Source organism: Cryptomeria japonica, chromosome 7 (assembly GCF_030272615.1).
Source record: "Cryptomeria japonica chromosome 7, Sugi_1.0, whole genome shotgun sequence".
Classification (NCBI taxonomy): Eukaryota; Viridiplantae; Streptophyta; class Pinopsida; order Cupressales; family Cupressaceae; genus Cryptomeria; species Cryptomeria japonica.
The window spans coordinates 494,652,827-494,870,326 of NC_081411.1; the positions used below are offsets into that span (position 1 = coordinate 494,652,827).

Consider the following 217,500-nt stretch of genomic DNA (forward strand, 5'->3'; position numbering starts at 1 on the left):
AGAAAATGCAGTTTTCAGTGTCATAATCAGGTTTCGGGGTCTCCATTCAGGTTGCGTGTTGCGTCGCCATCGTGAAGACCGAAATGTAGTCAAAATTGCAAGTGTCGCAATTTTAGGATGCTACACAACTGATTCAACCCCCCCCCCCCTCTCAGTTGCCTCCGAGTCCTAACATTATCACATAATAATCATCTCAAACTAGTATAGCATGCTAGGATAGTTTTGTTACTAATCCTTTCATCTTATCATCATATTCATGCTAGTTTAGTTCATCTTTTGTTAATATCATGCACATTAGGATTGCATTCATGTCCGATTGATCAAAACATCCCTCATTCTCATGATTGTCGTCCCTAAGTCACTTTTCTCAGTGATCTGAAAGCAAAGGCATTGGCTTAAGGGGTCTTGTGAGATAGAGAACAATGGAACATCCCTTGGGAAGTTCAGCTATTCCATGCAGCTCCATAACTTGCACCAAGAGTCCCATTGGTGTGTGGACTAGTCCTCAACTCGTAATATTCATTTCATTGAGCCACTTTTCCCACATACATTTATGGAACCCACCATGGGGCATAACCCCATTTATCAAATCGTTTTTGATGCAGGACCAACTTTGCATGTACGCGGAAAACTTGAATTTGCGCATGGATACCATTTTGTAGTGCATTCGGTCTTTACTTTGGTGCATCTGGCTAACTGTTTAGTGCGTTGATACCATTCTATAGTGCATCCAAACTTAAATTTAGAGAATATCATTTATGCTATTTCCTATAGGTCTCGGCGCTTTAAAACACCAGTGAGCGCATTTAGACAACAGCGTAGTGCATCTGGACTTTTTGCTAGTGCATCAGTTCCATTTTGTAGTGCATCTGGTCTATAGATTAGCACATGACGGATACAGAAAGAAAAACAGAATTGTAAGTGAGACAAAAAAAATAGACTTGTAGAAGTCCACCTTAAAATTTGTTTGCTAACTGGTTTTTATTTGCAGGTGACTAACATTTGTTTGCAGGATCGGGAGATTTTCCTTTTACTAAGTTAGGTATGTGATTAAATTTTTCTATTTCTAACTTGGTTAAGTTGGTTATTTAAAAGTTTTCTTCATTTCCTTATTAGTAAAATTGAATTCATTCTCTTTTGGAGTACTTAAAAAGAACAACAAACAAAACCTTACTTTGCTTTCATAGGAAGAGAAAACACTTCGTTTTTGGGTTTTAAAAAGAACAAAACAACTTTTTATTTGTGCAAAGTTTAAAAATGAACCTCACCATCCTTTGGTGTTTAAAAGGATCCATTTCATTTCTTGCATAAATTTAAAGAACCTCATTTTCAAGTTCTAGATACAGCAAAAGAGGGAAATCTTTCCCCTATCGAATTCATTTTGTTGACTGTCTCGAAAATTTGCTTTGTTGACCTGGATTTCAATACTTAGCTTAAAAAATCATTGATTTGGGAGTTAAAAAGAACACCATGCCTTTTTGGAGAAACATCTCCCACTAAAATTAACAAATAACTGAATTGTGGGATTAAAACGAATCATTTTGTGTCTTGTCTCGAAAGTGGAAGGTATATGCTCTCCCCTTAACTGGGTGACCAAAAAGCCAAACCACTCTTACGCTTTTGGTATTTCAAGCATTTACAACCTTTAGCAGGCCTGCCCTCCCAATTTTCTCTTAGAGCACCATTTAAATGGTCGGTGAGAGGGGAATGACCTAAGTGGGAAATGGCTTTATCGCCAAGTGTTCCAACCCACTATAATCAAAAGTGGAGGGTGACAAAAGTCCCTTTCAATGATTTCATGCAGCAATTAGCCTTCCCCCAGTATCTTTACGATATGTAAAGCCTTTGTTCTAAAGGTTGGGAAGCCTCCTGAGGGAGTTTATCACTGGCAGTTGAACAGGAAGCTTGATTACAAACCTTAGAAATAGAAACCTTGAGCTGAGTCAGTATCCAAACATCTTCAATATCATAGTGGAAGGGTGGGGAAGAATCCACCCCCAAGATTACTCACCATATATCTCCCAAGAAGGCTACTCAATTGTGAAGCAATTCCCTTTGGGTTAATTTCTAGCAAAAGGCAAAAAACGGGCGCCCCCTGGGGGGTGACACGGCTGTTTGAGATGACGGATTATCGAGACTAGTGGGCTATGATATTGTTGATGACCCTTGAATAAAGAGTTTGCCTGAATTGTATTATTTGTATCCAAACCTGTGAAAACATTGGGGATTTGAACACATCCTCGTAGAACATACACTCTTTGTTTAGAATAAGCAAAAATGGTTGTCTGTTTCATGTTGTGTTTGCATTTTATACTTCAGAAAATCATCTATCAAAGTTAAGAAAGTGTTAAAATTTTCCAGAAAAACCCACAAGCAAAACAAAATAGGGCAATTTAGCGTGTAGGAACAACATCCTAGCGCATCTGGAGCAGATTTTAGTGCATAGAAGCTGAAGCTTAGCATATTCATTCTCAAAAACAGTGCATAACAGTCTGAACATTTGGAAACTAAACATTGGCGCTTCTTAAGGACATATTAGCGCATTAAAGCATGAGCCTAGTGCATTGGGGGAAAACTATAGTACTTTGAGTCTAAACTTTAGCGCATACTCAGGACAGATTAGTGCATAACCATTCCTAAATAACAGAAGTCAAAACATTATCTTAGCGTGTGACATAGGCATATTAACGCATTAGTGGTTTTAAACAGCGCATCTGAGTTAAACTTTAGCACATCCAGGATCTGTCTTAGCGCATAGATAAAACTATAAAAACAGAGAGCAAAATTGAACCTTTTTGAAAAAGTTTAACCATCAGTTTCAAACACCCTTTTGGATCTTCAGTCGACTTCATCAGGCAAAACTCGAGTCAAAACATCAGAACTATTCCAAACAATCAAACAAGTCATTCTTAGACCAAAAGTTGTCAAAATCCGAAACTAGCTAAGGATAACACTTTCTCCTATCAAAATCAGGTAACACCATCACACTGATCAAAAGGTCCACCAATTAAACATATTCCATCATCAAAACATACCTAGTTTAAACCTAAGTTGTCAAATTGAGTTTCCATATCGGGAAGGCTCTTATTTCATATCATTTGATGCACTTTGTCGTGAGGGGGCATCTAAACCTTCATTTGATAAAAGTAAGCTTAATTTTTCAAACAAAGTATCATAATCCAAACAAATCAAAGGAAACCATTGATCACCTGTGTATGACCACTCCTCATATTTTGAGAAGAAAAAGTCTTTATCACAACACTAAGTTGAAGAAATGACAAACTAGTTCCCAAAAACTTGTTAAACAAAATAAATTTCTCTACATCAATCGCCAACTCTTCAAATCTCATCGCACATTTCTCCGTCATATGCGCTTATATCTTCAAGACAAGTCAAACAAATTTGACGAAGAGTCATTGAGAAGTAGAGATTTTTGCCAAAAATTAGCATTCAACCAATGCTTAAATCGTGGAAGAAAGATCAATCCATCTTTCTTTCCAGAAGTTTGCATCACTTATAACATACCTCAATTGGAACCAACAACTATCGAACAACATGTAGAAGAGGAATTCATCCCCTTTGTCACAGAAAGTTTCTACTAGATGCTCGTTGTCACTCGCTCTCAACGAAATAAGCAAAGCGAACCACAACTAGAGTCCAGTATGGGTCGACAATTATCAAATCCTTTCGAGTATCCAAATCTAGAAGACATAGATATTTCTGAGGAGCTCCTCCAAGAGTGTCAATAAAGCGCTTCATTTCAAAAACTTGCAGAAAAACTCATAGAGGTCGACAAAGAAAAATACTTGCTCATGCTAACAAGCAAAGGAGTTAGAACCCCTGAAGACTTCGATACTGACATCTTTAGAACAAGGTATCGAAATTATACTTATCAAGAACAACAAAGAGAAGAGGAAGTACGTGACCCTGAGCAAAACATACCTAAGCCAAACATACTAGAACACACACATACCCGAACTAGGGATAACAAAAGGGAAGAAATCTTCCCTCGGCAAACAAATGCACCCTTGGTTGCTCTCACACAACAAATGCAAATGTTGCAGGGACAAATGCAGGACATACAATAGGGGACAACAATATGGTATTCCTTAAATGAAATTTGTCCTTACCCTTTTGACAGAATGTTAAACATGATACCTTTTCCCCCAAATTTAGATATTCCAAAATTTGACAAAAATGATGGTAAGAGCGATCCTCGCGATCATGTTCGGGATTTTTGTACCATGAGCCTTGAATTTGCCCATGATGACACCTATTTGATGAGGTTATTCCCAAGAATCTTGGGAGGGAAAACAATGGAGTGGCTATCCAAACTCACACCTCTTGTCAGATCCTTTGATGAGTTAGTCAACAAATTTATCACTCAATACTCCTACAATATTCAACATGCAATCACCATGCTAGATGTCTGCAATACCAAACAGAAAAACAATGAAACATTCATGGTGTTTCTTCAATGTTGGAGACTAATGGTTTCAAGATATCCTCGAGATGTGCCCGAAAAGGAAAAGATGGAAATTTTCATCGATAATCTGAATAGTGAGATGAGTTACATACTCAAGCTCCAATGCATACCGTCTTTTGCCAAATTGATCAAAAATGGAATCCAAGTAGAGGAAGCATGTATCAAGAAAGGAACATTGAAGTTCTTTAAAGAAGGAACTAATTCATCCAACTCTCATTTTAATAACCAAAATAACAACAACTTAGACAAATCCAGGTTCTTGACCAGTAACAAAAATACTGGAAATGGAGGAAACGATGCTAATGATGTAAAGTCCAAACAACCAGTATTGGCTTTATCAGGTAATCCTCAGGCTACCAAGAATCAGAAAGGTGATAACCAAGGCACTAACACTTATGCACCGAATACCAATCCAGAACCTTCAAATGCGAACAATACCAACAATACCCAAAACAACAACACAAATCGAGGACCTAATCCGAATTCAAGGGGTAACACCAACAACTTTCCAAATAAGCACATTTACACACCATTGGGGCAATCATTAGAATCAGCATTCAGAGAACTCCTGGAAAAAAAGATTATCACATTACCAGCTATAAACAACTTTGAACCCTAGGTCAAACCACCTTGGTGGAATGACTCACACTTTTGTGATTTTCATCGAAACAAAGGACATCAGACAAATGATTGCATGAGGCTTAAAAAAATTGTTCAAGACATGATTGATAGAGGTGATTTAACGGTCAATAGTCTCAAGACAAATGGTGATCATGGCACCTTTAAAAGTCCTCTTCCAAATTACAACAAAGATGGAGCTTCATCATCAAATGATACACGAGAAGCTCACATCAATCACATATATAATAACACCATCAATCATATATCGACAGATGACAATCAAGTAAATGTCATTAAAATCAAGGACAAACGCAAACTTGAATTAATCAATGTAACCACCAGAGCTCAAAAATATGTCTTGAAAGGGCATACATCAGTAGTAACCACTATCCCCAAGACTCAATATGATTTGGTAAGTCAACTGCGCAGAACTCCTGCTCAAATATCCATACTTGAGTTATTAAAACTTTCACCAAAACATAAAGACATCTTGGAACAAGCACTATTGGAAACAAATGTACCTCAAGATCTGGATATTGACAAATTTCAAGCCATGGTGGCTCACATGACAGGGCCTCATAATCTCACCTTTTCTGAGCATGATAATATCTCATTGAGCCATCCACATAATACTCCCCTTCACATTGAAGTCTTGGTCTACAAACATCGAGTTAAAAGAGTATTAATAGATGGAGGAGTTGGGCTCAATATCTATACCTTAAAACTTATCCGTGCATTAGGCTTCTTTGAGTAGTCTATTGATCCACACAAAAAGATCACCATCAAAGCATATAATGATGAAGAAAGATCATCCAAGGGAACACTAATATTACCTATTCAGGTAGGACCGATACAAAGGGACACTATGTGCCAAGTCTTAGACATAGACCTCACATATAATATTTTATTGGGTCATCCTTGGATACATAAAATGCAAGCGGTACCCTCAACTTACCACCAGTGTGTTAAATTCCCTTATAATGGGTAGGAGATTTCTATATCAGCAGATAATAACCCCTTTCAACATTGCAATGCTATGGGGGCAGCCCAAGACAGCTTGGTTCCACATAACAGGGAAAAACAAAATTCCTCAGCGCCAGATCATCATCAAGAAAAGCTCAAATCTTTATCCATGGATTTCAAACTGAAGATGAAAATCAAAGAGCAAGGCATGGGAGAATACTCTTTTGAACCCATGTGTTTAACCAACTAACTAGCATCGCCAAAATCTCATAGGCAAACTTCTACATCAACACATCAAGCCACACAGCCCATCACCAAGTTTGATGGAAAATTTATCCAATTGGGCACACTAGCACATGAACCAGAAGAAAAGGACATCCTTAGTTGGATATACAAGGATAAAGAAGAAGTCAAAGTTGCTAATATGGAAGTAGCTATACCAACACAACAGTATGGGAAGGGATACATGTTCATGCAACAAATAGGGTACAATGGCAAAGGACCTATTGGCAAACATCAAGAAGGCATCACAGAGCCATTGGATCCTCCTTCATAGTTTTCTAGAGACAAAATAGGATTGGGCTATGGACACACTCTACCACCAAAGAAGAAACCAAATAAATATCAAAAACCTTAGTGGAAAGAAAAGAATAAATACAAGGAGGACTCATGGTAGGAGGCACTACATGAATCACCAGAAACAATAAGGAAGGAACGAGAACACCAGGAAAAAGAGAACCAACAAGAGGAGTTGGCCATTCAAAGAGAAGAAGCATCTTATGCAAAAGTACATCATGTTCAAGAACCTATTCCAAACAAGGCAAAATCACCCCCTAAGGAAATCATTACTCCCCAAGGAGAGACAATATATGAACAAATGCAAAGAGTACAAGCAGGATCTGATACAGAATCAGAGAAAACTATAAAACTGGTATCAATCATCAGGGACCTCTTTTCACCCTACAACATACCTATCCACAGCACTGAAAGACTCTGGGACAACACTTTTGAGACTGATTCTAATGACTATGAATGGGGCAGCTATTCAAATATTACTGAAGATATTCCTGAGAGTACTATTCATACACCCCTTTGTCAAGAAGGACAAGGCACAGAGTCTAGACTACTTGAATTTGGTCCACAAAATATCTATGATGCAAAAGAAAACGAGCAGCGACATTATGAGCAAGTCTACACGGAAGATGATACCATCGAAGACCTCAACAATATCATTAACTTATTCAATATCCCAGCCAACCTTGATGATACCTCTATAATGACACTTACTGCAACCGAACTCGACCCACCCAATGACTCTTTACCGCTCATCTTTCCTAATCTCATAGACTGGGATGAACCTAAAAACCATGACATACCTATTTTCCCAAATGATGACTCCATTATCCATTACCTATGTACTGTCAACCCGGAAACAGACTCTACCTGCGAACAAATTAACAACATCTGCAATCAGGAGAGTGCCAAGTCTCTCAGTCGCAAAAATGAAATAAATAAAGGATCTACTGCTGAAAACCAGTCAATGGCAGCACTAGATCACAAAAAAGTAAAAATTAAGGACGCATCCGAGGGTGAAAACCTTTTTAAGGAACCTTAGGATGGGAGACTTGACACTCTTCCTAAACACTATCAAGAGCAATCACCCATATTGATTGAGCCCACTCAAGCAATCAACATTGGTACAAAAGAAGCAAACAAAAACACACACCTAGCAGAATCTCTGATAGATGAAGAAAAACCAGAGTTTATCAAATTCTTCAAAGAAAAGGAAATCAATTTTGCTTGGTCCTATGCTGATATGGGATTGATCCACACTTAATAATGCATCACTTATCTATTGCTCCAGGAGCTAAGCCAGTCAAGCAAAAGTTGAGAAAGATGAATCCGCATGTAGCACTAATGGTCAAAGTTGAACTAAAGAAAATATTAGACGTCGGGTTTATTTGACCTATAGACTAAGCTAAATGGATTTCAAACATTGTGCCAGTTTCAAAACCAGATGGCAGCATCAGGATATGCACAGATTTTAGGGATGTTAACAAAGCCTATCCAAAGGATGACTTTCCTTTGCCCAGCATCGACATAATTGTAGACCTCACAGCAGGCCATGCAATGCTATCATTAATGGATGGTTTTTCTAGCTATAATCAAATCAAGATAGCTCCAGAGGATCAAGATAAAACAATGTTCACCTGTCCTTGGGGAACGTATTGTTGGAATGTCATGCCTTTTGGCTTAAAGAATGCTGGGGCAACTTATCAAAGAGCAATGATGACGATATTTCATGATATGATGCATACCTTCATGGAGGACTATGTGGATGATTTACTAGCTAAGTCATTTACCCGAGTAGAACATCTGGGCATATTAGAGAAAATATTTGAAAGATTGGAGAAATTACAAGTCAGGCTCAACCCTAAGAAGTGTGTCTTCGGGGTAACATCAGGCAAATTATTAGGCTACATCGTGTCAGCAAAAGGCATTGAAGTAGATCCAGCAAAGGTACAGGCCATCATGGAGATGCCACCTCCCAAGAACATTAGCCAACTCAAATCTCTACAAGGACGGCTCCAGTCAATCAGGTGATTCATCACCCAATTAGCAGATAAAACTTTACCATTTAATCATTTCCTACATAAGAATGTACCATTGAGATGGGAAGCCAAATGTGCAGAATCGTTCTATCAAATCAAGCAATATCTAATGAACCCACCAGTTCTAGTACCACCAATGGCAGGAAAGTTGCTTATTCTCTACATATCAACAATGGACATATCATTGGGGGCACTATTAGCACAAGAAGATCAACAAGGAAAGGAACGAGCTATCTATTATGTCAGCAGAACTTTAAATGGATATGAGCTAAATTATACATTCATTGAGAAGGCTTGTTTAGCGGTGATATTCGCCTCTCAAAAGTTTCGGTATTACATGCTATCTCACACAATCAAGCTATTAGCAAGAATTGATCCTCTCAGGTATTTACTCAGCAAAGTGGCTCTCACAGGAAGACTAGCTAAATGGGTCATTATTCTCAGTGAATTTGATATCCACTACACAGAGCATCGAGCTATCAAAGGACAGGTAATTGCAGATCAATTAGCTGAAGCACCACTACTAGATAAACAACCAATGGTGGTCGAATTTCCAGATAGGGATGTGCTTACTGTTACCACCAAGCAATGGACCCTGTACTTTGATGGTTCCTACACTCAACATGGCTCAGGTGTCAGCATCTTGTTCGTCACTCCTGAAGAACACGCCATACCAAGATCATATAGACTCATTTTTCCATGCACAAATAACATTGCTGAGTATGAGGAATTGGTCACAAGAATCAAAATGATCGTGGAATGGAGAATCATGAAACTGAAAGTCTATGGAAATTTCCAACTAGTCATAAATCAGATCAACAATGACTATCAGACAAAAGATGACAAGTTGTTGCCATACAAACGAATGGCGGATGACTTCAAACAATATTTTGTACGCATCACCTTCATGCAAATACCAAGGTTGGACAATAGAGCAGCCGATGCAATGGCTACTATAGCTTCACTACTACAAATTCCAGAGCAACAGAGTTGTTATGAGTTTTTGGTAGAGCAATTGTTTTCCCCAGCTTATGACAATTCCGCATCCCAAGTTATCTATGATTTAACCGGTTCAGACTCTCCTTTATATGGAGCAATATATGAGTATTTTAAAACCAATATCCTACCCCTTGACCTATCTCAGAATAAAAAATGTAACTTTATCTGACAAGCTGCCCATTTTACCCTAACTATTGATACTCTTTACCGTCAAGATCTAGATGGTACTATTCCTCACTGCCTTGATCATAATGAATCTTACTCTGCTTTACACAAGCTTCACAAAGGTATCTGTGGCACACATTCAAGTGGTCCTTCTCTTTCTAAAAAAATTCTAAGAATGGGATATTACTGGCCAACGATGGAAAAAGACTCTTATCAATTTGCAAAGAAATGTCCTAAGTGCCAATTCCATGGCAATCTTATACATGCACCAGCATAGTAATTGCAGCCATTTACAACATCTTGGCCTTTCTGTCAGTGGGGACTTGACTTAGTAGGCAAAATACACCCTTCATCTTCAAATGGACACAAGTTCATTATCACTGCAACAGAGTATTTTACAAAATGGATTGAAGCAGTCCCAATGACCACAGTAATTGGAAAACAAATTGCCTCTTTTATTCTCAATTATTTGATCTGCAGATACGGCATTCCTAGTTCTATCATCACAGATAACAGATGTCCCTTCAAAAACCAGGATGTGCAAGAACTATGTGAACGATTCAAAATCCAACATCATTTCTCTACACCTTACTACCCACAGGGGAATGGTCAAGCAGAGGCATCAAATAAAACAATATTGAAGATCCTAAAGAAAATAGTAAATGATGCAGGAAAGGATTGGCATGTGCAACTCAATCCAGCACTTTGGGCATACAGGACTAGTATCAGGACACCTACAGGGGCTATGCCATATTCATTGGTGTAGGGATCAGAAGAAATTTTACCTCTTGAGGTAGAAATTCCATCACTCGGAGTATATTTGAAAGGTCTCATTCCAGATGAGGAGTATCGCATAAACACATTACAAGAACTAGAGCTTCTAGATGAAAAATGACAACATACCTATAATCACCTCAAATTATACCAGTAGTGCATGTGCAGAAGCTACAACCACAGAGTCATCCCTTGGCATTTTAAAGTCGGTGATCTCGTACTCAAAGAAAATCCCAGAAATCAACAGGATCGAGAAAAGAAGGGAAAGTTTGAACCTAACTGGTTGGTCCCCTATGTCATCATCTCAGCTTATGGATCAGGCACCTATCAGCTAACAACTTCAGAAGGCGATGTGCTCGATGAACCAATAAACAGCATCCATCTGAAGAAATACTATACTTAAGTGGTCTAATGCATGGAAAAAGTGAAAAATATAAAAATATAAAAAAAATCAGAAAAATACAAAAACATAAAAACAACAAAAATGTGCAATAAAAACAAATGGTGAAAACTTGGCAACAGGTGCTACTTGTGACGGAACAGCTCCTCTATCTATCTTTGCTCATATCTTTTATCCAAAGTCAAAAACCCCTGGCCATCGCCCAACACTTTATCAAAATAGCATTATCCAGGACATACTTAGCGTAGTCACTGTCCTTGCTTATCTGAATATCAGTTCGTCATATCCCACCATGGCTGGTAATCATTGTACATATCCACATCAATCGGTATCTATAACTAGGGGCAACATTCTTCTCACTTCAAGGAAATTTCAGCAAACAAGCAAACAAAAATCGCAGCATGCCAAGAAAATTTTGTCAAGAAAAAACTCAAGCAACCAAGAAAACAAAACACTGATCCACTAAACAACTTCAATAACACATGATGGATGATTTTCTGAAGTATAATTTGTTTACATCTTGCATGAAATTTTGACTATTTCCGCACTTGAACTTTTTTTGAACTAGTGGATCCCCTAAATTTTCTCAACGATGCATCGAGCTAGAGAAAGTGATTGGAGACTCCAATATTTTTTTAGTTTTATGTTTGTGAGGCGATCACTTGTACTATGCAAAGACTTTTCTCAAGAATTGATTCAAAACATATCACTGAAGACATGGTTCCACTTTGCGCATACAAATGGTTAAATCTTGTCTGTTTATACGCAAGCAACACTCGGGACGTCTTGGTTCAATTATACCTTGACGCTTGTGCCATCTTGCAATATCAAAATTCATGTAAATTTTTCTCAGGTCATTATGGTTCAATTATACCATTATGCTTGTATAAATTTTTGACATATTAGTCTCTCAATGATGATCAACCCAAAGAAAGAAAAAACATGTGACTATTCAGGAATGACAAACAACAGAATGAGGATGATCGATTAGTTGCATATCATTTTACAAATTAGTTGCATGTCATGTAAAATTTGCATTTAGTCACAGCATATCATTATCATACATCTCATTTTCAAGATACAACTCACAGCATATCATTATCATACATCTCATTTTCAAGATACAACTCATAGCATATCATTATCATACATCTCATTTTCAAGATACATCTCATAGCATATCATTATCATACGTCTCTTTTTCAAGATACATCTCACAAATCACATCATAAATCATAAATCATACAATCATATCAATCAATATCAAATCAAACGCATTTATCTAACCATTGCATCTTCATCATAGAACCATCACATCAATACATAAATCATCATCCATAAAAAACACATCACATGTGGATCGGAAAATCGGTGTCGTATATATATCTCAAAAGTGGTCAAATATACAAAAGATGTCATGTCTATCAAAATACAACACAATGATCAAAATACAATGGAGACAAGTCTCTCAAGTATGACTATCTCCTGAGGCTGATGGTCTTGCAGCAGATGTCTCGGCACCTGGATCTTCGGGTGGATCATGTCGAGACGGCCCAATCACACCTCTTCTCTCTGTCCTCGAATGAGTCCACATGAATCGACTGGATCTCACCGCAATATAGCTAGGATCTCTGTGATCTCTAGGAACCACCTCCTCATATAAACGCCTATAGTAGTCGGCCTCTTTGGGTGCATACTACATCTCTCTCAGTGTGTCTCTCACAGAACCACTAGCCGCCACTCTCTCCAAGCTATCTTCTCGAGCCTCTGCTCGACCTAAGCGCTCTATCACTGTATCCCGCTCTGCGGTAACCTGCATAATCTGACACTACTGAGCTAGTACCTGTGCCTGAAGTTGTTGCACTGACAACTTTAGGGACCTAATCTGTGCATCCTCTTGATCAGTGGGTACCCACATCTGAATAGGTACATGTGTCGTAGTACCTCCTATCCCTGTCCCTGTCCTAGGCACCGGTGGAGGTAATACATCTGATCTCCTCCTCTGAGTCGGCCACCTAAACTCATCCATCCCACCCACAACTGCTATAACCTCGCCCGCCCGGCCAGCTCCACCAACTCTGATCACCAAATCTCCCCTACCTCCCTCACCAACTGCTCGCCTGACTCCTCCAATCCTCCCTCCATCTCCACCTCCTCATCTCCCTCTATCTCCTCCATCCCCTCCTCTATCTCCTCGTCTCCCTCTACCACCTCCCCTCCCATCTCCCCCATCATCTCCTCCACCATCCCCATATCCCTCCTCAAGCTCCTCTCCCTCATCTCTTCATCTCCCTAGCCTCTCAGGCTACTCATCCTCATCATCATCAAAAGCATGAATTATCTCCGCTAGATCTAATATTTGTGCTATAGCGTGGGCCATGAAGAGCGTTATAAACTCCTCCATCATCCTCGCATCTACCACCCTGAACCCATAGTCCCATATCTGTCTGACCAAATGCATGTACTCCTCCACTGCCACTGCACTATCAATAGTCGGACCCCACTCTGGCACATCCTGCCTCCAACGAGCATATAAGCATGCTCCCTACAGTATACCCTGTTGTCGACCATACTGTCGTTGAACTCAGTTGTGCAAGAACCTCTCAATGACAAAAGGCGTCTGCCCTATCAAGAATCGTGACATATATATATAGGGAATCTCTAGCCCATCCTCAACCCACACCTCACACTCCATATATGGTCTCAAGATAACCGTATCAATGTCATACAACACCCTCCTCCAATGCTCTATCTTGTCCAGCTTATCCTGGACAACTATCCCTGTGTATCCATATACATAAGCCCGACCAAATGGCATGTCCCTGTCTGCAAGTGGCCTCACTACAGGAATGTGCTCCCAAGCCCACACCTATAATAATGTGACCCTGGCTGATAAACTGTTGTATCCTAAGTACACCACCTAATGAAATATTTGTATAGATGGGCCAACATGAAATACCCCCAAGCAAACCGGCAACCCTATGTCACCATATCCTCCAAAACCAATCCCCATCCCACTGCCAGTCCCTTCGACCTACGGTCAGGACACAGAAGCCACCTAAAAAACCTACCAGTACCGATGGTAGTGGGGCATAATCAGAATCTATGAACTCGTACCAAGGGATCTCATATCCGCAAATATGCTTATCATGGAAAATCCGGCTAAGTGCCTCTGTCCCATCCTCCTCGATCTTCTCATAAGGCAATAGTGCCCCTACCACAGGCATCCATAGAATCTGATAATAGTCCTCTGGAGTGACTGTGATCTCGCCCGTAGGCAAGTGGAAGGTGTTGGTGTCACTATGCCACCTCTCTGCCAATGTTGTCAATAAACCCCGGTTAATGATATACTGAGGCATGTCCAACAAAGAGGACAACCTACATCTCTCAATGATATCTCTATCTGCTTGTGTCAATCGTGGAATCAGAGACCATGGCCTTGGAAATCTCTCTCACAATTGAAGAACACCAAGTCGTTCCTGTAACAAGCAAAACAGGTCCAAATATCAATTCCCACATCTATCTGACATATCGAAGTCACAATTCCATATCAACTTGAAACAAATCCATATCAAATCAAGTTCCATATCGAAAATCAAATCCATATTGAAGTCAAAATTTCATATCAACTTGAAACAAATCCATATCAAATCAAGTTTCATATCAAAAATCAAATCCATATCGAAGTCACAATTCCATATCAACTTGAAACAAATCTATATCAAATCAAATTCCATATCGAAAATCAAATCCATGTCAAAGTCAAAATTTCATATCAACTTGAAACAAATCCATATCAAATCAAGTTTCATATCGAAAATAAAATCCATATCGAAGTCAAAATTCCATATCAACTTGAAACAACGAAAATCAAATCAAGTTTCATATCGAAAATCAAATCCATATCGAAGTCACAATTCCATATCAACTTGAAACAACTAAAATCAAATCAAGTTTCATATGGAAAATCAAATCCATATCGAAGTCAAAATTCCATATCAACTTGAAACAAATCCATATCAAATCAAGTTTCATATCGAAAATCAAATCCATATCGAAGTCAAAATTCCATATCAACTTGAAACAAATCCATATCAAATCAAGTTTCATATCGAACACCTCAAAAATCCATATCACATGACTCATATCAAGAACCATATCGAAAATCATAAATCGGAACTCATATCGGACATCACATTCACGACAAAAATCAAAGATCCAAATCAACAGAAAATCAGGCTCATCATTCAATCAATCAGCTTGGAACTTCACCTGCAAAAGCAATTTCAAAAATCTATCAAACAATCGCACATTAGCACGGCAGACACAAAATTGGCTACAATACCCATCCAGGAACACTTGGCAGACACCTACCCACCCCAACCCATCTTCCTTCATCTATTTTTCCCCCCCAACATCATCTTTTCTCTCCTTTCTAGCTACATTTTATGGCCACGCACTAAGCAATCTCCCCCATGTGCTAAGTTGCCACCTATGTGCTAGCTAAACTCAACTACGCACTACGAACTTTACCCTATGCACTAGGTTATCCTATGTGCTACCTTGTTCCCCGCATGCGCTACCCTGTTCTCTGCATGCGCTACCCTATTGGTCCTATGCACTATCCTACCCTATGCGCTACCCTACACCTGCGATGCGCTATCCGACGACAGCTAGATGCTACCCTAGTTTACTAACCCTACGCGCTAATTGTTTTATCGTATGATCTACGCAAACGACCCGATGTGCTAAAACGCGAGAATCTGACCCAAAAAATTAAAAACATGATCAAAAACGACAAAACAAAAAGCAAAAGGGGCAAAATTTAGATGACTTACAGGTGGACCATATGTGGCGGGCCTCCGGTATCGACGAACAAGCTCGAATCGGTCCGAAGCATAGGGAACCGACATTTTGTCACTCTCCAAATGTCACTCTCACCAAAAGTCAAAAGACGCAAATGATACAAATGAAATCACTTTTAACCTTTTTATAGGGTAAAATTAAATTAGGGTTAGTAGGTGGGGCATATATTTACTCGTGCTCTCGCTTGTAACCCTAGCCAACATCATTTTTCGAGAGATGAATCAATTGGCGCGTATTAAACACAAAACCAAATTTTAAAATGCGATCTAATCTACAAACAATTATCATAAATAAATATTTAATGTTCATTTTATTCTCATTCCTCTATTTAATTAAATCTAATTTAATTAAATCATCCACATTCATATATTTGATTAAATAAGTTATTCAATTTATTTAATTAAATTCACCTAAGCCTTTCATATCATTTAATTGAATAAATCACTTTATTTAATTAAATCCCCCTTCTACTCCTTTTAATTAAATTTACATTTAATTAAATTGTTCACTTCAAATAAATAAATCTAATTTATTTAAATCCTCCACTTGCATCTATTTTGTTGAAATAAAGCAATTTATTTTAATTAAAATTACCCTCCATCCACTTGCATTTTCCTACATCTCCCACTTGCCTCTCTGAACCCCTTCTAAATTCTTCTAATCCCTTCTAAATTAGCCTAACCCATCTACTAAATATTGTCACATCCCTAAACAAAGGGAAGTCACTTCTCAAACCCTTAAAGTCTTCAATAACCATTAAAGGCTTCATGTCCTCAACAACTTAACCATTTAAGTCTCTTACATAACCATTAATGGTTAACTCAACCTTTTTACATGGTTGGAGACTTTTTGCCTAACTCAACCCTCATCTAACCCTAGGGTCTCATCAAGCATTCATTGCTTTGACCATGGTTATTTCTTTAACCCTTGTGCAAGAGTTTATCCTTTGGGTAAAAGCTTTATCCAATGGGTAATTTTAACCTAACCTTAACCCTTACCTTCTAAGGTAACCATGAGGTCTTCTCAAACATTTAATGCTTCTTGCATCTCCTCTCAAGCAATCTTATGTTGACAATTGTCACCATTTCATTGGTGAGAATTGTAAACATGGATTGATAACTTTCAATCCTGACCCTTGATAAGATCATCCAATCTTGACCCTTCATTGCCCTATTTTTCCTATAAATAGAGCTCTCTTTCCTCCATTTATCATCCAAGTCTTTAACATCAAACTTATAAACATTTTATTAAGCATCTAATCTAAATCATTTTAATCAAGCATTTAGCCTCTCTTTGATAATCTTCATAGCATCTTAAAATAGGCATTTGTATTATCACATAATAATCATCTCAAACTAGTATAGCATGCTAGGATAGTTTTGTTACTAATCCTTTCATCTTATCATCATATTCATGCTAGTTTAGTTCATCTTTTGTTAATATCATGCACATTAGGATTGCATTCATGTCAGATTGATCAAAACATCCCTCATTCTCATGATTGTCATACCTAAGTCACTTTTCTTAGTGATCTGAGAGCAAAGGCATTGGCTTAAGGGGTCTTGTGAGATAGAAAACAATGGAACATCCCTTGGGAAGTTGAGTTATTCCATGCAGCTCCATAACTTGCACCAAGAGTCCCATTGGTGTGTGGACTAGTCCTGAATTCGTAATATTCGTTTCATCGAGCCACTTTTCCCGCATACACTATTAGTTTAATGTTGTTGATGAATTGTTTAATCTTTGAATGGAGGAACGGATGCAGATTATCTCAACATACTAAGTCATAGTATGGTTGGGATAACTTTGCATCTCATCCTAGTCTTGGATAGGCATATGTGTTTCTTTTGTGGTTAATTTGACTGTTAATGTGGAGACTGAAACCTTTGTTTTGGATCAAGTTTTTTAATCTTGTTGTGTTGCATTTTTATCTTAAATGCTTATACACCAAATCAGTCTATTTCCTTGTATCAGGTTGTTTCATTGTTTTAGTTCAAAGACTAGACTGTGGGTATATTTTTTAAACTATTTTGTACGTTGGAAGCATGATAGTCGGCCAGCTAGATTAAAGTAGAGTTACTTATTGACTTAAATCGTTATTAAACCATTCTTGATTGTTCTAAATAGTTTATTTTCCTGAGAGCAGGGGATGTCTCTTAAACTAGTATATCCATTACCTATTAGGTTGAACCTCTGATGGTCAGTTGATGCAACTATGAATCTTTTTTTTCAAAACCGAGTAAGGGTGGTGAACATGAACAACACTCAACGTGCTAATTATAAAAACCTTGGCCAAGGTAGAAGAGAAAATTACATGCGTCTATCAATTCATAAGAGTCAGATACACTACTAGCCAAGGAGTCATACAAGTTAGGAGATACCTTTAGTGTATGACTGGTGAGTATGTGTAGATTCTAAATACTGGGCTTAGAGGCTCATTAGAATTGTTCCATCTTAGATTATAAAATTAAAATGTTTAAGTAATATTCCTATTTGAGAATGGATGGTTGTTACATGTGGTATCAGAGCTACCAGTTTTGACACTAAACCTTGGGCTCGTGACCCGACCCAAGATAGAAAACTGAAACCTAGACGTTGTGTTTCACAAGATGTGGATTTGACGAACACCTCGGAAGAAAGTTTGACACCCTGTGTATACCAAACTCTATAAAATCTAGTTAGAGAATGAGTACACCTATTTCTCTACCCCGTCTAACATGGAAACTTTGGTAGAGGTGCTTAAGTGGCATCACAGAGAAAGGCAAGAATGGACTCTCACTAGTAAGGCAGCAGTCAAGGCAACCATTCTGAAGGAATTCAAAATTGAAACTAAACCTATGTTATAAAAACCCCTTGAGAACAAGGAAACCTAGAATAAAACTATGAAAATTTGAGTACCTACCCCTAGTTAAAGACGTGTACCTTTCTTTGAGTTTAGTGATCAAGAAGAACCCATCACACGAAGTAATAGTGACTCTACTTGAGAGTTAAGAAAATTTTGCAATTAAAGGAATGTAAACCCTTTTGAATTAATAAATAAAGCTAAAAAAATTTGGATTGCATTCTCCTGATATTGGATATAATCTTATTATGTTATATTAAATGATAATCTATAATGAAACTAATAAACATAAATTAATTCTCTTAACCAAGAAAACAGATAGGTCATGGATCATTCTGAAAACAATAAGGGAGTTGTAAAGAGTTCAATAAGGGAGTTGTAAAGAGTTCGGACAATCATCTCCTTGTGTTTGGTGGATTTGGAAAAGTTTGGACAGACATGAGCCTTCTTGTCTTTGGCAGATTTGGAAATATGATCAAACAATTTATTTTCCAATTTTCCTTGATCTTGATTTATGGAGATCTTGGAAGAATACATGTCATCCTTATGCTTGCTTAGCAAATTTCCTCTTGCCAAGGTGAAATTTACACATCCTTGGACAAGTTTCAATTTGTGTCTTATTTTATTGGACAAACCTTGGCTAATATTTTCCTTCCAGGACGAACTTGAATTGCCATGTCTTCATGGATCAGATTTGGAGGTCTGATCACTAGGCTTTATTTATTCTTTCCATGTCATGTTTTTGGAAGATCGTTCTCCAAGCCTTCTCTTTTCATTATCCAACTTGATATAATTATTACAAACTTGCCTCTGATTCACTTTATCAAAACCTATGGCTATTCAATTATGATGGATTGTGTATCCACAGTGACCTTGCTCTTTATAGTTGTTAAAGGTTTGTTGTGATTGTATCCCCTTTGCTAAGGACTATAACTCTTATAATATCCATATAGGTTGTAACTACTCTTTCTACTCTGAATGATGAATTGGTGGAGCCTTTGAATTCAGTGACTGTGATTGTGAATGGTTGTATGCTATGGAGATATCCTTGCATTGATGACTTCACTTCTCTATAATGTATACTTGTGGATATCACTGCTCATGATTATAATGCTCTGAGACACAATGTAAAGCTTTGTTGGGATCTTGGTCGTGCTTTATGTTTATGACAGTTATATACACAGTGATATCATAATTTGTGGCTTAATGTTGTAACTGCTCTTTCACGGCTGTGTTTTACTTTTGAGAAAATTTCGCTCCATCTTTGTCATGGAGACTATTCCATTGTCCTTTTATCTTTGTATGATAGGTTGACCTTGGAGAATACATTCTTGATAATTTGATCACCGTGATAACTCAATTCACTACTATATGTAGTCACTATGTTCTTTTTGTCTCCTTGTTGCTCTTTAACTACCAACTCTCTATCCCACGGCTTTGAACTTTCATATTGTAGTTGGTGTTTGATGATTGCTTTGAAGTGAATGTAGCTTTGATTGCAAATAATATTCATGCATCATAGTACTCATGCATAGTCTGATTCATAATGTGTGCATAGTCTGATTCATAATGTGTTGCTTACTCATCCTTATTGTTGCCCTTGATGTCATTGCATCTTTTGTGTTCTTCAATACACTGTGTATCCATATTATCATAAGCTTAGTTGTGACTGTAACTTTATCATTGTCTTATTGCTATTATCCATGACTGTAAATTGTGGCTCTGTAACTGTCTACTCATGATTACTATTTTGATTTTTGTCTTCAAACATTGCTTTGATCTATGAACATGAATATTGCTTATATAGTTGTCAATATTGCTCCTCTATTTATTGGTATGGCATGACCTCACTGTGACTCTATTGGTCTTTTCAATGCATGAAGTTGTGACATGTATTTTGATTCTTTATGAAGATGTGGCTTCCAATATATATGTTGTTCAGACCATTAACACAATCCCTTTGACTATCTCCTTTGAGCAACTTCATCATCAAACACTTTCTTTTGATGGAGTGTACTAATTTCTTGCTCTGATCTTCACAGTAGTCAACTATGATTGAGTCTTTGTTGCCCTTTGTACAGTGATAGACTATTATAGTACTTTGAGCTGATCATTGTTCTTTCCTTGACTCGTGCTTGTCTTTGTTACTTGAACCTGTGCAAAGTGTCTAATGCCCCTTTATATACAATATCATGGTTGTATTGATTGTTATTTATCATAACAAAATTGTCACCATCTTTATGTATCATGATAGTTGTATTAGAGATGTCATTATTATCTTTGGGTACTCGTTCTCTTATGATTGTCTTTGACACAAATTCATGCTTTGTTTTAATCTTCATTATCAGTATATAAACTTGAAAGTTCATTGCTTCTGTCAATTTTACTTTTGCTGCATAAAGGCCTTTCTTATTTTCTGTTAACTGGTGAATACACTGTCATTGAAGTGTTTCTTGTGCTCTAAACTCTGTCATAGTTTTATGAAGCTCCTCTGTGCCTGTGCATTGATAGGGGTCAATCTTTGATAGGTCATTGTGCATTCTTTCATATTGTCTTCATTAATGATGATTGTGTATGCGTGACTCTTTGTGCACTTGATTGACTGTGTCTGTTATAACCTCTGAGACAGTACCAGATGACTGCCTTTTTATTTATTTTACATCTAGGCTGTCAAAATTGGTATATGACTGTCTCTTTTCATCATTGATTGGCTCTTAATCCTCTGTGATTTCTCCTAGTATTTTGACTTGAGGATGCCTTGGATAGAAAATGACTGTAACTATGACATAGGACTGTCTTATTTTCCCTTCTTTGTGTTTTGACAGTTCACTGTGGCTTTGATCATTGTAGCATTTATTCATTATTATTGGTCTGAGACTACTTTTTGTCAAAATAGTGAAACTTATATTATTTTGCAATGATTGATGTCATGACTAAAAGAAAACCTCAAACTCATTCTGGATGTTGTCTTTGCTATTATCAATCAATATTTTGATGTACCTTCTTCACTATTGTGCTCAAACTTGTAATGCATTGCTGATGATGGTTGTATAATATTAGTTCCTTAACAGTAGTGACTGTTCTTTTGATTTGTTTCCTCAAATGATTACCCATGTGAATGTACTGAGATAGCTTTTAGTTGTTGTTCATGACTGATGATCTCTATTGAACTTTGTGATTCTTTGACCTTCCCTGTCTTTTGGAGATTTTACTCTTGTATTTTTTTGGAGTTTGAACATACTGTTCTAAAGCTGCTTTATATTATTGTCACTGTCTTATTATGTACCCTTATGATTTGTGCCTCGGAGTACTGTATGCTTTCCTTTACTCATATGATGGCTTTAGTCACATGTCAGTCGTGGAACACAGTTTTATTCATTGTTGTATGTGTTGAAATTGGATGGCAGTTTATTACTGTCATTGAATGCCAATATATGGGACTGTGAATACAGTTGTGCTCAATGCTTAATAGGGTGATGCTACTGTGGATACAGTTGTGCTCAATGCTTGATAGCTAATTAGCATCACCATGTGAGTGATGACTAGTATGTTGAGCTCGATCCTTGTGGGAGCCCATTTTAACGCACATACTTGATACTTATAAGATGGAAACCTGTCTTATACCTGCATAGTGAACAAACAAGTTAGAAAAACAAGAAGGTCATGAAGCTTCTGATGATTTGACATTCTGATCACTTATTCTATTGCTATTTTGTTTTGATTCTTTCCATATGTAGTCTGATATACATGTGTATGAGTAGATTTGATAGAAAACTTGAGATCCTGAGCTCTAACACACATGCCCTTCACCTCTTGTAGGAACTCTAGGAGTGCTAGGAGTATGGAGATACAAGATATAGCTTGATTACATCAACGGTTTGCCATTGAAAGGCAATAACGGATCCCCTTTTCTCTCTTTTCTATTTATACATTTATATATCATTCTACCTATTATATTTCTCAGCCATGCCCACGATTTGTGTGGGTCCTTACACATAAATGTAAATGAAAATTTTCTCTCATATGCAGTTTTCAATGTACATTATTGAAATACATTGCATTCTGAAATTCTTCATTTGTATATTCAATTTGATAAATGATGAAGTATAAAGAAAAAAAGTTGTGTACCTTTCTTTCATTTGATGTGTAAGGTCGACCATAGGCCTATCAAATTTTGATGATTCAAAATTTAGATAACAGTTTCAATTCTATCCTTGACAAAAATGTCAAACAATTCATCTCATCATGCTTGGTCATTTCATGAATTTGGCACCTCCCTGGTACACCAAATCGAGACAAATTTCTGGGTTGCAGTTGTGCATTCAAATTTTCTTGAATCTGAGTGATGTCCACAAGGAGACTATCCTGATAGTAGGAAATATATAACGGTCACCCATCCATCGAGAAATCTCTTTTTTGATTTTCCATTTTCTGTTTTTTTTTCCTTTTAATTTTTCTATTTTTTTGGATTTTTTTCACATAAAAGAGATCTAACATATCTTTGATTTGACAATTCAAAGTTCATACAGCTTCCATCCAACTCAATTTCTCCACTTGATTAAATGACCAAATGTCCAACCCTCCTTGTAGTGCCAATTTATGTTGGTGTATGTTTTATCATATACTGAAGATTAGAATAAAATATCCAAGGATACTTTGTCCTCTCCTAAACAAAATCAGTACTTGTGCCAAGATTGTGAGAAAGACCACAAGGCAACTCCAAGGTCTATATGTGCGAATGGGCGACTTTATGTTGGATAGCTACCTTGGTTATGTATGCTAAAATACAAGGGGGACTTACGCTTGGCTTGTTCAATTCACAATGGAGATTTGTCGTTTGATTTTTGGATCATGGATTTCAAGAAAATTGAAAAGGAGATAAAGGTTCAGAAATTCTAATCTATTCCTAAGAATTCAAGAGGCAATAAAGACTGGGTGAAATTAATAACAACACTTTATTTCACCACACTAAGGACAACTACACAAAGCATGTGCAATCTTCTAAGGTTGTGCTCAAGATTTTCACACTTACGAATAATACCAACAATTGAATAATATTACTCAAAGTAAAGTTAATCATCTGCATCAAAAGCTCAGGATAACTTTACACATTGAATTAAAACCATCCATCCAACAAAAGTATGAGCAAAAAGATTCACCAATCTAAACTATCAAATCATTCATTCATCTAAAATACATGAAATAAAATCTAAACTATGATGAGAGATAAGAACCATGCAGACTCCAAAATAAGGGAAATAATCACCATCAATTTGAACAATGTATGTCTTATTATTTTGGCAACCCTAAGCAACAATTGCTTATCTCAACATGTTTTGCAACATGCTCCCATGATTTACAAATGAGGGGTGAGCTCAATTTATAGGCTCCCCAATTACAATTCAATGGCTAGGATTAGTTTCCAATTAACGACCGAGATTAAAACAACCTAACCCTAATCAAAGTTTCCCAAGATAGGTCAAATATCTGTCAGATGAGTGACAAGTGGCATAAGAAGGTATTTTTTAGGATTGCACCCCCTTCTTCTACTGAGAGGTAGTGTGTTCAATGAACCTAGACATGTTGACTTGAGTTCCCCAATTTGTGCCGAAAATTTTGCCTCAGTATGAAAATTTGTCTGGAATAGTATTCTTGCCACCAGTTTATGTTGGGCGTGGGAGCTTGTCTTTGACTCTTCAGAAATGAAATCCTTCAAGAAATCTGGAATTTCTTTCCATAATTTCACCAAGTCTAAAGACTTTTCCTTCTTGATGTCTGGAGACTCTTTCAGGTGCCTTGAATTTGGACTAGAATTTGTTTCATGTGCTTGTGTTGTCAAATTTATTTCTTCCTAGCATGGCAAACTTGGATGATGTCCAACCAACCTTTGTTTATGCTTTAATGTTTCTTCTATGCCTTGGCATGATTTGTGTCAATTTGTTTGCCCTTGGACTTGGAATGTTCTTGGACAATCATCCTTCAATTTTCCTTAATCGGTTTTATGCCTTGGAAAGAATTCAGACAATCATCTCCTTGTGTTTTGTGGATTTGGAAAAGTTTGGAGAGTCATGAGCCTTCTTGTCTTTGGCAGATTTGCAAATCTGATCAGACAATTTGTTTTCCAATTTTTCATGATCTTGAATTATGGCGATCTTGGAAGAATGAATGCCATCCTTATGCTTACTTAGCAAATTTCCTCTTGACAAGGCAGAATTTACACATCCTTGGACAAGTTTCAATTTGTGTCTTATTTTATTGGACAAACCTTGGCTAATCTTTTCCTTCCAAGGTGAACTTGAATTGCCCTATCTTCATGGATCAGATTTGGAGGTCTGATCACTAGTCTTCATTTATTCTTCTGTATCATATGCTTGGAAGATCATTCTCCAAGCCTTCTCTTTTTATTATCCAACCTGATTGCTTGGAAGTTTAGACAGTTTTGATAGTTCTAATACTTAAAGATAAGTACAGATGCCAAGCTAATAAGATGAGAGGGGGGGGGGGTGTGAATCATACAAACTTAATCTTCCATAAAAACATCAGATTCAACCTCGGTAACATATACTTCAGTAATATAACCAAAACTGCTAAACATGCAAACTCAAAAGCATATAAACATCATAACACTCATAACACCAGATTTAACATGGAAACCCAGATAGGGAAAAACCACTGTGGGATTTCGGACCCACTAAGAAATATACTCTTCTAGAGTATGCTCGGTTAAAAGCAAATCCTCTTAAAGATTACAAACACATTGCTAGATGTGACCCGGTTAAGGGATTTCCCTCAGATCTGTTAGGATCTTCACCTTGTTAGAAGTGACCTTGTTAAAGGATTTCATACACTCAATCAGAATGTCACCTTGCTAGAGGGTTTTACAAATAAGACTGTTACGTCCACTCGGTTAAGAGATTTTTTGTCACTTCACAAAATAACAATAATAAAAATCTATCTGCAACTTCACATCTAAAATGCTAAAGCAAATTCTTATTTGTTCAATACAATCTAGACATAGAGCTAATCTTGTCCATCTACTGGGCTCTATACTCTGTTATTCAAAACAGATCTTCAAGCTTCTGTGCTCGATAATCACTATGTAGCATCCATGTGCATACACTTGCCCGCATACATTGTTTATCAACAGTTCCCTATTTATAAACAATTCGCCAACTGCTTAATCTCCTTGATCACATTTCCCATGATCAATCATAGCCATCAGATCTTCAAACTTTGACCAGGTTCAATGTATCCTTCGATCTGAAAATGTTTTACCCTGCCTCGAAACTTGCATACATCTCTTGGAACTTGTGCTAGGGTATTGCGGTTCAATCTAAGTTGTAGATCTTCCTGCCGATTTTGCTTTGCCATAGATTCTTTAACAAACTTCATTCACGGCATACCAATCATTTAATCATAGCCAACTCATCAGCTTCCTTCATTAAATAATGCATGTAATCATTTAATGTATTCTGTTATTACTCGGTTGCAACTCGGTAAATACTAAACTTCACTCGGTAGACATTCTACCTTCATTAACCGATAGTGATAACCTTAGGGTTTACCGACTAGGTTCCTTAGGGTTTGTCGACTAGGTTCTTCGCTCGGTAACATAGTATAGTATTAACCTTTCAATCAATAACATATGCAGGATATCAAAAAAATCTGATCATCATGATCTTATCATTGTCTAACTCGGTAATAGTTTCCCATTGAATAACTTATTTCTCCCCTTATTCATCATATTCTTTCTGTGTCTTTTACCGACATCTTTATACTCGTCAAAACATACTTCTCAAGATATGGCAACATCATACTAAATTAGAAAATCAATTTCTTCACATCAATGACAAAATAATAATATTAAGACAGTAAACATCCTTAATCAGTTATATCCATAATCATCAACAACCTTCTCAATATCCTTATTGAAATGCCAACAATCTCTCCTTGTCTGTTATAATGTCAAATGCCAACAATCTCCCCCTTTGGCATTGATGGCAAAACCAATTGATTTGACCTAATTGATTCGGATTGTTGTGAGATTTTGAAATGCTGAAATGCTCTCCTTCTGTCATCAAAATTCTCCCCCATACATTAGTCTTCTCCTCTTCTTTTTTGTCTTGCTTTTCTTCTCTTCTGTCTTCTCCCTCTTTGACAACAATGCCAAAAAGTAAAGAACTAAAACATAATTTCTTCCTGTATGAAGTGATTTCCTACTGTTATGTGTCAACTTAGCCTCGGTCAGAGCATTTATGTCTTCAATTCATGTTCCCTGTATTATTTCCTGTATTGTTTCCTGCACACCTGTAGAAAACATCCTAAAGTGTGTAAATCAGCATCAACTCCTAAAAAAATATTTTGTAGAGTCATCGAATTGATGCTTTCACCGAACTCAGCCAGTGAGTAGAAGATAGGGGTAGGACCCTTAACTTACTTCTGAGATACTCAAAAGTGTCCCTTGACAGTGGCTTGGTGAAGATATCTGCTATTTGTTCATTTGTGCTAACATACTCCAACACCACTTTCTTCTCTTGAGCTTCGTCTCTAAGATAATGATATTTGATAAAGATATGCTTTGTCTTAGAGTGCATAACAGGATTCTTTGAAATGTTAATGGCACTAGTATTATCACAGAATATAGTTACTGGCTCGGTAACTTTCTCATTTATACCTTCCAACAGTTGTTTGATCCATGCTATGTTGGTACAATTTAATGCTGCAACAACGTATTCAGCTTCTACTGTTGACTGTGAAACACATCCTTGTTTCTTGCTAAGCCAACTCACTAGTCTTTCTCCTAAAAAGAAAGCTCCTCCACTTGTGCTTTTTCTGTCATCAATGTTGCCTGCCCAATCAGCATCAGTATAAACTTTTAAATCAAAATCATTCCTTTTCTGATATACTAAGCCATAATCCTCGGTGCCTTTCAAGTATCTAAAAATTCTCTTGATTGTTGTCATGTGTGTTTCCTTAGGATCTGCAGAGAATCTTGCAACTATACCTACTGCATGTGCTATGTTTGGCCTGCTGTGAACAACATATTGCAACTTTTCAATCATGGATCGGTAAAGTGTCTCATCAACAGATGCAGATTCATGATTCTTTGATAGTTTACAGTTGGTAGTCATAGGAGTATTTACTGATTTTGAATCCTCCATTCCGAATTTCTTTAAGATTTTCATTATGTACTTGGATTGAGTAATGAAAATCTCATTTTTCATTTGCAGTATCTGTAAACCTATAAAATACTTTATCTCACTAATTAATGACATCTCAAATTCTTTGCTCATTTCATTTCCAAAGTTCTTACATAGAGAGTCATTCCCACAAAATATAATATCATCAACAAATATGGTTGAGATCAGTATTCCATTTTCATCATTCTTCATGTAAATATTGATGTTTTCACTTGTTCTTATAAAACCAATCTTGATTAAATAAGAGTGCAATCTTTCATACCATGCTCTAGGTGCTTGTTTCAGACCATATAAAGCTTTGTTCAATTTACATACCTGATCTTTCTTATTGTCTTCAGCAAATCCTTGAGGTTGTTCAATAAAAACTTCTCCCTATAATATACCATTCAGAAATGCAGATTTGACATCCATTTGATATACCTTGAAATTCTTGTAGGCAGCATATGCCAACAATGTTCTTACTCCTTCTAGTCTTGCTACAGGTGCAAAAGTTTCACCATAATCAATTCCTTCTTCTTGGGCATAACCTTTGCAAACTAGTCTTGCTTTATTTCGAATGACCGCTCCTTTTTCATTCAACTTGTTTCTGAAAATCCATTTTGTACCGATTACATTTTTGTCCTTCGGTCTTGGGACCAGTGTCCATGTGTCATTCTTCTTGATCTGATCAATCTCTTCTGTCATAGCATTTATCCAATCTTCACTGTTAAATGCCTCTTTCACTATTCTCGGTTCAAATTTAGATATCAGACATGTGTTTTGTCTTAGTTTGTTCCTTGTCATCACTGGATCATTCTTATCTCCTATAATTTGACTTGGTGCATGATGTCTTCTGACATACTTGGCTAATACAGGCTCGGTAGGCTCTGTATGTTCTTCTTCATCACTCGGTAACTGGATATTCTCTTCATTTCCTTCTGTAGGTTTCTTGGTAGGACTTGTCGGTTGAACATAGACAAATTCATCATAATCTTCTAGTTCCTTGGAATTTCCTTCATCATTTCTTTCTGCAAATTCATCAATTTTCACATTTGCACTTTCTACTATTTTGTTAGATGACTTTATCAGACATTTAAATGCTTTACTTCTAGAAGAATAACCAAGAAATGTTCCTTCTTCACTTTTTTGATCAAACTTGCCATTTCTATCATCCTTGTGTACATAGCATCTACTTCCAAAGATTTTAAAATAACTTACATTAGGTTTCTTGTCATACCAGATTTAATATGGTGTCTTCAAAGTACTTTTCTTCAGTTGTTCTCGATTCAGGGTGTAAACTGCAGTGCTTATTGCTTCTCTCCAAAATGTTTGTGGCACTTTCTTTTCAATCATCAAGGTTTTGGCACAATCCACAATAGATCTGTTTTTTCTCTCAGCTATTCCATTTTGCTATGGAGTTCTCGGTGCATAGACCTATCTTTTAATACCATGATCATTGTAGAATAAGTTGAACTCATCAGGTGTGAACTCTCCTCCTCTATCTGATCTGAGACATTTCAGTTGTTTTCCTGTTTCACTTTCAACTCTTGCCTTGTACCATTTAAACATTTGAAAAGCTTCTGATTTTTCTTTTAAAAACATTATTGACATCATCCTTGAATAATCATCCACAAATATTATGAAATATTTATCACCATAATAACTTTGAACTTTCATAGGACCACAAAGATCAGTGTGCACAAGATCTAAAATTCCCTTAGAAGTGTACAACTTACTTGTAAAGCTTGATCTTGTCATTTTACCCATCTAGCATCCTCGGCACATAGCATTCTCAGGTTTTTCAAGACTCGGTAGACCTCTTACTCAGTGCTTCTTGCTTATTTTGATCAGATTATCAAAATTTACATGACAAAACCTTTTATGCCATAACCAGGTATCATCTATCTTTGCATACAGACATTTATTCCGAGTTGAATCAAGGTGAAATGTGTTACCTTTTGTTTGTGTCCCGGTAGCAGCTAACTTTCCATGCTTGTCATGAACTTTGACAATTCCTTTCTGAAATTCTATTCCGTATCCTGTATTGTTTAGCTGTGTTACACTCAACAAATTGTATTTCAAACCTTCAACCCAATAAACATCATTGCATCTTGCATTATCAAGAAGTGTTATGGATCCTTTACCTCTTACCAGACATGGTGCATCATTACCAAATCTTACATAGCCTCCATCATAGTCTTCTAACATAACAAACTTGTGTTTATCACCTGTCATGTGATGTGAGCATCCACTATCTATGATCCAAGAATCATTAGTATTTATGTGTGATATAAGGGCTTTTTCTTCATACCTTTCTTCATCTGATCCATCTTTGATAGCCACATAAACTACTTCCTCTGTATCAGTTTCATCTGATTTATCATCATTGGATTCCTCATCGGCTATTAAGCATGACTTTCTATCTCTTCTTCTGAAGTCTCGGTGTCCTCTGTAATGATTATCTTTCTGTCTATCATCTCGGTAATCTCTCTTTTCAATAGAGTCTTTGTCAGGACAGTTAGAAGCCATATGTCCTATCTTATCACAATTCAAACATTTCAAAGGTAGTTTTCCTTTATACTTACCTTTGCCTCTCGGTAACCTTCTGGCTAATAGTGCTTCAAACTCTTCTTGCTTTTTGATTTCCTCAGACAGTTTGTGTACTTCCTCCATATTCTTGCGAAATCTTTCACTTGCTCCACTGTGATCCCTTTTAGTGTACTTACTCATTCTATCATTGTAATCATCAGATTCACCAATATGAAAAGAACTAAATGCAGATTCAACTTTATTTACCGATGACCCACTGTTATCAAAGTTACTTAACTCAAATGCATGTAGCTTACCAATAGTAGCATCTAAAGAAACTGGCATACTAGGTACAGACCTCAATTCATTGATTGCAGAGACTCGGATTGCATAAGCCGGTAGAAGGGTTCTTAACAACTTACTTGTTATATCCTTTTCTTCAATAGTTCCATCTGCTCCTTTGATTTGATTGACAATCTCCTTTAGTCTTGTATTGTACTGGGTTATGTTCTCACTTTCATTCATCCTCATAGATTCAAGTTGTCCTCTTAGACTATCCACTTTTGCTCTTTGAACATGTTCATCTCCTCCATATATAGATATGATCTTGTCCCACATTGCTTTTGCATCATTGCAGCCTTCTAGATCATTAAACTCGAAATCGGTCAATGCAGATGTTATTTCAATCATTGCTTGGATATGTTCTTGATTTGCTTTTATCTCTTCCATTGTCAATGGATAGGTGTTCGGTGTGATGAAATCATTCTCCAGATAATATATAGCATATTCTCCAACTCCTGATAGGTGCAGCTTCATCCTTTTCTGTCATGTAGAGAAACTTGACTTGTTCAGCTTCGGTGCATCCCTCTTATACATCTTTGGATCTTTTCCTCAAGTACCTTTAAACTTTTCCTTCTGGAATCCAAAGCTCTGATACCAATTGATAGTTCTGATACTTAAAGATAAGTATAGATGCCAAGCTAATAAGATGAGAGGGGGGGGGGGGGGGTGAATCATACAAATTTAATCTTCCATAAAAACATCATATTCAACCTCGGTAACATATACTTTAGTAATATAACCAAAACTGCTAAACATGCAAACTCAAAAGCATATAAACATCATAACACTCATAACACCAGATTTAACGTGGAAACCCAAATAGGGAAAAACCACTGTGGGATTTCGGACCCACTAAGAAATATACTCTTCTAGAGTATGCTCGATTAAAAACAAATCCTGTTAAAGATTACAAACACATTGCTAGATGTGACCCAGTTAAGGGATTTCCCTCAGATCTGTTAGGATCTTCACCTTGTTAGAAGTGACCTTGTTAAAGGATTTCAAACACTCAATTAGAATGTCACCTTGCTAGAGGGTTTTACAAATAAGACTGTTAAGTCCACTCGGTTAAGAGATTTTTTGTCACTTCACAAAATAACAGTAATAAAAATCTATCTGCAACTTCACATCTAAAATGCTAAAGCAGATTCTTATTTGCTCAATACAATCTAGACATAGAACTAATCTTGTCCATCTATTGGGCTCTATACTTTGTTATTCAAAACAGATCTTCAAGCTTCTGTGCTTGGTAATCACTATGTAGCATCCATGTGCATACACTTCTCCGCATACATTGTTTATCAATAGTTCCCTATTTATAAACAATTCGCCAATCGCTTAATCTCCTTGATCACATTTCCCATGATCAATCATAGCCATCAGATCTTCAAACTTTGACCAGGTTCAATGTATCCTTCGATCTGAAAATGTTTTACCCTGCCTCGGAACTTGCATACATCTCTTGGAACTTGTGCTAGGGTATTGCAATTCAATCTAAGTTGTAGATCTTCCTGCCAATTTTCCTTTGCCATAGATTCTTTAACAAACTTCATTCACGGAATACCAATCATTTAATCATAGCCAACTCATCAGCTTCCTTCATTAAATAATGCATGTAATCATTTAATGTATTCTATTATTACTTGGTTGCAACTCGGTAAATACTAAACTTCACTCGGTAGACATTCTGCCTTCATTAACCGATAGCGATAACCTTAGGGTTTATCGACTAGGTTCCTTAGGGTTTACCGACTAGGTTCTTTGCTCGGTAACATAGTATAGTATTAACCTTTCAATCAATAACATATGTAGGATATCAAAACAATCTAATCATCATGATCTTATCATTGTCTGACTCGGTAATAGTTGCCCATTGAATAACTTATTTCTCCCCTTATTCATCATATTCTTTCTGTGTCTTTTACCGACATCTTTATACTCATCAATTCATACTTCTCAAGATATGGCAACATCATACTGTATTAGAAAATCAATTTCTTGACATCAATGACAAAATAATAATATTAAGACAGTAAACATCCTTAATCAGTTATATCCATAATCATCAACAACCTTCTCAATATCCTTATTGAAATGCCAACAATCTCTCCTTGTCTGTTATAATGCCAAATGCCAACAAGTTTGTTTTTCTTTATTCCTTAGCGAATTTGGATAACATTCTTCCTTAATCTTGGTAGAGCGGACTTTCTTGAATCTTGGACATGAATGATTTGTTCTTGGAAGATCATTATTCATTTCTTCTTAGGCGGACTTAGAAGACGAGATGGTCTTCTTTGTAGGCAAATTGGAATATGCTAAGACGTATTACTTTGTCTTTGTGCTCATCAAACTTCCAATCTGCTATCTTTTAATTCGTTGTCTATGATGAACGTGGATGAGTCTTGGACATGTTGAACTTATTGAGTGCTTCCTTCAACTTTTTGGAATGCTTTGTTTCCTATCTCCATGCGAATTTTGTTGTCTCTGTTTGAAGTCTAATAATCAGATCCAATTCTATCATGTTTGGAAGCTGCTTAATTTGCTCATCCTTATTGAATTATGGACATACGCTTATGCTCCAACTTTAGCGAACTTGGATGATGTCTTGACATGTTTGCTTGGAAGGAATTCATCTTCTCTTTGTCATGCCAACTTGGAAGACTCCATGCCAAGGTGGACTTTGGAAGATTGTCAGACATGTTCAAGGTGGACTTGGCAAAGGCTTTGTCAATTTGTGTTTGCTCTTTGTCGTGACCTTCTTCATATTTTCCCTAGGTTGGGTGAAATTTGAAAACCTCTTACCAACCTTAATTTTTCTTCATCATGGCGGATTTGGAAGAAATTTGATCGTCATATTCTGATCAATTCTCATCATGCTTTTCTTTATGGCTAGCGAACTTCATTGGTACTTTGTTGCCTTAACTTGCAAAAACACATGAAAATTTAATATTATTTTCATATTTTAATTCTGATTTATAATCCTCTTTTCTGAAAAATTTCACTTTTAGCCTATTAAAAGGTTAATTTTTTGCGAAAAAGCAGACTGAAAGTGAAGGAATTGATCAAGAAATTGATAAATTAAGACATAAAAGTAAGAAAATTAAGTGAAATTCATATTTTAGGCCTTCTTTATGACTGAAATTTACCTTCAACTCTGAAATTATGTCTTAAAATCGAAAAAAGCACTTAATTTCTTGATGTCTAACACTTCGAAGAATTCACTTCTAGAAAATCTCTCCAAAATTCATAAATTTTGAGAAAAAACTTCTTCTCAATTGCTCTCCAAATTCTCAACTTGAATAATGAATTGTGAAAATGAGTTGGTTGAAAATATATAGAGTCTAGGATTTTGAAATTTAGAAGTTTTATTTATTTTTTTTTAATTATTTTACGATCTTTTTATTTATTTATTTTAATATTTCCAAAATGGAAAGTTTTATTTTATCTCTCAAATTCATCTTTATCAAGGAATCTTCTAGAACTTTCTTTTAATTTCCAAAATTCTTGAATTTTTTATTTTTTTTTGAAATAATTCCAAGTGTTGAAAAATAATCCTTGAAAATAATTTTAATTTTGGAAAATAATTTTAATTTATTTCATGTGCCAAATTTATTTCCCAACTTACTCTACACTTCCATGCCTCAGTTTATTTATTATTTTATTTATTATTTTCCGCAGCTTGAATCTCGTTCAATCCATAGACACGTGCAATCCCATCTCCGACTGAGACCTGGTGACTGACCAATTGACTTGGTGAGTGAGGTCGGAATCTATTAGTCCAAGTGTTAACTCTTGCCAAGAGTTAATTAACCATTGGTAGGAGTTTAGCATCTGTCGGACAATTTTACTTGATCATAAGGTGAGCCTGACTGAGTCTTGGACAACTTTCTTATGCTCTGGCAGACATTGATCCTACCTAAACATCTTCCATACTTGACATCCTTGGGCAAATTTAGCTGACCATCTGGAACAAAACCCTAATTAGGGTTTCCACTCTACGTTTTGCACTTGGAGACCTTATTTTCGAAATCTGAGAACATGGGCACTGATAATATGGCTCATTTTCTCGAACAAAACCCTAATTTGGGTTTGCATTTTGCTTTTTTCCCTTAAATGCATAGTTTTCAAAATTTGAGAACATGGGTAGGAATAATTTGGCATGAGGATTGAAACCCTAAGCAAAAAATTTCAAACCCTTTCTTTTTACACTTAGAAGGAAAAATTTTCAAATCTAAAGACATGGGCAGGATCAAAATGACTTAAAGAACAAAACCCTAATCTCAGAAAAAAAAAAAAAAAAAAAAAAAGTTTTGAAGCCCTGCTTTTTACATCTAGAGGCGAGATTTTCAAATTCTGACAAAATGGGTAGTAATGAAATAGCTCAAAGAACAAAACCTAGATGCCACTTTCAAAAAAGCAAAAAAAACAAAAAAAACAAAAATTTCTAAAAATAGCAAGTTGTCATAAATGACCCAAAGCAATTACGATCCTCATCCTTCGGACCTTTTGAGCACTTTGACAATGTTCATACATGACTCGGAGCATAATTTCTCAACTTGGCTTGGGAGGAATTCTCAAAAACTCTTAACTCTCATTGTAAAAAGACTGGTGATTAGTAGTTGTGACGCCAAAGCAAAACCCTAAAAAGAAAAAACAACGCGTCCCCATTTGCAATGGGGCGATGTGTGAAAGAGGTCACAACAGGTTCATATAGAAGGACTGGTAGTTCTATTTCAATTGTCCCAAATGCAGAGAGTTCATTTTGTTGATGGATAGCTTCAGTCGGATCCTCTGAGCCGACTATACCATCAAATGTGTGAAGGGCCTTTTCGGCCTTACACATTTAATGTGTTCGATTTATATATGTTTCTGATTTCCATATTGAAACCGTTAGATCCGCCACCTTGGAAGACGTATAACTATAATGTAATATTTTATTAACATAAAAGACGTGTTGGTTAAGATATATTCGATCACTAATGAAAAGGCATAATTGTTAATTAGAAGTCGACCCTTGAAGGATCGTGTTGTTTGGCATCACCAATGCGTGGGTATATAGTTTGTTTTATATGCCAATCGAACTCCAACGAATTGTCGTGATCCATTAAGCAGTTTGTATACAGCAAATCGTATTCTTTGCTCAGAAAACTATCTATTATCTTCAGCATACAAATCGTGGTCTTCTCTGAGTTGTGATATCTCTATCTTTTGTAGATCTCCGAAGACACACGGCAGTGACATCATAGACAGCAAGTAGATTGTTCTTATTGCAGATTGAATTTACTTCCTTCAAATTGTATGTTGAACTGAGTTGATACTTGCTTAAAGGGGTGAATCAAATTCATTGTAAAGACATCTTGTGTATTAATAAAATAATAGGGAACTTCTTTGCTGGGTTTTTCACCTTCAAGAGGAAGGTTTTCCCAGGTATCAGAGCCACGGTGAAAGAAGATAGTGATCAGATTCTATACAACTTTTAAGTATTCTCTCCTCTCTCTCTCTCCCTCGAGCAGTATCTCTAAGTCTCGAAAAGAGTGAACGGTCTTAAAGTTGAAGATAAGCTTGAAGGTGCATCTAACTTCACCTCATGGAAGTTTAGAGTGCTCATTGCACTTGGAGAAAATGATCTTCTTCAATTCGTAGAGGAAAAGGATTTATCCGAACCTGAAGATCATGAGGAGAAACTTCAATTCAAGAAAAATGCCATCAAAGCAAAGAAGATATTAATCAATTCCATGAGGGATCACTTGGTGCAACTCATCTCCAAGATGACAACTGCAAGAGATATGTTCAAAAACTTGGAAGATTTATATGAGATTAACAACGTAAGTAGGGCTCTTTCCTTGAGGTAGCAACTCCACCAAGTGAAGATGACAAAAGGAGATTCAGTCATCACCTACTTCATGAAAATTTCAGAATTGAGAGATCAACTAAGCGCAATTGGGGATCAAGTGATTGATAAAGACCTTTTCATGCTAGCCTTGAATGGTCTGCTTCATTCATGGGAGCCATTTATCCAAAGCATAAGTGGAAGATCCAAATTACCTACGTTTGATCGACTACGTGCAGATTGTATTCAAGAAGAATCAAGATTGACCGCTAGAGGAATTATCAAGAGTTCTCAAAATGAAGATACACATGGTCTTGCCACTCAATCTACCAAGAAACGTAAGTATTGGAAGAAGGGCAACTTCAAAAAGAATAGAGATTTCAATCAGATTCTGCACCTGATTCTAGGAAAAGGAAGAAAGATCTCTCTCCCATCTAGTGTTTTATGTGTGACAAGTTTGGTCACTTTGCAAAGGATTGTTTGACAAGACCTAATCATCAAGGAGCAAACATCAATGAAGTCTCATCTCAAAAGGAGGTTGAAGATAACTCCAATGGTTTTCTTTTCATATCAGCATTATCAAGCAATGTTCCTACGAACAGTGATACATGGTTAATCGATAGTGGAGCCTCTCGACATATCACTGGTCATCGGGAGCACCTTCCTGATCTAGTGGAGAAAGAGTCACATCTCCAAGTTATTATTGAGGATGATGCACGCTATGTTGTAAGAAGATGTCAATTACATCTCTAAATGGATGTTTGTATTATGTAACTTTTATAGATGACTACTCTAGAAAGACTTAGATTTATTTCTTAAGGTCTAAAGAGTGATGAAGTCCTGGGTAGGTTTAAAGAGTTTAAAGCTCTTGTAGAAGATTTATCTGAAAAGAAAATTAAAATTTTAAGGTCTGATAATGGAGGTGAGTACACCTCGAGTAACTTTCGTGATTTTTGTATTGAGGCATGGATCAAGAGGGAGTTATGTGTTCCTTACAACCCTCAACAAAATGGGGTTGTTGAAAGGAAGAACAGATCTATTGTTGAAGCTGCAAAAGCTATGATTCATGATCAAGACCTTCAGATTTTTCTATGGGCAGAAGCCTTTAGAACAACAGTGTATGTTCAAAATAGATGTCCTCATCGAATATTACAAAATATGACTCCTGAAGAATCTTTTTCAGGTATCAAGCCTGATATTAGCCACCTGAGAATATTTGGTTGTCCTGTGTATGTTCATATTCCCAAGGACAAGAGAACCAAGTTGGAGCCTTCTGGCAAGAGAGGAATATTTGTGGGCTATAGTGAAACCTCCAAAGCCTACCGTATTTACATTCCTAGTCAGAAGCAAATAGAAGTTAGCAGGGATGTCACATTTGAGGAAGATGTTGCATTCAAAAAATCAAAGGGCTCATGCATGGAGATAGAAGATGGGACCCCTCAAGACATGGATGTTGATCATGCTCCTGAGATTTAGAGGGAGACTACAGAACCTGCTCTGACTAATGACCCAATTGAACCTTTGGATCCCACTGATGGGCCTAGAGATATTGTTATGTCTCGAAAGAGACCTCTTTGGGCGCGAAACACTATGCAGGAAGCAGAACAGTTTGCCGCTCCTAGGGGCACATTCAAGGAAAGCAAAAGACCACAAAGATTTTCTGGTTATGTTGCATTAATGTGTAATCTTATTGAGTCTTAACCTTCTAGTGTAGAGGAAGCCGCAAAACAACAAGTTTGGAAAGATGCAATGGATGAGGAGCATCAATCCATCCTCAAGAACAATGTGTGGGATATTGTGCCTAGACCAAAAGGGAAGTTTGTTGTATCTTCCAAGTGGTTGTACAAGATAAAACATACAGCTGATGGCAGCATTGAAAAGTACAAGGCTAGATTTGTGGCTCATGGCTTCTCTCAACAAGAGAAAATATACTACGAAGAAACATTTGCTCCTGTTGCTCGCTATACTTCCATTAAAACCATCATTGCCATTGTAGCAGCTAAGGGATGGTGGAAGTTGCATTAGATGGATGTGAAGACTGTCTTTCTCAATGGTGTGATTGAAGAAGAAGTCTACAACATCGAGCAACCTGAGGGGTTCGTGATTCATGGGAAAGAGTTTCATGTGCGTAGATTGAAGAAAACCCTATATGGTCTTAAACAAGCTCCTCAGGCTTGGTATGAAAGAATTGACAGATACTTAGTGGGTTTGGGTTTCTGCAAGAATGATGCTGATCCAAAACTTTACTTCAAGGTATTCAATGGTGATATGGTGATCTTGGTACTTTATGTTGATGACCTATTTGTTACCAGAGAAGATAATCTCATTGATAGATGTAAGGAGGAGTTGACTTCCAAATTCGAGATGAAGGACTTAGGACTCATGCACTTCTTTCTAGGGTTGGAAGTTTGGAAGAGGCCCAATGGGATTATCCTAAGTCAAGGAAACTACACCATCGATATCTTGAAGAGATTTGGAATGACAGATTGTAAATCTTATATGTCCACACCAATGAAAACTAACTTGAAGAAATTGAGGGAAGTTGCAGCTAGTTTAGAGCTTGTGGACCCTACTATGTACAGGGAATTGATTGGGTCCTTGATGTATCTAGTTAACACTAGAACAAATATTTGCTATACAGTGAGTGCACTTAGCCAGTTCATGAGTGAACCTAGACAGATACATCTAGTTGCAGCCAAGCATATCTTGAGATACTTGCATGGAACAGTTGGATATGGTTTGAAATAGTCTTCCAGTGTGGACCTGATTCTTGAAGGATGTTCTGATTATGATTGTGCAAGGAGTGTTACTGATCAGAAGAGAACCTCTGGTTGTTATTTTAGCTTAGTATCTACTATGATTTCCTAGTGTAGCAGGAAGCAACCTTCAGTAGCTCTAAGCACTGCAGAGGTAGAATACATTGCATCATGTGTGGCAACTTGCGAAGCAGTGTAGCTTCGTAAGCTCCTTGCAGAATTGTTCGGACAATCATTGGAGCCTATTATCATACATTATGATAACCAAAGTTGTGTGAAGCTTTCAGTCAATCCGATATTTCATGACAAAACGAAGCATGTAGAGATTCAGTACCACTATATCAGAGATATGGTACAAAGGAATGTTGTTCAGTTGAGATACATTTGTACTAAGGAACATACGGATGACATTTTCACCAAGCCTCTTGCGAAAGTGAAATTTGTGCATTTTCAAGACAAGCTTGGAATTGTGGAAAATGAAGCTTTTGTTGAGAGGGAGTCTCAGCATCAATAATTACTTGATATGTATTATAATGCATTCTTCTCTGTGAGAAAAGTTTGAGGTGCAAGCCCTTGTCATGCATTCTTCTTTGTGAGATAGGTATCAACCCTTGTTGAGCATTCTTCTCTGTGAGAGAAATTTGAGGTATCGACCCTTGTTATGCATTCTTCTATGAGAGAAGTTTGAGGTATTAGCCCTTGTTGTGCATTCTTCTCTGTGAAGAGAAGTTTGAGGTTTCAACCCTTGTTCCACCCTCTGCGAGTAGGTATGGTGGATGTCATGTGAAAGACTTTATGACTTAGCACTTGTGCTTATTCATCCTCTGGGAGTAGCCATGGTGGATGTCACTATGGGACTCAGTTGTCGAGAAGGATTCCTCCCTAGCTAAGAGGGAGTGTTGATGGATAACTTTGGTTGGATTCTCTGAGCCGACTATACCATCAAATGTGTGAAGGGCCTTTTCGGCCTTACACATTTAATGTGTTCGATTTATATATGTTTCCGATTTCCATATTGAAACCATTGGATCCACCACCTTGGAAGACATATAACTATAATGTAATCTTTCATTAACATAAAAGACGTGTTGGTTAAGATATATCCGATCACTAATGAAGAGGCATAATTGTTAATTAGAAGCCGACCCTTGAAGGATCGTGTTGTTTGGCATCACCAATGCGTGGGTATATAGTTCATGTTCTCTTTCACTTCCAAAGTAATCGAATTAAGGAAACTATCTCTTAGTAGTTCGGGTTATATATGCAAATTGAACTCCAGCAAATTGTGGTGATCCATTAAGCAGTCCGTATACTGCAGATCGTATTCTTTGCTCAGAAAATTATCTATTATCTTCAGCATACAAATCATGGTCTTCTCTGAGTTGTGATATCTCTATCTTCTGCAGATCTCCGAAGACACGCAGCAGTGACGTCATAGACAGCAAGTAGATTGTTCTTATTGCAGATTGAATTTACTTCCTTCAGATTGTATGTTGAACTAAGTTGATACTTGCTTAAAGGGGTGAATCAAATTCATTGTAAAGAGATCTTGTGTATTAATAAAATAATAAGGAACTTCTTTGCTGGGTTTTTCACCTTCAAGAGGAACGTTTTGCCAGGGTATACTCTCTGTGTATTTTGTGTGAATTTTCTATCTGAATAATCTGATCATTAAATTTAACACATTTGAATTTGATTCGTTGTCATCTCGTTAATGGATTAAACAATGACCAGGTGGCAGGGATTATCTTTGACCTTGTACCTATAGTGAAAAAGAGTATAAGAGCTCGTATTCTTGAGTGAAAGTTCACTTGTACGTTATTTCTTTACAAGATATAAGAGTTTGCCCTGGACCAAACAAAAAGGGGTTGCCAAAACATCAAATATTGGCTTACATTAAATAACAAGAAGATGTTGACATAACAAGTGATAAATCAAAGACTTGCACATCCACTTACCCAAAAAAACTTGCAAAAAGCTCATAACTTATCACAATTGATTGGCCCACATCATTTCATGCTTTAAGAGCAAACCTACAATTGTCTGAAGTCTGAACAACTCTATCTATGCACAAAAGTGAACTTCCATTAGGTGCCATAACAATATAGATTATAATTTCAGGAGTAGTGTAAAACAATGAATTTCTATACAGGAATCTTCCTTTGAAGAATAACAGGAGTAGCAAGTAACATGCATTCCAACCTGAATTAAAAAAATGCTTGTCCCAGAAAGATTGGGAAATGGGACATGCTCTGGAGCTTTAGTCCTAAGAACTAAACACATTATATGATTACAAAGTTGCACCATCAGCTCTCAAAAGTGCGAGTAAAAAGCAGAGCGGAACCAGTTATTCCTCGTAAAATTAGCAGCCGTGAATCAATATATGTCCCACAAACCAATTTTGATATGTCAAACATTTCCTGAGGAATCTGTAAGCGAACTTCATGCAAAATATTTGATGGCAAGGAAGTATCTTTGGCAGTGTAATCGAGATTCATGGCTACCTCTATATCAGATGCAGCCAAACTTATCACTGGAAGCCTTGAAGGTGTTTCTTTTGATAATATTTTGCTTACCTTCCTCCATCTCCCTCTCCGAGAAGTTTTTTTTCTCATCTGTCCTTGAGATGTTTTTAACAATCTCTCATTCTCTTCTATTTTCTTCTCCTGAACAGTTTTTGTTTGATAGATCCTGTCCACTCTTCCCAATTCAATATTTGAACATATATGCAGATTTCCTTCTTTGCCACTTTTATCATGGGGCCAATGTGCATAAACCATGGAGGTAAAATTAATATTTGATTCCATAGAAAATCTGTTATTGCCATCTTCAGTTGAAAAAACATTAAGATACACATTCCTTATGAGAACTCTTGGAAAAGCCTGGAGAAAAAATGGAACTGCTTTATAAGATTACAGATCAAATTAGCTATTTTTCACACAGAGAAAACAAGTGAACATGTATGTAATTTAATTCACCTGCCGAAGTGTTAGGCCTATTTGCCTCCCTGTATGATACAATAAACGCCATTTTCCAGTCAGCAAGGCATGCCAGTTCTGCAAGTTCAGGATTTGGTTAGCAAGTGTTTCAGAGAAGAGTACAAGAAAAATCCCAAAACAGAAGAGTATGATGAAATAACTGTACCTTTGGATCTGCATTAGGATTCAATCTTTCCATTAGGTCAATGAAGTGTGCCAATCTGTTGCGCTGCATTCAAGTCAATTAAGTATAAATGCTAAGAAAATTGCTTGAATACACTGCAATTCAATGTATCAGACGAAACAGAGGTTTTTCTAAGCCACCTAGATCCCGCAAAACATAAATAGCATAGCAACTTAAGTTCTTATAATAATATTACCATAGTTACCAGGAGACAGTACGCCATTTTAAAAAAGGTGGTATATATATGCATATATAGATTAAATCATCATGATGAGAGAAAAAGTTATTTAAAGCCATAATCATCTGCAAAAGAAACTGGGAGGGGAATCCCATTATTCTTAAATTCATGGTATGGGAACTGTAATGTCCCCATTTTGAAATGGGATTGTAATAATAATAAATTAAAATATAAAATTGAAGTTTAATTTTATCAATGAAGAATCACTGATTATTAAAGGAAAAATATATATAACAGGCACCAAACAAGAAGAAGAACGAACCATATGAAGAATACATCTTTTATTATCTGATTATTACTCCTTTGAAACATGGAACTGCGGTTCATTTACTGTAAGGATGAAACCCCTCATGGCAGACATTAAAAGGATGGAAACCCTTTTATTTTCCTTGCTTACTTTGTGGATGAAAACCCCCTAACTTGGGCAGATTAAGAAATTATTTACCAAAGGCATTAAACTGCTGTAGACTTGAAGAAGATAAACAATACTACAGAAAATAATACCTGATATAAATCTGAGCTGATTTCTGAGTATCCAAAGCAGTTTAATAGATTTAATTTTGACAGTAATTATTAAATCAACAAATTAAAATCAGGAATTCTTATTAATAATCAATTGTGCAAGTTTATATTCTGTGTGCTAGGGTTTGAAACTAAAGGAATTAAAAAAGGGACATTACAAGGACCTTGGAGATGACTATATTTTCAATCAACTTAATTTATAAAACTTATTATTGTTTTGCTTCATTTCTTACCTCTTTGGGATTAATAAGGAAATTTTCTTCCATAAAAAATATTTGTAATCTTTTATAAAAAAATAGAAAATTACAAATATTTCAATGTATTTGTTTAGAAAATTACAAATCTTTTAATATATTTGAGAAACCTCTATTAGAAGTTTTTTCATTTTCAAGGGATTCTTATAGGAGATGCAAAGCAGCTACATTTGAAATTTCCTTGAGTCTGGAGACGTCTCCATATAGGTCTCTGACACAGGGACGTGTTTCCAGTATGGGGACAAGTACCAGGGGTCAGAGTACAAGTCTTCTGGAACTATGAATATTACTTAATTGCATTTATACTAAATAAAGGTCATCACTAACTAGGTACAATTAAAGTTCCAGCAAATATCTTAGATAGATGTTAGTACTGTAAACAAAAAAGAGATGATATTGTTCAAACTTGTGTTTTTTGTGGCTTAATTATTTTGATTTATGCCAAGAGGCGTTCCTACAGCCACAGCACGGTGGAATGTTCCATGTAAACAAGAACTCCGAGGTTTAAATTGATTTTCATTTAACCTTTCAGCATGTACGACCTCCCACTCTGTAACAGTTGCACATTTTTATTCTTCTAATTTATTTTGACAGTCGTTCACCTGCTGAAATGCCCGTGGTAACAAAATGTAGCGGATTGGTTCACTATTCACTGCAAGATCCACTATTCACTGCAAGATCCGAATGTAATGTATCAAAATAGATTCCTGCTCCAAATATAATCAGTTCACTCTTATATGACTTTACATAAATTCACTGTCCTCTCTGCTTCGCCTCTCCACGGTTCTCCATCTTTCATGCATGCCTATTTTTTTTCGCTTTGATAATGAATGCAATTTGTTTGCTTACTCTGTTTTCATATAAGCTGATTTAAGTGTCAAAATATACATGTTGGTTGCAGGTTTTGAGGTGCGCAAAAAGTACTTTTTGTTTGAGTCACAATCGACTGCCTACTAGTGATCATCATTAAACTGTTCTTTTTTTGCCAAAATAGGTCATGTGTATGATCATGAGTTCTTGTCAATCCCTCCTCTGATCAATACAATAGATGATGAATGTTTTTTTATCAAGAGGTCATATATTAAAGATTGATGCAAAAGCTTCAACACCCTTATTGTCAATCCTACTTCACAGAGGTGAGGATACATTTGTTGGGTGAGTCAAAAAGTTAGAAGAATTGCTGAAAGCCAGATTTTTTTGCCAGATTGTTAAATATTTAGATTGACTACTTGTTTTCAGGATTTTCAAAAATTGTAAAATAATAGAAACTAATTAAATGATCAGCATATGAATTTCAAATTCTATGTTGACAGATAGGGATCCTTACATTGGTTTAATTTTCATATTTCTTATGCGTATCATATTTTTATGATATGAATTTTATAACACATTAATACTATTGCTATAGCATTATGACATTTTTAAGACAGTATGCCATACAAATTCTATAACCCTATTGCACTTATAAATTTACTCAAACAATATTTCATCTCTTTGAGAGCAAAGGGATAACAGATTGCAATGTGCAACAATGCCCTGGAGCTTCTATGATACAATTTTTAATGTATTTGGCATTGGAATCGGCTGCTTAAGGACTTCACACAATCCTAAACCAACCAGTTGTTCTACATTAAGTTTATGTTATTGTAGACACTTAAAAATAATTATTTTAATTATTTTTAATTCCTCGCATAATTAATTAATTAATTATGTTAATTCAAATTCCTCTCAATATTAATTAAATATAATTAATATTGTCACTATAGCATATGATTTAATAAATCAATCCCTTTCTTTATTCTTCTAAAAAAAATCAAATCCTCACAAATCTTCCTCTTAGCTAATTAATTTCAATTAATTAGTTAACCTACATGATTCCTACAAATCATCTTCTTAATTCATTCTTCTAAAAACTCCCTAAACTCACTTAACATTATTCTTCTAATTTTTTATTCCCTCCACTCATTCTCTCTCCTAGTCAAATTCTCCTACAAATATTAATCCCACCTAACATTTCCTCTAACCCCCCTCCTAATGAGTCGTTAATGCTTAATCATCATGATTAGCTACAAAGTCAACTCTTCGTCTTTTTCATCCAGCCACTAGCTTTTAAATACTCTTTTCCTAGGTGAATGTAAGATTTTCGAAATCTCACATTTCTCCAAGCATTCCCTCTCCCAAAGAATTTTTCATTCTTTTTTATTCTTCCAATCCCCATAATATCCTTTTTGGAGAATTTTTTAATTCCTCCAATGCATCTTGTGGAGTGTGGAGATACGAAATGCCTTTAAGGCATATTTCTTGGTCTCCACACCCTCTCTTGGACCTTGTGTGAGCTCACAAGTAAATCTTAGCCCTTCATCTCGAATTCATCCTAGTCATTCGTTTTCCTCTCCTCTTCTTATAAAATAGAGCTCCATCCCTTCATTCAAAACATCTTGAAATCCAGTAAGCTTATGCTGCCCTTTTGAGCCCAGGAAATCATCTTAGCAACTTGATCATCTCATCCTTATCATTTTTCAAATCCATTCCATTTGTGCACAACATTGGAGAGTCATCCACATCCAGCAATCAAAGGAGCACATCAAGTGGAGCATTATCAAGGGGCGCCTTCACTTCATCAAGCTCAATCCGAAGGAGAAGGTAAAATAGCAAAGTGAAATGGTCTTTTAGCATTCTACATGTTTATTTTGTTATGTTTTGATCATTTGACCTTCAAATCTGTTTTCCCCTCTTCATTTTGGCACGCCCGGTGGGACCCACGTCCCTAAGAACTAATGTTTTTTTTTTAGGTTTTTGTGAGTTGTGAGACGCAGGTTCCAGAATAGCGCGACTGCAGAAAAAAAAAAAAAAAAATCTTTTTTGCAGGTTCCAGAATAGCGGCTCTGTAATTCTGCGCAACAGCTTCTTTTCTGTTTCTGTTGCGTTTTTGTTTCTGTTCTTTTTCTGTTTCTGTTTCAATTTCAGCACGATAGCTTTGCGATTAGCGCGAGCATTTTTGTGGGAATTTGAATTCCTGTTATCCGATTTGTTATTTGCTCTGTTATCTGCTCTGTTTAATTAGAATCTGTGTGAAAGTAGGAGAGTATGCTCTTGTCTATATAAACAATCAGAAATCCACACCTTTCACTTTTCTATTCTGTTTAGCGCGACTGTATGCTCTGACTACAGGAAAGTGTGAAAATAGGAAAGTATGCTCTTGTCTATCTAGACAATCAGAAATCCGGACCTTTGACACTTTTCTATCTGTTTAGTGCTACTGTCTGCTCTGTTAATCTGTCTCAAATTTTTAGGCACTAACTGTAGTTTGCATTTCTTTTTTTTTTTCATTTCCTGTTATCTGCTCTATTTAAAGATAATCTATCTGACCGCAGGAAAATGTGAAAGTAGGAGATTATGCTCTTGTCTATCTAGACAATCAGAAATCCGGACCTTAGACATTTTTTTTTATTCTGTTAAATTTAGGGTTTCTGCTCTGTTAAATCTAGGGTTTCTGTCTGCTCTGTTTTTTGCCATATCTTCTTTATCTCGACTCCATTTTCCTCCAAACTTCACCAGATTCTCCGCATTGCCATTCTCCACATTTCCTTCCTTGGAGGCCTTATCCCAAAAATCCACTTTTTGAAGCCCAAAATCTCATATTTCTCTATTTTTAGGGTTTGTCATAACTCCTTCCCCTTTTATCCAATCACCTCCAAATTTTTCTTATATTATCCATCTCCAACTTTTGCTTCTTTGTTCCTCTTTGACAAATTTTCCCATTCCTTCATCTCTCCTCCAAAATCCCCATTTTTCGCTTGCCTATCCCTTGGAAAAGTGGCAAAAACCTAGTCAAACCCCATTTACCCATCAAAGCTTTCTTCAAATCCACATTTGTCATTAGTAAAAAAAATTTTATTCATGTTTTTCTATTCATTCCCAAAAAATTAAAAAAATTAATATTTTTGTCATTTTGTTGTTTTTTACAGGACGCTTGTTGAAGACTCTATTTTTCCAAACTACTAATCAAATTGTTTTGCAGGACGCTTTTTGAAGACTCCATCTTTCAAACTACTAATCAAGTGGTTTTGCAGGTTGCCTAACTGATTCAACCAAATATTGTGCATTTATTTAAATTAGGCACCTAGATATTAATTAAAATGGAATGAACCATTGTCTTATATGTCTTTAAGAAAAGCGTAAAGGTAGGAAGTATGCTCCCGTCTTACTAGACGATCAGAAATCCAGACCCTCCAACCTTTTCTTGTTTGATTGTGTGTTTACCTCTAGCGGGCCTACCCTCCCAACTTGCTCTTTGAGAAGGTAAGAGGGGAACGACCCAAGTGAGTACACCCGGACCTGGGGTTCCCAACTCACTATAATAAATAGGCCATTGACTACGAAAGGGTTAATGGGTGGAGCTATATGAGAGTTCACTCTCACATTGGGTGCTTAGTAGGATCCTAGAGATCTCAATCATGCTTGCGTGACTACTAAGTTCTTGGTGCTTCGTTGGGCTATAGGTCTCAATTGCGCTTGCGAAACTTTGAAGGGTAGCTCTTAACGGAAAGACTTACTAAACACCTTGTTCATAGTGGCCAAAAACCTTCTAGTCATTGGTGCAGGAGGTCGGACCTCTGAAGCGGCCCATATTCTTACGGCCCTTAGTAGAGACACAAAGTTCGTCATGAGGAGTTTTCATGGGAATTGATGCTTGGCTGCCCCGAGAAGTGAGTGTCGTGGAGAGGAGCCAGTGGGGTCAAGCATCTAAGTGTTCGCTCTGGGTAAGCGTAGATGGGAAACCAATTGGGATTCAATGACTATTGTCCTTGCCAGCCTTAAGAATGTTGTATATGAGCATGAGTGTCTTTGATATAATATGCATTTGATCATTGTGTTTGCTTTGTTTGATACATATTTGCCAAGAGTAGACTAAAAACACATCACTATCCCCAAACACTTTGCAAAAACATTTGTCAAGACACAAACAATTGTCCAAGTCATTACCCACACAAAGTCCAAAATTGCGTCAAAACTCTGTCCGTCCCATTTTTCATAAGCCCAAGAGAGAAGCTAAGAGTTTATCTTCTACGTCAACATTCAAGTTTTTCCTTTGAAACACATATTATTGTACAAATCAGGGTGGTCATATCCCTTCATACAACTTGCCATTCGAATCGATCCTTCATGTTCATACCAAAGACAACCTAGTCATCAAATTTCTTCTAAACCATCACTACTATACCTCCTCCATCAATCATCCTCAAATTTCCTAAATCCTTTCATCCTCAAATTTCTTAAATCCTTTCATCCTCAAATTTCTTAAATCCTTTCATCACAAATTTCTTAAGTCCTTTCATCACATTTTTCCTAAGTCTTTTCATCACATTTTTCCTAAGTCTTTTCATCACAAATATCGTGTATGGTCGCAACTCGATCCCAAAAGAAAAAGATGGCTGAACAACAATATGGCATGCCGGACATTGATGTCCTATATGAAGATCCCATGCAAGATCATACACAAAGTGGGCAACCTAGCGATCAAAATCAAAGTCAAAATCTTGACATGGTTAACCAAGAAGAACTTTGTCCGGAAGTGCAAACTTTCCTAGCGGATTCTTATAACCAAGAGATGATGGAAAAGTTTATTAAACACAATCCTACTGCACTTCTGAAAACTCTCCTTGAACATGGAGCTCAACTTCCGCCTGAATTTAATAGATCCGTTCTCACCCAACAACCACAAGGAGACCTCGCTCCCACACAAAGTGTTGCACCTACTATTCAAACTCAATCAATTGCAGCCCCATCAATCATCCAGGCTCAATCAATGCCACCCGCGGTACCTCCCACCGTGGTCTCCATCCCACCTTCTTCCTCCTTACCATCCATACCACTATCAAATCTGATCTCATCCATTCTCCAACAAACTTCTATACCACCTCCTTCTATTCAACCACAAATTTCTATTCCACAAACTTCCCTTCCTCCCAGCAATGTCGCAAATTTTATCCGAGCCGTATTCAATCCCATCACAACCGTTAGCGGACCACAACCAACTGTCACTCAAACCCCAGCGACATCGGTCATCACATCCCATATTCCCACCTCCTCATCATATCAATATATTGGTGGTGGTGCACCTTCTTGGCTCATCCAATTCTTGGGGCAAATACACTTCACCATTATCAAAGCCCACAACAAGACCTCATCAAGGAAATTCAAGACATGAAGAATATCATCAAGGACATGAAACAAAGGACTAATAAAAGGAAAACTTACTCGTTCGAAGAGTTTTGCCCTTGTCCTTACGACCCGTCTATATCAGTTGCACCATATCCCCCGGGATTTGAGATCCCTAAATTCACCAAGTATGAAGGCAAAGGAGATCCCCGCGACCATGTCCGAGAATTCCACATCTTATGCCAAGAAGTCTCCTATAGTGACCTTTATCTTCGCAGACTCTTTAATTCCACATCTTATGCCAAGAAGTCTCCTATAGTGACCTTTATCTTCGCAAACTCTTTCCCAAGAGTCTCACGGGAGACGCCTTGGCATGGTTCTCATCTTTACCACGAGGTTCCATTGTCTCTTTTCCAGACTTGGCAGAAAAATTTGTGGCCCACTATGCATACAACATGGGTAATGATGTTTCTATGATGGACCTATGTAATACAAAAAAAGGCCCGGAGAAACCTTCGCCAATTTCCTACAAAGATGGCGACATCTTATCAAGAAATTCCAGTGGGACATGCCAGAACAACATCAAATTGAGCTATTCCAAAAGAACTTGGTGCCTGAACTTTCAAGACCTTTAATATCTCAATGTATCAAATCCTTCCAAAAATTGACAGATAAGGGCCTCGCCCTTGAACGTGTCTTATTGGAGGAAGGAACCTTGAAACATTACCAGAAATCAACACAAAGTTCTTCCTCTTATTATAACGACAAGCCAAAATTCTGGTCCAAAAACAAAAATGTGGTCAATGATGGTATAACTGATGCAAAGCGGGTCCAAACCGTGGCCACTCCCCCAAAATCCACCACCAACAATCATCAATTTAACAACCAAAATCAATCCCAAAAACCTCACAACAATGTCTCAATCCAGGGACGACCACCCCGATCGAATAACAGGACTCCAAGAGATTTCACTCCTCTGGCTGAGCCTATTGAAGTGGTGTTTCAAAAACTTGTCCAAGCAGGTGTAGTGGTTTTTCCAATCACTCGCAAATGCAAAACCTGGTAATAACAATGACAAACTCAAAATGTACCAGGAACCCTTCCCGAATCATGATAAAGGAAAAGGCTCATCATCTAACGCAATGGGTTATGACTACGCTAATCACGTAACCGGTTTTGATTTTTTGGTAGGTCGCATTGAACCTGCAGACAATCATGTCAATGTCATAACCATCCAAAGAGTCAATTCTCCTTCTTCCCAAAGCAGACCAAATCCTGCTAGGATAGTCATTCAAGGCGCCACGCCTTCCACCTCCCATTTCCAGAATGACTGCAAAGCAACTACATGCCAAGGAAGAGTCACCATCCAAGGAGTCCCTCCCCCACCAAACCCCCCACCCATGTCTTCCACCCGCCGATATGACCTCCTTGATCAACTTGGGAAGACACCTGCCCAGATCTCCATTTTGGAACTTCTCAAGACCCCCCCGGTCCATAAAGAAATTTTGGAACAAGCCCTTCTCCAATCACGCGTTCCAGATAACATCAACGCCACCCAATTCCAAACCCTCATTGGAAACCTTGCTACCCAGCAACACATTGTATTTAACTCCAAAGATGCTCCCGCAGATGAAGACCATAACAAACCTTTGCACATCGAAGCTCTCATCCACAAGCACAAGGTCAAACGTATCCTAATAGATGGTGGATCCGGGCTTAATCTGTGTACATACAAATTAATAAAACAATTGGGACTTTCTGAGGATCTGATAGACACATCAGAAAGGATCACAATAAAGGCATATGATGATGCAGAAAGAATTTCAAAGGGCATGATCACCTTACCTCTTCAAGTGGGCCCCATTACAATTGAAACCCCTTGCCAAGTACTAGATCTTGATCTCCCCTACAACATTCTCCTTGGGAGGCCATGGATTCATTCCTTGCAGGCCGTACCCTCCACCTATCACCAATGCATCAAATTCGACTATAATGGAAGAGTGATCACTATCAAAGGTGATCCCCAACCTTTTCAATATTGCAAACTATTAGAGGGGAAGAATCCGTATCATTGCCCACTAAATAGACCCTCGCCAACGCCTCCATCTGACACATCAAATGTTGCCTCCACATCATCCCAACCAGATAATCAAATCAAGATCTTGGACAATGGCTGTGGAAAATACAAATTGGAGGACGTCTTATTAATAGACAACCTCCCTCTCTCTCCTAAGTCCTTTAGCAAAACCAAAAGAGATAAAAAAGGACCCAAAACCAGTCATGCAATGCCAAAACACTACCTTCCAGCAATGGGGCCCACTTGATAACGAGAGCCTCGAAGCAGATATCTCTTCATGGCTGTATCGGGAAGAAGATGAAGATCCAATAAGAATATCCAAAGAAATGTACCCAAAAGCATCTGCCATAGTTGAAAAAATGGGTTACAAAGGACACGGCCTGGGACCAGAGGAGAAAGGAAGAAAAACACCCATAAATCCTATCTCCTACAGATACAACAGAGGCTTGGGGTACACCCCAGTGCCTAAGATTACTATTGTTGGTGCCCCTTCTAGTCCTTCGGATATCGAAAGCGCTGACGAAGAGGAATTCCACGAAATGCCTTATGAATATGAGAAAGATATCTTCTTGGACGTTTACATCAATACCATCACCCCCGTAACCCCTCCCACTTCACATGAGCTACATCTTGTCCATCCTGAACTCATTGACTGGGGCCAATGAGACAAACCCACTTTAGATATCTGCGCCGACGATAATGCTCTCATTGCTCTCCTAATAACGCAAAATATGGAAGATTGTAGCAGAATCGAGGGTATTCAACTACACGAAAAGGGATACTTTGGTAGTCAAGTCAATGCCCTTAGCCACAAAAAAGATAATAAAAGAAAAAGATATGATTCCCTAGGTGAAAACCTCCCTGAGGCGCCTTTGGATGAACAAGAAATAAAAACAAAGGGCGTATCTGAGAGTGAAAACCTAGAAAAGGCACTTGACGATGAGGGATTTGACCTCCCTACCATTGGTTACCTTCCACAGGACAAATCAAATTTGTTGATAGAAGAAACAGACAGCATCAACATGGGCACCGAGGTCATTCCGAAAAATGTGCTCATTGCCAAATCCCTCACAGAAATCGAGAAACAAGACTTCATCAACTTCCTGACAGAGGTAAAAATCAATTTTGCATGGTCCTATTCCGATATGCTAGGGTTGGACCCTGCCTTGGTGGTTCACAATCTCGCCGTCCGCCCAGATGCAAAACCTGTAAAACAAAAATTGCGCAAAATGCACCCACATATTGCACTCTTGGTCAAGGCAGAACTCCAAAAGTTGTTAGACGCAGAATTTATCAAACCAATAGATTATGCTGAATGGGTCTCCAACATTGTACCTGTCGGCAAACCTGCTGAGGGCATTCGCATCTGCACAGCTTTCCGAGATCTAAATATAGCTTGTCCTAAAGATGATTTCCCGCTCCCCAATATAGACATGATTGTGGACCTTACAGTAGGACATGAAATGTTATCGCTAATGGATGGGTTTTCTGGATAAAACCAAATCAGGATAGCAGATGAGGATCAGCATAAAACTGCATTCACAACACCATGAGGTACCTTCTGTTACCGGGTCATGCCTTTTGGCCTTAAAAATGCTGGAGCTACGTATCAACGGGCAATGACAACAATTTTTCATGACCTCTTGCACAAAATTATGGAGGACTACGTGGATGATCTGCTAGGAAAATCCAAGACAAGACAAGAACACATCCCCATTCTAAAACAGATCTTCGAAAGATTGGAAAAATACAAGCTGCGCCTAAATCCCAAAAAGCGTGTGTTTGGCGTCACATCGGGAAAACTACTGGGATTCATTGTTTCCCGCAAAGGCATCGAGGTTGATCCCGCAAAGGTAAAAGCTATTATGGAAATGCCTCCACCAAAAACTCTCAGACAACTACGCAGTCTCCAGGGAAAACTCCAGTCTGTCAAGCATTTCATTTCACAGCTAGCAGACAAGTGCCATCCATTTGCACACTTGTTGCGTAAAGACACAAAATTTAAATGGGATTGCCTATGTCAAAAGGCCTTTGAGAAATTAAAAGAATATCTATCATCACCTCCCGTATTGATGCCTCCTGCTCCTGGAAAACCCCTTATTTTGTATATATGTGCTACTGCAGTGGCATTGGGGGCATTATTGGCGCAAACAGATGATCAAAGGAAGGAACGGGCCATTTACTACATCAGTCGGACGTTGGTAGGATATGAACTCAATTACACCCCCATTGAAAGAGCATGTTTGGCATTAGTGTTAAGCACACAGAAACTACGACACTATATGCTAAATAATAAGACAAAATTAATTGCTAAAATTGATCCACTTAAATATCTCTTGTCCAAAGCTGCTTTCACTGGTAGAACCGCCAAATGGGTCATGCTCTTAAGCGAGTTTGACATTGAATATGTGGACAGAAAAGCAATCAAGGGACAAGTCATTGCAGATCAGTTGGCTGAAGCTCCACTTCCAGGCGACCATCCTCTTCTCACAGAATTACCAGATGAGTTCATTATGACTGTTACCACATCCTCCACATGGAAATTGTATTTTGATGGCTCCTACATTCAAAATGGATCGGGGGCAGGAATATTATTGGTCACACCTCAAGGAGATGGCATCCCAAATCATACAAAATAGCCTTTGTATGTACCAATAACATAGCAGAATACGAAGCCCTCATCACAGGTTTACGCTTGGCTATCCACTGGAAAATAAAGGAATTACAAGTCTATGGCAATTCCCAACTCATCATAAAACAAGTCAATGATGAATACCAGACAAAAGATGATAAACTCCTTCCCTACCGTACCATGGTTGAAGATCTTAAGCAATATTTCACGGCAATCAAGTTTGACCAAATCCCACGAACAAACAACAGGGCTGTAGATGCAATGGTCACCATTGGCTCCATCCTTCAAATGCCAGCACACAGTCAGAAGTGCGAGTTCTTGGTCGAGCAATTGTTTATACCGGCATACGACCTACCAGAGTCTGAAATGGTGTGTGTTCTCGTTGGTCCCGAGTCCCCTTGGTACCAAGAAACCTTCGCTTTCCTCAAAGACAACACCATTCCCCCACACCTCACCAAAACCAAACAGAAAACCTTCATCCGCCGATGTGCCCGTTACACCATCCTTGCAGACACCTTGTTCAAAAGGCATTTTGATGGTTCCCTCCTAAGGTGTTTAGATAAACAAGAAGCAGAATGGGCATTACGCGAAGTACACGAGGGTATCTGTGGGGCACACTCAAGTGGACTCACATTGGCTAAAAAAATTTTGGGAACAGGATACTATTGGCCTAAAATGGAAGAAGATGCATACAATTATGTGAAGAAATGCATCCCTTGCCAGCAGCATGGCGACAAGATTCATGCACCGTCACAAGAATTGCAGCCATTCATTACACCATGGCCCTTCTCGCAGTGGAGGCTCGATCTCATTGGGAAAATCCACCCTTCATCTTCCAATGGACATAAATTCATTATCACTGCCACCGAATACTTCACCAAGTGGGTAGAGGCTATCCCTCTTACTTTCACCACCGGCAAGCAAATATCCAAATTCATCTTGAACTACCTAATCTGCCGATATGGCATCCCAAAAGTTATCATCACAGATAATGGTAAACAATTTAAGAACCAGGATGTCAAAGAACTCTGCCAAAAATTCAACATCCAACACCGCTTCTCCACTCCATATTACCCCCAAGGCAATGGCCAAGCTGAGGCTTCTAATAAAACCCTAATAAAAATCTTCAAAAAGACAGTCAATGAAGCAGGCTGTGATTGGCACCTCCAAATCCATCCTACATTGTGGGCCTACCGCACCTCCATCCGCACCCCCATAGGTGCCACTCCTTATTCCCTAGTATTTGGTTCCGAAGCCATCCTTCCCCTTGAGATCGAGATCCCGTCTCTAAGGGTATCGCTGCAAAACATCCTACCAGAGGAAGAATACAGAATTGCCCGCTTACAAGAGCTAGAATTGTTAGATGAAAGGCGCCTCAAGGCCTTGAATCATCTCCGGGTATATCAAAATCGTCTGCGCATGAGTTATCATAAAAAAGTCAGAATCCGAGAATTCCAAGTTGGTGATCTTGTCCTCATGGAGAATCAAAAAAATCTACAAGAAAGAGAAAAGAAAGGCAAGTTCGAGCCTAATTGGCTTGGACCATATGTAATCACAGCGAAATATGGATCAGGAGCTTATCAGTTGGCTACTCCTGAAGGCGATCCTTTGGATGATCCAATGAATATCATGCACCTCAAAAGATTTTATGCTTAGTCCTCAGAAAGTCTTAAATGGTCAAAAAAAAAAAAAAAAAATCAAAAAAAAAAAAAAAAATCAGAAAAAGAAAGAAAAACAATTCGTCCATTAGTGAAAACCACTTGGTGGCGCTATGGACAAGTACCTTGGTGAAAACCTCTGTGCAGACGCCAAGGTAAATAACCGGATCCACTGTCTATCATGTCGATACTACAAATCATCTTCCATCCAGCCCACCCATGCGCAACATTCCTTCTTTTCCACCTCCCAATAAAACATGTGTATGATGATGAATCTTCACCCGAGTCATGAACAAGGAATGTCCCATTGAAACTGAGATTTTATGCCTCTGTGTGTAAGCTTCAAGAAGTCTTGAGAAACAATCCCAAGTCCATCCTAGTTCTACTCTTGGCAAGAGGTATCATGTGGTCGCAAGGAAGAGACTTGTCAGATTTTGTTAGATCTTTTCATATAGGCTTTGCATCTTTTGCCCTACGACTGCCACTATTTACGACTGCCTGGGTTCTTCCATATCCAAGTACGTTATGATAGGTGCATACTGGGGCATATTTCATAGTATGGCATGTTTTGGAACCTCCTTGTATAAATCGGCGACCTGGTACTAGTGTTTATCAACACTTACCTTCTCGTGTACAAGAGGTATCAGTGTGTTTGAGGGTTTCCTTGCACGAACCCACAATTTTGTATTAGTGTTTCTTAACACTTGCATTGTTGTGTGCAAGAAATTCCCGTTTGTCTACAGAGTCAATCCACGCCCTGGGTTTCTCATGGCATCCTAATTTCTATAATCAGTGGTGCAAGTCACTCAGGGCAACATCAAACTAGGTTGGCTCTCCACATTTGTTGTGCACAAAATCTCACCATCATTCCATCAAATCCTAAACTCAATAATCCCATGTAGTTCTCAATTGCCCCCATTTTCCTCCGCGGTCTCGCATCTCTTATTCTTCTTTCCAAATACCTCACGACTACTTCATATATCTTCCTCATTTATCCCTTCCACCCTAATTTTTCTTCCTCTATTTTTTTTTTTTCTTTTTATTTTTCCCTCACATAATCAATTCTGATTCTGATTCATGTCTTATACAGGATGTATCCTTCCTGAAACCAGACGCTCTGATCATGTCTTATACAGGATGAATCCTTCCTGAAACCAGACGTTGTGATATGATCATGTCTTATACAGGATGAATCCTTCCTGAAACCAGACGTTGTGATCGATCATGTCTTATACAGGATGAATCCTTCCTGAAACCAAACGTTGTGATCTGATCATGTCTTATACAAGATGAATCCTTCCTGAAACCAGACGTTGTGATCAGTCATGTCTTATACAGGATGTATCCTTCCTGAAACCAGACACTCCGATCATGTCTTATACAAGATGAATCCTTCCTGAAACCAGTTATTGTGATCAATCATGTCTTATACAAGATGAATCCTTCCTAAAACCAGACACTTTGATCATCTTTGTCTTATACAGGATGAATTCTTCTTGAAACCAAACTGAATCTAGATCTTATCAATCGAATCAAATCAAATCTATCGGGATATCAATTTCACAAAAATCCAAAGATCAAATACCTCAATTGATCTCCCGAGGGGGCATCAGCATACCGTAATCTATAAATCAAGAGCTAGGGCATCCTATCAAACCAATATCAGCATCAAAACAAGATTATTCTTTGAATCAATGTGTCATCACACCTCACTTCAAAGAGGGGCAAAATGTAGACACTTAAAAATAATTATTTTTAATTCCTCGCATAATTAATTAATTAATTATGTTAATTCAAATTCCTCTCAATATTAATTAAATATAATTAATATTGTCACTATAGCATATGATTGATTTATTTAATAAATCAATCCCTTTCTTTATTCTTCTAAAAAAAATCAAATCCTCACAAATCTTCCTCTTAGCTAATTAATTTCAATTAATTAGTTAACCTACATAATTCCTACAAATCATCTTCTTAATTCATTCTTCTAGAAACTCCCTAAACTCACTTAACATTATTCTTCTAATTTTTTATTCCCTCCACTCATTCTCTCTCCTAGTCAAATTCTCCTACAAATATTAATCCCACCTAACATTTCCTCTAACCCCCCTCCTAATGAGTCGTTAATGGTTAATCATCATGATTAGCCACAAAGCCAACTTTTTGTCTTTTTCATCCAGCCACTAGCTTTTAAATACTCTTTTCCTAGGTGAATGTAAGATTTTCGAAATCTCACATTCCTCCAGGCATTCCCTCTCCCAAGGAATTTTTAATTCTTTTTTATTCCTCCAATCCCCATAATATCCTTTTTGGAGAATTTTTTAATTCCTCCAATGCATCTTGTGGAGTGTGGAGATACGAAATGCCTTTAAGGCATATTTCTTGGTCTCCACACCCTCTCTGGGACCTTGTGTGAGCTCACAAGTAAATCTTAGCCCTTCATCTCGAATTCATCCTAGCCATTCGTTTTCCTCTCCTCTTCCTATAAAATAGGGCTCCATCCCTTCATTCAAAACATCTTGAAATCCAGTAAGCTTATGTTGCCCTTTTGAGCCCAGGAAATCATCTTGGCAACTTGATCATCTCATCCTTATCATTTTTCAAATCCATTCCATTTGTGCACAACATTGGAGAGCCATCCACATCCCGCAATCAAAGGAGCACATCAAGTGGAGCATTATCAAGGGGCGCCTTCACTTCATCAAGCTCAATCCGAAGGAGAAGGTAAAATAGCAAGGTGAAATGGTCTTTTAGCATTCTGCATGTTTATTTCGTTATGTTTTGATCATTTGACCTTCAAATCTGTTTTGCCTTCTTCAGTTGTCATTTCTAGAAAAGAATCATGAGATATGCATGCAGAACCGAACTTTTCAAAATAATTTAAATAAACAATAACAGAACTTTTACCATATCCCAGAGGAAACAGTAATCCTGAGGCCCACAAGAAGATTTATTTATAAAATGTGGGGAACATAGGACTTTTTGCTGATTCTGAATGATCTCGTTTCTTATCAAAGCTTTTACAGTTCATTCCTTTGGCATTGTATAAAATTGCAAAATTAAATGGACAAACTGTGGAATAGGAGGAACTAGGAACTGAAATTTTGTTTTGCAATAAAATTTAAATGTCGTCATCCTTTAAAAATAATAATTATTTGTATTTTTAAGTTTTGATTTATAAAATCTGAAGTGTTCAAAGGAAAGTAATCATAAATAAATGTCTAAAAGTAGTTTAATTTGTTGTTTGTAACCATGAATTAAAGTCTACCTTCAAATCATTCTATATGTAGTTTAATATTTTTGTTTGTAACCATGAACTAAAGTCTACCGTCATATCATTTTTCAAAACCTTTGTGACAATTCAATGCATTGTCATGAGTATTTTCATCTGTTTTGAAGCTACGTTGGATAGGCAGCAGGTGTAAAGATTTCACATCAAATGTTTTTGAATATATTTGAAAGAGATGTTGTATCATGGAATTAAATTATTGCAGGGTATGGAATATATGGTTTAGTTATCAATGTTCTCAGGTTGTTTTCTAAGATACAAGAAATATAGATGAACTTGTGAAGTTGTGAAACTTTGGTGTTCTTGGCTTTTTAGATTTTAGAAATAGATATTTTTAGTTATCTTATTTTTTATTTATTTATATTCTTAGTTGTTTTTTATACTAAATTTGATGATTTTTTCTTATTTAAGAATTTTAAATATTTTAAAATTTGATAACTTTCAGTGTATTTTACATATTTTTTTAAATATAGGTATGGTAGAAACCTCTATTGGAAATTTTTCCATTTTCAAGGGATGCTTATAGGAAATGCAAAGCAGCTTCATTTGAAATTTCCTAATGTCTGGTGACGTCTCCATATAGATCTCTGAGACAGGGACGTGTTTCCAGTATGGGGACAAGTACCAGGGGTCAGGGTACAAATCTTCTGAAACTATGAATATTTCTTAATTGCATTTATACTAAATAAAGGTTATCTCTAACTAGGTACAATTATAACAACAAATATCTTAGATAGATGTTGGTAATGTAAAAAGAAAAGAGATGATATTGTTCAAACTTGTATGTTTTTTGTGGCTTAACTATTTTGATTTGCAATTCTCTTCAAACATTGTGGAAAAGTTTCTTTTACATTGAATCTGAAAACGGGTTTTCACAGAAACTGCTCCCGGTTATAGAATTGGAAAACGTTTGGAATAATTGCAAAACTGAATCTGAGAGAATTACCTACCTGGTGAAGACCATATATGTACTCCTCTGTAATGCGCACAGCTGTTGAACCTAAGCCCCACCGGATGATACAAACAGAAGGTTCAACTCGCCATCTTGGTCCACACAAAAAAGGATGCCGTAAAGCATTCAAGCAACTGAAAACAAGAAATTATCTTTTTAAGTTAAATATTAAATTAGTGGAAATATTTATCTTTATTTTTACTCAAACTTGCTGTAGTTGCAAGAACATATCTCAAAAATATAATCAAATTTTCTAAATCATTGATTTGATGGGAAAAATAATAATTTTACTGACAGATAAATTCATTGATAACTACTTTGATTATCAAGACAATGAACTTCACTTTAAAACTACCTTATACGATCCGAAGGCTTTGTCGCAAGCATCAATGCCAAAAGATTCCAACCTGCACCCCAGTCCCTATCCAGTATCTGCCATTCAGATAAACCCACAAAATATTTCTAATGATAAACATTTCAGTTAAGAAAGACTATCAACCTGTTTCATATAAAATTATTTGTCCCCATTGTGTAACAGAAGTAAATTTTCAAATTCATTACATGTTTGAAATGTGTTCTCAGTTTCAAAAAGAAGATGCATGTAAAACATATACTGTGGTAACTATTGTTGGAAAGATAGCAAGATGCTAAGACAGAAGTTGCAAGTGCAACCCATTTTCTGGGGATCCTATATCAAATTTCTCGTAGTCGCTGAGCTGCCTATGATCCCTTTGGTACTCTTTAATACTCTAAGTTAAACCTAAGCCCTACTGTGGACCGAACCTCTGAATCTTACTTTCCATTTTTAGTATAAAATCATTGGTAACTTTCTTGGCAAATTTATCTTCTTTTCGGTAACTAGAGATGAAAAATTCTAATAATATAACTCCACACAGAAAAGTGTGGCACGAGAAGCACACATTCCAAAATACTGTGACAGATATTTTACTGGACATCCGATGAGAATAGGTTACTTCCAAAAATAAATTAATGCAGCTTCATGAAATCAATGCAGGAGATACAATTCCAACTCTAATAAGCTGAAAGTATTGAATTTAACCAGGTGTCTAATTCAAAATGATAGTCTCCGACTCTCCAGTATTCAAGTTTGTCATTAGAAGGCAGGAGGATCCCCATTCCATTATCATTACAGATGTTAACAAGGCTGAGCAGGTCGATTTCCATGTCACTCTCAGCTTGTTGAATTTCTACTTGATTTTGTTTATTACAACTTCAGTCTTTCTTAAGTTCTTGATACAGAAACTTCTCTAGTTATTGTTAGAAACTAAGTTGTCAAATCAGAATAAGAATTGGAAATGTGGGATACAATATGCCAGTACAGTAATTTTTGGGGGCTGGGTACATTCAAGGTATGTCCATACAAAAAACATATAAAAAATTAAAAATCATAAATATATACATTTTTACAGCCTAGAAACAGGAATTGAGTTCATAACACCACATATCATGCATATGCTAAACACCACCACAATAATATTAGAAATTTGAAATACAATAACTAATTTGATATCTATTATCAATTTGTCAAACCTGAATTTCATGATTGGTATTCATTGTTCAATATTAAAATAATACAATTACTAATCAGCACCATACAGATCGTCATCACAACCAACATCAACACCGTCATTGACATTAGATGAAGTAGGAAGACCAGAAGACCTACATGCAACCCCACTGTCACTTGCAATAAAAGTATGCTAGCTATCTGGCTCCTCAAAAAGTGAAGACTGTATGGCAGCAGAAACATCCTTGTCGGCTTGCTCAGGTCTATATCCCACAACTTTGTTGCCCCTTCCTTGTACTCAATTTGTTTAAGTAAAAAGGTGCAAGTTGGAATGCACATAAACTAACTCCTCTACTTTACTTGATGTCAATTGGTTGTGCTTCACTAAGTGAATAGACTATGTACTCCAATTCCACTTAGATGAAGAGGAACTAACAACCTATTGAGGCAAAGTGAAAGAGTTAAGAGTTATTAAACTATAAATCAAAATGTATGGCCATTGAGGTGCTACCAAGACTAAGCATCCTTCTTGACCTTGTCCTAAAGTATCAAAACACTTTGACCAATGGAGGCTACAAAATCAACAAACTCACTCATAACTACATCCTCCATAGCAAGATCCTGGAAGAATTTTAATAGTGTTTTTCAATACTCTTCATTGACTTTTGTATCTTTGTCTGATGGTGTCCTCATTGATAAAGCAAGGATATCATTGTTGTACTTTTTGGGGTGGTGGTTTTGTTCCACTGCTCATCATAAATTAACTATTTTAAAGATCTTGCTCTTTTTCATTTATGTACTTCATCTTCTCTATCATTGAATATATGCCATCATTACCTCTCCCAAAAACAGCTTATCCATGACAATAAAGCATATCATACTCATGACGGGTTTAGTGAAACTAAGAAAATTCTTCCACCCAATCCCACCAAGTAACATCTGGGATAATGCATTTTACATTTGTTGTCCTCTCACAATTGGATTGCCTCCATACTAATCAAAGTTTTCTGTGATGACCATGCTAGAAAGTGCCTCACACTTTCACAAGTCACCTTGATAACGATTGTGTTGGATGAGAATCAAAGCTCAACAACCAGCTTGAAAATAAAATATTGAAAACCAAGTAGAAGGCATAATAAAAATTTTAAAATAATTACTAAAGTGAAAAATAAAATTTTTAAATCATATTATTTCAATTACCTTCAATAGCTCCAATTGCAAAAATGTTCTAAAAATGGCCTATGACATGTGGTGGTTTGTGATTAACATTTGGATCTCTTTGGCCTTGGTAATACTTTTTTGGTCTAGTCTATTTTCCTGCCCATTTTTTGTAGCATGAGGTTGAGTGGGCGGATAGCACAAAATGACCAAAATATATGTGAATATTGTACCTCAATCAACATACCAACTACTTTGCAATTCTTTATATTGTCTGTTATGACTTGGACAACATTTTGAAGACCCACTTCCTAATGCACTATATAAGAATGTTAGAGATAAATTGCCCATCCTACACCTGCTCCTCACAATCTGCAACTTTCAAAAGAATCAAAACATTGACCCTTTAGGGCACACTGCAATCACATTAATCAATGGTCAATTTCTTGCATCCTTCCATCCATTATACATTATGGACATCCTTGATTGTTTCCATGGATTTGTAATGGAAGCCAATGAATTTTCTATATTTTTTACCTCCTTTGACAACAAAGTGCTACACTTCATAACCTAGGCTTATGTAGCATTTTTTATGATCATTTTCTTTTCTCAATAAACCTACAAATATAGTGATTGAATAACATTGAAGGACAAAACATTTGCATAGAGTTATCTTACAACAGTTTGATCGACAATATTTTTAGTGTCATTTTAAATGCCATGTCTAATGGCCCCATCATTCTCTTCACATTAGTAGACTCATCTTCATTCCTTCCCAAAAAAGGGTGGCTCTCTACAACAACACCAAAGGCAAAACTATGAAACAGGCAATCAAAGGGCCTCCATGTCCCCTTTCCTCTCAAAGGATGCCCTATTCTAAGGAGAACTCTTGTATCTGCTTCCTCCCACTCTCTGATATATTATACTATTTAAAGAAGTGTTATAGGTACACCAGTCTTCCCTAGTGTAATGTCCCCAGTTCTGAGACTAAACATGGTGTAGTCCTAGCAGGGCAGACCTAGGACACATTCATGTTAATCACTAGTAAAAACAATAATTAGATAGGCACACAAGCAGCTATCGATTATGACTTACGACCAACAATATGGCAAAGCAATGAAAATGGTAATTGTTTATGGACAACTGTATCTCAGCATCATGAAATCCAAGTCAACGATAATATTAGATACATATAAGGACGCAATGATTAGGTGGCAAATTGTTTATATAATATAGAAATGAGTGCCATAGATGATTCAAGTCTTAAGATATCAAAGTGGAATTAATATATCAATTCCTTAATAGAAAGATTAGTAATGTGAACATGACAACTTTATGATAATCGGAGACATTCACAAGGAATTGTATTTGATTTCTCTTAAGTAGCCAGCACTCAGAAGGTGCGATTAACGTATGTCTTATTAATAACTAATATTCATGTAAATGGTGCAATTAGCACATGTAATCAACATCCACGTAAAAGTGTGATTAGGACCCTAACAATTAACTATGATGAGATGCTAGGAAGGGACGTGTCCATCCCAAGCCCAAGGGTTCGATTTGCCAAACAATGAAGAGATGCGACTCCTCATATCCACATCTCCTCATTGCATATTAAAGATACTCTCATATCACTCCAAAGGGGCATGGATGGAAGAATATCGAAATGGAATAAAAGAGGAGGAAATATGGAAGGAGATAAAATACGGGGGCTGCAAGTCAAACTGTTGAAATGGTTAGCTAGTTCGGATCATATTTTAATGTTGCCTTGTGGCAATTAAAATATTATCTCATTGTAATAAGGTTAAGCGATTTATGTCTATAGGACTAGGCCCAAATGTAACATGTGGATTAAGCAATTTATGTCTATAGGGCTGGGCCCAAATGTAACGTGTGGTTAAGCATTTCATGTCTAATAGGGCTGGGCCCAAAAGGAAACGTGCCACAAGTTGCAAGTTATGTAGGCCCCAAATTGGGCGCCAAAGTGCAAAGTGAAATATGTAAAATAAAGGGAATTGGTTAAGGCCGACTTAGAAGACTTGAACATGAATCTTGTATATAAACAAGATTCATTCTACACAATGGATTATCTTCATTTTTAAGCACTGCCAGTCTTATGTGAATCATCCTTCCAAGACCAACGAACTATCTTCTTGAGGCAGCGATTCATTCCTAGGAACCAATGAACTATCTCAGTGGCAGCGAATCACATTCAAAGATCAGCGAATTCACTCCTATGCTCTGCAAATGATCTGCATGACAGCAAGTAGCAAATCTCGATATTGCAGATAAGTCTATCAAGCTATTCCTTGTGCCCTAGTTTGGAATCTTCATTCTGCTATTCTTATTTATATGTTGCTTCAAGTGTTGAAGCAAAGTTGTATACTGATATTGTCTAATATAAACTGAGATCTTGTTGCTAGGTTTTTCACCTCCAAGAGGGAGGTTTTCCCAGGGTACTTGTGTCTTGTGTGCTTTTATTATTATTTCTACTTATTCTCAGTCTGTTTATAATTTAAGTAACTAGATTAACATTTGATTGCCTAAAATCAACACAAACCGCCTAACATACCAAGTCTGGCACGTATGCTGCCAGGACTGTGTAATGTCCCCCTTTTTTGGAGGAAGAATAATTAATTAAGTTGTCCCAATTATTGATATTTCTTAAGGATAGCTTAATTAATTATTTTAATTGCCAATAGTGGCATGTTGCGATGGTTAAGTTGTTATGTTGTTGTTCTTGCCATCAAGGTTCAAATCCCACCGGTTCATAGCTCTGGGTTAAAAGTGTTTACCCCTTAAAAAAAAAATTAATTATTTTAATTAATAGTATTTAGTTAATTATTTATAAAGTTATCAAATAAATTAAAATTAAAAGGTGACTTTATATTTAATTAATTTAATAAAGTCACTTAATTTAATATTATATCATAAAGTCACTTGAGTGAAATAATATTTTAATATTATTTCTAGAAGCTTCTAGAGATGGACTTAAAAAAAGTATAAAAGGAGATCTAGTTGAGCTTCAAGGCAGCCAGGAATTGATCTTTGTATTGATTGAGTTTTGTGGAGCCAAGGGGTTTCTGCAGATCTTTGTCTTTGGGAACGAAAACTCTCATTGATAGCATAACTGAGCGAGTGAAAGATCTCTTGAAGGGTTGCATTTGAGGAGGTAATACTTCAGTCATCTCACTTGTGTTTGAATTGTGGTCAAGGGCTAACCTTGCTTAAGTTCAATTTTGAGAAGTGGTTGAAGATATTGTGAATGCTTGAGGATTTCATTGATCCTTTCAAGAAAGTTGTTAGCACCTGTTCATTTCTGAGTTTTAATCTCAGACATCTTCAGACTACCATCAGTTTGGGAAACATCACGATTTGCATCATAAGGCCAAGTTCGTTAGAGCTGGTTTGGAGGGTTTTTTAAGACAGCTTGAACGATTTTTGTCACAGCAGATTACATTCTCCTATTCGATGAGTTATATCCCTGCTATTTCAGACATTGTTGTGGCTTGGGAAGACCACGATTTTGGATCATAAGGCTCACTTAATGCATCGATTTATCTCCTAACTGGAGCACTTTAATCCTAAGGAGGAATCGATGGTTTTTGATGCTAGAGAAGGTTCGTAGCTGCTGTCATTAATAGTTATTTTCTGAGAACTCCAAGATGCAGCGATGATTTTGGAAAGGACATCATTTGGGCTCAAGAAGGACTGCTTTTATCTGATATCGCTTGCTTCTTCAATTACCATGTGGGCGATTCTATAAACAGGTTCTTGTCATTGTTTCCATTGTCATTTCAGGTCAGTAATAATGTTGAAGATGGTTTGATCTGGGCATATATATAAAATTCAAATCTGAGTTTGTATTAGGACTGCATTCAATATTAAGTCAATTGGGGAGTCATATTTTGTCACATAATTAATGGAATAAGTTAAAGGTCTGATTTAGTATAATGATATCAGTTGTATGCCAAATATTTGAAGAAATGTCTCTTGACTATTAAGGCACATTGGTCATTTGTAATTCATATATGCATTATGAATATCAAAGAGTCATTTTTGCATTGAGTTTGTGATTGAAATCTCTTGCAATTACATTTGTATCGGTGTCAAATACAAGATTATACAACTGTCCAAAACCGCATAACACGCAGGTTATACAGTCTGAAACTTGAACAGCAGACTATTGTTTGTTGATATTCCCTTCATCTTTTAGTCATATATCAGCAGGGAATATTATAGTGGTATCAGAGCTATCATCCTGCCATCCTGTGATCAATCAGTTGTCTCATGAGTGAGAGAGATATCAAGTATTATAATAGGGAACAAAGGAGACAACAGTACCAAAACCCACCAATGCCTGAAGTAGACACATTTTCAGAGGCTTTACGAGAAAGGGATACAGGAAAAACAGTTTAGACTGTGGCTGAAGAAGACAAGGATGCAAGAATTGAAAGGAAATTCGACACCATGCTTGATATGATGTCACGCTTGTTAGCAAAAATGGAACAGCAAACAAACGATAATCAGCAACAGCATCACACAGCTGAACATAGTGGGAACAATGAAAATAATAAAAATATTGATGGGGAAAGGTTTGTGCACTGTGCTGCTAATACTAGAGGATCAACCTCTAGGCCTCTCTTTCCCGCTTTTATACCAAGAGAAGAACAACCACATGTTGCTGCAACTGTTTTTTTCAAAGATGAAGCTAGACAAGCTTACTTGGAGTATACTACGTGTTGTGACCTTTTCACACATCGCCCCATTGCTAACGGGGACCCCCTCTTTGCCGGCTCTCTGCGTTGTTGGGTTAGGGTTTTGGCTGCTTAGTGGGCAATTTTGCGTTTCCCATGCCGGAGTCTCGGAGTTTTGATCATGCCTAGTGTCGTCTAGGGTTTTTGAAGTTATAGGATCAAGTTGCAAAAGTCGATATTTTAATGATCCTAAATTTTGCCTAAGTGTTTGACCATTTTAGCGTTAACGTGTTTTAAACACGTGCATCAGTGATTTTAAAGTGCCAAGGTATTCACAGAGCTTTTGGAGTTATTTTCTCACTCCTAAGGTATTATTTAAGTTGGTTTCGCACTTTATTCCAATATTTTCCTAACGTTTTGCTCATATTTTTGGAAAATTTGCCCAAGTCCAATGTAAATTTAATGTTTCTAAGTGATTTTGAGTGATTAAAATGATAAAATCCTAAGGGAAATCCTTATTCCAAGGGTTAAAGGGTCAAATTCCATGCTAGAGGTGCTTTCCCCCTCACATTCCAGACTACCCAACCCATTCCCCCACTCAAAATCCACACTACACATGGGTTTCCCCTGAAATCCATACTGGCTACTATTTTCCCCCACTGTTTATCCATACCCAAATCGATTTTCCCCTGGAAGTGCTAAAATTTGGCTAAGTTTCAGGATTTATCCAGACTGCCATTGATTTTCCACCAGGAGTGCAGACTCGAGTACGGACTAAAGTGTGGACAACATTGAAGATGACTCCATGCCTAGGTCGATTTTCCACCAGGGTATTTGTGACAAGTGATTGCGGATTTTTGTCCGGATTTTCATCCAAACAGAGGTTGATTTTCCCATGGGAATATTTTGAAGAGTTTTGAGTCCGGATTTTCATCCAAACTGAGGTCAAAATTCCACCAGGGAGGATTTTTCCAAGTTAAGTGAGTTTGGAGTGTGGATTTTTCAATCCAGACTGCCATCGATTTTCCCCTAGGGAGTTTTGTGTGCATTTTTGATGAATTTATGCATGGATTTTTATCCAAGCTAGGGTCGATTTTCCCTTATGGGGCAAATTTTGACATTTTAATAATTTTTAAAGGGATTTTTCAATCCCAACCCAAGTCGATTTTTCCCTGGAGGCTTAATTTTGACTTAAATTACAATATTTTAATAAATAAACCCCATTTAATTGCTTTTAAATAATGATTAATGATTATTTAAAATTTTAAAAGCAAAATTTAATAACTTGCAATAATCATTTAATATTTGAACCTTCTAGAAGCAAGTTAGGTTTTCACCAAGCAAGTATATAAGCAAGTGTTTTATCCCACATTGCTTGTGTGGTGAAAGTGAGAGGTAAAAGCAAGTATAAGAGAGGAGCCTTAGCATTATTTTATTATTATTTATGCCAGGTGTCTCCATGAAAGGCGATTTTTCTCCAAGTTGGGTGAATTTTAGCAAGTGATTGAAGTGAAGTGTTGGGTTGAGGATTCTTTCCTCCTCTATTTTTTCCAGCTTGCTGATCTATTCCCCTTTGCTGCCATTAAATACCAGTTCCGGATTTTCGATTTTTGCTAAGTTTGGCGATTTTTCCAAATTTGGCGATTTTTGGTGAAAGGTGGCGATTTTGTGTTTGGAGGCTTGGGCGATATTTTCCTCCATTTTTTGCTTCTTGTTCCAGACCTCCATTGTTGCAGATCAAGGCTGCCATTGATGACATTTTCAGAATTTTAGTATGGCGCCATAATTGGGAAAATTGCGATTTTGCTTGGAGAGTGGTTTTGTGCCACATTTTGGTGATTTTCATGCATTCTTGGTGGCTGGCATCATTTCCAGCCTGCTGATTCGCTTCAGATTTGAGGTTTGCTTCAGACTTTGACCTCCATTAATGGCTGACATTAATTTTCAGACTTAAATTTTCTTGCCCAACCAATTCCAACTTAGGCGATTTGCATTTGGAGGTATTTTGTGGAGTTTTTTGTGCATTTTCAGAACCATCTTATCACTGTTGCAGGTCTGAAAACTCCATTGTTAGGCGGTTGTCTTCAGAAATTTTCATTTCTAGCCACCTAACCATTTTGGCGATTCTGCTTGGAGCTGATTCCTTAGCCATTTTTCATCATTTTCAAGGATTTTTTAACTACTTTGCAAGGTGTTGGTAAGTCTGAAGTATTCAATTTTCAAACTTGTCCTCAGAAATTAATTTTTTACCAGCCACACTTACATTCCTAAATATGATTATTTTCATCATTTAAACTGATTTTTATCGAGTTTATGCACATTTTGAAGATTGCAACATGTTTTCAGGTTGTCTTCAAAAAAAATTTGACCTCCATTGTTGACTGCGAAAGGTGTCTTCAAACATGCATTGTGTGATAGCACAATCTTTCACACCTTTCCTTAGTCATCATTAGTCCGGTATACTCCTTTGCATTTTAGCTTGCGTATTTTCTAAGCATAAGGAGGTATCAATGAATTTTATGGAAGGCTTCCATGCCTTAGTGTTGTCACACTTTGAACTTAATTGTTAAAATTTACCAAGTGTATGGATTATTTTCCTGACTCCATGCTCTAAATTAGCTAAAATCTTTAGAAAGTCAGGAATTTTATTAGGAACATTATTTATTTTCCTAAGTCTAACTTCGAGCTTCGTATAGGTGCGATGTCAAAGTCTGGATATAAGGAAAGAAAAGAATTATTGAAGATGTTGGAGACTAGATTTTATCCAGAACTTAAGATTTCATCCAAATGGAAGGAGATCATTGCTACAAACATTCATTTCCTAGATTTCGACCAGATGCAGTGTCGGATGTTCGGAGTCGGAGATCAAGTTCCTTCCCCAGCCTATGTGAACATTATGAAGAGTGACATTTTCCATGCCGCTGGATTTCCATAGTCCATACAGTGCAGCGAACTTATCCTGGAGTGTGCACGATGTTACGATCCGCTCACAAGAATGATTAAGACTCCTAAGGGCATTGTCATCCCTACCTTGTTGAGGATGCTATTGCAGAGGTGTTCGGAATTCCACGCAGAACAGACATGAAGGATGTGACCAAGGAGGATTATGCAGAAAGATACACGAAGAAGATGGGTGTATGCAAGAATTTGATTAACAAAGAGTGGATGATTGAGCCTAGGTCTCATCATTCCAAGGCTCCCAAGACACTCATGTGCATAGATTTTAAGGAGGAATATAGTGATATGATATTCCTACTCAATAGAGTAAAGGGGATGCCGTAGGGAGCAATATTTGATGGATGGATGTTCTACTTCATCCAGGATTGTCTTAGAGGAACACTAGTAAATTGGTCCAAGATTATAAGTGACAACCTGGATTTTCAGCTGAGGAATATAGAGCGGTCCAAGTCATTCGCCATGACTTCTTACCTAGTATACCTGCTTGCACGGTTTGTTTCATACAGAGGATTAATATGCAAAGGTGAAGTCGGAAATGGGCAAGGACAGTTCAAAAGTTATGAATGCTACCCCCAGCTGAGCATGTATAGAATTGAAGACTATGACAGAGTGAATGATGCATTCACTATGTACATCACCCGGATGCTACAAGGCAGAATCCATAGAAGATTGTCCAAGGAGGCAACAGAGTTAATACAAAAATATGGATCGTGGTATATACAGTTTCCCACTTTCACATACCTCAGGATTCATGGGTTTCAATCTGAACCCTACAGACTTCCTAGGTATCCAACCGACAGAATGATATTGTTGGAAGTGGTGAGACAGCTTCTAGAGTTCGATGTTATCCAGAGAGAGAAGCACAGATGTGGCATGACATTCCCTATTTCAGTTGGGAAGACGTCAGAGGTTTGCCAGTTCGCCATAGCCGCCAGCACTGCGAGTGAGGAGCTTGCATTCTATCGATTTGCTACATATAAGAAGAGAGAAAGATTCGATCCAGACAAGAAGGTTGAAAGGATCAGGGGAGAGAAGTTCACTCACAAAATTGACATAGAGGATTATTGGGCTAACCTGATGGACGAGCAAGCAGTGAAGAGAAGACTGTGGTCCAGAATGTCAGTGGATTTCATGAAGAAGTGTGGACTTTTCCTCATTCCTGATCAGGTATTAGATGATAGAGATCATACACATCCACAATATGAGAGTGAAATGAAGAAGGCAATCCTATTGCCTAATTGGTCAGAGTCAAAAGAGATTGACCTGAATATATTGATGAGAGAGATCTTGAATTTCTCCCGCCTATGGGTGGATATACAGATGAATAAGTTAGTTGACATGGGTGTTCCCTTCACTTATGAAAGGATGAAGCCGGAAGAGTCTACTTCCGAGGATGATCAGAGGACTGTCAGTGATGTCAGGATTCATGCAGACGAAGAGAGTCAAGCTCCCAAGAGAAGGAAGAACATGCCAGGAGAAGTCAAGGCCAGAGGGAAGAAGATTGAGGAGGTGAAGAAGAAACAGAAGTAACAGAACGGAACAAGGAGACTCAGTAGTGTTCCAACACAGTGATACCACCAGAAAATATTCAAGAGTTCCATGCCACAGCAACATCTGCACCTCCTGATGAGAATAATGATTAGCCGGAATCCCCTACTGTCCTTTTGGAAGTTAGCTTGGGAAATGAGGTATATGATTGGACCAAGAATAATCCTGATGATGATGATGATGTTATCTCGGCATTGAAAGAGCTTGATCGAGAAATATGTCTCGATGATGGTATGGAGATGGCCACTATTCCTGAATGGCTGATGAGAAGTATGGAGAAAAGTAAACAAATGATAGAGGTGCAGCCTATTGATGATATTGATGACTACTTAGCTAGGAGTGCTAAGGGGAAGGAGCCCAAGAGAGCGGAGATTTTGTCGCACATAACTAGAGATGAGACAGGAATGTGGATTGCGCAGATTGTTGTTCCTATTGCAGGCGTAACAGCGGACATTGCTACTCCTATGGATTTCCAAATCACTTCAGTTGCCCTTGGTCGTACATCCAGAAAGTAGGAATTCCAGGAGATTGGTGAAAACATCCAGGCAATCGATGCAAGGTTAGGCAGAGAGGTTGCGGAGAAAGAAAGGTACAGAGAAGAAAATATTAGACTCAGAGAATATATTGCGGGGACAAGGCGTGGAAATCCCACCCTTATTTCCCCTATTGCAGTTGACCATGGAATATATTCACACTGTGAGGTAGTGAGAGGTACGCACTCGGAGGTGGAAAAGTGGATTGAGAGCACAAGAAAGCAGGCAGATGATTTCCTTACTTAGTTTGTCCATGCATATGATAGGACAACAGGGCTCGTATTCAGAATCCAGTATTTGGAGGGAGTTTGGGACGAACTCCAGCCTATCCAAGAGATGACTATTCCACGCCTCCAGGCTTTAAAGAAGGTTCCTAATTCCACCTTGGTCAACGAGAACATTGTGCACAGTGGAGACAGATATGATTTCCATGAATGCTATTGTTCACTAGCCGTGAAGAAATCAACTTATGAGAACACCCAGTTGAGTTGTATGGAGATGGAAGGATTAATTCAGGACATTCAGATGAAGATCCTTGCCTCAATTGAGGAATTATTGGGTGTTGATGTTAGTGATGCTAGTGGTTTACACTTAGCCGAATTAAGAGACGATGAAATTTATGTATTTTTGCCAGTTGGACTCTTTGAAGAAGAGTCAGATAGATGACTTGGTCTCTTTGTTGATTCATCTTCATAGTTCGCAGAAGCTCATGCCAGAATGGGAGAACACTTTGAATGCTTGCTCGGATTCACTGGACGTGATTGATTTACGACAGGATACCTTGCCTAGCATTTCCATGGAGGAGTTAGATTCAGTATTGGCTAGATTCTTGGAGTATGCTAGGAGAGAGAGAGAGATGAAGGGAGGAATCTTCTAAAAGATTCCCTATTTGATGACTAGGTATCTTTTCATTGGGCCATATGTTGGTGGCGCCATTTTTGATGTAAACCCTAATTAGGGAAATTCTAGGGTTTTGTTGGCATGATCTCGACTGTTGATCTTAGATCAATCTGGGCCATCCATTTTGTAAGAGACTTTATATATGCCTCATTGTCTCTCATTTGTAAGAGAGAGTTTTAGTAGAATTGTTGGTATATGCTACAGCTATTTGAATCCTAATCACTGTTCAATTGTTGGTGATTTTGCTCTTCAAGTGTTGTATTTGCATTCATGGTTCTCATTTCCTCCAAGTTAGATTAGAATTTAGATTAGAATTTATTTTCATGTATGTTAGATTGAGTGAAAGATTTGTTGAATTTATTTGTGTGGAATCCTTAATCCATACCACTAGCCTCTTGCCGCTGGTAAGTGCGCCTTGTGTGGTCAACTGGAATTTGAGTAAGCATAACTTCAACTATTACTCGTCCCTTGACAAGCATCAACTTGGATGGTGTCAACGTTTGATGGTGATAGCCTGAAAATCTTTAAGTATACCTTAGACGATTACACTAAGCTTGTGTCAATACCTGATTGTGAGACCTTGTCTGGTTTGATTCCACTAAATCCATTCATCATTTCCTACATTCTTAGGTTTAGAATAGATTTTCTGAACCCTATTCCTTTTGTCCTTTTTTCAGTAAGAAGTAAATCCAGAGCCATATTGATAAATCTTAAGTTGTCAGCACACCTATTCCGCATCATTCATGATAATCCAAACATTTGCGTAAGTCCCCAAGTGAAACACAACAATTCACATCGACCATTGAGTTACCCACTCGTCAAGACCTGACATGTAGAAACCTTGGAATCATTTTAGTTGATCTCGTTCTTAGCATCTGAGGTGATTTTGTTCAAGAGAGGGTAAATTACCTTGGTAGTTTATTCTGAAATGTTTTGTGCATAAAAAACACACCAACACTACGCTACCTCCTAACATGAGAGAACTATCGACCTTTGATCAATATATGAATCAAAGGAATAGGAGAGGTGGAGGAAGGAATGATCATTATGCCCCGCCAAGGATGAATTATCAGCAAGCTCTTAACAAGATTACAATGCCATATTTTGATGGGAGCAATAAGTGTACAGCTAGAGCATGGGTGCAAAAGCTTGATAACTACTTGTCATTGAGACCAATGCCTGAAGAAGATGCCATCAGATTTGCTACACTACATTTGGAGGGTGTTGCTCATGAGTGGTGGTACCACGGATTAGTCACTCTTGGTCATAATCTGTTTGATAGAAAGATTTGACGTCAAAGATCCTGAAGTAAGTTTTTGTGAGTTGGCACAATTGAAGCAACATGGGACTTTTGAAACATATGATGCTGATTTTCAGAGATTATCAGTTATGGTTCCTAACATTAGTGAAAGAAGATTGGTTGTCTTGTTCATGGAAGGTTTAATGGAGCCACTAAGAGGTTGGTTGAAAGCTTTTGACCCACCTACACTGCAAGAGGCGATGAAGAAGGCTAGGAGTATGGAGTTCGCAGCCCCAAAAGAAAGAGTTCACAAAAAAAAGTTCCCTCTACCAGCAATGAGAGTCCTCAACAACTTACTGATAAGAAAAAGAAATCAACGACCATGATTGATGAGGAAACATGGGAGGAGTTAAGGAGAAGGAAATTATGTTTTTGTTGCAAAGAGCCTTACAACAGAGAGCATGATTGCCCTTTGAGGCCTAAGGGCAAGGCAAATCATGCAATGTGGGTATATTATGAGGATCCTAATTCTGAAACTACGGATCAGCTAGTTGCTTCAAGGGACAACCAGGGTCGAAGAGCTTCAACAAAGTTCGAGCCGAATGGGAATCTATCTCCTATGGCTTTATTTGCTGATGAGCAGAATGAGGTCACTTTCCGATTCAGAGGAACGGTCAATGGACAGCATTGCATTGCTCTACTTGACACTGGAGCAATGCGTAATTTTATTGATGAACAATTTGTGGCCAGGTGCAGATTGCAAACAGAGGATTTCAATGGATTTCGAGTTAGAGTTGCAGATGGATATACCCTCATGTGCACTAGACAGATAGGTAATCTCACCTTATAGTTGAATGATTATGAGCTACAAGGTGATTTCTATGTGGTCAACATGGGTGTCATGGACATAGTTTTGGCATGAAATGGCTCCAAGACATTGGAGTATTTACTCTCAACGTACCTAAGTTGGAAATGAAATTTGAATTGAATGACAAGACTTATGTGTTGAGGGGAATTGCAGATGGAAGCCTACATTCTATTTCTCTTTGTAGGAAGAAGACTGGGAAAAGAGAACATGTGGTTATTTAGGAGGAGCATGAGATGATGGACAATCCACTATTCGAGCTTGATACTACATGGTTGTATGATAATCTACTCTATGATTTGGATGTTGATCACTCTCTTGATTTCAGTCCTGATAATGGTGTTCGGGATCTTTCTAGTGCATCAAGATTTCAAACAAGACTCATGGAGGAAATTTCAGAGGTGTACATAGTGAGGAGCACATACAGTTTCACATTTGATCCTCATGTACATGGCTTATTTCAGATGCATAGTTCAGGGGAACTTGTGATGGATAGTTTATTTGATAGCTCACTTTGTGCAGAGATTGGGAGCAAGAATGGTCAGTCCTTTGCCTTGCTTCCTCTTAAGACTTACGCTCCTGCGACACTGGATGAGGAGATTGAGTTGATTCAGTAGATTCAGTTGGTGGTGTTAGTGCTAGAGTTACAAGAGTTGTGTGATGATAGCAGGGACATTACACGGATCTTCCCATGGGATCTAGGTGGCGGTGAATTTCTTGCAGCCATGATTGCTTGGAGACAAACAATTTCAAGAGGGGCGGATTGTAATGTCCCCTTTTTGGAGGAAGAATAATTAATTAATTTAATTAATTAAGTTGTCCCAATTATTGAGGATAGCTTAATTAATTATTTTAATTAATAGTATTAAGTTAATTATTTATAAAGTTATCAAATAAATTAAAATTACAAGGTGACTTTATATTTAATTAATTTAATAAAGTGACTTAATTTAATATTATATCATAAAGTCACTTAAGTGAAACAATAATATTATTTCTAGAAGCTTCTAGAGATGGACTTAAAAAAAGTATAAAAGGAGATCTAGTTGAGCTTCAAGGCAGCCAGGAATTGATATTTGTATTGATTGAGTTTTGGCTTGTATTGATTGAGTTTTGTGGAGCCAAGGGTTTATGCAGATTTGTGTCTTTGGGAACGAAAACTCCCATTGATAGCATAACTGAGAGAGTGAAAGATCTCTTGAAGGGTTGCATTTGAGGAGGTGATACTTCAGTCATCTCACTTGTGTTTGAATTGTGGTCAAGGGCCAACCTTGCTTAAGCGATTTTGAGAAGTGGTTGAAGATATTGTGAATGCTTGAGGATTTCATTGATCCTTTCAAGAAATCTGTTAGCACCTATTCATTTCTGAGTTTTAATCTCAAACATCTTCAGACTACCATCAGTTTGGGAAACATCACGATTTGCATCATAAGGCCAAGTTTGTTAGAGCTGGTTTGGAGGGTTTTTGAAGACAGCTTGAACGATTTTTGTCACAGCAAATTACATTCTCCTATTCGATGAGTTATATCCCTGCTATTTCAGACATTGCCGTGGCTTGGGAAGACCACGATTTTGGATCATAAGGCTCACTTAATCCATCGATTTATCTCCTAACTGGAGCACTTTAATCCTAAGGAGGAATTGATGGTTTTTTATGCTAGAGAAGGTTTGTAGCTGCTGTCATTTGGGCTCAAGAAGGACTGCCTTTATCTGATATTGCTTGCTTCTTCAATTACCATGTGGGCGATTCTATAAATAGGTTCTTGTCATTGTTTCCATTGTCATTTCGGGTCAGAAATAATGTTGAAGATGGTTCGCTCTGAGCATATATATATAAAAAATTCAAATCTAAGTTTGTATTAGGACTGCATTCAATATTAAGTCAATTTGGGAGTCATATTTTGTCACATAATTAAAGGAATAAGTTTCAGGTCTGATTTAGTGTAATGATATCAGTTGTATGCCAAATATTTGAAGAAATGTCTCTTGACTATTAAGGCACATTGGTCATTTGTAATTCATATATGCATTATGAATATCAAAGAGTCATTTTTGCATTGAGTTTGTGATTGAAATCTCTTGCAATTACATTTGTATCGGTGTCAAATACAAGATTATACAGCTGTCCAAAACCGCATAACAAGCAGGTTATACAGTCTGAAACTTGAACAGCAGACTATTGTTTGTTGATATTCCCTTCATCTTTGAGTCATATATCAGCAGGGAATATTACAGACTGTTAATACTGTTAAATGTAATACAGTAAATAGAGGAGAAGATCGCAGGAGAAAGGTCACGTTCTATAGTGACATCCTGATCGGACTTCCTGGTATGTATATTAATATCCAACCTTGCTGACTGTAAGATAGACAGTAAAAGATATTCCTGTATTTTGTTATTTAATATTATTCAAGAATATGAACACATTAATAATATATATAGATAGAGAGATAGATAGAGAGAGAGAGAGAGAGAGAGAGAGAGAGAGAGAGAGAGAACAATTATATGAATATATATACAGAGAATAATTAGTAATCCATTTTTGAAGATTATAAGTAGACAGTACTTAACCAGATTTACAGTGGTACTAAATGCATCAAATATAAATAAATAAATTCTTCAAAGAACATGATTACCAATTAATTTAAATATATTAAATAAGAGTTAATGAATTATACAAATCAGAGGTTCATAAATAAATAGATAACAAGATAAATAAATAATTGATAATTCCTTAAACATTAACAGAATGTCTTAAAACTGTCGTAAACCATAATCAGTTCTGTATTTTTTGTTCCCCAAGGGAAATGGGTGCTGCTAGGGAAGGGCAGAGTAAAACCACTTCAATAGAAAGCCCCAAGGGTGAAAGGACTCCTCCTGAAATTTGGGCTGCAAGCCCCAAAGGTGAATGGATTAAGTTCCGGTAATTTGGGCTACATTAAGGAGGTGGTGTCAAGCGCCCTAGGCAGCCAAGCCCTCTATTGAGAATGGGGTCAGATTGGTTTGGGTTTAGGCATGGTTTTAATGGCATCATAAGTTATATTACAAAGAATTAGTTAGTTATGCTCAATTAATAGTGATAGAAGGTAGTAACATAGATGTTGCTCTTGGGAATTGACTGCGTATAAATAGGGGACATTACAAATGGTATCAGAGCTTTGATCCTGCCATCCTGCAGGGCAAAAGATGAAACAAGAAAACCTTCTAGTCAATAAGAAGGAATCTATCAATGCTTAGGGGTATACCTTGTGTATGTTTCATGTCTTCATATATATGTGTATGCTTCATGTGTGGTTCTACTTTGGGTTGATCTAGAATAAGAGAATAACTAGAGTGAATCCAAAGATATGAATTTATTGGCAAATGTTAGTCAATCCAATGTGCTTTAAACTGCATGCTTACTCTAAGTGTATTTTATGCAAACTCTTATGTGTACTTGTGTTTACCTCACACATGTTTACTCCATGAAGACATTCCTCATGTATGCTTAATGCCTGCTGGTATGTATTAGAGTGTACTGCTTCATGATTTACATTGCCTTATGCCTAACATGTGTATTTCATGCCTTACGTGCATTTATGATTCATGCCTTGCAGCTATTCAATGAGCATTCGCTTCATATGCTTTAAATATATTTGTATGCCTTGAATGAATGGGCATATATTTGTATGTACGCTTCATGTCCTATGTGTATTCATGTGTGTACCTTATGCCTTATGTGTATTCATATGGATGTTTCACCCCCTATGTGTATTCATGGTTTTGTTGTAAGTGTTTTCATGTGTATGACTTAGACTGTATGTATATTCATGCCTTCCAGTGTATATGTTTCATACGTGTTTATGAATGGTTACGTATATGCTTAATGCCTTGCTCATATTTATGTGCCTTGCATGTATAATTTATACTTCATGTGTTTTCATGTGAATGCTTCTTGCCTTAAGTATATTCATGTGTATTCTCTATGCCCTATGTGTATACTTTATGTTTTATGTGTGTACGTATTACCTTAAGTGTCTACTTCATGCTTTAAAGTGTATTCATATGCCTTATGTATGCTTATATGATTGCTCCATGTTGTCATTCCTAATGTATGCCTTATGTTTAAATACGCTTCGCGTCATGATTAATGTGTTTTCAACATGTTTATTCCATGTGCATTTTATGTATGCCTTTCTCAAAAGCTTCATATCTTAAGCAAATCTACTTCATGACTGATGTGTTTCCAGAGTGTTTACTCCATGTGCATTCTCTGAGTGCCTTTCTCATATTCACTTGTACCTTGTGTATTTACATATTACTTCATGTCTTTCATATGTGATTCATGATTTGCATGTATTCATATATATGATTTGTGCTTTACATAGTGCATTACTTTATGTCTTACATAGACTCATCTGTGTGTTGCTTCTTGCCTTACATGTGTCCATTATTTCATGTCGTAGGTGTACACTTATGTCTTGTGGTGTTTATGCATGTTACTTCATGCCTCATATGTATACTTTATGCTTCATGTATTCACGTATATACTTCATGCCATGAGTGAATTCATGTGTATACTTCATGTGTTACATGTATTCATACCTTGTGTATACTCCATGTTTGCGTAGATGTTCCTTGCCTTATGTGCTTTGTGCTATACACCTTATGCATATGCATGTGTGTGACTCGTGTCTTATGTATTAATGTGTATGCTTAATACTTGATTTATGCATCAAGTGTTTACTCCGTATGTGTTTCATATGTATGCTTTAAGCCTCTATGTGATGTGTATGCTTCATATCTTACGAGAATTTATGGGTATTGCTTCATGTGTTACTTACGTTTATGTTTCAATACTTATATATATACATCAAGCCTTGCATTTATTCATGCAATTACTTTATACTTTCCATGTGTTATGACCTTGTTCAAGAGTATCCATGGATGTGCCTTGTATCTTATGAGATTGCTCATGTATTTTTCAGCATGTATGCTTTTTTTATTAAATGGGTGCATCATAATTTACATATTTCAATATGATTGCTTCATGTGTGTCTGCGCCTTCCTTGAACATGCTTAGTGAGTACTTATAACTGTTTAAGAACATTGCATTCAAGATCACAAATGTGTGTCAAGCTTCTCTTCTCAGAAAATGGGTAGTTTGTGTTAATTTTAAGCAATCAGATGTTAATCTAACCAATTAAATTAAAATCAGACAATGAATGAACAGTAACAGTAATAAAACACAAGACACAAGACACCAATACCCTGAGAAAACCTCCCTCCTGGAGGTGAAAAACCCAGCCTTAAATATGATATGTATTATCTCAATTGTAGGCAATTACAATATAGCAAACTTATCTCAGATTGCTGTCCAAACAACAAGTTGGCGAGGTAATGAAGGATGCAGCCCTAATCAACAACAAATGACCAAAAGAGAAGATCAGCAACAGATGTCTAAGATAGGCTGGAGCAGAATTGCTGAAGATCTTGACAACTTCGCCTAATAATATCCTTGACTGAATTCGCACAAGTGAAGAGTTCGCTAATATAGGAGAGCAGATTGCATTTGCTAAGAATGATTGTATGTAAATGACTTCATCTTGAAGTGGTTTATATATCACCCCTTTGGCGCTAATCATCCTCAAGTCGGCTTGCATGATAATTAATTAATGATGTATTGTTATTATACATTTCCCACGTTAGGTATTTGGGTCCAGCCCAATAGTCATTGAATTGCCTTTCACGTTACATTTGGGCCCAGCCCAATAACATAATTAATTGCTTCCCACGTTACATTTGGGTCTAGCCCAATAACAAATTAATTGAGATAATACATATGAATTTTAATTGTCCTTTGACAACATTAAAATTCGATAATCAGGTATCCGAACTAGCTAACATTTTCAACACTCCCTCTTAGCTAGGGAGGATATCTGTCATATTTCATGATCCATTAATGACTTTCATCTTGCATTGCCTGCAAGGATGAATGTATAAGCTCTATAGAGTATACCTGCAATACAAACATATAAATATCATGAACTCATTTCATGATGTCCATCTTGCATTGCCTACAGAGGATGGATCCACCTTGCATTGCCCGCAGAGGGTGGAAGAGGTCTTACACCTCAGCCTTCTCCCAGAGAAGGACACGCTGTCACCTTGCATTGCCTGCAGAGGGTGGAAGACGCAAACTGAATTGCATCACTAAGATTGAGACTCCCTCTCAATCAATGTTGTATTCTCCACCATTCCAAGCTTCTCTCTGAAGTACTCAAACTTCACCCGAGCTAGAGGCTTGGTGAGAACATCAAAAACCTGTTCGTCAGTGCTGATATATTTCAACTAAATGGCACCTCTTTGTGCCATATCACGAATATAGTGATAATGAGTTTCCACATGTTTTGACGTGTCATGAAACACAGGATTATTAGACATTTTAATACAACTCTGATTATCACAATAAATAATAGTGGATTTCCAAGGTTGTCCAAACAACCCAGCAAGAAGTTTGCGAAGCCAAACTGCTTCTCTAGTTGCCACACTTGAAGCAATGTATTCAGCTTCTGCAATACTTAATGCAACTGAGGACTGTTTCCTATTGGCCCAAGAGATCATAGCGGAACCCAAGCTGAAACAGATTTCTGAAGTGCTTTTCCTGTCAATAACACTTTCAGCCCAATCAGAATCAGCGTAGCCTTCCAAGTTGATTGTTGTGTTGATTGGATACTTCAACCCATAGCCAATTGTTCCACGCAAGTATCTCAAGATGTGCTTGGCTGCCACCAAGTGACCATGCTTTGGCTGGTTCATAAATTGGCTAAGTGCACTCACTACATAGCAAATATCTGGTCTAGTGTTGACTAGATACATCAAGGATCCAATCAACTGCCTGTACTCTGAGGGATCTGCAAAATCAAAGTTAGCTGCAGAAATACTCAACTTCTTCAAGTTAGTTTCCATACGAGTAGACATAGATTTACAATCCATCATACCAAATCTTTTCAATATATCAATAGTATATTTACCTTGACTTAGAATAATTTCATTAGGTCTTTGCCAAACTTCTAACCCTAGAAAGTAATGCATTAGACCTAGATCCTTCATTTCAAATTCAATAGCTAATTATTTCTTACACCTAATGATGAAACTATCTTCACCAGTTAGAAATAAATCATCAACATATAGAACCAGAATTAGCATTTCACCATTAAATACTTTAAAGTAAATGTTAGGGTCAGCATCATTCTTATAAAATCCTAAACTAACTAAGTACTTATCAATTCTTTCATACCAAGCTCTAGGGGCTTGCTTGAGACCGTAGAGAGCTTTCTTCAATCTGCATACATGAGTCTCTCTATTATGAATCTCATAACCTTCAGGTTGTTCAATATAGACTTCTTCCTCAATAACACCATTAAGGAAGGCAGTCTTTACATCTATTTGATGTAATTTCCAACCTTTGGCTGCAGCAATAGCTATAATAGTTCTAATAGAAGCATATCTAGCAACAGGAGCAAATGTTTCTTCATAATCTATGTCTTCCTTTTGAGAAAAACTACGAGCTACAAATCTAGCTTTATATTTCTCTATACTACCATCAGCAGCATGTTTAATTTTAAACAACCATTTGGAAGAAACAACAGACTTACCTTTAGGTCTAGGCACAACATCTCAGACATCATTCTTGATGATGGATTGATACTCTTCGTCCATAGCTAACTTTCATGCTTGCTGGTTCATAGCTTCTTCTATGCTGGATGGTTCAGCCTCAATGATGTTGCACATCATTGCAATGTAGTTAGGGAGCTTCTGAGGTCTCGTACTTTCTCTAAAAGTGCCACTAGGAGCTGCAAACTTTTCTGCATCTTGAATTGTGCTTCTAACCCAAAAGGGTCTTTTCTTCCTAACTGCAATATCTCTAGGTCCATCAGTTGGAACTAGAGGCTCAGGAGGATTATCATGCTCAATAGGTTTAGGAGGCTCAATAGGCTCCCTCTGAATCTCAGGGTTAGTATCAATATCAATATCATTAACTTCTTTATCATTAACTTCTTGAGCATTATCAATAAGAGAACCTTTAGATTTCTTGAAAGCAATATTTACTTCAAAGATGACATCCCTACTTACCTCAATGTACCTTTGACCAGGAATGTAGATGTGAAATGTCTTGGAAGATTCACTATATCCAACAAGGATACCCTTCTTCCCGGAAGGCTCTAACTTAGTCCTCTTTTCCTTTGGCACATGAACATAGACAGGACTTCCAAAGATCCTTAGGTGGTTGATATCTGGTTTAACTCCTGTGAAAGCTTCCTCGGGAGTTATGTTCTTCAGAACACGATGAGGACATCTATTCTGAATGTACATAGCAATCTTGGATGCTTCGGCCCATAAGAAGATCTACAGGTCCTAATCGTGAATCATAGCTTTGGCAACTTCAACAATGGTTCTATTCTTTTGTTCAGCTACACCATTTTGTTGAGGATTGTAGGGAACGCAAAACTCCCTCTTAATTCCTGTTTCTACACAAAAGTCATGAAGCTACTTGAGGTGTATTCACCTCCATTGTCAGATCTTAACACTTTAATCTTTTTACCAAACATATTTTCAGCTAGAGCTTTAAATTCTTTAAACCTACTTAACACTTCATCAGATTTTAGAAAGTAAATCCAAGTCTTTCTAGAAAAATCATCTATAAATGTAACATAGTATAGAAATCCGCTAGGTGAAGGAACAGACATGGGTCCACATAGATCTGAATGAACAAGTGCTAGTTTTTCTTTAGCTCTACTTTCACTTTTATGAAATGGACTTTTAGTGTTCTTACCTAATGCACAACCTTTGCAAGCATCATCATGAGATTGATTAAGTTTAGGCATACCTTTAACCATCCTTTCAAGTGAAGGAAGTGCCTGATAGTGAAGATGACCGAGCCTTCTATGCCATAGCTCGCTAGATTCAGGAGCTTCATGAATGAGTGCTCGAATGGGGTTAGCTGAAAGCTAATACAAACTATCATATCTATTTCCAATAACACGAGCAGATTTAATACTAGATTTCTTGGGCCATGCAAGTACTTTACCCTCAAAAAATGCTATTTGATAACCTTTATCTTCTAGGGCAGAAATAGAAATTAAATTCCTCTTAATTCCAGGGACAAATAAAATATCACTAAGATGCAAGGACATACCAGATTGTAAATTTAAAGTACTACCAAAGCCTCTTACCGAATACTGTGCATCATCACCAATTACCACATGAAGATTGGACTCTTTCTCCATCAAGTCTGAGAGATGCTCTCGATATCCCATGATGTGTCTAGATGCACCACTGTCGATCAACCAAGTGTTGCTATCGGTTGGCACATTGCTGGACAAAGCAGAAATGAAGAGATAGTCTTCATTATCCTCTGAGTTTGCAACTTCATTCAGGTTGGCCTCCCCTTGCATGGGCGGATTCTGACATTCTTTGGCATAATGTCCAAACTTGTCGCATCTGAAGCAACGGACACGTGAAAGATCCCTTGGCTTCTTCCTTGAATCGAAAGCTGGAGGTCTGAAGTCTCTATCTCTTTTGAAGTTGTTCTTCTTCCAATGGCCTCCCTTTCTTCTAACATGTTGAGATGCAAGCACATGTTGATCTCCTCCATGAGAGCCTTTATACATTTCTCTGGCAGCTAGGCGTGACTCCTCTTGAATGCAATCTGACCAGAGGCGATCGAAGGAAGGGAATTCAGCTCTTCCACTTATGCTTTGAATGAAGGGATCCCAAGAGTCAGGAAGACCATTCAACGCAATCATGACCATATCCTTGTCCACAACCTCGCTTCCAATGGCGCTGAGTTGGTCCTTCAATTCTGAAATCTTCATGAAGAAGGACATGACTGAATCTCCTTTGCACATTTTGACTTGAAGAAGTTGTTGCCTCAAAGTGAGTGTCCGGCTGATGTTGTTGATCTCATATATCCCTTCTAGATGTTTGAACATCTCTCGGGCTGTCTTCAATTTGGAGATGACTAGAACAAGATGATCCTTCACGGAATCAATAAGGAACTTCTTTGCTTTGAGAGCATTCATCTTGAATTACTTTAGCTCTTCTAGATCTGAAGGTTCAGTCAGATCCATATCTTCCACAAATTGTAACAGCTCTAATTCTTCAAGTGCAAGGAGGCCACGAACCTTCCATGATGTAAAATTGAAGGCACCTTCAAGTCTATCCTCTGCTTTCAGACCTGTAACCATCCTGCAAAACTAAAACAGCAAACTGAAAGTGAAGGGCAACTAATAATCTGATTATTTGAATGAACCTAAAGCTCTGATACCATGTTAATTTTAAGCAATCAGATGTTAATCTAACTAATTAAATTAAAATCAGACAGTGAATGAACAGTAACAGTAATAAAACACAAGACACAAGACACCAATACCCTAGAAAAACCTCCCTCTTGGAGGTGAAAAACCCAGCCTTAAATATGATATGTATTATCTCAATTGTAGGCAATTACAATATAGCAAACTTATCTCAAATTGCTGTCCAAACAGCAAGTTGGCGAGGTAATGAAGGATGCAGCCGTAATCAACAGCAGATGACCAATAGAGAAGATCAGCAACAGATGTCTAAGATAGGCTGGAGCAGAATTGCTGAAGATCTTGACAACTTCGCCTAATAATATCCTTGACTGAATTCGCACAAGTGAAGAGTTCACTAATATAGGAGAGCAAATTGCATTTGCTAAGAATGATTGTATGTAAATGACTTCATCTTGAAGTGGTTTATATATCACCCTTTTGGCACTAATCATCCTCAAGTCGGCTTGCATGATAATTAATTAATGTTGTATTGTTATTATACATTTCCCACGTTAGGTATTTGGGTCCAGCCCAATAGTCATTGAATTGCCTTTCACGTTACATTTGGGCCCAGCCCAATAACATAATTAATTGCTTCCCAGTTTACATTTGGGTCCAGCCCAATAACAAATTAATTGAGATAATACATATGAATTTTAATTGTCATTTGACAACATTAAAATTCGATAATCAGGTATCCGAACTAGCTAACATTTTCAACAGTTTGCCCTTGCTCTGACTTAAAAGACAAAAATAACATCACACAACCTAATCAATTTGCTTATATGAGATGGCTTTGATTCACTTCCTTTGAAGATGAGAGAAAACTTAAGTTAAGCTCAGTCAAGTTTCTACTATAAAATAGCAATAAGGAGGGAGACATATACGATAATATCATAATAGCGCAGTGGAGGATGGATTACGGGTAGACTTCCATGATCACTTGTCTTTGCTTGAGGACAAGCAAATTTGGGACGAGAGGATTGTAATGTCCCCAGTTCTGGGACTAAACATGGTGTAGTCCTAGCAGGGCAGACCTAGGACACATTCGTGTCAATCACTACTAAAAACAATAATTAGATAGGCACACAAGCAGCTATCGATTATGACTTAAGACCAACAATATGGCAAAGCAATGAAAATGGTAATTGTTTATGGACAACAGTATCTCAGCATCATAAAATCCATGTCAACGATAATATTAGATACATATAAGGAAGCAATGATTTGGTGGCAAATTGTTTATATAATATAGCTGCGAGTGCCATAGATGATTCAAGTCTTAAGATATCAAAGTGGAATTAATATATCGATTCCTTAATAGAAAGATTAGTAATGTGAACATGGCGACTTTATGATAATTGGAGACATTCAGCAATCACAAGGAATTGTATTCGATTTCTCTTAAGATGGCCAGCACTCAGAAGGTGCGATTAACGTATGTTTTATTAATAACTAATATTCATGTAAATGGTGCAATTAGCAAATGTAATCAACATCCACATAAAAGTGTGATTAGGACCCTAACAATTAACTATGGTGAGATTCTAGGAAGGGACGTGTCCATCCCAAACCCAAGGGTTCGATTTGCCAAACAATGAAGAGATATGACTCCGCATATCCACATCTCCTCATCGCATATTAAAGATACTCTCATATCACTCCAAAAGGGCATGGATGGAAGAATATCGAACTGGAATAAAAGAGAAAGAGGAAATATGGAAGGAGATAAAATACAGGCTGCAGATCAAACCGCCTAACAAACCAAGTCGGGCACGTATGCTGCCAGGACTGTTAATACTGTTAAATGTAATACAGTAAATAGAGGAGAAGATCGCAGGAGAATGGTCACGTTCCATAGTGACATCCTGATCGGACTTCCTGGTATGTATACTAATATCCAACCTTGCTGACTGTAAGATAGACAGTAAAAGATATTCCTATATTTTGTTATTTAATATTATTCAAGGATATGAACACATTAATAATATATATATATAGTTCACAGAGAGAGAGAGAGAGAAAGAACAATTATATGAATATATACAGAGAGAATAATTAGTAATCCATTTTTGAAGATTATAAGTAGACAGTACTTAACCAGATTTACAGTGGTACTAAATGCATCAAATATAAATAAATAAATTCATCAAAGAACACGATTACCAATTAATTTAAATATATCAAATAAGAGTTAATGAATTATACAAATCAGAGGTTCATAAATAAATAGATAACAAGATAAATAAATAATTGATAATTCCTGAAACATAAACAGAATGGTTTAAAACTGTCCTAAACCATAATCAGTTCTGTATTTTCTATTCCCCAAGGGAGATGGATGCAGCTAGGGAAGGACAGAGTAAAACCACTTCAATAGAAAGCCCCAAGGGTGAAAGGACGACTCCTGAAATCTGGACTGCAGGCCCCAAAGGTGAATGGAATGAGTTCCGGTAATCTGGGCTACATTAAGGAGGTGGTGTCAAGCGCCCTAGGCAGCCAAGCCCTCTTCTGGGAATGGGCAGATTGGTTTGGGTTTAGGCATGGTTTTAATGGCATCATAAGTTATATTACAAAGAATTAGTTAGTTATGCTCAATTAATAGTGATAGAAGGTGGTAACATAGATGTTGCTCTTGGGAATTGACAGTGTATAAATAGTGGACATTACACCTAATCAAGCTTTGATTCCCATGCTAGGAATCGCACATATAAGAGCTTTCAACTGACTATATGAACTTGAATACCTCTAACCACTCCCATTGCATTTCCAAACATATCTTCCACCACCTACAACCTGTTGTTTCATTTCTACATGCCTCCATAAAGGTGAACTCGAGTTGATTTTGAAGGGCAACCAATCAATGAAGGTAGAAGTGGCTACCACTGTAATCCCTAAAGCAACAAGTTTGGAAACCAAACATTGAACAACGCTTTCAAGAATCCAAACAGCTTATGGAACAATAATTTGTCTAAAAGAAACAATTAATAATGTGGTGTTCTCCTTGTTCATCAAGTGAAATATACTATGAATCTATGTTTTGTATTATAAAATTTAAAAATCATAGATCATGTAATCAAAATTTTAAAATCATATATTTCACATGTAGATTTGAGTGGCTTGCTTGATAAAACATAAGATAGTTTATATTTACATTCATCAAGTAGCTTGAACTGAACAAACTAAACATCTACATAGATTACACAAAATTTAGTGAAACTATAGTATGATTAAAATTTTAAAATCATATGATTAATATTAAAAAAATTAATTAACATTATGATTAATATAAAAATTACCTCAATTTGTTACAAATCTTGATATTACAGTTTGCAAACCACCAACTACCTAGTTATTGCTATGGGTTATAATTTATAAATCTTGAAATTAGTCTATGAATTGTAATTTTATAAATCATTAAATGGAATACTTGGTTATTGTTGGCCAACTATGTGTAAGTGGCTGAGTCAATTGTTTACTACGAGCTAGGTGGTGAGTTGTCTACTTCAGACTAAAATGGCTTTCAATTGTTCGTGCCTCTCCTACTATTGTGATGATTTTCAACTGTTTAAAATCAACATGCCTTCAAGCTCATCTCCTTTACCTATTCATGCCTATTATTGTGATGTCTTGCACAAGAAATGTGATTGCATTTTTATTTTTTTCCCTCTTGCTATGCTTGACAAATAAAATGGGTAAACATGCCTTGAAAAATTGAGTATACTATTTAGCACTGCTGCAACAATTATTTTGGGTTTCACGGTCAAAGCATCAAGAAAACTTGAGTTGAAACCTTTCATTTTGGATTTTCCACATCAACCTCAAAATTGCCTAGGTTCCAACTACAAACTAGGCGAATCCAATTACTCCAAACCAAACCCTGTGTGGTCACGCAATTGACTCCATGCCATACTCAATTCTAGTACTTGTACCTAGAAACAACCAATGTTCTAGCCAACTCAATAACAGATAATTTGTGTCTATAAGAAACAATATATAATTTGTGTTACTGTACTTGTTCAAAAAGATAAAATATTCTATGAATCTATAGTTTTCATTTTAAAATTATTAAATTGTAGATTATACAATTTTAATTTTTAAATCATATACTCCTGTAGATTTGAGTGGCCTGCTTGACAAAACATAATCTATTTTATATTTACACTTCTTGTCTAGCTTTAGCTGAACAAAACTAAACATCAAAATAGATTACACAAAAATTTCGTGACAATATAGAACGATTAAAATTTTGAAATCATGTGATTAATATCAATTTTTTTAATTTACACCTAAGTTGCCAGATTCTTCCCTGGCAGCCCAGGGTCCCAGTCTGGATGTGGTCTGGCCCAAATACGACCAGGAACCTGCAGTTTGCCTATGGGTTCGCTGTGAAGGACCCATGGAGAATTTGGAAGAATTTGCAGCGAATTTTGACCTCAGCAGTAGAACCCAAGAAGAATTTGATGGATTTAAGACTTTTTTTATTTTTTTAAAGTTCTATTTTGGTCTATTTTGGTCAACTTGACCCTCCAACCCTAAAATAGACCATTAAAAGGGCCAAAAAGGTGAAACATATCTCATTTGTGCATTTGTGAATTTGTCACAGCAGGAGGATGATGATATATTTGATGACTTTTGATGATATTTGATCAGTAATGGCTGATTTGTTGACTGTAAATTGCCGACATATGAATAATACTTTGTTATGTTAGTTTAATAAATGGCAATGTAATATTCTCATAGGGGTTAGTAGGTAGTTGCTGATGGTTGGTATATCAACCAACCACTGGGTAGTATATATATGTGATATTGTAATGGGAACAGGAGCGCTATTGTTGTATCCAATCTTACATGTTGGAATAAAAGCTATATCTTTCTGCCATAATTGTCTCTGTGAATTGTATGTGTTATTGTTTAATTTACCTGTTATTTTCTATTTACCTCTAGTAGTTTGAGAACCCATATGGTAGGGAATAAACATTTTGGCGCCATTGCCGATACAAACTCAGAAATCAATATGGCGACAAGCGGTAGGCACATATAATGGGTCGACCATTCAAGCAGCTTGAAGTGATACACAAGAAGAAGTGGCGCAAGCGGAAGTACGAGAAGATCAACTGACGGAAGATTTGGTAGACCTGTGGGAGGTTTCGGTCACCCAGTACGTGCTGAGGGAAGCTCGAGAGAGAGCAGTCCCTAAAGGCACGGTGCATGGCGAACTCACAATGAATACCGTCGTCTTCGATCTTCTCAAAAGTCTTCCAAGGCTGTTGGCAAAGAATCTGATCAAACTACAAGACCGAAGGGAGGAAAGCAACAGTGAATGATGTCGGCAGCAAATAGTGCAACGGTACGAAGAACGGAATGGTAGGGAAGAGGAGGAGAGGGATGTGAGTAGACGCCATACCCCTAGCAATTAATGCCCTTACAACCGAACAAAGACCAACGACGTACTAGAACCACCTAAGGGGTAGAGGAGGGATCAGTATAGAGATCTCTCTGTATAAGAGAACAACGTGAGCAGAGACGGCGGTTACGGGAAATTGCTGAAGGCTCGAAGAGTGCGGAAAGAAGCAAGAGTCAAAGCCGTAGTCGAGAGAGGCAAAGACCGTGTACGTGGAACCAATTGGCAAAGGTTGCCAGGAACCTACCACTTCCAGACATAGTGGAAAAAGATCTCACCGACTAGGCTGCACACTCAACATTAAGTGAAGAGTCTGGAACCAAGTCCGAGAGCAGTCCGTCCATGCAGTCAGAGCGCGATGAAGGGGAAGAGCAGAACCTCCAGACCGAGGTTGCCAAAATCTTGGAAATCAATCTGCAAGGAATTGCAAATTTATCCCTCATAGACAAACCACCAAAGATAGGGGGGCCTAAACCAATGACCCTGGGAAGAAGGAAATCCAGAAACGAAGGAAGTAGCCAAGGTGCGGAGGACGCAAATGGTGGACAAGTAGGGATATCACACGTGGTCAAGAGTGCAAGTGCAGCACCGAAATGTGGAGAGGCAGACAGTCCAATCTGATCTTGGGAAAAAAGTATGCTTCCGTTCAGTAGGATGGTGACTCCCCCGACAAGTCCAGGTGTGGAGAGGCAGAAACTCCCCAGGTTCACACGAGACGGATTGGAGGATCCTGTAAGGCATTGCAAAACCTATGAAACCATATGGCTATCCACGGGACAAGAGGACACAAGCTATGGGTTGAGATCATTTTCGGCCACGCTGAGAGGAGTGGCCATTGACTGTTTCACAAAGTTGAAGACAGAGCAAACAAGCTCATGGGATAACATGAAAAAGGCCTTCCAAGAAGAATTAAAACTCCTGAGGGACAACAATGAATTCTTAGCTGAAATATACAATACCAAACAAGGGAAGAATGAAACCGTATGAGCTTACAATCATAGGATCAAGGAGCTACTAAACAAAATGGAAAAGGTTTGTCAAGGGATTGTTCCCTCTCTCAGGAAGAAGATGAAAGTTGTCCCTCCGTCATCATACATTAACTCCTACAATCGGGCAATGGACATCGAAAGTGAAAACAAGACATCAAGGGGGAAGAGAAAAGCCAATGATGATGATAGTACGGATGGGAGCAACGACGGAGAGTCAAAAACCATATAAGCCCTACAGAAGATATGTTGCGGATGATGAAGGAATTGAAGGCAGGTAAGGAGAGCAAGGAAGTATGGTGTACCGATTGCAAAGTGGAAGGTTATACCAAGGGCACTTGCCTGAAAAAATCATTCTATGACATCTGTCAAGTATCGGGCCATTCCACCAAGGAATGCTCATACAACTTGAAAACAAGGAGCACGCAAGTGCTCTTCACCCAAGGGGAACAGGCTACCGTGCCAACCACACCGCCCAAACCATCGGCAAACTCGGATGCCTCGCTAGGAGGGTACCGTAACAATCAACGAGGGAACAATCAACAGAACAACATGCCGAGAAGCAAAATCTAGTATGATGCAAAGGGGAGACCCATGATCCAGTGTCGGAATTGCAACGAGTGGGGTCACTTTGCTTGTGAATGCCAGAGCAGTAACAATACTAGGAGTTTGTTGTGTAAGTGGTGTGGACCGAGAAATCATGAGGATGCGGACTGCCCAAAGCAAAAAGGAGTGAACATGTTGGACATTAAAGAGCCAGGCGAAGAGGTATTGGCGATCACCAAGCTCCAAACAAAGAAGGCGTTGTACCTCAACCCACGTATGAAGAAGGAAAGGCTCTGAGAGGCAAAGGTGGATGTCGAACGGGCGATGGCGAAAGAAAGAAAGGTCTCACATGAAGCCGCCAATACTCCACTGCGGCCGGAGTCTGAAAAAATTATAATAAGGCAGATGTTGCAAGCCACCGTACCTGTACGAGTGGCATACCTTCTACAAACCATGCCACAACTGAAGGTGGCCCTCAACAATGTAGTCGAAGTTGAACCAGTCAGCCAGGAACACGGTAAACCAACAACGAAATCACCCGGCAACCTAGCTACTGATCCCATGCTACTCACAATAGGCGTTGGAAGAAAGCCAAGAATGGTGGAAATGGAAATCATGGGACGGAGGTTGACTAATACCATTGTCGACGAAGGCTCCGCAGTGAATGTACTGCTCGAAGGGACCTGGAAGGGCCTCCGCAAGCCAAAACTCTAGCCACCAACCTTCCACCTGGTAGGTGCCAACCAAACCGACCAACATGGCATCACACCGCTCAAAACGCTCATGGCACAGAAGGTCATGATTGGCACTTAGCCCTTCCTCCTAGACTTCGTACTCATCTCACTGGAAAAGAAGGCATACGACACCCTACTTGGAAGGGGTTAGTTGATCGTTGCCAAGGCGAACCATAACTGGAAGAACACACTCTCCATCAAGAGCAAAGGGCGGAAGTACGTCATTGATCTGAAGAATCAAGCCATAAGTGACGAGTTAGCATCCTCCGACTCGGACTCTGACGACTCTAATGACTACAAATGGGGTTCTGAGGATGCAAAGAGGAAGATGGAACCCAATGACGAAGGGGTGTTGGAACTGAAAGGTTGTTTGAAGGATGAAACTAGCTCTCTTAATGGGCTATTCCATTGGCAGATGGAGGACTATGAGGTCTTCCACCCGGGTTGTAACATGTTAGAAATCAGGGAAATCGAAGAGGTTGGCGAAGGTACAGAGAGAGTTGCTTTCCCCTTGAAGTACGGAGAATATCAAGAGGGAGTAGAAGGGTGTACCCATGATGCCTTTCGTCTGGCTAGTTGAGGAGAAGTGGGAAGGAGTCCTGGAGAGGAAACGTTGGATAGAGTTGGTGGCGGTACACGTGCCGAAGGTGTCATGGGTACACCCTTGAGTGGTACGAGTACAGTGGAAGTAGCACCATCGAGGGGGGTCAGACCTTCGAGAGAGGTGATGACCAAACGACTTATTTTCACCCTAGCCTTGCTGCAGGTGGACTATGAAATGACTCCAATCCCTACTTCAGGGATGACCGTTGAAGTTGTACCAGTGCCAGGATTCGGGCAATTGCGACCTCCAGCAGACACCCTTTAGTGTTGCCCCACTAGCACACGGAGTGCCTGCGCATCAGTAGCCCGCTACAGAGAAAGGGGTCGAGTTGGAAAGTGTGCCTGCGAGTAAGGAGCCCGTTATAGGGAGTACAGTCCACGCATGGGATGCATGGTTGGACCGCTACTAAGCGACCCCCATGGCACCGGTTGGATCTCGACCTCCTTCACCACAGCCACTAGTGTTGCCAGAGATCGTGGATTTAGAGGAGGGGAGTTCTTACCAACAGCAGGAGTCAGCTATGGATGTCTTTTAGGATAGGGTGCTTGGAGAGGACTATAGGGCTGTTGAGCCCAACCAACAGGTAGCATCCACTATGCAGGGTGAGTCAGGTGCGGTGGAGCGGTTTCTGGCAGTGATGAAGGCTAGTGCACAGAAGATGGTTGCCTTGGCAGATGTGGAGGCCAGTGCACAGCGGATGGCGGCTTCAACTCAGGAACTAGCTCTTGGATAGACTGTAGTGGAGATCTTGCTTGCATTTGCCACAGGGGGATGTGCAGAGGAGTTTGCCAGGTGTTTTGATTCGAAGGGATGGCCTGCAATAGAGACGCCTGCCACAATGGAGGAGTGGAGGTGCAAGGAGTTGGCTGGTGAGAGTGGGACATACTTGTTGTTGCGGCAGGTGGAGCAAGCTTTCCGAGACGACTACTATGAGCTCCGACATGCACATCATTTGGCATTTGGGGCGGAGGCAGAGCGGGTGGCAGCCATCACAGCTCGAGAGGAGCTAGCCACTCGGCTGTAGACCATTGAGGAGGAGCTCATACAGCAGAGGGCTCGGGTGACGGCATCGGAGGAGGAGTTGGTCTAGGCAAAGGCAGAATTGGCACAGGAGGTGGCTACGCGAGCAACAGTAGAGACTCGCCTCACTTCAATATTCGAAAAGTTGGACAAGAAACATAAGGAAGTCATGGAGGCGGTGTTCATGGTGAAGACTTCGAGGGAGCGGCACCTGTTACTCGAGAGGGACCTCCAGTATAGGACGCAGCAGGTTCACCAATTGCAGGAGCAGTTGGTTACATCTGTTCCACTGACTCCTTCATCAAGGACGCCCTCTAGAACCCTAGGTCCTTGATTTCTTCTATCTAGTTGTTTCCCCATTTTGTTGTGTGTCGTCTGGAGACAACTCTCTTTTTGGGGGGGAATGATGTTGTCGGGAAAATTAGTATTTGTTAGTAAATGTTTAGGGGTTGACGGTTGCTGACGGTTGGCACCGTTAACCAGTCGACACCCCGTGTATATATATATCCTTGTACCTGTTGTGACCTTTTTCACACATCACCCCATTGAGAATGGGGACCCTCTCCTTTCCTGCTTTCTAGGGCTTTTGTTAGTGTCTCGTGGCCTTCCACTTCAATTTTGCTCAGTTTTGTCAAGTTTTGAACGGTTTGAGTCTTGGGGATTGAAAGTCAATTTTTGCAAACCAAGTAATAACAAAGTCTAGACACCGTCGAAGTGCCTAGAAAGGCCAAAGGACAAAGAACGCAATTGATTTGAACGAATTCGAACAACTTTCTATTTTTGGAAAGTTTGCTTTTTTGCTTTTTCCTATTTTTTAGGAAGTTTCGTTTTTGGCATTTTTAGCTCGATCCTCGGGATTTTTAGAAATTTTCCCTATTTTTTAGGGATGTCTGCTTTTTCCTTTTTCGGAGTGGAGACCTAGGGTTTGCACTGGTACCACTGACCTACATCGATCGCAATCGAAAATTTTCAAGTTTTGACCCGAAAAGCTAAAGTACCTACATTTTAGGGGTCGTGGCGCTCCGGATGGGTTACCTGAGTATGGATTTCAAATGTCATGTTAATCTGGCTAAAATTGAAGAAGTTATCAAATTTTGAAGTTTTCCAAGTATTTCTCTAAGTCTGGCTAATCATGTTTGGTGTCGAATGTTATGTCAGGAACTCCAAAAAAGTCCACCCAAGCAATGTGGCATGAAGCTGATGAAGTCCACTCTCCAAGGTTTCTAAACCTTCTCAAAGTCCGCCCTACATCAGCATATAAAGTCCGCCTTGCCAAAGTTGAAGGAAGTTTCTAAGTGTTTGGAGGTCATAGCCATGGTGCAAGGAAGAAAGAAAGCCCGTCCTCCTAAGATCATGGGTCAAACAAGGTCCGCCTTGCAATGCAATATTAAGGTCCGCCCTAGGGGTGAGTCTAAGGCAAAAGCATAATCATGTTCCTCTTGAGGTCTGCCTTGAGGTAATGAGTTATCAACCCCTCCAAATTTCGCCTTCCTACTTGGGAAGAGAACAAGTAAAGTCTGCCCTATCTCAATTAGAAGTTGAAGCAAACTCAACAAAGTTCGTCCTCCATGGTACTTAGATTTGGTAAATTCCGCCCCATGATGGAGAGGGAGACTCACAAAGTTCGCCATTTGCAAGAAGGAGAGAAGTAAGAAAGTCCGCCCCATGATGGAGAGGGAGACTCACAAAGTCCGCCATGTGCAAGGAGAGAAGTAAGAAAGTCCGCCCTATGATGGAGAGGGAGACTCACAAAGTCCGCCATGTGCAAGAAGGAGAGAAGTAAGAAAGTCCGCCCTACTTTGCAATCAGCAGTGCCTAAGTCAAACAAAGTCCGCCCTCCAAAGGATCATACATCAAAGAAAGTCCGCCCTATCATGAAGAAAGATCAAGCAAAGTCCGCCTTGGGTAATGGTGCTTAAGTATCTCAAACTCCGTCCAGGAAGTGAGGGAAATAACAAAGTTGAATGGTGCATCAAATCAGTGAAGTTCGCCCAATCTGCAAGGTAATGTGGTGCATGAAATCTGTACCCTAGGGAATGGTTGCAAAGTGCACAAGTCAAACAAAGTCTGCCTTAGGAAGAAAGTTGAAGGGTCCAATGCAAGGTAAAGTCCGCCATGAGTCATGAAGAGAGCAAAGTCCTCCCTCTGCTGATGATGAAAGGTTCCTAAGTGAATTTAACTCCACCCAAGAGTATAACATGAAGTGAACAAACTCATGGAAGTCCGCCTAGCAATATGGAGTGGTGCATGAAATAGACAAAGTCCGCCCCAACTCATATGGAATGGTGCACACATCCCTCCAAGTCCACCCTACCTCAAGTGCAAGAAGAAACACTTCAAGTAAAGTCCGCCCAGCAACATTTTGCAAAGGGAAACAAAGTCAGTCAAGTCCGCCCTCATGAGAAACATGCTAAATTTAGAGAGAAGGAATATTCCTATGTGATATCAGCACAATCTCTTGATCAATTTCGAACTAAGTGCAGATTTGGAAAGTTTTTGAAAGAATAATATGGAAGATCAAATTCGATTTGCAGACTGAAAACTAAAATAAAAACTTCCATTCAGACAGATTTATAATTCAGTTCAACTGATATTTAATTTAGAAACTTTCTCTTGCACTTTTAAGGACTAAAGACTAAAGTAGAAACAAAATTCAAGAGGATCTTCTTTGTTTCTAAATGAAGAATTCAAACTCTATACAAATACTTCATTCATTTCTTTCATTTCAACAGTTCGAGTTTGGAGAGCAAGATACTTGAAGAGAAGATTATTTCAGAGCTTCGGGAACAGTTCAAGGATTTTTCTAAGGCATTTACAAGAGGGAGAAGTGAAGATTTTCACACCAAGCATCCTTTCTACTCAATTCTTGTCTAGATTTTGAAGGTGACAAGGGTATTCGAGGCAGATTGGTTAAGTTTTTCAATCTAGTTTTCAAATTTTGATGAAAGTTTCATGGAAAATGGAGCTGGTTTTCACAACTTAGTTTATTTTTCAGACATTTCCCTATATCCAAATCTGATTTTGACATTCATTTCACGAATTTTGGGGCTGAGTTGTTCATTTTCAGAGCAATCAACGACAAATTTCACTCCCAAACCTTCAAGTCAGATTGAGTTTTCAAGGGTTTCTAAAATTTCTCAAGTGTTCGCAGCTTGTTGAAAGTTAAAAGTTTGAGGAAGTGGAGAATCAGAGCACACTTTGCCATCAAACCTTCAAAGTTTACGCTCAAAATGAGGATTCTAATTTATTTTATTTTGGTTTTGCAGGTTTTGGATGATGGTTGAACGCGATGAATGTCTGAAAAGATAAACTTTAGATCACATCAATTCATATTTGTGAGGAGTTATCCAAAGCTTTTCACCCTCCTCCCGCGCAACATAAATTTGCAGCTGAAGGCGGGATCATCGCAGAAAACACGAATGGAGTTTCGAGCCAAATTCAGAGTTGAAGATAGGTCCACAAGCGAGGTTCGTCCGAGCATAAAAATGGCCAAAATTTGGCTAAGTATGGGAAAAGCTATTATGACGAAGGCCTAGAGGAATTCTTCTCCGAATTCAAGGCACTTGAAAGAATCTCAAGGCATCAAGAAAGAAAAGTCCTCAAACTTGATGAGAAGAATTTCAGACTTCTTGAGGAATTTCATCCATACAACTTCTTGAAGGATTTCATCTCGTGAAGAAATTAAAAAAAAAAACAAGCTCCCAATCAGAATCAGATGGTGACAAGAAGAGACAAATTTCCATACTAAGACAATTTCTTCACACAAATTAGAGAATTCAAGGAAGACATCCAACACGCTGAGGTGGCGCCTCGTCATCTCCCAACCAATTAGATTGTTTTGAGTCAACATGTACAGGTTCAATGAACCTGACTTATCCGAAAGCTTCTAGAAGGGCACACTTCACAATGCAACAACCTTCTATTTTCATTGTTGGTTCATATTTAGCAAGAATGACAAGTGTCCCCAAATGTAATTTTCTTATTGGTTGAGGGGTGGTTTTGGGAAACCCTAATTAGGGTTTGTAGCTTTCAATCTGGGCCCTTGATCACTGTTTGATCTCAGTCGTTCATTGTTTTCTGGAAAACTATATTAGGCTGCCTCCTCTCATTTCGAGAGTGAGGTTTTTTTTATATATTGTTGCGTGAAGGTCATTTTTCAAATAATAGATTGCATGTGCGCTTTCTCTTAAGGCTTTGTAATCTCTGTTATTTGAGTGCTTAGCATGGTTTCAATTTCCTCAACACATTAGTTAGAAGTTAATTTAGATTTCCTTTCAAAGTTGTTAGAGTTGAATGAAGGATTTGATAAGTATTAATTAACGGTGTATCTTCGCTCATACTTTTGGTGAATGGATGATTTCCATTTCACTGTGCAAAGTTAGTCTGAGCCTATCCCCTGTGTATGCCAAAACTTCGATTATAAGCACAACCCATTGAAGATTGCACCCGCTTTGTGTAGTTGTCCTTAGTGTGGCGAAGCAAAGTGTGGTTTCCCGAGAACACCTAGTTAATACCGTCTCCAAAATTCGTAGGTTTAGATCAGCTTTCTTAACCCTATCCCCTTTTCCCCTTTTTGAAAGCCTAAATCTCGGAAAATCCAAAAAAAAAAAAGAGAGCCTGAAATAGACAAATTTATCTAAGTCCAGTAGCTTGAAAGACATTTGTAAACGTAAGTCCCCCTTGAGATTTTCAGCATACACTACCCAAGTATCTATCCCACTAAAGTCGCTTGTTCACACATATAGATCTTGGAATCGCCATATGATAAGCGGTGATTTTTCAGGAGAGGATAGAATAGCTTTGGGTATCTTATTCTAATGTTCGGTATATGATAAAACGTACACCAACAATACCCCAATCTCTGGATAGGATTGTGATGTGTTATGTTATACTGATATTATTCTGAAGATACATTGTAATGTTGGCATTAATGGATATACATTTCTGAGTTCTCTACATTTCGTACATATGTGTACTATTCTGTTTTGCTCACATTTTGTGGTGTTCTAAAACATACCCTACGAGGCAAAACAGATGACACGCCAGCCCATCAATTTGAGAGGGGCAAAGCAATAAAATATGAGGAACTGGATATAAAGAAAGTGAACCTTGGTGTTGAAGATAACCCAAAGATTATTTTAGTCGGAGATGACTGGAACCCTGTACTGAAGGGGGCCGCATTTAAAATTTTCATGGAGTTCAAGGATGTGTTCGCCTAAACGAACAAGGACCTGAAGGGGATCCCTCTGAAACTTTGCGTACATCGAATCCCTCTCATACTGGGTGCTCAACCCGTACGGAAGAGGTTGTACCGGATGAACAAGAATTACGCTGCCAAGGTGAACGAAGAGATTGACAAGATGTTGGAGGCAAGAATAATTTTTAAAGTGGAAACGAGCGAGTAGGTCTCGCCAATAGTGATATCCTTGAAGAAGGAAGCCAACCAAATAAGGATTTGTGTGGATTTCAAATGCCTCAATGCAGTCACAATCAAGGACCCCTTCCCGATCCCATTCACTGATAGTATCCTGGAAGAGGTGTCAAGCCACGAAATGTACTCCTTTATGGATGGATTCTCGGGGTACAACCAGATAAGTATAGCAGAGGAGTGTAGAGCCCCTCCCCGATCAAGCTCTGGTTAACTCAGTTGACCATGGTTGACCTTACTAATAAATGCTATAATTCAATAGGATGGGCTATGTTAGACGGATAGATTGGTGAGAAAAGTAATTGAACCAGGTTACGGAATCATTTCACCTTGAGGTGTACATTTTGATGTGTTACGGATACATAACTTTATATGATTCTAGAATAGGATAACTTTGAGACGATGTATGTCATTATTGGATTTGCAGGTCCTTACTATGATGATAGAAATAGGATGCATGTCTTATGTATGGATCAAAATTATGAGGATTATGATAATTGCTTATGTGGATTTATTTGGATATAAGATATATCGATTTGTTTAAATGTAAATTGTATGCAGAGTGTTTGATGTGTATTCTTATTCATGTGCTTAATTTTATATGAGGTTATTTGAAATTACTAATGTGTAATTGAGATGCGCAGGAAAATTATCCATGTGACCATGGAAATATTATGAAGAACCAAACCTAGACCTATGTACATTCGTAAAGCCGGGGGTTGTCTATTTGGAGAGACAACACCCCATATGTATCGTATTTTATTTGTGAAAGTAAATGTTGCATGTGTTAAATTAAATTTATTATTTGTGTAAATCCAACAAGAGACAAATTTCATGTATAATTTTGTAATGTATTTGTTTGTGTCACTTGACACGTGTTGATTTATGTCTTGATTTTTGACTTGTCTGTTGGAGGGAGTTGTTCAACTATAGCTTTTTCAAACATTTGAATGTGGTTCTAAAATTTCCTTGGGTAGAGAGTCTTTGGAGTGGTCAACTCAGGTTTGACCCGAAAGTTGGGTTTATAAGGGGTCAAATGGACTCCTAGGGGTAGTTTAAAGGTGTTTCCTAAAGCCCATAAGGTATACCTTTGGGTTAGGAGTATTTTTAGGCATGTGTCTACTCTCATGTGACTGTTTAGTCACCCCAAAAAGTGGGTTTTCTAAGATGTGCGAAAATTCAAAATTAGAAGGTGACATCTAGGTTAGATAACCTTCCCTTTTGATGAGAGATCCTTTTTGATCTTTTTCTTACTTTTTCCTTTTTCAGTTTTAGAAACCTGTGAGAACTCTCACTGAGGTCTTCTTAGGCAAGAATGAGAGATTTTGTGGGTAATCACCCACTCTCCATTTTTGGAGACTGCGCACTTTGAAAAGTTAGTTTTTGGATTCGAAATTTGGCTAAGTGTAGAAGGGAGGATTGTGGATTTGGGCTGCTCATCCTCAAACTAGTTCTAGCATACCTTTGGGCAGATTGAAGGTTGGTTCATCTCTTTGCTTTTTACGTTGCATGTCTATGTTGGAAAGTTTGGTTGTATGTGAAAGTGATTCTCTTGTATTTTCTTTTGTGAAAATTATTATTATGCGATCTGTCTTTTATTTTCTTGTATGCATTTTCTGTGTTTTGGGAGTAACCAAGGCCTTCTACTCTTGGGAGAGTAGGATGGTCTTGCGGGTGGTAGAAGTTTGACAGCCCTCGAGTGAGAGACTCTCTTTATGAGAGCGAAATCAAGGGGTGTATTTGTGACCCTTGCTGCATGGCCTGGTTTGTGCATTTGGGGGTCATAAGGGGAGAAAGTATGGCATGAATGCCTTGGGGGGCATAAGGAATGTGGGGTTAATGATCTTATGAAATAACTTTGTTTGTCATGAGGTGGCATTGTGTTCTACCATTCTTGCAGTCTCCTCAGGGTATTTGGTCCACTACCACCCATGTAAAATCATCACATTTTGTGATGGAGTGTAGCCTTGGTTGGGAAAGTGTTTGCTATATCTTTTTCCCTTGCTTGTTGTATTTGCATGTCTGTAACCTGTCTAGGGCTTGGTTCTCCAAGCTCGGGGGTGGCTTCTAGTAAGCCTAGGCTGAGAGGTGAGCACTCCATGGTCAAGCCTTATGATTTATTTGCAGGATGCTTGGAGAGGAAAGAAAAAAGTCAAGCTAGGAGTTGTTGTTTTACTTGGTCTGCAGAAAAAGATTTAGAAAAGGGATGCTATATTTTCATGTTGCAGAAATGTAAATAAAAAGTTGCATGTTGTATTTACTTAAAAAAAAAAAAGGGACAAAATGTATGTATTTTATTTAAAGTCCTCATTTAATAGAAATGAGAGACTAGTTGGGTATCTCACCCATTTGTATTGTTGGCTATATTATATTTTAAATACACTTTAAAGAAATGCATTATTTTTACCAAATATTATTTTGTTGCAAAAATGAAATGTTTATCTTGGATTAAGTTCCCTATAGTTAATGAAATAATGTTTGTAGTATGCATGTTAGTTTTGAAAATAAAGGTTCATTTTATCTCCTTATGCATATTGAAATAATGGGAAATGAGTAAAGTAGAAAGCTTGCATGCTAGTAAAAGGAAATTTTGCATTTAGTTCTAAATATTTATTTCCAAATACATGTCAGGGTTTAATAAATTTAACTTGCATATCTCTAAGATTTATTTCAATGATTTCTAGTCTAATATAATTGCTACTTAAATTTATTAAATTCTGTCATTTTCCCATTTATTTGTTCGCAGAAAATAAGTCTAAAAAGTAACATGCCTTTCAATGTTTTCTAGACTAATATAGTTGCTGCTTAAATTTAATTAATTCTGTCATCTTCTCCTTTATTTATTGCAGAAATCAAATTAAATAATTGCAATATAGATTTATGTCTATATCTAAAAGATGAAATAAAAATATTGGTCTAATGCTGTGATGCTAGTTATTTTAATCATTTCCTGTAAATATTTTTAAAAAAAAATATAACATCATACATTTATGAAAATCTATATTAACCCTATTTCCTGTAAATATTTAAAAAAAAATATATAACATCATACATTTATGAAAATCTATATTAACCCTACCTGTGATTTAACTATGGTTAGATTATATATATACACACACACACACACACACACACATATATATATTTATAAAAATAAAATAAAAAAAGAAACAAAGAAAAAAGGGGTTTAAATTTTTTTATTTTTTTTTTTAAATTTATAGTAAATGGGGGAGCCTCGGCCCCCTCCGCGCTGTTAGGAATACCCTAACTTTGTCGTCTAGGAGTTTCATAGAAACCTAAGGCTTCTAGATAAATTTGTTCTATTCATCACTCACGTTAGAAGAACGTTTTATTATAATTTAAGGTTCCGCTTGGAGCAACCTGTTAAGTTGTCACATCTAATTAAGCATAGGTTGCATGTAATTAAGTGTTCAAAAAAATTTGTTGTGTGTGTTTTTGCCCAAAGGTTTAGGCATGACAAGGAGGACAAGTTGAAGACCACGTTCGTGGTAGAGGACGGGGTGTATGCATACAACAAAATGTTGTTTAGCCTATGCAACGCCCCAACTACCTTCCAAAGGATCATACTACACATTTTTTATAAAATGTCCGTTGGAAATTTTAAAGCCTTCTTGGATGACTGGTCAATATATAGTAGGCTGGAAACTCACCTCGCTGCATTGAGAGAGTGTATGGAACGGTGTCGGAGGGCACGGATGGCACTGAACCCTAAGAAGTGTAAATTTATGGTGCCACAAGGAAAATTGCTCGGTCACATAGAATGCAGGGAAGGACTGAAGACCGACCTAGACAAGATAAGCGTCATTGTCAAGATGGAGAGCCCGAAAGATGTCACAGGGGTGAAGTCCTTCCTAGGGCACGTCGGCTACTATAGGAGGTTTATCAAGGGCTTTGCGCACATTTCTTATCCACTGGACATACTGACAAGAAAAGGGGAGCCCTTCACATGGGAAGATGAGCAAGAGAAAGCGTTCAATGAACTCAAGTCCAAGCTGGTGAGTGCATCGATTCTAGCGTACTCAGATTGGGATAAAGAATTCCATGTGTACATATACGCGTCGAATTATGCAATTGGCACCACACTAGCACAAGTAGGGACGTAGTGATTGGATCATCCAATATTTTTTGCCAGTCACCTACTCTCGAAAGCGGAACGCAACTACAATACGACCGATAGGAAGGCACTTGGCATGGTGTACTTCGTAGTACTTCATACAGAAGTTCTGATACTATCTCCTGGCGACACCGTTCACATTCTATGTGGACCATCGAGCCCTCATGTACCTAGAGAATAAACCAATCATTCACGGTCGAGTGAGTAGGTGGTTGTTGCTACTTCAAGAATTCACTTTCACCATTATAGTATGGTCGGGAAAGAGTCATGTGATCACGGACCAATTGTTGAGAATCAAGTCAAGAGAGCTAACGAAGGGAGTGAACGAAGACTTTCCGGATGCTCACCTTTTCCAAATAGCGGCACTGCCACCATGGTATGAGAGCATCAGAGAGTATCAGTCGACGTCCACATTTCCAACGGATATGCCACCGAGTGAGAGAAGGAAGTTGGCACTCAAGAGCAAAACTTTCCGGTTGATAAATGGGTTGTTGTACAAAATGGAACCCGACCAGGTCCTACGAAGGTGTGTGATATAGGAAGAAATTCTAGAGGTAGTAAAGGAATCTCATGAGGGGTTGACTGCAAGACACATGAGACCCGACACCACGACACAAAAGGTGCTATTGACAGAATTATGGTGGCTGACTCTACATATTGATGCTCGAGAGTGGGTACTTTGATGTGACACCTGCCAAAGGGAGGGTAAGCCATTGAAGAGATATTTTATGCCCCTATTTTTGTCACAACCACGAGTTATTTGAAAGATGGGGTCTGGACTTTGCAGGGCCACTTAAGGCAAGCCGTATGCATCGGTGCTTATACATTGTCGTGGCAATGGAGTATCTTACGAAATGGGCAGAGGCATGAGCCCTACCAGACAACACTACCATCAGCATAGCAAGGTTTCTGTACAAGCAGATCATGACACGATTCCGCATCCCTATACAAATCACAAGTGAACAGGGGGTGCACTTTGTAAACCATGTAATCCGAGCAATGACAACAGAATTCACAATCTTCCATAACTTGTCAAGTTCATACTACCCCCGAGCCAATGGGCAGGCCGAGTCAACAAACAAAGTCCTGGTGTGGATAATATACAAATCTTGTGGAGTAGAATAGGAAGACTAGGAGGAGAGGCTTTCGGCAGTACTTTGGGCATACCGTACGACCTACAAGGTGACCACGGGGCATACTCTATTCCAGCTTATGTACAGATAGGAAGCAGTAGTCCTGCAGAATATACCATACCCAGCTTATGGGTGGCAATGGAAAACCGTCTAGGGGAGGCAGAGAGATTGAAGGAGCGTCTCATAAACTTGACAAAATTGGATGAGCGGTAGGTACTGGCACAATGGACGATAGAGGTTGCCCAGCACCAAAGGAAATTCTGGCACGACAAGCATCTTCGACAGATGAGTTTTCGGCTAGGACAGTTGGTCCTCAAGTATAATAGCTGTAACGAACTAAACCCTGGGAAGATTTGAATCCGTTGGTTGCGACCTATTGTGACGTAATCACACATCGTCCCATCGCAAACGGGGACCCCCTCTTTTTGTTTTTAGGTTAGGGTTTTGGAGTCTTAGCATTTTGTCTTCGGTCTCTAAGCCTCAGAAATGAGTCAACTTTTGTGAAATTTGGAGTCGTCACTAGAATGGTCGAAAGAATGTTTTGATGCTACGAATGGGCTTAGATTGGTCGAAGGAGTAAAATCGCAATTTCCTAGGGTCAATTCTGACAGCTTCCTACTGTAAAGTTATTTCAATTTTAATTAAAGAACAAGTTATGAACTATGAATGCTATATATGGATATGAGGAATTATGTCAATGTCTAATAAATCTGATTTTTTATCTGCAGGTCTGAAGGAGAGAGATCATTTAATATTTTCTATGTCTTCTCCAAATGAATTCAATTGGCATATATATTATTTAGGTAACCGGTCAATTGGTGTATTGACCGGTCATGCCTTTTAGGCATGACCGATCAATGCACCCATTGATCGGTGCCTTTACAATTATACCATTAACACAATGCTGATTATCGGTTCAAAAACCCCCGATAGCATATTGTAATATCATAATATAATGACTGATCAATTTAATGAATCGGTTCATACAAACACCGATGATTCAAAGTGCACGATGAATATATTCCAACCGGTGCATTTGTTAACCAATGTTAATGCCAAATGAAGTGGTGTATTCATTAAACCCGATAACAAATATGCTCGATATAATTAAGCCCGATGACAGATGTGAATCGATGCCAATGTTTATGCATCCGATAGCAAGTATGTATCGGCTAATCTAACCCGATAACTTATAGCATTTAATATAAGTCAGACATGAAGCATGTAGATAAATAACAGAACAAGGAAGGTTAGGAAGATCTTATCTTGCATAAGCTATCATGCATTAACACTCCCTCTTAGCTTTGGAAGATAAGGCAACCTGCATCACATTTCCTTTTCATAACTAAGATAATGTCAGTCAGCAAAAATCATTTATACATGAGAAGTACCATCAAGACATATGATACAAAATAGAAGAACATCACTTGAGCATGTGACAAAGTATTATTTTTAAAAATAAGAGAATCATCACCTGATCATGTGAGAAATCACCAAAACATGTGATCTTGTAAGATTCATCAAGATATCACCTAACACATGATATCAGTATTGCCTAACACGCAATACTTAAGGATAAGTCTATGAGAAAGGTTAGTTTCTCATCATATCCAAGTTGTGATAAGTGCAATAACATTTATAAATGTTTATCACAACATAGTCATGGCACATCCATGGCTTACCAGAGATCCAACATGATCAATGGTTGAGATATCACCTACACGTGATATCAGTATTGCCTAACACGCAATACAAGGACCATATGAGAAGTGCTTAAGTTCTCATCATATTCAAGTTGTGATAATGCAATAACATTTGTACAAATGTTGTATCACAACATAGTCATGGCACATCCATGACTTACCAGTGATCCAACATGATTACTGGTTTGACTATCATAAGATCGTCACCTTATGATGTCTACATACAAGTGTTCAGTATCTGAGAGATCGTCACCTCTTAGATATGAACACAGGTGGCAAGAAGCCAAGAGATAGTCCAAACATGACAAAGAAGTTTACACCTTACACATCTTAAATATATGTAAGTATAGATTACAAAGCAGATTACCTTTCTATCATACCTAAAACCTTTCTGAAGTGATCAACCTTCACTCTGGAAAGTGGTTTGGTCAGAATATTTGCAGTCTGATCTCCTGTACACACATATTCTAACTTTATCACATTCCTGTCAACCATATCTCGTACATAGTGATATGGAATCTCAATATGTTTGGACCTGTCATGAAATACTGGATTTACAGAGAGTTTTATACAGCTTTGATTATCACACTGAATGACTGTAGGTTTCATAGGTTCTCCAAATAATCCCACGAGCAATTTCCTTAGCCATACTGCTTCTCGGGCAGCCATTGAAGCTGCAATATATTCAGCCTCTGTGGAACTCTGAGCTACTGAAGATTGTTTTCTGCTGATCCAGGATATCATGGCTGACCCTAAACTGAAGCAGCACCCTGAAGTGCTCTTTCTGTCAGTCACACTACTAGCCCAATCTGAATCTGTAAATCCATGTAGATCTATGTCAACCTTTTCATATTTAAAACCAAGCTTTAGGGTACCTTGTAGATATCTCATTATATGCTTTACTGCAACCAGGTGTATCTCCTTAGGTTCACACATGAACTGACTTAAGGCATTAACAACATAGCAGATATCTGGCCTTGTATTTACTAGATACATCAGGGACCCAATCATCTGCCTGTATTGAGTGGGGTCAGTAGGTCTTGATTCTGGTGCTGCTTCTTTAAGTTTATGGAAGTTGGTTTCCATAGGAGAGGTCATAGGTCTGCAGTTTAGCATTCCAAATCTTGTCAATATGTCCAAGGTGTACTTCCCTTGGTTCAGTACAATATTATCAGAATTCTGCCATACTTCCAATCCTAGGAAGTAATGAAGAAGCCCCAAGTCTTTCATATCAAATTCTGTGGATAGATCTTTCTTGCATTGATCTATTAGATGATCATCTCCTGTAATTAATAAGTCATCAACATATAAAATTAATATTAACATATCACCTTTATTTATTTTGAGGTAGAGATTAGGATCTGCATCATTCTTAGAGAAACCTAGCTTTGAGAGATAGGTGTCAATTCTTTCATACCAAACTCTGGGAGCCTGTTTGAGCCCATAAAGAGCTTTCTTGAGTCTACACACATGAGACTTTGCATCATGAATTTCAAACCCTTCAGGTTGCTCTAAGTAGACTTCTTCCACGATCTCGCCATTTAGGAATGCTGTCTTAACATCCATCTGATGTACCTTCCACCCCTTTGCTGCTACAATGGCTAGGACAGCTCTTACTGATGTGTACCTGGCAACAGGTGCAAATGTTTCTTCGTAATCTATTCCTTCCTTCTGTGAGAACCCTCTAGCTACAAATCTGGCCTTGTGTTTTTCAATACTACCATCTGCAGCATGCTTGATTTTAAACAACCATTTAGAAGACACGACAGACTTCTTGGTTGGCCTAGGAACAATCTCCCAAACATCATTCTTCATAATGGACTGATATTCTTCAGTCATGGCATCTATCCATACTTGATGTTTGAGTGCATCTGAAACATTGTTAGGTTCAGCTTTAGAGAGATCATTCATAAGTGCAACATAGTTGATGAATTTATTAGGCCTCTTGCTTTCCCTGAAGGTTCCTGAAGGAGCAGCGAACTTCTGAGCTTCTGCTATAGTTTTGGTGGCCCATAGTGGTCTTTTCTTGCGATTATCTATAGGTGGGTCTTGTGTTTCACTTATAGTTTCCTCAAGATACTCCCTCTGAAGCTCAGGAGTAGGTTCTTCTTCTAGGTTAGGAGTAGGATTATGAATTTCAGGTTCTATTGTATTTTGGGCCCTTTTGAAGGCTAAATCTTCTTCGAAGATTACATCCCTACTGAGTTCAATATTTCTCTGCCCTTGTACATAGATTCTGTAGGCTTTAGAAGTTTCACTGTATCCTACAAGTATTCCCCTTTTTCCAGAGGGTTCTAGTTTTAGTCTTTTCTCTTTAGGTACATGAATATAGACCGGACACCCAAATATCCTAAGATGGCTGATATCTGGTTTTGTCTTGGTAAAGACTTTCTCAGGAGTTTTATCTTCAAGGTGTGAATGAGGACATCTATTTTGTATGTACACAGCAATGTTAGTTGCTTCTGCCCAAAGGTTCAAGTTTAGATTTTGATCTAGTATCATGGCTTTGGCAGCTTCTACTATGGTCCTATTTTTCCTTTCAGCTACTCCATTTTGTTGTGGATTATAAGGTATTGTCAACTCCCTCTTAATCCCAGAATTTCTACAAAAGTCTTTAAATAGTCCTGATGTGTATTCCCCCCCATTGTCAGTTCTTAAGGTTTTAATTTTGTTTTCAGAGAGATTTTCTGTTAATGTTTTAAACTCTTTGAACCTACTTAGGATCTCTTCTGATTCTTTACATTTCAGAAAGTAGATCCACGTCTTTCTAGAGTAGTCATCAACAAAAATTACATAGTACAAAAATCCCCCTAGCATGGGTACGGACATAGGTCCACATACATCAGAATGAATTAACTCCAAAACTTTGCTAGTTTTCCTAGTACTATTCTAAAATGCATTTTTGGTATTTTTACCTAAGGCACACCCTTTGCATGCCTCTAAATGATATTGCTTCAACTTAGGTAGACCTGTGACAAGGTTTCCCATGGTTGACAAAGCTCTATAATTCAGATGGCCTAATCTCTTGTGCCATACTTCATTTGCATTAGTTGCTTCATGGATCAATGCTAGATTGGGCTCTGTACATAGCTCATACAAATAGCCTTGTCTTCGACCAATGACCTTAGCGTCTTTGATGGAGGATCTCTTTGGCCAAGCCAACACCTTGTTTTCCATGAAGGTCACTCTGTATCCTTGATCTTCTAGTGCTGATATGGAGATTAGATTTCTTTTGATGCCTGGAACATATAGTACTTCTTCAAGTCGTAGTGACATGCCTGTCTTCAGTTTGATGGTGCAGGTTCCAATTCCTCTGACTGGATGTGAAGAATCGTCTCCGATGGTTACTTCCTCATCATCTTTCTCTATCATGGAGTCTAGTATTTCTCTAAAGCCGGTGATGTGTCTGGATGAACCACTGTCGATCACCCATGAGTTAGATTTGTTTGAAGTATGGCTTGTAAGTGCTGAGTAGAGGACATAGTTCTCGGAGTCATTTTCTTTTCTAGATTTCCTCACTTTTGCAAATGTGGCTTGCTTCCCTTTCTCCGGACAGTTTGCAACATAGTGTCCGAATTTGTCACACCTATAACATTGAACATGTGATAGGTCTTTCTTAGAAGTGTTCTTGCCTTGTTTAGCTTTTCTTTTCCTGAATTGCTTCTTTTTGTACTTCTTATTGATGTTTGTATTTAGGACTTGCAAGTCTTCATCTATATTCTTCTGTTTTATTCCTACCTTGTTCAATCGGGATTCTTCTTGTAGACAGTCATCTCTTAGTCTTTCAAACTTAGGATATTTGGACCTTGCACTGATGCCTTGGACGAATGTGCTCCATCCACTAGGCAACCCATCTAAAGCAATGAGTGTTAGTTCTTTGCCTCGGATCTCGTAGTCCAGAGTTGCAAGTTCATCTTTTAGAACTGATATCCGCATGAAGTAGGCGTTGATTGTCTCCCCTTTGTTCATGGTGATATGATTTATTTCTCGTTTTAGTGCTAGAGTACGACTTGCATTTGATATCTCAAATGTCCTTTCAAGTGCCTTGAACATTTTATAAGCCGTCTCCTACTTTCTAATGATGGGCATTATATTATTTCTTACCCCATCCACTATTATTTTAATAGCCTTATCATTTCCCTCGATCCATGTGGATTTCTCGGTTTCATCTTTTGGTTGTGCACTTTCAGTTTGGACATATGAATCAACTTTGTTTTCTCTTAAAATCATTTTGATTCTAAACTTCCAAGCTGAAAAATCTTCGCTACCTCCGAGTCTATCTTCGAATCTGATAGCGTTGGCCATTATGGAAATGTGATGTAGTTTGTAACTTAGTCCTTGAATTTTATCAAAATTGAATAGCCTTAGGTTCGATTACCTTGGCTCTGATACCATGTAAAGTTATTTCAATTTTAATTAAAGAACAAGTTATGAACTATGAATGCTATATATGGATATGAGGAATTATGTCAATGTCTAATAAATCTGATTTTTTATCTGCAGGTCTGAAGGAGAGAGATCATTTAATATTTTCTATGTCTTCTCCAAATGAATTCAATTGGCATATATATTATTTAGGTAACCGGTCAATTGGTGTATTGACCGGTCATGCCTTTTAGGCATGACCGATCAATGCACCCATTGATCGGTGCCTTTACAATTATACCATTAACACAATGCTGATTATCGGTTCAAAAACCCCCAATAGCATATTGTAATATCATAATATAATGACTGATCAATTTAATGAATCGGTTCATACAAACACAGATGATTCAAAGTGCACGATGAATATATTCCAACCGGTGCATTTGTTAACCAATGTTAATGCCAAATGAAGCGGTGTATTCATTAAACCCGATAACAAATATGCTCGATATAATTAAGCCCGATAACAGATGTGAATCGGTGCCAATGTTTATGCATCCGATAGCAAGTATGTATCGGCTAATCTAACCCGATAACTTATAGCATTTAATATAAGTCAGACATGAAGCATGTAGATAAATAACAGAACAAGGAAGGTTAGGAAGATCTTATCTTGCATAAGCTATCATGCATTAACACCTACTTTTTAGGAAATTTTGGTTTTTTGCTTTTTTTCTAAATTTAGAAAGTTTTGGCATTTTGGGGCCAATTCAAGAACCTGCTTTTTCGGTCTACTTTTTACTAAAAATAGAAAGTTGCTTTTTTTTCTGTTTTCAAGATCAGGGATGGTTTCAAGGTCAAGGAGAGTGTCTAATCAGAAAGTTCATCCAAAATAAGCCAAGTATTAAATAGCTTTCGAATCCAAAGGAAATTTTCTAAAAAGCTATGTTGAAGATCACAAGGAAATGGCTAAGTCTAGGGTCGAGATTGTTCAAATCATAGTTGAAAACCTCGGACTCAGCAAGCACAAAATATTTAAAAAACTCGGCAATAACTCAGCAACTTTATCAAACATTTGAAAGTATATTTTTAAAATATTCTTCAAAAACACACATTTTTAATTATATTAGAATAAACATATATTAATAGAAAACTATTTAAGTCATAATAGTATTAATTTAACATCATAGTATTAAAAATTCATGTCTCATAGTATTAATTTTACATTTAAATACGTTGGGTTTTTATGTCTGCGAGTCTTTCTACGAGTGACTCAGCTGAGCAAATGACCCACGAATACTAGCGAGTCCTGCAAGTACTCAGAGTTTTTCAACTATGGTTCAAATCACCATGATCGCTTTTCCATGGTGAAAATTGCTAATCAAGTGTGAAGTCCACCTTGGGGAAGCATCAAAATTTCCAAAGGCATGTGAAGTCTGCCCTCTAGGTGAGAAAAGTTCCCTATCAATCAGCAAAGTCCGCCTTAGGAGGTAGAAATCTTCCTTGTCTCATGCTCAAGTCTGCCCAATGCTAAAAGAACTTCCTCCAAGCAGCATGAAGTCCGCCCTAGGAGTAGGTGTGAAATTTGGTTAAGGGTGAGCACCTTGAAAGGGGAAAAGTCTGAAATTTTGGTGTAGTATGGCAGATTTCCAAAGCACATACCAACTCCGCCCTACCTCATGACAAAATTCCTCAACCTTGTGACAAGTCTGCCCTTGGCATGGTAAAATCTTCCTTCATCTCATGAAAAGTCCACTCCAAGATGTGAAGAAATTCCTCAAAGGCATGCAAAGTCCGCCCAAACTTCCCTAGCATCAAGCAAAGTCTGCTCGAACTCAAAGTAGTGAAAAACTTCCTTGGCAACTAGCAAAGTCCGCCCAAGGAGTGGCTTAGAAAGTGATTAAGGTTAGGAAAAGGTCAAAAATTTTGGTTAAGTATGGCAACATCACGAAGATTTCCTATCAAGATGTGAAGTCCGCCTAGCAACATGACAAGGTTCCTTAAGCAATGATGAAGTCCGCCCAAGCATAGCAAAATCTTCCTTGTGAGCATGGGAAGTTCGCCCTAGGTGAAGAAAAGAAGTTGTTAAGGGTAAAATGGATTAAAGCAAGGAAGAAAAGAAAACAATTTGCTCAACATGAGGAGGAAATTTGGTTAAGTTAAGATGAATTTAAGGAAGGAAAAAGAAATAAAGCACAAGGAATTCGCCTGTGTGTTGGTGACAAGGAGAATTAAAACAAAAAAAGCTAGGCACATGAAAGAATTCGCCTAACTCATGGAAGGAAAAAGTTTGAAAGTTTTGGCAAGATGAAAAAGTGAATAAAGCAAAAGGGATGGAACCAAAAGGAATTCACCAAAGTTGAGAAGGGAGAGTTTGGCAAAGTGTTAAAGAAGTTGAAAAAGGAAATAAAGCAAAGAGTTCGCCCAAGAAGAAAAGGCTTCTAGAAGGAAGCAAAGAAGAATTGCCGATAAGTTTTAAATAAAAAAAAACAAAAAAACAAGAGGGAATTTCAATTTAAGGAGCCAACCATGACCACATTCATTGCCAATTAAAACCCATTAAAACAAAAAAAAACAGTACAAGGCAAAATCGAACTCCCTAAAAACATAGGCATTGGCAAACTCATTATTCACAACTTGCTCCTCATGCTTGGAAGCTCAAACTCTTCCAAGAGCTTCTTCCAAGTTATGAAGTAGATTTGTAAAGTGAAATTGCTGGTTCAAAGTAATTTCTAAGGGGAATTCAGGCATTCGAGGACAAATTATAAGCGATTCTTTGAAGAATTTCTTCAATACTTTCAGGTCTAAAAGCATTTTCAAGACAGATTTTCAGGATTTGGAACTTCAAAATTTCCTCTTTCATTCTAAATTTGTGATTCTCAGACCTACACTCAGATTTGCCATCATAAATTCTTCGAATTTTGTCAAAAAAAACCATGTTGCTTTTTCGTACTTTTTCAATTTTAAAGGAAGAAAATGTATAAATCAGACTTAGTTCCACAATTTCAAAAGTTTTTTCCAAGTCTGATTTCAATTTTCAAAGTTTTCCTAAGTCTGATCTTCATTCCTAAGTCCATAATCAGACATTAATTTCATAAATTCAAAGTTTTCCTAACTCTGATTTTCGTTTTTCAGACTTTACTTAGTCTGATTTTGGGCTTGATCTCAAGAATTTAATAAAGAAATCATAGTTATATTTCAAAATTCATCAAGTAGACATCAAGTTTATTTCTTCTAGCTTAGGAAGGTTCATGTTTTCAGATAGTTGATGTCAACTCAAGGAGGAATTTCTCGGAAAGTGCAGATGAAGTTCAACAACAAGGGACCGAAGCTTGAATCCAGGATTCAGACAAAGTGGAAGAAAGTCAATGACACTGACCTTGGCCATGTTGACATCGAAGATTTTAAGAAGAGGATGTACGGGTCAGATGATTGCCTACCTTTTAAAAAACAAATATAATTCCCATATACCAACTATAATAAACCCTGCCCCCTTCCCCCACCCCCATTTTTTTAATGTCTGAATATAATTTTAAATACTCCAAAGTCACGAACTATGATTTTGGAATATTACTCCCACTGTAAAAATTGGAACCCTTAAACAAAAATCTCAAAAACTAAATCACAACCTTCCAAGAAATACAGCTTATAATTTTGAGCAGCAATGGGAACCATGAATCAAAACCTATGTGCATTCTTATGAGCCATGAATGGAAAACAGCTCAAAAACCCTTCATGAATTGAACATGAGCCACAAAATGTTAGCAGGAATGGTAGGCTGCAATCCAAAATGATGTAGTTGTCATGCCCCCACCTAAATCGCAGCCTTCACAAAAATAAAGTGCAGCCTTAAATAGCAATTAAACCTGGGGGGCAGCAAACAAATGAAGGAGGGCCTATTAGTATTAGAGAAAAACTAATTATTTGAAAGAGGGCTGACTAGTATTAGGGAGAAATTAAATATTTGAAAAAAGGTTGACTGAGATTAGTCAAGGGTGGTGACTAACAGACAAATTATAATTAGAATATAGGGTGGCACTCAGTTTTGAAGAGGTGCAACTCTTCTAAGGGCATTGGATTTTATGAAGAGATGTGACTCTCTCTCCAACTTTAAAGATATAAAAGGGAGAAGAAATCATTTGGGAAAGACATCTATTGGGAATAGCAATAAAGTGAGAATTGAAATAAATCAAATTATAAAAAGGCACAAGTATATGCAGCAGTAATTATTACTTTAGAATATAGATTAAGAGCAGCAATAAATATATTTCAGAAATTAACTTATTGCAGCCATTTGAATAAATTTATTGATTTCATCATGAGGTATTCTATTAGAAATATTCTAGCAAATTCCTTTAGCAATCTGTTTTGAATTTATAGAAATGTCTTGTGAATAGGAAGGATGGCCAGCCTTCTAAGTTCACGAGATATCAAGCACACCACACCGAGATGGATGGATAAGACATCTTGCCGTACTCGTGGGCCAGGGGATATTAAGGACCAGAAATCTAATCATGCCCTGGGGCTTGAGTGTATTATCAAGCACACTACTCCAAGATGGATGGATTGGAGGTTCTGCCATGCCCGTGGGCTAGGAGGCAAATGGGTGCTCCTGGGCTTGATCGAGGAGGATGATGTGATGTCCCCTTATAGTTGACATCAGATATTCAATAAGATTAGCCTATCATTCTGACCCTCGTAGGCTAATGAGTTGGATAGAGGGTCTTATGAGGGTTGTATCTTCTCCAAGATTCAGTATGCTTCGATTTGGCTTTCGTTTGGCATCATTTGGACTTCATTTTCTATACTTACTATTTATAGTAAGTCAGAAGTTGTCAAGAAGGACCCCTTTCTATTTTTAGCAGAGCGTTTGGTCACATGGGGATTTGCAGCATTGACTCCCATTTCAGATGACAGAGTAAAATAATAAGTATTTGGGGAGTTATTAATATTTTAATGGCCAAAATGTTATCATATTATTAAAAGGGGGCTTATTATAAAGTTATAACCTAACTTTATAATTGAGGATCAACTCATCATTGAAGGGGGCCATTTAATTAATTAAATGTGGCGCACTTCCCAAGGTATTGAAAGTAAATTATATGGGATGCAAATAATAAAATTTAAATGTTATTAAATGCATTAATGAGAGAAATCAACCCCTTTATGAAGGAAGTATCAAGGGCTTTGGAAATTGAACCAAGTCATTCTTTATGTGCATTTTGACTTCATGAAATTCTCTCTGCAAGCGAAAGCTAGGGTTTTCAGCATGCAATCAGCCATTGGAGAACGGATAAATCTTCATTGTCCAACCAATTGAAGTGGTGGAATATCTACTGAAATTGGTATCTAGGAGCTCCATTTGTGCTTAAATTTGTAAGAAATACTTCAGATTTCAATCGATTGACGGAGGAGAAAGGATTTGATTGATTGCAGCCCCACATCGCCCAAGTTTGTCATCATTAGCAGCTGCATTGGGCCGTACATTCTCTCCTCAGCCCAGCCGTACATCAACTCCAGATGTACCATCTAAGGGTGGTACGATTTTGTGCTTGGAGGTTACAAAAAAATTTGAATTAATTTGTGAGACGGCGTTGGGGAGCGAGAAGCTTAGGCGCTGCACTTAAGGGGCTTGTTGTGACCTAATCACACATCACCCCATCCCAAATAGGGACCCCCTACCTTTTAGGCCCTTTTGGTCATTTGGTCTTGGTTTTTTGTGGGTTTTGGTGGCAATCTTGTTAGTCTCTCGATTTTGCGAGTGTTTGGGGGTCATTTTGATTTAAGTCTGCTTTTCGTTTGAGCGAATTTGGTTAAGTCTAGGGCCTGTTTTGTCTCTTTTAGGGTTTCTGCCTTTAATCCTAGATTTTAGGGGTTTTTGTTAGGGTTTTGAAGAAACCAAACATACAACTGGAATCAGGACCCTTCAAGGAACCTCCCAGTAAAATTTGAGCCAAAACGAAGAAAGTTCCTATTTTTTAGGGATGTTACTGAGTCCCGGAATGTCGTCATTTTGCCAAAAAATCAAACTTACCATTTTTAGTAATTTCTATTTTTAGTAATTTTCTATTTATAGTCAATCATTCTTGTGTCCTGTCTAGGGATCTAACGCTGACATTTTAAAGGTTTCTATTTTTGGAAAGTTTGATCTGACAGGACCATTCGGGCAAGGTGACAAAGATCGAGCATTCGCGACTACTTCTAATTCCGGAAAGTCAGAAAGCAAACAAGGAGAGTCAGAAAATGGTTAAGTGTTGGAAGCCCATTCCTGAAATGCAAAGCTCGAGAAATTTGTCTAGGTCTGGGAAATCGCCCCAAATTCTTATATGGTGGCCTGATCCAGAAGAAACTCAAAAACTCCATCCAAGTTTGAAAGAACCATGAAATGTTGAATTCCTCCTTCATAGTGAAAATCCGCCCCAAGCCAAGGACAGGTGCCAAATTGAAGCATGCATGGAGAGATGGAAAATTGCAAGAATCCATGCCCAGGGTGAAATAGCGCCATGAAATGGAATTGGGCGCTAAAGAGGATATGTCATGGAAAGATCAAAAACTCATAAATTCCTCCTCTAAGGCAAAATTCCGCCCAAACACTCAACAGGGCGCCAAAATGGAGGGGTCATGGAAAGATCAAAATGCATTGAATTCCAAGCCTAAGTCAAAATTCCGCCCTAGAAAGTAATAGGGCGCCAAAACCACCCTGCCATGGAATTCATGAAAAGTCAAGTATTCCTTCCTCCCAGCAAAATTCCACCCTAGGCATGGCAAGGGTGCCAAATTCACATAGTTTTGGAAAGAGTGCTCAAGGAAGGAAATCCTTGCCTTGGTCAAAATAGCGCCCAAGAAGGTCATAGGGCGCTAAAGTTGAGGGTCCTTGGAATGCATGGAAGTATGATGAATCCTTGGCAATGATAAAAATCCGCCCAAGGCATGGTAAAGGCGTCAAACCCAAGGAGTCAAGGAAGAACTCCAAAATTGTGAATTCCTTGCCTTCAGTGAAATTCCGCCCAAGGCATGGTGAAGGCACCAAAACAAGGAAGTGATGGAGGATTCCAAGCAAACTGTGAATTCCTCCTTTAGGTAAAAATTTTGCCCTAGGGAGTATGGGGGCGCCAAAGACAAGGTAGCATGGAAAGTTTCAATATGGTTGAATTCCTCTGCACAGTAAAATGGCGCCTAAGGCATGATGAAGGTGCCAGGCCTAGGTAGTCATGGAAAGTGTGAAAAGCATGAATTTTCCTTCCCGAGTGGAATCCACGCCCATGCATAGAGATGTGCTCCTAAATGATTAGGGCGTGGAAAATTATCAAATTCCAAGATAGTGTGAATTCCATGCTTAAGCCTAAAAATTGAAAAATTTGTCTAAGGCATGAAAGTCTAGGGGTCAAGGAGGAATGAAAATTAAAAAACCCCTCGGGGAAATTTTTGAATTTTCTATTTTTAGACACTGAATCTTATCAGAATGTGGAAAATTTTATAGATTCAGAATCGTGAGGAATTTCTCTATCCAATGAACCTGGCTCCTAAATTTTACAAGGATCCCTAAAAAATAGGGGGTGTTGAAAAGGGCGTGAAAATTCCTTCAGAAGCAGAAGACGACAAGTTAGAATGAAAATCAAGCGAATCTTAAAGAATCTTTCAATTTCCCTCCGAAATTTGAAAGAGTGGGAGTTAATGAGTTGGCAAAGGGGAATCTTCCAAGTATGACGCATAACTTAGTGCATTAAATGAAACTTCTAAATTCGAACTCACTCACAAGGGAAGTTTCTTTTGCATGGCGTAGTAATTGGGAAAGTATGACGCATCATAAATTCAATTGCTAAACTGATGCCTCCTAACTTAGCAGTACGATTTGAAGGATTCTATATAAACATGGAGAAGCATTTCATTTCTCACGTGCAGGATTCAAGAAAGAAGAATTGGAGAAGTGAAGAGACGTCATACTTAGTCTTTGTTTTCATCATTTCCAAGGTGCTTTTCAGTATGGCAGAATCAAGCAAGGCAGTTGTTGGTGTTGGAAATAAGCCACACCCAGACCGACAATGGACTGGTCCAAGAGGGGCCAGTAGCTCAGTGGTAGAGCACTCCACCATCGTATGGAAGGTCCTAGGTTCGATTCCTAGCTGGTCCATGTCTCAACATGGTATCAGAGCCAGGTCCAGGCTAGGAGCCCCAAGCACACGAGAGGTGTGGCTTAAGGGGGGGTTGTTGGTGTTGGAAATAAGCCACACCCGGACCGACAATGGACTACTCCAAGAGGGGCCAGTAGCTCAGTGGTAGAGCACTCCAGCAGCGTAAGGAAGGTTCTAGGTTCGAGTCCTAGCTGGTCCATGTCTCAAAAGCAGCTACCCTCTCCAGGCAGGCATTGATCAAGGCAGAGATGAAAGGTTTCCTTCCTCGTTCCCAGATGAATTCCAGATAGGAGGAAATCAGCAATACAAATTTGGGCACATTCAATCTGGCTGCATTCAAGATCAGAATGTTTGGGACAGCAGGGCATAGTCCATCACCAACAGTTGTCAAAATTGTCAAGAGCGGAATTGTTGCGGCAGTTGGTTTTCCTCTTGCTATACAGTGTCTAGACCTGATTCTGGAGTGTGCACAGCATTACAATCTGGAGCAGAAGACAATTTCAACGTCAGATGGTAAGTTGCTGGCGACATTGACCCCGGAGTCAATTGGTGAGGCTTTCGGAATTCCTTCGCACTATTCCATGACGTACAGGACCAACAGCGGAGCTAAAGCAGTATATGAAGCAGGTCCTGCCAGGTGTGCTGATATGATTAATAAACAGTGGTTGTTGAAGCCTAGGATGCATGCCTCCAAGATGCCAAAGACTCTCACTATCTTTGAGTTCAAGCAGGAGTATGTGGACCTAATAAAGATGCTGAGCAGAGTAATGGGGTGTTCACATTCGGTGAACTTTGAAACATGGATGTTCTTCTACATAGGCGAGATCATGAATGCAGATGGGCTAGTTGATTGGGCTAGATTGATTAGTCATTACTTGCACGAACAGCTGAAGAACTTAAAAGAAAGAAAGTCCCAGTCCTTCATGAGCTCCTACCTAATCTATATGCTTGCGCGAAGGGGAGGATTTGATGGTTTGCCAACAAGTGGAATCATGGGTTGCGGACCAGCACAGCTGAAAGTGCATGAGTGTTATCCCCAGTTGCATCTTCACAATGTTGGTTCTTACAGGTTGGCGAATGGCACCTTCACCATGTACTTGACACGGCTTATGCAAAAGAAGTTGCACGTAAGGGTGTCGCCGCAAGCAAGTGCCTTGGTCCAGAAGTATGGAGCCACATTCTTACAATTTCCTAAATTCACATACATCAAGACGCAAGGATTTTCATTCCAGTCATACAAGTTGCCGAGGTATCCATCAGACAAGGTCATATTGTTGGAGCTCATGAGACAGTTAACAGGTTATGATCAATTACAGAAGAAGAAGAAGCAATCAATTGAATTCCCAGTTGTCCTAGGTGACTTCATGGAAATATGCCCAGGTTTGGAGGCCGCTGAGAGTACAGCAAGGGAATTGGCATTCTATCGCTTGCCATTTTATACATCCAGGGCCCAGTATGATCCTTACCGCCAAATCAGGAAGGTTGCTGGCGTGAAATTCATACACAAATTTCACTTAGAAAATTATTGGGCAGGTGTCGAGGATGACCTTGAGGTCCGGAAGAAAATGCATTCCAAATTGCCCCTTGACACCATCAGGATAAGTGAAATTTACCAGGTGCCGGATCAGGTGAAGGAGGATTCAGATTTGGTGCAACTTGAATTTGAGAAAGTAAAAGATCAGCCCATTCAGTTGCCAGATTGGTCAGAGCCCAAAATTGATGATTTGAATGTCTTGGCCAGACCAGTGCTGAAGTTCACTAGGCACTGGGTTGACCAGCAGATAAGGAAGTTGGTGGAAGGAAATGTTCATTTGACATATCAGCTAATGGGAAGTCTAGATTCCCACAGTGAAGCAACCGAAGGCTCTTCACAGGCCTAGGCAGGAAGGGAAGTACGGATTGATAAAGGGAAAAATGCCCCAAAGAGACCAAGGACGGCAAAGAAGAAGGATATTCAGCAGGAAGTTCCACAAGAGGTTCAACAAGAAGTCCAACAGGAAGAACCTCCGCAAAAGAGAGCAAGGATAGAGAGGGAGCATTCACCGATGAGTTCCTCGAGTCAGCAGGAAGTTCCACAAGAGGTTCAACAAGAAGTCCAACAAGAAGAACCTCCGCAAAAGAGAACAAGGATAGAGAGGGAGCATTCACCGGTGAGTTCTTGTGGCCCTCCATAATTGTTCAACTAGTTGCCTATAGAATAATGGGACTTCCTTCTGTCTTTGGATCCTCCAGTATGGGGTTGAGCCCTCCCTCGTTAATGAAGTATGGCTGAGGAGCTAGAACAATCCAACATCCTGAGAAAGGTGGTGAATGAAGCCCCCGGTAGCCCCGTTATCGTTATCAGCCAAACGTTTTCAAAATTTGGATATCCCTATTCTCGAGCCCTACTATTCAGCTATAATGGGGGGGTGGGGGGAAGGAAAGGAAGTTGGCGGAAGGAAATGTTCATTTGACATATCAGCTAATGGGAAGTCTAGATTCCCACAGTGAAGCAACCAAAGGCTCTTCATAGGCCCAGGCAAGAGGAGAAGTACGGATTGATAAAGGGAAAAATGCCCCAAAGAGACCAAGGATGGCAAAGAAGAAGGATATTCAGCAGGAAGTTCCACAGGAGGTTCAACAAGAGGAAGAACCTCCGCAAAAGAGAGCAAGGATAGAGAGGGAGCATTCACCAGTGAGTTCCTCGAGTGTACAGGAAGTGGAGATGTTTGCACATCCAACAGTCCACCTCCAGAAAACATTATGGCACCAGATATACTCGGCATTAACGCTTCACACGGACACAATCAACCAAGAAGTCAAAAACCAAAAAGTCCCCCACACCAGGAAGAGACTCATCAGGATAGCTTCATGGAAGTCATCCTTGGCGAAATGGAAGAAGAATCATAGGAGCAGGAGCACGTGGAAGTTGATAGTCACTCCATCCCCGCTCTAGATTGGTTGATAGGAAGGCTGAGAAAGGAACCAAAAAAAGAAATTGATCCAGCTCGGGAGTTAGAAGAATTGTTGAAAAAGATGTATCAACCAGCAGAAAGGAAGGCTCCCCAAAAATTTTCTAAGGTAGTAAGGGATGAGTCAAGATCTCGGACCCTGCACATTGTTGAACCTGCAGTGGATAAAGACAGGAACTGAATCGGGTAGGAAGATTATGTTATCAGACAGATTGATCTTGATCATGCTTCCACAGGTCAAGTAATGGGAGACTTTAGAATGTTCCTTACCCGTGAAGGAAAGATGCTGAAATCAAAGGCGAAGTGTAAAAGGCTGAGGGAAGAAAATAGAGCCCTATGCGAGTACATCAGAAGTTTTAAAAGGCCACTTAGGGAGGCAGGTCCTTCATTCATTCCTCCTTCCCTTCCTAAGGAAGTTGTTGATGATGCGGAGATAATTAGAGCAATGGCACAAAATTCCAGGGAATGGATAGAAGATGTTTACACTCATCGAAGACCTGGCTTAGCTTCATTCAAAGTTCGTGGCCCTCCTGAGCAGATTGGAGATAGCGGAAGGATTGTGGGAAGATGTGCACATATACCAGGACTTAACTGTTCTGCGGCTCAGGGCTCTGACAAAGATTCCAAGGCAAATTCTAATTGATGGGAAAGTAATTCAGGAGAATGATGCTTATGATTTTCCCTGATGGTTCTACCCATTTGCTCAGGAAAGAACACCTTCGATAAATTCAGCGTGGAGTCCTTAACTCTGAAAGACTCAATCAAAGGGGTGCAGGAGGAAATCATCAGTGCAATTGAGGCACTGATCGTAAGGAAACTCAATGACGGTGGAATTACAGTGAACTCCCTGAAATCTCAGTTGCACGAGTTCTTCTTCGTAGGCTCATTCCCTAAGGAACATTTTGCAAATGTTTCTTCATTTTCCAGTATAATGAAGAAGACAAAGGAAATCGTGATGGAATGGGAAAACTTCTTTTTGAAGAGCGAGGAAGAAATTGCCTTGATGGAGTTCGATATTGAAAATGTGCCAAGTGTCTCCATCGGAGAGCTGGAAGCAGTCGTCAACAAATTCATTGCCTACGCCATAAATGAACGGGACAATGGTCGTCCATTCTTGGAAGAGAATCTTTTAGTTGAATAGTGGTGGCGTATTTACTGCTGGGGGTATTTTTGACTAAGTGGTGGTCCGGTCAATGCATGTCGTCGTCGCATGAGGAATCTTCTTGCATGCAACCGCCTTATTTATGATTCTATGACAGATTCTTCGTGCATGTCGTCGTCGCACAAAGAATGATGGGCATTTATTCCTTGCATGGGGATGTTTATTATATTTTGGGCATGATCGGTATAGTGGGGTGCATTTAATGTACTAGTGGGCGCTATTTTGAGCTCATGGAATAATTGTATATGGGCTTTATGGGGTATTTATTGCTGATTCCCACCTTGTTGCATCTTGAGTGGGGAATCTTCTAGGGTGAAACCCTAATTAGGATTTGCATGGCCTAAGGCCTATATAAAGGGGTGACCCCCCTCATTTGTAAGGGAGGAGGCATTATTATCTGAGATTGTTGCATCAGAATTTTGTTGAAGTAGCCAACTTAATACATTGTTCGATTTTGATGGTGTATTCTTGTTCTATTTTAGCAATCTGCATGGTCTTGCTCTCTTCAAAGATTAGATTTGCTTGCATGTTGTTAGGAGAACCGGATTCGATAAGATTGCTTGTTGCAGAATCCGAGCTCATAGTTTTGGTGTGCAGCTGATTGTTGTATACCGTGCAAAGTTAGCCTAAGCCCTTGTGTTATGTGTGTACGCTTAACTTCAGTCATCAGTGGAGATTGTTCGATTCAATGGTCCACATTGGTGATCTGAAAAACCTCTACACACCCTTTGAAGATTGCACCGCCTTCGCATAGTTATGCTCTGCTAGCAAAGCGAAGCGTGGTTTGATTCTACATGAGTGATCCTATCTCCTGTTCTTAGGATTAGATTAGCTTTACCATAGTTCTCTCTACCCTATTCTCATTTACTTTTCAGCATATTTCGAAAATCCAAAAAATCCAAAATTAGGGCTTTCATTGCAAATCATTCATACAGAAATCCTTGAGCTTGCATGAGTTTACTATCCTCTTCAATTGAACATACGTAAGGCCCCTTGGGTTAACAGCAAACCCATCAATCAACTGAGTCACGTCCACACACTGGAGGAACCTTGGAATTAGCCGTTTGAACTTTTGTGCAATCATAGCATACGGACTAATTTTGATCAAGAGAGGGTAAGGTGACGGTTGGCAACTTTATTCTGTGTTCGACGCTGTCAAAAAAACATGTCAATAGGACTGAGAGCACACATTTCAAGGCGTTGGCACTCCTTTCCATGCTGGGCGTACACTCCTAGCTGCTGCAATTTGCCATAAAATTGGAATATTCAAACTTCTGCATTTTCCGAGTATGATGTAATATGAAGGCAATAGAAATAATTGAACAAAATAATAGTTAATTTGCAGCTGTTAATTTTCTGTCATTGCTTAGTTTCATGTTCAATTTTCTGCCCAGTACTATTGTTCATAAAAATCCAAGGAAAAAACAAATTAGCTTCAAAACACCAAGTTTGCAAAACAAACATTTTCAGCAGTGGAGAAACAAGAGTTTCTACAGTGGTATCAGAGCGGATTCTTGCCATCCTTTGGGTCATATCACATTATTAATGCAACCCATTGACAGGGAAAAAAGGTATTATCAGAGGGAATACTGGAAAACTTGGCAACCACCACCAGTTCCAGAAGGAAAAACAATATCAAGACTCGTTGGTACACAGGGATCTTCTTCAGGGAGTTCTGAACAGGTTGCAAGAATGGGAGATACAAGAGGAAACAATCCACCACATGATGATGCTAGAGAAGTAAGGTAAACTTTGAGGGGGATACAGACCAGTCAGCAGCATGTAGCTGATGTATCATAGAAGCTCACCGCAGCCATACAGCAGATGAATAATCCTAGGGGACAAAATCATGATCTTGGTGATAATAGGAATGCAGTTGGGTCTCCCAGAGTACATAGAGCACCTACTCGTACCGTTGACAGGCCTACACAACCCACCTTCTTGAGGAATGAACCAGAGGAAGGAGGAGCTAGGGGAAATGAAGATACTATATTTGTTGATAATGTTATGGCAGCACATGGTGAGTGGAGTTTACTACCCCCTGATGTTAGGGAGCATATGAGCTTTGACCGCTATGTGAATCAAAGGACAGAGCACGTTAAAGCCATACAGGACAGGTGACCAAGGAATCAAAATAGGGACCTTGAGTATGCTACCAGCAAACTCACTTTACCACTGTTTGATGGTAGTGGAAAGGTTACAGCACGGTCATGGATACACAAGTTGGACACATACTTCAATTTATGACCTATGACAGAGGGAGACGCAATCAGATTTGCCACCTTGCATTTAGATGGAGTGGCTTAGAATTGGTGGCACAATGAAATGATTACGTTGCAGCATAACCTCATCACTTCATATCAGGAGCTTGCTGATAGGTTGTTTGACCGCTTTGATAAGAAGGATCTAGAGTCTTACTTCAAGGATCTAGCTCAACTTAAACAGGTTGGGAGTTTAGAGAATTATATTGGAGATTTTCAGAGGCTTTCAGTCATGGTTTCCGACATCTCTGAGCAGAGATTAGTAGTGTTGTTTGTGGAGGGCCTTTTGGAACATTTGAGGGGATGGGTCAAGGCTTTTGACCCACCGTCATTACAGGAGGCAATGAGGAAGGCAAGAAGTATGGAACGTGCAACTTTGCACAACAGATTTGCGTCAAAGGGGTCCTCTTCATCAAAGGACAGCAAGTTCTTTCCTAAGAAACAAGGAAAATCAGAATCTAAGGAAGACCAAAAAGGAAAAGCTACAGCACCTCTTGAATGCGAAACACTCAATGATTTGTGGAAAAAAATATTGTATTTTTATTGTAAGGGCCCCTATGATTTAAATCATGACTGTCCCTTGAGGCCTAAGGGCAAGGCAAACCATGTTATGTGGACTTTTTATGAGGGATCTGAATCTGAAAATTCAGACCAGCAATCTGAACATGAGAATTCCGAGCCTGAAAAGAATGAAAATGAGCTTGAAAAGTTAGAGAAATTAAGTGTGCATGAAGAGGAAGCAAAACTACAAGAGGCACGTCTCACTACCATTCAGCAAGAGGGTTCGTTCAGGATGTGTGGGGTGTTGGCTGGTCAAAAGGTCATCACCTTACTGGATACAGGTGCCACTCATAATTTCATCGATGCTAGATTGGTTGAGAGGCGTGGGATCCAGACTGAGGAGTTTGGAGGCATTAGGGTGAGAGTTGCAGATGGTTACACTCTCAAGTGTGACAGGATGATTACAAGGCTTCCTTTGCGCCTGAATAACTATGAGTTTAAGGCAGATTTCTATGTGGTGACGATGGGTGACGCAGATGTAGTTTTGGGAATGAGATGGCTGCACCACATAGGTAAGTTTACCCTAGACCTTCATGAGATGGAGATGAAGTTTAAAGTAAATGGGAAGACTCACGTGTTAAAGGCCATCAGAGATAGCAATTTCAGGATGATATCTTTGAGGAGAATGGAGAGACTCATGCGCCATGACAGGGTTGAGTGGGCAGCGAAGTGTATGATGATGTCATCACAGGTGGGACAGCAAAAATCGGAATATCATCCTGATATTCAGGAGTTGAGGATTAAACATGGTAAGGTGTTCAATGACATTCCACCTGGTAGGCCTCTTGATAGGGGCATTCAGCACATCATAGAGTTAGAAGAGGGTGCGAAACCTGTGATGATCACTCCTTACAGGCACCCAAAGCGGCTGAAAGATGAGATTGAAAAAACAATTAAGGAGCTGCATGCCATGGGTCATATCAGGCCAAGTAAGTTACCGTTTGCTTCGTCAGTAGTGTTGGTGAAGAAAAAAGATGGTACCCTTCGCATGTGCATTGACTATAGGAAGCTGAATAAGAGGACCATCAAGAACAGGTACCCCATACCACGGATTGACGAGTTGATTGACGAGCTTCATGGTGCCTACTCCTTTTCGAAGATAGATTTGAGATATGGCAATCATCAGATCAGGGTCAGAGAGCAGGACATTGAGAAGACAGCATTTAGATGCCATTGTGGACATTTCGAGTTTGTGGTTATTCCATTTGGGCTAACCAACGCAAATGCCATGTTTCAATCCACTATGAACAGGGTTTTTCAGCCACAGTTGAGGAGGTTTGTGCTAGTCTTCTTCGATGATATTCTATTGTACCGCAAAACATCGAAGGATCACCTTGGTCATCTGGATACAGTATTGGGAATTCTGGATAGCGAGTCCTTGTATGCCAAGGAATCCAAATGTGATTTGGGTATGACAGAGTTGTTGTACTTAGGCCACATTATCAGTGTTACAGGTGTGCGGATGGATCCTGACAAGATCTGAGCTGTTGTTGATTGGCCTACTTCTGAGAACCTCACTCAACTCCATGGTTTCCTAGGGTTGTGTGGTTTTTATTGCAGATTTCTCAGTGGTTATTCACGACATGTAGCACCACTTACAGATTTGATGAAGAAGGGGGCATTTATTTGGACTCCTGAGGCACAAGAGTGTTTTAAGAAATTTAAACAGTTGATGACTACTTGCCCAATCCTTGCATTACCTGACTTCACTAAGACCTTTGAGTTACAGTGTGATGCCTCGAGAGAGGGCATTGGTGCAGTGCTTATGCAGGATAAGCACCCTATTGTGTTTGAGAGTCGGAGGCTCAAAGGACCTGAGAGGAGTTTTAGCATATATGACAAGGAAATGTTGGCCATCATGCATGCTTTGGCCAAGTTCAAGCAATACCTTGTGGGCAGCAAATTCAGCATTAAAACGGATCATAACAGCCTGAGACATTTCCTGGGGCAGCAAGACCTCAATGACCGTCAGCAGAAATGGGTCAGTAAATTACAGTCATATGACTTTGACATTGTCTATGTCAAAGGGACACAGAATGTGGTTGCTGATGCTTTATCTCGCCGGCCGTATCTGAGCTCCATGGTTGAGATTTCTGAGGATTGGAGACATCTGATTATAGCAGAGTATGCCAAAGACGCTTGGGTTGCAACCATAGTTGAGGGGTCAGTTCAAGATAGCAGATATACAATTGTAAATGATCTCATCATTTACAAAGGCAGAATTTTCTTGACCCCAGGATCAGTGATGAAGAGCAAAGTGTTGAGGACTTTCCATGACATGCCTATGGCGGGTCATCCTGGATATTTTAAGACCTAGAAGCAGATACGCGAGCGTTTCACTTGGAAAGGTCTTAAATCAGATGTTCTCTGATATGTGAGGGAGTGTCCTGTTTACCAGCAGAATAAACAGGAACACACATATCTTGCAGGGTTACTTCAGCCACTTCCAATACCTAATCGGAAGTGGGAATGCTTATCTATGGATTTTATTACGGGCTTGCCAAAATCCCAAGGCAGAGACTGCATATATGTAATGGTTGACCGACTCGCTAAGTATGGCCATTTCTTTCCGATCACTACTACATACACAACTGTTCAGGTAGCGAAGTTGTTTTTTCCGTGAGGTATTCAGGTTACATGGTTTACCTCGAAGTATTGTCAGCGACAGGGATAGTCGGTTTATGAGTCACTTCTAGCAGGAATTATTCAAACTCTGTGGAACTGAGCTTACTCCGGGCACTAGCTACCACCCGCAGACAGATGGTCAGACGGAGATTGTGAACAAATGGATGGAAGGATACCTTAGAAACTATATAGCCGGACAGCAGAAAGCTTGGGTGAGATGGATTTACCTTTGTGAGTATTGTTATAATGCTACTCACCATATATCTATCCAGATGACACCATTCATGGCATTATATGGGTACGAGGCCCCTAGCTTTCTCAATTACTGCTAGGTGACAATAGGGTGCCTAGTGCTGGGAGTCTTTTACAGGAGAGCCAGGACATTGTGAGAGCCCTCAAGGAAAATATCCAAAAGGCACAGAACCAAAAGAAGCAGTATGCTGATCAGAGGAGGATTGAGAGATCCTTTGAGGTTGGGGACACCGTATATCTGATGTTACAGCCCTACCGTCAATCTACTCTTAGGAAGAGTGGTGCAGAGAAACTCAAGCCACGATACTATGGTCCTTTCAGGATTGTCAGACGAGTGAGTGAGGTGGCTTATGAGTCGGACTTACCAGCTGACAACAGAGTGCATAATGTTTTCCACGTGTCACGCATCAAGAAGGCGTTAGAACATCATGTTGTTCCTTCTTCAATTTTACCGCCTCTGGATGATGAGGGGAAATTGATCTTGGTACCTATGGCCATCTTGGATGTCAAAGAGAGACAGTTGTGAAGACGGCTGATCAGGGAATATTTGGTTAAGTGGAAAGACTTGCCAGTAGAGGATGCCACTTGGGAGAGTGAAGATATCTTGCAGCATCCGGAGTTGAGATTGCTTGAGGACAAGCAATTTCAGAGAGGGCAGACTGTGATGTCCCCTTCTAGTTGACATCAGATATTCAGTAAGATTAGCCTATCATTCTGACCCTCGTAGGCTAATGAGTTGGATAGAGGGTCTTCTGAGGGTTGTATCTTCTCTAGGATTCGGCATGCTTCGATCTGGCTTTCGTTTGGCATCATTTGGACTTCATTTGCTATACTTACTATTTATAGTAAGTCATAAGTTGTCGAGAAGGACCCCTTTCTATTTTTAGCAGAGCATTTGGTCACATGGGGATTTGCAACATTGACTCCCATTTCAGACGACAGAGTAAAATAATAAGTATTTGGGGAGTTATTAATATTTTAATGGCCAAAATGTTATCATATTATTAAAAGGGGGCTTATTATAAAGTTATAACTTAACTTTATAATTGAGGGTCAACTCATCATTGAAGGGGGCCATTTAATTAATTAAATGTCGCACACTTCCCAATTTATTGAAAGTAAATTATATGGGATGCAAATAATAGCATTTAAATGTTATTAAATGCATTAATGAGAGAAATCGACCCCTTTATGAAGGAAGTATAAAGGGCTTTGGAAATCGAACCAAGTCATTCTTTATGTGCATTTTGACTTCATGAAATTCTCTCTGCAAGCGAAAGCCAGGGTTTTCAACACGCAATCAGCCATTGGAGAACGGATAAATCTTCATTGTGCAACCAATTGAAGTGGTGGAATATCTACTGAAATTGGTATCTATGAGAGCTTCATCCAGGAGCTCCATTTGTGCTTAAATTTGTAAGAAATACTTCATATTTCAATCAATTGAGGGAGGAGAAAGGATTTGATTGATTGCAGCCCCACATCAGCCAAGTTTGTCATTATTAGCAGCTACATTGGGCCGTACATTATTTCCTCAGCCCAGCCGTACCATCTAGGGTTGGTACGATTTTGTGCTGGGAGGTTACAAAAAAAATTGAATTAATTTGTGAGAAGGCATTGGAGAGTGACAAGCTTAGGCGCTGCACTTAAGGGACTGAGAGCACACGTTTCAAGGCGTTGGCACCCCTTTTCATGCTGGCTGTACACTCACAGCTGCTGCAATTTGCCATAAAATTCGAATATTCAAACTTCTGCATTTTCCGGGTATGATGTAATATGAAGGCAATAGAAATAATTGAACAAAATAATAGTTAATTTGTAGCTGTTAATTTTCTGTCATTGCTTAGTTTCATGTTCAATTTTCTGCCTGGTACTATTGTTCATAAAAATCCAAGGAAAAAACCAATTAGCTTCAAAACACCAAGTTTGCAAAACAAACATTTTCAGCAGTGGAGAAACAAGAGTTTCTACAGATGACCAACCTCCAAGGTGGACTAAGAGATGGAGTGGACCTAAAACCCTACCATGTTTGTGAGCCAAGGGGTGTTGAGGATCAGGGATCCAATCATGCCCCTGGGCTTAAGGGTCTTCTCAATTACGCTATCTCGAGATGGATGGACAAGGAATCCACCCATGCTCTCGCAATACAAGGACAACCATCCTTGAGATTCTGGTTTGCAAATATTCCTAGTACGATTGACTATAGGAATATACTTTGATCAAAATAGTAATTATGTATATGTTGTATTGAATTAGATATTTATGGTGAATATATTTAGTTTTAAATGTTATTAGGATTCTTAATATCTAATGTCTAATATGAGCTTCTAGTGACTAATGGTGTGTGCAAGCCCTAAACCAGAAATATTCCAAGAGGGACCTTACAGATGGCAATTTTATTATAAGTTTATATTAATAAAGATATACAATTCTCATCTTAAGTTGGAAATATTGTTTTAGAACTAAATTCAGCATAATCCCAAAAAGGGACATTACAGTAGTTCTTCTAATAACAGCAGACAGTTTTTGGGGATCTCTTGACTCTATATTTCCTTCAACTTTTGGTGAAAAAAGGTTTTAAGTAAAAACTAGCTTGCCGGTTTGGGTTCGGGCACCAGTTCAGGTTCGAAGAACCGGTACGCCGGTACGGCAAAATTTTGAAAAGGGGTTTGGGTTCGTTTGGGTTCGTTAGTACAAAAACATGTATATATATATATATATATATATATATATATATATATATATATATATATATATATATATATATATATATATATATGTGCAGCCTATAAGCATGAATTAAGATTAGCATGTCACATAGCATCATATAAACAACAAAACAAACATAAACTTGAAAAGGGGTTTGGGTTCGTTTGGGTTCGTTAGTACAAAAACATGTAAATTTTATATATATATATATATATTTGTGCAGCCTATAAGCATGAATTAAGATTAGCATGTCACATAGCATCATATAAACAACAAAACAAACATAAACTTGTAATCATGATCATACATCAAGTTTAATATCAAAATGACAAAATATTCAAGTATCCCTATCTCAATAGTAGGTTTCAATTGGGTATATCGCATATCTTGCCCTGCAGCTCGCACTCAGAAATTGGGCTCCTTGTTTTGTAGAACAACAATTGCTCAGATTTGCTCTTGCTCTAGCCAAACATGTTCTGCAATCTTTTACTAATATATCTCTCCAACACTGAACTAAACCATATAATGTTCCACTAGCATTATATTTGATTGTTCCAACAGTGAAACACTTATTTGCAGGGATGTAAGCTTTCTCAGACAGATTTGACAGAAGGCTGCTGGTTGTGTTCTCGAAAGCATCTCTACTTTTAGTAATATCCATCGTGTTCACCAAGAGAATTCTTTTAGTATCTAGTCTTGAAATGAAATTAGAATTGTGATAGTGCATGAAACAGTCATCCAGCCATATTTTCCCACCTATGTCGTTGGGGCAAAGGTCGTGAAGGGTTTTATTTGCTTCCACTACACATTTTGAGCATCTATCTGCTGATATAGTTCCAGTCCATTGGAGCAGACCGTAGACCTTACTGGGAGATTGACCATGGGAACAAATGTTAAACCCTGAATTTTTAGGTGCATTAAGGTACAGATCGTTCATAACTAGGTTTAAGTTTGTGGAATAGGTGCTGCCATTGGTGAAAGTTGAGGAATTATCGCATGTGTGTTGTGCGTAGATACACAACTGATTGAAAATTTTGTACAAACAGAAAAAAGAGGACGAACCACCTAGGCGGAATTGAAAAAAAAATTAAATTTGGCATAAAAAATCACTTTTTGGGCCACCTAGACGCCCGGGTTCACTTTGGGTTCTCTGTGGTTCTCTTTGGTTCGACCTGGGTTCACCCGGTTTCGAACCAGGACAAACCACCTCTAGGTTTTAAGAACCCTGGTCGAACCAAGCCCAGAACCACGAACCAGTTCGAACCAGGGGGGTCCAGAGGAGAACCCGGTAACTCAGAGTAAAAACTGTTTTCTAGGCTCATACATCAAATAGAAATCATTATTTGGTACTTATTTTAGGTTTGGACAAAAAAGTATTGTACAACCAAATCTAGCCATATTGAACCCAGGAAAGAAAGCCAAACCACTGAACCCGAACCCAAACTGGCAACATAAAGGTTTTATTAAATAACCAATACAATATAACTTATTATGTCTAAAAATGTAAATAACTTACACAATGTAAGTTGCATTACATTCCTCCCTCATTACTAAGTGTGCAGATACACATTCCTATGGTTTGTCTCCCTCATAGCCTACTTACATTTTTTTTGTCTTAGAGCCTTCATTATCAAAGCTTTACAAAAACTTCAAGAGTTTCACTAATAGAGACTTTTAAAAAAACATTTAGCCTACATTATGTATACAATTACATATTTATAAATTGCATCTCAAATCATGCAGATCCATATAATTGTGCAGAAATTAACACAAACAGAATTGTTGCAAGGCCAGCCAAGGTGCACAGTCAACCAAAATAATAGGCCAGCTACATAGATAGGTCAGCCAAAAAAAGCAGGTCCTCCAGCCAGACATATCAACCAAACAACAGGATTGGCATCAAGGTTTAGCACAAAAAACGACACTAGAATCTTCCCAAAAAAAAAAAATACAGATCAAGTGTTCTGCAATCTGAATTTTTCCATTAAAATCTAATTTTTTTCCATTGCTCTTAAAATTTTATTGCTGACAAAAAATTTATATTTATTATGCAAAAGTTCAATCACTTATTTTGTTCACCATTGCAACGTTATGAATTTTTAAAATTCAATCCATTTAAACTCTAATAACAATCTAAATTTTTGGTTGAGAGCTTATTCTTGTGTTTTTTTTATCTGCTGTCAATCATAATTAATATACAAAGTTTTGAGTTATCTAACTATAACAAAATCATCAAGCAAAAATATAATGTTTAGAGTCACAGAATACTTACAATATGCGAGTAATGACTATGACCAAAATATTTTTGGGAAAAGAAATTAGACCCTCTACAAATCCCAATAGTTTTGATAAGCATCACAAAGAGGCACTCCAAAAACATTTTGTCTAGTATGATGTCATGCCTTAAATCATAAATGCTTCATGCTTTTCTCGTCAACAAATTACAAAAATAAGTATCAATAACAAACATGATATTTCCAGAGTCAACGTAAGTGATTGTGAATGCTTTTATCTAAAAACATCAGATAAGAGTTGTGCATTTTGTCTTAAAATATTGTTCTCCACAAAGTTGAATGAAAATAGATGCGTTGTAATTTATGCTGCTATTACTGTAGATAGTTTATTCTCTAGCAAGAATTGTGTTGATTGATGAGCTAGGATCCCCAACAGACAAAGGATATAAAAGGGGAAAGCGATGACATACTTGTAAACCAATACTTCCTGCAGGTGTCTTTTTGTAAATAATAGGCAACAGAAATTCACGCAAGCTTGAAGAATTATTTTCCTGAAGTCACATTTTCCAATAATCACTAACGAAATACAAAAACAAATGAAGTTCCAATTTAATAAAAACTCAAATGAAGCTCACCACTGTTAAGAAGGATTTGAATTTCATGAATATGGAAGGATCCATGAGCTCTCGCAACACCATTTTAGCCATCATAAATCCCACACACCTAGAATCCACAAAAAAAAAAGTAAAATCCATATTCATATTAAATGATTTTGAATTTCAGAAAATGTAAGAAAGCATTGCATATTTCTCCTCATATACCTAATATCAAAAGCAATCATGAGTTTTCGTCTCTCAATATTGCCATCAAGTGACCTGTAGTTTGAACTCTTATCATAGAAATCAGCAGCATTTCCTAGTATCCCTACCTGCAGAAACAACAACCGAAATTTCAATGTTTATCCAATATATCTTGTACTATGATCATATGATTCTCAGAACCTGCAGTTATTCTCATGAAAAAGAAAATTGAACAGATCAAAGGAATACAATAGACCTAGATTAAATTCTCTCTTATTAAGCATTTGGTGGACTACTGTGTAGGTAAAGATAAGACACCCGGACTTGGCATGCTCGGAATGACATTCTACCACTATATTCTGTAATATTAATATATCTGATCAAGAAAGAAAATAATTCTGGAAATTACAACCATGAAGTCTATGTTACAATTTATATCTCAAATATTCCCCATAGTTGCAAAAACAAGAGCAATCTTGGTTAACTGCCTTCAAAAATTATAGAAACAAAGGACAATTTATAAAATTCATCTAAATCTATGACTCCATAACCTGAAAATTTTAAGGTTACTTATGCATGTATTGTACATTGGTGTTATCACGACCCTTTCAGATAATTCATAGATAATCCCTGGGTATTGTTTTGTATCATAGTGTGGTGTTCGTGGGAGTTTGTTAAAAGCCTTTTCTTCTGACCTAGTAATATTATTGTCATGTCCCCTTTTCAGAAATAGCTCCAAACAGAAGACCTCTAGCCTATGCCCATTTTCTGTAGGCTACAGAGCAAAGCAAGCAAAATAATTTCTAATATTATTTTAAGTTGGACCTAGCAATTTTATATTTAAGAGGCAACCTATTATAATATTATTTTATTTGATCAAATTATTCTTAAACACTTAATTACAAAAAGTATATTTAAATACTTTAGAAGGAAAGTATGAAAGGAAGTTGTGTTGTGACATTTTCACACATTGCCCCATTGCAAATGGGGACCCCCACTTTTTTGCTTTTAGGGTAGTCGTTTTGTTAGTTTGCTTGGCTTGGCAGTGGTTTCTTAGGTGCCGTTAGCCTTTGCTTATGGGAGAATAGGTCTTGTCAAGGATGGGTTAAAGAGGCATGTGATGTGAATCATACGGATGTTGCCAAAGTTGATGAACTTGCTAGGTAGTCAGTATTCTTTAAGTTGTCAAAGATGCAAAGAATTTGCAAATATGTTGTCAGGACCAATTGTTAAAATTCAAGCTCAAAAGTTGGAGTGGAAAATCTACTTGCGATTCCGTAAGGAATTGCAAGTCTTTCATTTAGGTCTTGCTCTACAATATCAGAACAATCATTAAAATTGTTAAGAGCAACAAATGAAATGGTCAAAATGCTAAGTGTTGGCATAGTGTTGAGGATGTCAAGTTTTGGTTTTGCATTTGTGTCTAGGTGTTTGAACAAGCTAAGTTTTTTCGCACTAAGGGCAATGAGATTTATTGCAAAATGTTCTAAAAACTCCGCCTAGGCAAGAAGGGAATGTTAAATTTGATCAAGTACTTTACAAAAGTCCAATCCACTAATCAATGCAAGGTAAAGTCTGATCTTATGATTGATAGGAATGTAAAACTTGGTTCAGGTCCGCCCTCATGTCAGTGTGAAAATTGCAAAATAAAGTTAAACTCCGACTAGCAAAGGGGGATTGTACAAACTTGTTTTAAACTCTGATCCATATTTGTGCATAACTTACATTGATGCAAAAATATTCTAAAGTCCAACCTTGCATTTGTGTTTGTGCAAAACTGAGCCAAAGTCCGATCTGCACTAGTGCAAAACCTTAAGGAACTCCGCCTTGCATAGGTGAAATGATTGCAAAACATTCAAAAGGTCTTGTCAATGTGTGTTTTATGACACCTCGAACACATAATAAAGTATTGAATACTATATCCTCTCTTGAACAAAAACTTCTCAAATGTTGAACGCAAGGATCACTTGAGACGACTCCAAGGTTAACAAAGTCAGGTCTTGATGTGTTGGATAGCTTCAATGGTTGATGTGTTTGCTGCTCCTCCAAGGGGACTTACGGAATTGTTCTTAAAGGAGATGAAAATTCTTAATCACAAGGAATGTTATCCTTACGAAAGATATTGCAATGGAGTTCTTTCCTACTACTAATAATGATTGCTTGATAAAAAAATGTAAAAAGGGTTGAGGGTTTAGGAATGCTAAACTAACACTAGGAATGCATGAATGATGGACAATTTCAAGTGAAGCTCAACTAAGCTTTGCTTTAGCATGTGAAGAACATCTCCACAAAGCTAGTGCGATCTTATAAGGATAGCTAATGATATTCAATCACTACCATAGGCATAGACACCATCAAGATGATGCGTATCAGTGAAGAAGCAGCAATTGAAGTTAAGCTTGGCTAAAATGAGTTCAGTTGACTATGCAAGATACTTCACAATCAATGAAATATTAGTAGTGTGAACAATAGGAGCTTCACCATCAATCATGCACATAAGTCTTCCATTCATCTAAATACTTAAGCAAATTTTACTCTCTTTTTTTTTCTAGTTTTAGTTTTAAGTTCTCTCTTAAAAGGATGAAGAAACAAACAAATACTCCAAAACACAATAAGTCACCAACACTTCAATGATTTAATTATTCTTGGCAGCATCAAAGCAACAATTCTTCAAATTCTTCTAATCAATCCCTTACAAATGAAATGAGTGCTCTCAAATACAATGAGTGGCCGAGATTGAATCAAAATCAAGGGCCAAGATCTTGCCATCTAAACACTAATTAGGGTTTGTTACAACAAAATACCTAATTTATTGCAAATTATTAAAAATAAGCCAATAGGAATATGACATCCATTTGGCACATACTTCGAGGAAAAATCCTCCAATGAGAAAAATAGCCGCCACATGGGATCATAAAAAACTTTCTTCTAGAAGTTTGTTCGCCTTATCCTTTTCTTTTGATGCAAATTGAACGAATCTGGACACTGCTTTCAATCTCGTTTATTGGAGCAATAGGAATGACTTTCAACTGATCTTCCATGAAGCTCATTTTGTCTAAGGCAGTAACAAAGATCTTCTCCCATTCTGGCCCGAAATCCTTAGTCGTACCAGCAAGTACCATGAATGATTGTATTTCCTCCAACCGTCCCTCTAAAGGTGGACCGGTTGTCCCAAAGAAAATGAAATTTACTCTCTCAACCAGCTGATCGACATCTATATGGATTCCTTCATTCATCTCTTTTCCAAGTATGATTTCAGCTACTGCTACAATTTTATCATGTATCACACTTGTTGCATTTTCTACTTGAGAGCAGCCACTGCTGATATGTTCAAACATGATCTTCCTTATTCGAAGCAAGTTATACCAATGCTGGAAATCATATGATTGCCCCTCTTTCAACACTCCTTCGTTCACCAAAGTCTGCTTGGGTAAGCTCATCATTGCTTGCAGTCTCGACATGATGTAGTCTTTGGTGGAAGTGAAAACATCATAAGCTGCCATGAGGACTTGACATCATAAGCTGCCATGAGGACTTGAGTCCTGTCAAGAACACCTAAAGCTTTGTCAAATATCCTCACTGGCTCCTTCACGAAAGCATTTGCCTTATTGAAGGACTTATTAATCCAATTCTTCATCATATGAGTTGACGTCCTCATTTCTTCTAAATTGTCAACTGAATCTGGAGGGAGCAATGGTGGTGGCATGTTTGAAGGATCATTTTACCTTATCGGTTCTCTGAGTGTGATGTCCCCAAACAAGACCTCATCAAATATTGCTCATATTGAGAAAGATCCTTGTATTATCTTTACAAATAAAGACACATATAGAGGATAATGTAAAGCAGTAATAATTAATAAGGCATAGATGTGTGGTGAGAAGTGTGTGTAATACCCTCATCTTTAAAAAATAAAATATTTGCGTGATCGGGGGTGGCAGCCTTGATCAATCTAAGTATTTAAGAGTGGGGCAAGAACAGAATTTATGGTGCTATGTGTGCAGTGATGGATTCGATTTAAAAAATCATATATTTTAACTTAAGCAGATTTGCTCCAGCGGTCCCTTTTTTGGATTCCATAAAGAGGCTATACATCTTCTAAGAGTTGATAAGAGGTCCGATTCATAGGAATGTGAAATACGTTTAAGCTGTCGTAAATATGGATTAATCATCGGATTAAGTCTTCTAAGGAATGATGCATCCAAAGAGATATATTGGGTGATAATAGTCGAGGTACTTTGATGGTCACTACACTCTCCATAATATCAGCAAAGGAAATGATTATATCGCGTTGAACAATCATCAGTTATGAAAAGGATTTGATTGAATATAATAAATTTGTCGATAGCAATGCCTCAGTCGATATAATCATATATCCCATAGTGATTAAGGGAGCAATTAAGTGTCTAAGCGATTCATTATTAACAACTTTAATAAGAGACAAAGAGAACAAATAAATCATTGTCCAAAATGGAATGTTCCATATCTGATGGTAGCAATGATGTTAGAGAGATGTATAACAATAGAGATTTCTAATCAAACAGCTGTCAACTATCATCCAAGAGATGTTTATTGCCAGTGATAAAAGGTGGTGTTTTGGAGCCGCCACTAGATTGGCAGCGATAAGTCAATATAAGGAGAGCTGCGATTATGAGATTATCATTTGAAGAACTAACAGCGGCATGTAAATTTGACAACATTAAAAGCTACAGCAATTAAGATTTATTAAAGAGAGATTAATTAAGTCTCAAGGGGCAGCCAAGAGGTGTGATTCATTAAGAGCTAATATAATTTGTTTGTATCAAAGGGTATGACTCTAGGGAAGAGTCACATCTGTCCAAACCAAAGAAGCAGATGTAAAAACAGATCATTGAGATGAAGGATAGGTATTAAGAGGATTATTGGAGATCTACAAATAATTTGGAGCAGACATATGAGGTATATGTAAGTAGTCTCTTCAAGGATCGACAAGCTAATACAACAATTCTTGAAGAGCATATGTGTGTAGAAGAAATACAGATATGTAAGTGAAGTATGTTGAATAAGGAATAATATCATCATATACCAGCATTAAATTGGTTTAAAGAAGAATGTATAAGAAATAGAAGTGAATTATATATAGAAAGAATATATATATGTTCAAGGAAATATTTAAAATAAAGAAGTCATAAAAGGTAGAATTGAGTAAAAGAATGTATATGGGTTAAAAGATCTTGAGCAAAAATCAAAGGGAGTATATGAGCCGAATTAAAGAGGAAGTATGAGCAGACTTTGGAAACATTTACAAAAGGATTATAATGAAGAATGTTGGAGTTCAGCAGAATTCATTATTACATAAGTCCCATTGCCAAATTAGAGAAGGCCATCAAGATAAGTTATAATCTCAGAACTAATCTTAGAATTTTAAGTTAATTTTTAAAATGAAATGTTTTCAGATTTAATGAAATTATATAATTACAATTCTCATTTTGATTTGGAATTGTTGTCTCGCGACTAAATTAGGTAAACCTCCAATCGGGGACATTACACTGAGCTACTGTAGGTAGTTCCTCAATGTATTCATATCTCTCTTTAGCTTCTTGTTTTTCTCTACCTCAACCTTCAACATATCATGAACTGTCTTCACTATGTCATTCAAATCTTCCATTTCCTGCTCAGTGGTGGGAGGACCTAAGTCAATTGTCTCCAGGTCATACTCATCTATTGTGATCTCATCTTCGGGCTTGTCTACTGTAGGTAGATCTCAGAACTAATCTTAGAATTTTAAGTTAATTTTTAAAATGAAATGTTTTCAGATTTAATGAAATTATATAATTACAATTCTCATTTTGATTTGGAATTGTTGTCTCGCGACTAAATCAGGTAAACCTCCAATCGGGGACATTACACTGAGCTACTGTAGGTAGTTCCTCAATGTATTCATATCTCTCTCAAGCTTCTTGTTTTTCTCTACCTCAACCTTCAACATATCATGAACTGTCTTCACTATGTCATTCAAATCTTCCATTTCCTGCTCAGTGGTGGGAGGACCTAAGTCAATTGTCTCCAGGTCATACTCATCTATTGTGATCTCATCTTCGGGCTTGTCTACCTCAACCTTCAACATATCATGAACTGTCTTCACTATGTCATTCAAATCTTCCATTTCCTACTCAGTGGTGGGAGGACCTAAGTCAATTGTCTCCAGGTCATACTCATCTATTGTGATCTCATCTTCGGGCTTGTATAACTTGAGATCCTGTATTATCCTATGTAATCTTTGACATCTTGGTGGCCTTCTTTTCTACCGTTTCTCCAGCTCTATTCAGGAAGCTATCCAAATCATCTATAGGCTCTTTCTTCTACCACTATGGCTTCCTTTGCTAATCTCTCCTTAAGCCATGTTGGGATAGTGGATCTTTCCTCTCCCACTTGCACCTCCTTAAGCTGTTGATATTCTCGAGGTGGAGAGGTTACTTCATCATCTTCTTTCTCTATTTCCACATATACATCTTTGCCTACTTTGTTGTTAGCTTGCTCCTGTATTGCTGAATTATCTTGTATTTGGGATTACTTCCCTTTATCTACATTCTCACATCTATTATCTTGAATTGTAGACTCCATGGACTCATTCACACCATGATTTGCGCTTCCCTTGGGTGGCTGACTTTCCTTGTCGGCTATATGGTTCATTTCAACTTCATGTATGGAGGAAGTACTAGTAGGACGGCTTGAACTTGATTTATGCCTTTTGTGTGTTGATCCTTCCTTATGATTTCCTTTCCTCTTTGAGCCTCTGGAATGAGTTAACTGTGTGGCACTTTCAATCACGCTCATACTTTCTATCTCTTCATCGGATGAGTCTGAATCTCCCATCAAATCAAATGTCAGTTGTGCATTCTGGCCCATCAACTTCTGAGTTTGAATGTCTACCCATCATCGTGTGTAGGCCAAGCCTGGCTTCATCAAGTCTTTCAAATCAGTGATCTCAACATCAATCCAATTGACTTCTACTTTCTTGTCTTTCTCCCGTTCATATGCAGGCTGGAGGCATTTTCCACTATCTAGTGCTTGATCTGCAATGTCGAAAACTTTACACATCCTGACAATGTCAATTGGTAGCCTTGAACACATCTTCCTTATCTCTAATTCATCTTGGGCATTCATCCAATAGTCCTCTAGTTGTAGCTTATGCTTGTGCCTTCTCCCGTTAGCTCTTCTCATGTTGCCATAAGGATCAAAATTTTCTCTGGAAGAATATGGAATAAGGGAATAGGATCTCAATTCTTCTACTGACTTCTCAACTACCTATAGGGATGGGCACACTTCTATTGATTTCCCAATTGAGATGGGAAAAGCAATCCATGTCTTGTGTCTATTTTTCTAGACGTTGTCATAGGTGATCAACTGTCTCACTAACTCCAACTGTACCATCTTGTCGGTAGGGTAGCATGATAGCATGTATGGCGAACAAGAGAATCCTTGAACTCTTATATAGGTGAACTTGGGAAATTGAATATACCAAGCATCGTACTTCTTTACTAACTATTTTGCCTGCAGGGATCATCTTTGATGAATGCCGCCTTGCACTGTTCTTGTCAAGTGCATGGTGAAAGCATTGTTCACTCTCATGAAATGTATCTTGCCAAGGTGATGCAGCTTTGTGTAGGATTCACATGCTCTCATCTCTCCAGCACCACTTCCAACTGGGCCTCTATACATCAATCCCGCATATTCATGAGCTCTAGCAAGTGAATATATGATGTATGAACTCATGTAGAATGTCTTAGTACGCCCAAGCCTCTTCAACTGTAGATCAAGGTTGTTACTTATGATTCTCGCCCAATTGAACTTTAATACACTGGTTAACACTACTTCCATGAAGTAAAACATCCAATTCTCAAATTGAGATGCTTGAGAAGTACCTATAACTCGGTTGAGCAAAGTGATCAAATCACCAAACTATTCCTTAAAATCAATCCTGTGAAGCTTGCTAGGTAATTTGGATATGTCGAGTCTACTCTTCAACAATCAATACTTGTTGATTATCCCAAGGCATTTGTCGGGGCCATCCTCAAATATCGCTTGTGCTCCTTCTTTGCTCTTGTAAAACATGCCTTTGTGATCCGGTACGTGGAAGGCTTTGCTGATGGCTGTCTTGGATAGGTAGGCAAGTACTCCGCCATCAGGTGCTACTATCTTTCTTGCACTGGCATCATAGTGTCTGGCACACTCAAGTATCAACTCATTGCATTGAATAGCCGGAAGGAAGCCTACTACTTGTACTATCCCACTCTCAATCATCTTCTTTGAAAATCCAGAACGCTTGCTTGTGTATAGGAAACCCTAGAACTTCTTCATGTCGATTTGACCTAGGTTGGTGTCTCCTACATTGCTCCACAGTGATGTGATCTTCAATTCAGGCATCACTCCCTTTGAGTCCTCCTTGATGAGGGATTGTCTTGGAACAGCTCCTGCCTTCAAGGCTGCCATGCTCTATCTACAAGAATTGTCTGAGTTAGGGTTTTCAATGTGATATCAATGTTTACAAGCTGAAATTAATCATTTAGGTTAGCAATTTCATTGTCTAAGGCTGATAATTCATTAAAATCCTCTCAAATTGCTAAACCCTAGGTTTTTATCCTAAAACCCTAGCTTGTAAAATCAGATTCTACTTGAACCTAATCCTCAAATCATCATGAATTCTGTATTAAAGCTTGTAAATGATCAATTCAAGGGTTTCAAAACATGATGCAAAAGCTATTTTATGACTGAAACTTCTTAAAACCTCCTAGCCCTATAGCTGTACTAGTAACAAATTTAGGTCTGATCCTTAATAAAAATGATCAAAACAACTTGATTCAGACCTGCAAATGAATATTTCTCTCTGGTTATCTCAAATCAGCCATCAATTTGGCAAAAACTATCTTAATTCTCTGCGAATTGATTAGATATTGCTATGGCAATACTGAAGATTACTGATGTTGAATGTTGAATCTGCTTATTGCCAATGGAGTTCACTGTGATTCGCTGCCTTGATCAGAATCGTTAGGTTAATCTGGCTGGGTGATCAATTTGCTCTCTTGGAGGGCAGATTCGCTGTTTGCTTGATGATGAACACACAAATTCACTGATCTGAAATTGAATTCGCTATGACTGCTGGGAAAAAAGGTCGCTTAGAAGAGAATCCCTGATTGTTTGATGAAGATCACTGCCATACTTGAATGGGATCGCTGCCTGATAATGAATTGACTGCTCTCAGAAGACAATTCACTGAAGTAAAAATGAACTATCAAACAATTATTAATCAAATGAAATGATCAATCTATCTCTTTATAGGCATTGAAGGAACGCATCCTTTTGATTGTAAGGCCGACTTGTTCTTGTTTAATTTTTTGACACTTTAATTTCCAATGCATGGCCGACTTTGTTTTGTTTATTTAATTTTCTTGAAATTTCGTTTTTTCATGTATGAGGAAGCGGACTTTGTTTTTGCTTTTAAAATTTGAAATGAAGCGTTCATCTCAAGCAGGCCCCTCCTCTAATCACATTCAGCGCTTAAACTCATATCTCCCCTTTCACAGATTTGGAGGTGTACTTGCTATGCTCATTCAAAGTCACGATTTTCATCCTTCACTGGGAGTTCGTGGATCTTGGGGGTCACAGGAAATGGTCATAGGGAGGTTGGACTTTTCACCTCCAAGTGGAAGTTCACAATTTACACCCCTAACTTGAAGTTCATGGATTTAGGGGGTGACTTGCAATCATCCTAAGTGATCGGGCTTTTGAGGCATCACAAGAAGTGACACTAGGAAGGTTGGGCTTTCTGGTGGGCATTGACAATGGTGCAAAAGAGGTCGTGGATCTCACAAGGCACTGGAAGTGCTTGCAAAATTGTTGTGGTTTTGGTGTGCAACCAGAAGTCACTTGAGATCCTTACATGCTTTCATCAATCAATCACCCTCTTGTAATGCTTAACACTCCTAATTCGCTTTCATCTCATCAGCGTAGACACCACTCCCTGATATCATTGATTACTCATTTGATTCTCCTTAAAAATGCTCTCTCTTTCACATATTTGGTTGGACCTTTTAAGCCTAACTAGAAGTGCACTAACCTAGTCGGGGTTTTGAACACCCACTAACAGTAATCGGGGATTTCAAGGGGCACTGACAGTGCTCATAAGTAGGTCACGGATTTGACCCCTCACTGAAAGTGGTCGCGGATTTCACCCCTCACTAACACTGACTCTAAAATGTCCACTTTACTTGCTTGATTGGCTTGTGGAGTCCATTCCATCTTCGCATCTTTATTTAGCGGCCTCACTATCTCAGCAAATCCTATTATGAACTTCCTGACAAAGTTGATCTTCTCAAAAAATGACTTTAACTCTTTCTTGCTAGCAGGCATATTTATCTTGGATATCGCCTCTATTCTATCAGGATCAATGGATATACCTTTCTTTGATATTACATGTCCAAGTAGCTTCCCTTCTATGACCCCAAACATACACTTCTTCGGATTAAGAGAAATCCCATACTTCCTACACCTCTGAAAAATCTTCCTAAGATCCAACACATAGTCTTCTCTCTTCTTTGAGAATACGGTAAGGTCATCCATATAGATAATGATGCATTTTCCTACAAGGTCCTGGAATGCAATATCCATGGCTCTCTTAAATGTGGCTCCAAAGGCATTCTTCGGTATGTGAATGTGCCCCACTTGGTTGTGAAAGTTGGTTTTAGTCTATCTTCTGGTTCAGCCATCACTTGATCAAAGTTGGAAAACTCGAACTCGCCACAAACTCAACAGCCTAAAAATTGGACTCGGACTTGGACTCGCGAAAGGACTCGGCAGAAAAAAACCGTAGTTTTACAACCAAAAAAAAATAAAAAATTAATGCATTTAAAAAACATAAGAGCCATAATTGAAACATTACACATGTCATATGATCTCCAAACACTCAATATTTGAAATTTTGTCATTCATACTCATAGTTTCAAACTTTAAAATGTATAACAACAGTATAAGTTTATAAATGTTTACAAAATTACATATAATGATATGTCCAAATGTGAAAAACAAAAATGAACAAACTAAAGAGAAGACTACATCTTCCTCTTCCCAGCTCTAGTGAAAACCAAGGGAGAGATAGAACTAGAGGGTCTAGTTCTAGGAGTCCAGCTCGCCAAAATTAGGTTGAGGGTAGCACCACTTGTTGGGGTCTGAGGGTGAGAGAGAGAGAGGGGTAGAGAGATAGGTCTAAATCTTGGGGGAGAGAGGAGAGGGTGAGATAGAGAGTGGTAAAGACTAGAGAGAGGGGATAGAGGAAGAGTGATAGGGAGATAGATATGTCTAAAATTCGAGGTAGATAAAGTGAGTGAGATAGAGAGAGCGAGAGAATGCTAATAGGAACCTACTGATTACTAAAATTTGACTGTCTGAAAATTTAAAAGATCTTCTAAAACCTAGAATTTGCATTATAACTCCTAGAGATCTGAAACCACTCTCAAACATCCTGCCAATATATACATGAAATAAGTATAAGGAAAAAGACATATTGAAATGTGACTTATACTTAAATGTTATATTTCATGTATATATTCTGATGAAGAGAATGAGAATGACTTGAAAAAAAAAATTAGATAATTTTTTGAAGTGTTCTTACCTCTTTTGTTGGGCGTGTTTCTGTGCGTCGCGAGTCTTTAAGTCAGACTCGCGAGACTTTTGTTAAGATTTGCCAAGACTCAGCTCGCGAGTCCTTGGCAAATCGACTCGGCCCGCCAATGGACTCGCGAATCCGTGGCGAGTCCCACGAATCTTCCATCTATGCTTGATTATATGAAGGCAGATGATAGTTATCCTTCTCGGAAGCTCTGTTGAGATTGCAGAAGTCCATGCATAATCTAATTTCACCATTTTTCTTGCTAACTAGAACCAAATTGGCGTCCCACGTGGAGTGCCTTACTGGGAAAATAATCTTCATTGATAACAATTTTTTCACCTCTTGATAAATTAGGGGTTCCAACAACAGGTTCACTAGTCTTTGGAGCTGTCGGAAAGGTTTGCTCCCAAGCTTGAGAGGAATAGTGTGTGTGATGATAGAGGTGTCATATGTCTTCAAATATTCATAGCCCCATGCGATCACATCAAAGAACTCTCTCATGCTTCTTAGTATGCTTTCCTTTTCTTTCAGCGTGCAAACTTTTCCTATATACACATTTTTAACCTCTTCATTAGTTCCCAGATTTACTGTTTCGCATTTAACTCCTTCGGTCCTTTGGTAGTTGAGTGAGCTCAAATTGTCAGCATCAAAAATCCTTTCAAGTTGAATCATTCCCTTGAGACTATCTTTAGGCATACTTTTGATGTCCACAAACTTTGATCCATGGGGGCCTCCACTTTTGGTCATGAGAGATATCCACTTTTTGCACTTTTCTCCCCTAAGAAGATTACTTCACTTGCCCCAACTACTTCCTTGGTTCCCACTAGACACCAACACTGTCAATACTTGGAGACTAAGTTGCTTCTTCCCAATGGCATCTCTATTGATAGGATACGCACTTTCATGTACTCCCTAGATACCACTAAGGTCCTTCCCACAAAGGACATCATCACTAGAGTTGTGCGAGAAGACATCTACAAACAATATAGTCAAACCACCTAGGCCTCCCCTCCTGAGATGCCTAGCCCCAAGATAGCTTTCTACATCAAGCATTTCTTACAAATGATGGATGGTTTTAATTGTTACCCTCTCTATCTCTAGTGTTATCAGTCCCACAACTTGAGGTTTCCCCTTGGCCTGTTGAGAGTGTTCTCTCACCAATTATGGGTTTAAACTTATCAACACATTCTTCATCAAGACCAAATATGTTGTCTTTCCATCATCCAAGAGGTGGAGACCAAGGAACAATTCATTTTCAAATGCCTCATTTACTATGAAATTCAGGGAAGATTCCAATTCCTCTACATGAGCAAACAGCAACAATCTATCTTCTTTCTTCAAACATTTAGACAAGTGGTGCCTAGTTCATTTTATTCATGAAGTTGTCACCCTCTATCGTAGAACGCTACAAGGGGGAGTTAGAGGCTCTAGAGCCCCATGTTGATCACCTTGTTTTCCTAGCCCACCCAGGCAACAAAAAACACAAAATAGCCTTTAGATACCAATACTTCACATATCAAAGTGGATAGATCAATTAGGTGGAACTTCTCTCAACCCACCATCACTACTTAGATTACTCAAATTCCCTAGCCTACTTTCCCTTGGCATCATGACTCTACTCTTTTTCATTGACATTACTCAACCCTATTTGGTGAATGGATCTACTACTTTCCCCGAAACCACAAAGACAAACTCACATTATGAGCTTCTTTTCTACTATGGAAGCTACACTAGCCTTAGATGTTAGGGGAGTTTCTGGAGGATGTGCTTTGATTCCTCCTGGGGTATCCCAATGTGGCCTTTTGATCTTGGATGCTCCCCGACGAGCATTATCTCTTATAGCAATAGATTATGTCTCAAACAACCCCCCTATCTTAGACAGAGACATGGATATCTAATGAGATTTCCTTCTAGGCTTCACCACCATATGCTATTGGGGCACTTGGTTGTCATCCATTGCTATTTGTATTGCATTTTTTTAGTGGCAAAATGATTTATTTTGTCTAATTTACTTTTATTGTTTTGGTTCTAATTCTCTCTTCCTAGAACTTTCTATTGTTAATTCAATCGTTGTTACCTCTAGCCCCAGTAACCTACTTTGTAATATCCTCAAATTAGGATAGACCTATTTCACCCAAAATTAACAATTCCAACCACATTCTAAAGTTAGCTCATTTAATAGTTATTGAATTGGAGAATTAATGAACAAATTAACATCATATGAAATGATAAATAATATCACTACTTGAAACTAAGCTATAGATTATTCCCTGGAGCCAATTATAGTAAGGGTTTGAGGGAAAGTATGGAAGGACGTCCGGTAGCTGTTCAGCCCAATTAAGCCCAAGAGCATGGAGCATCCTACTCAGACAACTCAACCCCTTGGCCCACAAGTGGCAAGAACATCCAACTAAGATAATTCCATCACTTGGGGTGCCTACTTAATTCAAGGGAACCCGGGTTATTGAGGGGAAAGAATGAAAGATTACCCGAAGACTGTTCAGCCCAATTAAGCCCAAGAGCATGGAGATTCCAACTAAGACAACTCAACCCCCTGGCCCACAAGTGGCAGGAAAATCCAACTAAGATAATTCCATCACTTGGGGTGGCTTGCTTAATTCGAGGGAACCGGTTTGTTGCCTCTCCCTAACATATTTCTTTCAATTCCATGTATGATTGCTTGTGGGACAAAGAATAGATAAACTCATTAATTATAGAGATATCATAGATTGGCAAAGCTGGTTAATATCTTAGTCAAAGTCAGATAAAGACTATAGATACAAGAGGTCATTATCCATATTGCATACCAAGCTTAAGATTATAGATATATTGCATCATTTATTAATATCGCATACCAAACTTGGCTGGGTTAGAAGTCTGCTTTCCTGAATGGTTACTGGATCTGGTATATCCGATCTGTAATATCTGATATGGTCTCTTTCTTTGTTCACTGGTAAATATCCAATCTGGTCTCCTTCCTTGTTCACTGATGTACTTTCTTCTCTTGATTGACTTCATGTTTCTTCCTTCTCTAATTTGATGTGATTACTTTGATGAATGCCATTTCTGCTCTTACTCAATGAATCATTTGTTTCATGCCTTTCCTCAACCGAAGTTCCTCCTTACATAGCCTTGACTTGACAATGGATGGTTGTGTCCCTTCCTGTGGTCACCCTTACTTCAAGAGTGGTGTCTCTTGCAAATGTCTTTTTATCCTTAACTAATCTAATTGCTGCTGTTAACACATTGAAATCACTGCCTTAATAATTATTGAGATGTCTGCTTGATTAATAATGAGATCGCTGTTTTATAAATAATGAGATTGCTGCTTTACTGCCCTAGTCTTCTGTAATCGCAGCCTATCCCATCTCCCTTATATCTCCTTTCATATTTGCAATTAGCGTATTATTTGTATGCCTTTTGTCTTGGAAATGATAGTGAGGTCGGCTAGCATAGGGTTTACATTTTATTTCATTCTATATTTCATAATACAAAAAGGAGTCTGCCCATAGTTATCTACTGATCATCTTTTATTATTTGCACTTACACCCTAGGTCGGCTCCTTATTCCTTTAGCCGTTCATTTTTTAGTGCTACGATTTGTATTAACCTTAGAGAGGGCATGACATACTTTTGGTCATCCACGGACATTAATATAATTTATTTCTTTCTTTCTACTAATAATGCAAGTTCATACCTCATATTGTCATCCATGTGATGCCTAGATAAGTAATCCATTGTTGTTGTCTAATACCATTGTTTTGAACAAAAACAAATCATTGTTGAAACTGAAGATGAAATTACTAAAGAGATTACTTATATTCATATGAACAGATTTCTTTATTTTTAGATGAAATTTTAAAGAGATCCAAAACAATAGGAAATATATAATTTGTAGATAAAGAAATTAAATCTGAAGATTCTATTAAAAGTTAACTATGCCAATGGAAAAAATAAGATATCTAATATGGCCTTTTATAATGCTTAACAACAATAAGCTTCAACATTAACCATTTTTTTAAAATTTTGAACATGGATAAAAGGGATTTTTGAAAGGAGCCCCTCTTGTTTACATTAAAAGCAGCGAAACAATAGCAAAGCATTAGCAAAACAGCTCCCAAGAGGGAGGGCTATGAACAGAACAACGAAGCAAGTAAAAAAACAAAGAAGAACCAAAGGGCTATCAACTTCATGGCTAGGAGGACAACTTCATAACAGGTTTAAAGACACAGCAATTTCCCATACCTCCCTTACGAATTCCAGATGCTTCTCTACATAATCCATATTATCCATATCGAAGACCCTCTTCTCTTTCATAATTCTACTACAAGTTCTTGAGCTGGGGCCAACCTGGTCAAAGGAGCCTTGGTTCATAAACCACTCTTGAAGAATCTTAACACTACTAGAACTAGTTCTAAGAGTCAACCTACTCACTTCAATCACCTTCTATGAGTTACCTTTGACATCCTAAAGCTCCTTTCCCATTGAGCTCAAGCCTTATGTTGCTTCGGCCTGCAAATCTCCTATAAAGCTTCCTGGCTACCATGATTAAGCTTAGTTTCCTCTTGCTAAAGATTTGTGTCAAAGCTTCTAATGAAGGACGTAATTTTTAATGTTGAGTTTGTTAACTTCCATGATGAATCACTTTAGAATATTGTGGTAAACTGACACCACCTCCACAATACAAATTTTGTCACCAAGGAGTTCGACCACAAAACACATTGGCTACATCAGAAGCAAAGTTGCAAGGCCTTGTGGAGGGACTCGAGCATCGGTCCTCCACCAGCGACATCTTAAAATTGGCAAAAAAGTCCTCTATATTAGCCATCTCCTTGCCTTTCCTTTTACTCAGGACATTTTCACCAGGCAGGTCAAAATCCAAATCAACAAAATTATCTTGTCTAGGCCTATAAGAGTTAGTCTCTAGGACAAGGGGAAGGCACATCATGTGCTTCTTTTTGGGTTTCTAGGCAAAGGAAGGGGGCTCAAGCCGAACCAACTTCGAAGGAGTGATTGGAGGGGTTTAAGCAACAAGGCATGATTGACAAGAAGGATAAGCACCTAATGCAAGGGAAGAGAGGTAGTGCCTCTCACACTTCCAACACATAATACCATAAGCAAGAAAGTAAGAAAAAAAGAAAATCTCACAAGAGCACTATGCCTAAAGTGGTTCAAGAGAGCCACATGAAATGAGTAGATAATCTAAAAGCACCCTTCCATACATGCCTAATTAATCTATAGGGCGACCTCATCCCATGGCTATGCTAAGGAATCCCAAGCATGACCAGACTAAAGCTTTCACAATTTCTCTTTACCCCTTAAGAAAGACTTAAGCAGCTCTTCTTTATTATGCCTACCTTTGTAGATTTTCTTACCCTTGATCACCATACCTACAACCTTGGCAATAAGTTCTTTTGTTGTCTCAATTTTCAATCCCTAATTTTGACAACCCACGACTTCCAATTCCTAGAAAACTCATGACACTTTAGGGTCAAACCCTTGCCTTTGTTCAATGAAATTGGATAACCACCCTTCATCAAGATTTGTCAAACCATTGAATTGTCCATAACCACATCACAAGAGGTAGGCTCCACCCTATTCTTATCACCACCCAAAGTCTAGGAATTTTGTCCCCTATCATTTGCCCTATAGATGGAGGAATAATGTTAACTTGTCTTGACAATGGGGCCACTCGAAGATTTTTCCAAGAAAAGAAAGACGAGAAGCTTCTCGAATCTCCTATACAATTTTGTATCCCTTTTATGAAAATCCTTTGTCCTTTTGTAATTAATCTCACCCTTAAAGGGGCTCAAAAAAACACCAAGGAGATGCCTATAGTGTATCATCACATATCATCACATTTAGTGTAGCCATTGTGAACCACCCCTCCCAATTAGCAAAGAAATCCATAACTCTCGTAAATATGAAAAATCTTGACCTCCAAGAAGGAACCTAATAGATGGAGGGAATCATTGATAAGATTACGAATAGTCTGACAAGGGGGATATGACCCAAAAAGGCAATTGGTGTTATTGAGGGAATCACCTCAATCAATTGTTGAACTCCACAGTCCTTGGCCAAAGTAGCCCCCAAAAAGAACCTAACATTTCAACGAAGTGGATAGTCTAAGAACCAAGACTAATGGAGAAAGGCCCCACTACCTCGCCAAGGTGATCACGAATAATCCCACCACAAATTGTGGAGCTCAAGTTGAGCTTAGAAGTGCCATCAAAATTTAGTTTAGACCAAGCATAGGGGGGAGTGCATGACCACCAAACCAAGATGGAGTTCTTCTCCATCTGAAGGACCCAAAGGATATGAGGAAAAGAAATGTCAAACAAACACTTCAAAAGAGGATTGGAGAAAGGGGAAGACCTCTAAAAGACCAAATCCACAGTAGAGACCAGCTAAACCTAGGAAAAATTGAACAACATACCATAAGAAAATATTAACAAAGGGAACACTGACTAGGGAGGCAGAAACCCCTTTTAGCCAAATTATCAATGGTAAGGATCTTGTTTTGAACAACGTACCATAAGAAAATATTAAATATTAACCATAGGAGTGAGGGATTTAAGTCAAACCTTTGACCAAAGGATGGGATCATCTTGGGGATTGAGGCACAAAGAGAAACCAGAAGAGACCTCATAGATGTCTTTTGGAGAAGAATCCTAAAGCAGATCATCCATCTTGAGAAATTGGCAAACATGAAAACCCTTCAGCAGGTTGAGCAGACTATTGACCAAGTGAACAATCTCTAGGGAGGCATTGAAGAGAACCAAGTTTTTCCAAGCTTTGAACACTAACCATTTAACCTTGTGAATATTTTTCAATTTAGGTTAATTAAGTGTACTTTTGTTAGTTCAGAAAACAAAAGTAACTTAATCTAATTATCTCACAAGCATAAATTGAAAAGGTTTACAAAGGTTAGGTAACTGTAAAAAAGGCTTTGAATTATCCAAAATTCGAAAAAATGGAAAGTTCACAATGGGAAACTCATTATAAAAGCACCTCTAAGCTATAAGAATGTTATGCTTTTGGGAGAGAAGCTCTTCAGCATAGGTCTGATAACTGTGTTTGGCCAAGAAGCATCCATACTGTCCTAGATTTACCCAAGTTAGCATCCACATTTTCTCAGAATAGTTATCTTCTATATTATCTAATGTTCCTCATCTTCAGTAACTTCAGATTTAATTTCTTAGTTTCACCAAATGCAGAATTCTGCTTTACTGGAACTTCAGATTTAATTTCTCTGTCTAGAAATTTCAGATTTCATGTATTTTTAGATCTCTATTGATTTCAGTTTTTTTCTAAAATCTACTCATAATAATATCATTTCTATTTTTAGCAATTCCATAATCAGTTTCAGCAATTAGCAGTTTACAGTCATGACAAACATTCTCAGGGAATTCAACTCATTGACAACACTGCAAGTTCTAGCATGATAGTTTTCTTGTCCCCTTCCACACCGGTTAAGCAGTTTCATTGCTCCATTAAGATTATTATAACAATTCGGCATCTTGCTATTTTGACTACTCTTCTTCATGCCTGGGTTGCATTTTTCCCCTTGTGTTTCTCTGAAAGATCCGAAGCGATTCCAGGCTTACTTCTTGAAATTTCCATCCATCTCTCCAATCTAGCAAGTTTGCTTGTGCATTAAGAAATGTTTGCAACAGCTATAATGATCCTTTCCACAATCTAAAGTAAAAGAGACAAAAAAATTTACAATACATGCATTTCAAGTAGATTGATATTCATCTGGATCATTATTGCTTTGCAAAAGTACAAAAGGAGAATTTTGAAAGGAATAAATTTGTTCTAAATTTACTGGAATAGCTCAAGCTCTGAGGTAAGCCACTCCCAACTTGTAAACCATGCTGTGTGTTTTCAGCATCCAAACCAAATTTTCCCACATATTTCCATATTTGACAATGCTTGGTTTGCATGGTACAAATTTTCCTCTCAGACTCATCGAGTACTCATGAGTACTCCTACAAGTCAAAGTGGAAAACCCACCAAAAGATCATTTTTGCAGACTCACCAGTTAAAGCTGGTAAAATTCAAGGATGAAAAAAACTCACGACTACTTGGTGAGTAGTTAGTCTATGCTATGGACCATTAAGTAGCTTATGCCTTGGAATTACCCACAAGTGCCAAGATACACAATACTTTCCATATATCTAATTTAACAAATACAATTAGTCAAAATATGAAAAGTTCAACAGTATTGCCTCCCCCTTCATGCAAAAGGAAAATCAATATTGGTACCAGAGCTCATCCTTGCAAACGGAGAATGCAAATTAAGGAAGAGGGTTCTAACAGAATATCTAGTGCAGAGGAGGAATCTACCTACTAAGGATGCTTCATGGGAGGGGCCTGATATACTTCAAGATTCTTCTCTATTGTCTTGGTTACGAACCAAAATTTTGAGTAAGGGTAAACTTGTAATAAGACAATATGTGTCAGGGGTATAAAATAGAAAAATAAATAAATAAAATAATTGGGACTCTATCCTAGGATAGAAAAGATAGTTCCAGAAAGAAATTAGACAATAGGAAAATAAATCTAGTTCAAACAATAGACTTGAGTGGACATTAAATTTAGGAGTCTAGTTGGAAAGTTTGTTAAAGTTGCATATAGTTAACATGTGGTTAAAATTTTAGTATCCATATTACTTGAAGGTGACTCAAGCATTAGAAGATAACTGCAAGCAGACTCCTCTTCTCCTTTCAGTCGTCTTTCTTTATAAAAAACTGAGAATAATCATTTCAGATGTTGGAAAGTCAGATAATTAGAATGTTGTAGCAGTTTGTCCTAAAGGTTGGTTGTCTTCATCAATTAAAACTGGCCCAGGTCAAAGCTTGGCATGTTCTTTTCAAATTTCTCCTTTTTTCACTTTTGCAAAGTGATAATGATCTAGATGAATAATAATCTTCTTGACATGGATGTATTTTAGAGTTTTTCTATTTTAGTTCAGATTATGGAAATGATTATAAAGTCATAATGATCAGATTCTAGCTTAAGAAATATCTCTTCATGCTGATCAGCCACCAATTAGTATGAATTTACTCTTCTTGGTACTTCATTCTTGCTCTTATTTCTTAATTACACTTCCTTCTGGATATCACTTAATGCAAATGTAGCATTTTTTCTTCACCCATCTCTTGTCCCTTTGAGGGCATAAGGCTGGAAAAGTGGCACAACCCATACATTCCAAGAAAAAGTGTCTATGTTAGCAATTCAATCTGTAATTCCATCAGACAAATCTATGGAAAACCCACTACAACAAATCTGCTACTTATCTAATGACTTAAATTAATATCTTCCTTCCATAATTCATGATCGATACAAAAAGGTTGAGGAAATTGTATGGTTGCCCACATAATTAAAAACAATTCTATTCAGCAAAGGAAAGATATCAAAAACATGAAACTACAACAATAAAAAACATAACATTCCATTCAAATTCTAAATTAACAATGCAAATTTACAAAAAGTTACCTCCCAACGGAGCAATTAGACTATTGTAGGCTTCAAAACATCTCTCCTACTGTATCTTGCTACTCTTTTCTGCAAATTAAAGCTACAATAACTTCCCATACTCTACTAAAACACTGATACAACTACTCCAAAGTGTATTAAATGATAAAATCTAGATCACTAAAAGAACTAATATATGCCTTTAATTAATACCACCTTCTAACATCAGATCCTAATACCATGTTTGACACTTCCTCGTTATCATTTTAGTTCCCCTTTTCACTCAACACCACTAATTAATTAAACAATTTATATTATTTAGTTGATCAGGCTAACGCCCATCCATTTATTCCAAAATAAATAAATTCATTTTTATATATTTTTCACAATAATTTATAAAAAATTAATAGTCCACTCATATTCCATCATAACTCTTTGATGATTCTATTCTATTTTTTACCTATGCACAACTAAGTAGTCAAAATAAATAAATAATGATGACTACTTATCCTAGCCCATTTTAGAGCCCACTAAGGAGCCACCATAACTCCCTCTTGATTATTCTTAGTCAATGAAAATTCTCCATTCATCTCAATCAATCTCAACCATTAATTCAAGATCAAATCCTAATCGTTCATATCCTCAACCATACATTCATAAATTCAACCCAATCCTTTATCAAAAAGATCCATGATCTTCAAAACTTGATGGGTATATGCTGCAGAAATCTTACACAAATCCTCAAGCAAGTATATTCATTGCATCTCAAGCAATCAACTTCAACAAAAAGGGTTTTGTATTGGTAAGATCTGTCATACATTTTGTTTTACTTGAACTTTCTTTAACTCTATTGGAGGTATGGTTTGATTTGAAATAGAGAGTTTAAGATTGTTTAAATTTCTTTACATTGTCTGAATTTTGCATATACAATGCCAAAGGGATATCTTATTTACAATTTTCTTGACACGCCATGAGAAGACCAAATGAATTGTCAGGATGAAGTATCACTTTTACCTGCCATGTCCTTCGAATCTATAGTCTCTCCTCAAGACAACTTCAAGTGTCAAATACATACAGATCAACTTTGTGGGTATTCAAAATCCTGTTCAATTGTTTCGCTTTCTTGGAGGGGTTAAGAAATCTTAGTAAGTAAAGGATTTGGCATGGACCAAATAGGTCATGTTTGTATCATTTTCTGCCTGAACAAATGGGTGGTTCTATGTGGCACCAAAAATGGAGTTGTATTCATGGAAGTCAAAGCAGTGAAACATGCAAGAAATGTATTGGACTGAGATAAACCTAACCTGGTATTTGAAAAACTATAGAAATCATTATGAAAGGATTGTCATCATTGATAAAGGAAAAATTACCTTAATATGTCTATCGACACAACTTATGTGAACATTCTCCAATCGTAACTCTGTGTGGGCAAGTCCGTGGCTGTGCAAATAGTTCACCTGCATACAGTGAAAGATCACAATTAAGAGAAAAAGCATGTATATCACAAACTGTGATCCAAAATTATATAAAATATTTCTACATAGTTTTATCAAAAAGCTTTTCAAACACAAAGCAGAATGTATGTTTGTGACACAAGGGCAATGTAATTACCCACCCCAATGAGAAGGTCTCTCATTAACATTCGGATGAGGCGCAATTGGCGCGACACTGTGGGTCCTCCAGTAGTGTCGTCTCCCACTCTCTTGACGCACTCTTCATCTAAAGCAAGCTTCCCTTCTAAGGCAGGGAGCCAATCTGCCTGAAGCAGCCACTGCTCAAGGGAGTAGCTGCCATAATATCCATGGACCAAAGTGAATGTGCATTCACGTCCACTCTCGTGCGGGGGTATGTATCCATGAATTCGAGTGGCATAAGACTCGTACATATATTGCCGCCGGGCAAGCTTTCTCAGAACCTGCAGAGATCACCCATTATCAGTGGGATGAAAAAAAGCCAAAAGTTAAAAATACATACACACCCTTCCCAAATCGAAACTTGCATACATACTACTATAGAATGTGAAGATCTAATGATATCAATTACCACCCCAATACAAGTGAAAAAAATCAAGGAAAACGCTCACTTGTAAAGCACGCCGTCCCCTGCGTTGTGCATGACTACCTGCAAGCTGCCTCAAGACCACTCTTGAATTTTGCAGAGGGCTACATTACCAGAATTGGAGCTCAGAATTCTGAATAAGCCACACAAAATATGCATGCCTAGCCTAGTTGATATAATTTAGGCAACTTACCTTTCAGAATTCCTTACAATAGCTTCAAACACCACTTCATCTCTCTGGGTGGAACGAATGAGATGCAATGAAGTTATGTGTTGAATAGACACAATTGAGAAAGTAGGAGAGACAATTAGGATATGCCGGTTTACTTACCCTGCCAGCAAGGCCTATGCTGACCTGACTGCATAGCTCGAAATCAGACATCTTAAATTGTGCCACTCCCAAACCCGAGTCTTGTTCGTCAAGGAGAGTGAAGCAGCGGATTGTCCTGCGCCGGCTGTTGGCTCTCCTATGCCCACCAGGAACAGGAGACAACACCACTGCTCCTGCTCCTGCTCCTCCGCCTCCCCTTGCTAATGCCACCGCCGCCATGTTGTCCCCAATGAATAACAATAATCATTACAACAGTGATGTTGTAGCATGGAAAGGCCTAGCGGACTAGGGACGTGTCCCTGGCGTGTGGAGTGTGTAGTGGGGACGATGGGAAGTGCGAAAGAGGCGTCTTTTGCGTTCTCGCGTAATTAATCCTTTGCCTTCCACGCGCTCTTACTAGTTACGGTCGTTGTCAGCATTACCTGCTAGCTGCGTCTTAAACGGTATGAATAAATGTATGTATGTTTTTAATGATGTTCAGAGGGGTCGATAAATCTTTGATCTTTTCGTGAAGTTGAACGGTTTTTAATAAGTCTATAAGGGATCAAGTTTTGTTGAGTGCAAGGTTCTCACATCTTAAGGGATGAGGTCTCATGCTCTTGGGAAATTCCATAAAAAAAATGTCTATAAGATCAAATAATGTATGGGATCTATGAATAGTTAGTGGTATTTGATCCATCTTTCTTTTTGTATTGTGGATTTTCTCTTGTGAATCTTGATCAAATAATCTGCACCGTTTGTTGTATCCTAAATCTCTTTGTGAATGAATGAAGGTTTTTAATAACACCTACAAAGTCTAAGAATCTATTTGATTTTAGAATAAACAATCATAAGATATGTACAGTAGATAAAAACAAACAAATTGCCCATATAGTGTATAATTGATCTCCTTTTTATTTTGGATCTTGGATCTTGGATCTTCCGTTGAAGTAATTTGCAAGTTTTTGTTATCATTTTTTTTTCAAATAGATTACTTAAGGTGTCCACATTTGAAATATTGAGGTAATTGGTTCAAATATCTATGTAAGTTCAACATTCCTTGATGTAGTACCATTCCATCTCCCACCAACTACAAGGTACAAAAGCAACATATATTTATCTACACACTCTTCTTTGTGTGTCGTCCGCCTAGTTTCACACAAGGTAGTGCAAGTTAGTTCTTAGATGAACCAATAATATTTTCACTTTCCATTTTATTTTTGTATTTAATTTTTTGTTTTGTGCATTATCATAATAAGGATTGACATGCTTGATATAGTATTTATTCTCTTTAAGTTTGCACAATATGCCCTTTGGTTTATAGCTGCATATTTATGATGGGGAAATTTTTATATTCACTAAATACTAAATAATAGATACAAAATTTGTAAGTCTATTATTTAGTATTTTAATTAGATTTACAAATATAGACTTAATCAATTATAGACTTGGTCAAGGTTATTTCTCTAGTCATAAGTCTAAATTTAGAATTTTTAAAACATATTTAAATTAAATCTCGCCAACTTCCTTCTAATAGTGATTGTAAGCATATCTAATTCATATTTGTGTTGATTTTATGATATATAGTGTTATTTAAGACCATTAATTTGAAAACAACTATGACAACCTAGGAATCATTGAAGAACATTTATGAGAGCATCATAGAAACATTGGTTTAAAAAAATTAAATCATGAGATAACAGGACGACCCAACCCAACGACCCAACCACACCTTGTATGGATCTTACTTTTTTTTCCAAGTTTGGGGTATGGAGGACGTGAGCTAAGGCAATAATACCTCGATGGATGACTAAGCAGCCTCAAACAACCCAACCACCAAGTAAACCTAGCCGACGAGAGTTAAACCTTGAACCTACATGGGAAGAACCCAAAGCCTTGGCACAACCTTATCAATTGTTTGAGCTATGGATTGAATCATACATTAGCATACACCATCCTAGATCCATTGTACATTTCATTAATGTCATGAGACCTTGTTCCAGAATCTTTAAATTAAGCAAACCAAGGGTTTGACTAACGAGAAGAACATGACCCCCATGATTTAATGGATGTCCCAAAAATATTTCTAAACAATATGATTCCTAACTAAAATGCAAATATTAGAAGATCAAGATAAGAAAGTTTTAACAATCAATTTTTTGTTGATTAATTACTATTAATAAGGTTCTATGTGATGAAAAATGTGTGCAAATACGAATGATTGAAAACCGAAATTAAACAATCCAAGCTAACACGGAATTCATTCAAACACCTCAAGATTGAGAAGGCTACTAGAAAAGGAAATTGGAAACATCAAATAACACTAATTAAACACAAACCAATCTCCCTTTGATTTGATTGTTCTCCAATCAGATGTGTGCTCGATGACATCGCAAATGCTCAATTCTGCTCCATGATGTAGGATTATGCAAGATGGATTCAAGATATGAGTGTGGGATGATGGGATGTGAGTATGAAAATTGGCATGATTGTGCAAATGGGGTTCAAAAGCATGAAAAAATGGATAAAATGGTTGGATGGAATTTCTGCATTATGAGGGTATGATTGCAATAGCATAGATGAAATTTGACTTTATGGAATTATGAGTGTATGAAAGTTGATCATTGGCTTAGAAAAGGGGGGATTTAAATAGGAAAGGAAGGGAGATGAAGGGTCCTGAAATTGCAACACTTGTCCTCAAGGAGGACAAGTGGCAATCCTAAGGGGGGCATGTGGAATGAGATTCCACACTTTTCATGGCTCAACAAGGAAGGACAAGTATCCCCAAGAGGGACAAATGTCAAGAAGGGGGATGAGGACACATGTCAATTTTGGGAGAAGGTCGTCCTGAAATTGGTTTCAATTTCCTAATATTTAGGAAATTAGGAAAATGCACACACATGTGAGGGGGGAGGTTGGAAAGGATAGGGTTAGTTAGGAGGATATGGTTGGTTAGAACCCAAAGGCTAGGCTAGAGGCTAGGTTAGAAGAGGGGTTAAAGTTAGGAGGCATGTGACTCAAATGGAATATTTGAATTAATTAAATTCAAATAAGGAGATGGAAAAGGGGAATTAATTAATTAAGATATTTAATCAATTAATTAGACATGGCCCTATTAATTAAATTAATTTGACCAAAGGGGGATGTCATATTTAATTAAATAATATAGACTATTTAATTAAAACAAGAGACTAGGGGAATTAAATTTGATTAAATTGCTTAGTCAAATTTAAGTGTTTACATTTTACCCCTCTTCGTGGTGGCGCTAGAATAGTGTCGGTGTGAAAATAAGACACCAGCGACTTGGAGAAAAAGGAGAAAGAAAAAAAATGCCCTAGATTGGACTGACGGTGAACAAAGGATGAGGGAAGGGGTGCCACCTTGAGAGGGTGCATGGGAAACAGGGGCTTAGGCAGTGTCTCGAAAAAAACAATGCCCTAGTGGACAGGATGGAAGGCAAGAAGCAGACAGAAAGAGGAGAAAATGCAAATGCAGTGGAGATGGATATGGAAACATTATAGAGAGTGAACCCCTGTGAAACAGGATGCCATGTAGCGAGCACTTATTTTTATTTAGCATTGTATGTGAGTCACCAGGGTATAAGGAACTAAGGTGGGATTTCACAGCCAATACATGGATTGACACAGATTAATAGACACACAGGCTAATCTAGCACCACACAGAGTTACAGATAACGTTGCAGGAAACTATGCTAGAATAACCACAAGCAAAAGATATGCCTCAGTGTAACATGAGATAGTCGAGACCTCATGAGGGCACAACAAGGAACACATCCAGAAGACACGCCAAGAAAAAACCAAAAGCAACAAGATCACATCACAAGCCTTGTTATTCCCAACACACCATGATATAAAAGATCGTGGCGACCAAGAGGAAACAAGACCCGAGGAGCTTTGAAAAGATAAACAAAGATCAAAAAGAACTAAAGCCAACACAAAGTGTCTCAAATATATTTTGTCAAAGGATGACTGACAGATAAGAGTTGATGATGTTGTCTGACTAGAGGAAGGATACATCCTATGCAGACTGATGATGAGATGAAGGATCAATGAGACCGACTAACAAAAATGAACTTGATAGGATTGCGATGATAAAGATGTTGAAGGATAATTTTTAAAGAACTAGTTGGTGGGATATGATCTTGAAGGATAGGACCAACATGCGCAATATGTAGAGTGACGCCTATATACAAGGCACGCCTATATACAACTGACAAAGTGACCGAAGAGAACTTGGAGGAATATACAAGATGAGACGTTATGCATAAAGAACCCAATACAAAGGTTATTTACAAGGACTATGGACAAGCAAAGCACAAGGTGAAGCAGATGGAGGTGAGGGAATGTAGGTAGCAAGGGATACTATGTGGAAAAGAGGTGGATGAGATGGAGATGTAGATGGGGGCGAGTAACAACAGATACCGTGTCATGGAAAGGTGGATGTGAGGACCAAAGGATAATGGAACTGCCCTTTACACATGGCGCCTGTTGCTAGGTTTTCACCATATGTTCATGTCTAAAGCGCCTATTTGCCAATTTTTCACCATTGGACGAATTTATTTTTCTTTACTATTTTTGCACTTTTTGCTCTTTTTTTCTTTTTTGATTTTTTTTTGTATTTTGGACATTTTTCAATTTTTTTTGGGTATTTTCAAATTTGGAACATGAGGTACATTGCCACGGACTAGGCATAGAATCTTTTTAGGTGCAAGATATTGAGGGGGGCATTGAGAGGCTCCCCATTTGGACTAGATAATTGATATGCCCCTAAACCATACTTTGTTGTTACCACATAGGGACCTAACTAGTTAGCTTCAAACTTTTCTTTCTTTTCTCAGTCTTGTTGATTTTGTGGATTTTCTCTGAGGACCAAATCACCTACTTCAAACTCATGAGGGAGAACCCTCTTTTGATACTACCTCTTAAGGTAGATCTAATATATTTGTAGATGATCATATGCTTTATGATGCTTTTCCTCAAGGAGATCAAGTTGAGCTAGTCTCGCCACTCTATAGTCTTCATCATAAATAAACTCTTTCAAGGATATGACCAGTGATGTTAATTCCACCTCAATTGGTAAGACTGCCTCTGCACCATACACAAGGGAATAAGGTGTGGCTCCAATGGGAGTGCAAATGCTGGTGCGATAGGCCCAAAGGGCGGGATTGAGATGGAGGTGCCAGTCACGTCCAATTTCATTGACAACCTTTTTGAGGATACAGAGTAATGTTTTATCGATTGGCTCGGCTTGGTCATTCCCTTGGGGGTAAATGGGGTCGGATGTTCAATATGGAATGTGGAATAGAGATCACACATATGTTGGTTTTTGAATGGGGTTCCATTGTTAGTAATGATGGTGGAGGGAATCCCATAGCGAAAAATGATATGGTACATGATAAACTTGGACACTTGGACACCAGTGGTGAGGGTGAAGGGAATGGCTTCGACCCACTTGGTGAAGTACTTAGTGGCTACAATGAAAAACTTGTGTCCATCTGAGGAAGGAGGGTGGATATTACCAATGACGTCTAGACCCCATGTGGAAAAAGGCCATGGTGTTGTTATGGGTTGCAAATCCTGACCTGGAACATGAATTAGGTCTCTGTGCTGCTAACAAGGCACGCATTTCTTCACAAATTCACAACAATCATGTTCCATGGTGGGCTAGTAGTATCCCACTCTTAAGATTTATTTGGCAAGAACATATCCACTCATATGAGCACCGCAAGTTCCAGTGTGCAATTATTTCATCACAAGATTATCTCTGTCTGAATCTAGACATCTAGCAAGGATGTCATGGTAGTCGTGATGATATAGATTGTCTCCTACAAGGGTAAATTAGGCACAATGGTGGATAAGGTTGCAACGGTCATTATGGGGTATGGTGGATGGAAGAGTATTGTCTTTAAGGTATGCATGGATATCATGGTACCAAGGTGATTGGGGTCCAATAATGTTACACATAATTTTTGTGTACAATGTGTCAAATACTGGTTGGAGGATCTATTCAACCAAAAACTCATATTTAGGACTATCTAACTCAATGGCGAGAAGAGACCCAATGGTGGCCATTGCATCGGCTTCTTTGTTCTGTGCTCAAGGAATCTGGTCAAATATTGTATTCTAGAAGTTTTATTTGAGCTCATCAACCATCCGCTTATATGGTAGGAGTTTCTCATCTTTAGTTTGGTACTCATCATTTACCTATCGGATGACTAACCGGGAGTCCCCGTATATGAGGATATCTACAATATCCTACTGAATAGCTGTCTTGAGACCAATGATGAGTCCTTCATACTCAATAATATTATTCATACATCGAAAGAATTGTTTGAAGGACTTAGGAATGAGATCACCTTGAGGAGTAACAAACAAGAAATTGACACCTGATCCTTTCTAAGTATGAGATCCATCAAAGTAAAGCTTCCAAGGAGGTTGTGCTATGATTGTGCATACATACTCATCTGAGAACTCTGTGACTAGTGGATAAGCATCAACCAAGGGTGTTGCGGCCAACTGATCAACAATGACCTGCCTTTGATTACCTTTCTGTCTACATACTTAATGTCAAATTCGTTGAGCAACATGACCCATTTAGCCATACAGCTAGTGAGGGTTGTTTTGAATAGCACACACTTCAGAGGATCAAATTTGTAGATGAGCTTGATTGTATGTCTCAACATGCAATGTCAAAGTTTTTACGAGCTAAAGACAACAACTAAACATGTTTTTTCCATGGGAGAATAGTTTAGCTCATATCTGACCAAGGTTCAATTGATGTAGTAGATCACTCTTTCTTTTCCCTGATCTTCCTGTTGGGCAAGAAGTGCCCCCACAGTTGTTGGAGTGACAAAGATATACAAAAGAAAAAGGGAGACTTGGAATGGGCGACATTAAAACTAGAGGATGACCCAGATATTCCTTTATCTTATCAAATGCTTGCTGGAATTGAGCTTCCAACTTGAATTTTGCACATTTTTTGAGAAGGTGAGTAAAAGGTTGACACTTATTTGCAAGTTGGGAAATGAAGAAACAGACAGATTGTAACTTTTCTTGCAAGCTATGCAGATTCCACAATGTTCAGGGAGGAGGCATCTCTAATATTTCTTTGACCATTTTAGGGTCAACTTCAATGTCGCACCTAGAGACTATGAACCCTAGGAGTTTTACTTATGTAACTCCAAAAACACTTTTTTGGATTGAGGCGCAACTTATATTTAGCCAAGTGCTCAAAGATCTATTCTATGATAGCTAGATGTTCTATTGTTGTCTTTGACTTACCAAGTATGTCATCCACATAGTCTTCTAGTATCTTATGCATGAGGTCATGAAAAATCAATGTCAAGGCACCCTAGTATGTGGCACCTGCGTTCTTGAGACTAAAAGGTATGACCTAGTAGCAAAAGTTTCCCCATGGGGTAGTGAATGTGATCTTATTTTGATCTTCTTCTGCTATTTTTATCTGGTTATATCCAAGGAATCCATCCATGAAGGAAAGCATTTCATGTCCTTCTATTAAATCGACAAGGATGTCGATGTTAAGAAGTGAAAAATCATCTTTGGGAGATGCTTTAATTAGATCCCCAAAGTCTGTACATACTCTGATAGCACCACAAGGTTTTGAAATAGGTACTATATTGGAGATCCATTCTGAGTAATCAATTGGTCGGATAAACTTGACTTCTAGGAGCTTTTCTAACTTTTCCTTGACCGATAATGCAATTTTGGGATGCTTCTTACACAATTTCTGTTTGACCGGTTTAGCATTTGGGTCAACCGCCAATTGGTGAACTACTAATTTAGGATCAAGACTAGGTGTGTCTGCATAAGACCATGCAAAGTTAACAAGCCACTTATGAAGGATCTCGAAGAACACCTAAAATTCGTCATCAGATAAATAGGCAACGACATGAGATGCATGGATTGTTTATTGTGCCCAAATTTATCTCTTTGGTCTTATTTATGAGGATTTTTTTATCTCTCAGGAACATGATCACCAATGAGGGGAAGAAGAGAATCCTCATCTTTTGGTGCCTCAGAGAGGTTTTCACCAGAAGATGCACCCTTTATTTTTACTATTTTATGGTTTGTATGTGCCTTAAAAATGTTTTCACCATACGACTCAATCTTTTGATTCTTTTTCATTTTTGCGGTTTAGGATTCCCTCTTTCCCAAAATAGCCTTGAGGGTCCAACTTGTAGACTTTGTTCTACTCAAGATGATAGTACAATACACAGTTAGTTGTGCCCAGATATTGTAGGAGCGTTGTATCATTTTGGAACATGTCTAGGTGTACAACAGTTTGGCCCCAATCAATTAGTTCAAGTGGTGAAGGGGAAGGCCAATGGGGAGGATGGATGTGTCAAAGAGGTAGGATGTGCCAAAGGATAAGGAGCTATCTGTAGACACCTAAAATTGTCATGTCTAATTAAATAAATATTTTTGTTTATTTAATTATTTTATCCTAATTCTTCTATTTAATTAAATAAATCTGTATTTATTTAATTAATTCATTTATCCTCTTCTAGCCTTATTTCTCATTTAAATAAATAATTTTATTTATTTAAATTATCCTTCCCCTAAATTAAATAAATACTTTTATTTATTTAATTGATCCCACTTCCTCTATTAATTAATTAAATCTTTATTTATTTAATTAATTCATTAGCCTTTTCTACCTATGACACATGACATTCATTTCTTAATTCCTACACTACCTACCCTCTCATTATTTTCGTATTTTTTTTACCTACCCTCCAATCCTAGCCGACCATCTATCTTTTACACCTCTTAATCTTATCCCTCCATTTCTTATAGTGTCTTCTATATAAGGAGATGCTTCTCTCATTATCAATCTTCCTAACCTCTTAGACTAGCATTCAAACTTTCATATGCGATCTAGCTATCAACCACATTTACATTCTTTGTTGAGCTCTTGTGCACACATAAAATCTGAGAGCAAATATATCAAGCAAGATCAATGGAGATAGGAAGAATGGAGATCCAAACCCTATTGGACATATGGTGGTATAATCTTTGTGATTTCATTTGATTTACATTGTCTTAGGTAATCTTCATAGGTTATGGTGGATCTTTGTTGTTGTTAGGCTAGGGTTTTGTGGATGAATTCATTTAGTCTTTCAATATTGTTGTTTCCATTTTTACCATAAACATTTTGGCACGCCCGATGGGACATGGATTTTTGTTAGATCTATGTTTTTTTCATATTTTTCTAACCCTATATTGTTGTTTTGTAAAACAAATTGGAGAATAACCTTGTGCAGCTAGGGTTTTGGACACAAAATTAAGATCTTGAAGAGATTTGATCCGATTTCACAAATGGCTTGGAATATTTGTACCAAATTTTTTTGGAAACTTTAGAACAGTATCAAGAGCTTTCAATAAAAAATTTAGATCTTTTGGAGCATATTTGAATTTTCTATGAATTTTTTTTATGAATTTTCATAAAAAATTAATTTTGAGAGCAAATGAGCGACTTTTTCGGATTTTCTTATATTTTTGGAAATCTCTCTGATTTATACACAGGCTCTATTCTTTGTGATTTTAATTTTGATGCAAAATATTTCCTAAAAAATTGGATTTTTAAAAATTAGGGTTTTTCATTATTTTGATCAGATCTCACAAAATGTTTTGAAGTTTGGCATCAAATTTTTTTTTAGGTCAAGAACAGTATCAGACACGCTCAGTAAAAAAATCAGATTTTTGGGAGCATATTTGAATTTTCTATGAATTTGTTATGCACTTTCATAAAAAAATAATTTTGATTGCAAATGAGTGAATTTTTTGGATTTGTTTATAGTTTTGGAAATTTCGCATAATTATACATAGGATCTGTTCTTTGTGATTTTAATTTTGATGCACAATAATTCCTAAAAAATCGGATCTTTAAAAATTAGGGTTTTGCATTATTTTGATCATATCTCACAAACTGCTTAAAATTTTTGCAGGAATTTTTTTATGCAATTTTGGAATGCTATCAGGGGTTTCCAGTAAAAAATTCAGATTTTTAAGATCAATGTTGCATTTTCTATGAATTTTTTATGAGTTTTCATAAAAAAATTAATTTTTGGAGCAAATTAGAATTTTTTTTGGATTTTCTTACATTTCTGGAAATGTCTTAAAGTTTTACAGGTGGTCTATTTTTAATGATGCAAAATAACTTGTGGAAAATCAGATATTTGAATCTATCAAAAACCGTCTTGTTGAAGGCCCCTATTTCACAAAGTCTTTTGGATCTAAAATTTACCTAACTTGTGTGCTTGCGAGAAGGGGTAATCATTTGAAACAATCCAAACTACTCACAAATCTTTGTTGCAAGATCTTGGCAAGGGTTTTTGATCTTTATTGTGTGCCTTGTTCTCATAGATTACTAAACACTTCAATTGGTGCACTAAAATTGAACCAGTGTCTTTTGTGTCTTGAGCAATAGACTCTTTTTGTTTAATCTCTAGAGGGCCTGTCTCCTTGTGTGGTCATTAGGACTACTAGTGAGGAGAGAACGACCCAAGTGGTAGCGAGGAAAACCCACCTCTTCCGAACCACTATAAATAATTGTATCCATGGTGAAAGCCATGGGTAATGTGTGTTGATTAGTTCATACCGACACTATGTCTCCCCATAAACTCGTTTGATCAAATTTATTTGATTAGTAGTAGGGCGTAATCCCTACCAGCTGGGAGTCTTCTGTATTTACAGAGCTAAAAGTGTCGCATGTATGGCCACACGAGCGGATGCCCTTACTAGCACCCTTTTGTTGTAGAAAGCCAAAATCCTTCTAGTTATTGGGGCAAGAGATCAGACCTCTGGAGCGGCCCACACACATACGGTTCTTAGTAGAGATACAAAGTTTACCACAGGGAGTTTTTGTGGGGACTAGTGCTTGTCTTCTCCGGAGAAGTGAGTGTCAAGGGTGGAGTCAGTGGGTTCAAGCATCTAAGTATCTGCTTTGAATAGCGTAGCCTCGGGGGAAACCCCATGTGGGATCAACAACTATTGTCCTGGCCAACCATAAGAATTGTGCTTATCTTCTTTTAAGCATTCAAACATTCAAGATCAAACATCAAAACATTGTGTCTTTTATGTCTTCAAGTGTATGCAAAACATTTTTACATCAAACAACACACTTTTTTTTTGAGTCATTTTGAGTCCAAACACTTGCAAACATTGAGTCCTCATCAATATTGTGTCCTCTTGTCATGAAAAAAGGTCAAAAATTTAGATTGGGTCATAACAAATAACTTCACAAATTGAGAAAATTGCACTCAGATTCTGGAAACGCGTCTGTGTCTGACAGAAACATGTCTGTGTCTTTTAACCGCGTCTGTGTAGGATAGAAATGCATCTATGTTATCATAAGAAAAACTACATTCACAAAATCTCATAAACGTGTCTGTGCAGTGTTCAATCATGTCTGTGTTGGTAAACCATGTCTGTGAAGTATATAGGCACGTCTATGTTCAGTATTGAAAAAAAACTTACAGTCAGCAAACAAGAGCAGTCAATTTCAGACTTGTTGAGCTTCCTAGGTTATTTCTCTGGGTTTCCATCTAGCATTTAGCCTATTTCTGGGTCTCACAAAGTCCATCATTTCTTTACACCTTGCATTACATTCACATTTATCTAAACTTGAGTCAAAAGGTCACTTGCTTGTCCTCATTTTACTTTGTCAACACACTACATACATCAACATTTTTCTATGTGGTCCCTCATCAAGGTCTATAACCTTTGGGTCTCATTTGGTCTTACTTAGAGTCAAGGTCAACTTACCTCATCAAGAGAAACTATCATCTCTTTGGAAGCCACACCTACTCTACTACATACATACTTGGTCTTACACTTTGGACATTGCAAGTACACTTCAGATTCATTTACATTCCATCGAACTCTTGGTCTTCCATACTCTTTCCATTTTCGTTTAGTCTCACATGTCTTGGTCAAGACCTAGTTCATGGTTGAAACTCGTTCCCAAAAATCTAGGAGAGAAGATAAAGAGGCTCAAGAGTCCGCAAACATGAGTGGCTATGAGTAAGACAACAATATCTTTTTCAATTCTGATCATACCACATTACCTGACATGGACATCTATAGAAACATTCAAAATATTGAGAACATGGATAATACAAACAACAATGATACACACAATGACAATGTGGACAACATTTCAGTAAATTCATCAGAAGTGGAAGACTCTATCATGGATCCCCATTTTAATAGATTGGTCGAGGAAATCGTGAGAAGAGATAGATAATATTTTCTACAAGTGATGGCACAAAGTGGAACTAAGATATCTCATGATTTTGACATGTCTCAAATAGTGGAAAATCAACTTATGCAAGAAACTCAACTCAACATGGATCAAAGGAGACCTAATAGTAGAGGTACTAGAGGACCACGTTTCGTGTTTGAGTCACCATCATCTTTGTTTCAAAAACCTGAGGTCCCAGATACACATGGTCAAGCTTATGATACTCATGAAAGAGCATCTCATGAACAACTTCGTTTACGCATACCATTATGGAAGTCATGCAGATAAATACACTCAATTGCATACCAATGCTAAGGACCAACCTTCAAAGCAATTGGATATCCAAAGGCATGCTCAAAATTTGGACACAAGGAAACCCCGTGTCAAATTTGGGGCCAACACACAAGAACAAACTCATGACATGCCTATAGAATATGATATACATGGACAAAGCAGATATTTCATTCCTCATTATGACTCTATACCAGGTGTTTCCTATACGTAGCATCATTATAGACCTCCTCCATATGAACATGTTTACGATCAATACCATCCATACATGCAGTATGCTCCTCCTCCACCCGGTGGCTTAGGCATGGGATATGGTCCAAGAAGTCGATCTCCACCTAAGAACAATTTGGAACAAGAAATTAAGGACTTACAAAAGAAAATGGAGGACATAAATACACCAAAGCCAACTTACACAATGAGAGACATATGTCCCTATCCATTTGACAAAAGCATTCCAATGCCTCCTTTTCCTACACATTTCATGACACCTAAGTTTGATAAGTATAGAGGCAAAGGAGACCTTAAGGCACATATAAGATAGTTTTTCATAGCTTGCATTGAGGTAGCATCAGAAGAAACATACTTGATGAGATCGTTCCCACAAAGCTTAGGTGATCAAAAAGCTATGGAATGGTTCTCCCAACTTCCACTTGGAATTAAGTCATGGGGTGATCTAGCAGAAGCTTTTATCCAACATTTCTCATACAACATAGAGACAAACATATCAGTCACCACTTTGTGCAACACCGAGCAAAAGGAGGGAGAGTCATTTTCATCATTCTTACAAAGATGGAGGAATTTAGCCAGCAGATGCTCTTGTGAAATTCCACAAAAACAAATGGTAGAGATGTTCATAAGAATGTCAACAAAGACATTGGTTATGACTTAAGGAAAGTTTGTTTGTCCACCTTCAAGGATGTCATTGAGAAAGGCTTATCAACAGAGAAGGTCTTAATTGAGCAAGGAGTTATTAAGATATTCAAAGAAAACAAAGAGGACTTTAAAGGAAACGACAAGCCATGATTTTGGAACAAGAACAAGAACACAGTAAATGATGGTGTTGTCGATGCTAACACGGTGAGACCCAAAATCATTCTTTCTGGATCAAGTTCTACAAACAACCAAGTGAATACTCAAACAACTTCAAAACCATGAAGGAAATACACCCCATTGGGAGAACCACTTGAATCAACTTTCAAGAAGCTAGTGGCAAATAAGATAATAACAATTCCAGACAATCCTCCATATGAGCCAAAGGTCAAACCAAATTGGTGGAATGATGATGAGTACTGTGAATATCACAAGAGCAAGGGACATAAAATAGGAAATTATCATCGGTTAAAGAATATTATACAAGATCTTATTGATAGAGGTGACATTGAGATCGAAGGACATTCATCCAATCAAGAACATGAGATGTTTAAGGAACAATTCCCTAAACATGACAAGGGAAAAGCCAAAGCCACATATGAGTAGGCCAACTATACCAGAGCATCATATAACTATGATTTAACTATTAATCACATTTTGATGGACAATTATGTCTCTACCATTATCATCAAGGACAAAACGCTTGAAAATTCTACCCAAAGACCCAAAGTCATCCTAAAGGGCATTGGATCTTCTTCTGAATCTACCTCTGAATGTAATGTCATAACTCGTCGAGGTAAGGTCACTTTGTAAGGTGCTCCAGCTAAAACCACTACTTCCTTAGCAACCAAATCTGAGTATGGTATGGTAGAACAATTAGGGAGGACACCCGCACTTATCTCCATCCTTGAACTTTTACGCATATCCCCCGCACATAAAGCCATCCTTGATAAAACTTTGAGAGAAACTTTTGTCCGCACTAATCTGAACGTGGACAAGTTTCAAGCCATGGTGGGATACCTTTCCGTTCCACATTCTCTTACATTCATTGAAGCTGACGACGCATCCGTAAGCCAACCAAATAATGCACCTTTACACATTGAAGTCTTCCTACACAAACATTGAATAAAACGAGTCTTGATAGATGGAGGAGCTGGTCTCAATATATGTACTTTGAACACAATAATACAATTGAGATATTTAGATAAAGCTGTGAATGCTACAAACAAAATTACCATCAAGGCATATGATGACGAAGAGCGTTCATCTAAAGGCACAATCACCTTACCTCTCAGAGTTGGGCCAGTTACGAAGGATGTGGTATGTCAAGTCCTTGACCTAGATCTCACATACAACATATTGCTAGGATGCCCATGGATTCATGAAATGAGAGTTGTTCCCTCAATATATCATCAATGTATCAAGTTCCCACACAATGGAGTTGAAGTGACCGTCAAATCTGATCCAAACCCATTCATATATTGCAACAATCTGTCACCTAGATCAGAAATAAGAATCCTAGTCAATCGAGAGGTTGTTCCTTCATTAGCATATGTGGATCCAAAATCCTTGAAAGCTTCTACATCAAAGCAAGCAAAGCTCAAAGAAAAATTCAAGGTTAAAGACATGGGATGTGGTGAGTATATCTTTCATGTTGATCAACTCCCACTATCTCCTAAGGTATTCAGTCGACAGGAACAATCTATAAACAATTTGCAAGGAATTGGGTGTGAACCACCTAGTGTTGTGGCTACTAAGTCCGAATGCAAATCTCCTCTAGCGGTGCAAGCAACTCTTGATATCAATAGTCCTAAGAGTGGTTCTAGCAAAGAATCTATTGAGCATATCGCTAGCCCTCTTGAGAAATCCTATAGCCTTACCATTTCATCCACTCATTCCATTTCCACTCCTCTCCCAGACTTGGATCAACAAGAATTACAAAAGTGCTTACTCATTGGGGATAGAGAATCAAGCTTTGAAGAGAAAAATCTAAAATTAAAAAATAAAGAAAATTCCTTTAGTCCAAATCAAAATCAAAAGCTATTGGACTCTGAAAAAATCAAGGTCAAAGACAAAAATCCTATGAAAGAAAAAGAGCAAGAGTTGATCTCCCCTAATATCAAAATAACTGGGAGCAAATCTTCTAAAATGGTAAGTCAAAAAGAATACTTGTTGATCCTAAGTCTCCAACATGCTATCCTACTTTCACTTCTTTTTGCAATCACAAGCCTTCATTACTCATCCACTTGTTCCGCACATCCTTTCCCTTCTGGTGATACATCATGGACCTTTAATGGAGCTTCCTTGAGGGACTTTGTTATCAGGGATGCCCAAACTTCTTTGACACGCATATGGGCAAACGTAGTCCGCACGCTAGTAATTCTATCTCAGTTCCTTCATCAAGGAAGACAGTCACTCGAGCTACACATCATTCAGTCAAGGAACAATGCAGTTACAATCACAAGGTAAAGCCTCGCACATTTGAGGTAGGTGACTTAGTTCTCAAGGAAAATCCTAAAAATCAGCAAGACAAAGAGAAGAAGGGCAAGTTCGAACCAAATTGGCTTGGTCCTTACATCATCACAATAGCCTATGGATCCGGTGCATATCAGCTCTCAACCCCACAGGGCGAACCTTTGGAGGATCCTATTAACAACATGCACCTTCGCAGGTTTTACACATAGCTCTTCAAAGTATCCTAATTCAAAAATAAAAAAAATAAAAAAATAAAAAAAATACAAAAAATCATAAAATAAAAAATCGTTACTTGGTGAAAACTTGGCGAACAGGTGCCTTGTGACACAAAAAAAAAAAGTAAAGAGAAATAAATCCGTCCAAGGGTGAAAACCACTTCGGTGGCGCCCTGGGCAAGTACCATGGTGAAAACCAGGTCACCGACGCCATGTGTAGAGACATTTCTCCTCCCTCCTTCAGGATTCAATCTCATCCCTTCACTTTGCACACACTCACAACCTACCCATCCATAATAAACTTACCCATTCCCATCATGCCCTTTTATTGATCTACCTAAGATTGGTTAGCCATTCATAATAACCCCCTTTTCACCCTTTCCATCCATAATAAATCAGCTCTTATCTATGGCTAAGGCAAATCCTAAGTCTAGTGATGGGTGTGGAACTAAGAGCATCACACGTTCCGAGGAGTACAGTTTCTTCCAACTATCTTCAGTCTATCCACGCACAATCCACAATAAAGAAACACTTGCATCATAGATCCACAATAAAGTTTCATTTTCTTGCAATAAAGTATTAGTTTCATGGATTCAGTCAGTTTCAGATGAGATGTAAACAACATCAACGGGCTTCAACAAATCAAATCTTTCAACATACTTAGACAACATTATGGTTCAATGTTATCTATCCTTTTGTGAAAGTAAACATTGTGACCACAATCAAATAGACTTATACAAGTGATAAGAGACACTAAACTTGAGGAATATAGTGGATGTTGGTGTTGAGTCTTGGTTTTCTTTTGATTTTATCTTTTGGCGACATGTCTTTTAGCTTTTTCGAGATGTCTCTAACTAGAGATTTTATCTCCAAGATGTCTTTGACTAGAAAGGCGAGGATGGGGTATCATCACCTATTTTTCTTTGTTGTCTGTGGATTGTCTCTTAGTGATTTTATGACTTGTCCAAGAATATGAGGACACTGTGAGTCTAGTGTGAACTGGGGCATTCCTTATTTACGACTGTTTGATCTACATGCAGACGGGTACAATGACTTTCTGGGTCGAACCTATATTTGGATTGTCATAACCTATTTTCCATAATAAAGCTCAATGATGATAATAACACAAGAAGCTCTTTCACTTCCATATCTTCTATCTTTCATTCCCCTTTCTTGATTGACCTTCATCATCCTTCTTGAGTCCATGTAGCCCGCTATCACATGACTGAGTATAATGACACGCCAAGAACATTTGCATTTCATGTAGTTTGCACCTGCATTACCATATATTCGCATTTCATACATACATATAGATATCACAATTGCATCACATCCTCCACACAACACATGTTAGCACATTTTACATTCTCATCATGTAAATAGTTCTTTGCATTATCATATTCATCTACATTTCATACATTCACATTTGCATCATGCATAACATATAAAACATAAAAGACAAAAATATTACATTTCATCATGTACATATTTGCATCCATATCATAAGCATCACATAGAAACATGCATCACATAGAAGCAACATCACATAGGTACATATGCATATAGCTGCCTTAAGGATGAATCATCTCATATATATATCAAAATCATAAGTGTCATGATACAATGATGTCAAAATACATATGGCTACACAATCACCCGAAGGTGTCATCATACAAAATGGTACAAAATTGATACATAGGGAGCCCTCTAAGGCTATGATGAACTCCCTCCCTCAGAGCCAGCTGGCCTCGACGGAGTCTGAGCCCTGGAAGGACCTGCCCCAGGGTCATCTCTCCTGCCTCCTCTATCTAGTGGTGGTGGAGGACCCATGACCCCACCACTAGACATTTGTCTCCTGTCTCTCCCTCTTGTGGTCATCGTAGTTTGCGATGGTCTCCAGAAACTCGCAGATCTAGTGGCACCACTTTATAGTACAAGTCTCTCCAGTAGACTATCTCCTCCCTTGCTCAGAGAACATAGGCGTATCTGGCCCCTGTGTCCTATGCTTCCTACCTGCCCACCCTCAGTGTTGTCTCACCGTCATATCCCTCTCTAGATCCTGGATCTCATCTGCCTGTCCCTAGCAGATCTCTCTCAAGGATAGTAGCTCATCCTCCTCCTCTCTCCCCTCACCCTGTCCCTGTGGCTGCTCCTATGGTTGCTCCTGTCCCCATCCCCGTCCTTGTACTTGTTTGGGAACCTATGTTGTTGACACCTGTAACAACAATCCACCTCTACCCCTCACTACATGCATCTATCTCTCCTCTCCACCCTCTCTCCTCTGAGCCACTCTCCTCTCTACTACTGTGCCCCACCTCCGTTGTCGACCTCTGCCTCTACCATCCCCACTATCATCTCCATCACCTCCACCATCTCCCTCTATCGGCTCCCTTGGATCTGCCAGTCGTGGAAATAGATGCTCGGCCCAATATGCACTATACTCTACATCCATCCCCACATCCTCCACATCTTCCCAAATGTCCCAAGGCATGGGAACCATCTCCATCATTTGTGTCATAGCTTGATCATAAGACAATAATGGCCCTAAATGCACTTGATGCCTCACGGTCCACGCATACTTCCCCAACCCCTGTGGCATCCGTTGTATCTTGTTGAACTGCCTGCATACTCTGTCAATCAACTGCCGCTCAATAATATATGGTGCCTAACTGATCAGATACCTACTCTTGAACACATATGGTAGCTCCACTACGTCATCCTCTCACTCCTCACAGTTTAAGTAAGGCCTCCATACCACACTGTTTATCTCATCAATAACCCGACGCCAATACTCCAGCCTCCCAATCTGTGGCTGAGAAGTAATCATATCATACAGGTGTACATAGTTGCACCCATATCTCCTATCTCTAAAGTGTATCGAACGTGTAATCGACAGATGCTCATATGCCCATACCTGCAACAGTGTCACTCTGCATCCCAATCCTGCTGATCCTTGATATACAAACTGATGTATCTCATAATACAAGTGTGCCAGCAGATACGACCCCCATGCAAACCTAGTGTGCTCAGTCACCAATGTCTCCAGAGTCCTCCCCCATCCCACAACCAACCCTCATGTCGCCCTGTCCGGACAGAGGAGCCCACTGATAACTCCTGCCAGCACCGCTGGTAGCGCCAATCCTGTAGCTGTCACGGTGTCCCACGCCACATGTCCTGCCCTCATATCTAGTCCTAGATCCTCGAGCACTCGTCTCAGTGCATCCCTGTCTCCCTCTCGATCGTAAGGAACCAACTCCCCATCGACCAGTATCCGCGGTATCTTGTACACATCCTCTAAGTTGATTATCATCTTACCCATCAACAAATGAAATGTGCATGTCTTTGAGTGCCATATCTCAACTAATGCAGTCAACAATCCCATGTTTGCCCAAAACTCAGGCATATACATAATGTATCTCAATCCCATAGCCTCAACTGCCACTCTATCCTCAAATCTCAGCTCTGCTCGTAACCCCTAAGTCGAAGGGAATCTCTCCCATGACTCTAGCATAGGTAGGTCCTCCTACAGTCAAGTAAATCAACTGTGTCAATCCTAGTGGTACTCCCTGTTCATCACAAAGTGCTACTTTTTATCCTAGTGCTTATATCTATCATATGACACTCTATGCTAGTAGTACTCCTTGTTCATCACAAAGTGCTGCTTTTTTATCCTAGTGCTTATATCTATCATATGGCACTCTATCCTAGTGGTAATCCCTGTTCATCACAAAGTGTTGCTCTTATCTTTTAGGGCACCTACTTGAGTGTATCCTCTTGAGTAGCTTATCCAATCGACAATGTATGTTCTATAACAAAATTGTCAATTTCTATGGTACTCTTTGTTCATCACAAAGTACCTCACTCTTTCCTATCCTAGGGCCTCTGCTTGAGTGTATCTCCTTGAGTAGTTTCTTGATTGGCAATGTATGTTCTATCACATAATTGTCAATCCTAGCCCTATCTGTTATCCTAGTCTTCCCTAGAGGACCTGTTTGAGTGTTTCCTCTTAGCAGCTTATCCAATCGACAACATATGTTTATCACAAAACTGTTGATTCGACCTTGAAGACATAAGCGTGCATTCATGACACAAACGTGCTTGCATACTTCACAGACATTTCTCCATTTCACAGACGCGCTTGAAATACACAGACATGCCTCTGTTCTGCACAAATGCGCCTTCCCTACATAAACATGCCTGCATTTCATAGACGCGCTCGCATTTGACGCAGACACTTTTAAAAGCATAGACGCGGCTACATTCTACACAGATGCACCTTCCCGTCTTTTGCCCCGCTTGATATTTTTTGAAACCTACTTAATGCACATTTATTGACCTACCTAGCATGCATTTATGACAACAGTTAATGCAACAAGGTACAAGGAGGTTTTGTGGTACTTACCGACTCTCCTGCATCTGTTGGCCTCTGATATCGGCGAACGTGATTAAATCTGTGCACCAATGCCATCGCTGCTGACTGCTGACTGCTCTCTGCTCTCTCTACACTCTGATCTCTTAGGTGTGTGGATGACAATGAGGATGTTTTCCCTTGTAGTCTATCTTATAGACTACCCTAGCCCTAGTCTCCCAAGTCAGTCTTCTTTATCCCGTGACTCTCTCACTCTATCTTATCTTGTCAGTCATTTCTAGCCTTTTATTTCTTATCGAGAGATTGTTTGCGATCCTTTCAAACATTTTCATCTAATCTCTCAAGGGGGCATATCATTCCCATCTTGGGGCAACTTTGTATCAGTTCATCTTATCTTCTTTGAAACAATGCGACAAACTGCATTGTCTCAAAGAGGGGCAAAATGTAGACACCTAAAATTGTCCTGTCTAATTAAATAAATATTTTTGTTTATTTAATTATTTTATCCTAACTCTTCTATTTAATTAAATAAATCTTTATTTATTTAATTAATTCATTTATCCTCTTCTAGCCTTATTTCTCATTTAAATAAATACTTTTATTTATTTAAATTATCCTTCCCCTAAATTAAATAAATACTTTTATTTATTTAATTGATCCCACTTCCTCTATTAATTAATTAAATCTTTGTTTATTTAATTGATTCATTAGCCTTTTCTACCTATGACACATGTCATTCATCTCTTAATTCCTACACTACCTACCCTCTCATTATTTTCTTATTTTCTTTATCTACCCTCCAATCCTAGCCGACCATCTATGTTTTACACCTCTTAATCTTATCCCTCCATTTCTTATAGTGTCTTCTATATAAGGAGATGCTTCTCTCATTATCAATCCTCCTAGCCTCCTGGACTAGCATTCAAACTTTCATATGCGATCTAGCTATCAACCACATTTTTGTTCTTTGTTGAGCTCTTGTGCACACATAAAATCTAAGAGCAAATATATCAAGCAAGATCAATGGAGATAGGAAGAATGGAGATCCAAACCCTATTAGACATGTGATGGTATAATCTTTGTGATTTCATTTGATTTACATTGTCTTAGGTAATCTTCATATGTTATGGTGGATCTTTGTTGTTGTTAGGCTAGGGTTTTGTGGTTGAATTCATTTAGTCTTTCAATATTGTTGTTTCTATTTTTACCATAAACACTATCTATATTGACGTACGCTTGTTTGACAACCTCCTCAAGCATGTCTTTGATATCGACCAAAATGTTTTTATTGTGTTTGAAAGTGCCAGTTGAAATTGAGGCTTCATGGGAGGGACATTCAAAACCAATCCCTTGATGGCGAACATTAGGAGTTGGATCAATAGGGCTTCTAATTCCTTGTTCTTCTTGACCTAGTCCGCCACCTTGATAATTCTATTTTTTAGTTGCCCATTTATGAGCGGTCGGGTATTTCTCCTTGAACTGATCAAGGCGAGTGTCATTATCTACAAAGAAATCTTTGAAGAGTCATTAGTTAATATCTCCTTCTATGACATTGTGGTTAAGTTCACTCTGAGATTGAAATGTGGTGAAGCCACACTGTTGGTCTACAAGTTCTTTCTTCTTTTGATCTGTGGTAGGCTTTCCGTGAGCATGTGGATTTGAAGGTAGGACAACTACTTTAAAAGTTCCTTGTAAGGCATACTTTCCACAATCAGTGTCATTGATCTTGAGTTGGGAGAAAGATGATGAGATGGAAATATTTTATTTGGTGGCAGTAAGTATGGTGCCAAGGATAACATATGAAGAAGATGGTGTGATTTGAGAAGCTCCAATGTTGATGCCAGGGTAATGATGAGAATATGACAAGGAAGGATCGAGAGAATGACAGTACTTGAACGGTTGGGCATCACCATGGATTGTGATTTCGTAGCCTTGATAAGGGAATTTGAGGTATTGATGGTAATTAGAAGGGACAACTTGCATGGCATGGATCCATGGGTGACCGAGGAGGATATTGAATGGAAAATTAAGATCAATGACGTGGCACAGTGTGCCTTGTGTTACTGGGCCTACTTGAATTGGGAGATTGATCATCCCCATTAAGCTTCTCTCAACATCATCATAAGCCTTGATAGTGATGCATTGATTGTGCATATCCGCAATAGTGTACCCCACTTGAATAAAAAACTTTAATGTACAAAGGTTTAGGGCAAAACCATTATCAATTAGTACTCGTTTAACCTTATAGCATTTGATTGTGGCTTCAATATTTAATGGATGAATATGATCAGGATCGAGAACCATAGCATTAGACTGTGTGAAACTGAGGTGGTACGTGGAAGATAGATGTGCGACCATGGCTTGGAATTGTATAGGATTGATATTTCTAGGTACGCGAACCTCTTGCAACGTGCGGGTAAGAATCTCTTGATGAGTTGGGGAGGCTTTTAGCAAATCCAAGATGGGATATGTGTAGGGGATTTCCCTAGGTGGTCAAGGATATTATACTGCATAGACACATGCATTGTTGGGGTAGTGTTAGGCGCAGGACCCCCAAGAACTAGCATACGAGCCCTCTTAGTGGTCACAACATATTGAGTATCATCTCCCTTGATGGGAATCATGTTGGCATGATCTTCTACCTGAGTAATGCAACCTATTGTATGACTATAATCAAAGGGTACATTATTGTAATTAATGTTATTGGTAGTATGAGTTTGACCAACATTAGATGTGCTAGCCTCTCCCTGATGCTTAGGGAGAGTATTTTTCTACATACCTAGGTTGGCATTGGGTGACTTTCCCATGGTAGGATCAACAACAATTTTACCTTGGTCAATAAGGTCTTGAACCAGGTGTTTAAGTTTCATGCACTTGTTCATATTGTGACCCTAAATGCGATGATAGGCACAATACTTATTATCTTTATATCAATTAGGCTTAGGTTTAGACTCATCAAATGGTTGTGTTTGTGGAGCAGGACCATGTTATATTTCCCCATGCGTTTGAAGATGACATCTAAAGGTTCAACCATAGGCATAAATTGATGCTACGGACCATTGTTTTTCACTTGATGTGAAGGAGCTTGAGATACAATGATTGCATTGGTCCTATTAGCTTTCACATTTTGTATTTACGCTTGTGGTTGTTGATGAGATGAGGGTGATGAGTTGACGTGAATAGTTAGATTAGCATATGATTGCATTGGGGGATTAGTGTATGTCTATGGGGGTGGTGACTTTGCAGCCACAATCATCTGCACTGTAATAGAATCAGTGATCTCATCACCTACATCATTCTTATTTTTGTTCCAATATCGTTGTCTATCGTTTCTAGACTTGTCAGGATACTCTTTGTAGAGTTTGAGGATTTCCTCGTCAATTAGAGCCATTTTTACAAATGGCCCTTTAGACATAATGTCTTTGAAAGTTATTGCTCAATTCAATCGAATGTGATATGCTAGCTTGGGGCGTAGATTACTAATGAATATGGAAACTAATTGAGTGTCTAGTATGGTACATAGGAGGCGACTAGTGAGGCCCCTCCACCTTTGGGTATAGTTTAAGAGACTTTCACCACCCTTCTGCCTGGCTTGACATAGATTGAGCATGGAGACATCGTTCTCAATATTATAGAGGTACTAAGCCACAAAACGTTATAATAGAGTTGTGAATGTGGTGATGGTGCCAAATGGAAACTTGGAAAACCCCTCAAGTGAGGGTCCACTAAGACTTTTGGAGAACAATTTTAGAAGATAGTTATCGCACCATGATACCTCTTGGCAAGCCATAAAGAATTCCTTAACATGATGGTGAGGGTCACCTTTTCCCTTGTATTTATCAAATTGGGGTGTTTCAAAATGTTTGGGAAAAGGTATTTTTGTTATGGATTTATCAAATGGGTAAGGAAAAATCTCATCAAATTTGAATATGTGTTCGGAGCTATTGTCTTGTAAGGTTTGTAGAGCTGCCTTCATTTCTTCCCATTTAGTATTAAAAGGAAAAGGGTCAGGATATGGCATAGCCGATTGATATTGTGGCACTTGATATGAATACTGATGAGAATGAGGATAATTTGGTTATTGCAGTGGATTCTAATAGCTTTCCATATTTTGATAAACAAGGATATGTTGTTGGCCAAGCGGTTGTTTTTTATATTGAGGTGGTTGCAAGTACGTCGCAACATTCTGCTATGGACCAATAGGTTGTTGTTGGTACTGCATGTTTGACTACTTTTGGATTTGGGGAGTGTCACCTTGGACATAACTCCTCCCAGTATAGATAGGATATGCATTAGATTGAGCATATATGATGGGAGATTTTGAATAGCGCCACCTGGTAACTGATGAATAGTCATGACGATGTAGGATGAAGGTGGTGCTTGCACGTAACTGAATCACGGTTGTGAGACATCAAGTTGAGAATTTACTTACGGTTGATATTGTGGATCATTGATGACTTGTGGCATTGATTGCATAGGTGGGGGTATACATGATGATGACATTGTTTAATTCATGCCCCTAGTCATAGTTGCACAATAAATGACAACAGATAGCCTGACATTCCCGTAGTCCAAGCCAACGCTTATGTAGAAGGCACACGGATAGGTCGAGTGATCAGATTGGTGAAAGGTGTGACTTGCATCACACTGGATATCATGGGAATTTGAGCCATCAACGGTGGTGATGGGATAAGTTGTGTAGACGACACATTGACCAATGCATTGTAGATACCTCCTAAAAATGTGGGTCCTGATAACTTGGCGTAGAAAGGTTGATAATGTTGTGTAAGGCTATCCATAGGTGGCCATATGATATATGCAAGTGGGTCACTTTGTAACGGTGTTGACACTGGCAGTTGGGTTTGTTATTGGGTTGAAAATGATGATGAGGGTAATGGAAAGGACACCTGTTGTTGAGGGGGATCTTATGGATTCGTGTGCACCAGTGTATCAGGTGATGCGATAGTCATGCTTTAGGAAACCATGTTAGACAAGATGAGACTTTTATGACTCTCTATGACTTCTTCTACCATTTGGGAATTATCCGGATTTGGAAGGAATCAATTAAACATATTTATTTGGGAGTTTGTTTCATTGGGTTGGTTGACCATAGTGTCATCAAGGGAAATAGGATTAAGCGGATCATAAAGGATAGGAACGTTCCTTGACATAATAGGGTTAATACTTGAATCGATATTTAATTGTGGGTTTGGAAATCCTAATCCAAATTGAGGAGGTTGTTGTTCCTTAGCTTATTGAGATCGAGATCGAGATCGAGTGATAATGAGAATGAATTGCAAGATGAGATGGTGAGGCAGTGAGAACTCGAAACCAAAATCAAGGATTGGATAAACTATCCAATTTTATAAATGCTAACAAGAAGAAGGACCTGAGATGGGCGCAATGAATGATTAAAAAAAAAATCGATTAAGGGAATGATGCTCAAATCACAATTGGATGACGTTTGAATGAAGCAACGTGACACTAAGGTTACTTAAGAGGATACACTTAAGCAACAAAATATATCAAAGTGAGTTGAACCTCTGGCTCAAGGTGATAAGACCACGATTAAAAACTCTAAACATGATATAACCAAGAGAGTTGATTGATAATGATTTATCACCTGGAAGATGCAAACTATTATCATTTGAGGAAATGGGACCAAAAAGGACTGATTTGTTCAATTTGATTAACTTGATAGGATTGATTGACAGACTGAATTGGAGGACCAACTAATTAACCAAAAGAGAAGAATTGATTTGATTGAAATGATGTAATACGATTGGTGACACAGTTGATCAAATAAAGAAATTGGACTGTGATAAAAAGATTTAATTCCTAATTTAGATGAAAATCAACGATGACAAAGGACATAGGAGTTCAAAATGATAACGATGACGACACAAGCTCAAAATGGTGACCAAGATTTGATTAGTGATTGGGATGATCAAACACAATGAGATGAAACCACATACTAGATAGATGATAATAATGACATAAGAGTTGAGATGATCACAACTAAGGTGATGACTAGCAATTGAGATGATAAAAGTAACCATGCAAGTCGAGACATGAGTAGACAATAATGATGACGCAAGCTAGAAATGATGACCAAGATCTTATTAGTGATTGAGATGATCAAATGCAATGTTGATGACAACCATGAGAAACTGATCTTTGACATCTAGCTTAGGTAACCACAACCTGATGCTGACAAAAAATTGGCACCACAATGGGACAACCAAAGCAAATTCACTAGAATGAGAGGAAAATTCATTGGACACGACCAAACTAGGACCCAATGATGTGAAATGTTTAACACTTTGGATTGATTTTGACAAAAGATTTCGTAACACCAAACACGACAAACACGCAAGTATAATAAGTGTATTAATAGTCATGTACTTCTTAGGCTAGTCAAATGACAATACTTGTTGAATCCCCTTGCCCAAAATACCACATTCAATTGGATAGATAGAATCTTGGAAGCACTAGCTCCACTCCATGTCACACACTTCTTAGGCATGCCAAGCTTCGAATTTCTAAGGACTCAAAGATCTCGAGAAATTTACTATCTCAAGTTGAAGGGTACACGAGGGTTTTCTTCGGCATGCGTGTATCACAACACCTGAGTCAACAAGTAGAAGGTTTTTGGCATTTAAAACAATGGTTCATAGTAATTTTATTAAAGCTTATCAGTGCAGAGAAGGCCTCCACATATGACGGATTCTCAAAGCAAGTTGCTCAAGGATTTAATTGAGCTTATCGGTGTAGAGAAGGCCTCCACATATGACAGATTCTCAAAGCAAGTTTCTCAAGGATTTAATTGAGCTTATCGGTGCAGAGAAGGCCTCCACATATGACGAATTCACTCAACACTTCAGCTGCCTAACCAGGTTTTTTATGTAGCAACTTGAAAAACACCGCTCAAGAACCCACTAGGAGAAACGATATCCCCAATGTGCCTTTATTTTGAAACACTCCCTTGAGGTGATGAGATCCCCAAGAGGTGATTCTCTGCTCAAAAGAAAAATGAGTGTCGCTAACACTTTTCTCTTGGACCCAAAACCACAAGAGCTAGAGGAGAGGATAGTGTGTGATAGTAGTAGGTCCACTCTATGTGTGCACAAGCATGCCAAACACAAAAGACACTTGATTATTTTTAATACATAATTTAAATATTGTTTACTCTAAAAGGCAAACACTCTTCTAATCTACCTCTGCAAGCAAATAATTAGTTTTATATTGTCTTTGATCAATCGAAATGCCTCTACAAGAAAATGGTTGGTAATTTAAATGTAAGCCTTCTCCCAACAAGCGCCAAGTTGGTACACAAGTCATCAATAATACAAAAATCCCAAGCTTTGATAATAAATTAAAATTGACATAATTTAAAGTTGAATTCAACAATTATACCTGAGATTCTGCCTCTTCAAGGGTGCAAAACAAAGCTACATAGGCATAATTTCAAGCTACACAGGTGCATTTTTAGGCTACACAGGTGTATTTTCAGGCTACACAAGTGAAATTATAGGGTACATAGGCGTAGGTTAGCAGTGCACCTGCAAAACGATGAAAAATAATCAAACAAAGAGTAATTCCGGCAAAATTGAAGCCATAATGAGCATAAAAACCATGATTCTGGTGAAATTGATCCTATTTGAACTCAAAATTCACCATGGCATCAATGTTTCACTTAAATTCAATTTCCACATGATAGATCCACGCCTAAAAAAGCAAATGCAACTCATAAACTAGGAAATGCAGAAGTTCTAAGCTTATCCAAGTGAAATGCAAAACTTTGCTCACCTAGAAACCCTAATGACCCTAATGTGAATAATTGTCTTTCATTACCACTTTAATTAGTCCATGTTAATTCATTCAACCTTATTTCACCCTAATTAGACTAATTACAATTGAATTGAATCAAAATTGAAATATTTGATGTTCAATTTTAAAGCCCCAAATTGAGAATTTGTTGTTCTTTTTAAGCCAACTCTTGAAAAAGAAAGGGTGAATGGTTGTTGTTCATTAAAAAAAGCCTAATAAATTCTATGTGAGTTCATTTTATCCTTATTGATCAATTTAAAGACCTATTATAACCTTGCAACCACCAAGAAAGTGATTAATGTTGCATATTGAAGAAACTAATGCAAACTGCCACAGAACACTGCACAGGCGCAAAATCAAGAAACAAAGGTGAAGATCTAGGCTACATAGGCATAGATCTCGCCTACATAGGTGCAGTAGGAGCATGCATAGTTGCAGGAGTAGCCTACATAGGAGCTAAAGCTCTGGGTCACCACTAAAAAGCCTCTTTTTCGTGCAAAATTTGACCTACAACTTGATAAACACTCAAACAACAACAAAAAGATTAAATCGACCTATGAAGTGGGTCTCACCGGGTGTGCCAGAAAATGTGTGATGAAAAATGTGTGCAAATACAAATTGTTGAGAACCTAAATTAAACAATCCAAGCTAACACAAAATTCATTCAAACACCTCAAGATTGAGAACGCTACTAGAAAAGGAAATTGGAAACATCAAATAACACTAATTAAATGCAAACCAATGTCCCTTTGATTTGATTGGATGTGTGATTGATGACATAGAAGATGCTTCAATAATGCTCCATGATGTAGGATTATGTGAGATGGATTCAAGATATGAGTGTGGGATGATGGGATGTGAGTATGAAAATTGGCATGATTGTGCAAATGGGGTTCAAAAGCATGAAAAGATGGATAAAATGGTCGGATGGAATTTATGCATTTTGAGGGTATGATTGCAATAGCATAGATGAAATTTGGCATTATGGAATTATGAGTGTATGAAAGTCGATTGTTGGCTTAGAAAAGGGAGGGTTTAAATAAGAAAGGAAGGGAGATGAAGGGTCTTGAAAATGCAACACTTGTTCTCAAGGAGGACAAGTGGCAATCCTAAGGGCACCATGTGGAATGAGATTCCACACTTGTCCTCAAACAAGGAAGGACAAGTGTCCCCAAGAGGGACAAATATCAAGAAGGGGGATGACATGTGTCCTCAATGACACATGTCAATTTTAGGAGAAGGCCACCCCAAAATTGGTTTAAATTTTCCAATATTTAGGAAATTAGGAATATGCACACATTTGTGTGAGGGGGGAGGTTGGAAAGGATAGGGTTAGTTAGGAGGTTAGGGATGGTTAGAACCCAAAGGTTAGAAGAGGGGTTAAAGCTAGGATACATGTGACTCAAATGGAATATATGAGTTAATTAAATTCAAATAAGGAGATGGAAAAGGGGAATTAATTAATTAATGTATTTAATAAATTAATTGGACATGGCCCTATTAATTAAATTAATTTGACCAAAGGGGGATGTCATATTTAATTAAATAGTATAGATTATTTAATTAAAACAAGTGACCAAGGAATTAAATTTAATTAAATTGATTAGTCAAATTTAAGTGTCTACAGGTTCAAATACATAGATCAATTCAATTCCACATGTGAATATATGAACCAAATTAAAAGACTATCGATTTACAATGTCTAAGATAGTCACTTGAGTAAGCCCTAAAAATCTAAAATCATTGCAAATTTCTAAAATTTTCAATATTTTATTCCATCATCAAACTTGAAAATAAGTATTACATTTAAATTCATTTAATTTTCATAATATTCAATTATTACTAGTCTCAACTCTTGAATCTAGGCTAATTATTATATAACTGATTTATCTATTAAATTAGCTTAGGTATTTTATGTAACTAGTATATTTTCCCTTATATGAAATGGTGAGCCTCATATTCTTGTTAGAAAAAGAATAATCTCTAAGCCAATTGTAGATAATCAAGGATCCATTTATGTTATGACAACAATTGGTGAGATACAAGGCTTAGACTACTACAATATGAAAATTTGAAGTTTTGTACAAATTTGAAATTAAGTTTCCTACCATGTAGAGATTCAACCACTTTATGATGCTTAAATCAACCACTTTAACAAGCTTAACAAATCCACCTTAGATGAACTTAAAACAATGATAAAATAAAGATAACATCACCATAAGATAGTGAAAACAATACAAAACAACAATCATCATAACATCATCTCACAACACAAGATTTACGTAGAGAAACTCGTTTGAGAAAAAGAAATTCTACCAAGAAGAGAAGTTAATCATGTATTATCTTCAAATGCAAGATTACTTGATACATTCACTTCCATCACTTTTTTTATGTCTTCAATTCAACAAAACCTATGTACAAAGTTTTCACTCTAACTAATCATATTTTTCTACCACCATAACCCTTGTTTATATAGCATTTTCACCTTTTAAATGGGGCATCCAAGTTGATTATAATATCCCAACACCTCCCTTAGATAAATCCAAACATTTAATTTACATAAAAAAAATATTGGTGTAATGTCATAAAATTGCGACCTTGCAATTTTCAACCGCATTTGGGTCTTCACATTGGCGAAACGAATCGCTAAGCCTGATTGGAGATTCGAGACATGCTCGCACCTCCTGAAACTTGCATTTCCTCGCATCCTGCACTTCCTATCCTGGATTAGGGTAGTATAGGGGCGTGTCGCCCCTATCCCCCTTAGGACAGGGGCATGGCGCCCTTATCCTTGCCCTATTTTGTGCCCTCTTCACTCAAATCCTGCATTGGGCTTGTCAATGGGAAGTAGGAAAAAGGTTTTCTATGTTGGCCTGAGATGGAAAATCAGTGACAAACCCTAATTGGCAAGTATATAAGACATTTTTCCCCTCTCATTTGCATAAGTTCAATAGATCAAGAAGATTAGTGAGCGAAAGTAAGGCAATCAAGCATTCATTTCAAGCATTGAGCATTTGAAGTCTCCTTTCAAGGATAGGTGTTGCATTCAAGTCAAGGATTCAACTATTGAAGAGGAGATCCCTATCAACATTCAAAGCATTCAATTCTACATATCCTTTCAAACAACTCTATCAACATTTCAATTGCATCCTCTCTTGAGGTGAATTCTATTTCAGTCATTTACTTACAAGTATATTTCATCATTTGGTTAATTCCAAAACCGAGGTTTGACCTAAAGGCAAACCCCCAATCCCAACAACATTTCCTCTCTTTTTTGTGTGTAGGTTGCAAGTACGCAACTGTATTTGCAGGTTTAAGCTTCATTTTTAGAGACAGAAAAACCCTTTTTCGGTGCGCAGATTTTTCGAAGGACCGAGTACACTTTCAACACAGTCCCAACAACTTTCACTTTAATTTACAGGGGAGCTTCATCTCGACATTTCACTGGTAATTCCAGGTGCACAGCTTCATCCCACATTTCTATCTCAAGTGATAATCATTTCTTTGCTATCTTTACATTTAGTCTCATTTCACTTAATTCATCCTATCCATTCTAAAAGAGGGGTTACTTTTACCTTCCAAATTCATTGTCAATTTACTTAACATTCAATCTCTTTCCATTGATATTGGATCTAGTGAATTCAACCCCCTTCTTTTAAATGTAATGCGTGAAAGAGGTTGAAGAGGATCCTTTGTGAAATTTTCACTCTTTTCTTGAGGAGGGTAAAGATTTCCACTTGATCTCCTCATCACCCCTTTTTCACCATTACATTTTGGTGAACCCGATGTCTTACATGCTTGATATTTCACATTATTGCATATTTTTCATTTACAACTTTAATTTTCTAAAAACTAAACTTAGTGGTTAATTCATTCAAAACCCTAGTTGTTAAAATTGGAATTGAACTTGTGTTTTGCAAAAATTGCTATCTATTGCCTCTCTTATTGATGCCTCACCCATGAGGATAATTTCATTCATAAATTGAGTATGCATGATAGCCTCAGTCCCTCTTGCAACACAAATACCCTTCCATCTGCTTGCCAATCTTCTCTTGGTGATCATACATTCTAGGGCCCATGCCATGATGATAAAAAGAAAAGGAGATAAGGGATACCCCTGCTTGATGCCCCTTGTAGATGAGAAGAAACCTTGCAAGGATCCATTAACCAAGACTAAAAAACATGGGGCTGCAATACAATTAGCAACCCATCTTTTCCAATTTGGATGAAACAAGCTTTTCCAACACTTTGAGGAGAAAGGATCTATTGACGTGATCATAGGATTTTTTAACATCAATTTTGACTAGCATTCTATTAGTTTTGGAAGACCGAGTGAATAACCTTATGAGCTATTATGATTCTCTCAATAATGGATCAGTTGGGCATGAACCCACTTTTCTCTCCAGAAATAATCTTTGGGAGGATAGCCTTCAATCTACTGGTCATAACTTTAGCAATAATTTTATAAGTTGTGATACAAATTGAGATTGACCTCATATCATCAAAAGTTTGCACAACCTCCTTCTTTGGAATGAGCATAATCATGGTATTGTTCAGTTCCTTAATTAGGTATTTACCTTCTCTTGATTCCTCCACCATCTCCCATAGATCCATCTTCAAAATTTCCCAAAAATACTGAAAAAAGAATGGAGGGAAGCCATCCGGACCCAGTGCCTTGTAACCATCCGGACCCAGTGCCTTGTAACCATCCATGGAAAATACCTTTTTAACCTCTTCTAAAGAAATCTTCTTTATTAGGATCTCATTCTATTGTGCACTAACCAGCTTAGGAATAAAATTCAGATCTACCCCCGAGTCACATAGATCATTTATCTTGTCACTTTCCAATAGTTCAGTGAAGAAAGAGACCACTTCCCTATTAATATCCTCATTATCTATAAGAAGATAGGATTGTTCTTGATCTCTATGATTTGGGTAATGCTCCTTTTAATCTTCACTGATTTATGAAAGTATCTCGTGTTTTGGTCTCCATCTTTCAACTTGAATTCCCTAGATTTTATCGCTAGTGGATCTCTTCCCTAGCTAAGATCTCTAAAAGTCTCTAATGCAGTTTTTTTTTCATTAAAAATCCAAACCAAACATCCCTTGCTTTAGAACCATTTCATTTATCACCTCTATCTCCATTTCAATTTCTCATTTTTTCGCAGAGATGTTTCCAAAGTGTACCCTATTCTATTCCTTGATTTTTTGCTTAACAAACTTCAAATTTTAAACCATTGTGAGGGCTTTGGTCTCTCGGGAGATTGGAGCATCTTGCCACCATCTCTCCACCAAATTGTAAAGATTCTCGTCTCTCAGCCACATCTCTTCAAACTTAAAGGGGCACCTTATTGGATTAGATTTGTGTTGTAGGATGAGAGAAATAGGGAAATGATCCGATCCTAAAAAAGGAAGGATAGATGCTTCCCATTAGATTTGAAAGTTATTCAAGTTTTTTGACAATAGGAAGCGGTATAGCTTCTGAGAAATGCAATGGATACCGTTTTGTCAATTTGACCAAGTGAAGCATCCATTTCTAAAACTTGGGTCTATGGCATTATTTCTTGTAATAAAGTTTTCAAAATCTAGATGCATCCTATTGAAACCCCCTACTCCCCCCACCTTCTCTAAAGGATTCTTAGTGGCATTAAAATCCCCTCCCACAATCACTAGCTCATTATTTGATGCATTGAGAAAATATGAGACTTTTTCCTTACTTGTTGTTGGTCCATACACATTAACCAGAAGAAAAGACCTCTTTTCACACACTGCATTGATTCTGGGTACCATCTAGTGTTTGCTTTATGAAATCAATTCACCTTTAGTCATCTACAATCTCCATAAAATATTGAGTCCACTACATGCTTTTTCTGCCTCTACAAACATTCCACCCCAACCTAACCATGTCACTCTCAGACCTTTGAGTTCACCATCTTTTAGTTTCGTTTCTTGTAAGATGACTACCTCTAGCCTCACCTGGTCAACACCCCTTTTGACTAGGCATCTCTTGTTAGGATCATTGAAGCCCTTGACATCGTAGGATAGTATCTTCATTACTCTCTAGGAAAGGGCCACCCTTCCTAGATCTTAGTTTCCTTTGTCCTACCACACTGCCATCAATAATAAGAAGTTCCCTCTTAGTCTTTTTCCCCCTTCTTTTTTTCTGTCCATTCATTGGTTTTACTTTCAATGTTTCTGACTGCTCTATTGTTCTTTTTTCAATTATATCTTCTTCTTCCTCTATATCAAAAGGATCCTCTTCCTCTTGATCAAAATGGTTAGGGCTATCAAAATATAGTCTTTTGAGAGATGTTCCTATCAGTGTCGTCTTGAATTTATCCTCCCCCAAAGATATGGTACTTCTTGTGAGGGTTTGCCTTGTGCCTGGCACCACTTCAAAGGCGAATTTATTTGGTACACTTTATTTGGTGTCACTTTTGGAGGATTATAACTGATGCCCATACTCTCTACTAGACCCCCCACCTGATTTCTCCCTTCCTCCACATTTGTAATGATCAGGGCCATATTGTTTGTTCTTTCCAAACTATCCAACACGTTATTTGGAAGTGTGTGTACCTTCCTACTAGAGTCATGATCCCTAGGTACCTTCCTACCCATTTCATCATAGATGGTAGTTATATTCGACCTCCCCTCACCAGCCATCTCAGACACTTAGCCCTTTTCTCTTAGACGTTTATTCTCCTCCTCTTTACCTTCTTCATTTTACCCATCCTTATCTTGGGTTGTAACTTCCACATGTGTTGGAGTCTCTAGATTTCTTAAGGGAGTATCTACATCTAGTGCTATTGGGGTCTCATCTACTATAAATCCTATTTCTCCAATATTTTTCTTGGCTTTGTCCCCTCTGAAACGTTCCATAGCTCTATGTCCATCTTTCCTTCAAATACTTCAATGCTCCAACTTTGTTTTGATTTCAATCTTTCTAATTCAAATGCCCTCATTTGTAATCAACTCCAATTTTTGAGGTAGAGGGGGAATAGGTCATTAGAAGATGCAAATCCTTGTGTAGATGCTATAGTCAAGTGAATGCACTACTTCGTTTGACTTAACGAACCTTCCTAACTTATTCCCTATATGTTGCGGCATTTCCTCCTCCCAATAATCTTTGGGAAGATTGTAAAGTTGGATCCACATTGGAACTTCTTCCATTTTGACTTTAAGGGGGTCAAAGTTTGGCTCCCATCTTTTGATGAAAACTCATGTAAGGTTCTCTATTTAAGATCACCTCTTTGGATTTACAATCTTTGCAAATGATTAAGTAAAACCCATTTGGTAGAGATTTAACCATGATGCCCTGAACCCATGTCTCATCGTACCATTTAATTACTTTGGGCAAAGTTGGCCATTTGCCATCCCATTTGATGAGAAAAGATCTCTCTCTGAAAGAACTAACTGCAAGCTTCCATTCTTCGTCTTCTATGTGTAGAGAAACATGTTTCCCTGCCTCAATCTATACACTTGATGGTTTCACGGTCTCATGTATCATTTATGATCTTAAATTCTTGATGTGGGAGGTCATAACTTCTAATATAGGAACCTAGTTAAGCCCATTCATTTTTTTTAATTGGCAATTTCATAGATATTAACATCACCATAACTAGATTTATCTAATTAAATATCATAATAATAAATTTCAAGACCAAAATTGATTTCTATAGCCTAAACATTATAGTTGAATATTAAGATACAACGTTGAGACACATTTATCATTTTCCCACTTGTCAAACAACTTGTATGAGTAAAGGGAATGACAACACCATAAAATATCTACTAGGGTCCAAGAGGGCTATATAGTTACTATACTACCTAAACTTATCTATTCTAATAACATTTTGTTAAAATATCTCCAATATTCTCCATTGTGTCAACTTTCTCAATGCCCTTTTATTTTCCATCATTCAATGAACAAAATAGTAATTTACATCAGTGTGTTCTATCCATTATGAGAGGTTTGGTTCCTTCCAAGCTTATGACACTATAATTCGCTATACAATTAAATGTTATTGTTATTCAATTTTGACCTCATTCCTTAGTTGTAAATAATTGAGTCATTTATTTGAAGTTTTCTATATAAAGGGGTATGTTAATTGCCTCATTTAAGTTCACATCTTGACTTTTCTTTAAAATATCAAAAGCGGCTTAATTTCTCATTTAATCCATTATAAAATTTTAAAAAAGTCTCTTTGTGAAGGACCATGTGTTTTTAGATAGATGATTCTTTTAAAACTCAGATTTATGCTTTGGAGGGAACTCCAAGTAAATGCATTCCTTTACCAAGATGGCAAACTCAAGGTTAATTTGTGTTGTAAGAGAAAATCTTGGGTTCATGAAGAGTTAACTGCACTTTCAAAGAGGGAAGCCTTAGTTCGCATCTTCAGCTCTTCAATGGTCGCCAAGGAGATTAGATTCAAAATTTTAGATCTCTTTCAGTTAAGTTTAATCTAGTGCTCTCATGATCAAATGGAGTTAGTGTTCCACATAACTCATGAAACCTTTTCCATTTATGCATCTTTTCCTTGTTTCATGGATGTTGCATAAGGAATGATGATTTCATTGGTTTGGCTATTTTTTTTTTAAATCCTTCATTATCAGAATAGTTATGGTTAACAAGAAAGACCATATTCAAACATTTCACAGTCATTATGTTGCAGCAGAGACCATAGTCATGAAAGGGGTAGATATGACAACCTTCTAGTCCTTACAATAGTATGAAAGAGGTTTCTTGAATTGAAAAGAATGAGATAAAGATGAGATATATAGAATGACCACCCCAAGTAACAAAGGATCAAGTTAATAAAGAGATAAACTTTGACACAAAGGTCATGTTGCATCAATAAGATAAAGATAGTTAAGGATATTGTTATAGATTTTGATCATAGCCACATGGATCCAAAAGAGGTCATTCTCTTAAATGACATTTTCAAGAGCATGGTCATAGTCACAAACCTCTATATGCAAACACAATAAGAGTCTCATGTTTTGGTCATACATAATCATAAGGTGAATGTAAAGAACAATTAGGTTAAGGAAATAATAACAAGCCTAGGTTTAGATTTGAAGGGTAGGGTGAGTATTGTGTGGTGAGATTTTACAATCACATTGGCAAAGATAACAACAGTATAAACACCCTTCCAGGTATAAAATTTGTTGCAGTGAAACATAATAATGGAAGTCATAGGATATTGCAAAAGCCAAGGACATTAGTGAAAAGCCCTTAAGAAGATAACTTGTAGTCAAAATAGTGAATACTCAAAGAGATAAAAGATCATTTGTAGATCACAGAAAAACAACCCAAGATGTCAGTCTTTGAAGATAATGGCTTAAATCTCTATCAAAATATTGAATAATACTAATAGTACAAGCAGCCTTCAAAGAAGGAATATAGTCATGATAGTGGACATATATAAGAGTGATTGACTAAAGCACAGAGACCATTAGTAGATTGAACAAATTTCATATAAAAGTCTAAAAGATAGAAAAGTGCAGTCTTCACAGAGAGCCTTTACAAAAAAATTTTAACGTATCTTAGGTTATAACTGTTCACTACTATCTAAAGGATAAATGTAGTCCAGAGCTCAAGAGAGAAGAGAGAAAAGTATGTAAACACAAGCCCAAAGGACATATCTTAGTAACAAAGTCATTGATCAAAGCAACCAAATAGGGCTCTATTGCAATCACAACAAAAAGAAAGAGTTTGCAATCAATGGACAGTGTGTAGAGATGATAGTTAAGGAGCAACAAAGAGGAATCAAATGTACCCCCCGAGAATGCCACAGTCATTTTGACTATTCAAAAGAGGTAAAAAAGAACACCGATAAAGCCATTGACTGTCAAAAAGATCAGAGCAACAGATTAATAGTGCTATCACATGCAGAAAAATGACCCTAACCCTAAGTCTGATCATGGAAGTGGAACAAGGGTTCTCTATCAATAAAGATTTGCAAGCATCACAGAGGAAATACATAGAGTCACAATTAAATGAAGGCAATTGCTATGTCATATCCTGTGATTTTCAATGCTACATACAATCATATCAAATAAAGAAGATGGATTTAAGGTCTTGAGGATATTGGAGGCATATAAGGACATCATGAGTATCTTGTGAGAAGGGTGTTTTACATCTCATAATTTATGTTCACTCAATGGTACGAGGACTGGCTACAATAGTATCTTTGAAGCACAAGACATTGACAGAGTTCAAGTTCATCAAAAAGTCACCAAGGACAAATATTCCAAATCCTATTGACAATGACCATGAAAGGAAATCAGTATTGCAGGGATGAATGTACAGGTTTATGACAATGAAGAGACATAACAAAGGGAACTTCATACATCATTGAGGAATTGGAAGAAAGATCACAAAATAGAAAATAGAGCTGATCAATATACAAATAGAGCGAAGATAGTAAAAAGGCTATCCAACGTGAAGAACACAATGATCTTATTACTGTCATCGATGAAAAAGAGACAGTCACAGAAAGAGTCACTGTCCAATGTAGTCACAAATATTTTAGAGTAGTCAACAGACCCCAAACAAAATGAAGAAGATACAAAGTTGTTGTACAATGAAAAAGAAGGCTAGAGTGAAAAGTCTCATTAATAACCTAAAGACAATCACAACCTAAAGGCAGTGATAAAGTTATTCTATGAGAAATCAAATAACATAGTCATTGAGTAGTTCCAAACCAGATCGAAAGAGGCTCATGAAAGAAGATAATCACCATCAATGGCTAATAAGATCAATGTAAGGTGCAAGCAATGAATATCAAGGGAGTCATTTTGAAATTCAAAATCTGAAATGTCAAATTACCAAGTTTATGTTTCAAGGAGTGAGGTGGCAATATGAAATATTTTTGTGGAGTTTCATTTGGCATCATTGAAGTGAAATATGAGTTTCAAAAGGCAAATGTCAAGTTGCAACACCTTATTCCTTATTCCAAGGGAACTGTAGCACTCAAGTGCCCGATTTCAAGGAAGAATAAGCAGTTACAGCCAGTCCTATCATGATTTTGAGAGGGGAGGCAAGTTCAAACTCAAAAAGGGTCGACCAAGAAAGAAATCCACATTTTAAGGAGGATTTTAAGACATAAGGGGCAGTTTTACACACCTAATTTGCAAGCCTATATGGGTTGTACATAAATCAAAATGAGTTTTGGAGCCACAAACAAAATATCATTTTTAGTTTCAGACCTATTTTTATGGGGTTTTCAAGTCTACTCACCCATCCAAGTTTTGATTTCAAATTAAAAATCAGTTAAAACTTGATTTGAAGGAGAGCTTGGAGTTCTCTCAGCCAACCACTTTCAGTTAATTCAAATAGCTAGAGCATGGAGTCAAAGGAAGGGAAGATTTCAAATTCAAATTTTTGGAGCCTTCTCTTAGTATAAGTCAAGCTTCTATCTCTTTTCCCTCTAGTTTTGAGTTTTGTCCTTGTTGTAGCTGAAAGAAATACTTTGTAACTCATTTCTCATGAGTATTTTTTAGTTATTCTATAGACATTTTTCAGCCTTGTAATGCAAGTGACATGATAATCGATAAAGAAGTTGAATTTCCTTCTCAAAACGCCTTCTTATCTATGTGTTGTTCATTAGTGATTAAGTGGAAATCTTGTAGTTTTATTAGAAAAATCTTTATTCACTTCATTCTATCAATGTTTATTTCAAGAAGAACATGCTATAGTTTAGGCCAATGAATATGTCATCATTTTTTATGAATGAAATTGTGAAAACAACATTGTTTTCCTTTGAACAAACATCATAAAACTTAAACCTTTCATATGAATCATTATGCAAAGAATGTAATATTAAGTTGTAAGCAAATATAGCTTCTTTTTTTTGAAGTTTTTGTAAGTCTAGATGGCCGATCAAGTCATTTATCAGTTGGTGTATCACCTCCTAGTTTAGTGTTTTAGTTTGTAGGCTTCATTCCATCCCTTTTCTCAGTCAAAATCAATATTTTTTCAGGAGGTCTAAAGGGAACCAACTCACAATCTAGAGGTTCATCTTCACTGTGAGCAACCCATAGGCTTGAAGATCTTCCCTCATGGCCCAAAGTGACCTCCCAAACTACCACAATGTTTCTCCTTAATAATGTTCTCCCTCATGGAGCATGTAGGGACACACAACTAGCTCCCTTTGAACAACAACCCCTACTGCAACAAAAACTCAAAAAAATCAGAATGGTAAGAATCTGAAAATTGAGTGCAAACCTCATATATCTTGCTGAAATGTTCATCATCCTTGTACATTTGCTTGAGGGAATCAATTCCCACAATTTGCAACTGAATTTCTTGCACCATGCACACCCTCCTACTCAATGCATCTACCACTTTATTGGCCCACCCCTTCTTGTGCTTGATGGTGAATGTGTAGGCTTGAAGATGTTCAACCCTCATATGCTTGTGACTAAGCTTCTCCTATCCATTCAGAAAACTGAGAGCATGATTGTCAGTATAAACAATGAATTCTTTAGGTAAAAGGTAATGCCTCCATTTCTTCAAGGATTGTACCATTGCATACAACTCCAAATCATATGCAAAATACTTTCTTTTAGTATCATTGAGTTTCTCACTAAAGAAAGCCACCAGTCTGCCTTATTGACTCAAGACAAACCCTATGGCGAGATTACTAGCATCACTCTCCACTATGAACAACTTGTTAAAATCAGGCAAAACAAGAATGGGCTGTCGTGCTACTCTCCTTTTCAGATAGTCAAAATATTCATTTGCTTCATTTGGCCAAGAAAACTTACACTTTTACCCTCCTTTGATTGTGTCTAGGATAGATGCACATATATGACTGAAATTTTTGATGAACTTTCTGTAAAATGTTGCCAACCCAAGGAAACTTCTCACATCACCTATTGTCTTAGGTGTTGGCCATGACAACATAGCCTCCACCTTTGCTGGATCCATCATCAAATTCCCCTTGGAGATTACTAAACCAAGTTAGACAAGCTCCTCCTTCATGAAGACACTCTTCTCGATGTTGATCATCAACTTCTTATCATGCAACTTCTTCAAAACCAGGTTCAAGTGCTCCAAATGCTCCTCCTTTGTCCTGCTAAACACAAGAATATCATCAAGATAAACCACAACAAATTTACCAATGAAGTCTTGAAATACCTCATTCATGAGGCACATAAATGTGCTTGGGGCATTGGATAGCCCAAAAGGCATCACCATCCATTCATAGAGACCTTCATTTTTCTTGAAGGTTGTCTTCCATTCATACCCTTGCCTTATTCAGATTTGATGATACCCACTCTTGAGATCAATTTTGGAGTAGTAGCAAGCCCCTCCCAAACTGTCCATTAAGTCTTCAATTCTAGGGATAGGAAACCTATATCTTATGGTAATCTTATTGATGGGCCTAGAATCAGTACAAAGTCTCCATTTACCATTCTTTTTAGGTGCTAGGACTATTGGGACAACACATGGATTGAGACTCTTTCTCACCAAACCCTTATCCAACAATTCTTTCACTTGCTTCACAATCTCCTCATTCTAAGATGGAGTCATCTTATAGGCAGGTTTGTTTGGCAATGTAGAACCTAGTACGAAGTCAATTTGAATGCTTATGTCCCTAATGGGTGGCAAAGTGTCAGGCACTTCCTACACCATTATACTCTTATACCTATCCAACAATTGTTGCACCTCCTTGGGAACTTCTTCCATACTATTACTAGGCACATTAGGACTGTTTTTGGGCTTCAAAACCAGAGCATACCCAGGGGTTCCTTCTTCCTTTAGGACATCTAGAAACACTTTTCCACTTACTATCATGACACTTGACTGAATGTTCTTATCCGTACTCTCATCCGGTAAAGGATCCATCTTGTATTTTCTCCCATTTTTGGTTATGACAAAGCAATTTGTTTTCCCATGATGTTGGGATTGTACATCATATTGCCATGGACGTCCTAACAATAAATGACAAGCATCCATGAGGATCACATCACAAACATTTTTTCCTTATACTCCCCTATCTCAAACTCTACCCAAGATTGTTCATCCACTAAGACCTACTACCACTTATTCAACCATGACACCTTATAAGGGTTAGCATGAGGTAACCTTTTCAACTTTAATTTGTCTACCATCTCAGTGGAAACCAAATTTTCAGTAGAACCTGAATCAACTATTACCTTACATAGCTTACCATAGGCCTTGCACATGGTTCTGAATAATGTCTTACTCTGAGGGGGTTGTTTCACTTGAGGCATCTTCAAAATGGTTCTCCTCATCATCAATCTTTCTCCATCATGGGATGGGGCGACACTTCTAATTGGGGAATTGACATCTTCTTTTTGAATCAACTGGTTCCTTCTCTCTCTTCCATGAGAGTTTGAGGATTTCTCAAGACACTTGCTTGCAGTGTGCCCTACTTGGTTGCAATTGAAGCATCTCCCTGTGAAGACACTAGGACCTCTTCCTGGTTCTCCAAACCTACCCCTCCCATTAGGTCTCCGTCCTTTAATGGCTCCTCTTGAACCTGAGTCTCCACTTTGTTCTTGTTGGCTAGAATCGCCTTGGGGTTTTTGAGATTGTCCTCTTCCCCCAAAATTTCCTTTTCCTCTAAAGTTCTTGCCTCCTCTTCCCCTACCTTGCCGTTCATCTTTTCCTCTCAACTTATCCTACGCCCTTTAAGCCATTTGGAAGCATTCATATACTATTTTAGGAGTCATCAGACTCATCTCATCTTGAATATTGAATTTGAGCCCATTCAAGTACCTAGCAACCTTCTCCTTTTCATCTTCACAGTGCCCTGATCTCAAACTCAATTTGAGGAATTCCTCTGTGTAGGAAGCGACATCTAAATCCTTCTGCTTCAAGCTTTGCATTCTCCTATACAACTGCACTTCATAAGAAACAAGCATGAATTGGGCCTTGCGTTTGGACACCATCCTGTCCCAAGCATGAATCATACTCTTTCCCATCTTCACCCTTTCACCTTGAGTATAGTTCCACTAGGTTAAAGCAACACCCTTTAGTTTGGTCTTTGAAAACTTTACTTTCTTTTCCTCAGCCACTTGTACTCAAAATAATTATTCAGGGCACCTATCCAATCTATAAGTTCTTCAGCATTCATCTTCCCACTATAGGTAGGAATCTTGATGCAGAGCCCCAAGGAACAAAGGCTTCTCACACAAACTTACTCTACAAGACCCTCACTTAAGGTCTCAACATTCATATATTCTTGGACAACCCTGTCAACAACATGTTAGGACACTTATATTCTCTCTTTGTTCAATGGAGCCCCTTTTGATCCCTAAACAACTCATTGAGATAAAACTTCTCACATCAAGTCTATCCTTGACACCAACTCTCCTGTAGTCACCTATGACCAATTTGGATAATGACACATACACCATTGCAGAGCAGGTTTGGACCCTATAGAACCTCTTGTCCAACACTAGGGACATTGACCACAACCAAGAGAAAACCCTTTTATTTGTACAGGTTCAATCAAGGTGACTTGCCCTCTACAAGACACCTATTCCTTGTAGCTCTGTCTTAAAATTTAAAGGAAAAACTTGGAAATCCTCCTAATGATGCCATATTTTTATGTCTCCTTTGGTGACACAAAACACTTCCAAAACTCAGACCCCAACTCTTGCATTGACTGGGTCAACCGTTGCTTCTATAGGAGGCCTAATAGGGCTTTTAGGAAACTTTGACAAAGCAACCACACACCAATGGATGGGAAAGGTCTGTACACATCCCAAAATACCAAATCCCCCATTATATAGGGTCCACCACTCTTGTTTCTATTGTTGTACAATTTTTAACAGTCAAACCTAACTAGTCACGTGAGGATTCCTAGCCTAGGGCTTGATCCCAAAATCCACTAGTTCAATGGCCCACTCAAAAATCTTGGAAATCCTAAAATAAATTGTCTCCCCTACCATTTCCCATATTTTGAGCCAATTTGGCTAGAGGAATGAGGGGTTAAGAAAGCATTTCCTCGGAAACCCTAGTTTTGGAGGGTTTTCAAATCGCCTGTCACCAAAATGCAGATATCATGCTTGTTTCTCAGTATTTTCCTGCCAAATCAAAGTCAAATGAACATAAACACATATCCCTATTCAAATCATTGATTTAAATTACACACGGAGTCCGTAAAATGACCGTACAAGGCACTATTATAGTAAATTTCTAGGCGTTTTATTGAATTTGATCACTATTTACATCCAAAATTCATCAAAGCTTCATCAAAACTTCATAAATCATTTCACTCGACCTCCAAGGCATTAAGAAAGGTTTCTCCAACCTCCCTAACTAAATCCAACTTAAATTTGAATTAGGTAGCTATTGGGGAGAGATTAGTTACAAATTGACAACAAAAGTTGTCATCCAAACTTGACAACTTTGCAGAAACTTGACAATCTATGACTTTTGCCTATGTAACCTATTAGGACATATCATAAACCTTAAAAATAGGCTACATAGGAGGCGAAATACAATTATTTCCTCATTTATGCATTTTGGATGTCATTTGACCATGGTTGACCAAATAGGTCCTAAGAAGTTCACACTACAAAATGGTATCAAGGCCTTACATGGCTAATAAAAAAAAATGAATAGTCTAGAAAGACCTTACTACAACTCAAAAAAATTCAAGGAACCCATAAACACCTCTAAGAGCCTTCATTGCTCAAATGGTCTTCAAATCCTGCAAGGTGCTCCTGCACCATACTCTAGGGGGGCATAAAAAACTTAAGTCTCTTGAGGAATGAGGTCTGCAACATAATGTCCATGCTTTTTAATATCATCTACTTTCATCAACATGACATGTTCATCAGGTAGGCCACTCCACTTAACGAGGTAATCCTTATAAGTCTTCTTTCTGTTCTTGTTGACCACCTTGGTATCCAAGATGTTGTCCAACTCCAAGGGTTGGTTAAGTGATAGATCCTTAACCCAACCTTAATCTCCTTCTGATTGCAAACCTGTATATGATTCTACAACATCACCTTTGTAAGGAAATAAATCTGAAACCTTGAGAATGGGTGATATTCCTAATCCTTGAGGAAGTTCAATCTCATAGGCATTAGGACCAAATTTATATACAATCTGACAAGGACCAATCTTCTTCATGAGTAACTTTGTTGGCTGCCCCTTTGGAAGTCTCTCTTTCTTCAAATGTGGCATCACCAAGTCCCCCACTTTATATTTCACATCTCTCTTCCTCTAATTTTCTTTCTCTTTGTACTTTTCAGTGTTCTTGTGAAGAGTCTCTCTCACCTTCTCATGAATATCTTTCATGGCCAATGCAAAATCCTCACCTTGAGAACTTCTTTCCAATCGATGCAAATCCCTTAATTCAAGGATACCTCTTGGATGAATCCCATAGACCACCTCAAAAGTACTTCTTCCCGTGCTTCTATTGACAAAATCATTATAAGCAAATTCAACTTGAGGGATGATCATATCCCAAGCTTCTCCATGTTATTTTGTGAGACATCTAAGTAAATTTCCCAATGATATATTCAACACCTCAGTTTTGCCATCAATTTGGCCATTAGTTTGAGGGTGATAGGATGATGTGAAGGACAATTGAGTTCCCAACTTCTTCCACAATGTATGCCAAAAGTGGCCCACAAACTTAGAGTCCCTGTCAGTCACAATGTTTAGAGGCAAACCATAGATTTTAACAATTTCTTTGAAGAACAAGCCAACAATATGGGAAGCATCATTAGTACATTTACATGGCAAAAAGTGAGACATCTTGCTAAACCTGTCTACTACAACAAAAATGATGTCAAAACCTCTCTGAGTCCTAGGAAGACCCAAAACAAAATCCACGCTGATACTCTCCCATGGCCTATTAGGAATAGGGAGTGGTTGATAAACCTACATTTGATAATGTTCCCTTAGCCATTTGGCATATGCTGCAACTTTCAACAAACTTCCTAACATTTGATTGCAACTTGGGCCAAAAATAGAACGTTTTAATCTGTTCTAGTGTTTTATCAAGCCCAAAGTGACCTCCCAAACCGCCACAATGTTTCTCCTTGACAATGTTCTCCCTCATGGAGCATCTAGGGACACACAACTGGCTCGCTTTGAACAACAACCCCTGCTGCAACAAAAATTCAGAAAAATCAGAATGGTAAGAATCTGAAAATTGAGTGCAAACCTCATATATCTCACTAAAATCTTCATCATCCTTGTACATTTAATTGAGGGAATAAATTCCCACACTTTGCAGATGAATTTCTTGCACCATGCACACCCTCCTACTCAATGAATCTACCACTTTATTAGCCTTCCCCTTGTTGTGTTTGATGGTAAATGTGTAGACTTGAAGATGTTGAACCCACTTCATGTCCTTGTGACTAAGCTTCTCCTGTCCATTTGGAAAACTAAGAGCATGATTGTCAATAAAAACAATGAATTCTTTAAGTAAAAGATAATGCCGCCATTTCTTCAAGGTTTGTACCATTGCATACAACTCCAAATCATATGTGGAATACTTCCTTTTAGCATCATTGAGTTTCTCACTAAAGACATCCACCGGTCTGCCTTCTTGACTCAAGACATTCCCTAAGGGAAGATTAATAGAATCACACTCTACTGTGAACAACTAGTTAAAATCAAACAAAACAAGAATGGGTTGTTGTGCTACTCTCTTTTTCAGATATTAAAAAGATTTATTTTCTTCATTTGGCCAAGAAAACTTACATTTTTGACCTCCCTTGATTGTGTCTAGGACAAGTGCACATATATGACTGAAATTTTTGATGAACTTTCTGTAAAATTTTGCCAACCCATGGAAAATCCTCACATCACCTACCGTCTTAGGTGTTCACCATGTCAAGATAGCCTCCACCTTTTCTCGATCCATCTTCAAATTCCCCTTGGAGATTACAAAACCAAGGTAGACAAGCTCCTCCTTCATGAAGATACTCTTCTCCATGTTGATCATCAACTTTTCATCATGCACCTTCTTCAAAACCAGGTTCAAGTGCTCCAAATGCTCCTCCTTTATCCTACTAAACACAAGAATATCATCTAGATAAACAACAACAACTTTACCAATGAAGTCTTTCGATATCTCATTCATGAGGCGCATAAAGGTGCTTGGGGCATTGGATAGCCCAAAAGGCTTCACCATCCACTAATAGAGACTTTCATTTATTTTGAAGGTTGTCTCCCATTCATCCCCTTGCCTTATTCTGATTTGATGATACCCACTCTTGAGATCAATTTTGGAGTAGTAGCAAGCCCATCCAAAATAGTCCATCAAGTCTTGAATTCTAGGGATAGGAAACCTATATCTTATGTCAATCCTATTGATTGCCCTAGAATTAGTACGAAGTCTCCATTTACCATCCTTTTTAGGTGCTAGGATTGTTGGGACAAAACATGGACTGAGACTCTTTCTCACCAACCCCTTATCCAACAATTCTTGCACTTGCTTGGCAATCTCCTCATTTTGAGATGGAGTCATCTTATAGGCTGGTTTGTTTGGTAATATAGACCCTGGCATGAATTCAATTTGATGGCTTATGTCCCTAATGGGTGGCAAAGTGTTAGGCATTTCCTCCACCATTATACTCTTATACATGTCCAACAATTGCTGCACCTCCTTGGGAATTTCTTCCTTACCATTACTAGTCACATTAGGACTATTTTTGGGCTTCAAAATCAGAGAATTCTCGGGGGTTCCTTCTTCCTTCAGGATGTCTACAAACTCTTTTCCACTAATTAACATGACACTTGACCCAATGTTCTTATCCACATTCTCATCTGGTAAAGGATCCATCTTGTATTTTCTCCCATTTTTGGCTATGAGAAAGGAGTTTTTTTCCCATCATATTGGGATTGTACATCATATTGCCATGGACGTGCTAACAACAGATTACAAGCATCCATGGGAATCACATCACACAATATTCTATCATTATACTCCCCTATCTCAAACTCTACCCAAGATTTCTCAACCACTAAAACTTGCTGCCCTTTATTCAACCATGACACCTTGTAAGGGTTAGCATGAGGTAAAATTTTCAAATTTAATTTGTCTACCATCTCTATGGAAATCAAAATTTTCAGTAGAACTTGAATCAACTATTACCTTACATAGCTTACCATAGGACTTACACATGGTTCTAAATAATGTCTTCCTCTGAGGGGGTTCTTGTTGGAATCCAAGAACACGGAGAGGGGGGGGGGGGGGGGGTGGGTGAATCAGTGTTCTGCCGGTATAATCAATTTTAACCTTATTAACAATGTAGTTTAGTAACTGGTAAACATGAAAGAATACAACAACAAATAGAAATGGAGCATTAACAAGAGCATACACCATAACAAATAGATTTATATGTGGAAAACCTCAAAGAGGAAAAACCACGGTGGGATTGGTGACCCACAATATCTATCCACTGACCAAATGAATAAATATTACAATAGGGGCCTGCACATGTAGGAAGACCAACAACCTAGAGCACACTGCTCATCACAAAAGGAGTCTCACTGACTATAAACACCAAATATGAAGTTACAAGCAAAATTTTGAACTCTGAAAGTACATCTGCTATGCTAGATGAGTTCTGGTTAAAGCACAGTCTGTACTGGGTTTACACAGTGTCCTTCCTTACTAGTATTATGCTTCGTTTCCCAAACCTCAGAACCAATATCCAAGACCGACTACAAAATATTATATTCGCATTTTATCGATCAAGATTGCTCGCACAATATCACATTACTATACTCCATTACATTCTATTCCATCCTCAAAAGAACCTAACCGGACTGACTTAAATATCCTTCCCAAACACAAACATAAATGCCTTATGTCAACTTACAATGATATTACAATTTATTTACATGTCAGCTGAAGCAAAAATAAATTCTTTAAACTTCAAGACTCATGCCTTTGATCATTGCCATGTAGACCTACCGGATCAATCTCCCATGTCGGCCTCATATACCAATTCGTAGTTTGCCAGTTTCCTTTGTCTACTGGTTCTGGTTCCTTGTGTGTCGGATGACTTGAATGTCGGTTTGCCAAACAATGTATACCAGTGAGTATCGATTAAGTGACCAACCCAAAATGGTATGTGTTTCCATCAATGACAACACAACTAAACCGGATGAGTGTCAATTGCCAACAATCTCCCCCTTTGGAATTGATGGCAACACTTCATGTGAAAAATGGATTGCTAAACTGCTATTGCAGTTTCCTGCCAAAAACTCCAAAGCTGTTCTCAAAAAATGTTGGAAGACTACTCCCCCTAAGCTATACATTACTTCTTATGTCCCAATCATTTTTCACATCAACCTCTCCCCCTTTGACAACAATGCCAAAGACCGGGGCAAAAAAAGAAGAATCAGAAATGAAATTTTGTACAAACCAAAATGTGATTACCGGATCTAGATATACTTGAAAATATCTGGGTAAGTATTCTTCAAAAATCCTAAGTATGTATTCCAACCTATCTTCAATGTGCTCAAAATGGATACAGAACCATTAAGAATATATGCATGAAGCTCTTCTTCTGATAGGTTTTCCGGAGTAGGTTTATTCATTAACTGTATGCTTTCCCTCTTGTGAAGTAACAAAGTGTTCAACTAGGGACTCACCAAACCTCTTAATTCCCTTGTACACTAGATTAGCCTATCCATGTACTTCTCTAATGCAGAAATATCAGACTCTGAATTCAAAATATGAACATCAATGGTACTGGCCAGTGTCTGAGTACCATCAAAACTGTTAGCAAAATTTTCTAACCGGGCCTTTGCCGCCTTCAATTTTACCTCAAGGTCCATTGTTAGTTTAGTGGTGTTATTACAGGAGATATATATATTGCTACACTCATTTAGAGCCTCATTAATCTTTGTTATCTCATCTGTCAGCTTAGCCTTGTCATATGAAATCATGCTATCACAAGTCACCTTCCATGCTGCATTATACCACTCAATCAACTACCAGTTTGATACCTATTGAAGAGTTTTAAACTCTTTGGAAATATGCTCTGTCAAACCTTTCAGTTTGGTGGATGGGATTCCAATCTGATCTACCTTATATTGTGGTGCAAGCTATTGCAAAACCGGAATGGCCTACTCAATAACCTACTTGTCTTCAGTCCCTTAACTTCTGAGTTGCAACGTACATTGATTCAAAACTGCTCAACTGATCAATATTCTTCTGTGCAAAATCAACTTGACCGGATGAGTCAAGTGCCAACAATGAATGACTATCCAAAATATTCTTGGAGGATTCTACCTTATGAATTGCACCGGTGGCTTTGCCACTTGGTGTACTAACCTTTTAAAGCTTAACCTCTTCAGTATGTACATTTGGTGTCAAAGGTTCAATATCCTCAACTTGCTTATTTTCTGTATCCACATCAATAACCTCTATATCCAGAATGTTCTATTCCGGTGTATCCTGCTTATCCTGTACAGTTTCAATGTTATCTACTGGTGTCTCTATATTAGGTACAAGTGGTTCTACTAGAGGAATATCCTCTGATGTTTTTTGATCCAAAATTGGTGTATCCATTGCCAATATGCCTTTCCCCTTATCATCTAACGAGATGTCTAGAGTGTTAGATTTTTGAGGGACTTCCGGTGATGTAAAGAATCTAGGTTTATCTACAAAGAATTTTACCCAAGCCTCATGAGTCTCCTTGACTATCTCATTTACTCTACCTACCATGAGACTCACATGTCGATATTTACTCCGAAACATTATTTTATTTGCAAAATCTAAACACTGCTGCATCTCCTCATCTGTTATGGCACCACAAACAGTTAACAATTCCTGTACCTTTATATGTCTATCCTCTTCAACCGTAGATAACCTTCTAGCATCTAGTTTACTATACAAATCTGCCTGTATATGTTTTTCAATCTCTAAAAGTGCTTTCTTATATATGTCTAAGTATACCAAAATTGATTCCTCTTTCTCAATTTGCTCCTTATCATCCATATGTACATAGTAATGTTGTATATTACTCAAAATTCCATCTTTAGTTATTTGATCAATAAACTCAGCAACTAAAAGAGGAGGAATGACTTCAATACTCTTATTGAATTCAAGAGTTATATCTACATCTGATTTATTCTTCTTGTCGGGAGTAGAAGTAGACTCCTTAACTAGTTTCCTCTTCTCTATGGGCTTCCTCTCCTTCGAAATTTTCTTTGCTTCTTCCAGAGGGGTAACCTTCACTTTCTGCTTCTTTACTTCCTCATCCTTCTTCCTTGGTATCCTGATGAAAGTTTTGGGAATTTGTGAGGGCACAACATTAGTATCAAAATTGGATGTAATAGGGGCAATATAAGTCTCCAGTTTCTTCCTCTTTACTACACCCTTGCCGGTTGCTACTACCGGTGAGGCTTAAACTACTGCCGGAGAAGATCCTTTAGCTAGTCCTATAATCTGTTTGATTTCAGAAGACATCTTCTGTACAACTTCCCCAACCTTCATGATCTTTCCTTTCCTTTTCTTCTTACTGAATCCAATTTCAACTTCAGTTTCTTTTTGCTTTGCAGTCCAAAAGGCTTTCTCTGCTTCATCAATCAGAGCATCAATAAGAGCCTTGGCATACAAGTCCATGATCTCAACATCTACCTCATAGCCCATATCTATGATACAGATCTTCTGTGGTTGCACTGCCTCCATCAATGTTTCATCCTTCTTTACCATAAAACATATTTCAGTTGAGTGTTTGTCAACTACATGCTTTGGAACTCTTTCTCTCTTCTTCATTGCTTTCTGGAATGATTTGAAATAACCCCAAAGAATGGAGTCCCTATCCTGTCCCATATTCCTTATAACATCTTTGATTTGTTTTTCTACCAATATATCAAATGCCCATTGGGTCTTACTGGTTTTGGGTAACTCATTTAGAAAGAAAAGCATTAAACATACAACAAGGTTGCCATACCGGAAAATACCCTTCTTCTCACCCTTAATCTTCCCTAGGTTTATTATCAATTCATCACACATCTATTGACATAGATATATCTTTTCATTCTCCTTAATCATTTTGTGAGCACAAAAAATGCATGAACTAGAAATAGAGCTCAACCGGTTTGATTGGGTTACTTGTAACCAATGATCATGCTTGCAAATTGAACTGCTTTGTCTCTGATAGTACTAATTCTTATTGACCGGTTGTCAGATGTTGCACCAATTAACTTCTCCACCTCATTGTTAGCTATCTTCTTCTTTCTAGGAGTTGGCTCGATCTGGGGTAAACCGACGATCGCACGAATAACCTCCTTGGTGATCTTGTGAGGTCGGTCTATCCATATGAATTCGCCATGGACTCGGCTCAGTGCATACTGAATCAATTCATCTTCAAATTCCAGTATCTCCAAAATGTTGGTAAAACCTTGATCCTTTAGAATTTGAAATTCCAGTTTGATCGACCCATTCAGAATCAGCAAGGTGCCAATATACATATTCTTGATCTCAGTAGAACCGAAATCCTCCAAAGTGCAGTGAATATATGCACAGACATCTTCGACATATAAAAATCCTTCACGAACCCTATAAAATGCACTGACCGAGTCATTGAAATTCACAATTTGAGGGCATTGCTTGAAAATAGGGTGTGGACGGTCCTTGATGTCAATAACAACAAGGGTTGCCACACCTGTCGGAGCGGAAAATGATCCATAAGCCATTGCAAACAAAAGATAGCTCAAAAACTGATAAAATACCTCAAACCTTCACAGGTGAAAGCTTTTGAAAATCCGCTGTGAATGCACTAGAATTCGCTTGAAATGCTTTTGATCACCTTGAATTGCCTTGAATTCGCTCTGTTTTGCTTTGAATGTTGTGTGATAAAAAATGAACCAACATTTTCCTTTTGTTCTGCGAAAACCCTAATTTCTCATTGTCATTAATGCATGCTGGCATATGATACCAGATACAAAATCCATTATCTCAATGCCTGTGAATCTCCAGACTGTCTTCACCAAGATCCGAAACAAGCTTTCAGTTGTCTATCGGGGGCAATATAGGATCTGTCATTAATTTGCCTCCCCCTAAGGCTAATGCCTTAGTTACCATATAAGTTTCTTGTCGGTGCAGGAACATTCTGTTTTGCCAGTTGAGTAATCGGGTTGATTATCTCTACCAGTTGATCTTCAGATTTCCTAACCCATTTCCTCTCATGCTCCTTGTGAAGTCTTCAAACTTTTGTTTTCCTTTTTCATCATTTCCTACCAGATTGTTCTTGCTTCTGCAATATTTGGCAATATGTCCTATTTTATTGCATGCATAGCAAGTAACATTATTCTTCTGAATTGCCTTGTTGAGTCCTTGACCATTCTTTGACCTACAATGATTAGCCATATGTCCAAAATTTCCACATGCATGACATCTGACATTCATTCTACAATCTTGTGTCCTATGACCTTACTTATTACACTTTGAACATTGACCAAGAACAACATTATTATTTTGATTTGCTCTATTTCTGCATTGACTTGCTCTATGATCAAAATTATTACAAACAAAGCATCTACCATTAAATTTATGTGCATTTGGTTTCCTTACCAATGATTTTTGATTCCGATTGTCAGGTGGATTCTCCTGATTTGCAGTACCGGAGCTTTCTCCATGCTCAAATCCAAGACCTCTAGTGTCTCTAGTGTCTCTTTGATCCTTCAAAAATTCATCAAGCCTTACAGAAATAACCCTGAAATTTTATTTATATTCATTTGCAACATCTAGATCACTTCTTAGGATTGACATCATTCTTTTCAAATTTTGCTCATTGTTCTGTGATTGCACCAACTCAGTTCTCAACACATCATTCTCATGCACCAACCTAATGCATTCCTTAGATATGTCTTTCAGAGATTTGCCAAGATTTTCTTCATTCTTCTTCCGGTCTTCAATCTCCTTGGACATCCTCATAGTCATGGCTTGCATTTCATTCTTCATGACACCGTTCTCCTGACTCAACTTCTGACATTGTTCCTTAAGGGCATCCTTCTCTTCATCATCTGGATTTTGTAAAAGTTCCTTCCTTTTAGCTTGAACAAATGACAACCTCTCTTGCAGGGTAAGAATGAATTCCTTTACAAAATTTAATTCATCTTGTAACTTCAAATTCTTCATCCTTTCAGTATCATAGTTCTCAAGTGCTACTTCAAGTTGTTTCTCTATACTTATCTCCATGGATTCTGGATTCAGGATCTTCCTTAAGCTAATAGACTTACTCCAAGGCACCAGGCTCTGATACCAATTGTTGGAATCCAAGAACACTGAGTGGGGGGGTGGGGGGTGAATCAGTGTTCTATCGATATAATTAATTTTAACCTTATTAACAGTGCAGTTCAGTAACCGGTAAACATGAAAGAATGCAACAACAAATAGAAATGAAGCGACCACAAGAGCATACACCATAACACAGAGATTTATACGTGGAAAACCTCAAAGAGGAAAAACCATGGTGGGATTGGTAACCCACAACATCTATCCACTGGCCAAATGAATAAATATTACAATAGGGGCCTGCACATGCAGGAAGGCCAACAACCTAGAGCACATTGCTCATCACAAAAAGAGCCTCACTGACTACAAACACCACATATGAAGTTATGGGCAAAATTCTGAACTCTGAAAGTGCATCTGCTATGCTAGATGAGTGTCGGTTAAAGCACAGTTTGTACTGATTTTACACTGTGTCCTTCCTTATTGGTATCATGCTTCGCTTCCCAAACCTATAATCCAATATCCAAGACCGACTACAGAATATTACATATGCACCTGGTTGATCAAGATTGCTCGCACAATATCGCATTACTATATTCCATTACATTCTAATCCATCCTCAAAATAACCTAACGGGACTGACTTAAATATCCTTCCCAAACAAAAACATAAATGCCTTATGTTGGCTTACAATAATATTATAACTTATTTACATGTCGGCCTAAGAAAAAATAAATTCATTAAACTTCAATACCGATGCCTTTGATCATTGCCGTGTAGACCTGCCGAATCAATCTCCCATGTCAGCCTCATATACCGGTTCCTAGTTTGTCGATTTCCTTTGTTTGCTGGTGCCGGTTCCTTGTGTGCCGGATGACTTGAATGTCAGTTTGCCAAACAATGTAAACGAGTGATTACCGATTAATTGACCAACCCAAAATGGTGTGTTTTGCCATCAATGACAACACAACTAAACAAAATGAGTGTCAATTGCCAACAATTATTTCACTTGACGCACCTAGAATATGGTTCTCCTCATCAACAAGCTTTCTCCATCATGGGCCGGGGCTGCACTTCCAATTGGGAAATTGATACTTTGGCAATATTCTTCTTGAATCAACTGGTTAATTCTCTCTCCTCCATGAGAGTTTGAGGCTTTCTCAAGACACTTTCTTGCAGTGTGCCCTACTTGGTTGCAATTAAAGAACCTCCCTATGAAGACACTAGGACCTCTTCCTAGTCCTCCAAATCTACCACTTCCATTGGGTCTCCTTCCTCTAAAGCCTCCTCTTGAACTTGAGTCTCCACTTTGTTCTTTTTGGCTAGACTCACCTGGGGTTTATGAGATTGTCCTCTTTACCCAAAATTTCCTTTTCCTATAAAGTTCTTGCCTCCTCTTCTCCTACCTTGCTATTCTCCTTTTATTCTTAACTTATCGTCTGCCCTCAAAGCCATTTGAAAGCATTCATCTACTACTTTAGGAGTCATCAGACTCATCTCATCTTGAATATTGAACTTGAGCCCATTGAAGTACCTAACAACTTCCTCCTTTTCAGCTTCATGGTGCTCTGATCTGAAACTCAACTTGTGTAATTCCTCTGTGTAGGAAGCCACATCAAAATCCTTCTGCTTCAAGTTTTGCATTCTCTTGTATAGTTGCACTTCATAATCAGTAGGCATGAATTGGGTCTTCAGTTTGGACACCATCTTGTCCCAAGAATGAATCATACTCTTGCCCATATTCACCCTTTCACTTTGAGTATAGTTCCACCAGGTTAAAGCAACACCCTTTAGTTTGGTCTTTCTAAACTTCACTTTCTTCTCCTTAGCCATTTCTTTGTACTCAAAATAATTATTCAGGGCATCTATCCAATCTACTAGTTCCTCAACATTTATCTTCCCACTAGAGGTAGGAATCTCCATCTTGGCCTCATAAGAGTCTTTGCCTATTGTATTGAGGGCTTCAAGGAATAGTCTTTGATCAGGAGGTATTTATGGCTCCTGCCTTTAGGGTTCTTCTTCTTCATTCTCTTGCTCCCCTTCTTCATCTATCTCCTCACTTGGCCCTTTTTCTTTCTTCATTGCCTTTAGTTTAGCCTTGAATACTTCCTTGAACCCGGTCTTGATCATCTCTTCCATCTCTTGGAATTTCTTAGACACCTCTGCAGACATCCCCTTTGGAGGCATTATGGTAGCCTCTTCTTGGCTCTCTTCTACTGAAATACACCAAAATTTGTCCTCGCAATGATCAAACTTGCTCTGATACCAATATGATGCAGAGCCCTAAGGAATGAAGGCTTCTCACACAAGCTCACTCTACAAGACCCTCAATTAAGGTCTCTCATTCATATATTCTTGGGTAAACCTATCAGCAACATGTCAGGACACTTCTGCACTCCCATTGTTCAATGGAGCCCATTTTGATCCCTAAACAACTCATTGAGATACAACTTCTCACATCAAGTCTCTCCTTGACACCAACTCTCCTATAGTCACCTATGACTAATTTTGATTATGAAACATACACAATTGCAGAGTAGGTATGGACCCTCTAAAACCTCTTGTCCAACCCTAGGGACATTGACCACAACCAAGACAACACCCTTTTGTTTGTACAGGTTCAATCAAGGTGACTTGCCCTCTACAAGATGCCTATTCCTTGTAGCCCCATCTTAAAATTTAAAGGAAAAAATTGGAGATCCTCCTAATGATACCACATTTTTATGTCTCCTTTGGTGACACAAAACACTTCCAAAACTCAGACCCCAACTCTTGCATTGACTGGGTCAACCACTGCTGCTACAAGAGGCCTAATAGGGCTTTTAGGCCACTTTTACAAAGAAAACACACACCAATGGATTCATCCAATGACACCAATGAATGGGAATGGTTTGAACACATCCCAAAACACCAAATCCTCCATTATATAGGGTCCACCACTCTTGTTTCTACTACTGCACAATTTTTAACAGCAAAAACCGACTAGTCACACGAGGATGCCTAGCCTAGGGCTTGATCCCAAAATCCACTAGTTCAATGGCCCACTCAGAAACCTTGGAAATACTAAAATAATATTTTTCCCCTACCATTCCCCATATTTTGATCCAATTTGGCCAGAGGAATGAGGGGTTAAGAAAGCATTTCATCGGAAACCCTGGTTTTGGGGGGTTTTCAGACCGCCTGTCACCAAAATGTAGAGATCTCGCTTGTTTCTCAGTATTTTCCTACCAAATTAAATCCAAATGAACATCAATACATATTAATAATCAAATCATTGATTTAGCTTGCACATGGAGTCCGTACAATGACCTAACAAGGCACTGTTATAGTAAATTTCTGAGTGTTTTATTGTATCTGATCACTGTTTACATCCAAACTTCATCAGAAGTTCATAAATAATTTTCGCTTGATCTCCAAGGCCTTAAGAAAGGTTTCTCCAACCTATCCAATTGAATCCAACTAAAATTTGAATTAGGTAGACATTGGAGGGAGATTAGTTACAAATTGACAACAAAAGTTGTCATCCAAACTTGACAACTTTGTAGAAACTTTACAATCTATGACTTTTTCCTATGTAACCTATTAGAACACATCATAAACCTTAAAAATAGGCCACATAGGAGCCAAAATAAAATTATTTCCTCATTT

At 38.0% G+C, this 217,500-nt stretch overlaps 1 protein-coding gene and 1 non-coding gene across 2 annotated transcripts; one reads left to right on the top strand and one right to left on the bottom strand.

Annotated features, from left to right (window-relative positions):
- Positions 1-41,456: 41,456 nt before the first annotated feature.
- LOC131065763 (probable plastid-lipid-associated protein 14, chloroplastic) lies at positions 41,457-159,686 on the bottom strand. The gene is made up of 13 exons (XM_058000405.2): positions 159,335-159,686; positions 159,197-159,240; positions 159,029-159,107; positions 158,561-158,860; positions 158,316-158,402; positions 135,847-135,953; positions 135,661-135,748; positions 135,496-135,576; positions 60,669-60,745; positions 60,312-60,447; positions 42,509-42,571; positions 42,343-42,420; positions 41,457-42,246 (listed from the first exon to the last, which is right to left on the bottom strand). The coding sequence occupies exons 1-13, from the start codon at positions 159,551-159,553 to the stop codon at positions 41,671-41,673; spliced, it is 1,935 nt and encodes a 644-aa protein (XP_057856388.1). The 5' UTR covers positions 159,554-159,686; the 3' UTR covers positions 41,457-41,670.
- On the top strand, positions 120,198-120,269 carry TRNAD-AUC (transfer RNA aspartic acid (anticodon AUC)). Its single transcript has one exon. It is a non-coding gene; the product is annotated as a tRNA-Asp (tRNA).
- Positions 159,687-217,500: the final 57,814 nt, after the last annotated feature.

Bases quoted from the DNA above. Each gene is read 5' to 3' on its own strand.
- LOC131065763 (XM_058000405.2), bottom strand. From the start codon at position 159,553: ATGGCGGCGGTGGCATTAGCAAGGGGAGGCGGAGGAGCAGGAGCAGGA. The intron at 60,746-135,495 runs GTATGTCATCGC...TCTGAATGGCAG, and splicing joins CAGGAAGTATTGGTTTACAA to ATACTGGATAGGGACTGGGG. The intron at 42,572-60,311 runs GTAGGTAATTCT...ACTTGAATGCAG, and splicing joins ACATATATGGTCTTCACCAG to CGCAACAGATTGGCACACTT.